The following is a 288358-nucleotide window of genomic DNA, read 5'->3' as shown; positions in this document are numbered from 1 at the left end:
CTCCAACAGAGCAAGCAGGTAGGTTTTCCAGCAAGCCTTGAGTCTGTCTCTGTATAGTGAGAAAGACCTTTAGAGAAAGAATAAAAGAAGGTTCCTGGCAGTGTGCGGAAACCCACAAAATATTCTCACCCAATTAAACATTTAATGAGGCCATCTTAGAAAAGCTGTTGTCTTCAGTTGTAGTTAGTGTTTTCCCCTCACCAAAGCCTTTATTTAGGGTCATGATGCTTGGAAACATCTTGGCCACTCACCCTTTCCTTCGCTTCTGCACTCGGATATTACACGTCTGGTTAATGGGCCCTATCTCACAGAGCTCTTCTCCTCAACCCCTGCCCCCTCCCTCTTGCTGACCATCCCATATCTCCAGTGCACTCTGCACACGTTATCTGATTTAACTTCCACAACAACACAGTGAGATAGGTTTTGTTATCCTCATGTTCCAGATAAATAGACTCGACCCCAGAGAAGTAAAGTAACTTGCCTGACGCAACATAGCAATGACGAGGCAGAGCTGGGATTCAAACCCTGGTCTATCTGACCTGACACTGTCTGGTCTTGATGTTGCCAATCTTCCTCTTGTCTTTTTTTTTTTTTTTGAAGAGGATCAGCCCTGAGCTAACATCTGTGCCAATCTTCCTCCACTTTGTATGTGGGATTCTGCCACAGGATGGCTGATGAGTGGAGTAGGTCTGCACCTAGGATCCAAATCCGTGAACCCGGGTTGCCAAAGCCGAGCACATGGAACTTTAACCACTTGGCCACGGGCCGACCCGGCCCACCATCTTGTGTCAGGTGGCTAGTTGTTTTTTGGATACATGGAAGATTCTTGTCTGTAAAAGGGACAAGCAAATAACCCTCTGTCCCTTAGCTGACAGCCAATGTAAAGGCAAGAGAGATTAGTGAGCCTGCCGTGAAAAATGCTCCACGAGGGTCAGTTGTCTTTAAAACTGGTTCACACAGGAACTGCTTCAGACTGATTAGAAGGCTAAGTTACAGACAGCAATAAACCAATTCAGTTATGGGCTGAGTTAGGCCAGATCTAGGTTAGTCTTTATTCTATCAACCTCATTAGAGAGTGATTGTGCCAATTAAAAGAAAGACCATGGGTAAAAAGGACACAGCTCAGTGCCTGACCTGTGGCTAGAGCTTAACACATATTCATTTCATCTCAGGGACCTTCATTTACAGTCCCTCACACAGAACTGCATATATTTGACCTGTTCTATATTTTAGACGCCATATTGACACCACACTGACCCCCACAAAATAATAGCTATTTGATGGCCTAGAAAGGTAGAAAGCCTAAGAGATCAGGACAAACTTGCATCCGTGATAGAGTCACCAGAGGTTCCAGAAAGTTATGTGAGTCTTGCGCTCTCATCCCTTTGGGATCATCAAGTAAGAGCTGAAAGAATAATGTCTGTAGCCTCCAGTGGAAGTGGTCGGTTGCAATTGCCCTCCGTAAGGTATTTGTTCCCACTAGAGAGCGAGTCAGGAGGCCGCCTCTGAACCGAGAAGAAACTGGTCGACCTGGGATTTATGGTTCGGTGTTCTCGCATCTTGTAGTCAGAGAGCAAATTGACTCACGTTTTCCTCCCACATCAATTGCCTTTGTTCTTTTTCTATTAGGAGGCCTGAATCTGTCAGGTAATGAGATTTCAAATGTCTGATTGTTCTTCATGAAACCTCATGAAGGACAGCATCATTCCCAAAGACGAGCTCCCTTGTGCAAGGAAATAAGCTGGAAACTCAGAAACTCGGTGAAATGGCCTCAATGGGAGAGTTTAAATAGATAGCCACCGTGCCTTATTTTAACACTGTTTCCTCCTGTTGCTTCTGTGAAAGAGCACCATCCATGACCAGGCGGCATGACATTTATTGATTCTGCCAAATCACCAATTGAACTGCATTCTTCAGAGTGAGAAGCAATATATGGTCCAGGAAGAAGAATTATAGGAGTGTTGATGAGACAAAAGTTGCTACTGGTAAGAGATGAGGGAGAATGATCAGGAATATCAGGAAGGAAAAGTAGGGACTTTGGGGCTAGAGGGAAAAACCACAACTCAATTCTCCAGAGGTCTCATGACCTTAGGCAAATTATTTGACTTCTCTGGAGCTCGGTTTTGGAATTCCATTCTGTAAAAATAAATAGGATAATACATATGGAAAAACATTTATGTGAGCTATTATATGTATATTTTAAAATCTAATAAAAATTCAGCAACTCAAACACATCAACCTATTAGACCTAAGTAACCTGCTATTTCAAAACACGGAGCTTATGCCAAGGATCGGCTACATTAGCAGAAAACAGTTGTCTTGCCTCAGAAGCTTCTGGTTAAAAAAGAGTTGGAAGGGAGCAGCTGGCATAATTTAATGTAATATTGGTAGATCAGTTCAGAAAATAACACTCAGCTATAGTTAAGAATACTGTATTATATATTTGGAAGTTTCTAAGAAAGTAGATTTTAAAAGTTCTCATCATAAGAAGAATAATATTTGTATCTAGGTGAGGTGGTGGATGTTAACTAAACTTGTGGTAATCATTTTGCAAGACATATATCAAATCATTATTTGTACATCTTAAACTAATACTACTTTATATGTCAATTATGCCTCAATAAATTGGGAAAAAAATAACACAGAGTTTCTCCTTTTGATTGGTTTGTTTCTAGTTTGATCGGGGGGCAGTTATGTGGGATATATTTTTGTATATGAGAGAAAATAAGAGGGTGGCTTTTTACAATTTATGCAATTGATTATTTGTGGTATCTTGTACGCTCTCACATTTTGATAGTAACAAAAACTTTTTGTGTTTGTTTGTTTATTTGTTTGTTTTTTCAGCCCTCTGTAATAACAGGCTATTACACTGGCATGTTAAAGGGGAACCTCATGAAGTGGGAGTGCTTACATGCTTATACTCTTAAGATGCTTGTTACCATGAGTGTACAATTCTAATAAAATATTTTTTATACATTTCTGGGGAGCACAGAGAAATGCTTCCACTAACAGGAAGTAATAGATGAAAGCAATTAATACATCAATACAGAAGTTCTGTTTAGACATTAATATTACCATAGTGTTAAAGTAAATCAATCCCTCAACTCTCTTCATTCCCAGCCAAGAACAGATTACATGAGATGGGGCATGAGACAGCTTTCCCATGAACCCTGGGAACAGTTCTAAGGGAGAATAACCCTTGTCACCTCCTATGGGGCTTTGTAGTTTTCAAAAGGTTTTCTCATATCGTCTTATTTGATCTTCACCACAATTTAGAAAGAAAGGCAATTCAATTTAAGGAGATGGAAACAGAATCACAGGAAAGTTGCCATTTGCCCACCTTTACCCAGCCAACAAGAAGCAGCCCCAGAACTAGCTTTCTGATTCTATCCTACTCCAATCCCCACACTGGAAAGTCTAGAGGAAACAAAATATCCATTGGTTGCTTATATAAGACTCAGGAACTACTCTGAAGGGTAATTATGTAGCAAACATAAATGAAGGGTTTCCTAGACATCATGTTTAGGAAAGAGGAGATATGTTATGGAACAACTTCCTACAAAAATGTGTAGAAACTCTAAAGAACTGTAGGGATCTATAAATCTACTCCCTAATCCAGTTTTCCAATACTGCTGACATGAATCTTATGATAAAGTTGTTATTCTCTTAGGTTTTCTTTTTTCCAATTCTTCAAATCACAGAGTTCTAGACAGAAGAAAATTTTTCAAACTTCAGAAGAGAGGATAGGATTAAATATAGACTCATGCATTGTATGGGTTTGCAACGACTTTAAACAAGATTTATTTAAATAATGTTTACTGTGTTTTTCTAGTGGATAGAATTTTGATGTTTTGCTTGGTGCTATCATTTTGTTGGGGGGGAAGCAGAAGTCTGTAGAAAGACATAGGATAATAAACTCTAAATCTAATAATGAAATTCAAGTCCAGTATGTTTCACCATTAAATAAGCTGGATAACAAATTTGATATAATGGCTGAAAATTAATACAAGTTGAGTTGTGAGACTCTAAACATGTGCCTCTGCTCTTCCAAGATGGCTGGAAGATCTATTCTGGGCCAAGCACTGGGTGGGGCAATGAAGAGCACATGACTCCCTAGTGGAGAAGCCAAGACACATAATACACATTTATAGATGTATAAATTAGATATCGACTTCTACAATCGGAATGGTCTTTACAGATCAGAAAACTCAAGTTCCCACCTTTCAGAAGAGAAAAATATGAGGCCTAAAATGATAAATAGTATGCTCAATGTCCCTCAGCTCCTAAGTGGCAGAGATGGGACTAGAACCTGGACATTCAGATTCTCAGCAAATACCTTATACACTAGACCATGTATCATATTTTCTTTTTACACATATCTTCATTCTCAAAGTCTTATGAGTATGTATTGCTTTCATAATCAGAAAAACAAATTTTAATGAAGGGAAGATAACCTATAGGAAGTACAGAGAAGGTGGGCACGCTGGATTGTAGAGTGTTCAGGAAGGAGATGACTTTGGATTGAGAGAGTTTGGGTGGGGAGAGATGGTGGAGCCAGCATCTGAGGTGAAGGAAAGGTAGGGTGGAGTGAGTGGCGGGAACATAGTGGAGCAGACAACAGAACCAGAGCATGTAGAATGTATTGTGGACCTTTGCAGAAGGGTGTAGACTAGAGGTCTGTGAGGAATTATTCATTCTCCTTTGTGTCTCACTACTTTGCCTGATATATGATGGACGTTTAATATTCCAGGAGGAAGGGAAGGAGGGTGGGATAGAAGGAAAGAGAGAGAGAGGGAGGAAGCAAATGGAAAAAATAATGAGGATAAGGGAAGTTGAAACCACATTGTGGAGATTTTGCACTGTCAATTCTTGGAATTTGGCCTTAATTTATTAAATTATATGAAATCACTAAAGGCTTTTGATCAGAGAAGTCACTTGATTTGGATTGTATTTTAGAAAAAGCGTTATGGCAGCAATAAAAAAAAGGTGAGTTGGAAGATGGAAAGACTGGAAATGCGGAGGCTTGAGATTTCCAGAACTTTGCATACTATTGTTTCTCTTTAATTTTGATATTTTGGTTAAATTGTCCAATGATGAATTGGCAAACTGTTTTGAACATGGGTGCTCAAAGGATACCTTGAATTGCTTTTCTTCTTAATGTTTTATAATATTTGAGTTTGCAAAATATATTAGAATTAGCTTAATTGATTATATTCAAATCTGAATCAAAACTGTGGGTTTAAAAGCTGAAGTTTATTTTAATTCAAAAATAGTTAAAAACATAAAATTCTAAATATGATTAAAAGCTCATAGCTTTTAAGATAAAACCACACTGAAATATTTCAAAAGCCTTCACTATGCTATTATCAAAATACAGAGTTTATATAATTAAGGAAAACCACAAAAAGTCTTCCTGTGCAGAATTTTCAGAAACAATATTTTCCAACCAAACTAATGAACACTAAGAACTAATAGCAGACAAATTCTCACTCCAGCCAGTGACTTGCAATTCTGCTCTCCATCTTTCAGGATATCACAGTTCTCATGGAATAAGGTCTTCAGAGACAAAATCTTCACAAAGCCAACTCTAAAAATGACCAGTGGAGTGTGGAATTACATAATTCCTAGCCTCTGCTTCAGTTAACAAGAGGGAGAATGATGTGCAATATGTAGAGATGAAACCCCTGGCTCTTGGAGGCGAGGCTGCAAAGCTCTAAAGTTGAGGAGAAGAATAAGGGATGGCCTGAATTGGGGATGGTAAATAAGGTAGAGCAAAATCTCATGAAATAATTAAGTAACAGAAAAGGAATGAGCAGACAAAAGCAAACCAGTGAGAGACAGATCTATAGAAATTACCAAATCAACCATGTGGCCTTTAGAATGAGGGGATCATTCATGTGTTGCAAAAGATTAAGTGAATCTGCAAGAGCCATAAAAACCTTACTTCACTGGAGAGAGAAATCAAAGCTGCACAAGAATTCAAGTAGCACACAAACAAATATCCGGTGACACAATCAGGAGGAGTTCAAAGATGCTCTTTGCCTGGAATCCAGTGCATTTGAGAAAAAATGGCTTAGGAGGTTTTAGGAACAAGACACAGACTAGCAACCCTATAAATATAAAAAGGTAAGTGGATGGTGAAGAACTTGCAGAGCGGAAAAACATGCCTGATCTAACACAAGTCATGGGAACATAAATTGTCCAGTGGCATTAATGATTTCATACCGCCTTATTGAAATCTTCAATAAGTCGACTTTTCAAAACTATTGGAGAAGTTCTGCATGTGTTGTTCATTCTAGAGGAATAATCTGTTATGGGACATTCTTCTCCTTCCCCCCCTTTTAAATTTAGTCAATTTTCTCCTTCTACTCTCTAATGGAACTTAATGAGAACATCTGCTCCATTCATCATTACTTCACAGAAGTGAGGGCACTGTTCACATTGGAACCCCACATCTTCACTCCATGTGTCTGAGCTGGACTCTCAGAACTTCCAGAAGGAGGCTAGTCATGTACCAGGTCTTGCCTCGCCCACTGGGAAATATAACAGAAATGGGATAAAGAAAGTAAAACATACACACACAAAGAAGTAGCGTAAAACTCCGTTTATGAAACTTAAGGACTTGGAGTCTTCTTGTTTTGAGGATTCTAGAAGTATCTCTTGGGAAAACTCACATTAAGAACTCATCCGCTAAGGCAAGTGACGAACTGTTTTGGAACACAATAAATAGAAGCAGTGAGACTCGAGTTCAGACTTAAGAAAGGGAAGATAGGTATGTTCCTAAAGTCAGGAGCAGGCAAGTAGTAACTAAGCAAAAAACAAAAACAACCAGAAACAATGATGGCTATAATTCGAAGAGGCCACCCAAGATGACACAGCTGGGGAGGAGAAATCGGATGACGTGAATAAAAAGTTCAGTGAAGATGAGGCTAAATGATCAATGAGATTGTATTTGAAAAGGATTTAAAGTTAGAAGATTAAGAAAAGCCAGGAGTCTCCACAGAAATTTCTGCTGTGGTCAAAGGCATTGCTATGTGTGGTGGAGACTGGGTTCATCCCCAAGTTTCCCTTGGCACTGTCCCCTCAGTAGAAAACATGAGGTACAAACTCATTGCTACAATGGCCATTTTCTTGGTACAGATGGGACATTTTCTTGGGCAGAAGGGTGCAGAGGACGAGGATTCCATTTTCAGGTTTTTCCCCATCCCCCTCAGTTTGGTGTCCCTTTCAGTTCAGTCATCAAGCAAGATGAACAGACGCGTCACATTCAGGATATGCACAGAGGTTAAATAGCCTGCTGCATCTGTCCCCAATTAGGAGAAATCATTAGGGTGGAGCAACACTGAAAGCATTTCACGAGGCTGGGCAGAGAATCTGCTCATCTGATATGGTTGACACTTGCTTGATAGCTGCTGTCCCGTCTGGGTCAAAGTCCCCACTCAAGGTCCTTTTCTACTGCCATTCTTATAGGAAGGACTCTACCATCCCAGAGGTAGTAATAAATCAGGAGAGAAACTGGGAGTCTTGCTAAATGGGGATAAAGGTATTTTTCCAAAGACACACCTAGGCTGATGGACAAAAAGGCCTCCCAGTGTTGCACACTGCCAGGCGTTGAGTGCTAGACTGATGACTCATGTCACAACTCAAGAGCCAGGTTGAGACCTCAGCAAACACAGCCTATATACAACCAGATGATTGCTGTTTTCTCCTTTTAAAATGCTCTTTCTGCATACCCATCCCTTATGACCCAATATCACCCATACTTCAGGGCCTAGCTCAAGTGCTGCTTCCTACAGGAAGACTTCCTAGCTTTATGCTGCTGGTGGTATTTCTCTCTCCTCTCAATTCCTGTGGTCTATACTTCTCTTGCAACCTGTGCAGCATCTTCCTTAAATCCAGTAGTGTTTAAGAGCTCTGATCTGTAGCCAAACTGCCTTGGTTCATAATCTTACACATGTGTTACAGTTTTGCTATTTGTAAAATGGGATAATAATAGAACCTACCTCACTGGGCTGTTGTGAAGACAAAGTGAAGTAACCTTCTTAAAGTGTCTAGGACATAGTAAGTGCTATGTGGGTGCTTACAATTACAACTACTGTCACTAGTACTATAAATGCATACTTCTTAATCACCTCGAACAGACAGTAGCTCCTTGGTTCAGGATCTGACTTTTTGTCCCATACAATGTATAGAACAGTGGTTAGGATACAACGGCATGAATAAATAGTGATGTAACATCCATTAGTTTTTTTAGATGTTTGTATTTTAAGGGTAGAGGTCTCAGGCAGCAGGGAGGGCAGACAGGCAAGCCCAGGCAGTGGAGGCTGAGAGAATGGGGCATTTTCTAGATCAGGCTCTGCCAAAGCAGCCGGGATTCAAGGAACCAAGTCAAATGGATTGGCCAGATTCAGACAAATGTCACCATCAAGGGGGCTGAGTTTATTAGAGTGTGACAGTGAGAAGCCCCTGTAGAAAGAGAGACTCAGTGTAAGACAGAGCCAAGCTATTTTGGACCTATCTATTTAAGGTCAACACAACAGTATGAAAATGGTTTTGTAGGGCTCAGGGAGTCAATAATATCCAGAGCAATGTGACAGAGTAGACTGAGGTTTTATGGTTAGAAAGATATGGATTAAAATCTTGTCTCCACATGTGGACAGTTATGTGACCTTGGGCCAGTATGCCAGCTTATCTGTAAAATGGGAAAAATCATACCTAACATTCAGAATTGGTGGAAGGATTAGCAATAAGTAGTCAGTCGAATGTTGGACCCATAGCAGATGCTCAACAATTGGCATTCATTCTGTTATTGTTATCATTATACTTGGCAGGCTATAGAGTGGCCTGCGAGCATAAGATTCAATTCCAAGTTGTAGGGATGGTGGGCCTGGCACAACCTGGGATGGTGCTGGACTAGCCAAGGATGGATTCAGCAACTAATGCTGGCAAGGATAGAGAAGGCAGAAACAGGAGCTTCACTCAATCCTTCCATCTTAACATTTTTTATTACAAATTGGCCATACCAATATTCTTTGATCCATTCCCCAAGAATAGCTCCACCTTTGTTACTGAAATCCTCTGACCAGAAAGCATAATCCTGTGGTGTTTCCTTTGAAGGTGAGCTGAGCTGGGGGCCAGGATAAGCATGGGACAGAAAAAGGAAAGCCAGTTAAAGAGTAGAGAGATTTGGGGGAGTGAGAGAACACTTGAGTTGAAGTGATATAATTCCACGACAACTTGCTGAAAAATGAGAAAATCACTCAATACTCTTTGCCTAACAGCTGCTTTGGTTGATTATTTAAAAACCTGAACCAACCAAGTTGTCCAGTTTTCAGAATTTTGTGGCTGAAGCCACAGACTGTGTAAAGTCATGTGCTCTAAGAAATAATGGATGGCTTGAAGCAAGGACTTCTAATGGGGCAACAAATGGCACTAAGAATTCAAGTGGGAAAGATGGAAGAAATAAAAAGAAACAGATTTTCCAAAGCCATTTATACCTAGATATTACTGGAGGACCCCAAGTTCTTTAAGATTTATGTAAAGACTATATTCATAGTCACAAACAAGGAGCGGCCCCAAAGACCACATAAGAATTATAAGTATTTTTCCAGCAACCAGATTGCACAAAGTTGGGGCTATTGAGAGCGAGTGATTTAAAAATATTATTATTTTATTTCAGGTTTTAGTAGTTGAAGGACTTCTGAGCTTTTTTCCTCTCCTTTTTCTTCTCTTCTAAAAAGACATGAGGCCACGAGAGAAATTAGCTGAGGACAAAAGGACGGCTCATTGCTGCTTCCTATTTTTTCCTTCTTCTAAGTTACCTGTAAGTCTTTGGCTGTGCATTAAAATGTATCCTCGCTTTGAGCTGGTTGCCAAGACCTGAAGCTGAAAAAGGAGGCCCAGGAGGGAGGACAAGCCTTTGGGGACAGGATGGTCAACAGAAAGCCGTCAACAAAATTAGAGCTGCTTCCTCATTCATCTGCTAGACCCCGAGGCTTTCGCATGCCCTGACTTCCTATGATTGCATATCCCAGGGACAATTTAAAAATACATAAATTTTACTTTTATCAAGGCAATTCATGTTCACATTTTAAAAATCAAATGCTGCTAAAAGGTCTACTGTGAAAAATCACATTCCCTTGGCCCACCCCACAGCCTGGCCCCAGGCAACAACTTGAAACACTTTAGCTGTTTCTTCTGGTATCTATCTCCACATCTCTAATAATATACTCATAATGCTCTTTTTCTTGATTTATCGTTTGAAGACATTATTCATTAATTTCCTGCCATTTTAGTTGATGTAAATCATCAACTCTTATACAGCCCCACCTCTCCTTCCATCTTCCCAATATAGACATTGATTTCGTTTTCTCCTTGGGCATAATGTCACCCCCAAATTTGTGGCTTACAGTAATTATTTATTATTTCTCTTGATTCTCTGCTTTTGCTGGCTTATTCTTCTGCTGGTCTTACCTGGCTTTGCTCACGACGTTGCTTTCAGCCGGCAGACTGGCTGGGAGCTGGACTCATCTGGGGCTTCCAATGAGGGCTCCTTGGTTGTCCACATGTCTCACTTGGACTTCCTGAGAGCATGGCAGTCTCAAGGCAGCATTCCAAGAGGAAGCATTCCAAAAGCTTGAAAATGGAAGCTATAAGATCTCTCAAAGTCCAGCTTTACAAGGTTCTAGCATCACCTCTACCACATTGCATTGGTCAACACAAGTGACAGGGCGACCCTACACTCTGGGGGAGGAGAAATCAACTCCAACTCTTGATGGGGAGAGTGGCAGAGTCTCACTGAAGAAAGCATGCAGGACGGGAGAGACTTGGAAATCATTTAGCACAGCTATATCTCAGTCTGTTTAATCGATATCAGTATTTAAGTTGTTGCTTAAATACTGTACGTGGCAGAGCCAAGTTCAACAGTTAGAGTTTCATTTTTGAATTTACTCTTCCTAGAGTTAGTGGTTGTTTCTTTGTTTGCTTTTGGCATGAATAGCCTTCAATGTACCCATCTTTAGTCTTCCATTGTATGTTCACTTCTCAAATGTGTCAGACTACCTGGAGAGCTTCATTTCCGGGAGTCTCGGTCCTCCATCCTCCTGCTGCAATCTGAGCTGCCTTCCCTCTAGATCTGCTTCATAGCTGTCATCTTGTGTCTTTGCGTCACCACTTTTCTGTGTTGGGTTTCTCTTTCCTGAATGCTTCTTCCCTTTTGGTTTTAACTCTTTTATTTTGCACATCTCTAACAGCTTGCTAATAAAGGTAGGGGAGGAATAAACATTTTGAGTCCTTCTTTTCAAAGCATCTTTCACCTCCAAAATAAAAAATCCCTGGGGACATCAGGCACACAAAATTGAAATTATGACTTTACAACAGCAAGTTTTCATAATGCTGAAGAAGAGTGGGGACAGTTTCATGAGGTCAATATAGCTGCACAGGGAGCTCTAGTGAGCGCAGAGTTTTAAAGGACATGTGTAAGAAGGGGATACAGTGAGGGTGACCAACTGGTCAGAAAATAATAATTAGATTTACATGATTCTTGCAATGAGTGTGAAGGACAGTCAAAAGGGCTTACTTAGTTTTGTAAGATGCAAGAAGGAAGTATTAGAACTAATGGCAGAATTTTCATATGAAAATATATAATGGTATAATTTTTAATGAAAACTGAACCTCACAACCCATATATTGTTCCTATCTTTAAAGAGAGAATATTTTCAACTCTGAAAAGGGCAGATAAAGCATAGATTTGAGGAGACACAACTGCTATAAACTGATAGATTGTTCTCTCCTTCTGGATACACTGGAGGGCTGCAGTTCCCCATCCCTTGAAGTTTGGGTTGGCCATGCAATTTGCTTTGGCCATGAAATGTCCCCAGAAGTGATATGTATCATTTTGAGTTTGAAACAATTAATCAGTTGTCTGTGCATGGCTTTACAGCATGATTTTCCAGTCACTGCAAACATTTAAACCTGTTTTAATACATAAGTGCAACATTGAGATTATTGATGCTATTTGTTACTGCAGCATAATCTAGGTTAATCTAACTAAAACAAGGAAATTGAAGCCAAATACAGGTGAAGTGATCATAAGAAAATATTAACGTATTTTTAATGTGTTTCTTGGCCTAGAAAAGTTATATCCCAGGCAATGTGTATATTTATCAAAAACACAGTCTTTGGCGTCAGAGAGGTGACTTTGAATCCTGACTTTACTACTTACCAAATGGGTGACCTTGGGCAAATATTTAGCTCTTTTAGTCTTGGCTTCCTCAGTTATAAATTTCGGATATTCGTACCTACTTTATAGATTTGGGGGCAATTAAATAAGATAATGTAGGTCAGGTGTTTATGAAATATTTATACATTGCAATTTTTCAATAATTGGCTGTTGTTGTTGTTAAGAGAACTTGCTAGGGGCTGGCCCAGTGGCACAGTGGTTAAGTTTGTGTGCTCTGCTTCAGTGGTCCAGGGTTCGCTGGTTCAGATCCCGGGCAGAGTCCTATGCACCATTCATCAAGTCATGCTGTGGTGGCATCCCACATATAAAATAGAGGAAGACCGGCACAGATGTTAGCTCAGGCCCAATCTTCCTCAGCAAAAAGAGGAGGATTGGCAGTGGATGTTAGCTCAGGGTTAATCTTCCTAAAAACAAAGAGAGAACTTCCCAAATGTATTGTTAAAATTCTACCAGAAATCTTACAAGAATTAATACAAAAAATACTGTCTTGCCTCACCAAAAGGAGTACGCTGCCAAAATATGCAACGTGCTAAATGTCTATCCCAGGTGGTTTTTTGGAATAAATGATAAAATTGAATATTTGTGAACTCTAAGAGAAGGAAAAAGAGAGATGAGAAAAATAACAAGTTCATGAATAACATGAAGTAATATGTTCACAAGATATACTTTAAGCTTTTTTTTTTAATATATAAAATAAGACTACCCGAATGGTAGATTTGGGGGGAAACAATAGATATAGTGAAACTGACCACACCAAAACATTTCACAACATCTCACTTTAATAATTGTAGATAGAAGTGTGGAAATGAGGATATCCTAACAAAACAGTCCAGTGGATTTGTAACTGAAAGGACCAATAGTACTGTCAATGAAGGTATGACACAGGGCTCTGTTTTGGCCCTCTATAGTTCATTCATTTATTCATTCAAAAGTCATTTGTTGAATATCTACTATACAGCAGATATTATGTTAGGTATTGGGGATGTAGCAAGAAACAAACTTTTCTTAATTTTTTTTAAATCGAGGATTTAGGTGAAGGCATAGAATGTTGAACCAAATCCTCTTTGACACAAAATTGGGCCAGAAAGTAAATGCATTGAAAAGAATGATCCAAATTCAAAACGACGTTAACAGATTATAGCAGCAGGTCTACTCTAGCATTTAGTTGTGCTACTCTTGAGAATTTATTTAATCTCTCTGAGCCTCAGCTTCCTTGTGGATAAAATGGAGACAATGATATCTGCTGATTGAATTGTTTTGAGCTTTAAAGACAATGTATGTAAAGAATATAGCACAATGCCTGGAATATACTAGATGCTCAAAATGTTATAGATTTTATTACTATGGGAATTATCTTTCCACAAAGAGTCATTTGTTCTTGCATGAAAGGATTCTCAGAATGTACCAGAAGGCCAAGAAAGGTAAGGTGAATGGTTCAAGGCCAAATAATGAGAAATCAACAGAATCAGAACTTAAACACATTTTCTCCAATTTCTGATTAAAAATTATTAGTCTATCTTGTAGTGACTAATATTTGACATTCAAACTCCTGTCATATAGAAAGCAGTTATTTAAACAATTTCAGGGTACAATAACATGAGAGTAAAGGGAGATCTTTTGGAGCTCAAAGGGAAATTCCTTTATATCCATATAGAAATTTCTGTTTCTGTCATTTTAGGCTAGTCATAATTATTATGAGCTAATATTGCTTTTTAAATTTGATGATATTCTTTTCATTGAAAAGTTGTCTTACCCTATCAAGAAAGTTCTTTTCTGTAACTGAAGACAGGTTAGATGAAGAAGAGAAGTTTGTACAGCATAAGCAAGCTTTCTCTTGGCAATCAAAAGGGTGAATAGCCTGGATGAAGTGAAATAAAGTAAGACTGAGCATCTGCCCTGTGGTAAGTGAGAGATATAGTATCTCACGTGATCCTCATGGCAGTCCGGTGATGAAAATGCTTAATGCCCTCATTTCCATAGTGAGCAAAGAGGTTCAGAGGGGTTAAGGGACTTTTCAAATCACACTACTTAAAACAGGAGAAACGAGAGTCCAATCTAGGTCTTTAGGAATCCATTTCCCATGTTCTTTCTCCTCTGCCACGCTGTCTCTGGCATGTTTTTCTGTCTCTGATGAGCAGCAGAGTCCTTAGCATTCCCTCAAAACTATCTGCTCACTAGGTATGTCATACTTGGCTAATTTCCACTCCCCAGAAAACAGCCCTTTCTATGGAGCCTTTTCTTTATTATGTCAATGTAACAGCAATGCAAAGTTTAGGAAACAGATTTTTAAGCTATTAAAATCTTACCATCTTAACAAAACTATTATAATCGTGTTTACACGCATTCATATTTTTAAATCATTGTAATCATACTCTACATATAATTTTGTATCATTTATTTATTCAGTCATGAAATGCATGTTTATTGTCTGCTATGTTCTGGGCACCATTCTAGGAGTGGGAACTATAGCGGAGAACAACAAAGTCCCTGATCTCACTGAGATTATATGTGCTGGAGAAGAGAGATAACAAACAATACGCATAAGTAAATATATTGTAAATTAGATGATAAGCATTAAAGAAAAAAAAACATGCACAAGGGGTGGAAGTTTGGGTGGAGGTTAGAGGTGACTTGAAATTTTAGTAGATTCCGGGAAACACTTTGCTGAAAAGTTAACAACGAAGTAAAGACCTGAAGGAAGCGAGAGAGTGAGCCCTATGGCTATCTGAGGTGTGGAAGGCAGGATTATAAGCCGACTCTATGACCCCATTTGCCCCTTAATTTGATTTTCATGGTTATGTTAAGTTACATGGCAAAAGAGATTTTGCAGACATTAACCTTATGATACGGAAGTTATAAGAGCCTAATCTAATGACATGAGCCCCTTAGAAGCAGAAAGCTTTCTCCACTTGATAGCAAAAGAGAAAGTCAGATTTAAAGTGTGAGAGAAATGCGATACAAGAGAAGTTCTCCACTGCTGAGCTGGAGAGAGCCACGCGGAGGGACCTGGAGAAGCCTCTACGAGATGAGAGTGAACCTCAGCCTACAGCCAGCAAGAAGTCGGAACCTCAGTCCTACAACCACAAAGAATTGAATTCTGCCAACTTGAATGAGCCTGGAAGCAGATTCTTCCCAGATTCCTCAGATGAGAGTCCAGCCAGACTTCACCTTGATTTCAATGCGTATGGTGCCAACTGAGCCAAGTGTGGAGAAATGAGGACACAGAAATAAAAACATTGTTTCATGTTTGTATTCCTAATGATAATGATATTTTCATTAGTTACACAATATTTTCATGTGCACTACAATTTAATTAGACCTTTCTCTCTGATTAATTCTGTTGCTTCAAGTCTTTTTGTTATTAATACTGCTGCAATAAGTACCTTCACACATATAGCATTTTTCCTTAGTTTGCTAATTTGTCTTTCCAAAGATTGTTTATTTACAGTAATATATCAGCCCCAACTTTCCTGGACCTTTGCAAGCTTTGAGTACTATCATCCTTTTTATTTTTCCTACTTTAATAAGTAAAAGAGTAGCAACAATTAAAAATCTTTTCTATGAATACTTACAAGAATGAAGATTTCCCCCACTTTGTTTCTTCATAGCATTTCCATTCATTGATTTTTGAAAGAAGTAATGTTGCTTATTGAGTTACTGACAGGTGAGGCAATCAACTGAAAGAGGTGTTGGATCCGATTTGGATTGTAACTTGCTCTTCTTTAATCCCCTAGTGTCTCCAGTTCTTCGCCTAGAAAATGAAGACAGAGTCTGGCATGATATCAAAACAATATTTATGAAGCGTTTACAGAAGTGGCTCCTTGCATTTCTTCCTATTAACTTACATCTGTATACTTTCTTTTAAAACAAAAAAAAATGTTGTATAGTGCAAAGAACTGTATTGGATTAAGTAGTCCTCAACCATCTTAGTAGCATGCTGTGTAACCGTCAGTAAGTCACTTCACCTCTTTGTGGCTTAGTTTCTGCAACTAAATAATGAGGAAATTGGAATAATTTTTTAGTCAATTCCTACATACTGTGTCTACGATCTTACATAGTGATTACCTACCAAGTCAGACATGGGATCTGGTAAATCCTATCCTCTTTGCACAGACACAATTGGCCCTAAAATTAGTTGTTTCTGATCAACTCCTTCAGATACCCCCTTTTACAGTTCCTTATTCCATCTTGTTTTCTCTCTCATCTTTTCAAATAGTGGCGTATTAACTTCCACTTTTAAGATGGAAAATTAAACCCAGGTGTCTTCTTCTCTACCTAAAATACCATTGATCAAAGAATTATAGACATTGAAGATGTATATTTATACCAGATAAATAGCCCTCTGAGGACTTTAACCAAGGCCCAAAGAGTGAAAACACAAATAAATGAGGACTGAAATGGGTGATAAAATCACAGACCCAGGAGACATTTAAAAGCTCACAAATGAAGGGCTGGCCTGGTGGTATAGTAGTTAAGATCATGTGCTCCACTTCCACGGCCTGGTGTTTGCAGATTTGGATCCCAGGCACAGACCTGCACACCACTCATCAAGCCATGCTGTGGCAGCATCCCACACACAAAATAGAGGAAGATTGGCACAGATGTTAGCTCAGGGACAATGTTTCTCAAGCAAAAAGAGGAGGATTGGTAGCAGATGTTAGCTCAGGGCCAATCTTCCTCACCAAAAAGAAAAATAAATCTCACAATTGAATAATAAATACTATTTTACGCCAATACCTTTAATAAAATAATGGATGATATTCAAGGAAAACTTCCCAAATTGTTTCTTAAAAATCTGGAAATAAGTAGACCAATAACCATAGATAAAATTGAACAAGTGTAAAAGGGCTATCACTAAAGAAGAAATCTGGCTAATTTTGTCTGTGAATTCTTTCAAACTTTCAAAGGCAAGAAAACTTACTCTGATTTTAAAAATGTGGGTGTTTTTTCTGGTGAGGATGATTGATCCTGAGCTAACATCTGCTGCCAATCTTCCCCTTTTTGCTTGAGGAAGATTGTCCCTGAGCTAACATCCATGCAAATCTTCCTTTACTTTATATGTGGGATGCTGCCACAGTATGACTTGGTGAGCAGTGTGTAGGTCCGCACCTGGGATCCAAACTGGCAAACCCCAAGCTTCCAAAGTGGAGCATGTGACCTTAACCACAACACCACTGGGCCAGCACCTAAAAGTGTTTCCTAACATAAAGGACTATGGAAAACTTTCCCATTCACTTTGAGGTTAGCAAAATCTTAATATTAAACCTCAAAAAAGATCACAGTGAAAGAAAATTATAGATAAATCTTTTTATTCCTATAGATACAAGAATTCTAAATAAAGTGTTATTAGTTTCTGTCAAGTAGGATAAAAATAGAACACTCTGTAATTACTAAGTAGGTTTATTCCAGGAATTCAAGGATAGTTTAACATGTTAATTACATTAACAATTAAATGGGATTTGATGAAATTCAACATTATTTGTGACCATAAGCCTTTTATAAAGAGAATACAAAAGGAAAGTCTCTTAACATGATAGTTTTTAAAAATCAGAATCTAGCAGTAAACATCACACCTAATGGTGAAGTAGTAGACATATTTATTCAAATGTTATAAATATGATAAAGATGAAGGTTATCCTTATTGTTTTTTAATATTAGGTTGGAGAGCTTAGTCAATCAATAGATTAAGAAAAGTAAATAAGAAGAATATGTATCGAAAAGGAAAAAATTTTATTATTTGCAAATGATATAATTATCTACCCAAGGGCAGGTACCAGGTCTCTTCTTAACATTGGTCTTTAGCATTATGGCCTGAGTGTCTAAAACTTTATGGAATGTAGTATAAGTTGAAATATTTACTGAATGAGAAATAAAAATATGGAAAAATTAAAATTGTTCAAAAATAATAAAGTGATAGAATTCAAAGAAGTAAGCAAATTTGACATAAATATAAGAAAACCTATGGCATTCACGTATAGCAACGATAGCTGGAATGAAATTATTAAGAAATATACAGGATCTCAATAAAGAAAACTATGAAAGAAGACATGAATGTTTTCCGAGACATTCGTGTTCCTAGATAAGAAGACTCAAATAAGTAAGAAGGTGAATTCTCCCAGAATTTAATCTAAAATTTTACACAGACTATAAAAATTTCAATGAAATTTTTTCAAAGTTAAAAACTGACTCAAATTTCATTTCAAAAATTACAGTTCAGAGCCATAAAAAAATATAAGATAGAGAATACCAAAGAGTGGGACATTTGACATTGAAGAGATCAAAATGCACTACAAAACTAACATAATCTTTAAAGTGTAGTACACATCCAGCAATGGGCATGGCTATTAGTAAGATAAAATATGGAATCTATAAATGGATCCACAGATATATGATAATGTGATATAGATGTAATATGAGATTGGTTAGAAAAAAATTGTCAGGTGTTGCTTTAAATAGTTTCCACTTATAAAAAATAAATTAATACACATATCACAATATAAACAAAATTATATTTAAAGTTAAAACTTAAACATTTGGAAAAACAATAAAAGAAATGGAAAAACTATTGTAGAATATTTAGAATGAGAAAACTTTTCCTAAACATGATGATATACTTGAGAAATTTGACTATATAAGGATTTAAGCTTTTTGCACAGAAAATTAAAAAATTAAGAGCAAATAAATAAAACCATAAAATAAAACATATTTAAATAAATATTATTACCATATATAGAAATACTAAAATAATAGAATAAGAATGTGCCAACAAATATGGAAATGCCAAAAAATATGCCAGTAACAAAGAATATGCCAACAAATATGGAAAATAAAACAATGGCTTACAGACTGGAAATGTTCAATATACATCCCAATCCCCAAGAAAGGAGATGCCAAAGGGTGCAGTAACTATAGGACCATTGCTCTAGTTTCCCATGCAGTTAAAGTGATGCTTAAGGTGCTACAATAAAGGCTTTTACCTTATATGAAGCAAGAAAGGCCTGATATCCAAGCTAGATTTCAAAAAGAGAGAGGTACATGAGATCTAATTGTGATTATTTTTTGGCTGCTGGAATGTTCCAAAGAATTTCAGAGGAAGGTTAGTCATGTTTCACAGACCACAGTGAAGCCTTTGACTTCATGGATCATGAAAAGCTATGGGCTGCTCTGAGAGAAAAGGACGTGCCTCAGCACTTGATTGTCCTGATATGTAAGCTGTATTGTGAAAAAGAAGCCACTGTCAGGACAGAATATGGAAAGACAGAATGGTTTCCTACAGGCAAAGGTGTCAGACAATGGTGAATTTTATCTCCCTACCAGTTTAATATGTATGCCGAACATAGCGTATGAAAAACTGAGCTAGACTCAGATGAAGGAGCGAAAGTTGGTGGAAGAAATAGTAACAATCTAAGATATGCAGATGATACCATCTTACTGGCAGACAGCAGCAATGACCCTAAAAGGACTTCTGATGAAAGAAGAAAGTGTCAAAGCAAGACTGCATTTGAACATCAAGAAGACAGAAATTACGACTATGGAAGAGCTACACAACTTTAACATAGACAGTGAAAACGTTGAAATTGTTAAAGATTTTGTCTACCTTGGTTCAGGTATCAATTTAAATGGAGACTGCAGCCAAGAAATCAAGAGAAGACTGAGACTCAGAAAGGCAGCAATGAAAGAATTAGGAAAGATCAAGTATAAGGAAGTGTCGTTACAGACTAAGGTCAAGATTGCCCATGCCTTCGTATTCCCAATCACTATGTACAAGTGTGAAAGCTGGACGGTGAAGAAGGCTGACAGAAAAAAATAATAATTCATTTCAGATATGGTGTTGGAAGAGAGCCCTATGGATACCCTGAACTGCCAGAAAGATGAACAAGTGCGTCCTACAGCAAATGAAGCCTGAACTATCACTTGAGGCAAAAATGATAAAACTGAGGCTGTTCTACTTTGGGCACATTTGCTCTACTTTGAGAAGGCAGGATTCTTTGGAAAAGATGACGATGCTGAAAAAAGTAGAAGGCTGCAAGAAAATAAGAAGACCTAATCTGAGATGGATTGACTCCACAAAGGAGGCCATAGGCATGGGTCTATAGAAGTGGAGTAGGGCTGTTGAGGACAGAACGTTGTGGACATTGCTCATTCACAGGGTCCCCAATTCATAGGAGTCAGAGCTGATTTGACAGCAGGTAACAACAAAGTTCAGCGGTATTAAGTATATCCACATTGTTATTCAACCATCACTACCATTCATCTCCAGAACTTTTTTGTCATCCCAAAATAGAACTCTGTCCCCATTAAACAATAATTCTCTATTCTCTCTTCCCAAGACCTTGGTAATTCCTATTCTACTTTCTGTCACTATGAATTTGACTATTCTAGGTACCTCATATAAGTGAAATCACACAGAAATGATAGGACACAGACAAACAAATCAATGGAAAAAAAAATTGGGCCTAGACTTCCAGTTAGGCATTACAGCTTGAACATATACATTTATCTTCGTTCCCTCCAGGAATTCCAGTACAATGACAGTGAAGGATTAAAAAAGTACGGACCTAAAGACAAAAAGAATAACAAAAAAGATGACACAAATGGGAGATGTGAATAACTTTTTTTATATCTCTGCATAGAGAACAGGAAGTTGAGTGATTCTGATGCCTTGGCAATGGCACGATTGTCCATAAGCACACCAACCCCCTACTTCCACAGATGGCTTTCAATTAGCTTTCTAGTGCCTGATTCCAAAATATAATTAGACAAGATCACAAGATATATGTGGAAAACCTCCAAAATGAAAGGCAGAAACCAAAATTAACGGAGAAGGAAAGCCATAACACAAGGAGAAGAAAACTTAAAGGTATAACGTCTTCCTAAAAATAAAGAAGACATGGCAACCAGGAGGAAAAAAGAATGGGATATAAAAAGAGAGCATGCAGAGAATAAGGAAGAATCATTAGAACATAAAAATGTGATAGCTAAAATAAAACATCCAGTAGACATTGGAAGGTCTCAGAGTCTAGAAAGTCTAGAAAACCTATAAAACAGAACAATAGGCCAATGAGAGAAAATGGGAACTAAAATGAGAAATTAGAGGATTAATTCAATGGATCCAACCAAAAGGAGTTCCAGAGAGAGTGAACAAGTGCACGTGTCTGAAAGAGAGAGACAGAGAACAGAGAGAAATTATCAAAGAAATAATACAAAAAAATTTCCTTAAAACCAATAGACACAAATTTACTTAAAGACTACTCCTCGCAATCAGCTCAAGTAATAGAAAAGAGCTTGCAAGTACATCATGAAAACTCAGAGCCTTAAGAATACAGAAAAGATTCTGAAAACTTCCAGAAGGAAAGACAAAAACACAAATGATCAAGAATCAGAACTGCATTGGGCTTTTCAACAACACCATGGACACTACAAATGATGGAGAAAAATGCCTTCAAAAATCTGAGGGAAAACGGTTTCCAACCTAGACTTATATATATAAGTAAACTATCAATCATGTGTGAGGGTAAAAAACGTACTTTTGGACATACAGGTTCTCAAAAGTAAAATGGTTCCCTGTACCCTTTCTCAGCATTATATTGGAGCTATGTCCTATAACAAAATTAGAGAAAAGGATGAAATGAGGTCCAGGAAAACGGACTGAAACACAAGGAAGTCTCAATGTGCATTCAGAACCTTGGGGAGAGGAAGTCCTAGGATGGCATTTGAGCAGTGGATCTAAATATCAACCGGTCAAGATTTGAGCAAGATGATGGAGACATATTTTTTAAAAAGAAATTATTGATCACAGTGAGTGTTTAACCTATTAAGAGTTTTATCACTTTGGCAGAGAATTTGATGCTAGAGATTTGTATACACAGAAAACTAAGCAAATCCCAAAATGAGGTAATTATTAACTCCAGGGAAAACAAAAAGTTGGATCAGAAAGAAAACCTAAACTGTGTACAATACTTACTTGGCTGTGAATAATATTTATGTAATAATGATGTAAAGAGTGAATATCAATTCAGTCCAAAATTATGACATATCTACGTTGGAAGGATGCTCAAAGAGAATTAAATGCATCTGAGGGGTAGGGTGGGATGGGGAAATGTGGAAGGAGAGATAAATCTTCCTCTTACATAGTAGGAAATTGAGAATTAATATCTGAAACTAAAAAGTCAAGAAGTAGCAAAGAAGACATAATTTAGAAACATAAAATTAAATAACTTAAATATTAGGGAAACCATTAAAAGAGTTGAGCATGGTTACCTTTGGGTATAGGACTGAGAGAGGAAGAAATATGGGGCAGAAACATGCTATTTCTTGCTAATAATCCTTTTTGTCCTAGTGGAACTTTTAAACTACACATATGTATTATTTTGCTAAAAAGTAAAATAAATAGTCAAAAGATATGAACTGGAAAATCAAAAGAAATTTCAAAGATTAATAAGCATGCGAAAAGACGAAAACTTCAATAAACAATCAAGTATTCAAACTTAAGAAATTTTTTTCATCTATTATATTGGCAGCAATTTACAAAATTTATAATATCGAGTTAGTAAAATGCAGAAAAACGAGCACTCTCACAAAATGCTAGCAAAAGTATACAAATTAGCCCACTTCTTCTGAAGAGAAAAATGGCAATTCATATCAAAATTTAAAACATGACACTTTGATCCAGCAAATTTACTTCTAAGGAAATCATGAAAAAACTTTTAAAAAATATGTATAAAAAGATATTTATTAAAGTATTGCTTATGATGACAAAATATGGGAAACAAGGTGATATTCACTCTATAGGGCATTTTTAAAACCAAGTAGAACATTTATAAAATAGAAACTATGCACAATTAAAATGATATGTAAATTCACATTTATTGTCATGGAAAGAAGTTGGCAATATACTAAATTATATGAAAAATGCAGTAATAGGCAATGCCTCAATATTAAAATTCACTATAATTCATTGTAGTTTCTGGAAGGCACTTTCATCCTCCACTATATGTTCTTTTAAAAGGTTTTTCTAACTATTTTATTTATTCTATTGGAATAACTTTAGAATTATTTTTATCATGATCACATGCTATAATGTGTGATCCCATTTATCCCCAAACTAGTTGTCCATCCATCCACCAATCCATCCATCCACCCATGCTAACATAGATATATCCATCTTTCTACCTATCAACCTAACTACTTACTAACATAAAGAGGGTGGGATTACGTCTGAGTAGTGAGATAAGAGATATTTGCTTTCTGTTTTCTAACTTCTGTGTTATCTTAATTTTTCTTTTTGCAATGAAAAAAAATATGATTTTTGGAATCCAAAACCAAAATTATTTCCATTTAACAAAATAAAACAAAACACAATGGGTATTTTAAAAAACTACTTTTTTGCAAGACCAGTGAGTCATCTTAGACCATCTTGATTCCATTGACCTCTTCACAATGAGCAGAGGGAGAGGTTGAAGAAGCAGAAGTGATCCTCAGTAGATGAGTTGTCTACTAAGGAATTGATGTCCCCAAGAATATGAGCAGGGAGAGAGCCAGAGCCCAGACAGAGTGGTTGGTCTTGAAGAGGAATAGATGGCTTCTATGAGAGAAAAGGGTGAGGATAGGTGAACATGAGTTAAGAGTGAGGGGTCGGGAGAGGGGTGGAAGAGGAAGCTGAAAGAAATGCTGCCAGGTGAACCAAATGAGCCACTTCGAAAGTTTGTTTTGTAATACTGATGGTGGACACTTTCTTTTAAAATGCTATTTCTTTAATATAAAAGACGTTCATGCTTTGTGTAGACAATTTGGGAAATATAGGAAAGTATAAAGAAGAAAACTAAAATTGCCTGTATGTATCCTTTATATCCTCTCATTTTCTCTCAATCTTATATCCTGAGCATTTCCCTATGTCTTTAATATTCATGTAAAACATAATTTAATGTCTGTAAATTATTCTATTGTATTTAATTGCTTTAACTGTCCCATTATTCTCAGATGTTTAGGTTATCCTTTTTTATTCTATTATAGATATTTTTAGAAATATTCTTAATATACTTATATAAAACTCTTTGCACAGCTGATAATTCTTGGGAATATGGTTTTATGAGGGGACTTACTGGGCCAAAGGGTATAGACCATTTTAGGCATTGTAATATGTCTAGCCTAACTGGTTTTCAAGAAATTTATACCTATTTAGCCTCCAAACAGCATCAGATGAGGATCCACCAGATGATACCTTTACTAAGACAAGATATTTTTAAAACCTTTGATAACATGATAAGTCAAAATTAATTGTTCAATTTGGCTCTCTTTGGTTGCCAGTGGGGATGAACTTGTTTTTATATTCTTATTGTCATTTGTATTTCCTGTACTCTTGTTTCACATACTGAGCAATTTTGGATTATATCATGGACACTGTGAATGTCATATTGTAGAGACTCTGGATTCTTTTATATTCCTCCAAAGAGAGTTGACTTCTTTAAGCAAGCAATTAACTTGGTCCTGAATTGCAAACTCTGGCTCTTGGATAGTAACTCAAATCTCAGTTCAGTTATTTAGCCTTAAGTAGTCTGCTCATAATCTGATTGGGGTTGGCATGGTTCAAGGGTGAACCATAGAGTTAGGTACAGAATTTAGGGCTTCCCTTCCTGGGTCTCTCCTTTCTAACAATACCCCTCACTTCCTAGCACTGGGGTTGCCCTGAACTCTGTTTACTGATTCTTCAGGGAAGGTCAATTCCAGCTTGTAGATCCACATTTTAGCCAATCTGAATTGCATGGACCAGGGTCTGTCTTCTGGCTAAAAACCACACACACCAAAGAGAGAAAATCACCAAGTGCTATTCCTTTTTTCCAGATATGGACTTTCATTCAAAATGTGCCTGTGTTTGTTTCTTCACTCAAGCCTTTAGATAGTTATTTTTTATATTTTTATTTTGGAATTTGTAGTTGTTATCTGCAGAAGAGTTAATCTTATGTGAGCTTGCTTGGCCATTATCAGAAGGAAAACCCCCAGGACTATAGATAATTAATTTGCACTTTCACGAAAGTTGGGAGTCTTTTGCCTTTTTTTTAAAGATGTGATAATTCTCAAGCACACCTCAAGGAAGCTGTTTCTCAGAATTCCAATCCTTTTCTTTGAACTTATTTGGGGAATGTTTCCTACAAAAGTTGCTCGCGGAAACTAGAGCTGTCTAGTTAGCTTCAAGCATACACAGAAAACTGCACCTGAGCGCATATTGAACAAGATAACAATGGCACTGGGGGACTATAGTACCCAGAAACCAATGAAGTCTGGGGTGGGGAAGGGACTTTATTCAACTGGCTAATGGAGACCATAAGCAGAGGCTCTGACCACGGAGAATTCGATGCTGGACCCACGCTTTCTTCTTGAATTTGAATGAGGATCAATGACTGGGAGGGCTAATCTAATATGAGCCCTGGATGGCTTTCCCTTTTGCACTACTTTGTGCTTAGCAACAATCGCTCATCTATTGATTCCCTGGCACGAGGAAATATGATACTTTGCTTCTAACAGGTATTTGTGAAGATCCCCATATTCTTTTTCATCTTGAAAGGATGTTGGAACTTATCAAATTTAATCCATCATTTTGCTTATCAGAAACCCAGAGTCGAAAATGGGGAAGACCCACCTAAGACAACATAGGAAGGGGCAAAGCTGTAATTAGGCAGTTGAGTGGACTCTTATTCTTGCTCAGCTCCACATTCAGTGTTTCAGAGACACTGTGCTAAATGGCCTTAACATTTCTCAAGGTTAGACTCTAAAGTATTCTCAGTAGAAGAAAGTCTGCTCAGCGATGTGATCACAATCTCCTGAATTCAGCTACATGACAGTGTGATCATTGCATTTAATGGTTGGCTGTTCTCCAAAATCAAGTTGGCAAGTAAGGGCATGTGGTCTGCCTTGTAACTCTGCTCTCCTTGTTTCTCCACCTCCTTCCTTCCCATTACCTTCTCTGTGGCTCTGTGCTCTCCCTCCACGTGTGTTCCATAGGATTCAGATGCAAAAGGACTAATCAAGACGTCGGTCAAATTGCAAAAAGGAACTGGCCAGGCCAAACTTAGGTCAAGTCTGAATCATAAACTTCCTTCCCTGTGAAGTGTTCGGTTTTTCATATGCAATAATTTCAATCATTCACTTGTCTAAAAATATAAGAACATGTTCTTACTCATCAGCCTTCCTCAGTTATGCTACAGGAAATGGAACGGAGCCATTCAGTCTAAAGAAAAAGCTTCTCCATGTTCAGAAATCCCTTCTTAAGACCTAGCTACTAGCTCAGGCAAATCTGGTGGGACATCAAAGTCCTCAGCATGGAAAAGTCAGAGTAGACATAGTTTCACATTTTAAGAGTTGAAAAAAAAAAAAAAACCTGCCTGTCTTCAATAGCCTGTAAGATCTCTCTTGTCTCCAGGCGGGAGAGATTCCTCAGGTGTTACCTACTTTATCATAGCATTCCTCATCTCCCCTTTTATCTGGTGCCCTTCTCCTCTTTCCAAGATCATAAATCAACAGAGACAGGTCTTCATTCTTCTTTAAAAGCAAAGGGGGAAGTCTAGACTTCTCCTATTCCAGGGCAAAGCGAACAGCCTGATAAGTTTAACTACCTGCTTCTCAGGTAAAAACCGGAAATATTTCAAAGCCCGAGTGGGTGATCTGTGACTGGGAACCTCGGCAGCACCAGTCCCAAGCCTTTCCACATTCGTCTCTCCCGCAACACCGGGAAGGAAGCCCAAGTGGGAAAATGGCAGAATGGTTCAGGAGACTTCAGACTCCAGAGAGGGGTCAGAGTCAAATCCAAGAGTGTGTGACGGCTGAAATTGTCCATGATTTGCTAATTGCTCAAGGCAGTGACCCAGCCATAAAGAGCAAAGGCCAAAGGGAAGTCTTGGTGCCCATTGCTGGCATCAGGTTTCTGGCTAGAAGAGGAGAAGACAGCAGAAAACTGAAGAACATTTGGAATTAATTAGTGGGGATAAGGAAACTTGAGGCTAAGAGGTGGGGGTGGGTCAGGGCTGGGCTATTCCTTAAAATAAGACATACTTGGTCAACTTCACCAAAGACTCTGCTTTTCCTTATCTTTCTTGTCCTCCATGTAACTTATACACAGCTGATTAAAATGCAGCCTCATCTTTCAGCTTCCTGCAATATTAAGGATCTTATCTGCAGAATAATACAGCTTTAAAAAATGAAAGGAATCAGCAGATATTACTGTTTTCCTCAAAGATTGTCTGAACCTGGGAATGTGGGAGATGTCAGGAAAAGAACTGAATTTTAGAGTCAGACAGACATGAACTCAAACCTTCACTCCACAGCTTACAAGCTGTGTGACCCTGAGAAATTTAGGTATCGTCACTGAGCTGCTGTCTTCTCATCTGCACAAGTCAGCCAATATCACTTCCTTCACATGGCTGACACGAGGATAAAATGAGATAAAATATGAAAAGTCTCCCTACCATGCTCAGCACACAGCTGTGCTTGTTAATTAGAAGTCTCATTTCTTCATGCCTTAGAAAAAAAACCATTACAGATACAATAAAAGTCATTTTTATCAATCTGTCATTCCAGAAATCAAGATATACAACAAAGCCACAGTACTTAAAACAGTGTGGTGTTGTTTCCAACAGGCATATAGATCTGGTGGTATAGACTGGGAATCCAAAATATTGTCTTACTCATAGGCAGAAATAAGTTCAAGTTGAGTTAGACACCCAAATTTGGGAAAATAAAACTAATTTTATGCCAAGATCACAGAGGACAATAACAAGACCATGGAGTTGAGAAGACTTTCTTAAAATCAGTTATGTAGCAAAATTAGTGAAAAATAGAAATTTGAACATGAACTGAGGTAAATGACAAGAGATAATCTGCGAGGAAATCATCACAGATGTAAAATATTCAAATACAAAACAGACCAAGGATAAGCATCTGAAGCTCTCAAATAATTTTTACACAGCTATTAAAAAAGTCAAAAAGTCAATGAAAATATGTTTTAAAAGGCACAAATAGGTAATCATAGAAGATGAAATCAGAATTCTGCTGTGAAAAAGGGCTCCACCACATCACTAATCAGAAAATGTAAATTAAAATGATCTAGGGCCAGCCCTGGTGGCCTAGGGTTAAGTTTGGTACCCTCTGCTGTGGTGGCCCAGGGTCAGTTCCTGGGCACAGACCTACACCACTTGTCAGTGGCCATACTGTCACGGTGGCTAACATACAAAATAGAGGAAGATCGGCCACAGAAGTTAGCTCAGGGCAAACTTTCCTCAGCACAAAACCACAAAAAAACAGAAGCCAACCCGGTGGCATAGTGGTTAAGTTCTGTGCTCCACTTCAGCGGCCTAGGGTTCACTGGTTCAGACCCCAGGCACTGACCTAGCACAGCTCATCAAGCCACACTGTGGCGGCGTCTGACATAAAATAGAGGAAGACTGGCACAGGCGTTAGCTCAGAGACAATCTTCCTCAAGCAAAAAGAGGAAGACTGGCAGCAGATGTTAGCTCAGGGCAAGTCCTCCTCACAAAAAAGCCCCCCACAAAACAATGAATTACCATTCTGCTACCAGTTTGGCAAGATTAGAAAGTTTGATAGCATCACGTATAGACAAGCAAGGGGTGAGGGGAGAGAGTAAAATTAAAAAGTGCTGCTCAGGACGTTGAAATTCGTATAATCGATCTGAAGGGCAAGATGATGCTATCTATTAAATTACTTACTCCAGGCTCCAGCAATTTCTTTCTACTTATCTGTCTCGGATAAAGACTTGCATATACACACAAAAGGTTTGATCCAGTATTGTTTATAATATGAGGAAATTTCTTTAAATGTTTACCTGTAGAGGAATGAATGAATACAATTCCATAAACACAAAAAATTACTATAAAATGTTCAAAGGAATAAAGTGTATTGACACATATTAACATGGATCACTCGCAAAAAGACTGGAAACCAATATTTTATATTTCTGCCAATATATAGATACATGTGAAAAATATAAATAATTTGAGAAACTCTTTAATCAGGCAAATTCATCATAGAGTATGCTCTTAGTGTTGGTGGGAAGACATTGATATGGGGCAGGAGTTTTCAGGAGACTATAGTTTAATCTGTAATGATCTAAATGTTTTAAGTTATGACTGGTTTATTTATTGTTTGCATAAATTTAAAAATAAATACGTACCAATGTTGAAAAAATATAAGACGTAAATATCTCAAAAATGTTGACAGTGATTTATTTTTTGAGGGGTGGGGAGAGAGTATGGGTGATTATTGTTTCTTTTTTGTACAAAGAGAAAAATGATCATCATTGTCCAATGATATTCATGAAGTCCCAGGTTATGGCACTAGTCATCAAGATAAACTGGTTCAGAAAAAATGTTCTTGCCTAGTTTTGCAAGCACAATCTCCTTCCAACTCTGTATTAACACTGCAAAGTGAGTATTATTATCTCCATTGATAGATAAGGAAATTGAGGTCCCAAGGAGCTAATGAAATTGCCCAACCTCACACAACTACCAAGTGACAGAGCTGATAGCCCATCATATGTCTTAGGATACTAAAGTTAATACTTCTCCCCATCCTAGAGTTACCTCAATGGCTGTATTAGGTGCTACTTTTTTTTTTTTTTTTTTTTGCTGAAGAAGATTTTCCCTGAGCTACCATCTGTTGCCAATCTTCCTCTTTTTTTTTGTAGGTGAGCTGCCACCACAGCATGGCCACTGACAGACGAGTGGTGTAGGTCTGCACCTGAGAACCAAACCCAGGCCACTAATGTGGAATGCACTGAACTTAACCACTAGGCCACTGGAGCTGGCCCTGTGCTACTTTTTTTAAAGTAAACTATAAAACTTCTTTCTTTTTTTTTTTTTTTTTTTTTTTACAAATTATAAAGCTGCTTCCCTCATGAATGAACTTGAAATCTGAGGAGGACATGAATTAAACAAGTTTTTAAAAGACATACGCATTTTACAGACATAAATGCGTCTAAATATAAGAGTTAAACCAACCTATTTAGGAGAAGAATATTAGTGGTCCTAAATAAGGCTAGTGTGTATAAAAGCCTTTTGCAAAAAAATGAAAAATCCTTTGTTCGAACATAATATTCTTATGCAATGTGATAAAGCAGCATGGCGTTCCACAGAACCAATTGTTAGCTACAACTGTATTAGCAGGATCTCAACTCAAACTAGCCTAAGACAATGAGAATTTATTGACTCACATAACTAGTTTCAGGCACATCTGCATCCATGGTTTCAAAAGCTGTCATTGGATCTCTCTCTCTCATTTTCTCTGTGTTGTCTTCATTTCTCAGTATGCTACAGGCAAGTGGCAGTATATATAACTTTCAAGTTCTCCATGTTTCCATGGATGTGCTTTCTTGCAACCTCAGAAAGAAGAGAGTCTCTTTCCCTCAGTGTGAGTCCCTGAGAAATAAGTTGGCCATACCATAGCAATCTCTAAAACTAGTGGGAGTGGTCAGTCCCGGGTCTTTATTACCATCTCTCCAGCCCCAGGAAAGATGAATTCAACCCCATTCAAACCAAAGTGATTAAACTGGATTACTAGAGAATGGATACAGAGAAATTAACCAAACCTAAGGAATTCTGAGCAGATAAAAAAACGTGACCACAATACAGTCACAACTTTGACAGTATGAGGTGTGTGACGACTGGAAAGCCACTGGGTTAACTGAAGGAAGAGAGGAGAGTTCCCTCAGAGGGTTCTCCTGAGGATTGAATGATAGCTGGAGAGAAAATGTACCTAACACAACTTTTGGCAGATAAAAAGTTTGTTTCCTAATTGATTAGTCAAAGGCAGGTTGGTTCTCAGCTTCTTACATCAGTTTATCCCAGAGACATTTTTTTTTAAAGATTTGCACCTGAACTAACAACTGTTGCCAATCTTCTTTTTTGTTCTGCTTTTTTACCCCAAATCCTCCCAGTACATAGCAGTATATTTTACTTGTGGGTCCTTCTAGTTGTGGCATGTGGGACGCCGCCTCAGCATGGTCCGATGAGCAGTGCCATGTCTGCGCCCAGGATCTGAACCAGCAAAACCGTGGGCTGCCCAAGCAGAGCGCACAAACTTAACCTCTAGGCCACAGGGCTGGCCCCAACCAGAGACTTTATCAATTACCAAGTCCCAGTGAACAATATAGTAATTCTATCAAACGTGGAATAAAATTACAAGCCTGTTTCCAGTTGTCCTCTGTAGGTCTACTGAAAGCCAGGAGGCTGTGTGACCCAGGAATCATAACAACTACAATTACAAACCCTGCAATAACTAACATTGATGGCATCCTGACCATGTGCCAAGTAGCCTGCTAAGTGCTTAACATGCATTTTCTCATGTAATCTTTACCATAACTAATGAAGTCGATATTATTATCATTTCCATTTTACAGATGAAGAAACAGATGTGGTGAGGCCAAGTAATTTGCCCAAGGTCAAGCGAGTGACAAGGCTTGGCCTCCCACTTGGTTGTGTCTGACTCGAGAGCCTGAGCTCTTAACCATGCATTGTTCTGTCTCACGCTGCCCTGCGCGGCCTCATAATACCCCGAGGAGAAGACTCGACATGAAATAGCATTTGGCTGCATTCCAATCAGTCAACACATTCATCACTAGATGCACAAAGAGAGCAGGTAGGTTGGATTCCCCGTGCTGAACAAAAGAACAGAGGCAAATGCGAGCACTGACCTCTAACTCGGTGTGGCGATTTAGCATCTCCATCTTGAAGGCTTTCCTAACGTCTCAGTGGCTGCATTTAATGGGACATTTTGTTGATGGGGTCAAGAGGGATCAAAGAGAATTTATCTTTTTAGTTTTTTTATCTTTCATTTTAAAAATTATTTAACCGTAATGGTTCTGGAGCTGTTTCTCACTGGCAAAATCCTGGAGCTGTGTACTGACTCAGAGAAGTGTTGTGACGCTGGTCACAGATGGCTTTAATTATTTGGGCAGCCATTGACAGATGTGATGGTCTAGGTTTCTGCTGCCTCGGACAGGTGTAAGCTATAGGATTTACCCAGAGGGAGTTGTGGAGAGCCAGCATTGGATAGAGCCCTGTGATGGCCCTTTATTTTGTCTTAATCCACCCCTAGGTACATAGTTATCATATTTCTTTGCCTCAAGGCATGGTCAAGTCAGTCAAAACCATCAAACCAAGTTTGTGTGCAGAAAAGAAAATCTCAAAGAGAGAAATACACTGGTAGCAATTGGTCCCAAACTCTGCTCAGTGTTTTCATTCAGAAACCTTTCTTCTCATTAATAATGGCTTCATAATCAAAAGGATATATGTTTTTGTCCCTTCTTTTGGACCAAAGCTAGCATGTTTTACTTCTCTGATTGTAGTCCACACAAATAATTTCAAAGAATTGAATGTCAGCCTGTGCAAACCTTCATTATTTTGTTCAAGAAATTTATTGAACAAGTTATGGACAGTAGGAGAAGAAGGCAGACATATTCCCTGATCTTAAGGAGCTAGTGAGTATTAAGAGGGGCTTTCAGACCTTCGAGCTGATAAGAATAAGAGAGGCAGCACTGACGATGTCAGGGCACTGTTTTAGGCTCCAGGAGGCAGTGGTGATCACAACAGCCCCTTTCTCCATGGAGTTTCCATTCTAAGTGGGGAGATGAACTATTAAAATCCATTTCTTTTTCTCTCCACATATATATTTTTTTCTGTCTCCATATCTGTGTATGTATACATACACACATGGATATATGGATACATATATGCACACATATATACATTTATTTACGTTATTGGGAGGTCAACAGAAAATCTGCAGAGGAAAAGATATTTAAGCTGGGCTGAATATGAGAGAGACATCACCAAGTAGAAAAGTAGGAGAAGCTCTTCTAGATCCTTCCTTCTTTCTGTTTGAAAAAGCAGAGTTATGACTTCGTACCTATTGTAGGCTGAGTTATGTCTCCCCAAATTCATATGTTGGAGTCCCAATCCCCAGTACCTCAGAATGTAACTGTCTTTGGAAATAAGATCTTTAAACAAGTAATTAGATTAAAATGAGACCATTAGGGTGGGGCCCTAAGTCAATATGACTGGTGTCCTTATAGGAAGAGGAAGAGACACCGGGGAAGTTCAGCACAGAAGAGACCACATGAGGACACAGTGAGAAGGTGGCCATCTGTAAGCCAAGGAGTGAGGCCTCAGGAGAAAGCAAGCAAGCAACCAACCAACTTTGACCCTGGATTTCCAGCCTTTAGAACTGTGAGAAAATCAATCAACAAATCTGTTGCTTAAGCCACTCAGTCTGTGGCATTTTGTCACAGCAGCCCTACCAAACTAATAATGAGCATCATGTTCAGATTGGAAGGAGAACAGTGTATACCTAGCACATAGAAAGCTTTCAAGGAACATTTACTGAATTAAACTGTCCGTGAGTTGCACAGCTGACCCATACTGAGCATTTAACAGATGTGACGATCTAATTCAATCCAGCAACACTATGCTGTGGATATCATTCTCCCTATTTAATCTGTGAGGAGATTGAGGCTTGGCAAGGTTACCTAAGGTACCTCGTGTCACGTGGCTGGTAAGCAAGCACGTGCTTGAACCCAGACAGTCTGATTTGACAGCACATGCTCTTAGCACCAGCACTCTGGGGAGTGGAAGGACTTGGTGAAGAAGGACAGGACAGGCCAGCTCATGCAGGGCCTTGGTTCTAGCTAGGCAGGCTGAATCTGAACCTAAGTCAGCACCCAGCAAACCTGTTTTGCAATTACCTATATTTACTCAGGCGGGCTCTAAAGTTAATCACAATCCATGCACACAACTCAAGACCCGTACCCCACATAGACACAGCCCTCCCAACCACGGATCTCCCCCCTTGTGTAACACACACACACAGTCACACTCACCCCAAACTCCTCAGACAACACAACTTTTAAAGAAGTCCTTTGAAGAATGCCTTAAAGGATTTAAATCAATAATCTCCTCGGATCCTAAACTGGAACTCCCCAGTTTGCTTTTTAATGATATCTCCCAACTCGGCAATCACAATAGCTTCTCGCCGTTAGCTCCTAGCTAGCCTAGTCTATTCTCCCCTCATCCCATGGAGCACGTGTTTTTTTTAAATAAAGAAACAGACATGGAATTAAGTCTTGGTGTCCCATGTGCTTCATTATCCTGGCTTCTTGAGAATGTGCTAAACATACAGTGTGAGTTTCGTAAGTAGCAGAAAAGGATCAAAGGAACCTACTTTAGCAAAGATTTTTCTTTTCTCTTTCTCCTTTTTTTTTTTTTTTAAACTGAGGTTTGGGCGATTCAACTCACACTAGGTAGTTGAGCTGATAAGATACGGCCGGAGAGATCTCCAGCAGTAGTTTTCATTTCAAGAAAAGAAAACTTTTCAAGTTATAGGAAGTTCTTAGGTGTCTTTGATTTTCTTTTTTCAGTTGAATTGCAAACCTGGAATTAGAAGACGTTTTGAAAAAACATGCTTGATGTTAGCCCTAGGTAGTCATATAAATGGAGTGAATTGAATGAAGTTACATAGCCCAAAGATTATATTTTGCTGTGCTGCTGAGATTTTTACATACCAAAATCTTTAAAACTTTAAGTGGGCTTCTTAAAATTGCCTTCTTTACTGCATATATATAAATACATAGATTTGCTCCTTAATAATAGGGCTTTCCGATTGCTCTTCTGTAAAACTTTGAAGTGCTTGTTCCTAGGAGACATTAAGACATTAAGCAAGAGTCCTCGGATCGGGAGGATTTGAATAAATCACCCCAAGAAGAGAGATAATGTGAAATGTGAAGTTCATGGGGAACAGAAGTGGTCATTTGATCCTATCTTTGCAATACAGAGGGATCTTGTTTCTTAACTTGTAGATTCCCCTAGGCTATTTGGGTTTCCAAAGACAAGACTGGAATCCATAAGATCTCAAACTGAGTCCAGAGCACATGTTCACAATGATGATTCATTAGAACCTGGTTTATATACAGGAATCCGAAACATTTTCCTAGGTAGTACTTTTCTTTTTAACATTGCTTTTCAAAATCTAGTTTACCTGAATAAAAAATCTATTCCTTTTGTCCTTTAATTTTGCAGCAATCATTGTAGTGTCACTTTCACCAAAAATGGCTCTGCACGTTTGTGGATTCCCATCTTTGATGCGTATCAGTGGACATCTTGTTTCTTTGTGTGACATCAGCGAAATGGTTTAAAATTTCAAATGAAAGCTCAGTGAAAACTATTCAAGTATCAAAAAAGCCATGGCTAATCACAACCCTGAACAGATTTTTGTTGTATTCTTATTTATTATTTTATGCACACTTAAAAAAGTTATAATCAGAATGTGCCCACAGTTTGTGCACCTTAATTTTACTGCTTAAAGTAAGTAAAGATTTTTTACATTAAAATCATAAAAATATTTTACTTTCTAAATCTTTGTTGAGGTATAACTTATACACAATAAGACTCGCTCATATATATACACTCATCATCCAAATCAAGATACAGAGCGTTTTTATTGACCTCCAAAATTACCCTGTACCCTTTTACAGACAATTCTTCCTGTTCCCAGCCTCTGACAACCACTGGTATGCTTTCTGTAATTATATATTAGTTTTTGCCTTTTCTGGAACTTCATATGAATGGAACCATATAGCATGCATGCGTCTGACTTTTGTGTCTGGCTTCTTTCACTCAGCATGTTGGTTTTAAGATTTATCCTTATCATTGTGTGTATCAGAAGTTTGCTACTTTTGATTGATAGGTAGTATTCCATTGTATAATTATTCAACCATTTCTTTATTCATTCCCCTATTGATAAACATTTGGGTTGTTTCCAGTCTGTGGTTGTCATTAATAAAGCTGCTATGAACGTTCTTGCACAAGTTTTTTTGTGGACATACATTTCCATTTTTCTTGGGTAAATAACTAGGAGTAGAATTGCTGGGTGGTAAGGTAAGTGAATGTTTAACTTTTTAAGAAGCCATCAAATGGTTTTCTAAAATGATGGTACTATTTCGCATTCCCTTCAGCAATGCATGATAGTTTAATTGCTCCATATTCTGGCCAGACTTCAGTATTGTCAATCCTGTTAATTTTAGACATTTTGGGGGATGTGTAGTGATATGCCATTGTGGTTTTACTTGAATTCCTTGATGACTACTGATGTTGAGCATATTTCCACATGCTTTGTGGATATTTATATATCTTTTTGTGTGTCTGTTCAAATATTTTGCCCTTTTTAAAACCAGGTTCTTTATCTCCCCATAATTGATTTGTAAGAGCTCTTTATATTTCTTAGACAGAAGTTCTTTGTCACATTTGTGCATCGTGAATATTTTCGCTGAATCTATGGCTTGCCTTTTCATAATCTTTGTAGTGGGTTTCAAAGAGCATAACTTTTCTATTTTGATGAAGTTCAATTTATCATCTTTTCCTTTTGTAGGTAGTGCATTTTGTGTCCTAAGAAATCTTAGCCTGCTTCAAGACTATACAGATTTTTCTTCTATGTTTTCTACTGAGAATTGTATCGTTTCATTTTTATGTACAGATTTTGGATCCATTTTGAGTTATTTTTGTATATGATATAACATAAGAATCAGGATTGAATTTCTTCCATATCAATACCCCGTTGTTCCTGTATAGCTTGTTGAAAAGACTATCCTTGCCCCACTGAGTTGCCTTGGCAGAAATGTGGATCTAGTCTACATTTTATTCTGTTCCATTGAGATAGATGTCTATTCTTACGTTAACATCATTCTGTCTTGATTGCTGTGGCTTTATAATAAGTCTTGAAATCAGCTAGCATAAGCTCTCCAACTTCTTTTTCCAAATTGCTTTGGCCATTCTGTTTTCTGCATTTCTATGTAAATTTTAAATCATCGTACTAATCTCTTTTTTTAAAAGTTTGCCATGGTTTTGATTATGATTTCACTGAATCTGTTGATCAACTTAGAGGAATTTACATGATAATAATACTGAATCTTCTGATACTGAGATGGTATATCCCTTCTTTATTTGGGTCTTATTGAATTTATCTCAGAAATGTTTTATAGGTTTCAGCATATAGACCTTGAACGTATTTTATTAATCTTATCCTTAAGTATTCCATGTATAAAATCAATTTTAATTGCTGTATAATATTCCCCCAAGCTAAAGTGCTGTTATTACTCAACCATTCTACCTATTGTTTACTGTATAAGCTCCTACAATTTTTATTCTAATTACTATAGTAATAAACATTTGTGCATAAATCATTTTTTGCATTTAAAATTAGTTTCCTTATATAATTTTTCACAAGAGCAGTCACTGCATCAAAGGGCATGAAAATTTTTCAGATTCTTAATATGTATTGAGTAGCTATTTATTCTTAAAAATAAATCACAAAACTTTTTCTAGCTATTTCACTCTTTTCTCTTCTGTAGCCAAGGCAAACAGAGTCATTATTATATAATCCCCAAGAAAGACAGAGGAAGGAGGAAAAATTTTTAAATCCCTTTGTAAAGAGAAATAGATCGCATCCATTTTTCTCTCACCTTGCTATATAGTTAAATTATAAGATCAAGCCAAATTGTTGCCCATGATGCCTTGGTATATTAAAATGAATGAATTCTTTCTAGTAAGTAACTCTTCCTGGGCCTCAATTTTCTCATCTACAAAATTAGATTCTTAGAAGCAGCAGTGGTTTTCAAACCCTGGTCTGAAAGACCTCGGGGTTTGGGAGAGGGAAGTTTTGCAATAAGAGTCGGAGCTGGTCAGCTCTGGGCCTCCCACTTCACTCCATACAGAGAAACTTTCTTTTGTCAGCTTTGCATAACATCCTTCTTTTGCAGATTTGTTTAAGAAATAGGCATCCGCTAATAAAAACAATTTGGAAACCACGGAACTGGTTGAACTCTAAGGTATTTTTCAGTGAAGATTTCATTTGAAGCTACGTCCGCTTCTTATAGGCTTGTCTGCACAAGAAGCCCTGGGGAAACTGGGACTCCATGATGCCAAATATGTCACAAAACACTCTGGAGTGTGCCCTCAGTTCAGAGGACACAGCTAGTTTTGGGCTGATCCCAGAAGAGACTGGAATCAGACTTCAGATTCAAATTCAGATTTCTGGGCAGCTACCACCATAGGCCAGATGCCCTGACTTTAATCTAACATTCATTTTCTTCTTGAATCCTCACAAGAGATCTGTGTTATTTTCATCATTTTTCAAATGCGGAAATTAGAGCTCAGTTTAGTAAGTGATGAGTTGAGACTTAAACTCAGGTCACCTGATTTCTCTGGATCACCTCTGCTATCCCAGATTTGTGAACAGAGCCTGGTCAGAATCTGGGCACCAGACATGCTTCGCTAAATAGGTCAAGGAAGAAGAACAGGTGAGAAGCTCAAAGATTTATAGGAAGAGCCCAGGACGGGAACCTGCTTTCATGCCTACTTACCCCCAAGAGAATCAGAGCCAAGCAGACCGACTGAAATTCAACTCTGCTCTTTATTAGCTTTGTAACCTTGGGACAGTCCTTTAACTTCTCTGAGACAGTTTCCTTGTTCATAAAATGAGAGCTTGAACTTCTTGGGTTTCCATGAGGATTAAGTGAAATGATGGGTAGGAAAATGTCTAGCTCAAAATCTGCATATAAAAGTGCTTCTACCCAAGTGCCACATGGACAGACTACGGACACATCTTTAGCTACAGCAGCTCTGAATCAGGCCTTCAACAGACAGAGGAGAAGGGAAGGGTGTAAGGGCCGCGAACACAAGCTTATTATCATTTCCAGGCAACCATGGAAAAGGAGTCGTATAAGGGGCATTTCTTATAGGGGAGCTACACTGGCTACCTCACAGAAAGGCTCCCTGGCAGGTTTTAAAAGCATGGTACAGGGGCCGGCCTGGCGGCACAGCAGTTAAGTGCACACGTTCCACTTTGGCAGCCCGGGGTGTGCCGGTTCGGATCCCAGCTGCAGACATGGCACCGCTTGGCAAACCAGGCTGTAGTAGGCGTCCCACATAGAAAGCAGAGGAAGATGGGCACAGATGTGAGCTCAGGGCCAGTCTTCCTCAGCAAAAAGAAGAGGATTGGCAGCAGTTAGCTCAGGGCTAATCTTCCTCAAAAAAATTTAAAAAAAAAAAAGTGAGGTACAACTATCAATGACCATAGAGAGCCTTTTAATAATTTACAATTATCCAAAATTCTTCCCAACCTCTCTCTCTCGATTGTCTCTCTTTCTTTCCTTCCTATTTCTTTCACTCCCTCTCTCTCTCTCTTTCCCAATTCTCAAAGTCATCAGTGAAGAAAATAGGAAGGATGCTTTTGTTCCAATTTTATAAACAATCCAATTGAGGTTCTGAAAAAGCTGAGAACATTATACATAGTCATCCACTTTGGGCTCGAAGCCCCCCTGACCTGAAACCTCCTTGGGGCCAGGATCTATACCTTGTTTTTCTTATATACCTTCCCAAATGGTCCTCAAAAAACAATTGTTGAGTGAGGTGCATGAGTCTGAGGCCTGTTCAATCAGAAGGCTCAGCCATTTTGCTCAGAAGCAGAATCTCAGATTAAATTTCAAGATGACAGATGCTGTGGAAGCTTCTTCCGTTGGTACATATCCATTTAGGAATAACTTATCTTAACTTTCTTAGTACATTGTCATGTCCCACTTCTAATCCATTCTTTCTTTTCTTTCTAATTTTTGATTAATGCATGCACATTTCTTTTTGAGAAATAGCATATGGAAAAAAAACACTGATTAAGGATAAATTTTCATTTTGAGAAAGAATCTTGATGTTAGCTCATCCTCCTGATTGGCTTCAAGTTACAAGTACAATTAATTGACCTTGGTTACGACATGTTTTAAAGCGAGAATGGGTGAAATTTTACTGGGGGCATATTTATCTTAAGTTGAAATGCAACTTGCTGTCTCAGAATATTATCTCATCCTGGTATTATCTCTGATGGAAGGCAGGAAGTGTTGTCTTGCCTATTAAAAATATGCTTCATTTGGACCCAAAATAAAAATATGTCAAATGCGAAGAGACCCATATTTGAACCTTGACTCCCTAGATTTACGATGCTCCATTACGAATATCACTAAAGCTGCTCTGTGTCTCCAAATAAAATAACCCTCCTTCCCCAGCTTGTAAAAATTAAGATAATGCTGCAGGGTATTGACTTCCTTAGAAGAAAGGGTTTGCTAGGTAAAGGCTGAGATGCCCCTGGATTCTCAGTACCACCGGTCATCACTCCTAAAGTCATAAAAGTAGGACAGAGAGGACATGTTTTGCTTCTGACAATCTGAGGATTGGATTTTCCAGCCACCTTTGAACCTTTTGATGCTCGAATTCCTCACTGGCAGGCATTCCAAAGCCTCGCAGGGCTCCTGAAATCTGAGAAGTCTCCTCACCAGAGACTTGCTGAGCTGAGCTGAAGGCTCACAGATGTGGCTGCAGCCTGGCTCCTGGAACTGAATGGGGAGAACCACAGTCAAATACGTAGCTGGTGTGCCCTTGCTGCTCTGCCTATCCAAGGTCCCCTTCTATCCAAGGTCCCCTTCTATTCAAGCCCCCCTTCTTTTTCTTTTTGGGGAGGGGTTTTGGCAACCAAGAGGGTTCCCTCAATTCCAGCACTTTCTGATGAAAGATACATCTTCTCAGCCCCAGCCCCACCTTGGGGGCAGCACTGACAGCCTTTCTTTGAGTGTGTCACTCACAGCTGGAGGAGCGTCCAGCCTGGAGATAAATCTCTCACAGCTTGCTCATTCTTCTCTACGAGGCTGTGAGGAGAATGATCAATGCAGTGCTACAAGGCTGGTTTGCTCACTGAACCACAGAGAGAGAGAGAAAGAGAGAGAGACAGATTACAAAGAGCCTATTTAAATACCTAAGTCCCCTCAGCTCCCTCCTCCTAAGTCTTAGACTTGCTCTTAAAATTTCAACGATGTGTCTACAAATGGTACCCTCAGGGAGCTGGCTGGCAAAGTCACAAATATAACCTCAGGAGATGACCCGGGCAGCTTCCTGAAAATCAAAGCTGTGTATGTATTTCGGTGAGGGTGCCTCTCCACCGTGATGGCTTGAGCTGCCAGTTGCTCTTTCCGATGGAAGGCAAGCCCTGGGACAAATGAGACTGAGAGATTAGCAGGACATTACTGGGGCACTGACAGGTGCAAGAAGACAAAAATTCATTTGCTAAGATGCTGAACTCCTGCTGCAGGCCTCAGACTGGCAACAATTCCCTCTCTCCAAGAACCCGAAGGTATTTCTGGGGTGGCGGGTCATTTTACACAAGTCAGAAGTCTTTGTTGGGTTTTTGTGTGGTGCCTCGCATTCACTGTGCATTCCAGGAGCTAGCCTGTCTCTACGGCAACTGGTCACTAATCTGGCCTGCCTTTTCTTTCTCTTTAATAGACTGTCTGGAAGTAAGGGGGCCGGTTATCTCGTCGCCTAGTGGCTCCATCATGCCGGAAACAACTTTCAGTAGATACTATTATTACATATCCTGTCCATAACACTTGACACATGCCTTGTAATTGGTTCCCCTGCCACCAGTTTCTTCCTCTTCTCTTCATATGCTTTCTACCCTAGCATCAGAGTGACTGTTTCAAGCTCAGACTTCACAATGTTATTCTCATGCTTTAAAATGCTCCACAGCTCCCAGTCAACCACATGATGAATCTAATTGTTTGCTGGGCCCTAGAGAGGGGCTGCTCCATCATCCTGGGTCCTGGCATGATGAGGACATGGAGTCATAGGCAGCCCATGATGGACGTGTAAAGCCGGTGAGAAACAAACTTTTATTTTCATAAACCACCAGGGTGTCATTTATTACCTCAGCCAAATTTAGCCTAAACTGAGTAAAACTGAGGTTTCTTTGAAGTCATCTTGTTTGAGGCATAAAATGATATTAGGAGAACAATTAAGCACCAATGGTGTCTTCAACAAGAAATGTTTTTAAACAGTACACTTCTAAGTTCAAGCCTGTCCTATGCTTTCGTAGAACTAGTCATTAGAGTAATTAAGCATGAAAATCTGACTCCTTTATCGTGATTCAAAACACTTTAGTTTGATAATTCTCCTATGTCTGAGCGAAAAAAATAATTTGAAAAACAGAGACATAATCCGTGATCCCAATGCATGATGTGGTTTTCAGAAAAAGGCAAGAGACCTACATGTTAAAAGTTTCCACTGGGCACCAAATGTTGTAGGAGCTTTATATATATAACAGGGGTCTCAGCATGAGCCTAGACGTGGATCTAGACATGTCCAGATACGTCTGGCAGGTATGGGGCAAGCCAGACGGATACCTTTCCACACAAGGGCATGAGGAGTTTCCTGGGAGAGAACACGGAAGAAGGGGCAGGTACAATGGAAGGAACTATCATTCTGAGACTGGTGTGGTGGCTGTTGGATTTGTCTCCAGGCACATCCCCTGCAGGATTCATCATATCTGAGCTCTATGGAAGGAGGAGGCTAAAGGAAACACCTAATGAATTGCCTTTATAAAGATCTGTGAAACATCAAGGCTCGGGAAGCCCTGCAAGCGGGCCTCTGGAATGGAATGTGACACAAAGCAGGGAGACGGGCCTTCCTCTTTACCTTGCCTGAGAATGTCTCAAAGGCTCCGAGCCCTGTTTGGGTTTAGGAGCTGTTTGCCTGTTGCTAGTGGCACTGAGCAAATGTCCTGCTGGAGACAGGGCAGGAAATATGGCGCAGGAAGAGACACCCTTGAAAATTGCCGTAAATACTTGAAAGGTAATTACATGGAGATGAGGTCATGTGCACACAAGAGGCTCAAAGCTAAAGAGCCTGCATTACTATTGCTTATGTAACCCCATTAATATCCATCCAGTCAATAAACAATTATGTTTCCAGCACCTCCACCTAGTCTATGCAAATAACTCTGAGCAATGTTAAGATCCTTGATCTTAAGGGGTTAGTTTCTAGTCCTCCACAGGCTGACAATGTTGGAGGAAATTCCATCTAATCATACATTATCTCATTTAATCATCACAGTAACTCCATGTGGGAGATTTTATCTTTCTGTTAAAAAAAGGGAAACTGAGGCCCAGCAAGGCTAAGTAACTTGCCTAAGGTAACATAGCTTGTAAGTGGTAGAGACAAGCAAGGCAAGTCAGATAAGATGACCTGAACAATTAAGGATCAATACAAGGCAGCGCTCCTGCTTATTACAAACACAACAAAAAGATGAAGAAACAAACAAAAGCAGTTCTACAGACCTTTTTCTGTGTTTTTTTGGTGGTGCTGTGTCACCCGCTCTTATGCCCTGGGGGAGACGATAGCAGCTGTCAGAAGCTGTCCACCTTCGCTGCCTCCAGCTTGCTCTCCAGTAGCTTCTGCAATTTTTCCCCATGCCGACCTGAGCCTCAGGAGTAATCGAATCAGTCACTGATATTCAGAAAGTAGGTATAGGCTTAGCTGAAGTGGATTTTGTATGTTAATTAAGTGTTTTATGGAACCTCTGAGATCTCAGCTGACACTTACTGAATCCACAGAATCTGCGAGCGGGTTCTGTATAATAAAGCAATTTCAATGTCCTGACAGATGGTCCATAGAAATTGGCTGTGTGGCTATGATTCCAACAGATTACATACAATGAAAAGTCTGGACAATAAGTGCTTTCTCTGATTGCTGTCTATGTCCTAGTCACTTTCTAGAAGGGAAGGACTCAACTGTTTTCAGTTTGTATTACAGATTTTACAGAGGGGTTCTGAGATGTTTGCAGTGGTTTTGTCCTGGCAATGAGTAAAAAGGAAAGAAAGCACCTTCCAGTTCTGCTCCCTGGTGCTTGAATGAACTATTCAATACTAAGAGCCATTTGTAAAGCGTTTAGCAAAAGGATAGAAGTGATAAATTCCCCCTCTTCTCCTGAGTTCAGAGCTCTCTTTCCCCCTGTAATTTCTCTGTAGGGATAGATCTAGGTTCTGCTGCACCTTCAGCTCTTTCACACCAGGAACGCAAATTCATGGAATGAGTTCATGTACGTAAACCCTCAACATGTACACATCACACACACACACACACACAGACTCCAGGAATTCCTCTAAGCTTCTGATGTTAACCATGTTTATTCAAACAAAGAAATATCCGATAAGCAAAATACTTTTAAAACATCTGCATAGAGATCTTTTTAATTTGAACAAAACAAATTATAAGATTGAAATCTGTGAATTTTGCTTACCTTGGACAACTGCGTTGGAGAATAAAATTTCCTGAGCCAATCCCAAAAGGGAAAATACTGTGTGATTCCCTTTATATGAGATACTTAGAATAATCAAAATCAGAGGGGCAGAAAGTAGAATGGTGGTCGCCAGGGACTGGAGGAAATGGGGAATGGGAGCTATTGTTTGATAGGATAGTGTTTCCAAGATGAAAAGAGTTATGGAGATGGATGGTGGTGATGGTTGCACAGCATTATCAATACATTTAATACAATTGAACTGTACAGTTGAAAATATTTAGGATGGTAAATTTCATGTTATGTGTATTTTACCACAATTTTAAAAATTGAAAAAAATACCCGTATGAGACAATTACAAACAAAACAAAACGTTTTTAATTTCCTTTTTTGCTACCTTGCCTTCATCAAGAGTCGTCATCTTCTGCCTACACTGGCTGATACAGGAGCAAATGATGAAAAGAATCTTGTGCAGCCCCACGACGCGATAAAGGCAAAATTGCCTATGGAAATGACCGAACCCTTAATTAGCTAATTGCAGGTGCAATTGGCTACTTGCACCATCAGATGAAGGGCAAGTGGTTAATTGAGCCCACAAGTGACCTCCTCAATCAGAACTAACAAATGGCTCATCAGATGAGGTTCCAGCCAAAACGTGTCTGCAAACAATAGCATGCACAAAAACTGCACAAATCAGAAGCAGCAGTTGGGCTGCTATCTATAAATGACACCCACAAACACGAGATAATTAGGCAAGTGATCAAAATGAGGAAAATTCTATAAAAAGCCATAATTATGGGGGAAGTGAAGAGATAGGTGATGCAGCAAGTTTGGGAATCAAAGCCATAGCTATTGGAAAGAGCATCTGCTTGGAGTCATCCTTATTCATTCTTATTTAAAACTTTCAAGAAAACTTGTCATTTTTTTCTCGTTGCAAGTTCTTATTCATAGAGGGGATCCAGAGAGCTCAGTAGAAAATCTTGTACAGCATAGGGGCTTGGAAAATGTGAATGAATGAATGAATGAATGAAGGACACCATTTTTGCATGGAAAGGGCTAAAAGCGCAGGGAGAACCACTTCAGAAAATTGATAGTCCTGAGGCATTTCTGTTGGGTTTCCCCAATACTGAACACTCTTGTTTGACTGTGTCGCTACCACATGCAAGTTAACTAGTAGGAGGATCTCCTAATGATTATGAGGATGTTGACAGAAGCAATATAACAATTTGCATTCATCAGCTTAGGCCAGGTCTATGCTGAGGTTGAAAGCCCAACACAACAATGGTTTAGTTCTTACTCACATGAAATCTGTTCTAGGTTATTTCTCCTTCTCACCAATAAAGATTCTTTCATCCTGTGATTCAGCCACCTCCACAAAGGCCTCCAGCTTTATTGCTCAAGAGGACAAGAAGACCACAGAACTGTGCCACGAAACAGCGCTTTTCATCGCCTCAGCCTGGATGTGTCACATAGCGCTTCTGCTCGTATTTCTTTGGCCAGAATTAGTCATGTGGTCCTGCCTAAGCCCAAGGGTTAGTGAGTACAGGTACCCAAAAAAAGGGAAAGGAGAAGAGCTGAAATGGGGTTGGGTGAATCTGTGCCATTTTTTCTGTCACAGACTCCCAAAACAAAGACTAATAAATAATCTATCCATTTGGAAATTTACAATACTCCTTGATATAATGCTACATTAAAGAAGTAATCAAAATTAAATGTATCGAGGGCAGGCCTGGTGGTGTAGTGTTTTAAGTTTGTGCACTCTGCTTTGGCAGCCCAGGTTTCATGGGTTTGAACCCTGGCGCAGATGTACACACCACTCATCAAGCCATGCTGTGGCGGTGTCCCATACACAAAGTAGAGGAAGATTGGCATAGATGTTAGCTCAGGGACAATCTTCCTCAAGCAAAAAGAGGAAGACTGGTTGGGGCCAGCCCAATGGCACAGTGGTTAAGTTCATGCACTCTGCTTTGGCAGCCTGGAGTTCCAGGCTCGGATCCCAGGTCCAGACCTAGCACCACTCATCATGCCATGCTGTGCTGGCATCCCACATACAAAATAGAGCAAAATTGGCACAGATGTTAGCTCAGGGCCCATCTTCCTTACCAAAAAAAAAAAAAAAGTTAAATGTATCAATTATTCAGAATCAAATAAAAAGAGAGTCTTTCATGATAAACATACAAGATCAAGTGGTATTCATAAGGAAATGCAAAGCAGTAAAACTCTTTATAAGAGGCAAGGTAGACAGAGAACAAGTGAGCCAGACCTACGCTCAAGACTCTTTTTTTCCTTTTTTTTCTGCTTTATCTCCCCAAATACCCCTCGGTACATAGTTGTATATCCTAGTTGCAGGTCCTTCTAGTGGTGGCATGTGGGACACCACCTCAACGTGGCCTGATGAGCAGTGCCATGTCTGTGCCCAGGATCCAAGCCAGCGAAACCCTGGGCCGCCACAGCAGAGCGTGCGAACTTAACCACTCGGCCATGGGGCCGGCCCCTGAAGACTCTTAAAGAAGCAGCAAAATAACACAAGAAAGATGCAATCTAGGAATTATTGAAGAATGAAAAAATGATGAAATATAATATATTTTAAAAGTAGATTATAATAAGAATTTTAAATGTGTCATAGATGTTAAGGAAGCTAGCAAATGTCATAAGAGAACATGCTTAACAATTTCAACCAATAAATTTGAAAATCCGGAAAACCGATGAAGATCTAGGAAAATAGTAATTATGAAATCTAGGAAAATTATTTTTCCTCGCTTAAAATTTTTTTCCTTATTTTCCTTCCTTAAAAATTGAATATTTGCTCCAGTCTTTGGGCTGCACTGTAGAGTATCAGGACCATGGGTCAAATTCTGACCCCACCTTTCTAACTGTGCCACTTTGGCTAAATTACTTAACCTCTCTGTGATTCAGGTTCTTAATCTACAGCTACTCAAAAGATTATTGTGAGGATCTGGCATGTAGTAAGCCATCGATGAGCACTGTTATTAGTCTTTAAGTGGAACTTCAAGCACATGATTTTTAAGAGGGTTGAGAAAAAATGCTAAAAATAGCTAATCTATACTTATATCAGTTATTCCAGAGCACAGAAAATATTGTATAACATTGTGGTAATTTAAGGAATGTGATATGGGCCCAGGAATAGACACAGATCAAGGGATCACAAATTCAGTTGCCTAAACTGAGCCAAGCAGGAATATAAAGGAAAAAAGTAGGCTTGGTGAAAGAAAGACCATGCGTGCATTCGTTCTTTGGTCCATCTTTGATATTCTCATTTTTAATAGAGACATGTGACCAAGAGGTAGCTAGCTCTCTCCTATAAGGAAAACAAATAGACCATCATGGTTAAACCATCAGCTGGCATGCTGGAGGTGATAGGGAGCAGAGGGGACTTGAGGACACGGGTCCCAATTAAATGGGGCGTTGGCCTCTGAGCCGAAGCCAGACGCTAACAGGCAGAATTGAACTCCCAGTGTAACCTCATCATCTCACTTTTTTAAAAAAGGAAAATTGTCTTTTATAAAAGTGTAGATCTATTTATTCACACAAAAAAATAGTGCTAGATCCCTACCTCACATCATACCCATCACTAAATTTCAGATGGTTTAGAGATAAACTAAACTTAAAATAATATTGTTATAATTATGAAGTACGACAGCTTTTCTAAGCAAGGTATAAATAAGGAAAAGATTGACATATAAGACTACATAAAATGAAAAATATTTGTATTACAAAAGACAGTAATATCTAAAAGGCAAGTAATAGTCTTGGAGAAATGTATGTAAAGTATAAAACCAAAGATTAATATCTAGAACAACATTGCCTAGTAGAACTTACTGTGATGAAAAACATGTTAACAATTTGGTATACATCCTTCCGGATATTTCTCTCTACAATTATATGCAAAACCACGTATATACACATAAATACTTGGTAATGATAATGCTGACATAATATTGCTTACCATGTGCCATGCGCTGTTCTAAAGGCTTTTCATACATTAACTTTATTTAATTCCCAAAACAACCTTAAAAGATAGGCATTACTGTTGTCATCATTTTACACATGAGGAAACTGATGCAAGGATCGGCTGAGTAACTTTTCCAGGGACACACAGCAAGTAAGTGTTGGAGACACTGTTCAATCTTAGGCAGTCTGCTTCCAGAGACTAAACTCTTAAACTTTATACTAAATTTCCTCACATGTAATTGTTTTTAATGTTGTTTTCTTAAACATAAGTGGGATTTTATTGCACACATAGTTGTACAAACGATATTTTTCACTGACAGTCTAGCTGGCATACGTACTCACCAGAACGTATATGTCTACTTCATTCTTTTTCCTGGCTGCATGATATTTCACAGTGTAAATGTGATGTACCATAACTAATTTAACCACGTTGATGTGGTTAGACATAGCAGGGTTCCAAAGAGTAGGACCCAGAGGACAATATTCACACAAACTACAAGGTGAATAGCACCCATTGGGGCTGTGGAGTGCCTTGCCCATGTGGTCCCACATTTAAATAGTTTTCACTTTTTTCAATAATACAAATGGTGTTGCAATGAGCTTTCTTTTCCCTCTCTGTGCCGGTATTTCTATAAGCCAGATACCAGAATTGGAATTGCAGAGAAAAGAATGTGGATGGTTTAAACGGCGGTAGATACTGCCAGAGTGACTCCAAAAAGACCCTATCATTTCTCTCCCACCAAGAGTATATGAGAGAACTCATTTTCTTCCTTGTCAATCTTTTTGCTTCTTTTCCACATCTGAAGAGTGAAAAATGACACCTAGTTTTTGGTTTCTATTAAGCTTTAGCATCTTTTCATGTGTTTACTGACCTTTCAAATTTCTTCTTCTATTGATTGCTTTATATTATTAACTTATAGAAGCAGATATAGTCTACATCTTCATGGTCCAATATGATAGACACTAGCCACATGCTATTTGAATATAAATTAATTAAAATTAAAGTTAAATATTAAGTTCTGCAATGACACTAGCCACATTTCAAATGTGTATCTTCTCTGATAGAAAGGAGACAGGGAGAAGAGATTAAAGATAAAAGAGAGTAAAGAGATAATTAAAAGCTAGAGAGAAAATGGAGAAAGCAATAGGATTACAGAAAAATAGCCATAAACATAGAAAGCTAGAGCTGAAAGTAAGCTTGGAAATGATCTGATCCCATAGTTTTCAAATTCTATTTTGTAAAGTCCTGGAATTCTGTATAGATGCTCAAATCTATATATTTTAAGGTAGAATAAATATGTTTTAAGTGTTATGAGTTAAAAAGCACAGACTCAAGTTTCAACACATTGTAGGTCATTGGAATTTTAACTTGTTTTGAGGGAGAACTTAAAATAAAATTTTTCTGACGTGTATGTGAGAACTTATGGTAAATGCGTCATTGGGTAGGAAGGCTACAGCTCTGCAGTGAACTTTTTTAAAAAGTTCAAGACTGCACATGTCAACTCTCATAAATTTGAACAAAAGCAAGCACGCTGCCTCAGCTCGTGTACACAACGCTCGTGCAAGGCCGGACTCTGGTACATCTGCTCGTCATGTGCCGCCATCTTGAATTAATTGTCAATAGTTCAATAAGAAGGGAATGCGAAATATGTAGAATCAAAATAGTATGTTATAGATAGCCTTAGTGCTAATTTTAAATCCTAGGGGCTCCTAGTTTGACTTTTTATCGACAAAGTTATTGCAAATGTTGAGTTATTCCAGTCTCACTTTTGGATTTGTAAATGTTCTCTTTTTGTCAGGAAATGTAAAAAATATCCTTAAAACTAAAAACAGGTATCTGGTGAGAGAGAGAGAGAATGAAAGAGGTAAATGAGATACAGCATATTGGCGTCTATTGATGCATCAACTAATGTCAACCCATTGAGAATAATGTAGGGCTAAAGGCAAGAGTTGACAACTCTCACACAAACTCACTAAAAATCAAGAAACTACAATGATGGATGGAAAAGCAGGAGGAACTCATGTTTATGATCATAAAGTTGTCCACGGCTGCAGTGGGTTTTATGCAACCAACTACTTCAAACAGTTTCTAGTACCCAACAGGTTAATCATGTCTAAATAAAAGACAGTAAGGAATAAAATAAGTCTTCTGATTTACTTTTTGCAATATTAATTGAATAGTTTTAATGTTATCAAATTCGACGCGAATTGCATATTAGTGACATTGCGGACATGCCCTTCCTCCCACGACAGAGAATCAGATTCTATGGAGGGAAAGTTCTAAAGCGCAGTACTTTTTAATAATCCAACTCAAATGTAAGAGGATCAGACTATTAGAAAAATGTATCTATGCTTGTTTCCCCTTTCTGATGATACATCTAGAGTGGAGCGAAATTTCTAACATCCAAAATGCAAGATGGATTAGTGAAAGCAGTTAGTTTTGTGATTCTATAATGAACTTTACTACGAACACTGTGGCTGTCGACAAATTTCTTAGTTTTCAATGCTGGGTTCATGAGGATGAAAACAAAAAAGATATTTTACCTTAAACTGGCCTAAGTACAGTAACATCTGTACAGATGATGTGAAAGTAATATCTGGGAAAAGCATGAAGTAATGGCTCTCTTTAAAGCTCTCAGCACAATGTGTTCGAGCAGTCTAATGACGCTTTAATAGTACTGTATAGTCAAACATTAGGTGTTAACTTCTTGCAAACATGCAAACGTCTTTCTGAATAGTGTTGGATCAGGCCATACAAATAATCAATTATATTAAGGTGCAGCCTTAAAACTGCAATCTTTCAAAGTTGTTGGTAAATTATGTTGGCAGTATGTTCCAGAATTGCCTATTTTATGGGAAACTTACATGATGAACTGAAGGCAAGGTGCTAGTACAAATATTTCAAAGATTTTAAGGGAGAAAAAAAAATTCTGTTTGTCAGTGAAGGAATTCCATTTATTAAGTAGATAATAAAAAATACAACAGCTTTCCGGAATTCTGAATTGCTTATAATTGCAAATAGGGTGTCAACAAGGAAACTGAAAGTTGAGATTTCTACTGAATAGAAAACAAAGTAGATTTTGCAGCCTTGACTGACAGAGATGTGCTAAGACATCTGAAGTTTTTTTTTCCTAATGAAATCTTTGAGAAATCTTATATTGTTATCAGATATATTTGAAAAGTATTTCCTGCCAAGACATTGCAACTGACTAGATAGGAAGCCAGTCTATTAACACTCCCCAAATGAAACATTTACCAACTAACAAAAGCGAGCAGCTATCATATCATGTCAGGGACTCCATCTTGAAATAAAAATATTCTGTTGCTCCTCTTTCAATCTTCTCTAGTTGTTAATGGAAAAATAAGCTTATCCATTGAAAAACTGGTATCCTTTGTAAAAAACTTGTCTATGTGAATCAGCATTTTTGTGCCATGAAACCAAAGCAAATCACTGGAACAATTGGATTCTGACTCCAATTATGATTCATAGCTCTTGATTTCAAAATTGTTCATTGGCACATAATTTTGAAATATTTCAGTTGCCTTTATAATTAATAATAAACATGCATTAAATGGATAGATGTGTTTATGTAAATATACGCAAATAAATACACATTAGAACTCAAAATATACACTAAGCATTGCTTTTTCCCTTTATATATTTGGGTTCTTCATATCATTTTGTTTGAAAAGAAACACTGCTAGAAACGAAACAAAGCTGATTGGTCCAACCCCCGTTTACAGAAAGAATTGCAGCCAGGGACACAATGAGCTGAGCGCCAAACTTGAGAGCGTGGTCTCTAGCTTCTCACAGTTCTGGGGCTACGTCTTGACTCCACTTATTTTCCGTGTGCCTCTGATTATATTTCTTAATCTTTCATCAAGTTTCAGTTTCATCATTTGTATGGTCAAACTAATAATAGTATCTATCTCAAGGGTTGTTATTATGGTTAAATTAGATGTAGCGAATTCCCACAAAAAAGAAAGAAACAAAAACAAAATGGAAAATGTCCTGCATGGGTAAGTGACCCAGTATCACCTAGAAGTCAACAGTACAGCCTGATGACAAGCCAGTTGACCTAGTTCTAGTGTTCACTCCATGAGGCTGGTCTGCAGCAAACCCACGGGGAAAGTTCATCTTGCGCTGGAGATGTACATGGCTGCTTCCTCTGCAAGGATGGAAAAGAGACAGGAGTCCAGGGTGGGTGAAGAAGGAGAAATTCTGAGATGAAATGTGGACAGTGACCAGAAATTGTTTTCTTAAGTGGGGGTTAGTTTATCTGTTGAAAATTTGGGATTTTGAGTGGCATGGGAAAAAGTGGAAAAAGCCTTTGTAGGAAAAGAGAGTCAATCAAGCATGAGAATAATAAAATGTATTGCACTGAAGTTTCAGCTAAGTTTAGAGACTTTGGAAGAATGTGAAGCTTTGGATTCCAATAGAATTGCTATGAATTCGAGCTTTGCTACATTGTAACTGTGTGGCTTTGGCAGCCTTTAATCTCTCCATACCTTTCTGATGAGGTTACTGTGGTGATTACATTAGATACATTAGATGAAGTTCCAGACTGATTGCTGAGGCCTCCAGCCCAGGAGGCAGGCTCATGGACCAGATCCTCCTAGACCGCAAGCTCCTTGAGACAAAGAATGCAGTCATACTCATGTTTGTTGAGTGTTGAGTCTGTTGAGTTTGTTGAGTCTCATTTCTTAGACTCTGTGATCTGAATGTTCGCCCCTTCGTTCTGCTATGGGTAACCCAGTTTATTAAGACCTTCTGCTTCACCTCTTGGGCTATGTTACTACTCTCCGCCTCTGCTTCCTGGGAAAAAGGTGGGAATGATAAACACTTTGTACAGGTATTATAAGACCTAGCAGAATGCATGTAGTCTTCAGCACAGCCCCAGAACATAGACGCAAATTCAAGTTTCAGCATTCATCATTTTCTGTGTTCTCTCCTGTGAGATGGGATACTCATGCAGTCTAAATGAAATTTTTAAAGTGTGACAAGACTGTTCAAATTTTAAAGTGCTAAATAAATGTTGGCTAACATCCTCAATAGAGAATAGCTAATTTATGGACTTTTAATATAAGACAAAACAGAAACATTAAGTGCTAGAACTTGAAGTTTTCTCAGAAATCTCTCAAACTGAAGGATATTTTTCCTATTAATTTTTGGGTTAAATGCGGTTCTTCCACTTGCACTCTAGAAATCATTCCCTCTACCCTTTCTAGAAAATTTGTCCTATAAGTCAATGAATTGCCACCTCTATAAGATCAAACTGCAGCTAGTAGCATGCACACTTAACAAATAAGTACTCAAAAAAAATTGGCTAGGGGGCTTCATTTTCCAAGGATGTTATAGAGGAAATGCCTATGCTGGGTGGAAGATAGGACTAAAGCAACAGGAATGTTGAATTGGAAAGAATTTATCTTCCAGTTCCTCACCACAGCAAGTGGATATTCATCTACCTTCTGCTCAAACACTTCTAGTCATTCAATTTGCAGGCACCTTCATTTTTAGAAAGGTCTTTTTTATATTGCGCTAAAATCTCCCTCTCCTTGGCCCACATTCTGTCCTCTGGAGCCATCAAACCAGCCGCCTGCATCTTCTATGTGAAGCTGTCAAATATTTAGAGAGAGAGATCAAGCGTTTCATCATTTGAGCATGTTATTTGTCACCACACAAGGGAGCTTGAGGTAAAGGTGGTCAGCGGGTTTGAGGAGCATCTCAGGCCGGATTTGGCAAACCTCTTTAACCGCAGCCTATATCTTGATTGGCCCCATCAAGTCCAAAGAAGCCACAGAATGTCACTAAACCACCCAAATCTGCTCCTTCTCTTGAAATTCTCTTGATCTTACTCATACTTATGAATCCCTCTCATTTTCTATGGAGTATTAAGTAACACTTTGGTAAAAGACTTGCTTTTTGTAGGGGAAAAAACTCTTATATATTGAATAGCTACAGGGATTATGATTCCATCTCATTTTTTTCCCTCTGAGGCTCAAGTGTCTCTTTGTCAACCTTTTGGTATTTATCTCCAATCCTTCCTCATTCCTCATTTTCTCACTGTACAATTTCTTCCTTCCATTCTAATAAACCTTTTGAGAGGTTCCCCAAACCATTTTCTACTTTCCTCAAATAGGGTGAGAAAATGGCATGGAACGCACACATAGTCAGGACAGCCTCAGGCAAGAAGAAAACCATAATGGGATGGTTGAACCCCTCAACATCCATGCCTCTTGATGACGGACGGCAGGGGTAGATGTGGCCGTCAACCACATTCCTGCTGTCTAATCCCAAGTACTTCTAACTAACTGGTACTAATAAGTGGACTATGATTTCCTGTTACTTTTAAGCCAGTGCATCTATTCTCTTATTATGTCATCTCACTCTCATTTGCCCAGGGATGACGTCTCAGTCATTTCCATAAGTCTCTGCAGACCTCTTTCCAGATGCTCAGCAAGACACTGGCTTAGTCTCCAGGTATTTCTCATTAGCCCTTGTAAACTGGTGACAATAACACACATCATGTAAATGGGTTTTTATTAAATGTTTATATACATCATAAAGACCCTTGTAACACTCCCACGATGTATGCAGAACAGATACTATTAATAATTGTCATTCTACAGATTTGGGAACCAAGGGTCTGAAAGATTATGTTTTCCTGCACAGATTGTGCATGGTGGGGCTAAGACTCCAATGCAGGTCTTCAAACCCAAAGCTTCACTTTATTTATCTCACAAGTGTATTACATGTGCTACTCATTCCCCAAATAAGCAGACAAAACAACACTGTGGAAATTATTACTCTCTAAGTACAAAGAGTTTTCTCCTAAATTCTTCACCCTTGGCTTAAAAAAAGTGACATCATAAAATATCTCTGGAACACTTTAGTCTGAAGTTCTCTCCCTTCCTCTAAAACCAAGTAAAATGTTTTGTACACTTCCACTTTGACTTTAACTCTTGTTCATTCACTCAATATTTTTTTAGTGTTTTCTCTGTACCAAAGTGCCAAGCATTGGAAATTGAAAGTTGAGTAAGATATTGTCCTTGCTTTTGAAGAGTTTACTGTACAGTACAGGACATAGGGAAATTTTTAAATGGTATAAAAATAATGATGTTTATAATAATAATGGCTAACATTATTACTGTTTACTTACTATGTGCCAGACACCATTATAAGCATTTTACATATATGGTAAAAGAATGCACAGAGTTTATTATGATTTATATTTTCTTATGAATGCCTATAACCTGCCCAACTGGTTTGCAAACTCTTTGAGAACAAGAGCCTTCCCTCTCACTGTTTTGCTTACCTTGTATATCCTCAATTAAATGAAAATGAACCAGTTTATGGTAGCAACCTGGAAATTGTAAATAAGCTATACTGGGATACAATAGAAAAATTTTACTTGTTTTAATGACAACTGTTGCCAAGGGACACACATATTATTAGAAATCATTTTGACTAGATTGAGTAGGGACCATAATAGGACAAATCTTAATAGCATTTGAACTGGATGATAGTTTTAAACACATAACAAAGGTAAAAAGCAAAGTTAGTGTATGAAACATAATGTTTCACAGATCAAAAACATATATGGAGAATTATCTTCACAAAGGAAGGAGTAAAAGATGAAAACAAGAGATTGGGGTATACCAGTCCCAGCTAGGTTGTACTGCTGTAAGGAACAAAAATCTCAGTGGCTTAAAACAATGGTTCTCAACCAGGAGCAATTTTCTCCATAGGGGGCATTTGACAATGTCTAGGCACAGTTTTGGTTGTCACAACTAGGGGAGGGGTGCTCCTGACATCTAGTGAATAGGGCTTAGGGTTATCCTATAACACACTGGAGAGCTCTCCTCTCTCCCCCCAAGAAAGAATTACTTAGCCCAAAATGTCACTAGCACCAGGATTGAGAAACTCTAGAATAAAGTCACAAAGGGTTATTGCTCACTCATACAACATGTCCACCATGGATAAGCTTAGAACTTTGCTCTGGGATCATTGTCATCCTCAGTCCAGTAGTCAGGCTAACAGAATAATAACGCGGCTGAGAGAAGAGAGAGCTTTGTGGTGTCTCACAGTTGGCAATTAAATGATCCAGCTCTGAAGTGACTTGCATCATCTCCCCTCAAACTCATTGGCCGGAACTTGTCACATGATCCCACCCAAGCAAAAGGAGCTAGGAAGGGTAATTACATCATGTGACTCAAATAGAGGAAAACTGGTATTTATGATGAATAGCACAACGAATAGTTTGAGGGATGGAGGGCGGGAAATAAGAAAAATATTAGGCAGAATTATTGCTATTCTAATGACATTGCAAAATTCTGAAGTCAAAGCAGTTTCTGCTTTCAGAAAATCTTTACACAGAAGGAAGTATATTCACAACAAGTGTGATTCAGGAGTTTTTCAGATGGAAATGGTTAGAAATAATGCCTACCTCACAATGTAATTAATATGTGAAAGCAATTGGCATAATACTTAATTTCTAAGAAATACTCTTTAATTGTCCTGCCTCTTTTATTTGCAGAGTGGCTAGAAGAGTAATAGCATAGTTGAAGAATAAAGCTATCAAAAATGGGCTATTTCTTTTGCATCAGGTGCAAGAAGAAAACACTATGTTATGTGTGTCACCTGAGACCTCTGCTCTTCCTTGTCAGGACTGCATCGATTACCTTATAGAGTGCATAACTCCACTCTCTCTCCTTTCCTGTTCTTCCTCCAAACTATTGTTAGGCTGGGCTTTCAAAACTGAAAGTCGGTCCATATTGTTTCCTTCAACGGCTTCTTGTGACACTGACTGCAAAACTCTAACTCCTTAGCATGACATCCTCACCTTTATGATTTCATCTGCTCAACTCTCCATCCTGATCTTTCTCCCTGTTGTCCAACCACTTATGTTTTCTCAAACACGACGTTGTTCTGCCCTGCTTCATGCCTTCTTGAAAGCTGACTTCCTCTACCCATTTACCTCACAAACCATACTTTCCCTCAAAAAGCTCTTAGCCATCACTCTCCTCAGGAATGCTTTCCTCGAGTCCCCTCACTATTGTATTCATTTCTATGATAGCATTTATTATGTTATGTTATTTGACTGTCTATTTACTTGACTGTCTTTTCTATTTCATGTAAACCACTTCTATTGGGGGCTGCATTTCATGTCTGTGGCCACTGAATCTAGCACAGGCCTGACATACAATGGGATCTCAACAAATGAATATTTGAATTGTTTGAAATGAATTGTTTGAATGCATCATTAAAATATGTTTCATTTTGCTATGTCTTCATAATGATCATTTTAGTAACATAATAGTAACTACCTATTATTCAGCTAAGAGGATATCTAAATTTAAAAGAAATTAAAACAAGATACCATTTTCCTTATTAAACTAGGAAAAGATATTCATATAAAGAAGAAAACGTCAAATACACAGATGTTTCCTATAGCATTATATAAAAGCAAAATTATTGCCTTCCTTTCTCAGAAGTAGCTCTTAGGAAGGGATCCAACTAAGGCATAAATGACTAAATAAAGTTAGATAAATAGGCGAGAAAGGGGTTTCACCTTTTTTTCCTAGGAATTTCCAACTCTTTCACCACAAAATTCTACTTTTGTTATTATTTGTCCTAGAATAGTCAGACCAGGACTTAAATCTCAACTTTGCCTTGATCATTCCCTCTGAAGACTCTTAAGAAACAAAGGGTTCTAAGCAAAGTACCATTGGTTTAGTCCAAATTTGTCATATTACACAATCCTATAAGGTAAATCCTACTATAATCCCATTTTACAGATGATGAAACGGAGGCATTGAAAAGCTAAATAAAACCAACTAGTACTTCAGACTTGAACCCAGGAAGTCTGATTCAGAGACCATACAATCCTTATACTATAATATCCCGTATAACAAAACGCACGTATTTTAATGGCTTGCAAAACCTTATCCCTAAAAAAATGGCTTTGATAAAATGAGTCTGAAAAGTAATTGGGAAAGTACAAGAGTTTCAATGGAGACATTTGTCTATTATTTTGTTCACTTCCCAATCTGAGCACTTGTCTTTATTTGGAGAATTCCTCATCTTAAGAAACTTGGTGGGAGGCAGAGATTGTCTTCCACAATAGTGAAAATAGTTCTTTTCTTTCTAGGGCAAATGGCAGGCACAAAACGGAACAAGGTTCAGCTGGGAAAAATGATCTGTATAATTTTCCAGAGTTTTACAAACATGACTCATCTGCCACCCAAACCATAGTTATGAAATTGAAATCTAAGAGGAAGTGGCCAGTTTGTCAACTCTACCTGAGGAAGAACTTCTCAGTGGGAACCATCCTTGTGTGCTTACTGTTGAAGCAAATCTATTCGAAGGACCTAGTCTCTTTCAGTGAAACAGATTGAGGAGGGTTTCTTATTTAACTATGACAATGCCTTCAACAGGGGCAGAAGAGAACTCTCCTGGAACACCTTTTCTTTCTCAGTCATATTGGGTGTAGGTATTTACTAGGAACTGGCTGATCCTGAGTAGGAGGGAAGAAAGGAAGAGAATAACAAAGATAATTTCAGCTATGATTGTTTCAGTGTCTTTCCCTGTTATCAAATTGGGGAAGGACATACACTCTGGTGACTGCAGCAATGAATCAGTTTCAGGGAAGACTAAGCATGACACAGCTTCCTGGAGGGACCACTTGACTCAATGACTATTGTTTTAGGACACTGTGTTTTATCTCAAACAAATGAAAATAGTTATATTACGGAAGAGAATAAAAAACTTAGCATGAATTTTTAAGATTCATTGATTTATTTATTCAACTAATGTTTACTGAGCATTGTGCTAAGTGCTACTATCCCAATGATGGGCAGAAATCAAAATGGCTTTCATCTCAGGAATTTTAGAACCTAGTAAAGAAGGCAGATGAGTTACTCACAAAAGCTGGGATAAGTGCTATGAAGGAAAGCATCACAGTTCTTCAAAAGCCTTCAACAGAGGAAAGCGAAGGATAACCTGAAGGATGAGAAGAGCTAAGCAGGTGAAAGGTAATGTATGGTGGTGGAAGGGAGATGGCAGTGGGACAGCATGAGTCAAGGCCTTGAAGCATATGGGAATTAGAACACATTCAGAAAACAGAAAGAAGGCCAGTGAGGCTCAAGCTCACAGGGTGAGGGAGAGAGGGGTGGACCAGGCTGGAGAGATCACTGGGGCCAGACAGTGCACAATCTTGTGAGCATCTTAGGTATAGAAAACAGCATAAGTGAGTAATTGCTACAGGTTGCTTTGCAGTTAACTTTCTGGTCCTTCCAGAGGAACAGACACCTTCTCCCCTGATATTGGGGGTACATGGATAGAAAATATGAAGCATTGGCTTATTATATATCTTACAAAGTCAACTGTGCTGCCCCTAATTTGCAGACAAGGAAACTAAGGCTCAGAGAGGTGAAGTGAACAGGCAGTGTAAGTTGTAATGAATAGACAGGATTTCAGCTTTGGTCTGTCAGACTCTATCTTCACAGGGAGACTTTAGAAGCCATCGTTGTCTCCTCCACATGTTGCCTGTGACCAGTCAGGGCTACTTGTATTGATACTGTGGGCAATAGTTTCCATTTTTATTGCTTTTTAAAATTGACCTCAGCATGATTTCCTTCAGGCCCAGTCTGTTTGTGGATCTCCAGTCTGGGATCAAAGCAAATTTGCATGGTTGGCTTGAAATGATCTTCTTCTGGTCATCCTATCAGTCACAGGTATATTCAGCACTCAGAGGCAGTCATCTTTCCTTTCGTTCATCTGAGATGTGAATCACATCCATGCTAGTCACATTTTCCATAATAAGTCCATTGCTCTCTCCTAAACAGGTTGTCCTCATCCTACCTCACTTCTCTGGAATTTACAGAGAACTTGAAATTTGTCAGAGTTGAAATTGACTCACTGCAACTTCTTGCTAAAAGAGATTTAGTTAAAATAAATCCTTGACATATCCAAGGTCTTAGTGAATCAGTGCATTCACAAATATTGCTTTAATATAATTTCTTCCAGAAAAAGAAATAATGAAAGATTGAAACATTTAAATTGCAGTTTGATACTTTACTTAACGAGCAACACTCGCTCAGAGTAGAATGCTACCTGAAGTGGAATCACAAATATCTTTTTCATAATGCTGTACAGAGCATAGGTGAGCAGACACTTGGCCTTGTCCAAAATGTCCAGGGAGACATTTAGTCCACACCAAAAGGTCCTTGAAATTTGGTCCTGCCAAAAACATCCATGAGCATATTTGGTCCATGCCACATGGTCCTTGATATTTGGTCCTGCAAGAACATCTATGTGTAAAAAACATCCCTGGGTTCAAATAGCTCATAGCATTTATCTATACTTTTGGTTTACAGGATTAATATATAAAAAATTATACCATGTTTTATTGACCTAATAATTGTGTTGTGGCTGTACTGCCAATAATAACCTTTCTTGCCTCGGTAGCCTAGCAAGTAATGGCACATTGGGTTAGGTGGTTGGATTGGGTTTGAATCTTCCAGAAGAGCAGGATTTATATTAACTATCCTTACTGAAGAAGAATCTTAGAGAAATGCACAGAGAATGACAAGTCGAGAATGGGATCTCCCAATGAATGGTGCGTTAATATGTCACTGGGCATTTGTTGGATGTGGCTGGATCATTCAACAAGGGCAGAGTTTGAAAGGAGGAGCTTGGTCAAACCACAATGTAAAATGGGCAGCAAATGTATGACGTAAACACTTCACAGAGCTTCTCACTTGTTCAGGAGGAGTGAGAACAGGTGTGGCTCTCCTACCACATAGCTGTCTGGTGTGATAGCTGCCATGAGGGTGATACCAGGTATCTAATTAACCCCCCACGACTATCCCATCACCCAGGGTCAGTGGGCAATGTTTCCCTTGAATCAATGTCCTTTAGAGGTATGATCACAGTAGACAACAAGAAGCAGCTGCCACTATTTGGCGAGGTTTTAGTGGGTGTGACTATCACACTTACCTGCCAATCAGGGTGGACTCCCATGTCCTCGACTGGTGCCTACCTACTGGCTGATCCAGCATGGCTGAACTAAGTGTTGGATCCATAAGACATTACTAAGTTTCCCCTACCAGTAAATTAGTGACCATTGGTCAGACCACTACAAAAGAAAAATAAATAAATAACCCTTCTTATGTTGCTTAACAATCTGACATCTTTATTTGAAAATTCTCAGCAGAATATGGCAGAAATAATATCCTCACAAAAAAGAAAGGCCAATGCTACGTTACAATGGTTCTGTTACCATTTCCATTCTTTTAACAGAAATAGGAGTAAAAGATACTGGCGCTATAAAGAGAAGAGAATCTGCAATGCCCGGTGTGCAACTCATCAGGATATGGATTACATTACAATCATTCAAGATGGGACAGAAAAACATCAGCACAATATTGGTATTGATGGGGAAGTAAGGAAAACCCTGAATAGGTTAAAACGACACACAGAGGAACCAAATGCGACACCATCATAGGTACTTCCAAGATCTCTCCATGGTATTCATGAGGAAGAGGCCCTGCTAATGCTACCAGAAAGAAACTCATTAAAGAGGCAAGGAAATAGAATTTAAAACAGACGTCGACCTCCAAACCCAGCTTCATTGCAAGGAACTGAAATTCCAGAGGAGTATAAGGAGACTAGACATGGAGAACCTTTTCTTTCTTTTTTTTTTTTTTTTTTTGTAGATTGGCTGTGAACTACCATCTGCTGCTAATCTTTGCTTTGTATTTTTTTTTCCTTCTTCTCCCTAAAGCCCCCCAGTACATAGTTGAATCTTCTAGTTGTGGGTCCTTCTGGTTGTGCTGTGTGGGACACCGCCTCAGCATGGCTTGATGAGCAGTGCTAGGTCCGTGCCAAGGTCTGAACCAGCAAAACCCTGGGCTGTTGATGTGGATGCAAAAACTTAACTACTCGGCCATGGGGTGTCCCGAGAACCATTTCTTATGCACAATTCTGGTGCTCAAGATGATGAAAGAATTATTATTTACACAATTTATGACAATATTCAATATTTAAGTGCCAGTACCACATTATTCAGTGATGGCACCTTTAAGATGACATCAACACAGTACACTCAGTTATTTACTGTGCACTGTGTAGTATTGGGTTATGCTATGCTATTGATTTATGTACTAACAATGAAAAGGCGAAAAGACACTTACAGATATATATATGAGAAAGTACTTGCATTTGCACAGATAAGAAATCTAGACATTAACCCTTCATTGCGCATTATGTATTTCAAGACTGCCAATATGAATGCAATTCAACCACTCCTACCAAATTTACAAGTGAAAGGATGCTTGTTTCATTTTTCACAACCACTGTGGTGAAAAATATCTTCTTTGGGTCTAACACAAATGTGTATGACAATGGAAAGTACCACCCGTAAGCGTGCATCTGTGTTGCTTGGACTACCATTTGCACCTTTGGAAGATGTAAATAACACTTTTGAGTAGAGAATGTAGAGAATTGTGGAGAATGCAGAAGAAAATTTAGATGACCCAATGGGTTATGTGGAGAAACTGTATGTCTGAGGAAGGCATGGCAGAGGCAGAAGAAGACCAGAAGCTCCAAGATTTCCACGAGAAACTTGGAATGTTTATACATCAGTACTGAATGGTGGTCATGGGAGAAACAGCACAGTGGAAGGCTGGTGTAGCAAATTTCAAAACCTGATGGTGGAGCATCATTCTGCAGTTTGGAGATTTATTGAAGTATTAAACCAACAGCAAGGCAATGAACAAGTTATCATCCACGTTCTGGTAGTCACATTCAAATACAGCCACCGACTTCACAATGATATCAACAAAATCAAATTCATATAATTGAAATTGTTAACAGATATAATGAATATAAAGACAGTAATCAAGTGGATATATACTTGAGAGCACTTGCCAATCAACTTAAGAGTAACCCTGCTGAGCTTCATGACAAGGAAGAAAAAGAATAAATGTGAAATCCAAAAAAAATCATGAATTACAACAAAAATAACATAAATAAAATTTTAACAAAGTTAAATGTTTGTATTATTTAACAAATCATGGACCAAATGTCTCCATGAATGTTTTGGACAAGACCAAATTCGAAGGACATTTTTGGCATAGATCAAATGTCTCCATGGACATTTTGGACAAGACCAAATATCAAGGACCTAGGACCTTTCTGGTGTGGACCAAATGTCTCAATGGTACATTGGGCAGGACCAAATATCAAAGACCTAGGACCTTTCTGGTGTGGACCATGTCTCCATGGATGTTTTGGACAGCACCAAATTTCAAGGACCATTTTGGTGCGGTCCAAATGTCTCCATGGACATTTTGGACAGGATCAAATATCAAGGATCTTTTGGCATGGACCAAATGTCTCCATGGACGTTTTGGACAGGACCAAATGTCCTGCAAGGCGGAGCGTATGGTGGACTCATTTATGTCATAGAGCCAGAGCATTGCCAAGTGTGACATTCTATTCCTTAATGAATCCAAGGGTACAGCTTTCTGGCAAGGGACTATCACTTTCTTAGGCTTCTTGTTTTCTATTCTCTTCAACACCAGCTCTCACATTTGACATTCTTCTCTTGTCTAGTTTTTTCACAAAGAAACACAATTTATCACATTATGAGAATTGCTGAGTTCTTGTCAAGGAGTGTGAAACTACAAAGCTGATTAAAACACAAAAGCTAGGTGGTTGGCTAGGTTTGTATACTGAGTGCTTTGGTCAAAACACAAGCTTTGCAAACCCATGTGATTTAAAGTGCAATTGCAGCAAAATGATAAATACCCCACATCCTGGCCTTGCAAGGTCCCCTGTGAATAGTTAAATTCAAGTATACTAAATTCACAAATGCTAATGGCCGCTCTGTTCCCCTAAGTTTTCACCTAACTTGAGCTTTACTTTTTATGTAATAATATCCAAAGCTCTAAGTCCTCTGTGGACACTATGTTCTCAGCTCAACCTGTCCTGGATCTCTCTTTGACCTTCTGCCCTTGACAATGAACTTGCCACATGACTTTAATCAATTTATCATTGACACTGACCTGAAATAGCACCCCAAAAGATCCCTGTAGCCATTTCTGATTATTCTGTTCATCTATTTCTACCAAACAAATTTTATCTGAGCAAGGATATAAACAAAACCTAAACTGTCCAAGGATCTAGTTTACAGTACTCTGGGTGAAACAAATGCCCAATAAAATATAGGTTTTTAATTTTTCCAGTGACTAAGTTGCAAATTCAATGAAATATTATATATTCATGATAATTATGAATAAGTAGTAATATAAAGAAATTATGATGTAGCATTAAGGGTCAAAACAAGATATAAAATGGTGAGTATAGTGAGATTTCAATGGTGTAAACAAAAGTACTAAAATACAGAAATTCAATATACCAACAAATTAATGGTAATTATTTCTGGAATTACAAATAATTTTAATTTCCATTTCATAGTATCCTGGATCTCCAATTTTTTAATAACCTATACAGAAGATTATTCAAAAGCTCAGTAGTACCTATGAACTACCTTAGTCCTAAAAGAATTGGAGACCAGCTCCTTAAAACACTGCTCAAATTCCTCCACAGTTTCAGAGGCTAAAAATCAGGGCCAGCAACTTGAGGAATTCAATAAAGAACAAGAAACAAATCTCAACTTCAATTCCCCTGCAAATATGACAGGATTCTAAAATGTGCCTGGAAAACTGCATCTGGGGTTTTGCCAATCCCATAACGTTTGGGACGTTTGCTGAACCCAAAACACAGCCGGGCCCACCCATCCATAATTAAAGCCCTCCCCCCAAATGAATTCATTGCTTTGTGGCACCATCTGTCTCATTCCCTTATTTACATAATAGGGAACCCTGCTCCAACTGCAGCAAATGAGAAGCGACAAAAGAATGGCGAGTGAAGATGAAATGTATATATGTATACATCAGATTATGTAGAATATGGTCAAATCCCTCCAATTTAAAATTTAAAAAAAAATTTCAAAACCCATCGCAGTTTTCACCTGGGCCTGTTTCCAGCTCTCGGAACCTCCCTTCTCCTCCTGCTGTATCTGCAACTCTTGCTAATGTGGCTTGTTTCACTCAAAGAGTTCATTTGTCACATTTTATTTTATTAAATATTTTATTTTCCTCTTGTGGACCCATTAGAACGCCAGTTAGAGAAAGTGGCATAAATCAGTTGGGTTCGGTAGTCACTAAGGATGCAGAGGAGAAATAAGCAGGTTCATATTAACTTGAAATTTAAAAAGAAAAAAAAATTGTCCCCAATATAGAGCTTCCTTGAAACCTTCTCATTTTCCTCCTGTCTGTCTCCTGGGAAGTTTCTGTCCTAATAATGGGAGCACAAGCAGTGGATCTGTTCAAAGACAGACAAAGGGCTGATTTTTTAATATGCAGCAGTCACTCTAATCCTATGTTTTGTGTCCCTTCCTACAGGAGCTGGGGCAAGGCAATGGCCACGGCAGCTGCAGGTTGTAGTGAGGGAGCACTGGTTTAAGAGTCAAGCGATGTGGATTTCTATTCAGTCTTGCCACTAACTGTTGGTGACCTTGGGCAAGACCACTTCTGAGAACTTCAGGTTCACAATCAGTGCTCTGCTGCCCCATAAATGCCTGCATGGGAGCTGAGATGATTCTCTTCCTTGCGGATCTCGAGTCCTCATTTCCATGCCTACAGACACAAGATGCAAGTGTGTGGAGGATTGGGGACTTGAGCTCCTCAGCCTTGGGGCTCACCTTTCACGAGGACTGAATGCCCTCAGGCCAGAGAGGGAAAAGAAGCCAAGGTTCGGATGCACACATGGTCTTCTGCACCAAGCCAAGCTTTTTTACGTCCAGAGATCAGGAGGGAGGCTCTTCAGCCCAGCACTGCCAGCTGTGGGAGCGGCCACACCTCAGCTTAAAATTGTTAGAGGCTAACGCCCAGAACAGTGGCTTAATCTGTGCACCACACAGAGCTCGGGAACCAAGGTGATCTGCAGGGATCCTCAGCCCCTCCCCAGGTCTCTCAATCATAATTTCCAGGGATGGAACCCAAGAATCAGTATATGTTCCCAGGTAATTCTGATTCATAGCCCAGGTTTGGGCACCACTGGTTCCATAACTCCTGCAGTGATAAAAACGAGGTTAGACATCTTTAGGAGAAACAATTCCTTAGTTCTAAACTCCAGAAAGAATTTGCAACATATGTGTCTTTATTGAGGGGTCACTGATCAGCAGAGTAGATAAAACCGGCAGCAGTTTTATTCCTTAGATGCAGAAATGTTTGTGTGGACACATTTTATAGCCACCTGCAATCAACCTGAGGCCAGAACCCTGAGCATGTAGGGTTAACCGGGTGGAAGCATTTCTCTTGGGGTTACACTTACAAGGTTCAGGCTGAGCTTCTAGTCTATGTCTGGCAACGCACTAAGGCTAATAGCAGCCCCCCAAAGAGAGGCTATGACCTCTCCCCACAATCTTATCCTGTAGCTAAAACCTCCTTCCAAAGAAAAGAAGAGTACAATGATGAGAGTATTTTTCAATAAAGACAACTCAATAGATGTTCTCAATCTTATATGATGTATAATATAAAAATAGCTTCAGAAAACATTACAATTTTTAGTGATGTATAACCCAATCCAAATAACAACCTCTGCTCTTGCTTTGCAAATGCAACTTGAAGTCAAATCGACTAGATCTCTTTCCCAGCCAGACGCCCTCTGCTAAGCCCCTTCTGTCTACAGGGGAGAATCTACCACTGCTGTTGCAAACAGTGCGTAGCAGTGAGGACACCTGGCTTGAACTTCTGGTCCTTCCATTTACTAACTGCACAACCTTGAAACATTAGGTAACTCCGATCGTCATCTGTAAAATGGGATAACAGAGACCTATCTTACAGGGCTGGAGGATCAATGAGACAAAGGTCACAAAAGGTCTAAATGAGCAGTAAAAACAAGGTGTGTATTATAAGACGTGGTGCTCAGTTCTCTTGAGTTGGCAGTTTAGCAGAGGAGATGAAAAATTAGGAAATTAAGTGAAGCTCAAGTCTCGATGGAAGCCCAAAGGTGGGAGGGATTTGTCTTGCCTAAAGAGATTGTATGGCACTTTCCTTCATAAAAACGATATAAACTGAGTCTTTAGGGCTGGGTAGATGTTTTCTAGGAGGACAAAGGGAGACTATAGCATAGGTGGGATAAAAAAAAGGAGGCTGATTTCAGGAAACAGGCATGGCAATTGACAGGATTGGTTCGTAAGGTGCACTTTGAAGGATAAGAAGTGTAGTTACAGAACCAAGAGGTGGGGAGCCTATTAATAAAGGATTTTTTTACTCTGTGCTGGAAAGGAAGACCTTTCCTTTGAGCACACTGAAGGACCAATGGAGGCCTTTACAAGGGGAGTAACATGATCAGATTTGGGTGTAGAAAGGTCACTCTGGAAATACTGATTAAGATGGGCTGGAGCAGAGTGAGATTGGAGGCAAGAAGACCACAGTTGGGGGGGGGGGGGTGTTGCAGGAATCTTGGTAGGGAAAGGCATAGGCAGTAAGAATGGAGTGAATACTGCTCATCTGAAAGATGCTAAGAAGGCAAAGATGGCAGGTCTCAGTGACTGATTGGATGGGGCAGAAAGGAGAATGAGGAATCATTGCCCTTTCAATCTCCCAGGTTACAAACGCAGGTGAATAGATAAATGATTTGCACATTGCACATTGCATAAGAGAAAAAGATAGGAAGGTGAGCAAATTTAGGAGTAGGTAGACGCATAGTGAATGTGGTTTGAGACACGTGGAGTTTAAAAGTACCTATGAAAATCCAGGTGAAAAGTCCAGTAACTATAGATACGTGCGTCTCTAATCTATGGGGAAAAAACTCAGGGGAAAAGAATCTTATTATCTGGATACTAAGAGTAGTTAGTTATTTGATGCGAAGACATTCTTAGAAGTTCACTAATAGCAAATACAGTGGTTATTTTCAGCAACTGAGCCGCTTTGAGGATGATATTTCTTTCCACATTAACCAAGCTCTGTGTTCAAATCCATACACCCAATAGTGCTCAACCATATTCTTGAGGCTCCAAACAAAACTCAAGGACATTTCAGCTATGCCATGTCTGAGGTGAGATGACTCTAGACCGTGGTGAAAGATACAGACATAGCCAAATAAGACAATGCACATGAATTTCTGTAAATTCCCTCAAGAAGCAGCAATTTCTTCTCTCATTCCTTGTTTCCTTATAAGAGGGGCAGCCCAGAGCATAGGATTAGAAGTTGAGTAGCCCATAGCTAGCCATGACTAGCACATTGTCTGAAACACACTAGTTATGCAATTATGTTTGGTGAATAAATTGCTGGATGAAGACAGACATAAATTAAACAGAACAAACATTCCACCAGAGCTGGAGGAGGTGGGGAGAGCTCTTTTTCCTAGGTAGAAGTGATTTTCAAAGGAGAGGCATTCAGATTGTTGTCAATGGTGGCGTTTTAACCAGGCCACATCCCAAAGTAACCACTAGGGGGGTTGAAAGCGGGAACTTGAAATTTTCTTTCTTTCAAGGAGGAAACTAAATGTTCAAAGAAAGGGTGAGTGGGTGCAGCTTCTCTTAAACAGCGGTGAAATCCTATATCAGGTCATAAACCTGTGGTATAGTTTAGTGACTGTGTTTAAATGGATGCTTCTCATTGCCTTATGAGATCCGGAAAAGCCATAAAAATTCATGGCCTACTTGTGGCTGAGCTCTAATAAAGGAATAATCGGTGCTTTAAGCGAGGGGTAATGGGAGGTACAGTGGGAGATTTACTGGAGCAATAAGGGCTACAGAAAGAGAGTAGGTTTTTCATGCCAATTACACTGACAGACAACAGAGTAAGACTTTACTGACATACACTTACAATCTTGTTCTGTTAAGTGACAAGATGGGGTCCTTATTTCTTCCTTCTCCTGCCCTTCCAGGAATCAAAGCCTCGGAGTTTTACTCAGGGCTCCTGTCACCAAAGTTAATAAAGTTCCAGTGAGGTTCCATAGTAGACCACTTAGTCTTGTGGAAAGAACTTGGAATTTGAATTAGAAAGAACTTCAGTTTTCCCAGCTTTGTCACTTAGTAGGTGATTTTATTATTGTCCCTAATTGTTCCTTCCCAGTTATTCATTTCTGTCCATTGCCATGGACTTGAAGTGTCTCACTATGGGAGAAGGACACACTCCAGGCCCCTTGATTTCAAGCTTGGCTATATGACTTGCTCTGGCCAATGGAATGTGAGTTGAAGTAATGTATGCCACAATCCGGAAGAGCTTCGAGAGACTTTGGGAGGTCAGCCATCGCTCTTTTCTCTGTCATGTAAGACACCCTAAATCAACACTGCTTTTCAACCTAGGTTTGGGAATAAAGAAGATACATGGAGCAGAGCCACAACTGACCTCAGATACTGTACAAGACATGTAATACGAGCAAGAATTAAAGTTTGTTTTCCCAAGATACTGTGACGTTGGGTGTGTTCGTTACCTCAGTGTAGTATAGTGAAAGGCGACTGATACACAGAGCGATCTAGGAAAAAGCACTTAACCTGACTGAGCTTTGTGTTCCCTGAAAAGGTGACAATACACCCACTTGAATGATTGTGTGGAGAGCAAATGAGATTCTAGCACTATGAATGTCACAAAGAAGTTGTTTAATTAATGGTGGTTATTATTTTAATTTGCTACTCAATTAGAGCAACAAGAGAGGCTAAGTTACCCTCTGACATGTGTGCTTCTGGTTAGCTATGTTTCGATGACTTGTTGCTGTGGAGTCCCCGGGCCAATGAGGCAATCAGTGGTAAATTGGACATTTGTGACACTCTTCTTCCAGGACCGGGGAGAAAGAGTCTCTCAGCTCTTTTCATTACAGCCTTCACAAGCTGTGAAAGAAATAGCAGCAGGTTCGCTTTCACCCCATTACACGTCCAGTCAATGGAACGCTGCCTTTTCCTTACCTGGGGTGACAGGCAGGCAGCAGAAAGCAGGCTCCTATGGCCCTTTGCACATGGCCACACCGCTGTGAAAGCCAGGGGACTCTGCTCATTGCAATCACAGTCATAGTAGCTCAGGCCCAGCCATGCATAGTTCGCAAAGCCCCCATAGTTTTCATTTTGATTTTCACAATAGTTCTATGAGGTTTCCATTCATTTACTAACTTATTCAACCAACAGAGGGCCAGCTCCATGGTCTCTGCCTTCATGGAGGTAAGTATTATTGTATTATTGCCAATTTACGGACTGGTTATTGTATTTAATCAGGAAACATTATTTTGCATCTACTGAGTGCTGGGCGCTGTACACATCAATGAAGACACCCAAATGAACGGAGCCTATTTTCAGCCCTCAAGGAGCTCACAGATGCAAAGAGGATGCAGCCTTGCAAACCACCATGTCTGAAAGGTCGTAGCAGAAGTGAGACCATAGAGATTGAACTAGTGTGTGGGGGCACAAAGGAGGGAGACACTGAGGCTGCCTGGAGAATCAGGGAACCCTGCCCACAGGAAGGGGCGTTTGGGCTGGGTTCTGGGAGATGACTGGGAGTTTGCCAGATGGACGAAAGTAGAGCAGAGAAGCTGCAGTGGAAACAATGCAGAGGCTGGAAAGAGGGTTTGTGCACCGCTAGAGTATAGGGTCAGTTGGGACAACAGGAAGAGATGAAATTCAATAGGTAGGAAGAAAGCAGGTGATAAAGAACCTTGAGGTACAAAGGAGTTTATCTTTATTGTGTAGGCAATGGTGAGGCGTCACATAAAGTGTTATAAATAGAGGACTATCATGGTCACATTTCTTTAAAGAGATCACGCTGGCAACAATATAGAGAGTCTACTGGAAGTGAGACTAGAGTAAAGGAAACCAGCTAAGAGGTTAATTCCAAAGTTCAGAGTTCTGAAATAACGTGCTCGCACTCCAAAGCCGTGTGTATGCCATTACTACTGAGGACTTGTACTCACAGGGGAACATCACTCCTTTGTCGTATCATCTCTGCCCTTCGTCTGGGCAAAGTGAACACTTAAGAAAAGATCTATCCACTTAGTTAATTATATTCTTTTATCAGAGGGACAATCACTTCCCGATTTCTCAGACACTCTGCATGGTGATCCCAAGGTCAGGATCACCAGGACAATCAGCCAGGGCTTGATTATCCATGGCAAACGAACATTTGCACCAAAAAAGCAGGGATTAAAAAAAAATAAATACGTAGACATATTTTTAAATCATCCTGGAAAAACTGGAACTTTGTTGGTCTTAGCCACACTCATGTTATAATTTACTTTTGTTTTCAATTGCATACAATTAGGAACAGTGGTGGGGGTGGAGGTGGGGCTCTGTAAGCTTTTTAGCACTTACGTCTTCTAAAGATCTTGGTCTGGTCCTGATCATGCCTTCTTTTCTCTGGTCACACTGCTACTTGCCACAGCCTTTTCCTTCCTTGGAACTCCTTTACAGAGAAAGTTTCTAGACATCAGCAAGCAGGAGAAGTGCAATGAATTGGATTCATCGTTCACAGCAACGCCGAGGACAGCACTCCTGCCCTTAGTGAGGGTGCACTAAGGGGATACAGCTGGCAGCTCTTACTGCCTAATTCAGGTCTGAGCCCAGTGTAAATTTATTTGAGCAACAGAATTGTAACCACAGTATATCAGACTCTGGTTACCCAACAGCAGTTGGGGTCCTCTATACTTTCAGTGTTATACTGTCAGATCTTGATCACTGTAGGGTAGGCTCCTTAAGCTGTAGGCAAATTACCCCAGACTGGAGCAAACCCAACACTCTTCCAAGAAGTCCTGATTGGAGGCGCATCTATTCCAGGAAAGGTCAAGTCCACAGAGAGAGGCTCAGAGAAGTGAGCAATTCCGACAACAATGTAAGCTGTCGCTGTTCCCAAAATGGTTCCCAAACACTTGGACAACCCATTAGTCTATATCCCACTAGAGAAGAGAAATTGGAAGGGTCTATTCAGGGTCTCTAAGCCAGTATAGTTCAAAATCACACTTTAAGATTTCTCTGCTAATAATTCAATCTTCCTTCTCTGGTCAGAAAGCCACAAGGTTTCCAACAGAGTTCTGTGAGATAATAAAGATCTGTATTGAGGACTTACTATGAGCCTGCACAGGCTAAGTGTTTTACATTCATTCGTTTACTCATTTACTCTTCATATCTATAAAGCATAAACTATTATTATTTCTTTTTAGCAGATGAGAAAACTGAGACGCAATGATCTTTGTTAGCTAGGCCAAAGTCGTTTAGCAAGTTTTGGAACCCAAGTTGGAACTTAGGAAGCCACACTCCGAAGCCAACCTTCTTGACCATTTTCCTGCCTAGGAGTTTAATTTGCTCTTTTATTCCAATTTACAAATATTTTTAAACTTCAATCTCACCCTCAATTTGTAGGTGAGAAAACGGAGGCGAGAGAGGTTAAGTGACTTGCCTTCGGTCACAGAGCTAGTGGTGGCAGAGCTGGAACTGGCATACAAGTCAAGGCCTCCTTGATTTCTTAACTTGAAATCCTCACTTTAACCTAAACTAGACCTAATGACGTTGGTGTTGTTGTTTCCATTCTACAAATGAGAAAATAGAGGCTTAAAGAGATTGGGGAAACCCACCCAAGTTCACTCAGCTGGTAAGTGATGAATCCGGGGCTCTGGAGGAGGTCTGTGTGACGTGACACCCATGTTCCTCGCATTGCACTGTGCTCCTCTGCCAAGAATGTAATAGTGGGCTCACCCCTTGCAGGTGTGGATTTTATTCTGTACCCACTTTTACCAGATCCTCAATAGGCTCGAGGAGTAAAATGGGTCTTGAATCAACACAGGCATCTTCTTCCATCATCCCCACATAAGATGTAGGCCACTGTGATTTAAATTAAATTTTTAAGCAGCTTCCCCAAGGCCCTGGGTCAAATGGCTTCTGGTATTCTGGGAAGATTCCTCCCCCTGCTTCCATTGCTTGACTCTCCTCGCCTGGGCACAGCAGTGACAAGCCACACAATTTATTTAAGGGTCACCCACCGGAGAAAAACATCTTCGAGACCTTGGTTTGAAATTGCTGGATGAGCCAGGTCATATTTTAGGTACAGTGAATGTGTTACATTATTTCCCAAGTGTTTGGGGTTTAATCCAGCAACAGAAGCCTCTCACCAGAAACCTTCCCCCCTAACTTTGAAATGGATGCTTACAGCAGAGAAATTTTTCTGGTTTTGATGCCCTTATACAAATTGTCAACATATTGTATCTTTTTTTCACAGCTCTTTGATGTACTTGAAGGGGTTTTCTTCCTTGAGCAAGAAGCCACAACTCCAAATGTGTTTAAAACAGAAGCCTCTAAACATTTGAAGTTCAGTTCGGAATTCCTAAGCAGAAACTTGGCAAGAAGTCCTAACTTAAATTAGGAAAAAAAGCCCTTCTTCCATCCACGAAGTATCAAATGCACACTTCCCGATAGAAAACAGACTTTTCACATCCATGTCGTTCTGGTCTGCCATTTTATTCACTGCTTTTGCCCCAGAGAACTTAGACTTTGCAATTCATTTCAAAAGCACAGTTAAGACCATTTGGATGTATTGCGCTCATCTCAAATTTAACAAGACCAAGTCTTACCCTCTAATCTTTTCTCCACCCAATGCAGTTTGCTTTCTTCTTCATTTCTACAGCACCAGTCACATAGGCTCAAAACCTAGACATTGATTCCCTGAAGGACAGGAAGCATGCCTTAATTATTTCCATATGCTTAGTACCTAGGCAGTCCTGGTGTGTAGGAGATGGTTGATAAATATTTGCTCGATGAATAGATTTAAAAATTGTCTTCTCTTTCTTCTCCTTCACCCACATATCGTATCTCTTCAAAGACTTTGACATTTGTGTTTTATAGTAAGAGTACCCAAGGCCAAAATATGACCCACTGATAAGGTGCAGCTTGTTTAAGGTTCTTATTTAAAAAAGAAACACATATAAACAGCCACAAATAGAAACTAAGAGGCCAGTGGTTCCAAATGATTATGTGTCTCAGTACAGATTAGGGTCATTCCAACAGAAGTGTACCAGGTATAACTGTCACTGAATCTGGGTACAGTTTTAATCTATACATATTAAATTCCTCTACAAGATCAAGGTAAAGTTTGATGGTTCATTCCAAAGGATTTCTTACCAAAGAATAAGTATGCATCATATTATTAACATAAATTTAAGAGTAAAATCCATAAAACCCCTCTTAATTCCTAACATGCTTTGTACATGGAAGCTGCTTACTAAAGCTTCCATCTATGCTTAAGTCTCATCTGAATCATGTGGCCAAGCTCAACATGAGCCATTAGCCCTCTTTTAAACTAAAATTTACTATCAACTGCAAATGAATAGGGTTTAACTCAACTCTATTTTTAATTATGGGGTCCTCTACAAAAAACATGTACCTTTATTTGTTTTTCTTCAGTTAGTTATCCCTCCCCTTCCTTTAATATATACCATTCATTCTATGACCACCACTGTAGTTCAGACCTTCCGCTTCCACTTGATCCGAGGTTCTTAACCTGAGGTCTACAGGATAGAACAGAGGCTGTGGACTTTCCACAAGTAGAGGTAAGGGCCTAGAAGCAAGAAAGCAGTATTGATTTCAAACTAGGGTGAGTCTAGACAAGCTTAGATGCACTGATGGGAATAAGCAGATGCTGGAGGAAAGACACGCAAAGTTTACTAGGTACCAGGCATAATTCTAGACACTGGGGAAAAAGTAGTGAACAGAGATCCTGCCCTCCTGGGGCTTCCATTCTGATGGGGACAACAAATGGCTGGCAAACAAGTAAATACATAGCATGTCAATGGCCATGAATGCTATGGAGAAGAATGAAAGAGATAAGGGATAGAGAGTTCTATAAAATTGTCATTTTATCTAGGATGGTCAGAGAAGGCCTCGCTGAACAGAGATCTGATAGAAGTGAGACAATGGGCCGTGCTGTTTTCTGGGGAAGAGCATTGTAGGCAGGGGAAACAACTGGTGCAAGAAAGGCAGGAAGAGACTTGGAACAGTTCCAGGAGCAGAAAGCAGCCGGTGTGGCTGGAGCAGAAGGTAGGGATGACCATGCAGAGCCTTGTGCTAATGGAAGGGCTTCACTTTCACTCTGAATGAGTGTCCATTTAAAAATATAATTTTTCCCTGATTCCGTTCCACCAGCATTAAATGATTGTCCATCATGTTCCAAGCACTCTGATAAGTTCTGGGAACACAAACAATAAGATTCAGCCCCTCTTCAACAAGGAAACAGATATTTAGACAAATCTAACAGAAAGTAGAAAATGGGCAACTATTATAGTAGTGGCAGCCTTCAGGGGAGGCGATATCCCTCTCAGCTTCAAGGAGGAGGCAATCAGGTATGACTCACGGAGACAGTTCATTTATGATGAGCCTCGAAGGTCGCATTGAATTTGAATATAGGGATTTCTGAGCTACAGAACTTTCTAGGAACACAAGTCAAGAGATGGAGGTGAGGGTATGCTTGACAGTTTCAGAAAATTCTGAGAATTGACTGAGATGGGAAATGCTTGAAGGTAAGTAATTCAAGATAGATTTAGACAAGAAGAGTGAAATTAGATGCTTCAAATACATAGATGCAAGACTGAGAATTAGTGAATCCTTATCAGCTCCAGGGTATAATACGCCTTCTACTTCACTTCCAGATATGTATGTTTATATCCATCTATGAAAGATTTCATGAGAGTAAAGTATATGCAATGAGTGTACAGGAATTAAATTTGGCCATTCAGTTAAAAATTTTTAAGTAGATAGAGTCTTAGAGATAATCTATTACAAACCTGTCCCTCACTCCCCCAACATTGCACTGATGAGGAAACTGAGTTCTAAAGGTTGAATAGGGGATGAAAGGTCATGCTATTAATAAGTGATGAATCAAGAACTAGACTAATGCCCCATTATCTTCCTATCACATTTCTCTAACCACCTCAACCAGGCCTTTCTAATACAGAACCAAAGTAAGGTGGGGGTGACATACGCAATGCTTCAAATCCAGATCTTTGCCTGTCTGATTGTAATACACAGATGGTATTAATGACTCAGTTGATATTCCTCCCCTCTTTGAGTGCACTCTACCTCCCTAGAATTCCTCACATTGTCAATGCTGACTTAGCTGCATGCCTGTAGGCAAGGCCTTCCAAACACTCAATTATGGCATCCTCTACCCTTACTTACTTCTCTGTAGGATAAATAAACGGAATTCCCTCCACCAACAGACATTCACCCCACCACACCACGAAAAAGTTTTATTTCCTTTTCCTTTATTTGCTGTTTATTCCATATGAGAAGATCCTGGTTTTTCTTTTTTCAATAATGGAAGTTAGCAACAAATTCAACTCCCTTTTGGATTTTTCGAATCTATTTCTAATGGAAAGCAAATTTGACAGATAGAGAGCAAGAGGGAATGAGCCAACTTAGCCACAAAAGTATATTTTAGCTCTTTGCTTTTACCTTAAAGACAGACTAGAAAGTTTGGAAAAATCCTTCTGTAGCTTGACATTTCATTTGAATTCTGAAGATAACAACTAGCTAGATAACCTCCTTCAGGAAACCTTTTGTGAACACACCTACCCCCCAAATCTGTGCTCCTTTAAAATTCTATATATACCTTTAGGACAGCACTGGCCATACTACGTTCTGATAATTGCTTTACACGTCTCTTCTTTCTCACCAGGTTCTCAGTGCCCATCACAGTGGGGAAGAAGGAAGGAAGGTATCAAAGATGAGAGGAAGGAAGGAAATGTTTTCCAAAATAACTCAAGACACATGGTCTGGTAAAGAATTTCTTTGCTGCTAATTGGTTGAGTAATCTGAAGAGAAATAACTTACACGTCGGTACAAGGATTCCAGGCACACTGTTGACTTATGAGGACACCAGGAAAGAATGTTTGAAGATGAGACTGAAAATCTAAGATGCTCATTTACTATAGCACACGCTACACCTCAAACTTGGACAAACAAAAATAAACATTTCATGGATCTATGACTATTTTTTATAAAACCTTATACAAGCACTTCTTGGTCTAGATACATTTGTGTTTTACATATTAGAAATATCATGTAATTTTATTTAGACCTTTTAGTGAAATAATACAGTAATGTAATAAAATGTGTGGCAAGTATCATGGTAGATGGCCACCACATCAGGAGGCACTAATTGCCAGTGAGTGGCAATGTTCCAGGGTCTATCCTTTACCCCCACAGTTTCTCCATTGTCTGTCAAGTGAGATGCAATTGTGCTGTGTTTGTGTTTTTCTGCATTACAGTTTCCTTTATATTAACTGCTTATGATTCCACAGCTACACAGAGCAATGGTGGTACACACTTCACTGTTCACAATTTTTCATTTATTTAAGCACGGAAAGAAAATCCTAAGATCAGATACAACCTATAGCTATCAACCTCATGGCAGTATCAAGGAAGCTGGTTTATCATCTCCAGCCCTTTCTCTGTTACTCCACCTCTCATCCTATATAGTTGTAAGTGAGTCCAATGTTAAGTGACACTAGATTAAATAGAGATAGAGTGGCTGAAATAGCCTCAATCTCCTCCATGCCATTACTCTATTGGAAAACTGCTTTTGGCATATTTGGTTTTGGTTGGGATCCTTTTTAAAGAATTCAGCCACTGGGTCTTGTCAAGGAATGTCTATTCAACCGAGTTTTTGATCTCCAACACATAGAATATTCGAATTACATTTATATGTTTGAGGAACATTAACTGGTGATGAGTCTCACCTTGGCCAAATGGCTTTAAGAATACTTGATATGAAAACACTAATATCAGAAGTTTAACTTAAGACATTAATTCTCATTAGTATTTTATTAGGACATTGAATAGTTTCTGCAAATGGGAGTACAAAAAAGGGGTGTCCCACGGCAGAGATGCATAGGATGAAGGCAGCGTGGGGTACACAGGGAGCATCAGAATGTAAATAATTCAGAAAGTCAATTCATGAGTATTTTTTGAGCACCCATTATATGCTGGAACACGCATGTATATAAAATCATATCGTAGAATGTATAACTGTAGAATATAATTATGAGTTATCTTACAGTAACTTGAAAGGAGGTGTGGAGGATCCAAAAGCATGTCTGCCCACCTCTTTGAAGAGATCGTCTTGGACTGAACTACATCCTCCAGGGAGCTTTTGGGTGAGAGCAGAAGAATCAGGAGCTTTTTCACATTGACTGAATTTACCCAAATCATTTGTCTTATTCACTTCAAAGTTTTAAGTTTCACATTAAGCTGCACCTATATTCATATATCAGGCTTTCCATTATCCAAGTTAAATTTTATCCTTTAGTTTGTTGAGATTTTTTGATATAAAACATATTCTTCATTATTCCTTCCAGCTTCATGTCATCTGCAACTTTAACAAATAAGTCTTCACTTATATTTTGGCCATATTTCAATTTTACAAATGATCACGTTTTTACCAACAGAATGAAATGAAGGTGATATGGTGTCATTTACTCTCAGGGATTATTGCTAACTCCCAGGGAATCACTATACGTTTTGCAGATGGTCAAAATTTCTCTTTTAATCAATTTAAAAATTGGAAACATCTTCTAGTTTTCTAAGGCTTTTGGAAATCAAGCTACTGTCTCGATCACCTTAGTACCTCTTTTCTCTTCACATTCTTCAAACATGGCTGACAGCATCTGAGCAATCTAATCTGCAGCGTCGCTCAGCTCGGCCGTCAAGCAGGCCTGCAATTCCATCTGGGCAGAGGGCTCCATCTCCTTTACAGAAAGGTAATACTCCTCTGGAATCACTTTATCTTGATTGGGCTTCCAGATCCTTCCCTTAATGTTTGTTCCTCTCTTTTTTGCTACTGATCTGGGAAGAAGTTGAGAGAGACATTTTATTATTTATTCAGTTGACAATTGACACCTTGCTCTTTAAAAAAACAAACAAAAGAATAAATGACACCAAACATGACGTACTTAAAAAACAAAGGTGCTTCAACTAATTGCATCTAGAGGAGCTTGTACGATGGAGGAGATGGAAGGGGGAACGGATTTCTAGAGAGAGTACTTTTATTTGCAGGAAATTCCCTCTGCAGTTGGTGAACCTGTCAATGTAACAAGAAGGGTGGAGGCCGTCCTTCTCAAGATGATCCGAGAAATAATGGGGAGCTACCAGGGAGCTGATGCAGTGTGAGGAGAACTGTCGTCCACGCCTCTACCTCCTCAGAAAGATCTGCCCTGTTCATCTGTCAGTTCAGCAAGAAGCTCTGTCTATGACGGCCAGAAGCCTGGCGGTAAGTCGATATATTCCCCTTGAGACAAGGAAAATTCTGCAGGTCAGACTTGCTAGGCAAGTAGACTACAAAAAGCGCCGAGTGCATACAAATGCTGTAGTAAATTAAGATAATGATATTGGCTGTTTATTGTAGATAAAACATAAATCTGTAATAGAAGCATCTATGAGATTCCAGCGCCCAGTGTATCAACATCAGAAAGAGCAGTTATGATTGTTGTCGAGGAAAAAAAAAAAATCCAGGGCCTGCCTAACATTTAGAGATATAAAGCTTTCATATCCTTCAGTCTTCTTTCCTTTGTGATTTCCACAGGATTTTCATTTCCAGAGATATTATACTACTTGCTTTCAAAGGAGTTCAATATTTTCATTCAGAAAAGTAATTTCACAGGAAAGTAACACAGAGTGATGTCCTGGGTATTCATTTTCAGAGCCAATCGTACAAAGTCAATTTGTGCTGCAAGGAGCTGGGGCGACATGAAAAGGTGCAGGTCTCGTGTATTTGGGTTTCTATGGTCCTCTTCTTCCTTCGCGTTCCTCCCATGCAGGATGCCTTGGAAGCCCCATAAGCATTTGAAAAGAACTGCCTGGCGGTAGAAACAAAACACGCAGCTGACTCCCTTAATAACCTCCCCCAGCGTAACCCAAAGACGTGGATCCCGAGCCCAGGACTAGATTATGGCTACATCTCTTCTGCCCTGTAGTAAGAGTCATATCGTCACAACTATCACAATTATTCTGTTTATTGTCCCTACATTGTTTGAGAAATTAGAGGAGAAAGCCGGGAGTCTAAGGTGAAAGATGAGAAGATGAGCTACTTGCTGGGGTACTCCTGTACAGATAAAAAGCTAATCCTAATAAAACCAAAACTGAAATCCTTCCAGCCCACAGAAAGTCAAGGTCAGACAACATGAGCCAATCAAGTTGAAAGCTGACCGATTTTCTGAAGTGAGTCAGAGACTGACAGAGGGACAGAGGTGGACGCAGGAAGGATGAGGGAGGAAGAGCAGAAAAAGAAGGAGAAATGTATCCAGATAGAGGTGAACAGATGGACTAACAGTGAATGAGAGGCAGAGATGGAGGGGAAAAAGTAGTTCCTTTTTCTATTCCTGTTCCTCGACATATTTCAGGATCAAAAGGAATAAAAAATATTCAAGTTTCATCAGTCATTTGGGGTGACTGAAGCACCAGGTCCAGCTGCCAAGGCGTGTTTTTCCTAGGGTTTTTCAAGTCAGCCACATGCCCTAACCTTGAGGACATTGTTTATTCCTGGTGGAAAGATAAGCCAGCCCGCGCGGGCCCCACCCCCTCCATCGGCGGAGAGTGGGCATTACCAGCGAACAAAGACGGAGAGCTGTACAGCAACAAGCATTTGGTTTTGATTAGAGGATATTCAGGACTCTGCAAGTTCTATTAAAATAAGCACAAAACCATTTTAAAGGGCTTTTTCTTTTCTTTCTCTTTCACCCCTCGGTTTATATTGTTAATCTTTCTTCCTGGACGGCTCTTCACAAATGCCTTTTGTTTTCTTGTGTGATTCTACGTGCCAGGACTCTAAGAAGGGAGGACGGAGGTCCTGTTCTGGCATGCTTTCAAGTCTCTTCCATAGGAGATGAAGGCTTGTTGCTGTGCCTTCAAGGGTATAAATTTAGAGGCCGCCAAACCGTCCGGAGGTAATTCAAATGCTGGTAAATGTTGGAATCCACCCTGGCCCCCTGCTCATGTGAATACCCTGGCACTTACCCCACTCGGAGGAAACGAAACCAATTTGGGAAAGCGAAGAGAGAATAAACATGCAATTAAAATGGTCATTTCTCCTGGTTTCTTCCTTCAGTCCTTTTTTTAACACTGCATCCCATTCTATAATCTGATGATGAAATGGGCCTGGTTAATTATAACAACATACAAAAGATCGCTGTCTTTTCCCCACGGTGACTATGCGAGCTTTGAATATTGGTTTTTTTTCGGTGGTGGGAGTGGGCAGGGGGTGGCGAGGAATGGGGAGAGAGGTGGATAAACTTCAAGAGAAGCCGTCATTTTGGGAGAGCTGCTATTTTTGTATTGTTTGCAAACCTTTTGCCAGAATGAACATTACAGAAATGGCACTTTCCTTTCAATTTCTTTATCTTCCTCCTTTATACATAGATAGACAAATAAAAATGAATCTTTCCAGAGACAGCATGCATGCCACTTCTATATATTCTTCAGATAGCTTATTTTTATTCAGCTTAAAGCATAACCTATCATTTTGATCAAGGTTCCATCCAGGCTCTTTCTCTCTCTCTCCAAGCAAGTCTTGAAGAAGCTCTGCTGCCCCTGCTTTGTTCCAGAGACTGCTAAAGGCCAAAAGATGGAGATAGCACACCCATCTGGTTTGTTTTCACATCCTAAGAGAAGGGGTTGAGAGAGCCCCCTCCAGTGGAAGGAACAAGGTGGTTGGGAATAAGCTTTGCCATCTTCTCTTTGTGATTAGCTTCTTGTGCTCATCTCAGAAAGACTCTTAACATCCATGGGAAAATAACACCACTAAATGAAGCTCACCCAGCAAACAGGAGAATTCGTTGTCAGGGCTTTGAAACACTTACACTTAAAGATTCCATTTCAGGGTCAAAAAACACATAAGCACCTCACTTCTCTCTTCATGCTTTTTTGTTGTTGTTCCCCTTTTCCCCTCTGCTTAATTCTAAACAGTGTGTGGATTTTACGTGGATCAACCTTAAAGCATCTGCTTGAAAATAACAGCCAACCTGTATGTGAAATAGGAATAGATTCCATGTCAGAACAAAATTAAGATCTTGATGCCTCATCGTTTCCATAATATTATCTCTTCAGACTCCCTGAATAAACGCTACAGGAATACCAAATAGTGGGGGAGCAAAAATGAATATTGAAATTTATAAAATGGCCGGTGTCCAAAATAGTGATATTCACAGAGAAGTGTTTTGATGTCTGAGATAACCTCCATTTTCCTTCGGAGCTGAGCGTGCTTGATTTGGTGGAACTGATTTGAACAAATGCACTATTACAATGAATTTCAAAATGCTCTCCTCTTTTTCACCCCTTCAATTTTTTCAATTACCTATCATGCCAATTTTAGAATAAGAAGGGGCTTAAAGCACCAAATTTGAAGTCAGATGATTTGGGGCTGGAATCCTTGTTCTGTCACTCTCCAAATGTCTAGCTTCCAGTATCTGAATCAATCTTTCTGAGCTTCTTTTGGCATCTTTAAAGTGGGGAAACCAAGAGACCCATTCTCACGGGGTAGTGGTGAGGATTACATAATAATATGTATTATAGATGACATAAAAGCAATGATGGTTATCATGGCTAATATTTACTGCATACTTTAAAATGTGTCAGTCACTGTTTTAAGAGTCTTTTTCTTTTTTTTGTTTTGTTTTGGTTTGTTTGAGGAAGATTAGCCCTGAGCTAACATCTGCTGCCAATCCTCCTCTTTTTGCTAAGGGAGACTGGCCCTGAGCTAACATCCATGCCCATCTTCCTCTACTTTATATGTGGGACGCTTGCCACAGCATGGCTTGCCAAGCGGTGCCGTGTCCGCATCAGGGATCCGAACCGGCGAACCTCGGGCCACCAAAGCGGAACGTGCACACTTAACCGCTGTGCCACCAGGCCGGCCCCAAGAGTCTTACAGTTAGCTTAGTAACCAGGAGATAGGGTTATTGGGAAGATTAAATGAGTTAATTCGTGTAAATGAAGTCATACATTTATGCCTAGTACTTGGCAAATGCACTATGACTGGCAACTATAATGATAATAATGTAATCCTCTGCACAATCTTCTAAAAATGGAATTGCTATTAGACGTTTTACACAGATGAGGAAACTGAGGCATAGACATGTGAAGTGACTTACCCAATATTACAGATTAGGAAATAGTGAAAAGATTCACACACAGTCTTGCTCCAAAGCCTATAATATTAACCAGTGTACTATGTGTAAAGGCTCTCTATAAAACATAAAATATGATATAGATTAATATATTATGTGTATACCTGTGTGTGTGTGTGTGTGTGTGTAGGCAAACCACACACACACAGTTGATTTCCCCTACTAAAAGATGAAATCTTCTGATTAAGTTTCCACCACCCAGTCCAACCGCACAAGTAAGGAACGAAAGTTGTGAGTGGTGCCTGGACTGATTTATATTCTGAAATCATCATATTCTCTTCTCAGTACCCTTCCTGCCCATGTTTTCCTTTCTGGCTGATGGAGGTTGTTCAGCTGGGCTTTGTGTGAGTTACAAAGCAGCAACAATTACATGAGGGAGTCCAGGAGCATGTTAACCACAAAAAAAAAACCAGTTGTCATAAACACTGTGCATCTTAATGCAGTGCTTCAGTCTTTACGTAAGATTAATTAAAGAGCAGATGTTCTGTCATACCCTGCGTTAGGTATGGTTATCTTTGAGATTCCAGCTCCTCCATTTGCTGGGTTTTAATTTGCATCATTATGCATTTGGAGCCTGGGGCATGAGTAGTCAAGTGGTAAACATTAGCTATACTGCACTGTATTTCCAAATGCACCTTCACTATTAGGCTGACTAATAGAATTCAATTCTATTTTCAGCCGAATCCTCTCAATTTTCATTTGCTTTTGACACGTTACATGGCAGGAGGACAGAGCAAGGGAAAATGAGGGCGAGAGAGGCAGCTACAGCACTGTTTGTGCAAAGGCCTCAAGTCAGCAACACAGCCCCCTGTGTTGGGTTTCAGCCATGCATGCCCAATAGCCCCAACATTGCCTTCCATTTTTTCACTCAGAGCTGTGACAGCCCTAAAGTTTCCCCTCCCGTCCTCATCTTAGAGGTTGATATTCCAGATAAGGCAAAAGATCTCTGCTGTCATTGTTGGCCATTGGAGGCACTAAAGTGAATTCTGATTTTCAAAATGCAACTCCTAAAAATTGATGTCAAAAAATTTTTCCAGCCGTGATCAAAGTCTGATATGAATTAATTTGTCATTATAACACAGCCCCACTTGCCAGGCATTTCAGGCCAGGGTTTGGGAAAGGCGGCAGATATCTGGGTTGACAATTTCATTTAAAGGACAGCATTTCTGCTTTCTTTTCATTGGTATCTTGATTTAATGAACACACAAACAGACCATCGCCATATGCTCCAAATACCAGCTTGCTGTTCTTCAAGAAGCAGCTTGGGAAAATGCCAAGGCAAGAAGCTTGGAAGAAACTTGAAAAGGCTTCGAGACATATCTTTGTAGCCCGGGATAGCAAATGCACCACTGATTAATTACGCTGGGGTTGGACGTGAATAGGAATGCCAATAAGGCGTTCGTAGCGCTGCAATAGTGGGCCTGTTGGCCTGATAATAGAATCCTTCCTGTTTTGATTCCCCGAGTTTCCTTTCTGTTGGTAACACATTCACATGCGGGTCAGAGATATAAGATGGCAATGTCATGCTGCTTCTCATTACAGAATCATTACATCAGGTGTGACCACAATCAAAGAGGAGGTGTCCCTAGGAAATGGGAACTCCAGAATTTGTGCCAGAGAATTCTTGTCTGAAGAAAAATCCATGACTGTCTCTTCCTGCAGAAAGCCCCTACCAGCTCCTCCATAGATAACTCAAAAAAAGTATAGGGAGTGGCTTTACTCTACTGGCAACACAGTTTCTAGAATTACACTAAGATGACTTTGAAAAATGATTCCCCTCCTTCAGAATCCAGAGTTGGAGTTTGCTGAGCTTTTTAGGGTAAGAAGAATATCAGGGAGGAGTAGAGGAGGAAGAAGAAGAAAAGGGACTTTTTCTCCAGAGCAGAAAGCTTAATTGAGGCTAATAATAGGGAAGAACTTGTCTTGATGGTGGAATTTCAAGTATCAGAATCCGGACAAGCTCATTTGAAAATGACAATTTCATTTCAAGTCTTGGGGCCTGTGTAATCTACTTCTAAACTCAACTTGTACGTTTCTTCCATACTGTATTTTCTGACCTGATGATCAGCCCAAGTGCATGCTGAATGGCTTTCTATCACCTACAAGACATATTCTAGAATCTTTCGTCGTTCATACATGACCCTCTGCTACTTGACCCTGCCTTACAGATCCAGTGTCAGCTCCTGTCCGTCCATCCTACACCCTACATTCCTCTTCTCACACTACTTGCAGCAGGCTAAGTGCTGCCAGCCCTTTTAACCTTTAGGCCTTTGCACATTTGTTCCTTCTACCTGAAATTCCTTTCTCCACATTGTCTTTCTAGAAAAAATTCTGGCTACATCCTTTATTTAAGTCCTAGGATCTTGTCCCAGATTTCTCACTAACACTTCTATATCTCTCCTTGAATGTCCCACCAACAGCTCAAACCAAATACATTTAGAACTTAACTCTTCTTTCCTTCCAAACATCCTCCAGTTTGTAATCCCTGATGCCTGTTAATGGCACCTGCAGACCATAAGGCCACTAACACTCAAAATAGTGATTTTACATCTGGCTATTCCTTCCATCTAACTTCCTGATAGCCAGCCACTGGATCATTTCGGAATAACTCTCCTATCCGAAGTCTTTGTACCCTACGTAAATTGTCTCCCTGGTTTTCCCTTTCTAGAGGCCCTTCCCTGCTTCAGGTATTTGATTTATCTCACATGACCTTTTGAGACAGTCACCTAACTGATCTCATTTCTTTACAATCTTTCTCTTTTTCTATTCATTTTACCTTGAGCCACAGGATTAAATTGTGATGCTTGAAGAATTCATTCATTCAGTCATTCATTTGATATGTATGAGTGTATATACCAGGTACCAGGAAATATGCCCCTTAAGAATAGAATTTCCCCGTCCATTTAAAGTGTCAATCAGTGATTGGTACTTAGTCACCTTTAAATAAATGGGTATTAAGTAAGTGACTGAATGAGTAAATGAATGAATAGGGCTTACAGCTTAGTGGAGAGAAGAGTTATAAAATCATCAGAAGCTAAATACTAATAAAATAGTCCTATGGAATACTTCAGGACAATATGTAATTGATTGCCAGATGAGAGAGTTTAGCATTCTGGACTAATGTAATCAAAGGAACCCTCAGAGAAGAGAAGGGAGAAGAAAGAAGAACTACGATTTATTGAGTAAATCTAGGTGAATTGCATGCATTTTTTTATTTCCTCTGTACAATGACCCTATGAGTAAGCCCATTTATAGATGAAACAACATAGGCTCATGGAAGTTAAATAGCTTGCCCAAGCTCATCCAGCTAGAAAGGGTTAGGACCGAGGTTTGAAGCAAGGAGTGTTTGGTCCCAATGCCTACATCCTTCCACTGGGCTAAGCTGGAAAAGAAAAGGTGGGTGTGAAAACATTTCAAAGATTAGATAGGTCTTGGTTATTGGTTTGACACGGTAGACCTCAGTAAAGGAAGGGTCAAAATTTACACTCAAATTTTGAAACAGAATGTCTTGGAGGAATGCAGAAAGTGTGAAAGGGGTACCACTTTTAATGGGAAAGCAATTTACTTAAAGACGTACTAAGTTAATTTGATGAGAAACTTTTGCCTCTAACTCTAGGTTCCTTATATTTGCTTAGGGGCCTCATGGGTTCTACAGTGCCTGCAGGATATTAGATGAGAGCAACTCTAAGAAAAACAATGAAAAATGACCCTCAGAACCATGAACTTACTTTCTAAGTTTTTCTGGTACTCCTGGTCAGCCTGTGATGTGATGAGATGTGATCCGTTTAGTTGGTAAGAACAAGTTTAGGAGGTTAGAGGTGGTCTAATAAGGTTGCTTAGAGCTGTGCCGAACTCCATCTCACACACCATCCAGTGTCCAAAGTTTGCCTCAGGTACCTCAAGTCTGCCTCTAGATTCTGCTCACCACTTTCAGTAACAAGAACCTCATCCCAATGTTAGCATAGGAGGAGAATTGCTTCTTTCTTTGGAATCAAAATCTACTTTCTTATTACATTTATCCATTAGTCCTATCTCTGCTAGTCATTTGAAATGTGATAGCTCTTCCTATATTTCATGACGGCCTTTGTATCTCTCTTCAGTCTTCTCTTTTCCAGGCTAAAATTACGGGATTTGTTCAAAGGGAGAGAGAACAACTTTTTATCCTCACAGTAAATTTATTGTATATGGTTATCTGACCAATTATCTCTGCTTTGCAAATGAGGACATTGAGTGTTAATCAAGGGCAGCCGTATACTCAAGTTCACAAGTCTCACAAGCAGAGGAGCAAGAATTTAAACTCAGGTCTGGGGGATACCCAAACTACTGTTCTTTCTATCACAAATTGTCACCCTCAGCTTTCCCTTTGGACATTTATTTACAGATAATGTCGTTTCCCTTTCTAAATTTTTAAGTGACTCAAAGAACATAAGTAAATTGCATAGTCAAAATATATATAAAAGGATGACAAAAACAGCGTATTTTTAAGGAAGGAAGATAATTATGTCTGACGTCAACTGTAAGAAAAGTATTACATTACGTTTAAGTGTTACATTTAGCTGTGAGCTTCCTGGCACTCAAGGCAAAAAGAGAAGTAAAACTATAGTTACAAAGTTCTCACCATAGGATAAAAGGAAACTAACTAGTTCATGAGAAGAGAGAAATGTTTTCCTGGCACTACACTCTAAAAAGAATTCTAAAAAGCCTTTATCACATAGTTGTAAGAAGAATTCATCACTTCGATGTTGAGTAAAACAACAGATGATTTCTTCAAAGTGGCTTTAAAGAAGATGAAACAACAGTCTTCACACAGTTCTTTCTTGTAGAGATCCTTTATTAAAAGCAAAGGGAAAAATACTAAATTGCTGCTCGGTGAAGGCAATTCTAAAAGGAGCAAAGCCAATACAATCCACAAGCATGCACTTAAGAGCAGAGCCCAGTAAAACTGAGGAACAGGCTCCTGCTACTAGTCCAAAATGAGTTAGAACCTTTGAGAAGCGAACCCTACTCTGGCCAGGGTCTACATACGAAAGAATGCTCACATAATCTCATTTTCTGTTGGGTTTAATGTTTCCATTACCTGGCTTTTTAGTTTTGAATGTCCAAATAGTTATTTCCAGCTCCTTTATCATATTTTCCAAATTTCCAATTTCAACTCTTGGCATTGCATTTCTAAGAATGGATCTCCTCCCAGAACATCCTTCTCCTTGATGAGCTCTAGGATCTTCCTTCTTCAGATTCTGCTCCACCCAGGGACACAGGCAGCTCCGGAGGTGCATGGTCAGCAAATGCCTTAAAGAATTTCTCAAAAAGCAATCAATTCAACTGTGCTCTGGGAGAGAACTATAGCAATCAATTCCAGACTGAGCTTTCTGGCAGCACCGAGGGTGCAGTTCCTCTGTGTGGCTGAACTAAGCAAATTCCATCGACTTTTGATATGAGACATTCCAGTGGCACAATTGACATTCTGTTAGGGTAATTGTGGAGTCTGACTTATACTTTCCCAGATGAAGGGATGAAGTAGGCTCTGAAAGTGCTTGCAGATACAATCAAAATTTTCTTAAAAAGAAGACTTAGATGTGCTTAAGAGCTCAGATAAATCTCTGGTTGATTTCAGGACATGGGAGAGACTTTTCCCCTCAATTGCCTTTGTTTTAGCTTTAGTTGAAAAACATTAGCAAAATTCTAAATAAAATTACCAAATTTACCTTCAGTCCACCATCAATCTATTCCTATCAAACTTATTTCCTTTTTCCATGTTCTTTTCTAGCTTTTGCCTATATATAAACACATTTTTTAAATTGCAATTATTGCATAGGCATACTTTCATATTCTGAGTTTTTTTCCACTTAGCTTTATAAACGCCTTTCCTACATGGTTACCACGTAGTTATCATAATTATCATTTTTGATGGAGCTACACTTCCATTAAGCAACAGCATTATGATTTAATTAACCATTTCACTACACAGACATTTAAATTGTTTGAATTATTTGGGTTATTTCCACATGACAAATTCAAAGGAGTCAAATTTTAAACCAAACCATATAAATATGGTTCTTTATATCTTGTCGAACGGATTTTCACCATGGTAGTTTCCATTTACACACTTATCAACAACATATGAAAATATCGTCTTCACCACAGCAGTGCCAACACTGGGGATTTGTGTTTTTTGAATGCTAATGTAAAAGGTGTGGGGTAGGACATGTGCATGTATTTAGTGAAGTGACCTAGAAATTTGTAACAGTTGTCATGATAATAGGTGTAACAGACAGTGATGTTCCCAAGCAAACAGCCCTTCCACATCCTCCTTGTGACTCAGAAATAAATATTGATTCATCAAGGACCATATTAAAAATCTCAGTTCCTTCCCAATGAGACTTGGGGAGAGGTCACCCCAGATGTTCTAGAAAGGATTTCTTTGCTCCTAAAAAAGACAGATGAAACAACGGAACATAATTCTGTGCTCTATATCAGGCTGATAACATAAACAACGATCATTGTATCAAGTAACTACAAATAAATCTCAAAATTTACTTAATAAGTTTTTTTTTATCATAGTGATGTCAGGATTATAATTTTAAGTTATTTTAGGTGTATTGTGTATACATATCTATATAGATATCTGTTTAGATATCTGTTATTAGAAACCGAGGTGTTCACTTTTAGGGAAAAAAATGAAAACAAAGTAAAATAAGATTAATATTACATTTAAACTGGAAATATCAAGAAGAACATATGATGAAATAGATTATATATGTATGTGTGTGAATACGTATATATATCTCCTAGCTCTTTCCACTAAAAGTGGACAGAAGGACTGATAAGGCACCCTCAATAAGCACACCCAACAACATATCTTGGTTTCTAAATGCCAGTCCCCACCTAGGGGTACAATCCCTTCTTACAGAAATGGCTAATCTTTGTCTGAGACAGAAAAGTAAAGGTGAATCTTAGATACCTCATTGTGCCAGAAAGCAAAGGACCACTCAAAGACTAAAAGGATAATGTCAAAAGCCCAGAGGAGCCAAATTGAGGAGCTCCAGCTGGCAAAGTTTGGGATAATTTAAGCATCAAAAAGAGCAATCACTCTAATTGATTATAAGATATCGGATTAAAAATAAATGTACAAATCCACAGTAACAGTTAAGTAAAAGGAGGGGTTTTTCCCTTACAGAAAAATACAAACTAATACATGTGAAAGGAATGATAGTGTTAGGACATTGCTATTTTATAATCCCCAATGTAATAATCAATTCAAGCATCATCAATGGATGCTAGAATCATTAGCTGAGAAAGAGCATGATGGCAAATTATCATCCCCTTCCCCCAGGTTGAGTACTGAACAAAGATATATAAGGAAACATATACCTTTGGAATGGAGAGATATGACTGTCATAGCCTTAAATGGGTGATCAAACTTAATACCGTCAATACTAGGACATCCTGCCTTTGTGCCTGATATGTTACAATATGCAGCACATGGCATCACCCATGAAGTTATCTTGCTGAAAATAGCCTACATCTACCCAAGGCAGTAGGCATGATATCTGGATATACAGTGAGTAGAGGAAAAAGTTAGAAGGCACCATAAGGAAACAATCAGATAAATCCAGAACATGGTCCTTATTACAAGCCCTGAACTCTTCAAAACATCAGTGTCATAAAAAATAAAAAGATAGAGAACTGTTCCAGATTAAAAGAGACTAGAGACTCATAAACAAATGCAATGGGCACATAATCATTGGATCCTAGATTAAAAAAACAGATATAAAGAATATTTAGAGGCCAATGGAGACTTTTAATACAAAGTAGATTTGAAATGATATTATGGAATTACTGTTAATCTCCTTAAGTCTGATGATGATACGTGGGATATTATCTTTAGGAGATGTGTGCTGAAGTATTTAGAACAAAGTGTTATGATATCTGCAACTTAATTTCAAATGTTTGGGCCAAAAAGACTATGCTTTCAATTTTCCTGTATGCTTGAAAATTTTCAAAATAAAAAGTTCACGAAGAGAGATGGATGAGAAAAAACTGTGGATAACATCCACTAGATGTTATCATTTAGTTATCATCATCAGGAGAACTATACTGATATATTGTGAAAAGCACAGCAAAATATAAAAAGAAAAGAACTGGGTCGTTGATTTCTTGAGCCACTGAATTAACCAATGTTAGCACCATCTTACCTAATGTTTTCTTATTATATCAATTATGAATTATTCTTATTTTTTAAACCAGTTGAGGTTAGGGTAGCTTGCAGACAAAAGTCTTCTAATAGAATAAGCAGCAGACAATAAAAGGTTACCATGTGGTAGCCATCATGATAAATAAAGTTATGTATAGTATCTACTTTCAGCATTTTACCTCCATATGAAGTAAGTGCTATTATAATCCCCATTGTCTTCAGATTTGGAGGCCCAAGTGCAGACAGGTAATTCTTGCTGGAGGTCACACAGCCATTAAATAATCCAGATAGAACTCAAACCTAAGCATCCAGCAGTACGTTTCCACTGAGACCCAGACACTTACATTCAATTGCCTACTTGATGTGTCCTTTTGGGTCTTGAATGGACTTCATAAATTTAAATTGGCCTAAATTTAAATTAAATTACTTTTCTCAATATATCAGTATAGTTCTCCTGATAACGGCAACTAAATGGCCTAAACAACATTCTTGTTTCCCTTTACAAAACATGCATCTCTATCCAACTGTTCAAGCCTAAATCCTAGAGAGATTCCTTGATTCCTTTATTTGCCTGCATACACAACATCCAATCTATAAGCAAATCTCTTCTCCTCCACCTCCAAAATATGATAAAAATGTTTGGTTTTTTTTTTGTCCCATCTGCTACAATCTTGATTGAAGCTTCCACAGTCTCTTACTTGTACAGTTTCACTAAGCTCCTAACTGACTTCCATACATTCAGTCTTGGCGTCTACATCCTCTCTCTGTACAACAACCAGAGTGACCTTTCTCGCCATGAATGATCTCATCATTTCGCTACCATGGTTAATGTCCCTAAGGACTTACCATTGAATTTTGAATCCAAACTTATTACAACAGTCAATAAGACCCTGCAGAATCTCTACCTTGCCTTTCTCTCCAACCTCATCTAGAACCACTGACCCCCAGGTTCAGTACCCCATAGCACACACACCTTCTTTTCTGTTTCTCAAATCTAACAAGTGTGGTCTTACACTTAGGACCTTGGCACTTGTCTTCTCTTTACCTGAAACACTTTGCCCCCAGATATTTATATTGTTGGATCCTTCGGGACATTCAAGTCTTAGCTCAAGTGTCTCCCCAGAGAGGTCTTCTCCGATCACCCAACACACTCTGTACAAGGTGCTCACAATCAATCTCAATTGCCTTTGTATAAGTTAGCAATATTTCAAACGATCTTGTTCCTTCATTTACCTTCTTGTTTCTTGTCTTTTCTCTCCTTCTCCCTAACTAGAATGTAGGTAAATGAGAGCAGGAATATTGCTTGTCTTATTCACCACTTTATCCTTTGTTCCTAGATAGTGCCTGGCACATAGTAAGATGTTCAATATATGTTTGTTAATTGAATGAATAAGTAAAATATTCAATGGCTCTTAACAATAACACTTTGCCATCTCTCCATAAAATAATATGTATCTACCATATTGATCCAGGTTGCTTTTTCCTTGAATGCATATACCCTAGTTTCCCAAAGTCTCTCTTATGATTTTGCAGTCAGAGAGCAACAAAGAGCAGTAATCTCTCCTACAATATTTTTACCATATAGCTTATGTTTTCTTTTATTTTTTCTCCTATTACTTGGAAGATGAATATTCAATTTTGCTATACCAGGGGTTATTTTTAAGTTTCATAAAAATATGCTTTACTGATATTGCTCTAATTTTCAGCATTAAGAATAAAATACACACCACGCACACATACACAGACATAGGCACTCTGTATATGATGAGGAAAGCAGCATAATATCGCGTCCTCTTACTTATCAAATCCTATTTTTTGGTAGTATATAGAATTTTTGTCCTAGGATGCTTTCATCACAGTAGCCCCCACTCCTTATCCATGGGGATACATTCCAAGACCCCAGTGGATGCCTGAAACAATGGATCATACCAAATCCTATATACACTCTGTTTTTTCCTATACATACATACCTATAAATTAGGCACAGTAAGAGACTAGCAACAATAACTAATAATAAAATAGAACTATTATATTGTTATATAATTGTTATGTATGGTATGTATGTTAATTGTTATATAATAGTTCTATTTTATTATTAGTTATTGCAATAAAAGTTACATGAATGTGGTCTTTCTATCTGAAGATATCTTATTGTACTGTACGCCCCCTTCTTCTTGTGCTGATCTGAGATGATAAAATGCCTCCATGTTGAAATGAAGTGAGGTGAATGACGTCGGCATTCTGACGTAGCGTTAGGCTACTATTGACCCTTCTGTATTGTCAGAAGGAGGATCATCTGCTGCGGGTCCGAGGTTGACCGCAGGTAAATGAAACCATGGGTAATTGAAATTACAGAAAGTGAAACCATGGATAAGGGGAGACTAAGGTATATTACCATCATTATATTATCTTTCCCACTCTGCGTATTTGCCCTTTCAGGAATCACTTAAGATATTTACATTAGAGCTTTTCTTTCCCCCATACTTCTAGTTATGATTTAGAAATAATTTTATGTTTAAATTATTTTAGTTTAGACTACCAATTCATTCATTCTATGATTTCTCTTTTAATATGTAGTTACTCTATTTGGATTCATCTCAGAGATATCATAAATATATCTCCAAGTAATTTTTCAAGAAAGATAAATGAGAAAAATATTTTCTCTGTCCTTGCCTGTCTGATAACATCTTTCCATAGTTTTCATACAAGTGTCATAACTTGGCTAGGCCACAAACTTTTCTTCAATACTTATATAGAAGTTTCTCTATTGTTATAAGAAATAAAGTGTTGAGACAGTCTGGAATTTATTCCTTTCTGGATGACCTTTTATTTTGCATAAATATTTGTGGCATTTTTTTCTTTACTTCAAATTTTAAAACCTTTCAAGAATGTGACTACATATTAGTTGCTTTTCATTAATGGCCTGATAACCATTAATTTATTTTGATCTAGAACAGACTTCAGCAAATATTTTCTGTAAAAGGCCAGATAGTAAACATTTTAGGCTCTGAGAGTTATATGTTCTGTCAAAAGTATTCAACTCTGCCATTCTAGAACCTTTCTTTAAACCACCACTGTTTTCTGGCTGGGACTGCTACAGGAATGAAAAAACTGGGGAGGAGTCTATGATGATGAGGCTTGAGGGGGAAGTATTTGTTGTTTCAACCTGGAGATGACACTAAAATCTAGCAACTGTTGACTCAGCGGGAAACCAAAGTCACTGCAGGAGGAAAGAACATCTAAATGTGTTTGAAGAATTAAAAGGCTGTAACAAGGTCCAGAGAGAATCCAGAAAAACCTGGATTTGAGGACAGAAAGCAGTGAGTAAGACAAGTGCCCAATCAAGCAGTTCTGGAGGGGCGTCTAGGACAAGTGTGCTTGGATGAGACTGACTTTTATTCAATCATCCATGAGGAGACTCACCTACGTTTCCATATTAAAGGATGGGATTGGTATCCATCAATGGTCCCTGCTCAAAGACCTTCAACGACTTCCCATAATTTATGAGATGAAGCTCAGATGACTCAACACGAAATCAAGGCCCTAACCAGTCTGAACCCAACTACATTTTTCATAACTCAACATCTGCCTTTCTCTCTCCTCCATGCACCTTGTGTTCCATTAAATAGCCCATTTCCTCAACGTGTCATACTCTTTTACAACTCCATGCCTTGTTCTTCTTAAAATGTTCATTCTTCTCCTCCCTTTCTTGAAAAATAAATCTACCTATCTTTCAATGTTCAACTTTACTGTCCCCTTGTATATGAAGCTCTTCCCCAATATGCCCAACTGTGTTTTATAAAAATTCCACTCCCAGTATCAACCTGGAACTCTGTCACCTGGCTTTCATCTGAATCCACTCACTTAGGACAATGTTTCTGACTAGTGGTTTGTCCCTAAGCAAACCATTTTATTTCTTTACTTGAAATCTTAAAATATACTATTTCCTAGTATTTCCATAAACCCAATTCTTTTTGGTATTGCATAATTGACCACCTAAATATAGAAAAAGACATGCCTAAGTAATATAACAGTATTATTTATAATATCAAAAGAAAAATGCTAGCAACCTCGTTAGAGGAAGTATAGAGAGTATTTAAATAAACTGTGGTAAATTTGCTGCACAGAATATTACGCAACCACTGAAAAAGATGATTTTTGACATACACATATAAACTTTTTTAAATACCAAAATCTTGAAAATGATTGTTTCCAGCTGAATGAATTATGGTTGAATTTTTTAATTTTCACTCGTTTGCATATTTAAAATTGTCTATAAAGTATATGTTATTTTTATAATGGAACTAAGTATTTTTAATTGCCTAGCAGAACAAGGATCACAATCTGTAATATCTAAATTTATCTTCTGAAAATTCTCCACTAACCTGCTGGAAAGACTTGATTTACCTTTAAAACCTCCATCACTTGTGTATATGTGAACATGCCTACTCATTTATATGTTAACTCTGTTGCTCTCATCTCAAGAAGGTAATCTTGGGTGGATGAGCTTGTGGTCCTTGATCCACAACTCATGGCTTGACTAAGAAATGGGAGAAGGAAGCTATTTTGGGTTTAGGTGTTCCCGTTGCCTGTGGTTTTTCACTAGGGTAACCTCAATGTTAGTCAGCAGCTGCTTCCATATGCCCTCAGCAATCTGCTGAGGAGATACAGTGAGCAAATGTACTATACTGGATATCTCTTATGCAGCACTTCAGATTCTCTGTGTCTCACCTCTATTTCCAGCAATTGCTTTATCAACCACTTTCAGTGAAGGCTTCAACCAGCTTCCCCTAAGTGGAACCTGACATCACCTTGCCCCTGTCACTTCCTGCCCTGCAGTGTTCTAAGACTCATGGGAACCAACTTGGTACAAACCAGAAGTATGGGAGAGTTAACACCTCTTTGGGGAATCCCCAACCAATGGGAATGGGAATGATGGATAAATGTTCCTCTTTCTTCTCCTAAGTAGATGGCTCTGGAGGGATTCAATAAGAATTCTCAGAGGAATTTGCAGCATCAGTCAGTCACTTATAGCAGTGGTCAAAACAATAACACATTCTACTATGGGCTTTCCCTTATTCTGTGTTTCATGCTCTCTGTCCCTTACTACTGCTCTCTGTGATCACATTCATCTATTAGATTTTGGAGGTTTTTTAGGATTGTCTGTGTACAAAATTATATCATCTGCAGATGAAGACGGTTTTATGTCTTCCTTTCAAGTCTGCATGCCTTTTATTTCTCTCCCTTGTTTTACCGAATTGACTGGGACCTCCAGTATAATGTCAAATTGAAGTGAGAGTAGACAAATTTGCCTCGTTCCTGATCTAATGTTTTACCATAAAACATACTTGCTGTGAGTTTTTCATTGTGACCCTTTTCACACCCTAAAGTGGGTGCATTTTACTGTAAGTAAATTGAACTTCAATAGAGTCGTTTAAAAAAAAGGAAAAGCTAACCTGCCCAAAGAAATAAAGGTGAAATAAAGACAGCTTCCAATAAGCAAAAACTAAGAGATTATGTTACCGGGAGACTCACACTAAAAGAAATACTAAAAGAACTTCCTCAGACTGAAAGTATATGATATCAGATGAAAATTTGGATATAGAGAAAGGAATGGACAGTATCAGAAATGCTAAATATGTGACAAAATACAAAAGATTATACTATTTTCTTTTCTTAATTTCCTTAAAAGATGACTGATTATCTAAAACAACAATTGAAACATTGTTTTGTGGGGTTTACAACATAAGTAACTAAATTAAATGACAAAAATAGCACAAATATGTAGTCATAAGTGGAGTTATTTTAAATGGTTCTTATATTTTATGTGAGTGGTATAATATTAACTTTAAGTACCCTGTGATAAGTTAAGGTTAAATAATGAAAACCCTAGAGTCACCACTAAAAACATAATACAAAGAGGTATGGCTAAAAAGCTATTAGAGGAATTAAAATGGTATGTTAGAAAAAATACAATTAACCAAAATAAGGCAGGAAAAGAAGATGAAAAACTACAAAACAGGCAGAGCAAATAGAAAACAAATCACAAACGATAAGCCTAAACATAAACATTTCAGTAATTTCATTAACTATAAATGGATAAAACATTTCATTAAAAGGCAGAGGTTGTCAGACAGGATAAAACGAAAAGCAAGACATAAGTATATATTGTTTACAAGTAAAAAGCTACCAATACAAAGATACAGACAGATGTAAAGTTAAAACATGAAAAAATATGCAAACACTGAGCATGATAAATCTTGGGGACTCAAATGCCTGTCTCAGGTTTTGCTTCTTAAGGATCCTTATCTTAATAAGGCCCAAATTATGATATAGCATCAATAAGTCATTTAAAATGTTCTGATCCAATCATTGCACCTAGCATTCATTTGATCATAAGCAACTTATTATAGTCATTCCAAGACGACACATGTAGAGTCTCTTAATAATCAAGCGGTTCCCATAAGCTTGAGGCACTTTCCAAAATCATGAGCATCTTTGGACTGGCCCTTAACATAATGATATGATCCAGTACTGTTATTAAACTGCACACCATGTCCCAGTACACTGTGTGGTTGGAGAGAATTTAAAGGGGTCCTGAGGCTTCTTCCAACTGTAATGAATTCCCAGACTGCATTCTAATCCTTTCACCACCTGATTTTGCTGTCTAACGAGAAAGTTTTGAGCAGGTGGGACTGGCACATTGCCCATTTAGACTTTATAGTCATAAACGAACTGGGGCTTTGGGATGCTATCAGAGAAAATCCCCGAGTGTCTTTGCAGACTAACTGGATCAAACCTTTCCCAGTTTTTCATGGGGAATGTCTCCACTGGCAAATAGTATGTGAAATGTAGACACATGACGTATTCAGGCTGTATTTCCCTAGAGAAATCTGGATTTATGCCGCATTGTTTCATTTTCCCGTTTAGGAATACCGCAGAGCCATACAATCAAGCCATGCAGAGGGGGGAAAGAGTTAATCCCTTATTTTTGCCCACAAATTCAGCATTTCTGTTGTTCTTCATTCTTTCCTGTAGATTCAAATTTTCATCAGTTGTCATTTGTCTTCAGTCTGGAGAAGTTCTTTTAGCATTTCTCATTGAACAAGTCAGTTGACAACAAATCCTCTCAGATTTTCTTTATCTAAAAAACATCTTTATTTCACTTTCATTTGGGAGGCCAGTTATTTTTTAATCAACTTTATAGTGGTATAATTGGGTTCAAGTATTAGTCTTTCTGGTTGATGCTCTATGACGGCAGGACCCATGACTCATTCTGAAGGGGCAGCATTATGCAGCAGTCCAGAGCCCACACTCTAAAACTAAACTCCTGAATCTGAATCTCAGCTCCACCATCAACCACCTGGGCAGGTGACCTAACCTCTCAGTGCCTCAGTTTCCTTATATACTACATGAGGAAAATTAAAACAGTAAATGCTTCAAAGAATTGTCACAAAGATGTGAATTATTACATGCAAAAATCTTAGAACAAAGTCTAGAATATAGGAATCACAATCCAAATGTTTGCTATTATTGTTATTATTATTATTATTAATCTCTATATCCCCAGCAACTAATAGAATGTTTTTACCTTAGCAAATGCTTACGAGATGTTGAATAAATGAGTTCTTCCAAGATTATTTAAAAACTCACTGAATCGAGAAGTCACAATCACTAAGGAATTCCAAAAATATTCCTTTTGTAATTTTCCTCTGACAGTGGCCTAACTGGACTACTTCGTCCTTGCTGTGGACTCTTCTCCTAATCCCATTTCAGGCTTTGGCCTCATTGTGCTTTCCACTTCTCCATTTATCTTTCAAATCCAGATAAACATTCAGTTGCCCTATTCTCCATGAATCTTTCCCAAATCCCCAAATGAGATGTGCTGTCTCCCCTCCATAGCGCTTGGAGATTTTGTCTGACCCTCTTTTCAAGTACTCACCACACTTTATGCCAGATTATAGCTTTTTCAGGTTTAGGTCATCCACTAGTCCTTTTCACCATAGTCGTAAGGATAAAAAGAGCCCAGGACCAACTATCATTAAGCCTGAGACACAGATACCCTGGCTTCTAGCCTGTGCTCATCTCACGCCTGAGGGCAGATACTTGGATTTCTGCTTTAGACTCTCTATTTGAGTCCCTGGGTTAGTAATCAGCCTAGTACTCCAGGCATCTGTCTACCACACCCAAACTGAACATGGCCCCTGGTCCCTAGTCTGGATTGCAACACAGGCAACCTGATGCTGGCTGATACCTCGTCACTAGGCACCACCCACCAGCCAAGACTCTGTGCCCAGATTTTGCTCCTTAAAATAGACATCTGATAATGAAAGTCACCTGACCAAAAACTTCCATGTCTCCCCTCTGAAAGAGGAGTGCATCCCTAACTTGGCACCAAAGTCCCTTTTGCCTTTCTACTTCATCTCACACCAACCCTTTTCCTGCATCTCAACTTCCAGTAACTCCGAACTCCTTACAGCTCCCCCTACAGTTTTTTGGAGAGATAAAGTGAACAATGGAGAGCAACCTATACCTTTGCACATGCAATACCATCTACCCATAACACCTTCACTCTCAGACCTCAGCCAATTCCTACTTATCCTTTAGAACCTTCATCAGTCATCATACTTAAATCACCAAGGACATGTCCAAAAGTTCAGCTAGTGCCTATGCCTCTACTGCAAATGCTCATTAGTCAGCAACTTTGCAAGTGAAAACTGTGCAAAGGAGAGATTTAGCAATGCAGGATTTAGCAAAGCAGGTGCATTCAGGCATGCCTGAAAGAACAAGGCGTGGATCAGCTTTTCACTCCTAGTTCTCAAGAACCGCCATTTCTTCTTGTAGATCAATGGGCTTTCTGTGGCTATGAACCATTTCAGTGTTCTAGATCTGCAAGCCCATGACCGTTGGTCAGAATATACACATATGGTACCATGTCCAGAATCTAAACAAGTGACACTTGTAGAGAGAATATGTTTCCTAGTGAACAGCTATTGCCCCAGAGATATAAAAGAACCAGAGAGAGTGATTGCCCACAAGTCATCACATACCCGGCCCTGAGCAATACTTTTCCCTATTAAGGGAAGCTTTGAGTTGCTACAATTCATCATAAACCTTTATAAAATCTCTTTCCTTCAAATTTTCTCTGTTGCCAGGCACTATGTCTGACAGTTCCTCACTTTTTCAAGTGAGGAGCTCGATAATTTCTCCATTCCTGGCCTCAGCTTCAGTTAGTATAAATGAGGCAAGGCTTTAAAAATGCATCAGGGAATGATGGCTGTCTTCTCCTCCCGAACTGCATCCCACATCAGACTTCCATCATGATAATAAATATGGCTCTCGGTGGCTCAGCACACCTGGTGTGAGACCAGTTAAAATAAAATCTCATGTTTCAACAGTATCTGACACTTCAAAGTAGAGGGTGATTATCAATTGGTTAATACATCCATTGTTAGCTCGGGCTTGATTTTTCTTAACTTAGAGTTGAGATAGAAATGACAATGACAGCCATCAAAAGGATGATGGGACTTATCTATGGTACAGTGTAGGAACTGGGAACAGAAAAAGGAAACTTCGGCTGTATCAGTGGGCTGATCTGTTTACCTTACTCAGCCTGTAAAGTTCCATGTCTTGCCAGCTGCCACTGTCATTATCCAGGTGCAACAGCACTTTTGAGTCACAGCTGCTCCTGTTCTCCCAGGTGTTGCCTTTGATCCACCAGCCAGTGCCTTAAAGGCTGGAGGGTGTTGGTACTTTTGTAACCCAGAGGTTGGGATTACTATATGGAATCAATGCCACCTAGAAACGTAGACAATTCTGAGACCCAGGTTCATTCCATTGTCAGTTCTGAGCAGGTGTCCCATCAACAGTAATATTTTCTTCTTTGTGGGCAGAGGTTCAGAGGAGAAACCTTTTCTGAACGCCTACTCTATAGATATGATAGTGGACACTTTACATGTACAATTTCTTTGACCCTCACAATAACTCTGTGAGGCCAATGATATTAGTTCCGTAGTAGAAAAGTTATATCTAAGATTCAGAAATGGTAAACAACTTGCCCAGAGTCATACAGTTGCTAAGTGAAGACTTGGGTTTGAAACTGATGCCAAATTTGTGGTCTTTGCCATGTGTTTTCCCATAAATTAATTTCTCATAATTTAATTCAGGGATGTTTAATATATTTGGATCTTAGAAACCTTAGGGAGCCATTGGGTAAAGGCTTTTGTTGGGACCTTTTAGGTATGGAAGGCTCAAGATTTCCAGGAGTTGGATTTCTGGGTGGTGGTACAATTTATGAAATCATAAATTCAGGCAGAGCAGGAGTTTGTGAACATTTGAATGCCTCAATTATTCCAGGCACCTCAACAGCATCTGAGCTGTATACAAAAAGGCACATGCGTGATTAAATCAAAGCTGATTTGAATGCCCAGGAAATAACTATAAAATCCATACAGTGTAGCCTGATGATTTAGCCATCATCTCCTTTTCCTGTCTGCAGAGAGAGTGTATTATCTACAAAAATTCTCCATTCCTCTTTCACTCATCCTTTCTCTTTTCTCATTTTTTTCTTTCTTGAATACTTCTTTTTTCTTATCTCACTTTTCTTCTAATTCATTCTTCAGCAACAGATTCTTATTAAACATTACATGCACGTGGAAGTCTTCTATTACAGAGATGAATTATGCCCAGTTATTACCACTCAGGAACTGGCACTCTGATTAGAGTAATAAGACATGCACACAAAAATATATAACATAAGGTGAAATAATTACTTGCCTTAAGAGAAGTTTGGAAAAATATATTGTGGGGGTAAAAGGCAGGGGAAGATTACTTTTAACTGGATGATGAGCCTTAAAGGATGAATGAAATAAATGGATAGGATATAGACATACAAAAATTAAGGGAAAAAGAACTTGGCAAATGTTCTGTGTGAGGCAGAATGCTGCCTCTCCGCCCCCAAAGATGTCCAGGTCCTGTGAATGCTCCCTGAACCTGTGAATATGTTGGGTTACATGGCAAAGGGGAATTAAGCTTGAGGATGGAATTAAGGTTGCTAATCAACTGACTTTAAAATAAGGAGATGATCCCAGATTATCTGGATGGGTCCAATAAGGGTCCTTAAAGATGGAGGAGGCAAGTAGGAGAGAGTCAGAGAAAGAGATGTGATGACAGAAGCAAAGTCAGAGAGATGCTACATTTCTGGCTTTGAAGATGAAAGGAGATGGCCATGAGTCGAGGAATAAGGGTAGCCTCTAGAAGCTATAAAGACAAAGAAATATATCCTTTACTAGAGTCTCCAAAAAGGAACCTAGCTCTGCCAACCTTGATTTTAGCCCAGGGAGACCTGTGTCAGACTTCTGACTTCCAGAACTCAAAGATAATACACGTGTGGCGCTTTAAGCCACTTAAGTTGGTGGTGATTTGTTGCAGCAGCAAATGGAAAACTACTACAGGATAGATCACATGGTAGAAGGGTGGAAATCTAATCTATTTTTTATAACACAAAGTCCACAAAGGAAAAAATTGGAGATGAGGTTTGGGAGGCATGCAAGAGTCTAGCCATGAAGGGCAAGCAGAAACCAAAGAAGTTTCTAAAGAAGAGAGTGACATGATCAGATTTCTGTTTAAGAATAATTATTGTGGCAGTTGTGTAAAGGAGAAATTGGAGAGAGCAAGTCAGGAAAATAATTTAGGAAGCTGTTGAAATGGTTTAGACAAGAAATGATGAGGCCTCAGGGAGAGAAGTGTAGTGGGAAGAGGTAAGGGGAGTCATTCATTCATTCAACAAGTTATTTTTGAGTGTCTGCTATGCACCAGGCACTTTCTTCATGACTTAACAAATAGAGAGGCAATAAACAAGTATATAGTGTGTTAGTGTAAGTTCTCTGAAGAAAATTGGAGAGAGGAAAGAGGGCTAGAGAGTGACAGTTGTGGATAGAGGACTATTTCAATGGGACTTTGGGAAAGTCTTCTCTGAGAAAGTGGTATCCACAGACCTGAAAGAAGAGAAGAAGAGAACCAAGTGCTTTCCTGGCAGAGAACAGAAATGGAAGTATATTCACAGTAAAGTGAAGAGGCTGGTATGCTGGAGGGAAATGAACAAAGGTGTGAGCAGTGGGAGCTGAAGTCGGAGACAAGGAGCAGGGGTATCTCGTGGACAGCCTCAGAGACCATTGTGAAAACTCAGGCAATAAAATGAAGGGATTCTCACTTTAGAATTGACTGGACTAGGAAGCTGTTTAAACGGAGAGTCAAGGGTCTGAGAATAATGGACTGTCTTCTCCTATGGCTTCAGCTGTTGAATTCATCCTGCACACATCAGATGTTCCCATCACACCCACTCTGCAGAACACAGGAAATGTGAGCTGGGATATACGCCATCCCAGGATCATCCAAATCCAGCTTGACTAAAACATGGGTGCTTTGCATGAAAAAATTTCCATCTTGCTTTCCATGCTTTCTTCATGGGTCAAAACCAGATTGGCCAGTACAACAGAAAAATTTGGGTCCCAAAACAGTGTATATTTGCCTGGACAGAGACAAACCAAGAATTATGTTCAACTTGCAATTAGCAAATTTCCCACAGCGATGGTGGCACTATGTGTGGTCTTGGATGTGTCTCTTAACCTTTCTAGGTCTCAGTTTCCTGAAGGAAGGAGGATTACTTAATTTCCAAGAGATCACCTGATCTCTTCAAGGCCTTTTGGTTGTAGGATCTGTGGTTCTACCCCTGAAATAAAGGTCTCAAATATATTAAATAAACAGTCAGGCACGCAGTCAAAGAAGGAGAAAGCAGGAGTCTTCAATCTTTGGGATTTTATGTATTTATGTCTCATGTTATAGAGCAGGAAAAGCATCTCTTTATAGTGATAAGAGCACAGACCTGTGTTTTAATTTCAATTCCCTCTCTTACTGATCATACAAATCTTGTCGTAGAATAAGAAGGGAACAAATACACAAATGCATAATAATAACCATGTGGCTTTGAATTCATTATTTCTCTGAGGTTCAGATCATCATCTGCAACTTGGGGATATTAGTGTCTACTCCATGTCTTATTGTGAGGGTTAGAGAAAATGTATGCAATAAATGCTAACTAGGTCCTTTACCGTGTAAAGATGTTAAAATGGAAGGAAATGCTATTACTGCTACTTTAAAAGGAAAATTAAAAGTAAAAACTCCACTAGAAGTTGAAAACTGCAAGAATCTTGTTGAGGAAAAGCACATTAAAGACACTAGCTTGGGGGGACGGGGAAAGATAAGTTCAGGCTCTCCACAGTTGCTCCTAAAGAGGCAAAAGGTCTCTCAAACAGTTGACCTAAGAACTGAGGGAGAGTGCTTTCTTGTTCTGTAATCCTTGACTCCTACCCAGACCTCTCATTACCTCACCAGGAGTTCCATTGACACCAATGGAGAACCATGACCTTAAGAGGAATTCAAGGATTGTTCAACGTAACACTGATTTAATCTAGAATATATACATCCCCCCAGCAATCTCTGGTGAGAGAGGAGCAAAGAGGGTGAGCAGAGTCTGTCCCTTGGCCTTTACCTGCTCTGCTCCTTATGACAGGGCTGTGGTAGGGGCCTGACCCTGAAGCCTGTATTTCCCCAGCACCTGTGTGAGCTGCACTTGGCCAATGGGAGGGACTGGCAGAAGCTGAAAAAGCAGGAGGAATAGACAAGTTAGGGTATTTCCCTCCATTTCTCTCTCTTCCCAGGGAAGAATCTCCAGAATCAGTGATGTCCCTTCCATAGCTCCAGCTCCCAGCAGTGCTTCAATCTGTTGTCATTCCAACATACAGATGAAAGAAGCTTCCTTTAGTGGAAGGTGACTTGCTTTACTGTCCCCAGTTTGGCTTTTCTTTTACCTACGTAAGCAGTTGTCTACGTTAATTTCCCATTGTTTTTAATGCATAGAGTGACTTCCTTCCTGGCTGGACCCTAACTGATCCAGCCACATTGAGAGTTGGCTGTGACCAGGGCAGGGCTGGAGGAGCTCAGCATGGTATCACAGAGCAGCAGCATCTCGGAGGCTGCACCACACTCCAGGGTCTGTCTATGATCAAGTTGGTCCAAAAATTCACTCTTGTCAGGGGTGATGAGCTGGTTTAAACTCTACAAAGTGGACTCACAGCTTGTAAACTAGCATGATCTGAAGGATAAATCATAATGTCTGTCTAAAAATTCTGATGAGAAACTGTCACTGGACCAGAACAATCTTGTCAGTAGGTCCCACACAGTTTCTCCCTAGAGGAGACCTACATGGAAGCCTAATCACAATCAGAGGGCAATCTGGACAGACTAGAATCAGAGGAGCTTATATGTCTGAATGTTGAATAGCATCAGGATCTGAAAGCCCACAGTTTCCACCACCAAATTAGGATGGCCTTGGGAATCTGCCAACATTTATTGGGAAATTTATATCAACAGGTTAGACAGCTCCTACCCTCATGGAATGTACAATAAGTCTCCAAGTCCAGTGGCCTGTCTCTGGGGAGTACTCTGACAGGCACTGTCCACATCCACCTCTGTGATTCCTTTACCTTTTCCATGGCTGACCATGACCTGCTCTAATGAACACATTGTTGCTTTGGATTTCTGTCACCTAGAAAATGTGTCAGTCATTCTTCAGTAAGAAAATGGTCATGGTCTTAGGTGAGGCAGACCCCAGAACTGGTCCTCCCAGGCCCTTGTGAGGGAGACAGGGTTCCTGGAGAAGTTACCATACAAGTGAATATAAAGAACTTCCTGTTGGAAAGTCAGGCCATGTGTCGCATGAAGCATACTTTTCCAAGTTTAATACTGAGAAATGAAATCATTCTTCCTCTGGGAACCTAAAGGAACCACCAGGAGCTCAGGGCTTGTGTGGTTTGTGGGGACCACAGGTCAGGGCAACACTCAATAAAGATAACTTCTATCCCTACACACAGATGCACACCCATACACACTCATATACACATCCTGAAATAACAGCAGGGTCATCTCAATGGTAAATAAACTATTCAGTACCATCTGTTGAGCAGCATCATACATAGCAATCACTGAAGCTGGCATCAGAAAATTGGACCTTCTGAAGGGCTGTTTATATCCCACACGTCTTTCTCTATGGGGCACTCGGAAGCTGCAGAATTTTTATTTGGATCCATAGTATATTAATCTATAACTCAAGTCTCGAAAAACAATTTTATTACTTCAAGTCCAAATTTGGGAAAGGGCAGAGAGGGCAACACTCAGTGGTATGCTGGTAAACCAATTCTCAAAAAACAAAAAAGCTTTAATTTGTAACTTTTGACAACTTCTGTTACATAAATACTCCCACCATGGCTGGTTGGCTACCAAAGTGGCATTAATCAATTCACAAAATTCCTTAAAATTTAACAAACATCTCTCTTCTGATCAGGAACAAACCAGCTCCAGCACATGACTGGAAAACTTATCTTCAAAAATGCACATCATCCCCCAAAATGAACCACAGTAGGAACTCAAGAAAACCCGCCTATGCTTAAAATTCACTTGTAGTTTTCTCTACTACCTAGAGCTATGGAGAAAAATTCTTACCATTGGATGGAACTCAAGTCTGTCTCATATGGAGAGTATGTTTGTTCATTTGCCTATTTATTTACACCTTCCTTTTTCAAGGAAGGACTTAAGATGGATTACCTAAATATATTCAATATAAAAATACATAAAAATGAGTTTAAAATAAGTAGATGAGGAAATGGGACAAAGAGAAAATTAAAGTTTTAATAGTAATAGAAAATAAAATCAGAAGTAAACCTAGCACACAAAATACGTGACATCAGGCCTTCTGGGTCATTCAGAGTGCATGCAGAAAAAGTTTAGTGGGAACAGATAGACATTCAATGATGAGCCACTCACAGAAGTTCCCATGTCCAGATGCCAGTGGATCTGGCCATCTGTGCAGAATAAGGTGGCAACCGGGTGCCACTGGGTCAGTTTGGACATTAACGTTACACCCAGGACTTCTATGGAAAGGTGGTGAATGGGTCTAGAGTCCTGCTCTCTTCCTGCAGAGGCACTTGGCAGTCTAATGATCTCCCATTGCCCTGTCGATTTGTCAGAATTGCTGTTCTGGAGCAAACCCCAGTCTCCAGGAACAGGCTCGCTAGGGGCACTCTCTGGATGGTGAATTCATCAAGCCCCCTCCAAGTCAGACTGGCAGCCTATGAGAGCTGTGATCCAGCTCTGCACAGACAGTGCCTGTCAAGCAGAATAATGGCCCAAGCTTTCCCCAGCTACCCATAGCCCAAAAGGGCCAGAAAGATAATTCTTAGGGCATGGGCAAGCAGAGAGACAAGAGAATAAGAGAATCAGTCAAAATGGACTTCAGTCCATTCAGTCCACATCTGGGCTTCAGTGGCCAAGGTCATTGAATGATTGAAGCATTGAAGGATTGAAACTTTGGTAAGCTTTTCATGTGTTTGTGATGGAGCTCCAATATTATCCCCCATGTGGTTCCCCAGGACCCCTGGGGAGACTCCCAAGTGTTTCCTCTATGCAGGCTCTTTCTCTGAGTTGGCTCAGTTATCATGGAAGTGTTCCTGCTTAATCAAATGAAAAAGAAGTATACACCTGGCATAGGGCTTGTCATTTAGCAATGATCTGAATGAAAGCCCCACACCTGACTCTGCCAAGCATCCCAGGCCCCCCAAAATTGTCAATGTGGTCTTTATGGCAAGGTCTTGCTCCTTTTGGGGTCCTGTCTGGGTTAGAGCCCACTTTCCCAAGTTTATGACCATGGGACTCCTAGGCGCTTCTCAACCCCATACTGCACACTCCTGTGCTCAGCCAGGCCTAGTACACACTGAGCTTGCCAAACTCTCTGGGCTCTGTGCCTTCTTGCTTGGCTGTACTTCAGAGCCAATCTCTGTAGCCAGGACAGTTTCCTCAATGGTCTTCATCTCAATGCCAGGCCCATGCCATGTTCATGCCTTGTCTGAGTTTAAATCTGCAGATAAGACCCTCAGAGTGATGCTTTGGGGAAACTGCATTAATCAGGCATTGGTCCATCAGCCTTTAGGGGAGCAGTTCATGGCAGGGGAACAATATGCAGATCCTGAGAATTCCATATGCTGAACATCAGTGGGAACTGGCAGAATTGGCTCAGTGATGCATGCCCAGCCCTCAGAGAAGACTTGCCCTCTCCAGTCTCCATTCAGCCACATCCAGCCACAAATTTCCTATGAGCAGGTCGTCGAAGCTACCCAGGCCTCAGCTATAAGGCAGACTCCCTTAGGAGACAGATTTGGCATCATGGGAAAAACACAGGGCTTAGAATGGGCAGAACTAGGTTCAAAAGATGATTCCATTTATTAGATGCAAGAACTTGCACAAGACAGTGTACATGAATTTTAGTTTCTTCATCTGTAAAATGGAAATAGGAAAAATATTTTTCTAAATAGATTGAGTCAAGATCTAAACAGGAAAATATACAGAAAAATTTTTCAGAAACTGAAAGCACAATACAATGTTGTATATTATACTTGTTTAACACCAACCTCTCAAAGAGGTTGTTAAGATTTTAAAAGGCAAAATGAATTCAAGGAAGTTCCAGCTTCCATTAATAGCAAAATAGCTTGGCCAGACTAACTCTTCCATACATAGCAATAATAAAATGTTTACAAAATATATTTTGAGAGGATGGGAGGAATACCACAAAGTGGCGGAAATTAGATGGGAGATTAATCCTCCTCAGATAGAAAGTTCACTGGTGGGATTTGTGAGTTAGTAGCTTTTTACCTGTGAGCATGTTTCAATCTCTGTAGATTGGGGTGGTAGAAAATTACAGTCTTGCTACCTTGAGGTATCAAACAATGAAGTTCTGAGCTGGCAAAGCTTTTGAAAAGTTGGTGTGTATGTGTGTTTTGCTGGTGGTGGGGAGATCCTAGAAAGAAGGCAGTTATAGAGGGAGTGAGTGCCAAAATATGCAAATAAATTCTGCTATAAGTAGTGGTTGACTGCTGAACAAAGAATACAGAAGCTGAAGGATGAAAAACTTGAGCATAGATTGCAGCTATTTCCCTCTCAAGGAAGACACAGTTTGGAGTTTAAGTTCAGTCAAGTTAATTAAACAAATATCAACACTCTTCAAAAGAAGAGAACAAAATCCAGAGTTTCTACAATATGTCTTTTAAATTGTCCACATATAATAAAAAGTTACTAGATATCTAAAGTAATAAGAATGTATGACTGGAGCAGCCTTGTGGCCAAGTGGTTAAGTTCATGCACTCTGCTTCAGCAGCCCAGGGTTTCTCCAGTTTGGATCCTGGGCACAGACCTAGCACGGCTTGACAAGCCATGCTGGGGAAGCATCCCAGATAGCAGAGCCAGAAAGATCTACAACTAGAATATACAACTATGTACTGAGGGACGTTGGGGAAAACAAGAAAAAAAAAGAGAAGAATAAGTGACCTATATTTCAGAGGAAAGCAGTATGTTCAAGAACTTCTAAGAAAATACATCATAGTGAATGAAGAATGGGGAATATCAGCAAGCAAATAGCAACCACACAAAAAAGCAAATTTTAGAACCAAAACCACAAAACAGAATATCAAAACTGTCAGAAGTAATAAACAATAAACTCAAGGATAGATGAATGAAAATTATCTAAACTAAAGAACAGAGAGGTAAAATTGTGAACAAAAATTAATAAAACTTTAGTGAGCTATGAGACAATATTGAGCAATCCAGTACATTTATAGCTGGAGTTCCAAAAGGAAGTCAAAGAGAGAATGGAGCAGAGAAAAACATAACAGTCAAAAATTTCCCAAATTACTTGAGAAAATTCAGTTTACAGATGCAAGAAGTGCAGTGAACCCCAAGCAGAATAAATATAATCAATACAACATGACATCATATCAACTGTTTGAATCCAAGGATAAAAAGAAAATCTTAAAAGCAGCCAGGTAGAAATCACACATTATGTACAGAAGCATAATGCTACAAATTCTGCTGACTTCTTATCAGAGATCATGAGGGTCACAAGGCAATGGAATGACATCTTTAAAAAGATGAGAGGATAAGACTGACAACCAAGAATTCTATACCTAGTACAATTATTCTAAAAATATAAGGACAAAATAAAGACATTTTCAGATGAACAAAAACTGAGAGGATTTGTAGCCAGGATATTTACTGTGCAAAATATTCTGAAAGAAGTTCTTCTGATTGAGGGGCAATAACACCAGGTAGAAATTCAGACAAATCAGCAAAAAAAAAAAAAAAAAAAAGAGAAGCACTACACATAATAATATTGCATAAATATGAGGAAGGATTTTCCTTTTCTTCAAAAATATAGAGCTGTTTGAACAAAACAATTGTAATATTTTGTTGTTGGGTTTATACTGCACATAGACTGTAAAATCTGTATATATGTATGTATAATATGTTTATAATAACACAAAGGATGATACCCTCAATAGAACCTTGGTATTGCAAACTTCCTATACTTCATGAGAAGCAGTTAAAAGTTAAGGTGCAGGAGTTAAAGACATATATGGTAATCACCATTTAAAAGCTGAAGATATGAAAAGAGGTATGTGTAAAAAGCCATTAGTTGAAGTAAAATTAAATATTAGAAATTGTTTGATTAATTCAAAACAAGGCAAGAAAAGTGGAAAAGAGGAACAAAACAGTAGTTGGAATGATTAGTAATATGATAGATCTAATCCAATAATATCAATAATTAAACTAATATAAATAGACTAAATTTTCAAATAGAGGCAGAAATTGTTAGATTGTATAAAAAATGAAGACCCAACTATATACTTTGTACAAAAGACAATTTTTTTATTTTATTGAGATCATAATAGTTTATAACATTGTGAAATTTCAGGTGTGCATTATTATTTGTCAGTCACCATATAAATGTGCCCCTTTACCCCATGCCCACCCCCCAACCCTCTTCCCCTCCATTAACTGCTAATCTGCTCTCTTTGTCCAGTGTTTGCTTATCTTCTACATGAATGAAATCATACGATGTTTGTCTTTCTCTGGCTTATTTTACTTAACACAATACCCTCAAGGTCTGTCCATGTTGTTGCAAATGGGACGATTTTGTCTTTTTTTATGGCTGAGTGGTATTCCATTGTATATATATACCACATCTTCTTTATCCAATCAGTTGATGGGCACTTGGGGTGCTTCCACGTTTTGGCTATTGTGAATAATGCTGCAATGAACATATGGCGCATAAGTCTCTTTGAATTGTTGATTTCAAGATCTTTGGATAAATACCCAGTAGTGATATTTATCTCTATTTCTAATTTTTTGAGAAATCTCCATACTGTTTTCCACAGGCTGCACCAGTTTGCATTCCTGCCAGCAGTGTATGAGGGTCTGCTTTTCTCCACATCCTCTCCATCATTTGTTATTTTTTGTCTTGGTAATTATAGGCATTTTAATGGGTGTTAGGTAGTATCTTAGTGTAGTTTTGATTTGCATTTCCTTGATGATTAATGATGTTGAGCATCTTTTCATGTGTTTATTGGCCATCTATATGTCTTATTTGGAAAAACATCTGCCCATTTTTTGATTGGGCTGTTTGTTTTTTGTTGTTCAGTTGTGTGAGTTCCATATATATTATGGAGATTAACCCCTTGTCAGATATATGATTTGCAAATATTTTCTCCCAATTGATGGGTTGTTTCTTTGTTTTGATACTGGTTTCTTTTGCCTTGTAGAAGCTCTTTAGTCTGATGAACTCCCACTTGTTTATTTTTTCTTTTGTTTCACTTGAATGAGTAGATGTATTCGAAAAGATGCTTCTAAGACCAACGTCAAAGAGTGTACTGCCTATGTTTTCTTCTACAAGTTTTATGGTTTCATGTCTTGACTTCAAATCCTTTTTGAGTTAATTTTTGTGTGTGGTGAAAGATAATGGTCTACTTTCATTCTCCTACTTTCATGTGGCTGTTCAGTTTTCCCAACACCATTTATTGAACAGACTTTCCTTTCTCCATTGTATGTTCTTGGCTCCTTTATCAAAGATTAGCTGTCCATAGATGTGTGGTTCTATTTCTGGGCTTTCAATTCTGTTCCATTGATCTGGGTGTCTATTTTTGTACTGGTACCATGCTGTTTTGATTGCTATAGCTTTGTAGTATATTTTGAGGTCAGGGATTGTGATGCCTCCAGCTTTGTTCTTTTTTCTCAGAATTGCTTTAGCTATTCAGGGTCTTTTGTTGCCCCATATGAATTTTAGGATTCTTTGTTCTATTTCCATGAAGAATGCACTGGGATTCTGATTGGGATTGCATTGAATCTGTAGATTGCTTTAGGTAGTATAGACATTTTAACTATGCTTATTCTTCCAATCCATGTGCGTGGAATACCTTTTAATTTCTTTAAATCATCATCAATTTCTTTCAAAAATATATTGTAGATTTTGTGTAGGTCTTTCACCTCCTTGGTTAAATTTATTCCTAGAGATTTTATTCTTTTGTTTGTTATTGTAAATGGAATTGTATTCTTGAGTTCTTTTTCTTAGTTCATTATTAGAATATAGAAATGCAACTGATTTTTTAAGTTGATTCTGTACCCTCCAACTTTGCTGCAGCTGCTGATTATTTCTAATAGTTTTCTGGTGGATTCTTTAGGGTTTTCTATATACAGAATCATGTCATCAAGAAACAGCAAGAGTTTCACTTCCTCCTTGCCAATTTGGATACCTTTTATTTCTTTTTCTTTGCTAATTACTCTGTCCAGTACTATATTGAACAAGAGTGGTGAGAGTGGGCACTGTTGTCTTGTTCCTGTTCTTAGAGGGGTGGCTTTAAATTTATCACTGTTAAGTATGATGTTGGCTGTGGGGTTGTCATATATGGCCTTTGTTATGTTGAGGTACTTTCCTTCTATACCCATTTTATTGAGAGTTTTTACTATAAATGGACATAGAATCTTGTCAAATGCTTTCTCTGCATCTATTGAGATGATTGTGTGGTTTTTATTCCTCATTTTGTTACTGTGTTATATAACATTGATTAATTTACAGATGTCAAACAATCCCTGCATCCATGGCATAAATCTCACTTGATCATGGTGTATGATCCTTTTGATGTATTGCTGTATTTGGTTTGCCAATATGTTTTTGAGGACTTTTGCATCTATGCTCATTAGCAATGCTGACTTGTAATTTTCCTTCTTTGTGTTGTCTTTGTCTGGTTTTGGATCAGAGTGATATTGGCCTCATAGAATGAGTTAGGAAATGCTCTGTCTTCCTCAAATTTGGGGGATAGTTTAAGAAGGATAGGTATTAAATCTTCTTTGAATGTTTAATGGAATTCCCCAGAGAAGCTATCTGGTCCTGGACTTTTATTTTGGGGGAAGTTTTTGATTACTGTTTCAATCTCTTTACTTGTGTTTGTTCTTTTCAGATTCTCTATTTCTTCTTGATTCAGTTTTGGGAGGTTGTATGCATCTGTAGGGGAGGAAGACATTTCCTTTACCTGCTGTGGGTTCTTCTGGCTGGAGAACAAATTAAATTCACATGAGACAGAATAACAGGAGGAAATTAAACAAAGCTTTATAACATGTATACATGGGAGAGGCTCAGGCAACCTGAGCAACTTGCCAAAATGGCTGAAGCCACCACCTTAAATACCATCTTCAGCTAAAGACAAAGGAGGATGTTGGGGGTGGGGGAGTCAGTTATAGGAGATTACCAGACAAGTACAGTAAACAAAGGTCAGGTTATTATGCAGATTTATGTCCTTGCCTTCTGCATTGATAAGAGTTTCTAGAGATAAGGTCATTCCTCCTTCCTGGTACAGAGAGGGAGACACCTTTACAGATGGAGATTTCCTTTACAATGTAAATGTTTCTTAACAAAGGATAAGTAAACTCTACTTTTCAGAGTTTCTTTCCCATCTGCAGGTTTTTAAAAGTAACCAGCCCAAAATATTCCTCATGCCAAAAGAGACATATCTTGGGGTGGCCAATTCCAGTCCCCCACACATCTAAGAATTTATCCATTTCTTCTAGATTGTCCAGATTGTTTGCATACAGTTTTTCATAGTATTCTCCTATAATTCTTTGTATTTCTGTGGTAGCTGTTGTAATTTCTCCTCTTTTGTTTCTAATGTTATTTATTTGGGCCTTCCCTCATTTTTTCTTAGTGAGTCTGGCTAAGGGTTTGACAATTTACCTTATCTTCTCAAAGAGCCAGCTCTTAGTTTCATTAATCCTTTCTACTGTTCTTTTTGGTTTCTATTTCATTTATTTATGCTCTAATTTTTATTGTTTCCCTCCTATTTCTGACTTTGGACTTTGTTTGTTCTTCTTTTTCTAGTTCTGTTAGGTGTAATTTAAGATTGCTTATTTGAGATTTTCTTGTTTGTTAAGGTGGGCCTGTATTGCTATGAATTTCCCTCTTAGGACTGCTTTTCCTGCATCCCATGTGAGTTGGTATGGTGTATTTTCATTTTCATTTGTCTCTAGGTATTTTTTACTTCTCTTTTAATGTCTTCACTGATCAATTGGTTGTTCAGTAGCTTGTTGTTTACTCATCTCATATTTGTCACTTTCCAAGCTTTTTTCTTGTAGTTGATTTCCAGTTTCATAGCATTATGGTTGGAAAAGATGTTTGATATCCATTCAATCTTCTTAAATTTATTGAGACTTATCTTATTTCCCAACATGTAGTCCCTCTTTGACAATGTTCCATGTGCACTTGAGAAGAATATATATTTTGCTAGTTTTGCATGGAGTGTTCTATATGCATATACTAAGTCCATCTGATCTAGTTTTTCATTTAGTTCCACTATTTCCTTGTAGACTTTCTGTCTGGATGATCTAACCACTGATGCAAATAGGATGTTGAGGTCCCCTACTATTATTGTGTTGCTGTTACTTTTTCCTTTTAGGTCTGTTAATAGTTTAGTTGCTTTTGTACTTTGGTGTTCTTGTATTAGGTTTATGTATATTTACAACTCTTATGTCCTTTGGTGGAGTGTCCCTTTTATCATTATATACTTCCCCTCTTTGTCTCTCACTGTCTTTTTTATCTTGAAGTCTATTTTGTCTGACATAAGTATGGCAACACCCGCTTTCTTGTGTTCACCATTAGCTTGGAATATCATCTTCTACCCCTTCACTCTGAGCCTGTATTTGTCTTTAGAGCTAAGATTTGTTTCCTGGAGACAGCATATCATTGGGTCTTGTTTTTTAATCCATCCAGCCACTCCATGTCTTTTGATTGACGAATTCAATCCATTTATATTTAGAGTGATTATTGATATATGAGGGCTTAATACTGCCATTTATCTCTTGTTTTCTGGTTTTTTGTATTTCCCTTTTTTCTTATCCTGTGTATTTCTGACTACCAATTCAGTTTGGTGATTCTTTATGATGGTTTTCTCTTTATTTACCATTGTGTCTCTGTTCTGATTTTTTATTTAGGGTTACCATGAGGTTTGTATAAAAGATCTCATAGATGAGCTAGTCCATTTTTCTCATAGCCTCTTATCTCCTTAATCTAAGTAGATTCCATCCCTTTCCTCTTTCCTAAGTTATTATTGTCACAACTTAATCCATTTTGTTTTATGAGTTTGTGATTAAAATGAAGTGATTACAATTATTTTTGATGCTTTCTTTCTCTTTAATGTTATAATTAAGCATTTGCTAACCTGTTCTGATAGAGAGCTGAAATTTCTGTTTTTTTCTGTCTGTTTAGCTCCTTGCTCTAGGCTTTATAAAACCTTTTTTTTTTTTTTCAGGTGTGATGGCTGTCTTGATCATTTCTTATAGGATGGGTCTTGTGGCAATGAACTCCCTCAGCTTTTGTTTACTTGGGAAAGTTTTTATTTCTCCATCATATCTGAAAGGTAGTTTCACTGGATAGAGTATTCTTGGCTGAAAGTTTTTCTTTCAGTATTTTGAATATATCATTTCACTCTCTCCTAGGCTGTAAGGTTCCTGCTGAGAAATCCACTGAAAGCCTGATAAGGGTCCCTTTGTAGGTTATTTTCTTCCACCTTGCTGCCCTTAAAGTTTTTTCTTTGTCTTTGACTTTTGTCAGTTTTACTAATGTATGCCTTGGAGAAGGTCTTTTTACACTGATGTAACTAGGAGTTAGATTAGTTTCATTTACATGTAATTCCAGCTCCTTCCCCACGTTTGAGAACTTCTCAGCTATTATTTCTTTGAACAAGTTCTCTGCTCTTTTCCCCACCTCTCAAATACCTATAATCCTTATGTTGCATTTCCTAATTGAGTTGGATATTTCTTGGATAATTTCTTCATTTCTTTTTAGTCTTAGTTCTATCTCCTCCTCCACCTAAAGTATTTCTATATTTCTGTCCTCTAAATTACTATTTCTGTCTGCCATAATATCAGCTTTGTTTTTTAAGGATTCCAGTTTTTTTTTAATCTCATTCATTGTGCTCTTCATTTCCAACATTTCTGATGGGTTTTTTAATAGTTTGAATCTCTTTTCTGAAGAATTCCCTTTGCTCCTGAATTTTATTCCTGAGTTCATTGAACTGTCTTTCTGACTTTTCTTGTAACTCATTGAGTTTCTTCATGATAACTAGTTTGAATTCTCTGTCATTTAGATTGTAAATGTCTGTGACTTCAGTATTGTTTTCTGGATACTTGTCATTTTCCTTCTGGTCTGGAATGTTAATATATTTCTTCAGGCTTTTTGATGGGGTGGACATTTGCTGTCACATAGTGGTAATATCTGGTCTCAGATTCCATCTGCCACCATGTGGGGTGGGGAGGGAGGAGCTGTGTTTTCTGCATCCGCCATGGCCCCTGGCAGTTGTGCCCATCCATTGGAAGTTGTGCCGATAGGGGTCTCTGCATCTGGCTGCCACTATTTCACACATGCAGACACAGGTGCTCTGATATGTATCCCCTGCCCTGGCTGACTGGCTGAGCTTATGTGCCAGGAGAGATGGGAGAAAGGGGTGCTTTCTTTCCCACCCATGCTGCTGCTTTGCACTCACTGGGCTTCTCAGCTTTGTGAGGGCACCCTTATGGTGGCTTAGCCACCTCAGTGTGGAGCATTCTCGTGGGCTTGGAAGCAACTCTAAGAGCAAAAGCATTCCCATGGAGGACTGTCTTTTACCCCTTCTCCTCTCAAAGTCATGCACCAGCTGCCACGCAAGGTCTCACATCCTAGATTGCTGCTGCTGGGCAGGAAGAAGAGATATGCTTACCTCCTTCCACTGCCTCCTGGGGTGTCCAACACCCCCACCTAGAGATGTATGGCTGTGTGGATCTCTCAGGTGTCCATTGTGTTGTGTCGCTGTCCTCTGTTGTTTAATGAATGTCCTTTCCATTGTATGGTAGTGGGGAGAGCCTAGGGGGACAGTTCACTCAGCCATGATTCTATCACTCAACCCTTAGACTGCTTGCTGTCTGGAGCCACAGGAGCACTCACCCTCTCTTTGGTACCTGCATGATCCTCCACAACCCACTGACCCAACACCTCTGGCCTTTAGCACCACCACTGATGTACACAAGCAAATTCTATGGGCTGGTGTCTGGGTCTTGGAAACACCCTGGATGAATCTCTCCCACCCTACAAAAGACAATTTTTAAATACCAAAACAAAAATAGAGCAAAGAAAATCCCATGACCATACTTAACTTTAAGGTGAATACAAAAGCACAACTCAACCATGTGCTAAGATAGTGGGAGACCAAATATCTGTGAGCGTAATCTCTCTCTCCTGTCCTGCAAAGATAGGTGTCATCATTGCTGGTGAAAAAAGGGAAGAGCTTAAGGTCTCTTGCACACAAGATACCCATTGTCACCCAGTTGACCACAGTGCCTAGTGAGCACTATGACCACGATTTCTGTGCCAAGTGCAGTCCCCACCAATATCCATGCCTAAACTCAAGCTGGCATTGTCAAGAACCACTGGGGTCCAAAATAGATAGACAATGCTGTTCTTCCTTTAGCCATCAAGAGGATGGGAAAGTGCCCCAGCCCAACCCTTAAGTATATAGCATTAGGGTTCATAACTCCCCTAAGTATTTGAGGGAGGGACTCATGCCAGCAAAATCAGCAAAATTATAGGTATAGTGCTGGGGTTTTAAGAAAATTCCTATATATCTCATCTCCTCCATGACTGGTATCTCACAGAAAGAAATTACACTAGTTATTTTAACAGGAAGAATCTAATATAGAGAACTGTAATCCAAGTAGAATAATTGTTAACTAGATATCTGAAAAAACAAAAAGATATATTAAGGGGTGCCGGCCCCATGGCCAAGTGGTTAAGTTTGCGCACTCTGCTGCAGGCAACCCAGTGTTTCGTTGGTTCAAATCCTGGGTGCGGACATGGCACTGCTCATCAAACCACGCTGAGGCGGCATCCCACATGCCACAACTAGAAGGACCCACAACAAAGAATGTACAACTATGTACCGGGGGGCTTTGGGGAGAAAAAGGAAAAAAATAAAATCTTTAAAAGAAAAAAGAAAAAGAAAAGATATATTAAGGTATCACAGCAATAGCAAATGCAGGAAGAGCTACTGCCCCTAAGACTGTTAGAACAAAGAGAAAAGATGGAAATTAAAATTTAGAAGTGTGGATGAGTGTCCCATGAATGGACTAAGTCCCACAGACCCTCATATCTCTGCAGGTGGAGGTGCCCTCTTCTTGGCTGTGTTGGCATCTCTGAGGCAGGTGCTATGCAGTTGGTTCTTCAAGTGTTGGAAAAATCGGATTCAGCTGCTGCTGCTGAAATATCTTGCTGCTGCCAAGGTAAAGAAGGAAGCCTGCAGTGACCCACGAGAAGCCCACTGGAAGCAGACAGGAAAGAGAAAGTCCCTTCTCCCTCCTTCTGCCTTGCAGTCTGATGCTGGCTCCTCCTGTTTACAAAACCTATTATGGAGCCAGGCGGCAAAGCGAAAATGTGGTGTTCAGGCTCCCAGCTCCAGCATCACAACTCTGAGTGCAGAAGAGTGAGTTTGGAATCAAGAGATAAAAGTTGAATCTCTGACCCAGCTGGGCTATGGCAAGTCCAGCAATGATGCTGGGGTGGGTTCCTTAGTCAGAGAACTTGGTATGGGAATTGGAGAAGGCTTTCCTAGAACATTTAGAATCAAGCTGAATCAAAGGGTGACTGAGTCCAAGTGAGTGTGCCAGGAACACAAAGTGGGAAACCAGACTACATTTTAGGACACGAGGGACTGTGGAGCTGGTGTTGGGAGAGGAAGCTTCAGGAGCCTGGTAAATGTGGGAGCATAGAAAGGCCTGAGGAGCATAGACCATAATGAAATAAGAAAGCACAGAAACTTGCAAGGCCTAGAAATCTAAACTCTCTATGGGCTGGCTATATATTACTGGCGGGAATGTTAAAGACACAGTTTGGATAGGGTGCTATAAATTGAGACAAAGAGAGCAATAGCACTTATCCATATATTTATGAATCCACCTTATTTTGTGTTTTAGAGGACAAGAGGTATATAAATAAGTTCGTGTGTGCACATGCGCATGCATGCGAATGCATGCCTACATAGACATGTATCCCAGGGGATTGTTCCAGAAGAACATTGTAACATTGATGTATGGGCGATATGATATGTATTTATTATGCCTGGTGACAAAAATTGGGCCTTAATGGAGAAGGTGATTGTTATTCATGATTTCCAAATGGTTAACTAGATCCAGAGGATTTGCATTAAACCAAGTCATTCCCCTTCCATACTTGCTGGCCATGATCGATGGAACTGTCAAGTCCCATGAGATCTCTGAGCTACATTCTCTTTCTACTAGAATTGGGGCATTTTTTTCCCCACCATTTCTGCTCTGAGTCTCCTTTCCACAAATAGTGCTGGTGACACATCTCTGGATTTGATCTTCAATTTCTGACTTCTTTTAAAGGGCATTGTCAGTCTACAACACAGTTTCTAAAGCAGACATTATTCTGGCATCCAGAAAAAAAAAAAAAAGATGAGAGAAAGCAGGTGACTCTGAATGTGAAGTGCAAGATTTCACAGAATCATGGATTTTCAAGTCAGATAGTACTTTAGGGATTACTGAGTCCAGTGTTTGCAAACTCTGTTTTAAACAGAAAAACTCTTTATTCCAGGCATTGGACCTGGTAATAATTTCTTAAATGAACAAGGTGGAACATGTGGTGGGGGACTTTTTAGATAGAAGAAATTACAGAATCAAAGATATAAGAGTGATGACATTATCCAGGGTTTTCTGGAATTCAACATTACTGAAGCCAAAGTCCGAGATGGGGAGAGGACGAACTTGTTTCCTAATTTCGACCTATGGCTAATGGTTAAAGAACAAGTGACATGTTTTAAGCAAAGAAGATACACAATCACATTTGAGTTTCAAATATATTAGATCACAGGCTATACCAAAAAGTGTGTGTTTGGGGAGGGGGGGATTTTGCAATAATCAAAATGAGAAATGATAAAGTCTGTACTAGAGTAGTGGAATTGGGGAATTGGGAGTAGGAAGAACAAATTCAAGAGACATTTAGGAGAGAGCCAGTTCTAAGCGACTGACTGAGTGGAGAGAGGACAGACAGTGACATGGAAGAGTCTGAGATGACCCCCAGGTCTCCAGCTTGTACTGCTGAGCTGACGATGATCTTCCCTGAAATGAGGAGCCCAGGAGAAGCAGGGATGCAATTGCTATGTTGGGTTTTAGACACGTTAAGTTACTCTCAAGATTGGAACCTTGAAAGTAAAACTGAAAAATGAAAAGGCCCAAGATAAAATACTGGTAAGCTTCTGGATGGGATGGTGATCTAAATAGGTTGAAGGAGTAACAAGAAATAAAGTATAGGGAACACCAAGTATGGCCACCTAAGCTTCAGATAAGTCTGTATCAAAGCCAGGAGAGATTAGTAAGAGGCAAGGTCTAGGAATAAGGGAACATCCCAGTAGCTTAGGACCAATTTCCACAGGACTGTGCTAATGGCCTGGGCCTTCCTCCCATGCATGCCCTTTACAGGGTCTTAAAGACACAGCAGTCCATCCCCAGATTCTGACAGAGGATGTAAGCAAAGCTCAGCTTTATCGATTCCATTGCCTCTGCATTCCACTTCTAAGGGAGCATATAACCGTTAAGCTGGAAAAGGATGCTTCCATCTCAGGGGAGATGGAGCTGTGTGGGTAGTGACTTTGGCGAGCAGTCCAACCTCAGAGAAGGAGTGTGAATTACCGCCCGCACACACAGAGTGGCTCTCCTCAACTGCCTGCCAAGGAAGGGATGGTTCTCAACCAAATCAGTCTGTGGCTGCCAAAAGCTCTTGTGAGGGCCCGGTTTTCCAGCAGGAAACGTAACCTGAATTGGAAAACATGAGCGTAAGCTGGAAAACAAACAGCTCAAAATATCTGTGTCCTGAAATGAACTGTAAGCCATTCTGTCTCCAGAACTGAATTCACTTAGTCAAAGGAGCAGAGGGTCAGGGGAGCCAGCAGAAGGGAGGGAGAGAGGAAGGAAAGACCAATTGATGGAAGAAAGGAAAGAAAGAAGGAAATTCAGAACAAAAGGAACATTGAGCCTCTGCCATACACCAGGATCTGTGCTGGGAGGTCCACATTCACTTTCTTGTGAGGTCTCTCAACGACGTTATGATGTGTGGAGGCACTGGAGGTCTTGAGGTTAATTAACTCACCCAGGATCACATAATTAGAATGCAGCAGAGCTGGAATTTGAACTCAGATTCAACAACTCCAAAATTCACATGCTTTTCACGAGATTCTTTTGCACCTCAAAAGAGGGAAAGGAGAAAGTGTTATTGGAAACTGCCTTGAGACGGCTTCCTGAGTCTCTGTAAGATAAAAAGATTGAGGCTTTGGAAGTAGCTAACATCACAGAATTCCTAGTCTTGAGTTGGGCTTTAGAGAGCAGCTTGAATAATTAATTGAAAGCTTATAGGATCATTCTTCTTTCATAGAAGACCTTCCCTTCTTGTCTCCCTTCTTTTCTGGATTTTCCCTGCCCTCCGAGGCCCCACTTGAGCCATTTGTATAGGCACGTTCACGTATGGTGATTATACACAAAACTCTACAGGGTCAAAGGATTTCAGCAATTTTTCAAGCCACCTGACTGGTAAGTGACAGAACTGAAATTTAAACCCAGGTCTTCCAACTCTTCATTCTAAGCAATTTCCACTGCATAACAGCTGTCTCTACAACATGTGCCTACAACAAGGAGATGCAAGATAAACAGTGATCATTAATTTGTCAATTCCAGCTACTAGGATATTTGAGTGACCACTAATCCATCAGTAACTCCACAGAAAGACTCAAGGCCAGTGTCAATGAGGAAATGGTTATTAAATTATGTTAAAAATGGTAAAGCAATGCACAAATGAAAGCAATTATTATCATTTTAAAAGTGGGTTCTTTTCGCTCCATACCCAAAACTATGGGTATTAGTTTAAATATAACCATTGAAAAATACTGCAAAAATAGGATACTCAGTTATTCATTTAAGAAATTATTGCTTTTTCTAGGGGCCAGCCCGGTGGCGCAGCAGTTGAGTTCGCATGTTCCGCTTCGGCGGCCCGGGGTTCACCGGTTCAGATCCTGGGTGCAGACATGGCACTGCTTGGCAAGCCAAGCTGTGATAGGCATCCCACATATAAAGGAGAGGAAGATGGGCACGGATGTTAGCTCAGGGCCAGTCTTCCTCAGCAAAAAGAGGAGGATTGGCAGCAGTTAGCTCAGGGCTAATCTTCCTCAAAAAAAAAAGAAAAGAAAAGAAATTATTGCTTTTTCTGAAGCCTGTTTTAAATGTTAAGTGAATTGTCCAAAGTCACAAATCTACAAGATGGTGAAGCAGAAATAAAAACTCCAGCAATTGGTCTCCAGCAACTACAATTAAAACCACTTCACAACAATCCAATGAAATAGGTGACATGATTATATATATCTCCATTTTATAAATAAGGTGATAAGAAGTTACATTCCTTGTGCAAAGGACCCACAACCAGTAAGCATCGGAGCTAAGATCTGCATTCAGGTTCTCTGACCCCAGAGTCGGTGGAATTAACTATGATGCTACAGCTGCTGCCTTCTATGGAAGATAGAGAAGATCAAAAAACATAGGACTAGCTTCTCCTGGTAATTTACAAAACAGTAGTGAATTGAAAGGTGTTAACATGATTACACACAACAGTTAGCAACTATCTGTTCCTTAAACCCATCCTTCTTATCCATCTCCACTGAAAAAGGCTTAATTCAGGGCCATCCTGTCTCCCCTAGACAGCCTCTTATGTCCCTATCTTCAATCTTTCCCTTCTACAGCCCATCCCCCATGTTGCCACTGGAGGAATCTTTTAGAAACATGGATCTGATCATGTCACTTCCCCACTTGAAAATGCTTTCTGGCCCCCTATTTTCTTTAGGAAACTGTCCACAGATTCTGGTGCCATGTTCTCAGCTTCTACTCTGTCATGTGACCACTTCTTGGGTCTCATCCTATGCTGCTCCTCCACCACCCCTCACAATTTCTGCTCCTGCCACATGGACCACTTCCAGTTCTAGGATTAGGCAATGCTGTTTCCTGCTTCTTCATCTATGCTCACAATGCTCCCTCTGGCTGGAATAGCTTCTCTCCCCTTATGTATGTCTGGGAAACTTCCCAGCCAGGATACCCGCTCTTTAAGATCCCCTCTCTTTCCCACAGCTCTCAGAGTTCCAGTCTTTCCTTGGGCTGCTTTTGACTAACCATATACCTCTGTCATGTCACATGGTGCCTATGTCTCCACAACCCAAGTGGGGGAATCTAAAGGTAGAGACCCTTTCTTAATCATCTTCGGGTTCTCAGATCCTAGCATGAGGGTTAAGTAAGTGATTGTCAAAATGAATTTAGCTGACTTCTCTGTTTCTTCCTTACTGGTCCTCAATCAAGAAAATAAACTATCTGCTCAGGTAGAGAAAATGTGTTTCCCTTTACTGCTTCCCCCCCGCCTCCCTTTCTCTCTCTCCATATGCTCTCCTCCCCTCCTGTGCACTCAGAAGAGATGAGAAAGCAAGACGCTGGACAAAAAGTAAATTTAAAAGTCCTATCCAAATGCCACTTTGTATTATTTCATCTGTGTCTGTAAGAGAGAAACAGAGAAGCAGAGAGAGAGGAGAGGGGAGAGGGTGGAGGGCATGCAGCTGGCTGTGGGCAGAAGTGTCCCCACTGGGCAGCATCTCACACTGTGTTTAATGGCAAGCCTACTTTGGGGGACGATGGGGATGGGGAGCAATAGATTGACTGCTGTGTGTACCAATTTCAAATTGCTAGCTATACCCTTAGCTAACACTAGTGTTTCATGTTGCAAATCCAGTGTTACCACATGAAATAGTCAGCAAGTACACCTCTGCCAGAGATGGAGTAATTTGTTATCGGCTGGAGTGAGAAGCTGACACAGTTAGCTCACAGAGATGCTTTTATTCAGATGTGCCGCCTTCCCCAGATTAACCGTGACTGTCCCGGGTCTCCTTGGCGACATATCTCTAATCAATGCCTCCTTGGTCAATGCTGTTGTGGGTGTGTGTGTGTGTGTGTTTTTTGAGGAAGATTAGCCCTGAGCTAACAGCTGCTGCCAATCCTCCTCTTTTTGCTGAGGAAGACTGGCTCTGAGCTAAGATTCGTGCCCATCTTCCTCTACTTTATATGTGGGATGCCTGCCACAGCATGGCCTGTCAAGTAGTGTGTAGGTCCGCACCCCGGATCCAAACTCGTGAACCCCGGGCCGCCGAAGCAGAACATGCGAAGTTAAACACTGCACCACCGACCTACCTCAAAGCTGTTGTGTTTTTGAAGAGAGTACCCTATCTGCTTTGCGAACAGTTTTTGACTCTCCTATCTTAGCTGTTATATAGTGATGTGACAGGAGGGTATTTTGGAGAGGAGGGGGATTCAGAGACAGTTGGAAAAGACAGATTCACTGTCTCCGGTCTTGTCTCCCTTCAATCCAACTTCCAGTGTGTTTTGCTAAAACTCCAATCTGTACGTGTTACCTCTGTTAAAACTCCCTCAATGATTCCTGTAGTACTCAGGAGGAAGTGCAAGCTTCTTAGAGCAGCATATGCGCCCGTGTGTAGTAACGGCAACTCTTGTCTCTGACTTTTGGATCCTTAACACCAAACTATTTCTCAGATTCTGCACGTATAGTTTTTGTCTCCATGTCTTTGTTCAAGCAGCTCATTCTGCCTGGATCACCCTTTTCTGCACCCTTGCCTCTCACCACTTTGTTTAGTAAACGTCTATTTAGCATTTAACGCATAGCTAAAGCATCAACTCTTCCATCTTCTTCTAACCCTCTGGATTAGTTCATTTCCTTCAAGCTCCCTTAGTCCTTTTACATTTCTCCCACACATATTACAGTGATCCAAGAAAGAAGTAGAGCATAGTGGTTCAGAGCAGAGGAGGTACCAAGGGGAGAGGTAGGAGCGGTCTGCCCGGGGTACAGGCAACAAAGGGTGCATTATATGTAGAGTTTGTAAAATCAGTAAAAATGCACTAAAAGTTTTATGTCCCTGAAATTCTAAATAATTTCAGTGAGAAAATACTCTACCCCACAAGAGCAACGTGTTCCCACCTCCACTCCCGGTTAGCAATGCAGGGTCTGGAGTGAAAACACTTAGCTCCACCGTTTAACATCATCCTATCACATGTGACCTTGGGCGCGTTACTTATCTTTCTGTTCCTCAGTTCTTTCCTTTGCAAAATGAGGACAAGAAAACTGTCTGCCTGGTTAGTTGGTGTGATGGTTGCATGAGACAATGTGTTTAAAGCACTTAGAACAATAACTGGAATTAAGCAATCATTCCATAAATGTAAACTACTATTTGTTGAAGAGTCTTTATTTCTCCCTTACCTTAAAGCTCCCTCACTAGCTTAAAGCTCTTTGAGAATTTACCTTGCCTACTGTTGTATACACTCTGCCTAGCATAATAAGCATTTGTTGAATGAGTAAATGGATCTTATTCATCTCTGTAGGCCAAGTGCATTGCAGAGTACACAAATTGGCAATAGGTGTTCAGTAAATGTTTGTTGTATGAATGAGTAGTTAAATGAAAAGAATAGCTCATACAAGAAGAACCTTGCAAAAGGAGCTGGAAGTGGCCCTAAAGAGACACAGAAATAGGGATAGAAGGAGTATAAAAACTCAATGGTGAGAGTGAAAGAGAAATCCAAAGTTACCTCTCCTTGAACTATTACAGAAGGTTGGGCCTCATGAAATGTAGGTCTGTCAGAACAGGAGAGTCATACCAGTCGATTGCATGACTTGTAGACCCATGGGGGAGGGAGAGGAAAATCCATCATGTCATGGGCTTCAGCAAAATGGCATCAGTGAAAGGGAGCTCAAGAGGGAGGAAGATTTTCCCAGTGTAAGCCCCACATTAAGACCAGAAACATGGCTGTGAAGAGGGAAATGGGAATCTGCCAGTTTCTTATTCCAGCCACTGTGGTAATGTTAATTTTTTTATTTGGTCAACAAAGTTCATTGCTCTAATTTTTTGTATTTAGTACTTGAAAGATATACGACTAAGATATAATCAACATATAGGTTACTCTCAGATTTTCCAGGGTGTATCACCTCTAAACTCAGGGAGATACTCGTAAAACCTTAGATTGGAGCCATCAACAGGAGAGTTGAAGATTATAAATTTAAGACTAACTCATAGCAATGTTTGGAATTTCCCTCCAAAATATCACCTCATTCATTCTTAGCCTTAATGAGGAGGAAGAATGGGTAATGTCTGGGTTCTGGAAAAACTTTTCCAGATCATATGTCATCATCAGGATTCCCAAGGACCTTGATAGACTGAGCTCAAACCAACAAAATAAGAGCCAGTGTAAAAAGCCCAAAGTTTGGTGGACATTTATGTTAGATGGAAAAATCCTGCCTGAGTAGTCATGGTTCCAACTGTGATCCTGATGTTTCCACCCAGTGGAATTTCTACCCAAATTCTGTCCTCTGGAGGCCGAGAGGAGTAATTTACTTTGTGTACATTACAGCCCACCAGCAAAGTGGTGATAGTTCTCACATGCTTCCAACCCTCTAAGGCTTATATTTCCAGAGGTAAGTATGCCCGGTGCATTCAGCTAGTCCTTGCGTAACACAGTTTTCTGTCCCCTCTTGTAATTTAAATCAGAAAATAAGTAACTTCTGAGATGGATTGGATTGACTTAAGCTCTTTTGATATCATTCAAATGTTCCATATCTAAAATGTGAAGAGTCACACAAGGTATTTTGTCTGATCACGCATTCAATGAAATACTTTCTTTCGTAGTACTTTTGTTTGAACCTCACCCGTGAATAGAGGTCACTACCTTCCAAAGCACTTGTTGGAAAGAGTGGACAGATGAGGTGTTGGTACTTTTGCTGTTACACATAGATTGGAAATAATAGTGCCTTTAAAAATCTACTGGTTTATTTTTCAGGGTGGATGGTTCAAGTCTGAAATGGTAGCTCTACAACCATTAGGGACCCTGGTTCTATCAGTCTTTCGCTCTGCTATCTTCAAAATGCAGCTTTCATATCACGGTAAAAGATGACTTTTCCAGCTTCTATTGCCACGTGAGTTTACATTCCCACCAGCAAGAAGAAGAAAGGAGAAACTGGGGAGGCACACACCATCTTTTTCTTTCTTTCTTTTTTTTTTTCTTTTAAGGGAGATTAGCCCTGAGCTAATATCCACCACCACTTCTCTTTTTGCTGAGGAAGATTGACCCTGAGCTAACACCTGTGCCCATCCTCCTCTATGTTATGTGTGGGACGCCTGCCACAGTGTGGCTTGATAAGTGGTGCATAGGTCTGTGCCCAGGATCCAAACTGGTGAACCGTGGGCCATTGAAGCAGAGTGTGCAAACTTAACAGCTATGCCTCTGGGTCAGCCCCACACCCCTTCTTTTTGAGGGTACAACTAGAAGTTGCATGAATCTTTCCTGCTCAACTCCAGTGGACCAGAACTCAGATTTCACACATGGCTAAAAGGAAGTCTTCATTCTAGACCATCATAGGCTCATCAAAAAAATCAAAGATTCTACTACAATAAAAAAAAAGAGAGAGAGAACGGATATTGGAGGACAAGTGGCAGCTTCTGCCATCCATGGCTCGAAACTCTTCCTCCTTTTTAGGTAAAAGTGCCTCTCTGTTGTTTTTGAAACTGCAAATAATTTATTCTCTGGAGATAAAATAAACAAACTTACCTTCTTCAAAAAATTAAATACCACTGTCATGGAGCTTCTCCTTTCTAAATCTTTATTTGTCAAGGAAAGCAAGTCCTCATTTCTTTGTTTCTTCTGTAATGTGGTGTCTGCATACTTCTGCATCCTCATCACACACCTCTTGTCTTTTTACCGGTGTTTCTCTCATCAGTTTAGAGCTCTTGTTCTATTACTTCTAAGATCACATTTAGCAATTGCATTCCATAAATATGTATTTATTACTGACATCTTCACAAAACTATGCTCAGCATTGACAATAACTCAAAGAAGACGTAATTTTTAACCTCAAGGAGCTTGCAGTCTGGTGCCCCTTTAGACAACTGATTCATAATGGCCCTACAGTCAACTCAACTCTCCTGGGTATTTTTCACAAGAACAACAATTAAGTCATGCCTGCACCACTCAGAACTTAAATAATTGACTTTTTCATTTAAGTGAGGGATTTGATGTTTGGCTATGTTGTACCTCACCTTGGTTTTCAGCCCATTATTCCACCGATTAGAACCTCGATTCTGTTCTTCAATATTATGCACCACTCCTGATTGTATGGGTTTTCAAAATTTTCCTTTGATAGTTATGCTTGGAGAAATCGCTGGTACAAGTAATTTGCTGGAACTCAGGTACAATTCAAAGTATGACATTCAGTGCTCAGAAGAGGGTAGAAGAAGAAACCATGATTTTTTTTTCAAAATCAGTATTTTTTTCTCTTTGCAAACTTCTCTTTTTCTTTTGTTAAAGATGCTGCAAAATGATCATGATAGCATGAATGGCTATGCAGGTAATTTGCAATGCCAGCTGAATGCATCCCAGAAGGTTCCTAAGCCCACCAGCAAGCTGGTGCCAGTGATACTTCACGTAAGTAGCTGGTAATGTTGGCACAACCCTAGGAATTACATGAACTCACCATGTTTTGTGAGTTTAATGCTCATCAACAGAGGCTTCCCCCATGCTCCATCTCCTTTTCTGAAAAGAAATGCAAATGAATGTGATTTACAGCTTGGGACATTTTCAAATTCTCAAAAAAGTACACTTCCCCTGTTCTTGGGACATGAATGAGGAACCAACCAGAAGATGAAAAATTTTTATCAAAAGCTTCATATCAGCCACGGGTGTCTTTTCAATCGGAATCACAGTCTTGCAGAATAGAAACCCAGTACAAGTCTCGTTCCACTGCCTTCATTTCTTTGTGTTATCACAATCATTCCCTGACTGTGTCATCCATATGACAGCGAGAAGGAAGTGGTTAAGCACACCCTTCCCACATACTTCAGAATAATGTAATCATACTATACAGAAGAAGGATTGCAGCCATGATTTCAACAATGGGGGAAATCCTTTATGAGTTTATATCTCCATCTGTAAATTGGTGACTCCCTTCTAAAAAAAATGAACGAGGAGGAAGAGAGATCCTTCCATCACTCCCCTTTGGGGAAAAGACAGAACCCAGGGGGAAGATTATTGTGAGGAGAGAGAGCCCCACAAGGCGAGGCAAGTGAAAAAATAGTCTATTCCCTCGCTAATGAAAGAATGGGAAAGGCACTCGGCAGAGAGCATTCAGGGAAAAGTACATCCTTTCACTGCAGCTTATAAAAGCTCTACGTTTTAGGTGACCTTTGAACAGTACCAGCCAGAGAGTGTGAAAAGTTCCTGCAAATAGAAATAAATGCCTCATAGAAGGAAGTACCATAACGTCTGAGAGCAGACCTGCTTGGGGCAACCACAGCTGAGGACACACAATATCCTTGAAAGTAGCCTGCAGTCAACCTCATGTCCCTTTGGGGATTGATTGTCATCAATCCATCCTGGACCATAGCAGTGACAATTCTCTTTGCAGGCCACAGTGAAAGATGCCAACCAACAAAAGCAACCGAGACTGGCTCCTAAGGAAGACAAGACTAACAGAACTTGCTGTGTCAGAGCGTGTTTGGGCAGGTTGCCTGCCAGTTACATTCACATAACACTGCTGCTTACTTTATTTTTTTTTAACTCCCTAAACTGTATTCACACAGTGTCTATGAGAAGAAGAATAGAAATTAAAGAATGACGTTTATGGATAGCCCAGAATTATCTCTCCTTGACTTAAAGTTTCTGGTAGCAACAAAAGCGTGCAGCAAAAAAGAAACTAGATTAGGGGTCATGAGACACTATGAGACTTGACTGATTATTAAATGATATACTTTATGCAAAACCCTAGCATGTTGCCTGGAGAAGAGTAGTTATTCACGACATTGTAGCTATTGGTATTGAAATAGCAAAAGTCATCAGTATTATTACTGTTGGTGTTATATTTATTATGATTACTGTTCTGTATGAATTCTGAGGCCATTGCATATCCAGAATTCCAAGAGTGTTTCTATTTTATAGGGGCTCATTTCCTAGGGATGGATTGGGGAAAGTGAGGGAAGAGAATCCTCCTTTCTAAACAAAAGGTATATAGAAAAAATGCATAGAAAGGTACAGACTACACCCTTACAATGAATGCGCGGGAAAGTCAGTCATCTTTTGTATCCAAGTTCAGAAAAGTAAGCTAAGATATCAGCATGCCTGGGTTGAGATCAGGTGGACTGTGGACTCCAGAATGGCCTAAGGGTTGGGGCTTGCATCAAGGAAGGAGAGAGAAGAGATGTCTGTGTTGGTAGGTGGAGGAAGTATTCCAGCTTTAAATTCATTATATGCTTGAAGCCCATAAACTAACCTAAAGGCAGCTTAATTGCAGACCACAGAAGCCACTATACACTGGGTTAAGCAGAAAGATCTATGTTGGAGAGAATTAGATAGTTCACGGTACTTACTGGGCAGGCAGGGCTACAATTGAATGCTACCCAGTCTGGAATTATACAGCCAGGAGAAATGTTCAACCACACTACTGAAATTCTGTAGCAGATACCCCATTGCTGCTGTCACTTGCTGCTCAGCAGCCATGACAAAGCGACCAGAAAGTAGAACTTCAACCACAACTGTCTCAAGGGAACCAAATGCTTCTGCAATAAGGTCTGATCTCACCCTCTGCTCTCCGAGTCTCCTACAATTACATCTGCTTAGCAGAATCTAGGTAACCTAGGAAATCTTAGCTGCATGGAAAGCTCAGAATGTAGATTTTAGCTTCCAGTCCCTATAGCACAGGAAAGCATGAGAGAAAAGTATTAGAAACTGGTATTGAGTAAATTAATCTGTAGCATCTACCACATTGACATTAGATTTGGAAACCAAGCAGCTTTTTAAGGCATCCGGTTATTAAATCTGGGAATCTGTTTTCTAGCTGAGTGGCCTGGAACCGCTCCAAGACTGTGAAATGGCCTCAGAAAACTAGTGTTACCACGAACTTGATGGACAGAAATCAGAAATCCAGAGAAAAGCATAGAAACTTGTCATTTTGCTGAATTCAGGAAGTCTTAGCGAAGGCTCCACTGGATATTTTCAATATTGGAAATTGCCCATGTCCTTGCCTTTTTATGAATGGTACTCTCAGGCTGGAAGCATGGATGTAGATCAGTATATCTTGAAATACGTCCTGCCAATACCCTTATCAAAATCACTTAGGGTGTTTGTTAAAAGGAAGATTCTTGGGTCCCACCTCAGACTCTGAAGCAGAATCTCTGCATTCATGGGAGCTATAGAGTTGCAGAACCACTAATATATATTTTGATACATGTTCCTGTGCTCAGAGAGCCTAGACTCAGAGTGTAGTGGAAACCCTCAGTTATTCCCACAGAGGGTTTACCTCCAAGAGCTCATGATTCATTCTAAAAGTTGTGAAGCAGGAAGGAAGTGGTAAACTCCTTTCTGGTCCTGTGAACTTGAGGTCCACAAAAGAGCTCGACAGAATAGACTGAGACTCAAAAGATGCATGTTTGTTAGCCACATTCGCTTATGGTCATATCCTAGGTACCGAAAATATACCAATCAAAATTGAATTCATACTAATCCAAATGTTTGTGTGCAGAACCACTTGCTCAGTTTCAGGAATAAGGTCGTGGGACTGGAAAATTGTTTACAGGTGTCTCCAAGGAGATGGCATTAAAACATTTACAGATGGTGTACCCTGTGTTTATATGCAAGCTAGCCGCTATGCTATGTTTTCCTATGGATGTTTCTAACCCTACAGAAAAATGTGAAGATCAGCTTGTAGCATACGTAAGTATTTTCACATGGCAAATTATATGGGGACTAAGGAGAACAAGAAAGATTTGTAAATGCTGCCAGTTTAAATGTACCTTTTCAAATTCTATCAGGAGAACTAAATCCTCCTGCATTCAACTAAAATTAACCAACATTTATTGAAAACCTACTATATGCCAAACTCTTTCTAGGTGCTTTCTCATATGTTATCTTATCTAATTCCCAGAGCAATCCTATGAGGTAAGTATTTTTAATTCTGTTTTATGGTTGAGAAAACTGAAGTCCAAGAGAATGGGTAATGTGCCACAGAGCAAGGAGGAAGGAAAGTCAGGACTTTCTGACAGCAAATCCAATGCTCTTTCCACTCTACAGCGCTCTTTAATTAATACTAAGAATTATTTAATACTTAATTAATACTAACAACTCACTACATCTTACAGCAAAATACATTTTTACTAAGGACGTTATCTCATTCGACCCTAGTGACAGCACTCAAGGCCTGGCAGAGAATGATGCTACTATTCCACAATGGGAAAACAGAAACCCCAGGAGATTCAGTAACTCTTCAGAGGCCACAAAGCTCATAGCGACAGAGCCAACATTTGAGCCCTATTCTTCTGATTCCAAATATGTGTTTTATTTACTACCTCGGAGCTTAGGAAAGGGCAATTAACATTACTGCATACCTAATTTATCTTAGTCAGTTAAGCATTTATATACATGAGTTCTAATCTTCACCACAACCCTAAAACTAGCAAGTAGATCCATTTTATAGATGTATAAGCCATGGCTTAAAAGAGGTTGAAGTTAATCAGTGTTGGAACTGATTCCAACTCAAATCTGTGAGACACTGATATAATTACATATTATAAACATACACACAGAGTGTCATTTAAAATGAAGAAGATTGTGATGAAGAAAGTAGCTTTTAAGAGAGCTATTTGGAAACATAGTTTCGATCACAAAAATGTTCTAAATCACTATCTTTAAGTAGCAAAGTAGAATGAGCAAATGTAGACAAAAATCTCTTGATGGGCTCCATATAGTTAAGATTGAACCTCAAGGAAGAAGAAACCGATTGGCTCATTCTAAAAGCGTTTGGTCATGCCTATGAGCATCCACTGCAGGATAACTTCAAATAACTATGTCCTTCATACCACTTATCCAGAGTCATTCTTAGAAGTGATATCCTTGAGGATCAAGTTATGAACAGACATGTAGATCAATGAGGCCCCATGGATAGAAAATTGGATAGGTAGAAGATCTTACAAACTAAATGAGAACAGCATGCCAGCCAGTACTTTTAAAGACACTGAAAAACATAATTGCTATCAAATACCTGAGATTTTACACAAGAAGGAGCAATAAAGTATTTTCTTTGTTAAACAGTAGCTCAGCATGGAAGAATAAGTCACTGAGACTTACATGACTTATTTGTACTTTCTACAGCTTACAAAACATTTTCCCATAAAGTTCATTTGATTTCAGAGTATAAAACATTTTAATCCATTATCTGGCCCATAGTAGGCTCAATAAATGCTTGTTGCAATGAACTAAATTGAACAGAGTTGAAAATTGTTAACTTTTTTGAACACATGAGAAAATGGAGGCTCAGTAAGGTTAAATGACTTGCCTGGTGTCAAATATAAGCTTTTACATGTTAAGTAGAGTTTACTCATTTGTAGGTCTTTTAGACACTATCAAACTCCATATTATTATCAAGGAATAACATTAGACCATATGATATGCATCAAAATTGGGTATTTTTCCATTAAGATGCTTCTGCATCTTAGTCAGAAAACCTGGATTTGATTAATTTTGTTTCCAGAATAGAACCCTAGAAGAATTTAAATCCAATATTTTTGAGTGATCCTTATGGTTGAATCAGTTGTTTTTATCAAACATCCGTTACCTCATGGTCCAGAATTCCATAATTAAATGAATTAAATTGTAAAAAGTGCTTTGTTAATATTAGCTGTTATCGGTAAGATTTAATTGTCTTATAAATAGAAAAGATAGTAGAGTAAAAAACTTCTTTCATAAAAGAGAGAAGGAATTGTCTGGTCACCAAAAAGAAAAAAGTGTATTATTGTACATCTTGGACACAAAAATTCAAAGGTAAACATAGTTGGTAATAGTACTGTTATATTAGACTATACTGCAAAATGGGTGGAAAGTTTGGAGTTTGATGTTTGAAAGGACAGTCAAATGTTGCAGGCACGGAGAACTTTTAGGGATTCAGTCCATTACGAAAATCAAAGATTTACCCAACCATAATCTTCTTACAATATGATCATATGGTCTTCACATATTATAGACTCAGCCTTCTTGATATCTTCAATCTTTAAAAAGCTGGTATTTTAAAAAAGGTTTGCAAAGGCACTTAGAATGAATATCTACTATATTATATTCAAATAAACAGTGCCTATTTATTGAATGCCTGCTAGGTGACAGGTGACTGTAAAAAATCCATTACAATTTCCATTTTGCAGATTAAGAAACTGAAATTTAGACTGGTAAATGCACTTGTCCAAGATGAGGAAGACAATAACTAACAAAGACATAAATTAATTTCAAGTATTCCAATGTTGTGCTCTATATTCATTTTTCTAAATTTTCTGTAAGTTTCAAAATAGACCAATGTATAGATCCAATATGGCAACACTAACAGTCTTTTGTTCTTTTTATTTATTGTCTTTTTATTAGTGTAATAGTTTTTAACATTTTTTTTCATTTAATTTCTCAATCACTCTCTATTCTGCACCTACATTTAAAGATTGTTATTAAAATCAACATAACAAAAAGACTTCTAGTCTTAAAATCTGCCCTCTTCTTTCAGATATCACTCCCAAAGCAACAAGAAATATGAACAATGGAATTCAAAGTCATTTCTTAGAAAAACAGAGAAATGTCTATAATCTCAAACCACAGTATGTGATGAAGAGATGTCAAGATATGGGATTAGCACAAGAAAAGAAGCCTGCCGGAGCAAAACTCAAACATGTCATGAGAGCACAATCACCCAAACAGATGGAGCAGCCAAAGCAAAAAGCACTAATCATATCTTTGAAAAAAAATAAAAATGAGATACCCAGGCAATGAAGAGCAGCAGGAGATAAACCAGGAAGTAGACAGACATGCCATTTGTTCAAGAAACAGCCTATTGATGAAGCATAATGGAAGAAAAGGTGAAAGGCTGAGGAAATAAAAATGTATACAGACTTAAACAACTAGCCCACACACATACACACACACAGGGAGAAGAGAGGAAAAAAGGGGAGACACACAGAGACCCTCCACTTCATTGTGGAATAGGGAGATTCCTACTGGTTTCTTTCCCATAAACTTCCTCCACATTCAGTCCAAGAATTCATTTCATTCAAAAGTAAGCAATATTCAAAAATAACCAAAGATTCTTTATGAAAAAATTAAAAATACACAAAAATTGCTTTTTCCTCTTCACACACATGTACAAAAATGCATATATCGAAGACATTAGAAAATGTCATTACCAGGCAGAGGAAAATCATGACAAAACTTATTGTAATGAAACAAAGAGCATAAAAAAAATCCAAGAACCCAAAGTAGAGATTCAAGGCCTTAGGGAATATGTGGTGAAATGGTAGAAGAAAGTCAAATATAAAAGGTCAGAGCTAAGACAAGACGGAAAGGGGGAAGTAGAAGCATTAAAGTAAGGAAGACTACATTATAAGCAGTGCATGAAAAAGAATAGTCTTATGAAAAAATAGTAAAGATTAAAGGAGGATAAAAAAAGTAATCAAAATTAAATAGAAACAAATGATTTACTAAAATAGCTTAGAGAAAAGTTTCATTAATGAAAAATAGATTAAGGAGATCTTTTATACATATGATCAGTGTTCCTAAAGAAGAGAACAAAACTCAAGGAAAAAATTCAAGATCTATTTCAAGAAAACTTCAAGAAAGAAAATAATACTTGAATCCAAAGTTTAAAATGGTCCATTCTGTCTAAGAACATAAATATATTATAGGACAACCAACTACAAGCATATCTCAATAACTTTATCATATTTCAAAACCAAAGGAACATTTGGGCATTCATGCAAAAATATCACCTATAAGAATAAAACATACCAAGCTAATCTCAGATTTCTCAATGGCAATTTTCAAGAACAGAATACAGTAACACCATGTTTAAAAAATCTTAGAGGGGGCCAGCCCCATGGCACAGCAGTTAAGTTCACATGTTCTTCTTCAGCGGCCTGGGGTTTGCTGGCTCGGATCCCAGGTGTGGATCTATGTACTGCTTGACAGGCCATGCTGTGGTACACATCCCACATATAAAGTAGAGGAGGATGGGCATGGATGTTAGCTCAGAGCCAGTCTTCCTCAGGAAAAGAGGAGGATTAGCAGCAGGTATTAGCTCAGGGCTAATCTTCCTTAAAAAAATAGAATACAAAAAAATCTTAGAAGAAGAATTTGAAGAATGCAGGGATAAAGACAAGAGAAAAACATTTTGAACTTACAAAACCAGAAGAATGTAAGTTATATAGAGAGGAAAAACCTAAGTAAATTAAGACATGAATTTTAAAATTTACAAAAAGTCTGACAGTGATCACTGAATTCAGGCAGCCACAAGCCTAAGTCTAAAAGCACTGTGAGAATTATAAATATAAAACATAAATGTTATAAACTATTATAATGCAGAAATAATTTAAAAAGTGTGTATATATAAAGGTTAAAAGTACCAGACGAACAAAAGAAAAAGTGAAGGAATAAGGGTAGGAAAAAATGAAGAATGCTACTTTCATCATCACTTAATAGATATTGTCCTTAATAAATAGAAAATTGAGTATATTACATAAAATTATAATAATGAAAGTAACAAATAAGAGAACTCAAAATAAAATGTAAACCTAAACAATTACCATAAAGAAAACACAGATCATTTGGGGGGAAAAAAAGATTTCTAAAAGGAATCAATAAAAAGGAATGCATACTAAAAGATTTTATTGCAAAATTAAGACTAAATTATCTATTAAAACCATTAATATAAATAGGATAAACTCATGTATTAAGTAGAAAAAAACTAAAACTAAACCACAAAGAAAATACAAGTATATACAATACACAAAAAAGACACTATTTGTCAATTATATATAAATATTTAATTGAATATTGAATTCATGTATATTAACATATGCATATATACAATCTTATATATAATCTTTTAACTTAATAATAATATATACACATATACATAATTCCACAACTTAATAGACAAATAACTCAAATAAAAGTGGGCAAAGGATCTGAATAGACATTTCTCCAAAGAAGATATACAAATGGCCAGTAAACGCTAAAAAGTGCTTAATGTCATTACCCGTTAAGGGAAATACAAATCAGAACCACAAAGAGATATCACTTCACACTCACTAGATGGCTATAATCAAAAAGAGAGACACTATCAAATGTTGACAAGTATGTAGAGAAATTGGGACACTCATACATTGCTTGTGAGAAATTAAAATGGTGCAACCACTTTGGAAAACAGTTTAGCAGTTCCTTAAGATGTTAAACATAGAGTTACCATATGATCAAGTAATTCCACTTTCAGGTATCTACTCAAGAGAAACGAAAATGTATGTCCACTTATGCACAAATGTTCATAGCAGCATTATTCATAATAGCCAAGAAGTGGAAAGAACCCAAATGCCCATCAACTGAAGAATAGATAAATAATATGTAGTATATCCATAAAATGAATATTATTTGGCCATAAAAAGGAATGATGTACTGATATATGGTACAACATGGATGAAACTTGAAAACATGATGCTAACTGAAAAAAAGTGAGTCTTAAAGAACGTATACTGTATGATTCCATTTACCTGAAAAGTCAAGAATGGGCAAGTTTATAGAGACGGAAAGCAGATTAATGGTTACCTAGGGCAGGGAACTAGGGGGAGGTTGGGGAGAAATGGGGAGTGATACTAATGAGTATGTGGTTTCTTCTTGAGATGATGAAATGTTCTAAAATTGTGGTGACAGTGGTACAGCTTTCTGAAAACACTAAAAACTATTTGTATACTTTAAATGGGTAGATTGTATGCTGTTAATGATATAATAATAAAGCCATTAAAAAAGATAAGCTGTTAATTTAGTTTAACCAATTAACTAATGGGAAATTAGAATGGAAAATTGACCATGTATAGACAAATTGAAAAGATTATAAAAGATTGCTTGACTATACAAATTAACTTGAAAACCTAAACAAAATGGATGATTTTTTAGGAAAATAGAAATGACAAAAAAAAGACCCGAGAAATGTTAGAAAATCAAAACAAATAAATTATCAAGTGAGACATAGACAAAGTTGTGAAAGAACAATTAACCCCCTCTCCCCCAAAGAGGAGTACGTTAAGTCTCTCAGTTGAGTTCCACCAAACCTTTAAAAAATATATATGTCAAATATTCTTTAAACTGTTCCAGAGTAAAGAAAATATAAACACTTCCAAATTCTTTTTTAGGAAGTCAGAAAAACATTAATATCTAATCTGGCAGTGATAGCCCCAACCTTACTAATGAGGCTTTATGAAAAAATCGTAAATAAAATATAAGCAAACAGAATCCAGAAGCACATAAATGCAAAATACACCACAAACAAATTGGGTTCATACAAAAATACTCCAATATTAGAAAATAGAACTCATCATATTAAAAGCTTAAAGGGAAGAATCACATGATCATCTCTGTTGATGTCAAAACTCACCTAATCAAATTCAACATCTATTCTTGATTTTTATAACTTTCACTAAAATATAAATCAATTATTTATAAGACACGATGTGTGTGTGCAACAGAGAGAAAGTGAGCAACCATCAGACTTACAGGTAAAACACTAAAAGCATTCCTATCCAAGATAGGAAATAAGGCAAGGATTACAGAATGCTCTCAGTTGGATAAATAAAAAATTAATATCATGTCATAATAGAAGAAAAGATCCTATTTACAATAGCAAAAAAAAAAAACCCACAAACATAAAAGGTAGACACATGAGAAGATGCTCAAACTCACAATAATAGAAATGCAAATTAAAACTAAAATGAGGTAACATTCAATTGGCAAAAACCAAAACATATTCTAAAATTCCATATTTTTCATGGGATGGGAAAATAGGGAAACTCTTATTTTGTTGGTAGCAGTTTAAATTATCACAGAGACAATTTGAAAAAAATATATTTAAAAGACACAATTAAAAAGACACATTGGGGCTGGCCCTGTGGCCAAGTGGTTAAGTTCACACACTCCACTTCAGCGGCCCAGGGTTTTGCTGGTGCAGATCCTGGGTGCAGACCTAGCACCATTCATCAAGCCATGCTGAGATGGCATCCCACACAGCAGGACTAGAAGGGCTTAGAACTAGAACATACAACTATGTACTGGGGAGCTTTGGGGAGAAGACCAAAAAAAGAGGAAGATTGGCAACAAATGTTAGCTCAGGGCCAATCTTTAAAAGAAAATTTAGTACTATCACATTGATCAATTTTTTTAAAAAAGCAGAAAAAAGACACTATACTGAGGAATAAATTTCTAAATTTAAAACAGCTAAACATTGCTGAGGGAAATTTAAGAAGATCTAAATAAACAAAGAGATGTATACATTAATGGATTGGAAGACCCAATATTGTTAAGATGTTAATCCTTCCTAAGTTGATCTATAAATTTAACGCAACGTTTTTCTTTTTCCATTATTCCAAAATTTATATCAAAAAGCAAAGGACCTCAACTAGCCAAGACAATCTTGAAGATAAAGAATAAGTTAGGGAAGGAGGACCAGCCCAGTGGCATAGTGGTTAATTTTGCGCCTTCCACTTCAGAGGTCTGGGGTTTATGTGTTCCGATCCCAGGTGCAGACCTACACTCCATTCATCAAGCCAAGCTGTAGCAGCAACTCACATACAAAATAGAGGAGGATTGGCACAGATGTTAGCTCAGCAACCATCTTCCTCGAGCAAAAAGAGGAAGATTGGCAACAGATGTTAGCTCAGGGCCAAACTTCCTCACCACAAATAATAAATAAATAAATTGGGGGATTACAATCAAGGCAGTATAGTATTAGCATAAAGAGAGACAAAGAGAAATGGAACAGAGTATCCAGAGATAGACCCACCCTAAATGGGCAATGAATGTCAATAATTATGCCAAAGCAATTCAATGAGAAAAGAATGGCTTTTCAACAAATGATGCTGGAACAACTTAAAAAAGATATGGGGATAAAAAGGACTTCAAAACCTACCTCACACCATACACAAAAATTACTTTGAGATGGATCATAAACCAAAATGTAAAGCCAAATTATAAGATACCTAGAAGAAAACACAGAATAATATGGTTGCAAACGTGAGGTATGGAAATATTTCTTAGAAAGAACACAACAGGCTGTAATCATAAAAGAAAAAATATTGATAGGCTAAATTTCACAAAAATAAAATCATGCGTTTTTCAAAAGACAGTGATAAGAAAATAAAAGACAAGCGACATACCAGGAGAAAATATCCACAAAACATGTATCTGACAAAGGATTTGTATCTAGTATATATTTTTTAAAAGCTTACAAATCTATAGCAAAAGATAAACAATCCCAATTTCTTAAATGGCAAAAGACTTGAACAGACACTTCACAAAAACTGAAATATATAAATGGCCAATAAGCACATAAAAAGGAGCTCAAAATCATTAGCCATAAAGGAAATGCAATGTAAAGCCACAATAAGATACCATTTTATACTCATTCAAATAAATAATATAAAAAAATGACAGCACCAAAAATTGACAAAGATGTGAAAAAACTTAACTCTCATACATTGCTGGTGGGAATGTAGAAACTGTTTGGCAGTTTCTGACAAAGCTAAACATACAGTTACCCTATGACCTAGAAGTTCTATTCTACATATTTACCCAAGAGAAATGAAAACATTTATCCACGAAAAACTTTTTACAAGAATGTTCTTAGCAGCTTTATTCATGATAGCCTCAAATTGGAAATGACTCAAATGTCCATCAAAAAGAGAATGGGTAAAAAGTTGTGATTTATTTATAAAATTGAATACTACCCAGCAATAAACAAAAATTGAACTGCTGCTATACCCAACAACATGGAATAAACCTCAAAAACATTACAGTGAGCAAAAGTATGCATACTGTGTGATTGCATTTATATGAAGTTCAAGAATAGGCAAAACTCATCTATGGTTAAAAATAAGACAGTAATTTTCTATGGGGGAAATAGGAATTGACTAGAAAAGGCACAAAGAAACTTTGAGTTGATGGAAATGCTCTATACCTTGGTTAGAGTGGTGAGTTACATGGGTATAGACATTTATCAGAACTTATCAATTGTACACAATGTATGTGCATTTCATTTTACATCAATTTTACTTCAACAAAACAAAACAATAAAGGAGAAAGTGTACATACACTTTTATGTTGCAATTTCACTTCTCAGAATTTATTCCAAGATACAGTATAGTGTTCATTGAAATACTTTGGAAATATTCTATTATCCTCCAATATCCACAATGGAATACTATGAGATCGTTAAAAAGAATGAGGCACCACAATTGATACAGAATGAGCTTCAATATGTAAAATGTTAAGTTTAAAAGTCAAGGTACAGAACAGTGCATATGATATGCTACCACTTGTATTAAAAATATACACAGAAAATATCTAAAAAGATACAAAAGACATTGGTCACCTTTGTTGTCTCCAGGGGGACTTTGAGTAAGAAAGACTTACTTTCCAATATTCATCTTTCGTAGTTTTTGAACTGTATACCACTGTGCATGTGTACTCTACTTTTTAAAGTAAATAAACTAATTGTTTAAATATATTTTTAAAAACTTGTTACAAGATAGAACGTGCTTACATAGCTTTTAGAAACAGTACTGAATTTGTGTCAAATGAGCGGTCAGTACTAAGCATCATGGATGTTCAGACAGAAATGGATGAGTTTCTACATTGATGGGAAATCAAGGAAGACTTCAGATTGGAGGGAGGATTTGTAACGGAATTTTGAAGCAAGAGTCTTATTTTGACAGGAATAAGACAGAATGAATCAGAGGCAGTGTCCAAACAGAGGGACTGACATGGCAAATACAGAGCCATGGGAAACTCGAGCTGCGTCTGGAAACAGGAGGCAGTGGAAACTACGTTTGAAAAGTAAAATCTTAGTCTGGGCTACTAAAGGCTCATTCAGCATACTTTATTGATTAGGTTATAACTCTCAACCTCATTGCTTCCAAACTTACAGTGTTGACTTCTTTTGTATCAGAGAAAGAAAATCAAAAAGAACGGACAGAAAAAATAGAATAGAAAAAGAGGCAGGAGGAGAGAAGAACAAGTGTCAAGACAAACAATCTTCGAAAAGTTAGAACGCGGTTCATCAGAAGGGAAAGTGAAGCAAATTTAAAAACTGAGAAAAATAAAGATTATGTTGATTTTTATTTTGTTGATGCAGAAACAGAAAAGAAATAAAAGGAAAAGGGCAGTTGCTTTCTTACGACCCATGGTAGGTAATCAGACACTAGGGAATGAAAGACAAAAGACATATTAAATAACTGTTTTCCATCTGCAGTTGCAAACGAAGACAGTGGATAGTCAGACAAACCAAGGATCAGGTTTCCAGGAATGAAAGTTGAGGGGCAGATAAAAATCAGAGTGGAAATTAAAAGTCTGGAAATTAAGAAGACACCAGGATCTCACAAAAGCACGAAACCTGTAGAGGGAGGAGAATCCAACATGTGGGCCAGAGCTGGCAGACCGGCTCTTGAGTTCATTCATCACAGCTCACCCGGCCTAGCAAAGGCTGCCTCCTCTCAAAATGAATTGCACGTACAGAGATGAGAACAGAGACCGGGGGCTACTCGTTAGCTCGCAGTGGTAAAATTGCAGGCTTCCACCTCTCTCCCAAGAGAAGGCCTATCTCAGGATCTGTGCCTTATCTTAAGTTAATATTTGTTCAGACTTAGGCTATAAAACAGCTCTGTCTGGTCTTTCATCTCCCTTGGAGCTCAACCTCTGTGATGTGCTAGGAAGATCTTCGAGGGCATAAAAAAATTCATTCATTCATTCATTATTTGGACGTCTATTGGTTACCAACTGTGTGCCTGGTACTCTGTTAAGTACTGATGAAATAAAGATAAATTAGAGTAATTATCACTAAGGCACCCTAGTCTAGTGAGAGAAGAGAAGCAAACACTAGAGAAAGCAGACATAGCAGAATGTTAATTGCAGAATCTAGCTGGTGGGAATATTTGCTTTTGCTGCATCTTGCTTTCGATTTTTCTGTAGTCTTGCAGACTTTTATAATAAAATGAAAAATAAGTCACAATACAATGCAACAAGTGTTTATTGGCACTTAACCCAAAGTGAGGAGACCATCATTATGCCAATGATTGTTAATGGATGCAGCACAAAAAAGAGGTCTGTGATCAAATAAGTTTGGTAAACATTGGGTTAAAAAAAAAAGTAAACATGTTTCATTACTGCTTCATTTATTGAGGCCTCTAAGATGTTCCATGCCTATGACTCTTCAAGATCGGATATAATATGTAGAATTTTCCAGGCTTATTTGATGAAAGGACTTTTTCCCTGGGTGTTTCTCAGCCATCATGTTCTAAGGCATAGACAGTGGGAATTTCTAGATTAGAGGCTATCCCCCTAACCACTGCTGTCCTGCAGAAATGTAATGGAGTGACACCGGTTGTGTCATGAGCACTGTACATGGGGATTCTTTTCTCAACTCATAGTCTACACAGCAATTTTTTTCTCATGTGTAGCGGTTTAAGGTGTAAAATCTAGTTCTATAGCACCGTGGTCATGCATAGAAATACTGGTGATGGCCTTAAATGAAGAACAGAGACACAAAAATAAATTGATAAAACTTACTTACTTCAAAGAAATGCATAGGCAAAGTCTAACAATTTTGAAAATATTTAGTTAAGGACCCTGAAATGAGAAAAGGGCATCTCAGTCCATAATGACACACAACAGAGGAAGAGCAAAGTCGGAACAATGCCAGCAGCAAAGGCATATTTTCTGCCCTGTTGGCTTAGAGTCCTTTCACGAGGGAGAGTTGGAGGTGGATCTCAGAGCCCCACAAAACAGCATTCAGAATTACACCTGAGTAGGACCGTGTAGTAAAATATGTATAGTTCTCATATAAGAAGACATTTTCAACAAGCCCTTTTGTTCTTTCTCAAAGTCCCAAATGAAAGAACCCATGCAGGTATTGTGCAAGCGATGTATGCATATGTCTGCAATGGTAGGAACCTGCCAGAAAATATCTGTTAAATTTTGCTTCACAAAGTGGGTACACTAAGTGACAGATGACTTTGGAGAACGCTCTCTTAACAAGCTCAACTTCTGTCTTGCAGCGCTACGCGTTACATTGTAATAGAAGTATTCCCGATACCACACTTCATTATTTGTTTGCATTTTCACACAACTATGAGAGTATTGCTCATAGTGCATTAAAATTATTTGTGTATGCATTGGCCTGCCTAATCAAACCGTGAGCTCGTTGAAGATGGGAGGGTACATTTTTTCATTTTTATATCCCATGTGCAAATTCCGAAGGTCCTGGTATGCCATTCTAAACAGCTTGGATCTTATCCCAGGAGCAATTGGAAGCACTAGAGGCTTTTAAATAAGGTCAGTTTTTAATAGGACTAGATTTGCATTTAGAAAGCCCTTTGGCTGGATTGCGGAAAGTAGATTAGAGGCAAGAAGCCAGGTGGCAGAGCGGCCAGAGAGAAGGCTACTGCAGGAGTGCAGGTGAGACATGGAGAGTGCTGAAACTAGGGCATGGGCAGAGGGGAGGGGGCAGTCAGGGGTTTTAGCAGGTAGAATGGGCTGGATTTGGTGACTCACGAGATGCTAGAGGTAAAGAAAAGGGTGTACCTTTGGTGATACCAGTGACTGAAAAGGGGAATATTGGAGGGAGAACTGGGCTGAGAGAGAAGAGAATTAATACATTCATCACAAATAGCCCTTTTTTGGAAAGCTAGGTGCTGTGGAAACACAGAGAAATAGAGACAGTCTCTGACTCACCACCAGGCTAGATTCCAAATGTGAGCAAGTAAATTGCTTAGAAATTGTAATGTATTTTCCCAAAAGAAACAACCCTATAGATCCTGATTGGGCCAAAGGGCTACTTACTCCCCACTAGCCACAAAGTATGGTATCATTTCTGTAGGAGGGAAGGCAACATAGAGGAAAAAGCCCTGGGCACGTGGGAAGAATCCAGGTTCACACGGACGAGGCTCGTCATCTGCTCCCTTAGTTTTTCTACCAATAAAATGAAGATTCAAAATAATGCTCTGCTTACCTAGGAGGGTTGTTGTCAAGCTCAAGGGAGACAGTCTATAGGAAAATACTTTGTATACTGTAACATGTCTTTTAAATCTAAAATTTGAAAGCACCCATTCAGTTATCTGGTACTCCTAAAGGTTAAATGATTCTGGATAGCTGGATTTGAAACACAATTGGGAGTTTATTGCTTTGAAGATGAAAACACTTTTTCTAAAATATTAAACACTTTGTAGGCATGGAAAGCTTTCCAAAATATTGCCTCTTTACAGAGCATACCAAACATGAGACTAGGACTTCGTAACTACTTGTTGAGTAAATTGCATTTAATTTTGTGACCTCATGGCTACTCTACTGTTTCTTTCTCATCTTCCAGATCTCCTAAACATGGAAGAAAGCAATGACTTATATATCAGACTTATTTATTTCTCTACCAGCACTAACATCCAAGGTGATCTCATTCAGTCCCATGGCTTTAAATTCCATCCATATACTCATGACTTTCAATTTTATGTCCCCAGTTAGCATTTCCCTTTAACTCCAATCTCATATACCCCGCTACCTATTCAACATCTTCTTTGTATGTCATATAAGCATCCCAAGTTTAACTTGTCCAGGAGGATTCTTGATTCTCACCTGTGCCCCAACTGTAAAACCTGCTCCATTCTCAGACTACGTAATTCTCAATCAATGACAGCACCAGTTGGCCATTTGCTCTTGACCAAAATCCTTGGAGTCAGGCTTGACCCCTCTCTTTTACTCACAGTATCCACTGTATCAGCCAACACTGCCTATTCTACTTTCAAGATCAATTCATACTTGGGGCCGGCCCAGTGGCGCAGTGGTTAAGTTCACATGCTCCGCTTTGGCAGCCTGGGGTTCTCCAGTTCGGATCCCAGGTGCGGACATATGTACCACTCATCAAGCCATGCTGTGGCAGATGTCCCACGCATAAAGTAGAGAAAGATGGGCACAGCTGTTAGCTCAGGGCCAGTCTTCCTCACCAAAAAGAGGCAGATTGGCAGTGGATGTTAGCTCAGAGCTAATCTTCCTCAAAAAAAAAAAAAGATCAATTTATACTCCAACCACGTCTCAACATCTCTGCCGCCACCTCCCTGGCCAAGCCACCATCATTTGTCCTATAGATTATTACAAGACCCTCCTAACTTTCTTTCCTGTAATCTATTCTCTGCTCAAACCTCATGTCATCAGTGAAGCCCCTCTGACTTCCTTCGATAGAGTCGCTCCATCACCCTCCAGCTTTATCATTCTCTATTCCACGGCTAGGCTTTGTTGTACTCTATAGCATGTTAACAACACCTGCACGTTATACATGTATTTGTATATAATATTTCAGTGGTACGTGTGCTCCACGGACTGCAGCCAGTTTGCAAACCTACCAGTCTGCAACGAGAAACAAAGTAAAATGCTTTGAAACTTGTTTAGCAACTTGACAGAGGAAGTTTTTGCTGTAGAATCTAATAATAAAAAATTAGGGCTTGTGTTTTATATGTCTTTTTTATTTTTTCAAATTTATTTTTCAAAATGTCAGTCTACAAGAGATTGGGAAAATTTTTTAAAGGAAAAAAAAAAACCCTAGTCCTTCACCAAAGATTGTCCAAAAAGCACTGGTTTACTTCACCCCCTGCGCTGTGAGCTCCAGGTGAGCAGGGTTATTTTTATCAAATATTTACTAAACATCCACTATGTTCCTAGCCTGGTAGTGGTCTCTGGGACTCAAACTAGAATAGGACACAGACAATGCTCTCTTGGAACTCAGAGTTCACCGGAAGAGAGAAATGTGTGAAAACAAATGGCAGCAGAGTGTGAAAGTCCAGCAGGGCAGACAAGGTGCATACCATTCATGACTGATAAGTTTACATATTTGCACATCTGAAAAGAAAACCAACAATGCAAGTGTGTGATAAGCAGGGAAGAAGTGGTCACAGAGAGCTTTCTTGGGGAGTCCCCGGGCTGCACTGGTATATGTCTCCCACCGAATTCATGGGAGTACCTTTGTGCCTCTTCTCTTAGCATCACTTTACCTGTCATCTATCCATTGGTTCATTTATTCAGCGTTTACCTCAATGGCATTGCCAATGTGGTCCACTGACCAGTGCCTATTTGTTGCCAGTCTCAACTGAGATAACTCCCTTTCATCCCTTCTGCCTTTCACTTATACCACGTCTATGCTCCCTGTCCAGAGATGAGTCTTCTGTTTCCCGCATTGGTCTGGCAGAGGGTGAGATTTCCTGCTCAGTGGTGAAGTAGTCAGCAGGAAGTGGGAGGACAAATCACTACTGAGATCCAAAAGCTTACACATATCTGACAGTGTCGAGCTGCAGCCAGGAAAACTTTGTTTCCTTCATGTTCTCTGGGTCACGGTAAAAAAAAAATCACAATTCCTCCAAGTACTGCCTCATGGAACAGGTTATCTCATTTCACCGAAAACAAGGTCGCTTCACTCTCTCCACTGCAAGCCTGGAAGTATTTTAAGGTAGGTAGCATGGTTTTCATAATTGTCCCCATTCCCCAAACACACAACACATATCTGGTACAGCACCACGTAACCTGGGGGCCCTTAACAATCAGGTATTTTAATTCTCATTTAAATCCTATTCCTTTCCAAAAAAATGATTTGAGATAATTAACAAGAAAGGAAGATGGGAACAAGGATTTATTGATCAAGGCATGTGGCATAGCCCTTTTGATTGCTTAATTTTCACATTGGACCAGGGAGGGAGGGAAGTTATGCCCATTTTACAAATGAGAAAACAGGCTCCGAGAGGCTCGGTGGAGAGACCTAGCCTCAACTCATGTCAGTCTGATTCCATGACTGTGGACTGAAGGAGGGCCTTGGGAAAAATAGGAAGAAAACATGATAATAACAAGGACCATTGGAGTTCCTACAATTGTATTATAATTAGCTACAAATGTTTTTGGTTTTAAAATTTCCAGTAGCTGAAGCATCAAAAAGAAGGAGAAGGATGACGATGAAGAAGATGAAGAAGGAGGTAGAGAAAGAGGAGGCAGAGGAGAGGAGAAAGAGGAAGCAAATTTCCCTAACTTCCATATCAGAAAAAGAGAAAACATCCCAATTCCTCAAAGGTCAAATTTCTTACATGGGATTTTAAGTGAAAGACAATGAGCTGAAGAAAAAAAATGTGGTTGTCAACAAATTTATTCATTTATTCAACACTATTGAGCGTCCTATATGTCTGGCATCAAGCCACACGCTGAAGCTCTTGGGATACAATGGCGAAAAAGAGTTCCTGGTCTCACAGATCTTAGGATGCTAAAACAAACACAGATGGGGCTACATCTTTTCTCAATAACAATAATGTGATTTTCAAACAACAGTTCTCAAAATCAAAATATTCTATTCTCCATTACGTCAAGGGAGTAATGATAAGAGGACTTCAGTCAAATCTTTTGGCAAATTCCTAAACTAACATAGCCCAAGGACACAGCATTCTGGAGGCACTAATTTGACCCAAAGATAAAACACAGAGCAGTGGATAGAAAGTGTGTCCCTTTACCCGGTTTTTCCGACATACTGCATCTCACAGCCTGGCTTAATTGAGGTCATAGTCCTGACTTCAGACCCATAAACGGGATTTTCTGTGTTGCTGCTGGAAGGAATATCCATTGGTTTTTGATGCCAAATTAGTGGCCGGGAGAACCGTTATCATGCTATGAAAGTTGAGCACCCGAACCAATTTCATTCAAATGGTTCATAAGTAAATCCATGTTAACTAAAATTCCTCTTTTCCCCTTTGCTGCTTTAGTCCTCTCTAATGCCCATCCCCAGAAGACACGCAAGAGGACAAAAAAAATCTTATAGTACCACACAAGAAACAGACCTGTGATGGGACTGGGACATTATGGCCATTACTTGCTTCATTTTAGGGGAATTCCTTCCTTCCATCATTCCAGGCCTCAGTTTACTAGTAACTATAACTATACTCACTCATTCACTGAATAGTAAATGAGTACTTATTGTGTGCTGGGCACTATGCTAGTGCCAGAGATGTCCTCCAGAAGCTTACAATCTAATGGAGGAACTGGCAAACATGCAATTGAAGTATGATAAGCAAATTTCTTTAATAGAAATAGAACTAAGCTATGAAGCCCAAAGAGACAACGTGAGGATGATTGTGTTATAAGGTATTGTACAATGATAACATAATCACAATAGAAAATGGAAAGTGCAACAGGCTTTACAAAATCTTATATTTTCAGCAAAACAAAGCATTTTTATTTTCTTATTCCCTTCCTACCTTTACCTATGTTCATATTTGACTTCCCCAGGATGCATATAATTTATTTTTATTTGTTATATATTTAAAATGTCTCTTCATTGCTCTGTATCTTTGTAATTATCACATAATAGTCTTCTAAATCAATTTCTTATAATTTTCATATCAATTTCTCAATTGTTGGATACCTAGATTGTTTCCAAACTCTCCCTGGTATAAATGACACTGTAGGGAACATCTTCCTTTTTCCTTTTATCACATTTTTTTCCATAGGATAAATGCACAGAAACAAAATTAAAAACTCAAAATGTCTGAACATTTTATAATTACTCATTCACATTTGCCAATATGCTTTCTAAAAGGTTTACATTCTACCATGACACTATGAATGGGTATAGGTAACTGCAATCTCAGACAATATATTTTCCAAATTATTACTACTTTAATAGGTAAAAAAAAATACAAGTTCTTTGCTAACCTAGTGTGGTTGAACATTTCTCAAAAGTTTTGTATATTTACCTTTGAGGTAAAAAATCTTCAGATTTTTTTTTTCAACTTGTATATGTTCTTTCTATAATAAAGACAGTAATCATTATGATGTTTGTTATAAATATTTTCTCATGATATACTCTTAGACTTTTTTTTTTCTTGAACAGATATTTTATCTCAGATGGTCAAATCAGACCATCTTCATCTTTGTGATTTAATCTAATATCTCAAAATTTATAATGTTGGTGTCACTCTAGAATGTGATATTCACTTCCATTTTCTGTTATACTGTCTGACTAGGTTTTTAATGGTGTTTAGTAATTCTCTTATTCTCCAATTCATATAGAATACATTTTAACTTCTTAATTTGAGTTTGTAATTACATGATACTCCCTTACTATTTCAATTTTTGCATATTTTCTCATGTTTTGATATGTGGTGCACTAGTCCACTTTGTTTATCATTTTCTGATGTTCAGGCCTTTTTCAGATGAATTTAATAATCATTTGATGCAGTTGAAAGGAATTCTGCAGAGATTTTGACCGATAATTATTTAAATCTATACATCCATTTGAGAGAAACAAGCGCTATAGAGTTTAACTTTCTCTGCAAGAAGATCTTGTGTCTCCCTTCGTTTAAGCTAAGAGTCTGTGATCTAGTGTCAAACAGCCTGCATCTAATCTCAGCTCTGCATCCACTATGTTTGCTCCAGGGGAAGTTACTTAACATTTTTATACCTCAATTTTCCCTTCTTTCTTATATAAAAAGTAGCATATGGTTTGTATTGTAAAATGCTCTCCTTTATATGATCTATTTTTTCCTTCCATTTTCTTTTTTGATGTTTCTTTTGGTATTCAAGAGGTTTTCATTTTTTGTTCTAGTAACTACCATCATATAAGCCCTTTTTATCTTTTTGCCTTACCTAGGATTCTACTATTTGGTTTTTCACCTTTAAACATCTCCTCTGACTCTCATATTACCTGTAGGTCAAGCACTGAGCTTTTTTCTTTTAACTGTCTTTTTTTCCCTCCCTTCTCCCATGTTTTTGGTATGCCACTTCTTTCTAAAAGTGTATACAATTTACATAATATTCTTCTACATCCTTGTTTTGTTTTAGATCTTGCTTTAAGACTGAAATCCACAATTAGATATATTCAATGCTCACCAATGTGCCAAACTTTCCTCAGTCATTGCTTACTTGAATGAAGTTCATCCTCTATTAGATTCCTCATGAAGTACTTAGAAGAACAGTGTTCCCTGAATTCTTTCATGTTTAAAATTGCTTTTCCTTAACCTTGATTTTTAAGTATGATTTGGCTAGATAAAAGCCGTCACCAGCATTTTATTTCCTTAAGTTCCTTGAAAAGAGTGTTCCACTATTGTCTTTCTTTGTATTTTGCTGTTGAGAATTTTGATGCCCTGAATTTTTTTAAGTGATTCTATCTTTTTGCCTGGAGGTCCATATGATATTTTATAATTTATTGTTAAAGACTCTGACTCAGAGTTGACTGTTCTGGGTCAATTACCCCAAGTATATTGTGGACTCTTTCAATATGTAGATTTAGGTCTCTTTTTCTCCAGAAAGTTTTCTTGGATTACAGTTTCAAATACTAGCTCTGTTCTATTGCTTTGTTTTAATTCATCAGAATCTCCAATTATAGATATTTTGGGTCTTCTTTGCCTATTTTCTAGATGTATTATTTTCTTTCAACATTTTAACCTTCTATTATTCTGTTACTATTCTCCTGGCTATTTTATTTTCATTTCCCAACTTCTCTTACTATATTTTCAGTTGAGTCTGTTCTCCATGAGCACTTTGTATTTTATCTTCATTTCTGAGATGATTTTGTCTTTTTTTTCAAATTCTTTTTGAGTTTATTAGACACTAATTTTCTACCTTCTTGGATGTTCTGTCCATCTCAATTTTAAGTTCTTGAATTTTTGATTTGAGAAAGTTTTTCATATCTACTTGATTGAGGATATTCAATTCAGGTTGGGGTAATGTGTTATAGTGTCCCTGTGCTTCACGATTGGTTTGGAGGAAGAATTTTCTTTTCTGTTCTGTTTTCTTCTCATCTAGTAGATTCTATTATCTACTCCTTTTTCAATGTCTTATGTTTTCCTGACCAGCAATAACTGGTTTATGTAGCAGAAGTAATGGGTTTGGAGGGATGGTTTATCAGATCTCCTAGTTCAAGAGTACCTTCTATTGCTATAATGAAATCAGTTCCCTTCATCAATGGTCCCTTAAACAAAGGTACCTTTTCTTTGCATGAAGGATGGGGATAACAGTTGGTGTGTCTTCTAATTGGATGGTTGTCTTTTGTTTCTGGGGTACACTTTCTGTGTACAGCTTGCTTTTGTCTTTCCATCTACCACCAAGCTTCCAAGAGACATCTCCCCCCTCCAAATCAGCCTCCTCTTCCCCAAAAGCAGTGCCTTTTCAAACCACCACTTTTAGTTCTATATACTTTGAATTCTCTACTTTTTGATTCTCTAATAACCAGTGTTCCAATGCATGTCTCAGACCCACTCTCAGTATTTCTCCACTAAAGGTAGGAGTCCCTCTTTTTAAGGATGATTTTATTTGATTTCACTGATGTTAAGGTCCCCCCCCCCAACTCTTGCTTCTTTTCTTATTTTTTTTTCCTTTGTTTGTTTGTAGAGGAAGATTTGCCCTGAGCTAACATCTGTGCCAAGCTTCTACTATTTTGTATGTTGGTCACCACCACAGCATGGCCACCGACAAGTGGTATAGGTCCACATGGGGAACCAAACCCTGGCTGCCAAAGTGGAGGGCACTGAGCTTAACTACTACATCATGGGACTGGCCCTCTTCCTCCTTTTTGATGAAATCTCTACCTTCCTCTTTTCTAGCACAGACTTCAGAGTGTCCCTGGGCATTAGAATGTTTATTTCCTTAGGTATTAGTTTCCCAGTGCTGTTGTAACAAATAACCGGAAACTTAGTGACTTAAAACAACAGCATTATTATATTACAGTTCTTGAGGTCAGAAGTTGGGTCTCAGCAGGCTAAAGACAAGGTGCCAATAGGACTAAGTTCCTTCTGGAGGCTCGAAGAGACAAGATATTTTCTTGCTTATTCCAGAGTCTAGAGGCCATCTGCCTTCCTTGGCTCGTGGCCACATTCCTCCATCTTTAAAGCCAACAAGCTCTTGCTGAGTCCTTCTCATACTTCAGTCTGTCTGGTTCTTGTCTTCTTCCTCCTTCTTCCACTTATGAAGACCCTTGTGATTACATTGAGTCCATCTGGATAACCCAGGATAATCTCCCCATCTCAAGATCCTTTGATGAGCAACCTTAATTTTCTCTGCAACTCTAATTCCCCTTTGCCATGAAAGCTAACAAGGTCACTGTTTCCAGGGGTTAGGATGTGGACATCTTTGGGAAGGGGGGCATTAATCTGCCTATCACACTCTACTTGCACAGAAATGTAGTTTATAGTGTTCTATGGCTCTTAGTGTGCTGTAGGATTGGATTATGAGTGGTTTTATTTGCTTTCCTTATTGATATGTATGGTTTTTGGAGGGGATATGGAGAGGTTTGGCTTTAGGCAACTACCATTATCCCACTAGAAACTGGATTTCATCCATTCATCATTTTCAAGGCCAGAATATTGTGTCAGATCTCCAGTCCTTTGTTTGTAACATACTTACTAATCAAAATGTCCCTTATTCTTTATAAAACCCTGGCTCAGGTGGCACCTCTCCTATACTTCCTAGACAGAATCTATTATTTTTATTTTGAGACTTCTTTAAGACTTCGCATTTAATCTATCATTCCATTTGGTGTGTTGTGTTACAATTATTCCTTTCTCTATCCCACTAGACCAGGAGATGTTTGAGAGTAAAAGATTATTCTTATTTACTGTTGTTTACTTATTGCCTATCATAGTCTATGGCATGTGCTCTATCAGTGTTATTATCTGTATTAATGATATCTATTCTGTAGCTATTGTTTATACTGAGCACTTGATGTATTATTATTAATGCTCACCAAAATTCAATAAAATTCAATGGCATTTACAGAGGAATTATTTTACCGAGGAAAAGACTGAGACTGAAATTGTGTCCAAAGACACAGAGTTCATAAATAGTGCTGTAAACTTTGATCTTAATCCAAGCCTATTTGACTACATATAAATCTTAGGTTATTTTTACTTCATCCCAAATATGTTCTTGGAGAGACAAAGGAAGAGTGGAGCATTCTTGGAACAGTCAAAAAAAGAAGATTCCAGAAGAAGTTTCCAGAACTCTATTGTTCCCTCTTCCTTCATGTTCCAATAAAATCACACGGTCTCCCTAGAGCCCGAGAACCTCTGCTAGAAGGACAAATATAAAGCTTCTCAACTAGAGCGTAATCTAAGTAATCTTGGCACTTAACGTATCACTGAAAATGAAAGAAAGCAATGCTTTGATCATTTTCCTAAGAAGAAAGACCAGATGAACTTTGGGAGCTGTGGAGATTCTGGGCACATGCCAAAGGCTCATGGAAGCTTGCAGGAAAAGCAGTCCTTATAATACAGATAGACAAAATGCTCCACAGTCCTCAGAACAGGCCAAGAGAGGGGATACAATTCCTTGTTTTCTAAAGAGCTGACAAAATGCCAGCCTTGGCTCAAAAAGACCAAAATTGAAATACAAAGTTGCTGAGTGAAAACTGATTTGCAGGTACAGACCACTAGGAATCCATAGATTGCATTGTTAAGATGGGAAGACAGGCAGCGCAACCAGAGAAATTAGTTCCAGGCTCATGCTGGCTAATCGGTTGTGGGCTGGACTTGGCTGCTAATTTGGCAGACCTAGGGATGTATTTTATATCTGCAGGTGACATCAAACTGGGAGAAGCCAGAGAAAAGCAAAATCGTGAACCTGAAATGAAAGCCCCTTCAGTTCTGCTTCCAAAAACCTCCTTGAGATTGGTTGTGCTTCTTAAGAGAAGTGATAGCTTGTAGCCCTAGAAAACAATCTTAAGGCGGGCCTGATACAAAGAAAGATATAGTTCCTTCATGCTGACCACTGGTCCCTAAGACCTAATGTTGACTCCTAGTATAAGAGTATGCAGACCGAAGTAAAGTAATATAAACCAGGAAGGAATCAGAATTTAGAAGTCACTGCCACCAAATACTAAGAGCACTAAAGATTGCCAAATAATGTTACTCAAGAGGAAGACTCTCATACTGCTGGTACCAGACAAAAATCAGATGTCAGAATGATCAAGGACAGATGGAGTCAGAATGCACCTTTTTACTCTATTGTTACATGAATTAGTGGCTTTGAGGAAGAAACAAAACCAAGCCAAAGTGGTATAGTTGATGTATAAGGGCGTGTAGGCTGTGAAGGGCCACACAGATCCGACCTGTATGACAGGTCCAGGCTTGAAAGGGCCATTCCCATTAGAACACAACAATGATATCTCCCATGTAAACTAACAAAGACAAAACCAAATGCAAACAAAACAGATAGAAAAGAAAAGAAAACTTCTGTTGTCCAGACAGCTGTTTCCAATCACTGCCACATTATTCTAAGAAGGTTGCCTGTTTTTGCTGTCTCTATTTCTCTATCTTCTATTATCTAATCAAAATACTCCAAACAAACTCTCTTCCTCACCACTCCACCCACTCTGTCCTACAAGGGCCACCAATGCCCTCCACCTTGATGAAGACAATGGATAAATTTTAGTCTCAAGCATACTTGACTTCTCAGTAACATTTGGCCGAGTTAATTTCCTTCTCCCTCTTGAAATACGTGTCTCGCTCGTCTTCTAGAAAAGCACACTTCTTTTGTTTCATTTTTCTTGTTTGCTTATTCATTGGTTTAGTAGATTTTTCTCCTATTTCACTGGCTGTTCCTTCTCAGGCTTCTTTGCTGACTCCTCCTCATTCTACTCTCTAAATGTTGGAATGCCCAAAGGCTCAGTCTTCAGCTCTCATTTCTTCTCTTTTTATATGCATGTCTAAGGCATACTCATCCAGTTTCAAAATTAAATATCATCTATCATGTCTTGATGCCTAAATGTGACTCTCCATCCCCAGCCTCTCTACCTCATTGACTAATAAGCTTCTCAAAATCCCACCTGGATGACTAATAGGCTTTCTCAAAAGAGAACCTTTGATTTCCAATCACTCCTGCATCATGCACCTTGCAACTTGCCCCTTATCTGTTTCTCTTCAGCCTTTCCCAACTCAGTAAATGAGAACACTGCCCAGACCAGAACGCTGAAGTTATCCAGTCCAGTCACGAAATAGTATTTACTTATCCTTAAAAATGATCTAAACACTGACCATTTCTCACCATCTCTACCTTCACACCTACTACTCTAGTTCAAGTCTCCCATCCTCACGTCAACTAATAGGAGGCAATAGTCTCCTCACGGGTCTTCGCTGCTACCTTTAGCCCAGCCTCATGTTTGCTACACTGTCCAATTATTCCCTGCATGGTGGCCAGAGTGACCATTTTCAAACCTAAGTCAGATCATGACATTCCCTTCACCAAGTCACTCCCAAATCTTCTCATTTCGCTTAGACAAACTCCAACTTTTTGGTCTTAACCATCTGCATAACTAATAATGCTCTCGCCTCCTTTAAATGTTTGCGAAAGGATGCTTATACTGACCACTGCATTTAAAACTGTACCCGCCATCCTTCTACTCCTGGTCCCACTTACTCTGACCTATTATTTTTACAGCATTTATTACCATCTAAGATGTCATATAATTTACTTATTACATTTACTATTCATGGTCTCTTGTTCTCCACTAAAATGTGAAGCTCTATAATATTTTTGTCTATCTTATTCACAGATATGTCCCGAGAGCCTAGGAGAGTATCTGGCGTATGATGAGCACTCAGTTGACACTCACTAAATGACGATGATGGCTCTGTCATGCCCCAGTGACTGTGTCCCTGCCTGGTTCCCTGGCCTCATCTTCTATCACACATTTCTTGTTCTCTGTGCTCCAACCACACTTGCCTTCTCACTGGTCCTCAAACATATCCCTTTCACTCGTCCCTCACACCCTTCATGCTTGCTTCCCTTTACCTACAACAGGCTTTGCACGCATCTTCATATGGGTTACTTCCTCACTTCCTTCAGAGAATACTTTCCAGACTCCCTTTTGAGGGTGGGCTTTCTGTTAGCTTGTATCACTATTCACCAAATACCCCTGTTTCTCTCCCTGGTGACCCACCCAGTGGGAGAACAACAGGAGTCAGGAGCAACTGTTTAATTTGCTTTGACTAATGAAATTTGGACGGAAGTGATGTGTGCCACTTCCAGGAAGAAGCTTTAAGAGCCAGCCTGTGGTTTATTACATCTCTTTTCTCTCTGCTGCCGTGAACAGACATGCTCCAGATTGAGGCTGCTCTGCTAGTCTGGATCCCAAAGTAAAAACCTGGAGGAGCGGTACAGCCAACCTATGGTGGACATGTTGCAGGAGCAAGGAATAAGCTTCTCATTATAAGCCACTGAGATTTGGAGCTTGTTTGTTACCGCAGCATAACTTAGCTCTTTACCCTCCATAGCATTTATCATCACCTGAAAGTATAATATGCTTTTATTTTATTACTTATTCAATATCTCCCTTATGAGGATAGGGTCTCTCTCTGTCTTGTTCACTATATTGCTGTCACCTAGAACAGTACCTGTAGAATTTATTAACGAAGCTTTGTGCTTTAAGACAGCTACTGCTGGTGGCTCCAGTCTGTGTGTGCAGCTACCCTGGAGCAGCTACATCTCTCTCAAGGGAAAGAGTGTATAGAGAATGCTAACCCAACAAGCTTCTTCTCTAAGAATCAGCATCCTTCCATCCCAACCCTCCTGCCCCATCCTGGTGTTGATGGACTTGTGTATCTGGATAAATTCATCCCTGACAAGGGGCAGCCAAGAGAAGGTTCCCCATGCCACTCTGACCCACAACAACAGCAGAAGGTGTAATTTTTGCACCTGGGAGGGTCCTCCCACCCAAGACTCTCATTTTTACTTAGCCAAGCTCTCTTCCCCAATTTAAGGAGAAAGTGAGACAAGGCTGTTTTTCTTTTATATGGGGGCATACAAATGTCAGTGGGGCATAGGGGCATGCTATCTTTGCTTTGGGCCTGGTTTTTATTAGTTATGCTGTTGAATATCAAACCCTCTGTTCCTCATTTGCAATATGGCTAGTAGTTCTTGAAGGAGTTGTTTGGATTCAGAAATGAAGAAAAGAAAAGAAAGAAGGGAGGAAGGAAAAGGAAAACGTCAATTGTTTTTAATCCCAAACCTTGACCAAAGAGAAAATCGCTTGTTTACTTAATGTGATTATAATAGAGACCAAACTCATGAAGCCTCAGGAGGGACGGTGAAAAATCGTCTAGTTTTCTTCTCCTCCTTTCCCACAAGCCCCTGTCCTAGTGCTCAAAATGCTTTACACTCTCCCTTCCAAGGGACAATCCATCCTCTACTGCCCACTCCCAGTGACAAAGAACTCACACTCCCACTGAGCCTTTGGACTGTTAAGACTGTCGGAATTGTTTTCCCTGAGTTTAGCTAAATCTCTGTTCCATAGCTTTTCAGACATTATCCCCAGCTCTAACCCCTGATACCGCAAACAGCCTAATCCCTCCCTGTAGGCCAATTGTTCACACATTGGAGGAGTTAACCAGAGAAAGACACCTCTAAGCAGATATTTTATTAAAAACTAGTAATGAATCATGTGAAGAAGGGACGGGTCTGGAAGGAGGCAAGCGAACCGTACATGCGTCTGCCCTGGAAGAAGAAAGAGTGTGGCAAATGCCAAGGACTGAAAGACATTAAATGTTGCAGGAACACTGGTTCTAGCTCTTTAAGAAGAAAAAAGAATGCCAGGAATGAACCGAGAGAGGTATGACTAGGAAGGTGCTCGGAAGTACTCTCAAGGAGTCGGGATTTACCCTAAGAGCATTAAGGAACATTGATCTGCTTCAAGCAGGGGAGTGACTTGATATACATTTGAGGGAGACAATCTTGACTGCAGAGTGGAGACTGAACTGAGGTAGACGGTAAGAAAGAACTAGGGAAGATGTCTAGGAGGCTCTTGGAGTCATTAAGGTTTAAGGTGATGGTGTCCTGTACAAGGAAAACAGCAATGAGATAGATGCAGGTTGGCAGAATTAAGGGACTCTTAGGAACCAGAATTGACAGAACTTGGGAAATAATACCTTTTGCATTCTCTGTGAGGCTGTATGACAAGTTTTATACAGAAATTCTCTCAGAACCTTAGTATATATTTTATTAGGTCAAAAGCCTGGCATTCACTTTGCAAGGCCAGTGGTTCTGTACCACTTCCTCACCTCTCTTGGGCTTCAGCTCTCCTGACTGCTGTTTGCTCATTCCATGCCTCTTCCTTGGCAGAGATGAAAAGCCCCAGGCGGGAAGTGAGAACTCTGCACTCTGCTCTCTTCAGGTAACAAGTCCCTATCAGTGTATTCACGTAATTGACAAAGACCCAGAATAAGACTCTCTGTGGGAGGGTGATGGTTGTCAAAAACGAACACAAAACGCTGAAGTGTAAAAGTATGTAATTTGTTTTCATTTATATTTCAAACAATGCTTCAGCGTACAGATAAAAGATTACCATATGTTGTGTAAATTTAACAGAATTTAGGCTTCCTTCATCTTAGTTTTGGGAGGCAAGAGAGGGACGTGGTTAAGACAGACCTGGATTTGAATCTCAACTATATTTTCTTGAAAGAAGTGTGACCTTGGACAAGTCTTGTAACTTCTTTGGCTATCAGCTTTCTCATATGAAAAGCAAGGTGAATAGCACTCACCTGTCATTGGACAGGTGGTTGGAATCCAGGGCTCTTCATGGTCTATAATTCACAGCTCTTTTTCCTGTCTATAAATTAAACATGACCTGACCTCTCTGAGGAAAGATTTATTGACTTTGTTTGAAAGTTCTCTGTACCACAATCTCTGTAAAAATCTCAAAGCAAGGGAACCATTGCATCTTAATGCAAAAAGCATGGCAGCATGACTACAGTTGTATTCATGTTACTATTGTACTCAAGCTTGCTGGAACCTCACCACCACTCAGACAGAAGCAGAGCAAGGGTCACCATGCCTACTTTGAAAGCGGGCCAAGAGAGGTTAGGTGACTTACCCAAGGTCACACAGCCAGAAAAAGACAGAAATAGGAATAGAATGAAAGTCTTATCACTCCTGGTAATACCTCTTAACTCCTAAGTTTGAGCTCCTCTACTTGGAATCAGCCAACGGTTTGGCCCAAGACTTCTGGGTTGGACAGAAAGAATACAGGCCAATAGTCTGCATGTTGACAGTGCTTGGCCTCTGGTTCCTCTGACAAACCAGAGCAAAATGAAGAGAAAGGGAAGGGAGCAAGGAATTTCAGAGCTCCAAAGACCTTAGTATACAACTCCTCATTTTCTACGTGAGAAAACCACCCCTCCCTGATGTCATGCTGAATTCATAGCAGACCCAAGATCAAAGGAGAAAATTAAGTTACAAATTGACTTGAAAAAAATCCATGGAATCATCATTACTAACTTTCATTACTGTCATTAATCCTGGGTATATACCATGTACTAGAACACATACGAAATTCTGGGATTCAGAGAAGAAAAGATACAATTCTAATTTTGAAGACAATTACAGTCATACACACACAGATTCATATTTATAAGAAATATTAATTGAGTAATTGACATGAATAAAGCACTATAATTTACATAGAAGCACTTACATCTTAATTAACCCTGTGAGGGTAGGCACTATTATCCCTATTTTATAGATGAAGAAACTGAGGCTCAGAGAGCTTAAGGAATTTTCCCTAGGTCTAAGTAATGTGGCTAGGATTGGAAACTAAGAAATCATATTCTGATTTCCATGCCCTGGTCTATAACCTAGTGAAAGGAGACAAAATCCTAAACAAAGAAGTTCTCTAAATTATTTCAAAGGGATGATAGGTCAATTCTGCCTAGGAAGTAAGTGACCTTCGAGCTGAGGATGGAGCCCACAGCATCTGAGAACAGTGTTCTCTTGAGTTACAGATGTAGCAGAAGCTATGAAAGAAGTTCAGGAACAGAGCCGCTGGAATTCTACCTCCACTGTCCAAGCAGTATCGTATCTCCTCTCTGAATTTTTCAAAGCACCACTTCTTGATGAATCCGCAGCAGCCCCAGCCAGGGCGATTGTAGATAGGGCACTAAAAAAAGAAAACCAGGAGTGGGAGTTGGTGAGGGAAGGGAGGGGGTTGAGGCGGCATGGAGAGACACTTTAGTCTCATTGCTATTGAATCTGTTCTGTATCTTTCAAAGCTGGAACAAGCGATCCAATCCATACAGCCTTTTCCCCCCTCCAATAAATTGCATTTAAAAAAAATCAACTGGTGCAGAATTTATTGATCTGAATTGACAGTGAACTTCACAAATTCATACAAAAGAGTTTTCTCATTACAGAGTCATTTAAAGGACTTGTTAGTTCAGAGCATTCATTGTAAAGTTCACCTGCGGTACTAAAAAAAAAAAAAAAAAAGCCAGAAAATGTATCAAATTGAGCCCAGACTGTGTTTTTTCTCTATCAATTGGATTTTTTCAGCATATTCCTTCAGCCGTGTTCTCTCCAATTTGGTAGACAAAACCAAGAGGCGCCACCTTGACAAATTTTTTTCCAAGAGTCAGCAATAGAAATTTTTCCAGGGGTTTTAACCAGTCAAAACTTGGATCCAAGTGCTAGAATGGATGAAAAGCTGATTCCAGGGGAAGCATAGTTTTGTCTGCAGGTCCCTTCTCGGGCTTTCTCCATGTGAAAGTGAAGCGGTCTGTCCTCAAGGGAGGAAGGCTTGTTGGGTTTCCCGGCCTTCACATGGAATGTCAACTCCCCTGCCTGCTCCGTGGCTTCCAAAATACGAAGCCCTGTCCTCAGCCAAATACACTAAGCCTTATCAGACAGTCCCAGTATCATAACGCCTGCAGTCTGGCCCCAGACAAAGGCCCTAAGTATTTAGGGAAGATATTCACACCATGAAACCATTCCTTTAGGCATTTTACCATAGGGTCAAGAGACCACCAGAGGCTCCATAGTCAATCAAAGATTTGTCCTGAGTTGCCCTTTAATGACATGACCACTGTTTTTATGGAGGGAGCATATCATGAATATTCATTTTACTTCTATATTTGTCAGAGGAAGAGTTAAGGGCACAGGCTCCATAGCCAGGCTGCTTGGGTGTCATTATTGGCTTACTGGTTGTGTGTCCTTGATAAGTTATTTAACCTCTTAGGCTTCAGTTTTTCCATCTGTAAAATGGGGATAATAAGAGCATCGACCACATCGGGTGAGAATTAAATGAGATGAATATATATGCATGTTTACAGCAGCTCCAGGCCATTCTTAGTTAATCTAAGAGAAAGACTTTTTAAAAAGGAGATAAAGAAAAGGGAGCAGGAAGCCTTCTCCAACCGCGTTTATTTAGTCAATAAATATTTCTTAAGCACCTGCAATGTGCCAAGCACTGTCGTGAACACAGCGTGACAAGGGTGAAGGAAGGAGTCAAAGGATCTGCTCTTACAGAGCTTACATCCCAGTGGAGACAAGGAAACAGCAGAATAAACAAGAAAAGCTTAGATATAAACACTATGAGGAAAGTGAAACTGGATAATGGATAATGTGATAGAGAATGACTGGATATATAAAGGCGGGTCACTTTAGATAGGGCATCTAAAAACATCTCCCTCTGGTCTTTATTTGAGCACTTCTTCTTTATAATGTTTCCATCACTGGGTTATGAATATCTGTTCCTACATTCATGCCCCAACTGCCCCCACTGAAGTGTGCCATATCTTAGTCTCAAGTACAAAACACGGGGCCTGGTACTTATCAGGCCCTCAATAATTCTGTACTAGATTAAATTTTTTTAAAGGAAGCACTTCCCCCCTAACTTTGGGGACACAGAAGAAGGAAAAATATTTTTTTTCCTGGGAAAGGAAGAGGAATTGAAATCAGAAAATGCTTTAGGAAGTGGGTAAGGAAAGACACGGAAACAGAAAATTACGTGCCATATTTGGGAAGCAACTGGTAGCTCAGGGGTGGCACAGCTTGGAGGTACCTGGAAGGTTAATCGGTAGAGGCTGGTTGAGGCAAGGCTGCGAGAAGCCATCATCGTCATGCCAAGATGCTTGGACTTTCTCCATTAGGCAATGCGAGAGTCATCGGATACTTTACAACGAAAGAGCCACAATAAGGTCTGCAGCTGAGAAAGAGCTAGAAGGAAGGGGAAGAGACAAGAGGAAGGAGAAGCAAGTCAAAAGCACATATTATGGTATAGTTGAGAGAAGAGAAGGGGCTGAGCTGGGCATGGAGAGAGAGACAGGATGCGGATTCAAGAGATATTAACGAAATAGAATCAATAGAACTGGGGGATCAATTGCATCTGAGCCCAGAAGGAATTGGGAAGGGTGGCTCAGCAGTTGTCAGCTCAGAGGACATTTTCTCATGATTTATCCATATGAGAGCTGGAGATGCATAAAGTATCTTAAGAAAACAGATACCTTGAGCAGGTGGCAATTCTGTCAACAAATACAGAATCATTTTCCTTTCAGCCTATATGAGAGTCTGAACCGACAGGAATCCATAATGCATTTTGGGTCAGCATCCAGCACAGATTTTACTCTCAGCTGGCCAGTTTAACATGGAGTCTTTTTATCTAAGGATGTCAGCCGTGGAACTGTGCAGGCTAGTCTTCTTCTTCACAAGGAGAATTTGTCTGCACAGCAGTGGCTTGCAACTTAATATTTTGCATAAAAATTCATGAGGTGCAGTACCATTTGAGCTATGTTATAAAGCAGCAAAAGGAAGAGAGAGGGAGGAAAAGAAAAAGTTCAGCTCTGCACTCAGATAGGGTTCATTTTGAGTGATGATTGCGAGCCATCCTTGGAAATTACAGATGCTACTTGGTTCACTATTATTTTGCAGCATCTCCAGTAATCTTCCGTGATCATTTATAACAGCATGTCTGATGACTTTCAAAATGTAACGGGAAAGGGTACTTCTGTGAAGCATGTCTACTCAAAGGAAAAATCAATCTCGGCTGCTGAGGGAGTGAACTCTGTACCACCACGATTAGACAGTTAGAGATTTCAACACATAAAAATAGGAAGGGCAGGGGTCCAGTCCTCTGACGTATATGTGTGTATAACGTGTGTTCTGGTTACTTGAACAGTTTAAGATATTTCTCCTTTCATCCAAACAGAACACAACATGTGTCAAGAATCCAAATTGGCACTCTCCAATAGAAAATGGCCATATATTCCATCATAATGACAACTAATGTTTATATAATGCCTATACAATGTGATAAGTACTTGTCACACACCTGAGTGCTAATAATCAAAAATACCTCGCACTTTCCAACCTTCTTCTCTTCTCTGACAACCATCTTTATTACCTAGAATGTTCTGCCACAACATCTGTGTTCCCACCTCTCAAGGGCAAGCTCAAAATCTCCCTCCTGTAGTATGGTCCCTGGTTATTTTAATCCTTACAGGTGAATAATATTTTATAATGTGTAAAGATCTCTGACAGGTAGGGTAGTGTGGTGGAAAGTTAGCAGCATTTGGAATCAGACTTGGGTTCAAGTACTAGTTTCACAATTTATTAGTTGTATGGCCTGGGTCCATCTTTTAGCCTCAAAACAGGGGTCAAATTATTTTCCACCGTATACAATCTTTATGCAGAGTGAAAGAGATGTTATATGTAAAGCTGTTTTGTAATTGTCATTGATTATATAAATGTTAAGTATTCGTATTCTACTGTATTCACCTCAGAGGGTTATTATGAGGACTAAGTAATTTATGTAAAACACTAAGCCAGTACCTGGCACATAAATGCTCAATTAACGAGAGTGATTATTATTATTAAAGTTCACTTATTGATTCAACAGGCATGAATTAGGCACATACTATATGCAAAACACTGTAATGGATATAGCACCCCATTCATCTTCTAAATAATTTATTATGGAAATATAAAATCATTGTCACGAGTGAGCTGTATAACATAGGGATTAGAAGCCCTGGCTCTGGAATCAGGTCACCTAGATTCTAAGCCTAATTCTAATTCTTTAGAGCTGGGTGACCTTGGGCAATTTATTTAATCTGTCTGTGCCTCAGTTTTCTTACCTATAATAGGAGGAAAATAGTAGATCCTTAAATACATGGTGGTCATAAAGATTAAGCAAATTAATCAACGGAAAGAACCCAAAACAGTCTTTGTCACATAGAAATAGTTCAATGAATGTTAGTTAGTTATTATCATACTCTTTCAGTGAGACTACCTCATAAATAGTTTGTCTTGTGAATCAAGAAAAAATGTTGTAGTAAAGAATGCACTCAATTGTTCGTTCTTTGAATGCATCCCTTTGCTCCTAATTCACCTCTCTGCCTCCATTCTCGTCCTCTCCCAAGGTGCCCTCAACACTCTAACCAGTCAACTTTCTAATGCTGTTTAAACCTGCAGTGGATTCTGAACATGCTTTATAGCTTTCTGTTCCCCGGCTTCACCTTCCTCTGTGGCTGTCCTTCTGCAACGCATCTCAGCCAATTCTGCAGCCTGTCCTATTGGCAGAGCCATGGATATGACTTGAGAGAGATTAAACCACCTCCTCCAATAACACCCAGTAGCCACACATCCTCATTTTTAATATGGTCAATGGATAGCTTATGAATTTTGTGCCAAGACGCTATGCAAATTCAGCTTCAGTACAAGTTCTCTTATTATTTCTTCCAATCAGATCACTTCTCCTAAGCCTCTCCTATGTAGAAATTCTGAAGTCATCATGCTTAACCGCCTGCCCACTCAAAACAAGTCACTTCCTTTCAGATCTCCCTATCATTTGTCCAAGCAATTTCCTTTCCCTGGGATTCCACCCCCACCATTAACAACAATGCCCATTTATCATTTCTAGACTCAACTTAATTATCATCTCCTCTAAGAAAGCTCTTAGGACTCCCCAGGCAGATTCAGTCATTCTTATAACAGTTTATTCTTGGTGGGATGTCCCCATAGTATGTGCTTCTCAAAGTGGGACTTGGCTCAGTATTTTTGGCACCTAGTACAGACTAAGCACCTAGGAAACAGTCAATAAATATTAGTCACAGTTATTTGGAGAATCATATTATCCACATAGAAAACTTGGAATAATACAATCATAAAAATCAAAAAGCACTAATGATGTCAGCAACGGTGGATTGCTGGTTAACCCTGGATGTTTTTTGGTTTCATATCTTCATAATAACAATGAAACTCTTGAAAAACCAAGATACCCATTTTGATAAAGGTCATTTATTAAATGACATTTAATAAATTTGAATGTCTCACAATTCAAAGAAAACACATTGAGGGTTATAAAATACTCACCTTTCTAATTGGTGCTAGATGTACAGAGATGTTAAAACAGCCAGATTTTCCAAACCAAAATATCGAAAAGCGTCTCAAAAAGAAAAAGAAGAAGAATGATAAAAAATATCTACCATTTACTGAGTAGCTATGATGTTTCAAGGCTCTATCTGGCACAGTACATGGATTGTCTCATTTTAATCTTGCAAGAATTCTGTATGTTAGATATTTTTACCTCCATTTTATAGATGAAGAAACTGAGTCTTGAAAAATTTAAATAACTTGCCCAAAGTCATAACTGGGGAAATGGCAATCAGAATTTGAACCCACATCTGACTGTTTTCAGAACCTATTACTGTACTATCAATTTCAGGAACAAATTTCTACCTTGATGACATATAGTTTTGAGTCTTAAGGAACTCTCAGTCTAGACATACTTGAGGAGTACGAAAACATAAGCAAGGAGCACTTGAGGACTTTCTGAATTGTCTCGTAGGCTCAAGCCCTTTTCTTTTTTTGAAATGTGGGGTTTATTTCTAAGGCTAGCCTCATTGATAGTCATTCCAGATCCAAGCCACACATGCTCTCTCCTCACCACGTCATCTTATACATTACTTCCAAATAAACCCCACCTTAGCACACCATTTCAATTGTTGATAAGGTTGGGGAGATAGACTAGGGCAGAGTGATGAAGGGCCTTGAGAATTTAGCTAAAAAATCATCTTCCTGTTCTGGAGTGTCCTATTACATTGAAAGTTTCTGAGTAGGAAAAGGATATATGCACAACAGGGTTGTAGAATATAAATCAACCAGCAATGTAAAGATAGATATAAAAGTCAGGGGACCAGCTCACAGAAAATATTGTGTTGTATGAAAAAAAACAGAGACTTGGTAGTAGAAGTGGAATGAATGGAGAAATGTAAAAGATGCTGTAAATGTCGAGATAATGGGGGAGAAAAGCAAAAAGTAGAAACAAAGATTTACTCCTAGGCTGGGGTAAGGATTGTGACTTGCATTTAGACTATTTTTCCTAAAGTAATGGGAAGATAGCTAATTGCTGTGTCCAATTCCAAACAATTGGAGTTGTGACATAGGAAGCAGAAATATATGTGGATCAATGGGCACCAGTCGAGAGAGTAAGAATGGTTGAGATTTCTAGGAAAGTCAGAGTAGAGAAAAAATTCAAGGATGAAGCTTAATGATAAAGCCTTGAGGCATGACTCCATTCAGAAAATTCAGTCATCCAGCCAATCAATGTCTGCTGAACACCAACTATATGCCAGGCATTGTTCAGAGTCCTGGAGGTACAGCAGTGAGCAAGGTCTCAGTCCTGCAGCTCGCAATAAAGTCAAGTCTGCAAGGGAGCAGTTAAGAAGTAGAGAGAAAACATGGATGCTGCAATAATCAGGAGTTCAGTAAGAAGTTCCCAAAAGGAATTGGTGGTCAACCACATAAACTTACAGTCTATCCTCCTTACCAGGAACTCAGAAAAACAAAACTATGCATGTTCGAGGTGTAACATTGCCCAAAAGATCTTCTCTAGAGCCCACATTTGGACTGTTAGAACCATTCATCAGAAAGGCTGAAATTGTTGGAAAATAAAAAAGCAGCTCTCTGAAACCTCTTTAGGATGGATTATTATAAGTTAATCAAGGCATGGTCTTTGGCCACTCAAATGAAGTCCCCAAAATGGGAGAGGACACTTGCCAGAAGAGGAGAAAATAGAGAGGCTGAGGAAATCCAAAATGTGACTTGTCTCAAGCAGTTTCTGAAGAGGAATGTGTATATTTTAAGAGGAATTTAATCCATATGTTCCAGATTCTTTTTCATTTTACATAATGTTGGCACATAAGAGCTCTTTGATATCCAGAGATCTTTCCCATTCTTTTTATGAGACTTGTTAAACCATATCACTTCCAAACTAGGAGTTGTGTTTTACCCAGGGTAAATAAGCTCACACACCAGCAACCTAGAATTTGGCTCAAAGGAGAAAAGACACAACCTTCAGTAAACATATAGAATGGGAAAATGATTTCTATCCCTGACTTATGTGGTCCACATGTAAGGAGACATGAATCAGTTAGGCACAAAACCAGACTATAAAGTAAGTGCGTAGTGTTTCAGACCAGCTGCTATACGCAGAGACAGGGGGTGGGGACAGTGGCCAGAGAAAACACACTTGATAGTAGGACCCATGAAGCAATCATAGAGTAAACGATTTTTAAGAAATGTGAGGAAGAAATTGTTTTAGCCAACACTCAGCCCAGAAGTTGTTTCATATACAGAAAGCCAGAGAGAGCTATAAAGACCTTCCCTTCACTAAAGTGCAGGGAAGAAGGCATTTTGTAATAAGAATTTTACAAAGCAAGTTTGACTGAAAGAATATCCTGCCCCTAGCATTTTCAAAGATTTGTGCCATAGCAAATAAAAACAGAAATCATTGGAGAAATGGAAATACAAGAAGAAATCTTTACTATATAGATTTAACTTAAGCGATTTCATTCATAAGGATTAAAAACTGTGAAATCAGTATTGAGAATCTGCCAAGAGGCTTCTGTTTCTCCACTGAAATTGAAAACAGAAACAAATTGATGCAGTTGCAAGATTGGCTTAGCCATCTCCAGCATGAGTGTGGCAAGAGGCATTGGTGATGTGTTCTTACTCATTATAATTTACATCATCTCCTTTAGAACAATTCTCTGTTTCTTTAGGACACTAGATATACCAAGCTGTTTCATTGGTCATTTCTGAGATTTTATGTTTTATAAGAAAGAAATGTTTATTATTTTTAACATCCCATTACCATCTATGGAGGGTGGGCTCTGACAAATGGAGGACCCATTAGTTGCCAAAACTTGTGCCTAAATACTAGAGAGCTAGGACAGAACCAAATTGGTTAGCATAAGAGATGAGAATACTGACGGTGAGAGAAGATCTGGGAAATGGAAGAAAGGAGCCAGTGAGATGGGGGAAAGGGTGGGCTGGAAGAAACCTATTTGATAATAAATACAGAAAGACTTGAGAGAATAGACATATATTTGAGACTTCACCTGAGTCACCCACTTTGCACAATTCAATATGGCCCCATGATTCCATTTCAAGCAAAATCTGACAAAGGAGTAGAATGTTGTGTCAAAATGGCCAGGGAGTCAAAAAAGAGTCAGGCCATGAAGATGCTAGGACCACCTGGCTTGTATTTGGAAAAAATAACTTCTCTCCCTACCACTTGTTCCTAACTCAGTCCACTGCTCTGATAGGTGGAAAGATGCAGGGGAATACCAAAAGTAGACACTTCAACCAGAAGGACCTATCTCTAGGGAGAATTCTGGAACTCATATCAATGACATTGAAATCCATGCCCATGATCCAACCCAGAATTTAGTGTTTATTTAGTGATATTTAGTGCTTAACACAGTTCCTAACACATCGTAATGACTCATTGAATGTTGAAAGAATGAAGGAGCTAAGAAAGTAATCAGTCTGATGTGAACTGACAAAGGGCAATGGAATTCACAAAGAATTAGATCTGCAGATGCAACAGAATAAGATAAGGACAATAAAAAGAGCATCCATTGCTTTGTCGCTCAAAGTGTGGTACCACCTGGGAGATTCTTAGAAATGGAGACCCTTAGGCTCTACCCTAGACCCCTGAATTTGAGTTTACATTTAATGAGGTTCCCAAGTGATTGGAAGTCCCATTAAAGTGGAAGCAACATGAATTTAGACCATAACTTGGACAGGCAATACCAAAGCCACACCTGACTAAGAGGCTTATCACCATCACAAACAGGAGGGATTGACAGTCACCTCCAGACTGCCTGTGGTGATGCCTGGACATTATTTACCTGTCACTCTGAAGGGTGAATTCTGTCTGCCACACAACTCTCCTTTTGTCTTCGTAAACGCCCAAGGAAAGAAGAACTTATTTGCATACTCTTATAATGCAGATAGGTAGATAGATAGATAGATAAATAGATAGATAGATAGACAAGTTCTTTCCCATTCTGTTGGACACAATACACATTTGCAGTGGTCAAATCAGCAGCCTAGGAAAGAAAAGAAAATACGTATTGCTGGATATATTACTTACATTATCTCTTTTATAGTGATAACTATAACAATAACAATTAGAAGAGCTAACAGGCATTGGTTAATAGTTCACACATTTGATCCTCTTTAGAGCCCTGTGACACAGATTCTCTTCTCATCCTCATTTACTCCTTCAACACTGTGACATGTGTATTTTTATGCCCACATTATAATTACAGATATGTGAGGAAACAGCAAATAAATCATAAGCAGTTCTTGCATTCAAAGCCAGACCTCCCTTTCTCTAATACCTGCACTCTGCCCGTGATATTGTGTGGCCAACAGTAGCCAAAGTGGATGCAAAGGTATGTATCTCTCCTTAAGTAATGGTACCTACGTAGGGCCTCTTGCTGATGAGTGGGCCATGCCCAAAGCAGCAACCCCAAATACTCTGAAACCAGACTCATCAGAGCTTGAAGATGTTTTCCATGTCAGTGTACAAGGTGATAGAAACAGAAGCCACACTGAAGTGATTCTGTCTCAAGACAAAAGAAGCAGAAAGTGGGCTGCACATACTCCTCCCAGGTGCGGGTTATGTTTCCCCATCAGCACACGGGACATCTCGCCCACTGTCTCTGGGTGCTCTGAACACATCTTACTCTCCCTCCCTGAGAGGACGCTCAGTTCTCCCTCTGTCTATGACTGAGAACTATAATTTCTAAGGATGAGTCTTCTGTTAGCATCTTACTTTGTCCCAGGCGAGTTGCTCAGCTCCTGGCAGTGCAGCAGAGGAGCAAAGCTGCTCACAGCATCCTGAGAGATGAGAGCGGGGAAGCCTTGCAAGGGGCTACATCAGATGGCAGAGACGAGCACAGCCCTGGAGCCTCATGCTAGATTCCTTAACTGCTCTATTTTCTGTTTCCCTGTCTATGAAATAGGATCTAGTTTACCTTCACTGGAAGCAGTCCTACGTACATCAATCAGAGTAGAGCCTAGTAAGTACTAAAGGAGGAAATTCTTTTTATCCAAACCTGGTTGTTTTATATTCTTTGTGTCAGAGGCACTGATTGCTCAAGATATCCACATCCTGCAGAAAGGGAGTCATGCAAACTACAGCTGGAGCTCCCAACTCAGACAATTCTGCAAGCTGGCACCAAATCCCCCTTTTGCAGAATCACTGGTGCCAGGAAAAGTTTTATTAAAGAAAAACAGCAACAACGGGTGAGTCTTCATTTCCTAGGCCTGCCACAAAAAATTACCACAATCTGGGTGGCTAAAAACAGAAATTTATTGTCTCACCAGTCTAGAGGCTAGACGTTTGAAGTCAAGGTGTCGGCAGGGCTTTGCTGCTTCTGAAACCTGTGGGGGTCTTTTCTTGCCTCTTCCTAGCTTGGGTGGTTTGAGGGCAATCTTTGGCATTCCTTGGCTCGCATCGGCATCCTTCCAAATTCGGCCTTCGTCATCACATGATCCTCTCCGTGCATGTCTGTGTCTTCACATGGCCACCTTCTATTTTTTTTTTTTTTTAAAGATTTTATTATTTCCTTTTTCTCACCAACACCCCCGGTACATAGTTGTATATTCTTCTAGTTGTGGTATGTGGGACGCTGCCTCAGCGTGGTTTGATGAGCAGTGCCATGTCCGCGCCCAGGATTCAAACCAACGAAACACTGGGCCGCCCGCAGCGGAGCGCGCGAACTTAACCACTCAGCCACGGGGCCAGCCCCCCACAGGGCCACCTTCTTATAAGGACACCAGTCATATTGGATTAGGGACCAGCGCACTCCAGTATGTCCTCATCTTAATTACATTTGCAATGACCCTATTTCCAAACAAGGTCACACTCTGAGGTCCTGGCAGTTGGGACTTTACACATCGTTTTTGCAGGACAAAATTCAATTCATGAGAGGGTGGGTACCTGATAGAATACAACAGAACAATGACACTACTCCAAACTCCTGACATCCTCAAGAGCACATTCCCCCACATCAGGCTTAGTCCTCAGACTAGCGTGAGTTCACAAAGGCTCACTAATCATTGCCCAGCCCAATGATGCAAGGAGTGAGAAAAGTTCAGATTTTGGCATGAGAACAATCTGCATTCTAACGCCAGACTTAACATTTTACAAAGCAGGGATTTGGGGCAAGTCAGTTCGCCTCCCTGAGCCTCAGTTTCGTCGTCCTTAAAGTGCAGATAGTAATTAATAGTATAGCGGACGTATAGTATAGTGCCCCACCTGCATTCCCTTGAACCTTCCACCAGCCAGCATCCGTGCTTTTTGCCTAAGGATCTCTCCGTCCATGGGAGCCCACTCTGCTCATCCATGGTGGGCCACAAGCACTGGAGAATTAACATCCCCAGGGTGTAGCCCTCAACCAGTGAGCCCTAGGAAGTGGTGTAAAAACTAGCCCAGCTCCTTCACATCTGGTTGGGACGACCCTGGGGTATTGCTCCATACTGGCTCCCGGAGCTGCCTGGGAGGCGTCAGTTCCAGCCGCCCACAGTGTGAACTTGCTGGATGACATGCCCTTAATTGGCTGCTTTCCTTCCCTTCCCTGCTCACTTCCCCACTCCTTCACCAGCGTCTCCTGGGATCACCTTCCATGCAAACTACTTGCATTTGAACCTGAGGGCCCACTTTTAAGAAAAACAAAGCTAGGACAAGGAATTTGCCTTGCAGAACTATTTTGAGTGTAAGAAATCATATAGGTAAAGAACCTAGTGTGTAGCAGGCACCCAGTAAATGGTAAGTATTAGAATAAACAAACACATTTCCATTCAAGGGGGATTATAATATTTGTAAAGGACATTAGTACAACAAGCTACTGCCTGCTACTGGAAACATACTCTTTCTTTGCTCATACACGAATGTAATTAAACCCCTTTCCAACAAGGGTGAAAGTGAAATTTTCTTCCAGCAAAGAGTAGGAAAAGGAAAGGAAAGAAAAGGGAAGAGCAGGGGAAAAAAAGAAAGGAAAAGAAAAGAAAAGAGAAGTTATTTTCTCTTTCCTTGTTCAAATTATGACACCATCACTTAGAAGTTTCTGAAGCTAATATTAACTAGCATGAAAACATCTAAGTGGTGGAGCTGTGAATCCTTGGGAAAGATACATAATATCTCTAAGCCTCAATTTCTTCATCTGATTTGTTCAAGGTCACACAAGTCTTATGGGATGGAGCCGTCAGTTGAAACCAGGCAGCCAGAATCTAAAGCCTACACATTTAACCACTCCATTATACTCCTTCCCTCATATAAAGCGCATTTAATCACCCAGCTGGGACCTACATTTAAATCATTCAAACATGAAATTTTTAAGGAATAAGATGGCTTTGCATTGAAATTAATGTACTTTCTGAGGTTTCTATAGCAACAAAAATCTAAAATCACCTCTGGTGGTGTTACTTACAAAAGAAGAGAGACTTTCCTGCTGACCCTTTATCAAAGAATTTGTTTCTCCAGGACAGGTCCAGCCACACGGGAGAGAATTGTGTCACGGTTTCTCAAAGACATGATTGCCCCACTTGACTGTGAGAGTCCTACATTAGTACAATCAACAAATATTTTTGAATGCTCATTATGTACTGGACCAAAGACATTAAAATATTGTTGTTCCTTTTCTCAGGGAACTCACAGTCCAGTGGAAAAGGCAGATGTATTACAAATGCCGGGACAGCATGTGACCTGCTAAGTGCTATCCGAGGGCCAAGCACAAAACACAGTGGCAGCAAAGGTAAAAAAAAGGAATTGACCAGAGCATCAAAGAAAACCTCCCAAAGAGGTAAAAGCTGAGTAGCTATTCTCCAGATGGAGGGCAAACCAATCATCAGCAAACACCTTATTGTTTTTCCCTCTTTCCCTAGCTTACATTCCCAAGATAAACTACCTGCACTCAAGAGCTGGCCTCAGAGTCTGCTTTCAGGGGATCCCAAACCAGGATGACATCAATCAGGTTGATTCATTCAGTTCCTTGGGTACATAATTTACAGCTCACTCCAGTTGATGGGCCCTTTGGGATCCATTAAAACAAGTTCACCTGCATTACAGGACTCAGAGTGAAAATCCCCAGCAGAGTGAGCAGCCCAGTACTGGTCTCTGATCACTTCTCTCTTTCTTCTAGAAGCCAAACCTGACTTAGTGTTGAATTCTTAGTGACCAAGTGGAAGCACCTGCAAAAACAAACCTCAGGAGCACATCTCCTACATTCCTGAGCATCCCTCTGTGAGGAGGCATGGGGTACACTTCTTCACCTTCACAGACTGAGTGACAGATCTCTGTGGTCCCTCTGCTATCATCCCAGGATGCTCCAAGGAGAACCACTAGAAATGTTTAATGGGAATGTGCTAGAAGCATTGCTCATCACAGCCTCCGTGCCCTTCACAAGGGTTTTCCAAGTGTGAATTGCTGCTCCAAAATAGTGTTAGGAAAAGTTTTGCCTCTTGTGAGTGAGTGAAATACTTTCCTATTTGGGTCATAAGATCCATGATGCTGGTTAGGTCTTCTCTGTCCCGCTCACCACCACAAAAGTGGCATCAAGTAGGAAGCTCACCCACAGTCAAAATCCTGAGTCTCACAGTAACTCAGCTTGTGTTCTTTCTGTCACCAAATATCATATTTTACTGTTTTTTATGTTTCTGTTCTCCTCCTTCTGATTCTTTATTTCTACTTTATAATGTTTTATTGCAAGTGACCTTATAATCAACTGCCTCAAATCGTTTGTGGAATTCAGTCAAAAAATGTTTAGTGTGTCTATAAATGTCAACACCATATTCAGCAAGACAAATAGGACAGTGACCAAGACAGGCACGGTCCCTAGTGCCACAGAGCTTACTTTCAGAGGGAATGAAGTGGAATATAAATAAAGAGGTTTATTACGTGGTAAATATTTTGTAGAACAAAATTTGTCCACCAAATGGACACCTTTTCATCTACTAGAAAAAAAATCAAAAGACTTATTATGTTTTCATTTTTGTCTTTATTACTGGGACACTTGGACAATGTTTAATGCTCAATTCCTTCAATTCACCTTGAGATCCTAACACAACTCCTCTTCATTTTTTCCAAATTGTTTCTGATATTTTCCTGGACCATCCTGTTTGTATGATCTAATCTTGTAGCCCGTCATAAATTATTTTCTGCAAGAGTCAGAATACACATCTTAATAAATTAGTGCTTTACCTGAAGCCCTGAAATTCAGCCCCTACATTGTCTGGTGTCTTCCTCATAAAACAAATAAATTCAGTTTAGTAACAAGTTCTGTTAACCTGCAAACCAGAGTCCAGGTCATCCACATACTAATGCTGACTTGAGGTGAGAGGCGATGTCAAGCAGAAAAGGGTGGAGGCATCTCTTTCCTTCTCTGCACCTGCAAGTAAGTCTCTCTTCAGGGAGAGCAATTAATTCCAGTCTGGAACCCATACCTTGAGTGGACTCAAGCAATCAGAGAAAGAGTGGCTGGAATGGTGAAAACCCTCAAAACAATGCCTCGGAAGGAACTGATGAAACAACTGGGGAAATTCAACTTGGAGAAACAAACACTCAAAGGAAAAAAACAGTCTTTAAATATCTGAAGAGGCAATAGATTTGTTATACATGGCCTCGGTGAACCAAGATGGAATAATCAGTGAAAGTTTCAGCTACGAACAGGGAAGAATTTTCTAAAAGATGAGCACCATGGAACCACACAAGCTCATGGATTTCTCTTCCCTATGACTCAGACTGGCTCCCATCCTGGCTTTTGTTCCTTGCTACAAGCTCCGGGAAACCACTCTGTTTAAAGCTGCCTTGAGAGGTAATGAGTTCCTCATCACCAAAAGTAATCAAGCAAAAGTTAGATGAGCGCTTGGTGGGAATGTTGCTGACAGAAGTTAAGTCTTTCCCAGGTATGTCTTAAAGCTCTGGCTCAGGAAAATATGAGTGTCAAGTGGAGGGAAGCAAGCTCCTCCCAAGATTCTCAGTCTTTGATGAGAGCAAGACGTGTTGCCTCTCTTCTCACACTCTGCAGAAACCTCCCCAGGTTTTGTGAGTATGTTCCTCTCACCCCCTATTCCAACACATTTCCCACATGAGGTGGAACAGATGCTGGGGTAACGCCGGCTAAAAATAAAAGCAAGATGAGAAAAAAAAACTATTTTACAATAAAAATCTCAGCAAAAATTTTATATCCTGAATGGATTCCGCGGCAAAAGAGCAGCTGCTGCCTCTTTGGTGGTTCTTCCTTCTCTCACTCTTATAACCTGATTAATATGCCAATCAGATTTTCGTAATCAGGAGCAAGGGACATTAACCTCATAAAGCGCGTAGAATGTATCTTATCTGAATAAAGAAGGACGCATTTCGTGAAATGGTCTCTGTGCTCTTTTTTATTTCTAATTGCATTGGGAATCCAGCCTGTCAGAGAGGACCAGAGATCCTTGCCGCCTGCGAGCCCTTCAGGGTCCTGAAGGAGCACAGTGGTCTTCTCACCCCCGCTCTAGGGGACCAGCATCACAAGGACCTCCACAGCACTAGGGGACAGTGGTTCCCACTGAAGCTGTCCCTAAAGACCACAGGCCCTAAATGGGTCTTAATGCTCTCTGGCTTTCTCTAGCCCTTCAAACCAGAGATGAATTGGAAAGGCTGGCCCCAAGTGACCACACCAATTCCTGACCATTCATGAGCTCGGCAAACACTACGGGGCCTTTGGGCATCCACACACAAGCAGTCATGAAGCACAGTTAGGTATGAGGCACTCCGAGCAATAGAAAGATCAATAAGGAGTGGCAGCTACTCTCAAGAAACTTACAATTGGGAGAAGATATGTTACAAACGCCACTAAGCAAAAAGGGCAAAATGAAGAGACGTAAGGGGCACAGAAGCACTACAGATAAAATGAGTAGGAGTTCAGAGTGGGGGAATAATACTTCCATCTTGTCGGGGAGAGGAGAGAGGCATTTGAAACGGAGGAGGTGCATTCTGGAGAAGGTGCCATGGGTCAGGTCTTGGAAAATGAGTAAGATTTGGAGAAGCGAAGAAAAGAGATGGTTAAAGAGAGAGAGAGAAAAGAGAGCAAATAAAAGAGGAATCCTGAACGAAGACAAGGGTAGGGACGCACAGGACAGGTGTGCTAATGGTTAAGTAAATCAATGTAACTAAAGCACAGAGGAGAGGAGAGGAAAGAGGGGGAAAAGAGCCTGCAACCAGAGAATGGCGCTTTCTACGATTCCATGACTGAACGTTAAACCCCATAGATATTATTCCACCCGGTTGGCTAATCGACTCCATTCATTCCTCAATATCTTTCCAACTCTGACAATAAAAACAATGAGGGTGAACCTAAGGTCTGTTCTAGACTGTAGATCCTGCAACTGCTGCCCCATTTAAACCTCTGATAGGTGGAATCTGTAGTTTCCTTTGAAATAGTTCAGCAAATAAGTAAACGAGTATATGTGTGTGTGACAAGAGTACGTATGTGTAAAGCATATCTGGCCCAATATTGACAGTTATTGAATCTAGGTGATGGATACATGTGCATTCACTGTTACCTTCTTCTTGCTCTTTGTACTTACAAGAAGATTTTAAAAACAAGGTTTTAAATAAGTTACAAAAATAAGTAATTAAAGCCTGAGTTACTGACATAAGGTTCCTCCAAGGACCTCATTTCCAGCAGGGTCCAGCCAGGTTCTCCAAAGCCTGAACTTTGTGTATAAACCAGTGCCATATCCATGCAGTGCTCCCGTTGGGAGTTGCTGGGATCCTTGGTCATGCCTCAGGGATGCCCGTGTGCAACTGCGGAGTTAATAGGCAACAAAATGTAATCCCGTGTTGGAAGCGGAAAGAGCAGAGCAGTTTGCCAGTAGTTCGTTTTCATGAGTTGTAGGTGCTTTCAATGGCAAAAATATTCATGGGGTTAAGAATCAGCTTGTTTGGTAAACTGTAATTAGCATGAACAGGGACTTCTCAGTTTCTGGGAAAGGGATAAATATAGATGTTGATATTTTCTGTGGGAAGACAGAGCCCCGAGTGTCTATTTTAGAATCTCAGAAAAAAAAATGCTTTTGTGAGGGGCATCCCAGCCAGGAAGGAAGGCCTTGGCTCCAGACCCACTCTGAAGACAATGGGAAAGCGCTGTCCACACAAGAGTCCGAGGCCCAGAAGTGTGCCCTTGACAATCCCTGAGAGAGTCTGCTGGAGAGGGAGAAAGCAGAGTGGTTAAACACCAACTCTAAGAAACACACAGCTCCAGTCTGATCCCTGCTCTGCTGCTCAATAGCTGTGCAGCCCTAGCTGAACACAACTTCATCCATCTGTGCCTCAGTTTCCTCATCTGTAAAATGGAAATGGGATCTGGCACAAATCAGCGGTATATATGTATTAGCTGTGGTTATTCTTTCATCTTTCAAAAAGTAAAAGGGAAATTCACATTAATATACTATTAACTAATGTACAGAGCTTACTTGAATTTCACCAGTTTTTCCACCATTGTTTTTTTTTTTCTGGTCCAGGATCCAATCCAGGATCATGTCTTTTTAGATTCCTCCAATCTGGGACAGTTCCAGGCTTTCTTTCATAACCTTGGCACTTTAATTTTCTTTTTCTGCTGAGGAAGATTAGCCCTGAGCTAACATCTGTTGTCAGTCTTCCTCTTTTTCTGCTTGAAGAAGATTAGCCCTGAGCTAACATCTGTTGCCAGTCTTCCTCTTTTTTTGCTTGAAGAAGATTAGCTCTGAGCTAACATCTGTGCCAATCTTCCTCTACTTTATATGTAGGTCGCAGCCACAGCATGGCTGACGAGTGGAGTAGGTCCACGCCCAGGATCTGAACCCACAAACCCTGGCTGCCAAAAGGGAGAGTGCCGAACTTAACCAGTATGCCATGGGCCAGCCCCCATAACCTTGGCACTTTTAAAGAGAACTGGCAGGTCATTTTTCAGAATGTCTCAATTTTGGTTCATTCTAGATTTTTATGTATTTGGGCAAGGATATTGCAGAAGTAATCCTGTGTCCTTCTTGTCAAGAGGTGCATGACTTCAATATGTCTTATTACTGGAGATGCTAATTTTTATTGCTAGGTTAAGGTGGTGTCTGCCAGGTTTCTCCATTTGCAAAGCTACTATTTTTCCCTGTGTAATTAGTAACTATCTTATAGGGTAATACTTTGAGACTATGCAAATATCCTGTTTCTCATCATACTTTTGCCTACTTTAAACATCAATCAATGATTCATTCCTTCCACGATAATCAATGTGGTGTTTGCCTAATTGTGATCTTCTATAGCCATCATTCCTACCACTTTTATTAATTGGAATTCTATTTTAAGAAAGAGTTGCTCTTTCTCTCCTGTTTATTTATTCAATTATTTATATAAATGACTCATGGATATGTTTTTATCCCATCGGTTAAAAGCCATTGTTTTCTTTATTTACTGTTGTTTTCTTGCTCAAATCATCCAAGTTTTGGACATTAGGAGCTGTTCAAGTTGGTTCCTGTGCCTCTTTATTTTATTATGGTTATGTCAGATGTTAACATTAGGAGAAAAAGAGTGAGGGCTATACAGGAACTCTCTATACTATTTTTTGTAACTTTTCTATAAGTCTAAACTATTTCAAAATAAAAACCTTTTTAAAAGGTAAGAAGCACTTGAAGGGAGCATGAAGATAGCTTCTGGAGCACTGGTAATGTCCTCTTTTCATCTGGGTGCTGGCCACATGGGTGTGTTCAGTTTGTGAAAATTCATCAAGCTGTACACTTACGATCTGCATATTTTTCTGTGTGTTTGTTTTGCTTGGGCAAACAGTTTTCAAAAGGAGGTAACAGAGATTGATAAGTATTTTTGAGGAGAATTTAGCTGTAAAATTTATGGTAACAGAAAATAATACGCAGGGATTCCTACAGAAGGGCCTGTTGATAAGTTTCAAACCATCCTTGATAACCACTGAGGAAATCCTCAGCCAAGAGTAGCTTAGATCGGGGTTTCCATCTAGATCTTACTCAGACCCCTTCTTTGCTGTCACCATCTTCTGTGCCATCTCCTGAGTTATTTGCATTTTCCAAGGTGATCCATGTTGGTTCCATCTAGCTGGTCACTTCCTTGGACCAGAACTGAAATATTATCAAGTCTTAGTCTCTGTGTCTGCAATTCTCTGAGGCTTCATCTCTAGGCGATACAGACAGTCTGTTCCTGCACTACAACATTTTCAGGAAATTTGCATTGGTTGCTCTAGTTATTGACCGTATTTCTTGATAATTTCAATCAATTGCTCCTTCGTCTGTGCTGCCACAGCCCTTTGTATTGCCTCTATTAAAACATGCATTATACTATTTGGGTAGATCATGAACTCCTCAAATGAAAGGAATTCGCCTTCCCCATGTCTGGGTCTCCAGCACCATATCAGGGCCTCTCCCTGTAGCACCTGACTTCATCAAGGTGGGCAAATGCGAGGGCCGGGGAGAGAGTGTCAACAAAATGAAAGTCATAATCTTATAACCTAATATTGAAAGTAACATACTGTCATTTTTGTCATATTCTATTCATTAGAAGTAAGTCACCAGAACTAGCTCTAGAAGAGGGGATTATGTAGAGGCTCGAGTACTAGGAAGCAAGGATCCTCAGCACCATGTCGGAAGATGCCCACTACAAATGAGATTGAGAGAAGGTGATGAAGTATAGGGAGCTATAGAAATCTTTCCTAGAAACTGTTGGCTGCTCCGCTTCTTCATTTGCATTGGTACCTATGCGCACCCAAATATGGCCTCTTGTTTACTTCTGATAGAAGTAGACAAGAAGTGTTTTGACAGTTTAGGATGATTGCAAGCCATATAATAAATTTCCCAGAAATAGTCACTGTGAATTCCCTTCTTGTTACATGACATTGTCTCCCAGCAGCCCATGTTTCATCTATTCATTATTAATAATCATGTCAACAAAGATCAGAACATAACAGGTGATAATTCAAATTCATAATCTATGCATTTTAGTATATTTCTCTGCTCTTCTGCTCCCTCACTCTTAACTGAGGGCCATTTTTCTCCTACTCTGCCCTCACCAATGCATAAATAAAGGCGCAAAGAAATGCCTGATCTAAATACAAGATAAAAATTTTTGCATGCGTGCATTTGTAATTCCAAAGACTATATTTGTCTGAGAAATGGAGAAAGAGGGACAAGAAGGCAGAGGAGAGATTGAAACTGGAGAGGAAGGAGTGGAGGCAGATAAATATGAGGGAGAAGGACCTGTCAACTTGAGGACCAGGTGAGACTCAGCACTGATTTCTTTTCAAGTATGGACACTCCAGTGTCCGTTGTCCCAGATATTTGTAAGCTCCCTGAATAGATGGTAGCCTCTATTCTACCTTAGACACCTTGTGCAGGAGGAGGGCTTGAGAGGAAAACCTTGGTCCATGACCACAGTGAAACCTAACCAAACCAGTTGAGGGTTAACTCCCGCGAGCTGAGGTAGAAGTGAAAGCACTACTGATTTTTATAATTATGACAACACCAATAGTAGTAACTAGCATTTTCTTACCTGTATTATCTGGATAGGATTATTTCTTGTTCATACAAAGTTGGGTCAGTGGCCCTCCTCCATCCTGTAGCGATGCCATCTGAGACACCTGGCATCCAAGGTCAGCACACTAGGAGAAAAGAGAGATAGAGGAGTTATATTGGTTCTCAATGGCCTGAACCAAAAAGACCAGTGTCGATTCTGCTCACATTTCGTTGACCGGAATTAGTCTCATGGTCATAACGTTTCTGTAATGGGGATACTGACTGTAGAGGAGGAAATGGATATTTGGTGAGCATCAACCCATCATCCAATATGATCGTTGGGGTATCGGTGAGGCTCTGGAAGTTTAAACAACATATCCAAGATCATACACTGATGAGTGGTTATATCCCTAACTATTTTTACACTGATGAGTGGTTATATCCCTAACTATTTTTCTATGTTCTGCACTTATTTATATCTCAAATTCTCTGAGCTGTATTACTTTCTTTCTGTCTTAGTAATCTCTACCCTTCAGAAAACACAAATGCTGGTCAGCACCACAGGTAATGTCACTCTTACCCAAGCTCACACACGCAGTTGTTAGAAACCATGCTTGTGAGCCCAAAGGAAGTCACATTATGGTCTAAATATGGTACCATTCATTTCCGGATAGTAAAGGGCATTCATAGCTGAAGATCCCAGTCTGTGTAAGAAATAAAAATACCCAAGGTTTCAAAGGGAAAGAAACATTTTTTTTTCATGAAAAAATGTTAAAACATTTTCCTGGCCCATCAATCACAATGACACAGGCTTTAATTATTCAAAAAGAAATTTTATTTCTGGAATCAAAGATTTGGATCTTTCTTCACAAGGTAAAAGTTTGAGACATTCACTTTGTTGAGTGTTCTGTAAGATTTTCTCTGACCTTATTAGAATTTAACACTCCGTGAGATAAATTGGTGCCCATGCCTCAAAATAGGAAGGCTCTCTCAATCTATTTTCCAGAAAGACCATCTGAAACCACAAATCAGATTATGTCACTCCTCTGCTTAAAAATCCCCTTGGCTTCCTGGCTGGACACTTTTAGTTGACTACTCAATCTCCATTCTTTCCCCTTCTTCATGGCTAACCAAACCCAGATTTTATTCAAGCATTAGACAGACTGATGTGTTCAGGAAAAATACATCCCTCCCAAATTCCAGACTATGATTCAAAATACTGTATGTCAATCACTCCCCATTCAGATGTTTACTTTTCCAACCTCCCTGCAGCCAGCTAAGGGTGAGTATGTGACACAGCTTTTGTCAGGGAGATGTAAGGGGAAGTCATCTAGAAAACTTCCAGGAAAATTGATACAAACTCAAAAAGAGAGGTTTCTGTCACTACTCCTTCTCCTTTCTTCCTACCTTGAAATTTGTTTTGGAAGAGGTGATATTTGAAGTTGCATTTACTATATTATAACCTGTAACAAAGACTTCTAGCCGATCTGCACACCTATTTCCTCTTCTTCTTAGGTTCACTGACGCTCTTCATTCCCCATCTTCCCTTGCAGTTAGAGATAACTGAGTTCTATCAATAGAATATGGGGCAAAGTACTGTACAATGCCTCTAGGGCAAGCACATCAAAAGCTCTCATGGATGGTCCTCCATATTCTTTTCTCACCCACCTTGATGGAAATCAGTATATTAGCCTTGGAAGATATGTTGAAGCTGGTGGAGAAGAAGATGAAAACCACCTGAAGAAAAGCTATCTGCTTATTAGGAAACCTGTTTTTGATTTTATGGAAGAGAGATATAAACTTTTTGTTGTATTAAGCCAGTTAGAATTAGAGGAGTTGTCTATTACAGCAGCTAATGTTATGTTAACTATACTATAAGGCAAAAAGCCTAAGAATGGAAAGTCAGCAAGATAAGGATGCAAGAGAAAGAAAAGGGAGATCTTGAGTCACTGAAGACATTGTTGAGATGCTGCATTAAAATGCAATGATCGCTAGATTTCTAGCTCTATGAGAAAATTAAATGCCTTTATTACTTAAGCCACTGCCAGCTGGATAGTCTGTTACTTGTGACCTAAAACTTTCTTAATTGATATACTACAAGTACCTAGAGAAAAAAAATATTGGCCTTCAAATTCTTTCTCAATCTCTCCCCATTCTACCCTTTCAGCCTTACCTTCAGCCACTAGCTACATCTCGTGAACCCGTATCCCATAATGAACTAAAATCTGTTCCTGATTTACCTTGGACTCTCATGCTTCTTTGATATTGCATATGTTCATCCCTCTCCCAGGATTGTTCTTCCTCCCCTCCCCCATCTAAATCTTCCTTAAAGATCTCAAGTCAAATGGCACCTCTCCCTGTATCTTCCCCTGACACCAGCAGGCAGAACTAACTGGTTCCTTCAACTATATTCCATAGAGCCTTGTAAGAACCTCTAGCATGGTACTTAATTGCTCATCTGCCTACTCATTTACTTGCTTGCCTCCCTCTCTAGACCAAAGGCTTCTTCAGGGCGGAGACTATAATTCTTTCGCTTCTGCTTACCCGCACCTACCACAGTTCCCATGGAGGATTCTTGACAAATACTTACTAAATTGAAAAGAATCATCAAATGCTGACTTGTTAATTTTTTTCAGAATTGACCGTATCTTTTAAGATTAACCTATCTCCCTCATTCGTAAATGAAAAAAAGGAAACCCTGAAACGACCAAGAATTTAGTATCAGGCTGGTATGGAACATAAGTCTTCTGATTTTCGGGCCACAAAGAATTTTTCCATTTCCCAGTTTCTAGGCTGAAGCTATTTTTTAGTTTGACCACTTTATTCAACTCCGATGACATGACCTTCCCCCAGCTCTAGCTTTACCAGTCATAGAAATAATTTTCCATAAATCCTACTTTGAGCACAAGGAAAAAGAAAGAAATGTCAGAAAGTAAAAAGAGAATACATCCTGGCATGGAAATCAATCACCCCTGGGATCACGCTGACCTAGCAAACCCTGCCTTACCAGACTTCCTGGCTTGCCATCCAGGTCCCCCACATTGGGTCTAGAAGCCATCCCTGATCTTTAATCAGAATGGTTGGGGTTTGATACCCTGTATGACCCTGACCAATCAAACTCCTTTCCTGGAGCTGGTGACCTCTACCCTCTAGTCTACCAACCACTGTCTTATCTCCTATTCCAGACTGAAAAGAACACATAGAAACACAATGATGACATATAATCCAACATATTGTGCCTGGAGACACTTGCTGCCCTCCCCACCCCAGATTGGAGACCTTGGACACTGAGCTCAGCCTGGATGCCCTTTTGCCTCTCTCACTGGCCTGACACCAACTCCCAGGATGCTAAGTTAATCCAAGATGAAGTATGAAGAACAAGTGGTGGTGGCCTTCTGCAAGGACTTTGTCCAAGACAGATATTCATTTATGCGTTCAACAAAAATTTATATCTCTCGACATCACTAATCATCAGGGAAATACAAGTCAAAACCGTAATGAGATATCATCTCACCCCATCAGGATGGTCACGATCAAAAGAACAGGAAACAAGTGTTGGCAACGATGAGGAGAATGTAAAATGGAAAACATTATGGAGGTTCCTCAAAAAGTTAAAAATAGAATTACCATATGGTCCAGCAATCCCACTTCTGGATTTGTATCCAAAAGAATTCAAAGCAGGAGCTCAAAGATATATTTTCACACCCATATTCATTGTAACCAAGAGTAGAAAGAAACCCAAAAGTCCATCAACAGATGAATATATACAGAAAATGTGGCATATCCATACAATGAAATATTATGTAGCCTTTACAAAGAAGGAAATCCTGTCACATGGATGAACCTCGAGGACATTATATTAAGCAAAATAAGCCAGTCATAAAAGGACAAATACTGTATGGTTCCACTCATATGAAAGCTCTAAAGTACTCAAAATCTTAGAAATAGAAAATAGAAAGGTGGTTACCAAGGGTTGGTTTTACTTATTGCTTCTTTTCCATCTATATTTTTCCTTCTGCAACATCATATACTTGTCTGCTGGGTCTCTTGAATCTCTCCCTTAGCCATTTTTCTTTATAGATTTCCTTATTTTTATTTTTCTGCTTAAGTATTTGTAACAGACATGACTGGTGCCCTGCTTCACATCCGCTTGACCAATCTCTGATGCCAGCTGCAGCTGCAATAAATAGTTCCATGTGTGCTCAGACTTGCCTTGTCTGTCCACTTCAACCACTGTCCACATCTTGAAATGCAGAGGAGTTAATGTTCTCAGAAGCATCCCTCAATCAATGGGGCATGGGAAACTGTAGAAAAATGCTCCAGCCCCCTGTCCTTCAGGGGCTCAATTCCAGGAAGCATTCTGGATGCTTCTCAAGAGGTCCCAGTGGAATTGAGTCTTGTTGCCCATAGCAGGGACTTCAATAACACATCCTTATGTTGAATTTTACTTCTTCCCTGTCGCTTTCTCCATCCTCTCTCACTCCTGCTGTCAGGAATCATCTCCAAATTATACTGCCTGCACTCAAGTCCTTGTCTCAGGTTCTGATTTGGGGTGACTTGGTTGAGGGAGAGGGAGAGACTAACTAAGGAAATATTTTAAGATTTTTAAAATTTACGTAGTTAACGCACAAAAGTCAATTGCTTTCTTATATACTAGCAATGAGCAAAGAGAATTTAAAATTAAAAACACAATGCCATTTGCACTAGCACCCCCAAAAATGAAATATTGAGGTAATAATCTAACAATATGTATAAACTCTACATGAGGAAAATTATAAAAGTCTGATGAGTGAAATTAATGAAGAATTACATAAAAGGAGAGATATTCTATGTTCATGGACAGAAACACTCAATTCGTCAAGATGTCAGTTCTTCTCAACTTTATAAATTCAATGAAATATTAATTAAAATCCCAACTAGTTATTTTGTGGATATTGACAAACTAATCCTAAAGTTTCTAGAGAGAGGTAAAAGAGCCAGAATAACCAATACAATATTGAAGGAGAAGAAAAAGTTGGAGGATTGATGCAACTTGATGTCAACACTTACTATAAAGCTACAGTAATCAAGATAATGTGGTACTGGTGAAAAAGGAGGCAAAGAGATCAAGGGAGCAGAATAGAGAGTCCAAAAATAGACCTATAGTCAACCGACCTTTGGCAAAGGAACAAAAGCAATACAATGGAGCAAAGACAGTCTTTTTTAACAAATGGTGCTGAAATAACTAGATAGCCACATGCAAAAAAATAAACCTAGACACAGATCTTACACCCTTCACAAAAATTAACTCAAAATGAATCATAGTCTTAAATGGTAAATGCAAAACTATAAAACTCCTGGAAGATAACGTAGGAGAAATTCCAGATTATGTTGAGTATGGTGATGACTTTTTAGATGCAACATCAAAGGCACAATCCATGAAAGAAATAATTAAGCTGGACTTTATTAAAATGGAAAACTTCTACTCTGCAAAAATGTCAAGAGAATGAGAAGAAAAGCTACAGACTAGGAGAAAATGTTTGCAATAGACACATCTGATATATGACTGTTACCAAACTATACAGAGAACTGTTAAAGTTCAACAATAAGAAAACAAAAAATCCAACTAAAAAATGAGCCAAAGACCTTAACAGACACCTCACCAAAGAAGATATACAGATGGCAAGTAAACATATGAAAGGATGGTCAACATCATGTGTTGTCAGGGAAATGTAAATTAAAACAACAATGAGACACCACTACACACCTGTTAGAATGGCCAAAATCCAGAACACTGACAACATCAAATGCTGATTAAGATATGCAGCAACAGGAACTCTCATTCATCGCTGGTGGGAATGCAAAATGCTATGGCCACTTTGGAAGATAGTTTGGCAGTTTCTAACAAAATTAACATATCCTTACCATAAATCAAGTAACCATGCTCCTTTTTTGATTTACCTAAAGGAGTTGAAACCTTATGTCCACACCAAGATCTGAACATAGATATTTATAGCAACTTTATTCATAATTGTCAAAACTTGGAAGCAACCAAGATATCCTCCAGCAGATGAATGGATAAACTATGATGCATTCAGACAATGGAATATTACACAGCACTAAAAAAAGAATAAGCATGAAAAAACATGGTGGACCCTTAAATGTATATTACTAAGTAAATGAAGCCAATCGGAAAAGGCTTCATGCTATATGACTCCAGCTACTTGACGTTCTGGAAAAGGCAAAACTACGGAAATAGTAAAAAGATCAGTGGTTTCCAGGGAGTGGGGGTGAGAGAAGGAATGAATAGGCACAGCACAAAGGATTTTGAGGGCAGTGAAAACACTCTGTATGAAACTATAATGATGGATATATGTTGTTATACATTTATCCAAACCCTTAGAATGTACAACACCAATAGTTAACCTTAAGATAAACTCTAGACTTTGGGTGATTATGATGTGTCAAAGTAGGTTCATCAATTATAACAATGTACCACTCTAGTGGGGGATATTGATAACTGAGGAGGCTACACATCTGGAGGGGCAGAGGATAGGTGGGATATCTCTGTACTTTCCTCTCAATGTTGCTATGAACCTAAAACTGCTCTAAAAAAATAGAATCTTAAAAGAAAATAGAGAGGGGCAGTATTGAGAATTGTGTGAGCAAAGAAGTCCTTGAAGGACCCAATTAATACAGTAAGTGACTCTTCAACCTCAGACAATACAAGACAGAAAAGAGGAGAAAGAAAATTGCAACCAACAGTGAAATTAATTCAGCTACCTTCCCTTGGCAGAAAAAGCAAGCTGCAAAGGAAATAGCTCATGCATTCAAGAAGTGAACAGCCCATCAGCCAAGAGACAGAGCCTGGGTCCATGCAGACAAGAGATGAGACAGGTCCCGGAGAGGGAACCCAGCCTTTGGCAAGACCCAGAGAATATAGAGAAACCTGGATTACATTGGGAGGCCAAAGACAAGAATAAGGATGTCAGCAAGGCTGTCACGATTTTCAGGAAAAAGGACAGTCTCTGTTTTCAGAGTAGGCAAATGGCGAGTTTGTATGGAATTCTAACTTCTATAACACTTCTACAGATTAACACTCCACATATTAGAGATATAATATTTTACATTTATTAAACTGTTAAGCATCATAACAGTGCTTTCTCCATATCTCAGATAATCACAGGAGAACTAGGAAGGACAAATGCGCTACCCAAAAATATTCCATGAAAGTATTTGCTTGGATGAATTCATAAAAAATGTGAATGGCCAGCCATGGTACATAATAATAAAAAAAATATAGAACTTGCCAATTTTAAATCACTCTCACTCGTCTGATTTAATCCAAGCCTTCACACAGTCCTGTGTGAAAGATAAGGCAGATATCATTAATACCTCCATTTGATAAGTGAGGAAATGAAGGCTTAGAGAAGTTAAATGACTCGCTCAAGGTTGCTTGCTAAGTGACAGAACTGGGACCAAAACCCAGGCCTGGCGCTGCCTCTGCCGAGGAAGACACGGAAGGAAGGGTAATGACTTCTAATTGAAATGTCTACCAGGAGTGCGATGAGCCTGTGCGGCTAACGGCTGCCCCGACCCGGGCTGGGCCGGCAGCAGGCCAAGAGCAGCCTGGTTCCCAAGCATTCCTTCACTTGTTCAAGAGATCATGAAAATTAAATTGGGCTATAACCAGGCCTTAATTCCCCACCCTTGATGTGAGGAGCCATATTTATCTCATTAGCCTAGGTCATAAACTCCAGCAGGAGGGAGAAAAGGAGGCAGAGGATAACAGGGAGGGAGGGAAAGGGAGACAAGTGTGTGAAGAGAAAGCAAGGAGGCAGAGGTGGGAGGGAAGTGAAGGACGAGTACACCACATTTAATTAGGAGCACCCCCCTCCCTGGCATAAGCACAATTGTATTGTAAGCTTATGTAGCTCTTTGTAGGCCAGCCCTGGTAGTCTAGTGGTTAAGATTCCACGGTCTCACTGCCCTGGCCCAGGTTCATTTCCCAGTCAGGGAACCACACCACCCATCCGGCTGTTGTCATACTGTGGTGGCTGAGTGTTGCTGTGATGCTGAAAGTTATGCTACCAGTAGTTCAAACACCAGCAGGGTCACCCATGGTGGCCAGGTCAGTGGAGCTTCTAGACTAAGACACACTAGGAAGCAGGACCTGGCCACTCACTTCTGAAAAACCTGGCCAAGAAAACCCTGTGAATGGCAGCAGAGTATTGTCTGATATAGAGCTGGAAGTCAAGAGGATGGTGCAAAAAGACCAGGCAGGGTTCCACTCTGCTGTATACAGGCTCGCTAGGAGTCGGAATTGACTCCATGGCATGAACAACAACAACACTCCTCGTAATTTTCTAAACAATCGTGTATACTCTCTCATTTGGTCCTCATAGCCTTCCTGGGGGGCAGGCCAGGCAGACAGGACTAATCCTATTTTACCAGGCAAGGAATCAGGCTCTCAGAAACCAAGAGACTTGTCCGATTGGCAGACCCAGGGCCAGTAAACCTGTGTTTGCTGACCCCTAGTCTGTAAACAGCACGTCATTGTCAAAATCCCCTTGAGTCACGCAGGGGCAGAGGATAGAGATTTTGAATACATCATACTGCCTCTCTTGTACCTTTCAAATTACGGAAATATATCGAATGAGGATTCTTATTTCTACATAGCAGTAGGAGTTTGAGTGTGAAAGTTCTATTACTAAATATTTAAAAATCCGATGGATTCCCTCTTCTTCAACTATATTGGAGTATGAAAGCATCGCCTATTGATTAAGCTAGAGGGTCAAGTGTAGGAACTTAGAATTGTTTTTGTTTAGTTCACAGAGATCTGTCCCATAATGGTGTGAATTAGAGAAACTTGATCTTCATCAAGCATTAAATGTCCTAGCTCCAAATTACATCTCTTGGATGCTTGCCTTCCATATAAAAGAAATATAACCGTTGACTATCTCCAACGACTAAGGCTCCTCAGAGAGCCTGGATAGATAACACTTTTGGAAAAGGAATGAGATGCTCTAGGATGATATGTGCTGTCAAATCAGGGAACCTGGGTTCGAATCCAGTCTCTACCACTTAGTAGACAGTAATACACAAGTAGGACAATAATTAAGAGGGTAAATTTGGGGTTCAAAGAAATCCAGGTCCAAATCCTGGTCCTGCCACCATAGGAAAGTTATATTGAACCTCTCAAAACTTTAAATCCCACCACATATCTGTAAAGTGGAGATAGTCATGCCTCTCTTGCTGGACCATGCTCAACAAATGGTAATTATTATTATTAAAAAATCTGTTCTTCAATGGAAATACATTTTATGCTATCCTTTGCCTAAATGGCAAACCTTGGGACTTAAATAGCCCAACTATAACATACTGCTTTTTCCAATAAAAATATTGATTGGACATTATCCTTTATTTAATCTCTTTATTTTTTGTATGGACACTAATTTGGCAAGTGCTTCTAAATTTGCCTATTTTAAATAATAAACATAGATTATGTTTCACTTCAAGTGGGTAGAGTTCACTACGCATGATATGAGTAAACTTCTATTGACTTGTGTTAGAAAACAATAAGACTCTGTCTATAGAAATGAGTGTCAAGGATTCGGAAGACAGATAAAATATTTGATAGATGTCTTTTAAAAGGAATTCTTAACAATTTAGTTGAAAATTCTAGTTGGAGGCAAAGCTTAAGCTTTCCATATTTGAGTAGTTCTACTACATTCTCTAAAAGCAATACCACATTTTCTGGGATTTTTTGTTCATAAGGAAGAGATTGTCCCATGTTCATAATGTTGAATCTTCAAAGAGAAATCAGTTTGTCAACACATGGTCAAGTACAATTTTAGAATCTCCTCGAAAAAGAAATAAAGTCTTTCAATACCTAGAGGGTGGATGACAACCTTCACAGCTGGCAGAATTTCCATGCATCTTCTAAGGAAATAAACGACCTCTGGACAGAGGAAACCCAATGATGCTCAGGTCCCAGAGTCCCCAATTTTGGGGGTAATTGCGAGGGATAGAAAAGGCCATTCTACCTCCTGACAGCTCAATCATTACCTGTGGCCCTCCATCAACTGAACTGGAAGTAGATGGCCAGAACCAAGCCTTTGACTGTGTGTCCTCTAGAAACTCAGCTCAAATGCTACTGCTTCTGTTCCTGGGAGAACTATTTTTGGAGCAGAATAGCATAATACTTCTAGAGTCGGAGGGCCTGGATTTGAATCCCAGATATTAGTAGCTAACATATGCTAGGCAGAATTCTAAGCAATATGCATATAATTGTACTTCATCCTCATGACAACCCCATGAAGCAGACACTTGTATTATTCCCATTTTACAGGTGAGGGACTAAGGCATAGAAAAGTTAAGGAACTTGCCCAGGATCACATGGAAAGTATTGGAGCTAGAATCCAATTCAGGCAATCTGGCTCCACTCTGCTCTTGTCCCTCTCAGTCAAGCACTTACCAGCTGTGTGACTTTGGCCAAGGTACTCAACTTCTCTATGCCTCATCTGCTAAATGGAGACCATTGAGATGACTAAAGTATAGCAAACTTGTCGGGTTCTTGAAAGGATTAACAAGATAACTTTGTCTTTTTCTCAGCACAGCGCCTGGCACAGAGTAAATGCTCAACAAAGGCCATTTATTATTTATAATACTGTCTTCTTGGTGAGGGCAGGGACCACACTTTATTCATTCATCCGTATATGCTGCTTAACCAAGTCACTTAACCTCTCTGAGATTTCATTCTCTCATCGATAAAATGGGATCATGTAACATCAACATCACAAAGTTATTTTGACCTATAAAAGACATTCAAAAAAATACTTGGATTAGTGGAATCTCTTTATGTAGTACCTAACACAGTTTAACATGGAAATAAGTGCTGCAATAAAAACTTCTTGATCATGGCAATCCATAATGTAAAAACGATAACATTGCCTCCTCCTCATCCCTCGGGATCTGTGAGGATAAATGAGACAATCTCTAGGAGAGAGATTGTTAGCAGAAAGGTGCTTTATAAATCTAAAGGGTTGCTATTAATGATCGTCATCATCATAATAAATTTGGTATTGGAAAAATCATAACTCATCATGCATGGTTCCTCAAGGGACGCCTATCAAGGCCTCCTTCAATGACACAGTGGCAGCTCGTGCTTGAGGCTTTGAATCTACGGAAATATGAGAGGGAAGAGAGCGATGTTATAGAGAGAAGTTAGAAAGGAACTTGAGCTGGCCATTTAGAGAGGATCTTCTCTTCCATGCTCTCCTGCCTCCCCACCCTCCACACCTCACACCAGGTCTCCTTGGATGGGAACACCAGAGCTTGAGATCTGATCTTCAATTTCACAAGACCAGGATCTCAAACATATTCATACATCCAGAGCCCTTCTGACTTTTGAAGATGCCCCCCTATAAGTAAGTCTCAGAGAACTAGGCAAGCTGGGTGGGGTGTTTCCTTATGGCAGCCTGTTACAAAGCTGTCTATTCAGGGAGCCACAGTTTTAGCTCAAAAGGCAACAGACTGGCCCAGATTGGAGAGAGACAGTTAAGACAACAGCAGCATCACACTGTAAGGCCAAGAGCATATGATCTGAACGGGAATCCAGCTGCGCTTAGCCTCATGGGGCAACCTCTCTGAGCCGCTGTTTCCAGTAAAACAGAACTATCTCCAAAGGGACTTGTTAGAGTTAAAGGTCATAGAGTCCATGATATGTCTTGCACAACCACTGACACTTATAAAGCCCTCAGTAGTGATAGCAGTCGTCACTGTGGCTATTGTGCTACTAACATTTTGATTTTGATTATTCAGAGAAAGAATGTGTAGCAAAGCCAGGCTAGCATGAGGGGAAGGAGCTTGTCAGGTGAAGGGTCTCCCCAATATGTTCCACAATTCAGTGAGTGTCCTGAGGGTTGGTGGGTCCATGGGGTCCTTAAAGGAATTGCATCAGGCTGGACAAATCTCCTCAACTCAGGAGACTCTCATACAGAAACCAGACACAAACTTATTCATTTATAGATTGAGATCTCCATTTCCAGGAACCAAGGCATGTCAATACACAGGAAAGCAAATTAGCCTTTGGAAGCTGACATGGTGAGCATGAGGTCATAGGAAAGCAGAAGGTCCAGCGGGATATTTACCCAGGGACGTCAAAGCTAAATAGACTCTCTCCTGCAAAAGACTCCACCTCCTAAGTCATCAGAATACTTGACAGTCATGTCAAGTACATGACATTCAGACACTTCTGTTTCACTGGATACAGAGGCTCAGAGAGGTTGCCCCACAAGTCCAAGCAAGGCAGAGGGATTCCTGTCCAGATCTGCTCTTGGACATTAGAATGAGATGTTACCAAATATAATTTCTCTTTCCAGTGTACAGAGCTGAAATCTTGCTCCCCTTTCCTCAAAATCCACATAGAACACGTCCCTCCATGAAGTAAAGGTTTTCAAGTCAACTAAACCTGTATTTGTTTCCCTCCTCCGCTGCTGACAGGCTGTGTGACCTTGAAAACATCACTTAGCTTTTCTGATCCTCAGTTTGCTGATCTATAAAATAGTGACAATAGCCTGCTTCATCGGCTGTTGTGAGGCTTAGAAAGAATGTATATAAATACTTAGCACACTGCCTGTGTGATTATTGTCACAGTGGCTAGTATTTTAATGCTATTAAACCCATTCTTTCTTCAATTTCTGTGATTCTGTTCCTAAAGAAAAGTCCTAAACACAATGTTTGAGTCCACAACTGTCCTGTGTCCCCTCCCTCATTCACTCAGTCACTCGAGTATAGGACATCTCAGGGGCTGACCATGTCTGAAGGTCGCTCAATTTATTGACTCTTTGCTGATTTTTGGATACGTAACCTGATTTAGGTGACCTCATTACCTGCTTCCGGGGACATCTCCCTGTAACTGATGTGTGCAGGGGAAAGGAGAGGAATTCTGAACACCCAGAAGGCCTGACTATTCCACCAACACTAAGCAGCTTTGGGCCTCATAAAGTGCAGCCATTTCTGTTTTTCTGCCCACAGTATTTTCTACTTCCCTGAGACCAGCCCCACTTTCAAAAGACAATTTCTTCCTCTTGCTGCTCTTAATCAAGCAGCCAGCATTAATGGGAGCGTTAAGAGGATCATCTACAGTGATGTCACATTTTACTTTGGGCCATTCTTAATTTCCTATAAAATCTTAGGATAAAATGTCCCGGATAGCACTTTTCCCAGTGTCTACGAATAGTCACTTTCTCTTTATTTCCAAACGCGCGCATGAGCTCTGTTCAATGAAGAAGCGCATTAACAGCAGCCTCGCTATTCCCTCTAGGTTGCTTGCAAGGCTTCTTGGTTTTTAATCTTCGCCGAGCTCCAAAACCAACCACGCTGAGTGATGTGAATACCAGGTTTCTCCTTTCAGTACGGAGATGACTGGATTGCAGTCTGTGAAGATTAATAAAAAGAAAAAAATCCACACTCAGAACAACTGCCAGTTTAGATAAGAGGGGAATATTTTATATCTACCTTTTTTCTTTGAATCATCTTCTTAATCTTTATCATGATCTCTATATTTTTTTTCAGAGTACTGAAAAACCACAGTATGGACAGGGCAGTGTTGCCCTGCTCTGTGATAACACTGGAGATAAGGAACGGGGACTCCGAATAGGGAGCGTATCTGCAGCAAAGAACAAGGCTGGGGGCTTGGCATTCAGATCACACAGAGAAAAGGGTTGTTGATTTAAGTGGTGTGGGAAAATGGAGAAGGTATTGCTTACAGCAGTAACCAATGTTGTTTATTTGGGATACAAGATAGAGAATATTGTTATGACAGAGAAAAGAAGTTATCTCTTGTGAATTGTCTTGAATTATGGGGGGAGCAAGAGAAACTCACCGCATATGACATTTAGAATCGCAATTTCTAAGCAGAGCGCCATGACTGATGTATCATTTATTGTCTCTGCCTCCATCCTTCCATAGCTACATTAAGGACAGACGTGAGGCTCACTTCCCTGGGTCTCTATTTTCACGTTGATCTGCAGGGCATTTATTTTCCTTTTGCAACAGAATCATATTTTTTCCCCTCTCAGAAGGTTTAGTTCATCACTAAATATTCAGGTCCAGGAAGCGATTTTCTTTTCTCTTTGCGCATGATTTGTCTCTCTCTGGAGCTGAGCCCCTTTGGTTAAAAGCAAGAATCTATACAAATAAGGGCACAGGTGAGGAGAGAGAATGGGAGGATGAGTGGAGGGCAGGCTTCTCAGTTGTGATGGAAATTTGCACTTGAGTGTTGCAGAGTTAGCTGATTTTACAGGAAGGAAGAAACAATGCTCATCTGATCCGGTATCTGATCCTGCTGGCTTGGAAGATTCAGAAGGCAGTTTCAAGGACCACGCAGTGTACTCTTACTTCCTGCTGAAAACATTATGCATGTGTGCACATTGTGGTGGTTGCTCTTCGAAAACGGAGTTTCCACACCATCCTCTCCGCATTTCACATGGAAATGAAGTGATTCCAGATACACACATTCTAATTTCATAGATTCAATGAATTTTGCGACTGGAAGGGATCAATATACCTATTTTTCGGTAGCTGGAGAAACTGAGGTCCCAGAAGGTAACTGACTTGGTCAAGGCTGCCTATTCTCACAAGTGGCTGTATGTGTATATTTATGTGTTTTCTGTAGCACTTTGGAATTCTGTTTTCTGTGTGTGTGTTGGGAATCTCACACTCAGCGCTCGGTCTTTGCCGAGACTGGGCACTGGAGAAATCTGGAAGTACCAAGCAGTCCTTCCTTACCACGGTCTTGCAAGCTCCCTGGATCATTGAGAAGGTATAGGAGACAGGCGCAGCAGCCCTCACAAAGCTCAACTGCAGCCCTTATGTAGTCTTGGGGAAGATGGCTTCTCCTCTCTTCTTGCTATCCCACATCCCACACAAAGGCAACAGCCACTCCCTCTGCCCTTCCTATAATTCTCTCAATAAGCTGACGCTTCTGAAAATGAAAGCTAGCAGTGTCTGCTGTCTTCAAGCAACTTCTGCTTTCAGCCCTGCCTCTAAAGCTCTGGACAAAGAGATCACAAGATACAAATTAATATCTCAACAAATTATTCTGCCACACTGGCCTTGTACACTTCAGCCCCGGGGGGGTTTTGTTCATGCTGTGGCTTCTGCCAGGAATATTCTTTCCCTTCTCCTCAAGCTAGCTCAATTTTGCTATCCCTGGCTTGTTCCAGAAGCCCTCCTTGACCCCTTCACAGAATTCCTAAGGCACTTCCTCCCTCTGCCACTGGCCTTATCATTTCACATCTCAGGCCTATGTGACTCCTTTCTCTAATCAGATTGCCAAGTTCTTCAGTGGCAAGTACTGTCTTTAGCTCTTCCGTACCCTCTACATTACCTAATAAAGCGCCAGTCACAGAGCTTGGAGTAAGATTTGGGTTTGAATCCCAAGAAAATTATTTTTCCTCTTTGAGACATCATAATAACCTCAGGATGCAGCTGGTAGTATTTCTTCTCAATTGCTTTGTTATAGCTTTATTGCTTTTCTTCTGATTATATAGATGACACATTCTCATTGTAAAAAACTCAAAAACTACATGGTGCTATAAAAAAGAATGTGAAGGTCACGTGAAATTCCACCTCCTTTTTTGTGAGCACCCTTAACAATTCTTGGCCATCCTTCATACAGTTTTTCATGACTACATATGTGATTTTATGTTTTATATAAATGGGCTTATGGCACACACACTGTTTTCTTAAAGTAGAGAATATTAAAGATCATATGCAAAACTGCCAAACAACATTCATTGAATAAAAATAGTAGTTTAATCTGGGCGTCAATAAATAGCTCTAAATGAATAAATAATATGAATGAATAAATGAATAAATAATAAATAAATGGTGTTTCCCACAGAAGGTGTAAAGGAGTAAAGGAAAGCATGAGATGTCCTGTCTCTAGGCAGGACTCCACTGAAAATATTCCACTTAAATTAGCCCAGGGCCCAAAGTATGTGGCACAAAGGAAAACGAACATTCTAGTTGGAAATTCCATTCCCGACACTAAGATCAGATTTCTTCAGGCTAATGCGGCTTGCGGACCTTGTATGTATTCTCAGTTTACCAGCTGGAAGCAGTGAATGGGATGGACAGAACCGTACACCTTGGGTAAAGTGTGTACTAAAGCTAAGACAAACTAGACCAGACGGATGCGTGTCTTCCCTGGAGATCTTATAGAAGACCCTCCAGCCTCTACAGCCCAGTGAAGAAACGTAGCTTTCTTATCTTAAATTGTCCTGTTTTCATCTAAGTCTGTTTCCTCTTGTTCTACCCCTAGTGGAAAGAGCACACTTACTAAGTCAGCTCTCTTTGCCATCCCCCTCCCATCCTGGCCCCACACACGCCTTTCCACAGGCCTAATAATTTTGATTTCCCTTCCTCCCTGGGCCTTTTAATCACCTTGTGGTTCTGCTCTGAGCACTCCCCTCTCTCTGCATCCTGTTAAGGGTATATGAACTCCGGGCTCCTCCTGCCTTCAAGTGAACTGAAAGAGACAGATATTTTACAACCCACATCACTCCTTCTTGAACATGAGAAATAAACACATCTCATCTATTAGTAATGACATTAAAACTTACGTTAGAAAACTGAAAGAGCCATCTCATTTTAATAGTCCTCATTTAAAGATCAAATTCAGACCTATGAGAAATTCTGTTTTCATGATAAGCAAATGTGACAATAGAATTTTTCCCACTCTATAACAACATCCCACTGTCTGGGCAGTGACGAGCTTCACATAGTTTCTCCTCCTGTCCCGCACACAGAGGCCAGAGTCTGTGTGTGAGTCAGACAATCCATCATCACCCATTCACACCACCAGAAGTATGACTAATAGATTATAAACGTTTCTTCTTCTCAGACTAATCGGTTGGAATATGATACCCGCTAATACATAACAGTCCTGCTGTCCTGTTCACAAACATGGAGGTTGTGACCACCTCCCAGCAGGTGTGTGTTTGTGACAGAGACACTAATCAGACAGATGGCCATGACTGACAGTGACCTGGGTTTCGGTCATGGAAGAGCACAGACGTCCAAACCATGAATTTCTCATGCTATCCTATTTTCTTCAAAGCGTTTATCACTATTTGAAATTAAATTATTTATTTACTCACTGATTGTCTGCTGCTCCCACAAGATGGTAAAAGATGAGCTTTGTTTTGCTCCTTACTAAGATTAACTCCCTCACCTCTTCTAGTCTCTTCCCACATCTCACTTTCTCAGTGAGAAACGCACTAGACTGTCACCTCCCCTCCATACACTGCCCCTGGCACTTCTGATCTCTCTTATCTCGTTTACCTTCCCTGTTTTTTTTTTTAATATAGTTTCTATCATCTTATAACATATTATGTAATTAACTACGATGAATATCATCTATCGTTTGTCTCCCACTGTGAGAATGAAAGGTCCGTGGGGGCAGAAATCCTTGTCTGTTTTATTCACAGATGAATCCCAAGAACCTGGAAGAATGACTGGAATGTGGTAGGTGTTCAATAAATATTTATTGAATAAAAGAAAATAAATCATTCTCTTTCTCCTTAGCTCCTGTGACAGTGCCTGGCATATAATAGCTGCTTAATAACTATTTCTTGAACCTATTGCTTTCCTGTGGAAGCCCCTGAGTTTGCGAATATTTTCTGCAGTGTCCAAGTACTTGCCCATCTAAATGCCTTTCACTCATCTTCCTATGTCCCTAGTTAAAAGCATATAATAGGAAACAAGAAAATGTTTGACAAATTAACTGACCAATTAATAAATAAATGAATCAATTGTACTCAGTGCTCCATGCACTATGACTGACATCCAATGTCCGACACTCTTTCTGACTGCCTGTACCCCTAACATCCTCAATACTAACCTAGCCCATTTATGGTTCAATTTGACAGACATTTCCTAAATACCTACTGTATTCCAGTCACTGTGCTAGATACTGAGTGGGACAGTCAATAGCAACAATACTAACAAGTATTTATTGAGCACTTAGTGCCAGATGCTAAGCACTTCACATGCATGACCCCATTTAATCCTCCTAATAACAATGTGAGTTGGGGATTTCTGTTATGCCTGTTTTACAGACAGAGACTCTTAAACCTCAAGAGGTAACTTGTCTAAAGTTGGGCAGACGGTAAGCCTGGGCAGTAAGCAGGCAAAGCCTGGACCCTCACTCGGACAGCCTTACCCCAGTGCTCACACTTTTAAGCTCAATAATGACCTAAAGATGAAGAACAATTAAAAGAATTTTTTTTCTCTCAAAGAAAGTCGGGTATCCTGAAGGAGGAAAGAAACATTCTCAAAAATTCTGAATCCCTCATTTTTTGGTCCCCAATGTTTAGCACAGAATATAGCAGCCAGTGAGTAATGAATACATTTTAGCTAAAAGAATAAATGATACTAAGCAATAAAAAGAGGTAAAACTACAAAAGAGAAACATCAATTCTAACTAGAGGAAACTGGCAACAATCCAGGACAACTGAAGTCTTTAAACTAGACCTGAAGGAATAGGAAGGATTCCAAAAGATGTAGAGGAGAGGTGTTCTTAGTGGAGAGTGTATTGGTCATCTGTTGCTGCATAACAAATTACTTCAAAACATAGTAGATTAAAACAAAAATAAACTTTTATTATCCTTAGAGTTTCTGTGGGTTTGGCATTCAGGAGCAACGTTGCTGGGTGACTTCAGCTTGGGATCTCTCAAGTGGTTGCCATTAAAGCATTAGCTCAGGCTGCAGGCATTTGAAGGGTTGACTGGCAAGATGATCCTCTTTCAAGATGACTCACTCACATGGCTGGAAAGTTGGGCCTGTTTGTTGGTGGAGGCCTCAGTTCCTCCCCACAAGAGCCTCTCCATAGGCTGCTTGGGTGTCTTCAACAATATGGTGACCAGCTTTCCTCAGAGTGAGCGATCCAAGAAAAGAAGAGAGAGAGCCAGGCAGAAGCTATCTTTGTTGTGACCTAGGCTCAGAAGCCATACAGCATCTCTTCTGCCACATTCTGTTGTTAAAGGGAAGTCACTGAGTCTGACTCACGTTCAAGGGAGGGGAATCAGGCTCCACCTTTTGAAGGGAGGAATGTGAAGAATTTGCAGACATATTTTAAAATCACCACAGAGGCAGCCCATAGGAAAGCCAAGGGCAGGTTCTGGAATGACAAGTTATCCAATGTCCCAGTTAATGGATTTCTATAACCTGGTGACCTCTCTTATTTTTGCAATTTTCACATCACTCCATCTATTTCTTAAACTTTGATCCTTTGGTCTTTGTCATTTTGCAGAGAGAATCTTTCAACATTCTTCCCAGTTCACCCATTCCTCCATTTATTTTAATATAGTTCTATTCCATGTGTTTAGCACTGGAAATACAAAAGTAAAAAAGATATGACCCTTGCTCTCAAGGAGTTTGTCTTCCATTTGATAATCATATATGTAGTCCATATAATACTCACATACAATATGCCAAGGGTCATCATAAAGTTATGTACAAAGTGCCATGGTAATATAGAAGAGACAAATTTTCCCCATGAGATGGACCTTCTAGCCCTGTTAAGGAGTTTGGACCTCATCTTCTACGCAATAAAGGTTTTTAAGCAGGTGTGTGCCAAGATTCAGATCTGTGTTTTAGAAAGACAATTTTGATGGGAGTAGAGAGGATGGAAATGGTGGAGGCTATGTGAGCAATGGCATGTAGGATGGAGAGGATAAAATGTACTTCAGAGATGTTTATTAGGTAGAATTGACTGGGCCTGGTGATTAATTACATAGGCAGAAAAGAGGTTGGGAATAACTTCTGGATTTCTGGAAGGCATATGATGGTCTCATTAACTAAGATAGGAAATACAGGAAGAGGATCCAGGTGTTTTGTGGGAAAGAGAATGAAAAAAATTCCGTTTTAAACATATTGAGTTTGCACTGCCGTTAGTTACATTGTTGAAGGATATGTCACGTACGTGATAATAAATATGCAACTGAAGTTCCAAGAGAGAAGTCCCAGCTGGAAATATAAATTTTGGAAATACTGGCATTCATGTGCTAGTTAAACTTATGGTATTAGAAGGAGACCATCTAAAGAGCTTGTAAAATAGAAAAGGCAGCCAAGAATGGGACCTTGGGGGATACCAACACATAAAGGTTGGTGGAGAAAGAGAAGGCATAAAAAATAGTGAAAAGGAGAATCTGAAAGAGGAAGAAGACATCAAGAGATTTCAGGGTCACAAAACCCAAAGGAGAAATTTTCCAGGAGAGAAGATCAACAGAGGCAAAAAAACAAAAAAAAAAATGCAGAGACATCAAATTAGAGGCAGACTGAAAATTATACTTCACGTGTGTCAATTAAGAGATTATTAATCACCTAAGCATTTGAGTAAGGTGATATGGGATGGAATCCAGCTGTAGTAAAGTTGAGGGGTAAGCGAGAGGTGAGGGAATGAACACAGGGTAAACTACAGTCACCAAAAGTCTGAAAGCAAAGATCAGCAAAGAGATCGAGTGCTATTAATATGAGGTAGGAAAGTGAGGCAGGAGCCATATAATTCCATCCCATTAGGGTTGTTTTCAGGATTCTGTCTTATTCTCAACCTAATCTCAAAAAAGAATATTCATTCTCCCTTTTGTTTTTGCAGCTGCCTTTACCAGAGCATGTCCTAAAAGGGAAGCAACTTTAAAGGGCCAAGGAGAAGATCTAGAAGAAACTATGTCACCTTCAAGAGAGAATACAAGTGACCCAAGAGGATCTGGACTGTCCACAAATAAGAGGCGTAAACTGCAACAGAAGCAGAAAGTTTATTCGACGTCTCAAGAATTGCAATTTCAGATACACAGATTCAAGTAGGAACTCAACTGAGCTCTGATCACAGGAGAGCGGCTCAGGGTTTTTATGGGGGAAAAGGAAGGAAGACATAAATTGTATGAAGAAAGATGTCATTGGTGCTAGATGAGGTAAGGCTAGGTTAGTACTTCATAGATCTGAGATTTGGTCATCAGGCAAAAGGCCTTCATTGATTGGTTAGCTATTCAGTCATCAGCAAAGTCCGGTATTATCAAGCCTCACAGACAGAATATTCTTGTCCTTACTGACTTCTTGGAATCTTGGAGGCTTGGTTCAGTTTGGAAGATAAAGAAAAGACATGCAAGGCAATTCCTCTGAAATGGCTGCTTTGGCTCTATTTTAATATGGTTCTACTCATATCATCTTTCACAGGACTTAACAGCCTGCTCATTCCATACAATGGACCAAACCCCCCTCACTTCTCAAAGAGATTAGCTGGTCAAAAATTTATAACATTTTTCAAGGTAAGTGAAGATCAACTGAAGGCAACCAAAAAAAAAGGAAAGTATGTATTTATTTGATTTGTTGAAACTTTCCTTTTACTGTAGGGACAAAGAATGAGCCTATGAATATACAAATTTCAGATTCATAATATTTCTCATCAGAGCAATATTTTCGTCACTTACCAAGACATACATAAGAAGAATCAGAATCTAAAAATAAATTTCCACATTGGTAGAAAAAAGGATAGAACTTGGAGATCCAAAAGGTAGAGGAGTGCCACTGAAGGACTGTAATTAGCTCTCTGGTGGGTAAATCCGGGCATCTTGGCAGAGCTTCACCAATCAATCTAGGTTATCAGAAAGAACACAGAAACAGAACACAAGACCCAGTTTAAAGAGGCCTTTCCAAGAGTCAATTCTTTTTTTCTCCCTTAGGGAAAATAACATGTGTATAGAAAGTATGAAAAACAGAAGGGAATATTGCCCAGAATCCCAAAACCCTAGCATAATAATTGTTATATTTTAGTGCTTCTTTTTAATAACAATAGAAATAACGATTGATTACATTCCTTTACTTCACAAACATTTACCAAACATTTATCTTGTGCCAGAGACTATGTTAGGCACTGGAAAACAGCAAACTTCCTCCTGGCCTTGCATACCTCATATTCTAAAGGGAAAGCAGATATTGAACAACTAATTATATGCTTATTTGACTACAACTGGGGTTGATGACACGAAAAAAAAAGCATAGGGTATTAAGACAGCATTGTTAGCCAAACATCCCCAAGTTCTTTTGCTTTATAAGGACCTCTGTTGTTTACGACCTGAATAAAACAACTCAAGCTCCTTTCTGCTTTTGACTGCAAATCCTGTCTCTGCATGAACGTTCTTGAGAAGTCCTGGGGCAGGTGCTTACAAGTCACAGTTGTCTCCTATTGGCCCAAATTTCCTGTAAATCCCCTTGGGCCTCCTCTTCAGCACCTCTGCCACTCCAGCTCTCTCTGATTGATTTCACCGTTACCATAAGAGGGGCCCTTCATTCTTCAAGGCTGCATTTATAATACAAGGCTAACTCTAAAATAGTCACCAATGGAGAACTATTAAAATTTTCCAATGAGTGAAGAGAAGGAAGGAAAAAGAGGAAAATTAAAACAGGAAGTAGTGAATATCAGACGTTTTTGCATCAGCTACACACCATACACCTTGTCACAGAGAATCTCCTACTGGAATCTTCCTCTTTCATTAGTCTCTTATTTCCTTCCATCTTGCAAGGGTCTTGTTTAATCAGAACCAGATCCCTCCTGCCATTTCCTCTCCTCTTCCCAATGCCAAGGCTCCTAGCAGACTACTGATCAGAGATGTACTCTGATGAGGCCAAACATGATTGTACAGCAGAAAAGCTTCCAATACTCATTTTATTATTTTGCAGAAAAGATTAGTTTCCTTAGTTTACACCTCTTCATCACATTATCTCACATCATCTTGATTGTCATAGCAAAAGTTCCATTAATATGTCTTCTAAACAAAATATCGGCTTTCTCCTCGAGAATGATTCCTCAGCACCCCTAGAATGCAGAGGTGGTTCCAGTCACTTTATTGCCCTTGTTTAATAGCAATTTTTCCTTTTAGCTATGGTAGTCCCCCCTTATCTATGGACAACATGTTCCACAACTCCAGTTCGTGCCTGAAACCGTGGACAGTCCTGAACCCTATATATACTATGTTTTTTTCTATACTTACATATTTGAGGCACAACAGAACCACTAACTCGAATTTCTTTCTCCTTCACAATTTCATCAATAGAAGATTTGTTCTTACTATAGATTTTAGCAACCTCAGCATACGATTTCTTTTGTTCCTCACTAAGTCAAGCACTTTCACCTTTTCACTTAAAGGAAGCAGTTTACATCTTCTCTTCAGCATATCTGAATCACCAGCATCACTACTCTTGTGCTTTGGGGCCATTATTCAGTAAAATAAGGGTTACCTGAACACAAGCACTATGGTATCATGATAGTCGATCTCATACACATCTGGCTACTAAGTGTCAAAGGGTGGGTGGTATACAGCATAGATATGCTGGACGAAGGGGTGATTCACCTCCCAGGTGGGATGCACTTCATCACGCTACTCAGAAAAGCACAATTTAAAACTTATGAGTTGTTTATTTCTGGAATTTTCCATTTAACATTTTCAGACCACAGTTGACCGTGGCTAACTGAAACCATGGACCACGAAACCGCAGATAAGGAGGGACTACTGTACAACAATTCATCAATGGAGAAAAATGAGCTCTTTGCAAACTAGGAAGTGCAAATTTAAAAGGTCATTCTAATTTCAGCCCTAGGCAAAGATTTAGGCATAAAAATTCCCAACTTAGAGTTATATTTCATTGTGGAAAAAAAAAGCGGCAGCAATCTAAATGTCCAACAATAGAGAAATGATTAAATAAATTATGGTAAAATCATTTGATGGAATATTTTGTAGCCATTCAAATGGTGTTCATTTAGACTTTTGGCAATAAAGGAAAATGCATGTTATAACATTAAGTTAAAAATGCAGGATTCTAAATTTCATATAGGACTATATTAATATAACATATATTAATATAGAGTATCAAATATTCAAAATGTTTGTGTTTCTAGGTCCTGAAAAAGTAGAAAAGTAACTAGTGTGACTGCTGTCTCCCAGTCCCCGCAGATCAATCACATTGACACTAAAGAAGAGACAGGAAAGCAAACAAGTGGGAGAAATAAACAAATACTGTGGGAGTCCCTGAGGAGCCTGAAGGATGTGGAGATCTTAGAAGGAAGAGGATAGAGGTATGCTGACATATCAGATTGGATGTTCCTGGTATAGCAGAGGATGAATTGGAAGACAGCTTTTACATTCTGCTCCAGCCTCTCTGCGATATTGTCTTGAAAGGATTATGGCTTCCCCGTTACCCCTGTGAGATAAAAATCATGGTATCAGCAAGACAATAATAGGGAAAACCCAAAAGCCCTGTTGGGGTGACGGGCCAGGGGAAAACAGGTAGATCAGCAGCCTTCCCCACGCCAACCTAAGGATTGGTGGATTATAACCCAAGAAAATGTCTTTCAAAATGATTGATCTTGATCAACAGTAGGGAATACATTTTTTCCCAGTATATATGTTTATGTGTGTGTATAGATATAGATCTGAAATAAAAGTTTCACTAAGCGATGCTTATATTTATCAACTGTGATGTACTCTAATATGTTTATTATATCCAATTATTATATTCATTATATTAAATTCTACTTCATTTTTAAAACAGTGGTTGTACGCCACTAAACATTCAGCTTGAAAACCACTGATCTAATGAGATTATTTCTACTCAGTGCTATTTCTACCAAACAGTGTAAGGAAGAATCTCTAACCAGGAGGTTATCTGGTAGAGAAGTGGCAAAAAAAAAGGATAGTCAACAGTTTTCCTCTCCTCCTTCCTAGATTTACCCAGAGGGATGTTAGAGAGCTTAACCACTGGCCTCTTCCCCAACATACATTAGCAGACGGAGTAGTTAATATTCCAAGGAAAACATGAGCTCATAAGCCAAAATAAGTAGACATTTGAAGTGGACAATGATTATATTTAAAAAATAAGCAACATGAGCATCATATGCCACATGAAGTGTAATTATAGGACTGTACACATAAATATTTTAAATTAAGCATAATAAATATTCTCAAAGGAATAAAGGAAGGCAAGGATTAAATGAAACAGAAATAAGAATTCACAAAAAGAACCAAATGAAATATTAACTATGATAAATATAACAAAGTAAAGAATGTAAATAAATGGAATAAATTGTAGAGTGGATATTTTTGATGAATGAATTAGTGAGCTGTAAGATATGATTGAGGTGCTCTTCCAGAAGGCAGCAAAAAAATGATAACAACATAAAAAATATGAAAGAAGAGGTAAGCAGCATAGAGATGAGAACTGGAAACACTAACTTCCAGGTAATGAGTCCCAGAAAGATACTCAAAAAATAAGAAAAAAAATATAGACAGAAATAAAGAAGAAGATAAAAATTTCTATATTTACAAAACAAGATGAAAAAGATAAAACAAGTTTAACTTATAGGTGAACAGAATGCCAAATAGAACAGATATTTTAAAAAGCCAAGGGGTTGGCCCCATGGTGTAGTGGTTAATCTCGGCACACTCCACCTCCGGGGCCTGGGTTCATGGGTTCAGATCCCAGGCACAGACCTACACCACTCATCAGCCATGCTGTGGTGGCGACCCACATGTAAAGTGGAGGGAGACTGGAACAGATGTTAGCTCAGGGATAATCTTCCTCAGCAAAAAAACTCGAAAGACCCATACTGATACATATTAAAATAAATTTCAGATCATCAAAAACAAAGAGAAAATTAGATTAATAGAGTTTTTTTTAAAGATTCCAAAAAGGAGTTGCAGATAACCTACAAAAGAAAAAAAATCATAACATTATACTTCTCAAGAGCAAACACTGAATACAAGAAGGTAGTGGTTCATTATTTTCTTATCATTTGAAGAAAAAACTTCAACCAAATTTTGTCCAGCCAAAATATCACTTAAAGGTTAGGGTGCAACTGTTAGCTTCTGGCCATGACAGGGTAACAGGAACCAGATTTATCTTTCCAACTCAAACAACTAGAAAACTGGAGAAAATACATGAAACACAAGTTTTCAGACACTGGACAATAATAAAATAGATATACCTCCAGCAGGACTAACCAGAGAGAGAGAGAGAGAAATTGTTAATATCAGGAATGATGAGGATACATCACTACAAATCCTACAGATATTAAGAGGATAATAAGCAAATACTGAGAACAAATCTATGCCAACAAATATGACATCTTAGATGAAATAGTCAAATATCTTGAAAGACACAAACAACCAAAGCTCATTGTCTCTAAAATAGTCTTTATAATGTCTTTGTTTTTGAACAATATTTTCATTGGGTTTAGAAATCTAAGTGACAATTTTTTTCTTTCCTTACTGTTACATGTTGAATTGTGTCACCCCAAAAAGATATGTTGAAGTCCTAACGCTCAGTGCTCATGAATGTTACCTTATTTGAAAATAGGATCTTTGCAAATGCAATCAAGCCATTGCAGTGGGTCCTAATCCATCATGACTGATGTCCTCATAAGAAGTGAATATGCCACCTAAAGACACAGACGCATGAGGGGAAAATGCAATGTGATGATGGAGGCAGAAACTGAAGTGCTGCAGCTTCCAGCCAAAGATTGCCAGCAAAGCACCAGAAGCCAGGCAGAGGCAAGGAAGGATCCTCCCCTGCAGGTCTCAGAGGAATCATGGCCCTGCCAACAGCTTCTCTTCAGACGTTTAGCCTACAGAACCGCAAGCCCATAGATTTCTGTTGTTTTAAACTTCCCAGCTTGTGGTATTTTCTTACATCAGCCCTAGGAAACTAATTCAAATACATTAAGTTGTTGCTACACTGTTCTCATTTGCATTCTTTACAAAGCGAAATCTGCTATCATTCTCATTTTTTGTTCTCTGTACATAATGTGTCCTTTTTCTCTACTTGCTTTGAAGCTTTTCCTTTTATCAGCGATTTTGAGCAATTTGATTATGACGTTCATTGGTGAAGTTTTCTTCATTTCCTGGGCTTCTAGTTTATTGAACTTTTTGGATCTGAACTTCTTGTCCTAGATCAAGACAAAATCTGGTCTTGCTTTTGTGATTTGTTGGGCAGGCCAGAACCAACATTTAGTCTGGAGGTACTTATTCCCCACTACTGAGGAAGGAGCCTCCTGTGTAGTCTGCCAAGTGCCCCATGAATCTTGAGGCTTTCCCATCTGGCTGCTTGGAATGGGCAGTATTCCTGGCCCTGTGTGAGCATCAGGCACTGTTAACTCTAACCCTTTTAGTGGCTCTTCACCCAGCCTCACATAGTTTCCTCACACTACACACTTATCAGTTTTCTGCTGAATAGTCAAAGGAGACACTCTGAAGATCTCCAGAGTTCTATCTCTGTGCATCTTTGTCCTTTCTCGTACCCTATCCTACAAACTCTAGCTGCCTTGGTCTCTTCAGCTCAGGGGGTCTTCCAGTCTATGTCTGGATTCTTCCTCCCTGTACCACAGCCTGAAACTCTCACACTGCAGTAAGCTCAGGAAAACAGAGCACTCAGCTTGTTTGTTTTCTATTCTCACAAATCACTGTCCTTTGTGGCCTCACGTCCAGTGTCTTGAAAACTGTTGCTTCATACACTTTCTCCATTTTTCATTTGCTTTAGGTGAAGGGTATATCCTGTCCCTGTTACTCTATTTTGGACAAAAATAGAAGCCTTGATCTGAATCTTTTTAAATCTTTGATGTCTCCACTTAATATGCTCAATCTCTCTTCTACCTTCTTGAACATTTGAAATAGAGTTATAATAACTGTTTTCATGTTCTTATCTACTAATTCTATCATCTGTGTCACTTCTGGGTTGTTTCCTATTGACTGATTTTTCTCCTCTTTATGAATAGTATTTTTCTGCTTCTTTGCATCCCTGGTAATTTTTTAATTGAATACCAGACATTTTGAATTTTATCTTGTTGAGTCCTGGATATTTTTGTATTCTTGTAAATATTCTTGAGCTTCTCTCTAGGATGCAGTTAAGTTCTTTGGAAACAGTGTGATATTTCTGAGGTTTATTTTAAGCTTTGATAAGTAAGTGCAGAGCAACCTTTAGCTGAGGGCTAATTATACTCCACTATTGAGGCAATACCCCTCTGAGTTCTCTACTTCCTGTTCCATGAATTATGAGGTTTTTCTCCACAGGGCTGCTGGAAATACAAATTGTTCCTGGTATTGGCTGAACTCTACAGATTGTTCCAATAATCTGGTCACTCTCACCTGGAGGCAATACTCCTCCCTACTTCAGAGAACAATCTGGTAATATCTGGAAGCAGTTTTGGTTTTCACAACTGGGGAAGGGTGCTACCGGTATCTAGTGATTAGAGACTAGGGAAGCTGTTAAACATCCTACAATACAAGGGCAACCCACCCCCCGACCCCGCCCAAACAAATGATCTGGACTAAAACTTCAAAAGTACCAAGGTTGAAAAATCCTACTCAAATCCTTTCAGATGATTTTCCCCAAGTTTTGAGACAGAAAATCTTTAAACAGACAAAACCAAAAGAAATCAAAGAAATCTAGAATGCATAAAATCTCTCAAAATATAATTAAAGACAAAAATTTAATAGGTAACAAGAAGAAATATTATATTCTCATAAAACAAAGAGTAGAGTAATAAGAGCTAACAATCATGAACCTATATGGACCTAATAGCATAGTCTCAAACTATATAATGCAACAACTAATAGACCTACAGAGGCAAGTAGATAAATTGGCAATTGTGATGGAAGATTTGGGAGATTTTAATAGACTTCCCTCAAAAGCTGATAGATCAAAAAGCCAAAAAGTAGGCCAATGTACAGAAGATACAAATAATATAATTTAAATGATTATATTATTAGATATATAGAGTTATTTTCACATTATAAAGAATATACCTTCTTTTCAAGCACATATTCAACATTTACATAGATTAATCACGTACTGATCTACAAGAAAAAAGTTCTAAAAACCCAAATAATTAATATCATATAGACCAATAGCAAAAAATTGGGGGGCCAGCCCCGTGGCCGAGTGATTAAGTTCACGCACTCCGCTATGGTGGCCCAGGGTTTCACCGGTTTGCATCCTGGGCACAGACATGGCACTGCTCATCAGGCCACAGTGAGGCAGCGTCCCACATGCCACAACTAGAAGGACCCACAACTAAAATATACGACTATCTACTAGGGGGATCTGGGGAGTAAAAAAAAACCCAGAAAAAAAAATTTGAAATCAATAACAAAGACATAATATACAAAGTTCCAAATCACCCCAATCACCACTGCCTCTACTGCTTTCAGGATCCATAGACTAAAGGCAGAAAAGATTTTCAAACAGTGCAATTCTTCTCAAAGAACAGTCAGGAAATTCACATGCTCCCCTCTTGAGTTGCCACTGCAGTTTGTCTCATGGTGAGCTGTACATGTCCACCTGTTTTCTGTCTGCACATAACTGTTCTCTGTCCAGAGAACTTCTGTCTATCATGATTCAATATATTTATGTTTGAATCACATGCACTTCCTTCCTCTGACCTCACATGCTCCATGGCAGACTCTTTGTCACTCTGACACCCCTTTTTGTAGAATCCTGCATCTAGACGCTTGCATGTTCCAATATGTCTGGTCTGCCCATTGTCCCACCATGTGCCTGTTTTCCTCAGTGCACCATTAGAGCCTGACATGAGAGGTAGACTTGGCTTATGGACCACCTGAGGGTCACTAGAGGGGTAAACTACTAATATGCAAACTGCCAATGACCTAAACCTTATAAATATGATGACCATATAATTTATTATCCAAACCAAGTCACTTCCAGATGAGAAGCTAAGATTGTAGAAAGACTATGAGCTGTTTCTAGGAAACTGGAAACTTAACTAGTTACTCTAGTTAGAGAGACATGGTGGCTGGAAAGCCTCTGTGGGCTGCATTTGATTGCTCCTTAAAGATTTTTTGCAAATTGAAGAGGATCTCCTGGTTAATTTGTTTTTGTAAGTTGATCATTTAAACAAGAATGGACTAAAATTACAAAGTTTCAGGTCAGACTAGATTGACTATTGAGATTATTTTGATTAAATAGAGATTAAATGATCTCTCTGGATCTGATTTTCAGAGCCTTTAGACATCCTGTTAAAAAATAGAATGATGTTGGAGCAGCCCAGTGGCACAGTGGTTAAGTTCACACGTTCTGCTTCAGCAGCCCGGGTTTCACCGGTTCAGATCCTGGTTGCAGACATGGCACCGCTTGGCAAGCCATGCTGTGGTAGGTGTACCACATATAAAGTGGAGGAAGATGGGCACGGATGTTAGCTCAGGGCCAGTCTTCCTCAGCAAAAAGAGGAGGATTGGCAGCAGATGTTAGCTCAGGGCTAATCTTCCTCAAAAAAAAAAAAAAAGGATGATGTTGTTTGTGAGGAAACTTAAGGAAAGAAGTTTCTTATTTGGATCAACGACTAGTGCCAAGATAATGCTGGAGGATGATAGAAACAAAAGATTTGTCTCTCCTCTCAAAAAGGCCTTCAAACCATAATTGAGATGAACTGGTACATTGTGGCTTCATATATGTTTCTTCTGCCCTGAGGAAAGAAGAAAGAAAGGATCATTGCATTCACCAGTACACACAAGGGTGGCAGAAATGAGAGAGCTCCCTGCCAAAACCATTCCATCGGCTCAGGGAACACCTCTATAATCAACTAGTTCATTTGAGACCTAAACTCTGATGGTAAAACCTAGGAGACATCATGGATTCTAGGAAACGCTAATGCCATTCACTAGTCTTAGCCATGCTCAGCCTTTTGCTCCCTGGATCCAACTGGCAATGGTCCAATTTCTGGGCTTCTCTGTACCCCTCAGAGTGTCAAGTTTCACACCATGTGCTGAATTTTGCAGCTCATTCCCCTATAATCCCTCTTGCATCTGAAGCTGTTGGCTCATACCAATATGCCTCCAAAGTGAACAGCCCATATCCCACTACACAGCATCTTTGGTCACCTCCACCTGAAGATCATGTTCAGGGATAGAAGTTCCTACAGTTTCAGTGGTGAAGATAATATCCTCACAAGAGCCACAGGAAATGAAAATTGTTTCTCCCACTTTTCCGAGTATTATCCTCAAATTTACCTTGGAAATTCTCAAGAATGCAGCTGGAGACTGGCGACTCTGAGCCTCCACCCGGGTGGGACTCTCCTAATTCTCTCCCTCCAAAGTGGGTGGGGTTGGAGTAGGAGCCACCACCTCATGTCTCCAAGAAGGAAGCTCCCCAGAAGGTGGGCATTTTTCTATTACATGTTAGACCGAAAAAACTAGATTCATGAATTATCAGCTCAAAGTTAGAAAACTTCTTCACTGTTCTACAGATGTAAATACCAAAACCCACAAGTTTCTTCTGTAAATATTTATTTAATAAGATCAAGAGGTCAATTATAAAAAATCTGGAATTCAGCAATTATCAGAATCAATTTTCCAGATTTCTTGTGAGTAGTCTAGGTAATGTAACCTTCTTTTTACCCTTATGTTTTTTGGTTTGGGGTTTATTTGGAATTGCTTATAGTTTATGTATCCAATATACACACCAATTGTTCTAAGTATGAAAATTTTCTCAATTATAAAATAAAAACTTCTCTTGAAAAATCCCATACACCTAAAAACCAAACAATGTGTTACCAAGTAAAACTTTGAGTTTACAGGATATTGGAAGAGAAATTAGGAAATACTTAGAACTGAAGGGCAATGAAATACAATGTTCCAATATTTATGGCGCACAGCTAAAAATGCATTAGAAGCTTGTAGATTGAGATATATTTTATCAGTAAAAACAGAATTTTTTTTAAAAAACTAAGCTTTTAACTCAAGAAGTTGGGAGAAAAAACCCAAGAGGACATGTATTCCAAGAAACACAAGGAAAGTGAATAATAAAAGATAAGTGCATAAATCAATAAAATATACAACTAAAGAAGGGCAGAAGAGATAAGCTTAACAAAACTAAATTTGGTTCTTTAAAAAATTTAGTAAGATAGTCCTTTAGCAAGATGGAGCAAAGTAAAAAGAGGAAGATATAAATAATCAAATATAGAATTAAAAAGGATAAATAACTACAGATACAATTTAAAAAATTATAAAATAACATTAGGAACAACTACCCATTAAGTAATTTGAAATCTGGACAAAATGAATGCATTTCTGAGAAAAAAAAATCATAAAATGTCAAAATAGGTACAAGAAGAAATAGAATATTTCTAGACTAATAAGCATAAAGAAGTTAAAATAACAAGGAAGTTAAAAAGACCCCCTCCACTGGAAAAAAAGCTGTAGGCTCACAAAGCTTTATTAGTGATCACTACCATATTTTCAAAGAACAGATAATTCCTGTCTTACACAAATTGTTCCAGAAAATAGAAAAAATGAGTAAACTGTCAAGATTACTTTATGACTAATGTCATGTTGACTCCCAAACAAAATTAATTTGGTGCCATAATCATAGTTAGCATTTAGATAAAGGTTACTATATGCCAGGTATTCTTCCAAGTGTTTTCCATATTTTAACTCATTTATTCCTCAACATAAGTTATAAATTAGGTATCATAAACATTAATCCCAGTTGGTAGATGGGAAAAATGAAGCCAGTAAGGTTTATTCCTCCGATCACACAACTAATAAGTGGCCAAGCTGGTTCTAGATAGTCTGGTTCCAGAGTCCGCACTCTCAAGCACTATGCCATAGTTCTGCCAAAGAAAGAAACTAGAAACAAATTAATTTCACAAAAGCAAAAATATTAGTTAACAATATCTAATAATGTATATAAAACAAAATGCATCACAATCAGGTAAAGTTTATCCCAAGGATGCAAAGATGGTTCAATATCAAAAAATATTTCAAGGAAATGAAACACATTAATGGACTAAATGAAAAATATCCTAGATAGAGCAAAAGACAAAGTTTATCACTTATTTATGACAAAAACTCTCACCAAACTAGGGAACAAAGGTAACTTCATTAACATGGAAAATATTATATCTGAAAATTCACCATATGTATTTTTCTTATTAGATAAAATTTAAGAGTATAAACAAGACAAAGATGGTTTTACAGTTTATCGTAAGACTGGGTCATGACCAATGCAATAAGAAAAGAAAGAACAGATGTGAGCACTGTAAGGAAAGAAAGAAAATAATCAATACTTGAAAATAGTGTGATTATCTACGTATAAGAAAAAAATGGAATCATCAAGCTATTAGAATAATTATGAGTTCATGAGGTTGCTAAATACAAGGTGAACATATTAAAAATAAATAGTATTTTTCTTCCCTAGGAATTGCTAAACAGAAAATGTTACCAAATATAAGATATCATTCAAAATAACAATAAAAATAATTATCTAGGAATTAACTTAAGTGTACAAAGGCCTCCAAGGAGGTACTTTTAATTTGTGCTTTGAGGGACATAAAATAAGATCTGTTATAAATGAAGAGAAAACTCATGATCTTGGATAGTAATTCTTTATATCATAGAAATATCAGTTTCTCCCAAAATTAACCTAAAAGTTAGATCTCAAACTATATTTCAGTTAGGTCTCTAAGGAATTCAATTTATTCTAAAATTTATATGGAAGAAAAAAATGCCTATGATTAAGTCAAGTTTGGAAAACTTAAGTAAAAAGTTGAGACTAGCAAGAGATATTAAGATATCAAGAGATTTTTAAGAGCTATACAAAGCCATTGTAATAAAATCAATACATAACAAGAACAAATAAACCAGTGGAGGATGTTAGACAGTTCTGAAACAGATCCATGAGTTTATGGTAACCTGATATATAATAAAGATAGCACAACAAAACAGTATAGAAAAGTTTGATTCTTCATAGAAGGTATTAGAAATAACTAGCCTAGTATATGAAGAAAAACTAAAAACTAGACCCCTACTTTATACCTATACAACAGTGATTGCAGATGGATCCAAGACATAGATGGGAGAGCTATAATGATGAGGTTGATACAAAATAATGTAGGAGAATATGTGTATACCCAGGGTGGGGGAGAACATCTAAAACAAAACTCCGAAAGCTTAATCCATGAGGCAGAAAAAAATGATAGATTTTATTACACAAAAATTATGGACATCCATTTAATGAACACTCTTGACAATGTTAACAGACACATAAGAGATGGAAGAAATTAATTTCATTGTCTGAAAACAACAAGAAACTAATATCTAGAATTTATAGGATATACAAAGAATTCCTAAAATCAATAATGAAATAACAGGAAATCCAGTCTGAAAATGGGACAATGATATAAACTGCCAATACACAGAAGAGGAATTTCAACAGGCTAGCAAGCATATGAAAATATTTTCAACTCATTTGTATTTACAGAAATGCATATTAAAACAACAGTGAGGGATATGAAAGAGGGGACATCACTACAGATCCCATGGGCATTAAAAGGATAATAACAGAATACTATGAACAACTCTAGATCCACAAGTTTGAGAATCTAGATGAAATAGACCGTTTCCTTGAAAGACACAATTTGCCAAAACTCACACAAGGTGATGCCATTATACATCTGTCCAAACTCATAGAATGTACAGCACCAAGAGTGAACCCTAAGATAAAGTATGGACTTTGGGTGATTATGATTTGCCAAGGTAGGTTCATCAATTGTAACAAAGGTACCACTGTGGTGGAGAATGTTGACAAGGGGGGAGGCTATGCATGTGTAGGGGCACGGACTAACTGGGAAATCTCTGTACCTTTCCCTTATTTTTGCTATGAACCTAAAACTGCTCTAAAAAGTAAATTCTTAATTTTTTTAAGTTAATAAAATGGCAAAAAAAAAAATGTCAAACACTAGAAAGCTGGCTAGTACCAAGTATTGGAATGCATGTAGCAATATAGGACACCTCTGACAATAGTTTTGGGAATGTTGATGAGTACAATCATTATAGTGTGCAATCTGGCAGCACTTCAATTAAGTGTACTTATCTCCTTTGGCCCAGGAGCAATTCTACCCTGGGTTTATATCTCATAAAAAGAATCACATAGGTTGATAAGAAAACATGCTCGAGGATATTTCATTGAGTTATTTATAATAATGGTGAGTTGGAAGCAATCTAGCTGCCATCACCTCATGAAGAAATAAGCAAAATGTATTGGATGCACATTATGAAATACTAACCATTATTTAGAAGCTACAAATTATATATACACAAAGCAACATAGATAGATCTAAAAATACAGTATAGAGGAAAAAGTAAGAGAAAATCTTGCAAGGATCATTGTAATGATGTTCCATGAATTGAGGAGTGCAATTAACTCAACACTTTGCACCAGAGAGCCTAAATAAACATCAAGTGTAGATTTTAAACCATATGTGGCTTTTGATATTTATATATAGTTGATATTTATTTATATATATTGAACATATATGTTTATATGTGGGTTTTTTTCGGTGGTTTTTTTTTTTTTTTTTTTGATGAGGAAGATTGGCCTTGAGCTAACATCTTTTACCAACCTTCCTCTTTTTGCTTGAGGAAGATTGTCCCTGAGCTAACATCTGTTCCTGTCTTTCTCCATTTCATATGTAGGACGCCACCACATCATGGCTTGATGAGCGGTGTGTGGGTCCACACCCAGCATTGTAACCTGGAAACTCTGGGCCACCAAAGCAGAGCACGCAAGCTTAACCACTATACCACTGGGCCAGGCCCTATATGTGCTTTTTATATATATACAATTGAATATTATGCCAATAAAAAGTAAGCTGTTCTTTCTGTATATGAAATATACAGTATGTCACTTGTGTATTATGCATATGTATATGTGTATTTGTATATGTATATACTTACAAATATATGTATATATATATTGAGAGAGAGAGAAAAGAAAGAAAAAATAAGAAACTGGTACCTGTAGCTGCTTCTGGAATGAGAAATTGGTTGCCTAAAGGATAGGGATAGGAGACAGACTTACTTATTACTCTAAGCCCTCTTGTAAGTTTTAAATTCTGTATAATTTGTATATATTTCTTAATCAAAATGAATAATCCAAATAATTACAAAAATAAAATCAAACTAAAGTATGTGCATATGCTGAGACAAAATACTGTAATCATTTTTCTACATGTCTTTCCTTCCAGACTGAGATAAGGGGTCAGTTATAGTCATCTTTATATCTCCTAAAATAGTCCCTGCCTCAAGAAATGATAAAAGAAGGAAGGGAAAGATAAAAGGAAGAAGGAAATAAAAATGTAGCAGGTAACATATGAATGGTTATTAACTAATAACTCTTCATACTTTCCTGTAATTTTCACATTTTCAAAATTTATTTATATATATTTTTTAATTTAAAAACATGACCCTGGGGGCAGTGTGGAGTATGGACCAGAATGTGGAGGAGGGCTGATAGTTAGGATGCTATTTTAACAGCCCAGATAAGAGATTCTGAGTGATCTAACTAGGGTATTGCCAAAGAGACAAAGGCTCTTGCCTGGCTCTTTTCTCTCACACTTGCTTGATGCCACCCCCTCCACGTCATGAATTATATATCCTAAGGCAGAGTGGATATAGAGAGCCTGCTTGACCAGACACTGTCAGAAGCAACAGGAGACTAAATGATAAGTTGAGCCTATCATGGCTGCTTCTTCTTCTCTTTTTCAGACCAAGATTGAGCTGTTCTGATTACCTTCCAGGAGTCAGGAAAAGCAAATTGAATATAGCTCAGGATCACCAGGTGCCCAAGACCCATGCAGTCTAACATTGGGCTCCCTCATTTGTCCCTGTAGTGGTCCCCAGCCTGTTCTTAATGGATCCCAGCCTTTAAACATCCATTTGACCTCCCTCTCCTCCAAGCCTTTTTCTTTCCATTTCTTAACCCTCAGTTCCATCTTCACTTTCTAGCTGCTCTCCAAGGCTTCACCTTTTTGAGTACCTTTTATGTGTTAAATATTGGACTCTGTTGCTGGGCTCCAGTGAATGTTGCTTAAAACACAAAAGGTTAAGCAGAGAGCAACTGTATTGATTAAACATCCATTTTCTTTCTTTTTGTTTTTGTAAGAGCCCTTGATGTTGTCTCTGATTGACAGCCCCACCTGCACACCTCTGGCCCCAGATTCCCCTTGGTAATGTCACTGAGAGCTACAGAGCACCTCACCCACTCCACACAAGCCACAGATCCTTCATGTAAAGCTTTCAAAGGAAAAAAGAAAAGAAATGTAGCTTTTCTGTCTTTTCCTTTCTTTCTCCATTCCTTAGACGTATTTTATTTCCAGAAGTCCCTGTTGAATGAAGAAAAGTAAAATGGGAAGAAGAGAAAGCTTTCAACACTGACCCTCCCCTTTATTCCAATTTCTTCAGCTAGCAAGTCTTTGAATATGCTTTCAAGAAGGTGACAACCTTGTTAGATTAGCTTTTCCTTCTTGCCTCTCACAGTGTGAATGACCTAAAGAATCCTTCCTGCAGGACTAACAAAATTACATCCATTAACGAGCTTGGCCTGAAAGGCATGGTATGATGGTGGCTTCGCCCTGTTGTCGGTTCATGATAATGACTACATCAGCTGGCTTTGACTCTTCTCCACTCTTCCTTAAAAGTGTAATATTGCAAATAACAGGGCATCACATTGCCATTAGAGAAGAGGATAACTCTCCTAGCAGAGAAGCCAAATGTCCAGTTACTAGTATGAAGCCAACAATAAATGAGGTCAAACAACTCCAAAAATTCATCTCCTTCCCCAAGAAGCTCTATTTACACCAACAAGTGAAGCCTATTCATAAGAATAGGATCATAAGGATGATCACTAGAGTTGGCAGGCCTGACAGGTGTCCAGTGGTAAAGAGCATTGTTTTAGCATCTGCAACCTCTATGTGGCTCCTTCACTGGGTTTCAGTCCCATCCTCACCTCTGTAGTCCAGTCTAGACCTTTGCAGGAAGGAAGTCTAACTTGGATCAGAGTCTGCATTAGTGTCACTAGGATTTTAACTAGATGAAAGCTGCGAGACAAAGAAATGAGGTACGAAGCTGGAATGCCTACCTCTTTCCTCCTCCATTTATCAAGACCCAAATGAGTTAGGCACTAACTCAAAGGCCCAGGAATGTGATGGAGCCAGCTTTTATCAGCTTGCAAGAGTTGACAATTAAATTTTCAGGAATTTTGCAAGCTAGTTGTTAATCACAGCTATTATTAAAAATTAAATTATGTATACTTATAATTAAAGTTATATTAAAAACAAAGGTAATAAATATTTAAAACTCATGACTTAATTATTTTACATTTTGTGTTTCTGCCAGTTGTTGTGTTGATAATTTTACTATTATCGTGCTCTTGTGTTACTTACATCTGTTAATTCTGTATGGTTGAAGTGTTATATAACAGCACACTATTGCATATTTATTTCAATTCCACGTTCAGTGATCTCACGTTGGGAGCGTGAAATCAGCCATGGTGGGAGTATTTACACCGCAGAGAGTAGCAACGCTACAAATCAGGGCTTGGTTTGCTGTTCTGTTGATTGGCTAGACCAGGGCACAATGATCTATGACAATATACAAATCTAGTCATTATCTTACTTTTGTATTGCCCACAAGTTAAAGTGGGTTTTACATTTTTAAAGGATTATAAAAGAGGGAGAAGGAAGAGGAGAAGAGAAGGAGAAGGAAGGGGAGGAAGAGGAGAAGGGGAGAAGAAGAAGATGCAAACATTCCCTTTTCTCCAAATGGACAGACAGCAAATATTTTAGGCTTTGGGGTCTATATGGTCTTTGTCACAACTACTCAACTCTGCCACTGTAGCTCAATGGGAGTCACTGGGTGTGGCTACAATTCAGTAAAATTTTACTCACAAATGTAGGTCCTGGGTCTGATTTGATTCACAGGCCAAACCCTGTTGGTTTGCCAACCCCTGATCTAAACTTAGGAAAGCATTCAGAGAGAATCAACGGCTATATGAATTGACAACAAAGGGTACTGTATATTTTATTATGGTTTATAAATTTATGCTATACATCCTTTATATCAGCAAAATTTATAGTAAAAATAACTCACACATACATTTTTATTGGCAAGCTGGGTTGTTCAATACTTACCAGTATACCACTGCTCAAAACCCACTTCCTTCACAAAGCCTGTAATCCACGCTGCTCTCTCCCTTCTCTACAAACCTTTGCTGAGCTCTCACCACGTGTCAGACACAAGGGATGAAAGAATTAGAAATATGAGATGAGGTCCATGTTCTTTAAGAGCTCCCAGTCCAGTGTGAGAGGCCAATAAGCAAGAGATAAATGGCACAGGACAGAGAAACAAGTGCAGAAAGACAAACAACTCACGTGCTGTGGAGCAGAGAGAGAGAAGGAGCCAATGTTCGCTCTTGCAGGTGATTCCATAGAGAGAAGCCAGCCTAATCTGCTCAGCAATCCCATGAAGTATGTGCTATTGTCTCCATATAATACATGGGTAAACTGAGATGTAGAGATCTAGTTAATACGCACAACGTCATAAAGCCGATAAGGGCAGAACTAAGATTCAAAGTCATCCCTGGTTTGACACCAAAGTCCACGTTCTTTGACTCCACTCCCAATGAATCTTTTGTTTATAAAAATATAATCATCATGTTCACACCTTGATTCATTGTAAAACGTCTCTTCCACACTCTTTTCTTAAGAGGTGCCCTCCCTCTCTAGCATCTCTCCATATGAGTTTATTATTGCCTCAAAAGTCAAAAAGTAAATGTTAATTAAAAGTTTTAAAAGAACATGTGTCAATGTAGCCCTGAAGGGGTAACAGTAGTGAGTTGAACTGTGACTGAATTAAAAGCACTGGCGTTAATTAACATGAACATGTGCAGGTGTTTTCTCTTTATGGCAATAGTGAGCTCTTGGAGAGCAAGAATCACCTTTTTTTTTTTTTTTTTTTTTTAGTGTCTAACGGAAGGCTGGTCATAGAGGAGAAGCTGTGTCAAGGCACTTGAGTGATGGGGAGCCTGAGGTAGGAAGTGCAGAGTCACAGACCAAGCACACTCGCATGAGTATCACCCAGGGGTCTTCCAGCAGGATAGTCTTTATCTCCAGTGGCACAGGGAAGCCCAAAAAGCTACACTACCTGAATCCCAATCTTAGCTCGAGCAAGAGCCTGTTTGATGCAAACTTGACACATTTATCAGTTCACAGAGATCTAAAGAAAATTGACATTTTCTTAAATGTATAGAGGAGATCTCACAAGCTCCCCTGAAAATTTCTTCTAGAGCAGAGATTCTTAAATTTTGATGTGAATCGGAGTCACCTGGGGAGCTTGTTAAAAGCATCTTTTCCCGGTCCACTCCCAGATGGTCTGATTTAGTAGGTCTCTAACCAGAACTGCACACCCCTGGTTAAGAATCTTCTAGAGTTTCTCAATTCCTATGGTGAACAATTTTTTCCACCATGCCTAACAAATTGATATGCTACGGATCCACACTCATTTAATCTGCAATTCTGAAATCCACAAGCTCTCAAATCTAAGCATCTTTACGTAACTCATCTAGCAGCAAAACCTGCTGTGAACTCAACTCATTTGGAGGCAAAACCTGACCGGAACTCACTAGAAAGTTTTAAAATCTTGGCTTATCCAACTTTATGTGGATATGCACACACTTTGCTGCAGAAACATTAATGTGATGATTACAAGGTACCACTCCAGATCCTCTGAGGGTGCCACAAAATATAAAATATATGCTCCATTTTACTTTCCCAGAATCATAAACATTTGGTGTTTGAAGTGTATTTGGTTTCAAGTGTTTCAGATACAGGACTGTGGACCTAAATATAACCCCTTGTGACGTTGGTTACTCCTGAAGTGTGGGGATTTAGGGGGATTAAGGAAGCAAAATTCACCAACATTTTTATCCTTTGAGCTGCCTCAGTTTTCCCAAGGTGCTTGATCTTCAGAAAGCAAGAGACAGCAATACAACAAATGACAGTGAGTACAAGCTTCCAGGCTACCCGTCTTTGAAAGTCCTGTCATCTCCAGGACTGCACTTCTATACTCTACTACCCTAATTCAGGTAAGACCAGCTTTTCATCCTTTTCGATGCTCAGTATATTTATCTCATGAAAATAGTTAAGACATTATAAGTCCATGGGTGTTTTTAAAGTGTCCATTAATCTAAGCCCCTATTATCCAGTCCTTTTTCCTAGGGCAGACCCACTCAAGAATACCAAGAAATTGGATGGATAGTAAAGTCGGGTTCCAGGGAGTGAGAGGTACTCAAGCCAACAGCATTCTCAGAAACAATAAAACAAGAAAGGCATGAGGGCAGACCAAGAGAAGATGCCTAGACAAGAGGCATGAAGTAAATGCAAACTAATAGGCATGACCTTCAAAGTCCTCCCTTAACCTTGTCCGTGCTCCCTCTCCAATTTTTTGTCTCTTCATAGCTTCACTCCATCACTCTGCTTTTTCTTACCCCTTTTGTATATGCTGTTCTTTCTCCCTGACATACTCTTCACACCTTGTTTCCCCTTCATCTTGAGTCTTCTACAAACTGTCCCTCACTCCCAGTCGAGTTATCCACCTTCCACTGTCCGATCCTGTCTCTCCCAGAGCCCATATCCATGGAATATTAATTGTCTGGTAACTCATCTTCACATCCCACCAGCCTCTGGCCACCACGAGGCAAGGAACGACCCCTATCTTCCACTGCTGTGCTCCCAGTGCCTGGTACAGGGTGTGGAAGTGATTCGATGCTCAACTGTGCTAAATGAATGAGTGAGTGAACAGATGAATGAAAAGGAGGCAAGGGACAAGGCAAGAGGGCAGGGAGTGGTCCAGAACTGTTTCTTGGAACACAGCTGACACATGGGAGCCCTCACTTGCTGAGTGGGCTTTGAATGGTGAGTGGTGGGTTCACTAAAGATAAAGAGGCAAGGTTGAACAGAGACCCAGATTCTTTCTTTCTTCCTACCCCTCTTCCCTCTTTTCCTTTGGAATCCTCAACATAATTTTCATTATATACTTGTGTGTGTTTATTTTCTGCCTCTCCCCAGACAGTAAGTTCCATGGGAGTAGAGACTATATATCTGCTGTTCTCCACTTTATACTCAGCCCCTGGAGTATGCCTGGAGCAGTGATACATAGCAAATATGTATTGAATGAATGACTGATTGAGTGAGTGAATGGATCTAGGACATTTAATCTCTCAGGTTCCAGAGAATCTGCGTTTTGAGATCTCCTAGGTTCCCCCAAGGAGCTGGTGTCCCGAGCTTTCTCATGAGTAAGCGAGAAAATATGAACTGAGGATGGGATGAAATCCTATCAAACAGAATTTTATCTATCTGTCCCAGAGGAACCCATCTACTCATGCCAGATAACTTGTCCTTCTGAGAAATTACCAAACTTTTCCAAACTTTGAAATATTCACTCCTAAAATTCTACTATATTCTAGTTGATGCTCTGAAAAAAAATCCCTCTTTCTTCTCTGCCTCTCCCACTCCTACTGCTATTCCATCTTTCATCCCACAGAGTCCCAAGAGAGATTTCTCCAGAAGAGAAAAACAGATACCAATGTTTTCATAAACTTTTCTGTAATCATGAAAAACTTTTTGGCAAAGGGGAGGAGAAAACGGGAAGTGGTCTTCTCTGAACCCAATCGAAAAGAAAATTAGACATCCTTTCACCTGGAAAATCAAAGAGCCCCAAGGAAATGTCTTTCTTCAGTAAGGATTTGTCTTGGGAAATAAGTAATTGATGGACAGAAGAGCAACATATAGCAACATGGTTACTATAGATCCTAACGGATATGAGAAGTTGAAACAATTTCCCCTTGAAACAAACAATGCACATGATTCATATTCCATTCTCTCAAGTCTCTAGATTTTAAATTCTCATTACTTTCCCCAATTAAAAATAAATATGTGAACAACCAAAAGAAGATGTTTTTAAAGGGTTCAGCTTCAAAAGAATAATGAATTCCCCAGAGGCTAAGGCATACAATTCCAGAAACAAAGTGGGGTGAAAGGAGATCTTTCAACATAATTTTAGTAAAAATGGGCTCAAATATATCATACAGCCTTTATACTTGAGAAGGATGGGACCAAGACTTTCTTGAATACGCTGATTTTTTACTACTTCATAAGACTATTGCACGTATTTTGCCAAATTTTCTTCATGTACAAAATGAGGACTCTGAGATCCACATCACTGACTTTTTATAAGAACTAAATAAGGTCATGTAGTAAATATAAACAATAAAAGCCATATTAAAATACAGGTTCTGGGCAGTCCTTACAGTTCATGCACTTGATTGAAATTGATGCCCTGGCAAAATTATAGGTGATACAGAGCGTTGGCCTCCAGATTCATTAATTTAAAAAAAAACTAGAAATATCAACTGTTAAATCTACGCATGCCAAAAGTCATGATTTCCTCCCATTCCTACCAAAAATAAGCCATTTTGCTCATGTTCATGGTTGGTTTAAACTGAAGATTAATCGGGACAAAAGGAGCCATCCCAACATGAGGAAATCTTGAGGCTAATTAATCAAAAACTTACTACGTGAATGAAGATGTTTCCAATGGCCAGACAGTCACAATCTCAAGAAGAAAAATACAGACAGTTCAGGGAAAAGAAAGATGCAGGAAGAATTAAGTAGAGAAGAAAAGGGAAAGGTAAACAAAATGAGATCTAGAAAGATTTCATGATTGTCCATGTTTTTTGTGAGCTTACAGAGAGAAAATGCTGGACCTCTGCAACACAGAATTATAATAACAACCTCATATTTTTGCTATAGTCGATTCTTTAAGGACTATAGAGACAAAAGAATTTGCACACAAAATATAATGCCAATTATTCAGAGTGATAAATTTCATAGATATATATGCACATTTTTTTCTTTTTCTTTCAGTTTTGTTTTTTTTTTTTTAGGAAGATCAGCCCTGAGCTAACATCTGCCAATCCTCCTCTTTTTGCTGAGGAAGACTGGCCCTGAGCTGACATCCATGCCCATCTTCTTCCACTTTATATGTGGGACGCCTACCACAGCATGGCGTGCCAAGTGGTGCCATGTCCGCACCCAGGATCCGAACTGGTGAACCTGGGCCGCCAAAGTGGAACATGCATACTTAACCGCTGCACCACCGGGCCGGCCCCTGTATGCATGTTTTTTAATAAATATCATATGGTCAAAATAACATGCTGGGAAAATTATAAACAATGATCAATTTTAAACAAACATTTTAAAGACAGTCGTGCATCACTTGACAAAGGGGATATATTTGGAAAAATGCTTCCTTAGGCAATTTCATCATTTTGTGAACATCATAGAGGGGACTTACACAAACCTAGATGGTATAGCATACTACACACCTAGGCTGTATGGTACCAATCTTATGAGACCACCATCATATATGTGCTCCGTTGCTGACTGAAACATTGTTCTGCAGGCACATGACTGTTCTCAAAACATTCTAAATACATGAGTAGACTTAATTCTAGTTGAGTATCCCCATCACATTCAGCTGCTTAGCCAGCCAATCAAAGGCATGTCTGGCAGTAGAGGACTTATACTGAAGTCCTAGCGACTCTCTTTATTATCTCTGCTGCTTTTGGCAAGATGCCCAACTTCTCTGGTCCTGAATTTCTACACTCATAGAACAGGGATAATGATAACACTTACCTCACAGCATTGTTGTGAATAGCAAATGAAGCAATGCAGTTCCAAAATACCAGGGGGTGACAAATATTGTACAGTCTGCAGCAAAATGGGAGAACGATGTATGGATTTTTGATAAAGCTATTTATTCAATAACATGCCTATCCTGTATTTGGATATTATACCTTCCCTACTTTTTTGGTGTTAAAATCATCTTTTTGTTATTAAACTAAATTAAAGAGCTGGCAAAGGTCCAGCTTTTTGTCTCTGTACCATTTTAGTAAATGGCTATTATTTGGGTTTTGTTCTGTTTTGTCGTTTTCCTCAGTTGGCAAAATAAACAGTTGGCAAGTCAATGTTACTTCTGCAAATTGTTACTGATCTTTGTCAAAAGTCAGAGTACCACTAAAATAATACGTGGATGGCAGAGGTCCCTGCATGGGCCTGAGCTATGGTCACTAAAAGAATCAATCGTGTTTAAAGACAAGTAGGGACCACCAGAAGGTAGCATATCTACTTGAAGAACTAAGGAAGTTCAGGGGAAAAAGCTTATTGAAAAATAAGAAATAATCCATCAGGTACATCAGTTAATGATCAGTGGATGGAGTCAGAGGATGATTCCAAGGTTGGCATTTATCTGTCCCTTGAATTTATCTTTTCCTCAGTAAAGTGTGTGATGGTTAAATTTATGGGTCAACCTACTGGGCTAAGGGATGCCCAGATAGCTGGTAAGACATTATTTCTGGGTGTGTCTGCGAGGGTGTCAAGAGATTAGCATTTGAATCTGTAAACTAAGTACAGAAGATCACCCTCCCAACATGGGTAGGCAACATTCAATCTGTTGAGAGTCCAAACAGAAGAGAAAGGGGGATGAAGGGCCAATTTCACTCTCTTTGCTTGAACTGGGACATCCACCTTCTCCTGCCCTCAGTAACAGTGCTCCCAATTCTCGGGCGTCTCCACTCAGACTGGGGCTTACACCACCAGCTCCCCTGGTTCCAGGACTTTGGGTTTGGACTGGAGCTACACCACTGACTTTCCTGGGCCTCCAGCTGGCAGATGGCAGACTGTGGCACTTGTTAGTCCATAATCTCATGAGCCAATCTCTCATAATAAATCTCTTTCTATGTATCTATATATCTATATCTGTATCTGTATCTGTGCATATCCTATCGGTTCTGTTTCTCTACAGAACCTGACTAACATAACGCTGCACGACTTTGAAGGCGTTATAGTAAAACTAGAAGCACTGCTCTCACTAAACTTTGTAAGCCACTGGGGTAGAGACAAAGCAGGACTGCTCTGGGGCTTGAGGAACGAAGTTTGACACAAAACAAGGAGACAGTTTCTCCCCACGTGGATGGTCTTACCAAAGAGGCACCAGACAGCACCGTCACTATGCTTAGGCAGCGTAATGGTGAGCAGACACACCAATGACTTTGGGAGCACAGTGAGACGGGGCCCTCAATACAAGCTCCTTTGATGGCAGTCACCAGGAGCCACGGCAACAGGAAGCCACCTTCACAATGCTTCTTTTCAGGTGGCAGACCTCACCAAAATGAACCAAACCTGAAGAGGAGGAAAATGGCTGACACCAACAGCAGCTATGAGGATGTATTTGTGAGGACTTCTGAAAGAGCCGCCAGGAAATCCCAGAAATGCAAGGGGACCAGGAGACAGTGGCAGCAAGGAGGGAGGGAATACAGAAGAGAGCGGCAAGGTCAGTACCTGAAAAGTACTATTTGTTACTGTTAGGTGCACCAGGGGAAGCCATGCTTACTCCAACATTCCCAGCTAGGTGACATTGGCCGAGTCCCTGAACATTTCAGAGCCCCAATTTCCTCACCTGGAAAATGGAGAAACAACAGATACTAATAACTAGTTACAAAATAATTTTAAGAAGTAAACAGGGTGACATATTTGGAAGTGTTTCTTAAATGCTAAAGTGCTATGTAAATAATAGTGTTAATATTTAACAGTGGACTGCTATGTAACGTTCAGTGCTGGGATCCCCTCAGGATTTAACCTGTAGTACATCCACTCTGGAGAATCATGGCCGAAAGCTTGTCTTCAAGGAGAAAGAATGAGGAAGGAATGATCTAACTTGAATATAAAGTGAGAGGGAGAAGAAAACTCACCCAGTTACACCCAGAGGACCAATAACCCATCGATGTAGGGCGGAATCGTGAAGGAAAGGAAGAAATATGCTATGTATATCGTGGTTATATAGATATCATTTATTCCCTATAAAACTCTATAAGGAGAGATTATCACGCTGGTTTTACAGATAAGGCAAATGAGACGCAGAAAGGTTAAATGGCTTATGCAAGACCACACAGGAAGTAGAAGAGAAGGCTGACGTTTTTAACCCAGATATTTCTGGATCTAAAATCAGGTAGCATTTTCTTTTCTTTCTTTTTCTTCTTTTTACTATACAAAGAATCCACAATCACAGCACTCATGACCCAAATAAGATGACAAACAAGTCACTAAGCACATTGTACCAAGCCCCACACCTTCTAAATTTTGCAAGCCCAAACCAAATCTTTCTGCATACCCAGTAGCCAGCTTTGCCTCCCCATAAATGTCCTTCCAGATATGCTCGTACTTGAACGGTTTCTAAAAATGTTCTTTGGGTGGTAAACCATTTTATTTGTTTACATATATCCTAAAAGCACTAAAGCAAGTTTACTCAGATGAAAACTAAAATCTCTTCCCTATATGTAAACACAACCCATGTAGCCTACAGGGGGAGAAACTTAAATTCAAAGCACATGAGCCAAGTGGGAAGGAAGCAGGCAGCGAGTGAGGACGGGAACCCTATGCAAGGAAAACCACAGACTTGCGGCTTTCTGCTCTAGAATGCCATCACGCCAGTGGGATGACGTGGGGCTGCGTTCCTAGCAGAAGTCAGGATACCATTATTCAGCTCCCCGTGAAATGAGGGAGGCAGGGAAGCACATGTGGTAGTAATAGGAAAGATGCAATTCCCCTTGGCTGCTTGTCAAGCTTCACTATTTGGATAATTTGGGGACTTTTTTTTTTAACTTTGAGAAGTTCTCCCGGGACTGGACTGATTATAAGATGAGGATATGTCTTGATCTCTGCCAACAGAGAAAACTTGGCTGAATTAGATGTTTTATATTTTAGGTTGTGTGCACTTTTGTTAGGGACAGATCCATTTCCTCCCAATCAACCCTCTCTTTTCAGAAAACAAACTCAGATGCTGCCTTGAAAGAGTTTAAGTCTTTCCTCCAGAGGATGAAGGACCCTCAATGTTCTTCCCAAATAAAACCCCCAGTGCTCATTGTCAAGATGCTCAGTGGAACGTTGAAGGCAATCTCATTTCTGCCCTGAATTGATGGCGTAACTTTCTTCCAATGAGTTAAAATCCTAAACAGTTCATTTATTGCTTACAGTTCATTAAATTGTTCTGAATGCTGTGGTCCCTGGGTTCACACTCAAGGACAAATAGTAACCAAAATGAAGAACCTACAACAACTTGTTTTTACCAAAGCCAAAAAGGCTTTAGAGAAGAAGCAAACCTAAAACATGACTTTAGTAAAACCAAGCCCACACAAAACAAGCTTTGGGAGCCTGGAGAAAAGAGGACGGAAGACGATAAGTGGCTCAGATGTATGAGTGACGGTGCTGTCTCAGGCAGGTTACCAGGTCACCAATTCTCTGAACCACATCTGTAAAAGAGGAAGAAAGATACCTCTATCCTAGGGTTGATGCATAAATGAAAGGACCATTGTGCAGGTTTCTGGCTCAGTTCCAGGCACAAAGTGATGCTCAATTGTTGCTGGTCTCATTCCTTCCATTTTTGTTTGTCTCACAGGGTTAATGTGAAGATTAATGAGATCATTGGGGATGGACTGGAGTGCTGTTTACACATAGGATGTTATAAGAAGGAAAAAAGAAATTACAAGAAAAAAAGACGTTAACAAACAAGAGCCCAGCCCAGCGAGCCCTCCATGGTCCAATACCCAGATCTTTGTGACAGATTCGAATTGCTGGCAGTCTCCTCAAGGAGAGAAAGAAGCCAAGCCCTATACAGCCTTATCAGAGCACGCAAGGGAAACCAACGGAAAGAATGCCAAAATCAGAGGCTGTGCCATGCACTCGCTTAACAAATAAATATTGAATACCTACTATGTGCCAGACACTGTTCTAGATGCTGTGAATAAAGCAATGAACAAATGATAAGGTCTCTGCTCAAGTTGAGCTTATATTTTAGTGGGGAAAGACAGACAAAATATTTAAATGAGTACAATAAATACCATGATAGATGACAAAGAAAAACAAGTAGAGAAAGGATTAGAAAAGTTGAGTTTTATGATTTTTAAATAGGGTATTCAGGGAAGCTGCTACAGAAGATATAAAGAGCTGAAAGGAACTGAGTCAAAAGGATATTGGTGAGAGGTCCAGAAAGAGCCTGCAAAGACTCGAAGGCAAGAGAATGGCTGTTTAGTCCAAGGAATAGCAAGGCGCCCAGTGTGGCTGGGGTAGAGGGATCAAAGAGGAAGAGGAAGTAAGTCAGACAGGGCGCCATATCATGGATGATATTGTGTCTGGCTTTCACTTGGCAAGGAGTAGGAAATCATTGGAGGGTTTTGAGCAGAGTGAGATTATCTGATTTACACTTTAATAAGATCACTCTGGTTTCTGTGTTTAGCAGGAAGACAAGGGCAGAAGCAAAAGGATGAGTTGGGAGTCCATTGCCACTTTCCACTGATAGGAAAGCTGGAGCATTGAGGAATGATTTATTTGCCTAACATTACAATACAATGCCTCTATTACTATAGAGGAATTAGTGAAGAAGACCTACCTATGGTATAATTCCCTAAATTGATTTCATCACCTGAAAATCCACCATCGCTCAAAAACTGATGGGGAGAGAGGGAGCTCTGTACAAAAGCCCATCATTTAATTGCCAGGTTACTGTTTCCTCTGAGATATCATACATTTGTTATCTGCAAGTAGGTAATCTATTTAACCTACCAGATCTTTTGAAAGAGATACACCTCTGTAAGAGTGAAAATTTACCCTCAAGTTTTTCCTGTCAAGCACTGTATAAAGTTTTCCATACATCAAAGTACTGCAACTTTTTAGTTACAACAAACCGCTTCCAACGATAGGGTGATCTGATCTGTTTTCCAGTTGGCTAAGTTCTCAAATATAAGAACAGAGAGTGGAGGAGCCAAATTCATCTGTGGTAGAAATAAAGCTTGGGCAGCCTGAATAGTCGAACTCATTCTACAGGGCAGAGTAAAAGGAATCCTAGCTTAGAGAAAGTAAGTCTCAGAGATAGAATGACTTCTTTGAGTTTCAAAGACCTCAGGAACCATCAAAATGCAGATACATTAAGGAACTAATGCAACAGAAAGAACTTGGAAGCAGAGGACAGTCACTGTTGGGAAATTATTCAGGCCAGAAGTGCCCAGAAAAGAGAAAGATTCAATAATTCTCTAGAGGTATGAGAAACCAAAGGGAGCTTCACCACTCAGGAGCCTGGGGGCTGTTTTGAGGGCAGTCCAATCTGAACCCGATGGTAGGGCTGGAGGAGCTAGGAGGGAAAAAAAGCCTCTTGTTTCCTCCAAGACTGGAGCCTCCAGGGAGAGCTCTCTTTTGTGGCTGAGGTTTTACCGTGCTGGAAGAGGACTGTGAAGGTAAATAGAGCTGACAGTTAAATTCTGATATTTTTATCAAGTGGAATTGTACACCTCAACTCCCTGTTTATACCCAGAATTCCTTTATCTGGTCACAAAACCCTTTTTAAACTACCAATGACTGACAAAGCAGGTACAATGGTTTTCCTTGTATGGAAGAAAGATACCAATAACAACTGATGCATAAGTTTCAGTGACCTGAGGGTAGGCATTGATAGCCAAATGATAAAATCTTTGATGGAGGTGAAGAGGTAAGGTGATGGTGGAAAGTCACCAACAATGGAAAGAGATAAGTAAAACATAGAAAAATAAGAAGAGTGGATACTTTAGAGATTAGAGTTTGGCCCTATGGGTGGGAAACTTAGCTCTGTTGCTCATTAGTTCTGTGACCTTAGATTAATCACTAAACTTCTCTGAATCAATTTCTTCAACTGCAGAATAGTAATAATCGCTTAAAGAAGAACAGTAATTATGGTGCATATAGCACATAGATGGTGCTCAGTAAATCTTTGGTTCCTTCTTTCACCTTAGTACACGTATATATAGAGATTTGATCATCACATAGTCAAAGATTAAAGTTACAAAAGTTCAAATGACTATGTAATTTGGTTAATCACCTTAGCTGATTTTATTAGCAATAACTTCATCTTGGGTCCCCTATTAACTCACCTTTAAATGAACCACAAAATTCCTCACAGTTCACTCATTAATTTAATAAACATTTACTGAATTTACACTACAGGCCATGGATCACAGGAAAGGCTGTGGGAGATGGAAAGAACAGCGTTGTTTCTGCCTTCTTCTTTCTATAAGCCCCCAGCCCACAGGTGCATAGACAAATAATCGCTGTGCTGTGATAATCATCGTGATGGAAGAACGTACTTCAGAAGAAAGAACAAGTAATTCTACCTAGGGAAAAATACTAGCCAACATTTATTGAGACTCACTATGCACCAAAAAATATTTTAAATACTTTATATGTGCCAACTCATTAAGCATCACAACACTATGAAATAGTTACTATAATTATTTCTATTTTACGTATCAGGAAACTGAGGCACAGGAGGTCAAGTCCCTTGTCCAAGGCCACAGCTAACAAGAGACAAAGCCAGGATTTGAATCCAAGCATTCTGGCCCCAGAGCTCACACTTCAAATACTACAGTGTACTCAGGACATTGAGAGACGCTTTATAGATAAGGTGGCATTGGAACCAAGACTTGTAGCATAAGCAGTTTGCAAGCCAGAGAGGGGGATCATGAGAGTCAGTGTAGAGGGAACAGCATGAGCCAGGCCATGGAAGCTCAGTGTTTGAAGATAATTGAGTGGTGTGTATAGCCAAATTGGAGGTTAGACCAAAAACTGACCAGGAGCCAAGGCTGATAAAGTTGCCTGTTAAACTAGCCTCCCTAATATGTATTCCCTCCTAGCTATTCTATTAAAGTTGGTTTCCTTTAAATGGACCTTCCTGTGTTTCCAAAGCCAACGATCTGCCTTCCTCTTTAGTCCTCTGTAATTCCACAGCTAGCTTTGTTGGTTTGTCAGAACAAATATCCTGTAAGAGATAATCGTGAAACTACCCACCTTGAATAAACATGCTGCTTCAAAACACCAACTCTTTGATGTTACTTGGATAACCACCCAACACCAGGAACTTAAAAATGATCCCAGATATTTGGCCATATATTTAAAAAGGCCACATTTTTGCCATATCAGAAGAGGCTACACTATACTTTATTCACTATTATTATCCCAGTGGAAAACCATTCTCAATTCTCCCTGTGCCTTATGAGAGGTGGAAGCAAGAAGCAAATAAGAGAAATGCTTGGCTTAATGAATTCTGGAAACTATTGATTCTAGGAGATGTCTAGAGAGGAAACTCCAAGGATGTCAGCATTAGCTCCTTCCCAATGTGTGTGCATCAGGCAATTTTTGCCTTTGGTAAATCTCTTCCAACAAAGGTGGTAGGAATGCAGGAAAAAAAAAAAAAAAAACACCATGATGTGAGGCAAAGTGTTCAGGACTGTTGGCTAAATCACATGCCTGGATAGCACCCAAGATGGCCCAACATCACTCTTTGCTCATGTGATATCAAGATGAGAACATCTATTCTGGGAAACAACCATGAAAAATGTAGACCTCTTACTAAAAAGACTTGCTTTCAAAGGAAGATGGAGATTGAGGGAGCAACTCAAGAGATAACTGACATTGAGAGAAGGGCTTTTGTTTCACAGTAGACAAAACTTGAATTTGTTATATAAGCTAAGGAGGATGCCAAGGGAGGAAAACTTGAAGACACGTAACAGAATGAGGATAAGAGATGGAGCAACCCCATGGAGAAGACAGGAAGAGTGGCTTGAAATTGGTGACTGGAGGTGTTACATAGGAATGGAGTAGGGGGCCACTTCCCCTGATATGGGGAAAAAGAGGAAAAGATGCATGGTAATTCAGAGGGTTAAAGAAAGAGAGCTGAGGATTGGGCTGCCTGGTGGCCTCATCTGCTCAGTAAAATGAAGTAAAAGTCCTCTGGCTTGAATCAGAAACCTGAGACTCATCCTTGTTTCTAGCCATTCCCTCACTCCCCACATCCACCCATCACCTAGTCCTGTTGATGGACCTCCAAAGCATACCTACAACAGAGCCTCATCTCTCCATTTCCAGTGCTACCACTGCAGTCCAAGCCATGATTGTCTCTAGCCTGGACCCCTGCAAGAACTTTCCAGCTCTTCTCCCTACTTCTTCTATTAACCCCCAATCTGTTCTCCACACATCTTCAAGAGAGGGAGTCCCAAAGTGAAAACTAACTCAAGCTCCCCCATGGCTCTTTAAACACAATAAAAATCCCTTACTCTGCCCAAACTGCCTTAGATCATCTGGCCCAGCTCCTCTCCAGCTGGATCATATGCCATTCTCTCCCCCTATCTGTGGTCCAGTCATGTTAACCTTCTTTCTATTTTTTAAATACACCATGCCCTTATTACTCAGGCCTTTCTCCTTGCTACTCTCAGTCACTGAAATGCTCTTTCCTGGCTCTTTCATTTATTTATATCTGTGTGGAGGGCTCTTTCTCTTTCCTGAAGCCTCAGGCTAAATGCCTTCTTCACAAAAGGCCCACAATGGTGAGCTTGTCTAAGAAAATACCATAACCACTGCCCTAAAGCAAGGACTTAGCAGTCAAGATGGTAGACTAAGGGGACTGCCTGATTTCAAATCCCAGCTCCATCACTTGTGTGACTTCAGACAAGTGATATAATTGTTCTCCACTATAAAATGGGAATAACATGAAGTAGTTATTCAGAGGCTGGTTGTGATAATTAAATGAATCAATAAGCATAAGAAACTTATAATAGTGCCTGGTCTTTAAAAATGCTCAGTACGAATTTACTATCATCATAGCACCCTATTCACTTCCCTCTAATACTTCAGTTTGTACTTTTGTGTTTCATGTTAATTGTCTGGTTCACCTACTATTTCATAAGCTCCAGGAAGGCAGAGAACTGGTCCACATCCTTAGTACCTATAAGAATGCCAGCTGCTCAGTCAGTGTTCAATGAATGGAAGAATGAATGAATGAGTTAATATCATGCCCAATTCACTGTGTAGAGTCTGAGAGAGCCCAAGCTGTTGTTGAGAAGAAAGCTGAATTCGTTAACCCTAGTGACCCAGCTAGGTAAGAATGCCTAAGAGGCCAAGAAGGATCTGAGAGACAGAGAACAGAGTGGTTCCCAAGATTGAAGCCATCATAACCATCAGCAGGAGGCTCACTTATGGTGAGAGTATATTAGGGGAAAGGATAGAAAGTTGTGGTAGTAAAGGTAGCATCTGAGTTTTGGGTGAAAGTGAGATGGAACTGCAGTTATTTCTACCCTAGTGACCATAGTTAGAGGACAGATGTGGGTGATCAGAGTTGAGAAGCTCAAGAAAAGGAGAAGACTAATGTATTAGAAGTTATTGGTGTGAAATGGAATTCCTCATGCATCAGGTCGGGGGAAGTCAGGAAGTAAAATGCCAAGCCAGGTGCTAAAGTTCACTGAGAAGACTAGAAGATTCCAAAGATCAGTTAACAGTGCCAATGAGGATGGAAAAGAAATGGACCAAGTGGTAACCTGAGTTTCTCAAAAAAGAAGATTGAAGAACATTGGGAGAAAAATCATCCAAAGCAGCAATGAAGAGTGAAAAAATTGCCAGCACTCCTTCTGGGTACCAAGAGTTAAAAGAAATGGGAACATCTTGAAATAGAGATGAGGCATGAGAAGTCCAGAGGAATATATTAGTGAAGAAGGCAGGCACAGTGTGGAGACTGTTTGGGTCTTGGACAGAGCTGACCAATGTCAAGGTTGAAGGGATGCTGTGATGATATGATAGTCAGACTCCCTGAGTTTTGTCCTCTGCTCTAAAAGGGATGAGGAACCACAGGCTGATTTATAACATAATCCACATACTATTTTTGGTAGAATGTGATGCATCTACCCTAAGGCAGAGAACCACCTTGAGCCGGCTTAGTGCCTCTCTCTCAATCTCAATCTGTCTCCCTATTTTCCTCTGGCCCAGAGGTGATAGAAATGTCCTGCTACTAACTGATTGAAGCATCTTTTAGGCCTCTCTAGCAGATATCAGGAGTGAAAGGGCAGAAATCAAGTCCACATTTAGGAAGGAGAAAGCACCAGAGGCTACTGACAGTATCATAACTCCCCAGGGGAAATCTCAAGCAGGAATTTGTCTAAGCAGATGCAGGAATTTGCCATTTTTCTCATCCTTCCTCACGTGTCCTGTTCAACAGCCTCTTCAGATCAGAGCCAAGACTGTAGCCTGCATCGGCCAGATCATGGGGAACACTTGGGAGAAACGCTGGTGCTCAGCCCTCCCTCATTTTGAGCACTAGGTCAGGTGAATTACTTCAAATACATGCAAGGCCCTTCTGTTTCTATGGTAACTGCTCTAAGAACCGTAACAATGTCAATCATAGAAAACGGTGAAATCATAACTTGAACCCATCTTGCTGACAAAGATATCTCGAGAAGTAGCCACTGCTCAGCATCAGACTTCTGCCTCTCATTTGAAGGAGAATGCTTTGTTTATGTCCAATCAGTTATGGGAATAAGGGGAAATGGTGGTTAGTCATTTTCCTTCTGCTTCGCTGGGTCTACCTCTGTCTGTGTTTTGCTGATATGCTTGTAACTCATTTTCCCTGCTTGAAATTACAGATGGAAAAATTCGTTTTTCCATCTCTCTTTCATGCATAGGTGTAAGCACTTGAAGACAAAATATTTATTCTTCTTTCCATGCACTTAAAAAAAAGAATGGTTTGTACATTTTCATTACATTGTGCCAGTTGTTTTAATTTCTGAGTGCCTGCTTTGATGAAGCAACCTCATAATATCTGGAGATGAAGTTCTAATCCTTGGGTCCTGAAATAAGATCCAAAGTCTTTTGCCTGCCCTGAGAAATGGGGCAAACATCTCAGTTGACAGATTCTTACAAGAATAGAGATGTTAAAGAGTAATTCTCAGGTCTTCCTTTGCTGTTCACACAAAATCTACACTCTGGATCCTAAACTCATCTCCCGAAGAGGCCAAGTAGTAAAATCGCATATTCATAACATCTAGAACCTACGTGATAATTCCAGCCAAAAAGGTATTTTGGTACATTAATGTTCGAAATCTATTGGCTGTTTTATTCTCTTGGTTTTATTTTTGATGTAAATTTTAGGACACTCTTGCCCTGTGTACTATTTTTGTCTTTCCTTTATACTCTAAAGATTTTCAAAGCAAGAACATTTCTGTGAGTTTATTAGAGCCTTCAGTTTGGATACCGAATTGTTACAAAACCAATATTTTTTACATTTTTCTTCTTAATAACATTCTTTGACCCAGAGAGAACTAAAAAATAAGCTATTTGATGTCTAAAATTGCAGAGATAAACTGACATTGTGTTCTGAAGGTGTCTTTTCATGAGAAAAATGGAATTTTTAAAAAATGTAATCAAGTTATAGAGAGCCTCTCACCCTCAGGTCATCAGTTCAGATTTGTCTGAGGTTGAAAGTTGCACAAAGTTGTGGTGGTTGCTGGGCTCTCCGTGCCCTCTGAGAAATGAGTTGGAGGTCCCAGAGGAGGTCACCGCTTTGTAGTTACCACCGCATAATTGATACCCACGGGATCTTCAAAGAATAACAATTCCAACAGAAGCCTGTAGATTTGGCCTAAGATTCCTAAGTTGGTCCTACACACCCTTGTGTTCACAATGAATGTCCTCAAATGTAAGTTCCATGGGAAATAGAAATCTTTTTTTTAATAACTCTGGACAGCCTTTGCTCAGTGTCTTGCTTAATTAATACAGCGAAGTGGTGACAACCCAATGAAGATGAAGTTGAACAAAAGGCAGGAGAGATATAAATGAAAAGAGGCAGTAAGGAAAGGAAAAAGGAGAAACAAAAAAAAAAAAGAAGAGAAAGGAAGGTGGGGAAAAAGGAGGAAGAAAAGAAGGAGAAGGAGATGTGAAATTCTCTCATGGGAATGAGTAGACACCTCTCCATTCCAGTAGGGTTTTGTTTCTTTCATACTCATTATTCTCCTAAGAAGGATCTTTTTTGTATAGGAATTTAACTTTTAAAAATGCTAAATTTGGCCAAAAATCCAGCCTTAATAATCACCCTTCAAAGAGAGGAAGTACCTGGGGAAATTATCTTGCATTCCAATGCCACAGGGAAAGCATCCCTTTATCCCAGATTAGAAGCTCCAGGCATGAGAAGTCATAAGAACCCAAAGTCTGACTGTGTGCATTAGCCCAGGAAAGAAGCCTCACGTGGAAGTGGGGAGAGGGAGAAGATCAGATGTGTGGTTCCTGTTACCAAATTGGACCACTGTGGACCACACTCCATCAAGGAAGCAGCAATTTAAAGAGTGGTTCTTGATTTGTCTGAAATCCTCACTCTCTGGTAACTTGATATGAATGAATTACTTTGGGGAAATTTCTTGCATTATCTACCCCAAGAGCTTAAAGATGACAAATTGATATATTTTAGGCTATGGATAATATAAATTAATTACAGAGAAATGAGAGTCAGACAAAAATGCATATAAAAAATAATAAACAATGTTCTGAAGGTGACAGGAGCATGAAGTAACATATGACTGCATGGGATTTGGCTTTTGTAATGTCAATCAGGAGGGAACCGCTCTTTCTCTGTCCTTATCATTGTGGGGGATTTCCACTTCCCTCCCTATGGGACAGGCCTGGGAGGTGGATCTAGAATAAACTCTTCTAGTTTCTCTTTTAACCACTGTCTCACAGTAGAACTAAGTTGGTTGGTAAGAGTCTGTCATCCAAAGGGCCATGGTTTTACCAGAGGGCGGGGTCAATGCATTCAAATGGCCACCATCGTCTGAGATGTTTCTCCTCTCTTGCTTCTTCTTGAACTTGCCTGTTTTTATAAAGTCTGTGTTCTATTTGCATTTTCAAACTCCAAAGAGGATAAAAGTTCCAGGGTATGGACTCTATAGAGCATAGGGGAAGCTAACCACTTCCCAGCTTCTCCACCTACTTGCAATAAGGTAAGTAAATTAAGTTGCTTCTACTGGACATATGCAACTGCTCTCCATTCTAGCTGGAAAATAGGACACCTTACCCCACTCTCCAATCTAGTTATTGTTAGAGAATCTTGCATTTGAGAAGTATGGAGGGAGATTTACTTGACATTTCCTTGACACCACTAATAAAACTGACACTTGGATTGCCTTTTTATTTCTCATTTCTTTTCCCTAGAGGAGAGAAATAGTAAGTAAATGGCACATCTATGCTTCAACAATAAAATAATAAAAGTTGCCACATCTCAGTACTATTACATATCAGTCTCTGAACTATATGCTATACACACATGCTTCTAATTCTAACAACTCTGTAAGGTAGGTGTTATTATCCCTTTGTTACCTGTGAGACCAAGAGAAGTTAAGTAACTGGCCTAAGGCCATATGGCTATGAAGAATCTGAACCAGGATTTAAAATTCAAGTTTCTGCCTCTAAAATCCTTCACTTCAATAAAAAATAAATGTCTCTCAAGTATTCCTAACCATTTCTCTCAAAAACTTACTATAGGACTTCTGATCAAACTGAAGATTCAGTAGAAGTGCATTGCCATTTCTTCCTCCCAAAACAACATCACAATGATATAAAGGTATGAAAAGACATAACAGCCAATGACAAGGGAATGGGAAAAGGGGGACAGCAACAAAATTTTGGAAACTAGAAAAGGGATGAACAGGTAACAACTGATTTATCAGACCCATGAAGGTTGAATCCTAAACTGATTACGAGGGTGTCCCAGAAACAAGCTTATGCATGTGGAGGAAGTCAAGGAGGCTCAAGAATTTATGGCTCAACGTGCTGTTGAAAGTTGGGGCGCAGATGGGACTGGAACAGGAGATTTAGTTGTAAGTGTGGGTTAGAATCTGCATCTAGGTGGTCTCTCCTCCCATCCCAGCAGAAGACTAGATGTATACTCTATGAAGAGGCTGAACCAGTGACTCTGGTCTTGGGGTCATTGAGCAGAGCTGAAAGGTGGGATTTCCTACTGAAATCTGGAGGATTAGGTGGAGGGTTTACTTACTGAATGCTAAGAACATCAGTCTCCTTACCCAACCCAGTGACAAGAATGCTGGAAGCCAAGCAAATGTTCTCCAGGAGGGAGACTGGAAGATTCATGTCTGGGGAAAGTGATCAGCCCAATAGAAAAAAGCTAAAGATACTCATGGTTGCTTTAGTCCTTGTGTCACTGAGCAACGGGCTCATTCTGCTTGCGGCAAGACTAGCCAAAAAGTCAGGAGGCAAGTCGGTGGAATAGAAAGGATTTATTCATTTTTGCCAGCAAAGAGGGAAGATGGTGGACTAGTGTCCTTGAAGCCCATTTGTCCTTACAGAACAAAGACTACAGGTCAATATAGGGGCTGGTCTCTGGGTGGAGTGGACATCTGGTCTTAGCTTCTGATCCTCCTTTGTGATTGATGTTAGACTGCACATGCATCAGAGACCAGAGTAATGCCTTATACCCTGATTTAGTTTAAAGATAATAAGAATATGTAAAGTAAGGGTGACTGTTTAAGTGAGTGGCACCAACACTTGCACAGCCCTGCCAGATCACTCTGTAGTGAAACTCACCAGTTAACAAGTTCTGTGCTTGCTCACAGAATGTTCATTTCCTTAAGTTTTCAGTGTCTTCCTCTTTGAGCAAACAGCCCTCACAGCACCAGATACTTGAGAGAAAGCTTCTGATGTGAAAGAGACTCAAACGACAAAAAGTAAAAGGGTCTCAGAGGAAAGAAAAATAATACAAGGAACAGAAAAAAAATCTCCAAAAAACTTCACAGAAATAAGAAAGAACATTGTAAGGATAAAGCAAGAGTATGCATTTATTTAAAAAAAATCAATCTGCATAAAACAAGAGCTTTTGAAATTAAAAATGTCAGCAAAAATGAAATCAATAGAAGGGTTGGAAGACAAAGCTAAGAAAATCTCTCAAAGTATAAAATAAAGAGATTGGGGGAGGGAGAGAGAAGAAAATTAGAGCCACAATTTAGGAGTTCTAGAAAGGAAAATACAGGAACCAGAGGAGAGAAAATTCAGAGTCATTCTTCTCTTTTGTTGAAGAATAGCACAGGATTGCAGCTGAATAGCTCCATTGTCCTGTCCTGTAGAATCTAAAAAGTCTGGCAGTCTTTCTCCATTTCATCCCATCTCCATCCCCTTCCTTTAAAACCAGCAGTGTTTCTGCTGGTATAATCCCATCTCTCTTCCTGGCTTCTGCTGAAGTAGCTGATTAAATTCATGGTTCACATCCATACTAATCTCTTTATCAAATGGTTGTTCAACCACACCCTTCAAAACAAGCTTTCTCATTTTTTGCAGTATGGATAGGCTGAGAATTTTCTAAATCTTCAAGTTCTGGTTTCTTTCACTTAACAATTCCTTCTTCAATTCATCTCTCTCCTCTCGCATTTTGTTATAGTAGTCAGGAGGACCCAGGAAGCATCTTCAACATTTTGCTTAGAAATCTCCTGAGCTAAATATCTAGTTTAATTGATCACAAGTTCTACCTTCCACAAAACACTAGAACACAGATTTTTGCCACTTTATAATAAGGATTGCCTTTCCTCCAATTTCTAATACCTGTTCCTCATTTCCATCTGAGACCACACCAGAAGGACTGTTAACATCTGTATTTCTACCAATATTCTGTTTGTGATTATTTATGCATTCTCTGAGAAGATGGAGGCTTTCTCTCCAACCCCCCTCTTTTCCGAGTTCTTACCAGAATCACCTCAAATAGCCATATGTCTACCAACAGTCCTTTCATGGCAATCTAGACTTTTTCTAGCACGCACCTCAAAACAATTCCAGCCTCTACCTGTCACCGAGTTCCAAAGATCCTTCTACATTTTTAGATATTTTTTATAGCAGCACCCCACTTCTTGATTATCAAAATCCGTCTTAGTCTGCTCGGGCTAACATCACAAAATACTACAGACTGGATGGCTTAAACAACAGAAATGTATTTTCTCACAGTTCTCGAGGCTAGAAGTCCCAGATTAGCAGGGTCAGTTTCTGGTGAGACCTCTCTTCCTGGCTTGCAGATGGCTCCCTACTCGCTGTGTCCTCACATGGGGCAGGAAGGGGGTGGGGATGGGGAGGAGAGAGGGGGAGGGAGAGGGAGGGAGATGGAGACAGAGGGAGACAGAGGGAGGGAGAGAAAGAGCTTCCTCTTCTCATAAGGCCACTGGTCCTATTGGATTATGGCCCCACCTTTATGAGCTCATTTAACCTTAATTACCTCCAAATACAGTCACATTGGCGATCAGGGCTACACCATTCATTTTGGTGGATGCAATTTAGTCCATAACAGAGGACAAAAGACTCCAAGAGGAATGTCACTAAAAAAGGAAATATAAAACTGATAGATTATCTGAGGAATCTGAATATAAGGGGAAGAGGTATATTCACTTGCAAAGAGTTTAGGGACGAGGTAGTGATATATGCACCAAAAACTAAACAACAAAAAATATGGATCGTTATTAACTCCAGAGAAGAGAACAAAACTATACCTCCCCCATCCCCCAAAAGACAAATGAATCATAGTGTACTACCATGACTCAGGTGCAAATAATGTTTTTTAGTCTTAATTATGTAAACCCTGAATTGGTGGGTAGATCTCAAAGGCAGGTGGTTGAGTTCATCACACTCGCCATTCCTGACTCATCAGCATTGGTTGCAGCACAGCCCCTCTCCTGTTTATGTTTTCCCCTTTTTTCCATTTCCTCCATATGCAAACTCCGTGATACGTTTGAAGTGTATCATTTCATTTATATGAGCTCTTTTAAAATATGTATTGTATTATTTGCATATGTTTTTAATTTATACATTGTATTTTGCTAAATATCCTATTCTTTTTCTTACTTTTTTCACTCAGCACTGCTTTTTAGATCTATGCATAGTGTCTAACTCATTGCTTCCAATTCACAAGAATTCCTTAACATGCAGTCACCATATGTACTTAGCTGATCCCTTACTGATCAACAGCTAGCTTGTGTCCAAATTCCAGCTACCACAAATGAAGTAGCAAGTAGTAGGAATTTCTGGAGGATGTCCATCCTGGACTATGACAGAGTTGACTAAGTTGTACCAATAGTGGCAGAGTGCTCCCTACGTTGGCTGTCCCTGGTCTACACTTCCACCAATGGTACTTTGCAGCTCTTGTATTGCCACATTCCTGCCAACACTTCACACCATCCAGCTTTCCAATTACAGCCAATCTGGAAGGAGTAAAGTAATATTTGATGTTTTCATTTTTCTAATCACCAATGGGTTTGAGCGTCTCTTCATCTGCTCACTAACTATGTAGATTTTTTCTTTGCTGAATTACCTGTTCATGCCTTTCCTCAAGTTTTTACTAGTTTCTTTTCTTTTTTTGATTTTCAGAGATCAAAGTCTAGAATTTGGTCTCTTTTAGTAAACTAAGCAAACATGAACACAAGACCATTAATAATTCCGTGAAAACCAAAAGTTGCACAGGAAAGGAAATTTAATCAAACTCACTACATGACTCAGAAATAAATGATATTTTCACAGTCGGAAAAATGTAAACACTGAATCTTAATCTAACAAAAGATTATTACCAGAAAGATGGGAGGAGTAAAAGTGAGTAGAAGGAAGAAATAAAGAGCTAAATCCTCAATTTTTTTTTTTTAGGAAGATCAGCCTTGAGCTAACATCCCCCACCAATTCTCCTCTTTTTGCTGAGAAAGATTGGCCCTGAGCTAACATCTCTGCCCATCTTCCTCTATTTTATATGTGGGACAACTTCCACAGCATGGCTTGATAAGCCGTGCATAAGTCTGCGCCTGGGATCCGAACCTGTGAACCCCCGGCTGGCGAAGGGGAGCACGCATACCTAACCACTGCGCAACCAGGCCAGACCCATCAATCCTCATCTTTTATGTTAGGAAGACAATAGATAACTCTTATTGGTTGAATTGTGTCCCGTAAAATAGATATGCTGAAGTCTTAACCCCTAGTACCTCAGAATGTGACTTTATTTGAAAATAGAGTCTGTACAGAGGTAATCAAGTAAAAATGAGATCATTAAGTTGGGCTGTACTCCAATATGACTAGTTTCCTTATAAAAAGGGGTAATTTGGACACAGAGACAACAGGCACAGAGAGAAGTCTATGTGAAGACGACGCAGGGAGACTATCATGTGAAGATGAAGGCAGAGATCTGGGTGATGTATCTACAAGCCGGGGAACATCAAAGATTGCCCACAAACCATCATAAATCACCAAAAAGAGGCATGGGACAGATTCTCCCTCACAGCCCTCGGAAGGAACCAACCCTGCTGACAACTCCATTTCCAACTCAGAGCCTCCAAACTAAAGGACAATAAATTTCTGTTGTTTAAGCCACCAAATTTGTGGCACTTGGTTATGGCAGCCCTAGGAAACTAATGCAATAGTTAAATAAATAAATAAGAAATGGTATATTTATACATGATATTTTCAACATGAAGACAAACATAAATAATTGCCGCTGGGAAGTAGGAAGAGGAGTAGAGAAGGAGGGGGTAGGAGATTGCTGTTTTCTATTATAAGTCATGTAGAACTAGTTGACTTTTTAAACTATGTGTACTTACAACTTCTATAAAAATATATCTTTAAAAAGCTATCTTGCCATGTTTTAAGCCTCTGTAGCATCTTAGGGAAGAGAAGCTCTATGTTTTTACTCTTCACGGCATTAAAGATTTTTTTTGTTGTAATAAGAAAATACTGGTCTTTAAGTGTCAAAGCACATTGTTGTGTGGCTTCATGGCCTTGTATATTATTGAGGAAATCTTGGACTAGGGCCTAAGTTCCAGTTGTTATTAATAAGCAAAAGCATTTACATTTCAAGAGTTCGGATGGTGAACGGCAGAGTATTGTGGAAAGAGTGCAAGCTTTGGAGGGAGATAGAAATGGGTCTGAGTCCAAATGCCCCACTGATTAAATTGTATGGCTTATGGTGAATCAATTTAAATCTGAGTACCTCGAGTTCTTCATCTGTACAATTGGATAATAAGACCGTACTTCATGGGAAGTTTTGATGAGAAACACTTAGTATGATGCCAGGCTCATGATAAGCACTTGATAAATGGTAGCCATATGGTTACAATATCCATATTAAGAGGACTTCCTTTCCATTCTTTGCAACTATATCTTCAGTCACTACTTTGAAATTCTCCCTTCTACTTCCCCATCCTTCAATCTTGATTCAAATCATTCGTCAATTTTCTCACTGGTTCCATGATGATGTAGAACAAAATCTCTGGCTTTTAAGTCCTAAATCTGCAACCTACTTGACTTCTGACAAGTCACTTAAATTTCCTGAGCCTGAAGTTCCTCATCTTTATACTGGTTAAATAATATCTATTGTGATGATTAAATGAAATAATGAACACAGAAGTGCCTGGTACAATGGCAGGCAGAGTGTAGATACACAGTTTTTGACGGCACAGGGCAAGCTGATAAGCAAGCCCACTTCCCAATATATAAAATTCAGTAATGGTTTATAAAAACACAACACTCCATATTCTCTAGATATCTCATAAACATTTTGGGACTATTTAAGAGCCAGCTCCACTCTTCAAGAGGATACTTGAGAGACATGAGTTGTAGATATATGGGACATCCATGAATATCCAATGCCTCTGCTTCATACAATGCCAAAGAATTAGAATTATTCTTTGAAGAAGAGCAAATTGCCCAGGTTACTTTCATCGAATTAATTTCCAATGAAATCCAGAACTTTGCAATATTTGACAGTCCTATACAAATGCAAGGTAATATGAACAAGTTGTAACATTTAAGAAATCTGTAGTAATGCTTAAAACAAGCACATATTTGTTAGTTATACAAGTATTGCCCACATTTCAAAAACTCCAACTTACAAAACTTCAATTTACAAAAATGTCTACTTCCACCAGAGAAAGATTCTCAGACTTCTCAATGAATTCCATCAACTAATGATCAGCTTTACAGAAATCTGCCTTGTGCATAAATCTTCAGGAACACAGCTACTGCTCAAATGAGGAAGACTTACAGTGGGAGCAGGATTTCCCCTGCTTTGATGCCCGTTATCAAAGTGAGTAGAGGCTGAGTTTAAATCACCATGCCCCTGCCAGAATAGGCTTGTTCTCTCTCGTCCTCATCACCGCCGTGGTTTCCTGTCAGGGAGAAGATGTAGGGCTCTCTAAACAGTTGAGTTCAGCAATCTTCTGAAATGCTGATGCAGCTCCCTTGGCTAAGTGAACACAATATTTCTGTGACGACCTTCCATAATCCAAGGAGCAGCTTTCTTAGGTCAGCAGAGGTGTTAGTGGTTCACTGTCAACTGGGAAAAATCACTTCAAGTTTTCATTTGTAGCTAGGAAGAATGTCTTCCCTTTTTTGTTTGGATAAAATCCACACCTAGCACAAAGCACTGAAAGGCATCATTGCAATCTGTCTTCTCTTATGACTCTGTATAGTCCCACGCCTATGGCTATACCCCACACATGGGCTTGATAGCCAATAATACAATGTGGTAAGCCATTCAAGCACACTTGAATTTATTTCAATGTTGTTCATCAGACTGAATTCAACCTTACATTGGCCCATCATAATGATAACAAAGATGTAGACATTCCGTTTCAGTTTATAAGGCACCTTGACAAATGTCATATCATTTGTTCTTTCTAGAGATTATATTAAGTAAGGTTGCCATCTTCATAGTACAGGTAGGGAAATAAGGTTTTGAACATGGTCCCTTTTGTCGATGATCCTTCCCAAATGCCACATCCAGATGAATCAACACTTTGGATGAGATGTGAGCACAGCAGAGCAAGGCCATGTGCCTTCTGTCAGGACACACCCAGGTCCCAGTCACTCCTGTGTCAGCCATGCAAGGCCAGTGGATGCGCTGATCTTGCCCACATAGCACAAGCACACATATCTACTTAGAAGGAAGGAAGGAACAAGCAGCAGCAGAGAGCTGTCAGAACTCCGAGAGCTCAGGGGATACACAGGCCTCCTATGTGAAAATGAGCTTGCACTTCAATTAAGAGAAGAGATGACATTTGTTGAGCACTTACCATGTGCCAGGCACTATACTTATTGCTTTCCATTTATTATCTCACTTAATTCTCAAAACAAACCAATGTGGTAGCTGCTATCATTATCCCCATTTTTCAAATGGGAAATGTGTTAGGTTCTTCAGAGAAACAGAATCAATAAGAGACTTATCGTGAAGGATTGGCTCACACAATTATGGAGGCTGAGAAGTCCCACGATCCATCATCTGCAAACTGGAGGCCCAGGAAAGCCAGCGGTGTAGCTCCAGTTCAAACCCAATGGCCTGAGAACCAGGGCAGCTAATGGAATAATAATCCACGGATCCAAGTCTAAAGACCTGAGACCCAGAAGAACCGATGTCTGAGAGCAGGAGAAAGTGCATGTCACAGCTCAAGCAAGAGAGCAAATTTGCCTTTCCTCAGCCTTTGTGTTCTATTCAGGCCCTCAATGGATTGGATGATGCCTACCAGCATTGATGAGAGCAATCTGCTTTAATCAGTCTACAGATTCAAATACTGATCTCTTTCAGAGACACCCTCACAAACACACTCAGAAATAATGTTTGTGAGATGCCTGGGCATCTCTTAGCCCAGTCAAGTTGACACACAAAATTAACCACCACAAGGAAATACAGAGATTAAATTGCTTACCCAGTTAGCTGATGCCACAGCCTGGGCTCCAAATCTCTCTGCTTTACTGCTCTCACTCCATCTCCCAATCTGTCTCACTTCCTTTCTAAAATCAAAATGTCCACAAACGGCTTTTGACAGTCCCCTAATGTCCCAGTCCAGAGTCGATATGGCCTTAGACTTGGAAATCAGGCGCTCTCAGAGGAAATTGACAGCATCCGTCCTTCACCATTTGATAGTCACAAAATATACAATCCATTTCAATGCTATTGCCTGATATTTCATTTTAATCAAGTTGGCTTTTTGTAGCACAAAATATTTCTGAGGTACAGGTAAATTTTGAGAAAATTTTGTTCTCAACTCACAGGTCTCAAAATTCACCTTATGTTTAGTTTGTGATTTGTTTAACACCTTGAAGCTAGACGGGCCCACAGTGCACTAGAGATTTAAAACTGAACCAAAACAGTTCCTGTGGTTAGGGAGCTGAGCTGCATGGTCAAGGAATGACTGGAGCATAGGGGATGCTGGATATGGTGGAGGGCATGTTGTAAAATAAGATAGCAAATGATGGGGCGGGGAAGGAGATCACAAAGAATCCTGACGTCATGACGATAATGGTGATGAGACTTGGGTAGTGTCTCATATCCTACATAGAGCTTTCGCCTACATCTTCACTTGATATTTAAATTAACCCCATAGAGTTGTTATTATTTTCCACTCTGCAGATGTTGAGAGGTTAGGCCCATCTTCTTAGAGTTGGAGCTAGAAACTTTATGATCTTTGGAGTCTAAATCCCATATTCTTTCTAATACTCTTTCTAGTAAAGAAAAATCAGACAGCCATGGGAAGGTTGGAAATCTCTGGTCAGAGGTTGGTGCTCCCAGACAGGAAGAGTGGGAGGTCGGCAGCCGCCCACGAGGAGCCACTCCTCTCAGCCTTTTCTTAGAGTTCTCTCCATCTCCATGGTGCCTCTCTCAAGGGCACTAGCAGCTGGGAATGAGGTGATGGAATTTGATGTCGATGAGGAAAAGGCCTGAAGTCAGTTTCAGGATTTCCTTCCCTTGCTCCTTCAACCTCTTAATTTGCTCATCCGAAGTTTGTTCCAGCAAGGTTTATTTATGTGCATATTTATTTCTTTACTTATATGTTGCCTCATTCCACAAAGAATTTGAAGCCATTCATCTAATATACACAAAACGGTAAAATACTCATTTTTAAATCATTATAACAAAAAAAGGAAAGAAATGGCATTAGAATATGAGAGATAAGACTAGGGAAAAACAGGATATTAACGGTTGGGTAATGGGATCTCTACCGTGGCTCTGTTTCAGCAGTATGTTTTGCTCTAAGTTCCCTGGCAGACAAAGCAGAATGGGAAACCTAATGTGTGGCGTAGGTCTTTTGATCCATGAGGAGAAAACATGTAAGCTCCCCAGCGAAAGCAAGTATTTCCTAGGACTTAACTCTACAATAAGTTTTTCCCGTGAAGTGTCCTACAGGTGACTCTGAGAAACGCAGTGAATACTATCACAGTGAGATTTGTGTGGTACCTTAAATGCAATGGAGGGTTTCATCCAGCTGCCCAACTGTCACCCAGCTACATGTGGGTTCCCACGTCTTAGCCTCCGTCAGTCAGTCCACATTTCTGCCTGCTGCTCAGAGAGCATGCAGCCCGAGCACTCTCGCCCGCGCGCTCTCTCTCTCCCTGGGAGCTCCTCCATGCCCCAGAGGGCATTTCACTTTGGATGCCTGCTTTTCTCCCACTTGTCGGCAACATATTTTTCAAATTAGCACTTGGTAGCTTTGAGGGAAACCCAGACATTGTTGGGAAGAGAGTGAGAGGCCAACTGAAAAAAAAAAGAAAAAACAAGCCTGCTTTTTTCTCAGCTTGTTATAAATTTGCAATACAAGCAAAGAAAAATAAACACCCAGATTCTGCAACTGATATAGGAGTTCCCTGGCTTGACTGGTACCAAAGCTTGGTCTTCCCCCAGATCCTCTGCTATTTACAAGCAGAGAGCGCTCTCTCGTTCTGCAGAGGAATGGCCTAGCATCCTTGTCCACCCTCCTCCTGGCCTTCATTACCATGTTTCCCTGCAGATGGACAAGAAGTGGATGGACAATAGATGAATAGAATGCTCGGCCCAGGAGACCCAGGGACTCCATCCTGCCCAGCAAACCACGTCAGTTTCTGGTTTGTGAGAAATATAGGCTTCTGAAGCTGCATTCTTAACTCAGTGAGATGCCTGCTCATGGCAGAGAGAGGGGCCCTCAAGAGTCCTGGCTGATCTTCATTAGCAAATGGAACAGGCAGTGCTCCTGCTAAGACCTTCCGCCTGGTCGCTCTCCTGCCCCTTATGAGGGCTCTTCCAGTCTTGACTAAGGAGAAAAGAGAGGAAAAGGGCAGAAAGGAAGGTTTTCTCTAAGCAGAAGCTGGGAACAGATTAAGAGAAGTGATTTCTTCGTTTTGACGAGAGAGGTTCATTTAGGGTCCAGAGGGTAGAGTGGGGAAGGGATTTTGTAGTCAAAGGACCTATTTGAATCCTGACTCAGGCAACTGCCACTGGTGTCCTTGGGAAAATCTTCTTACCTTTTTGAACTCCAGCATCCTCCTCCATAAGATGGGGATAGTCTTCGTAACTAGAAATTAACATGATATTTGTGAACATGCTTGAACTGCTGAGCACTTTGCAAGTTCTAGCTGTTGTTAGTGTAGGAAAATGTCCAATCTCATAAATCCCAGCAATCAACAACAGAAGATCTGGTTTGCAGACCCTTCCAGATCTCCTGGGTCTAACATTTACCGGCTGGGTTGTTTGAAGCCAATCTCTTATGGTATCTAAGCCTCAGTTTCCTGCAGGAAAATATTGACAAAGGAAGTCATCTCAGAGCAAAGGGCTGTTGTGAGAACAAAGTGAGACTAAACATCAGGAAGTACTTTGACAACTGCAAAATGCTAGACAAATATTAGTTGTTAATATTATTAAGCAACAGCCTAAAGGCCTGAGCTCTGGTGCCAGCTTTGCATGTGTCTTCGCTCTTGGCGCTTTCTCAGTTGAATTTATCACATTCTCCTGCAAGCTGTCTTTTCCCCTGACAATTATTTAATTCCTTTCTCAATAACCAAGTTCCCTGAGTGGAGCCCCAGAATCCATGGGGAAAATAAATCTATTCCTGTCTTTGGGGAACATATACAAGGCAAGGCAGAAAATAAATAATTAAGATAGCAGAAGGAAGATAAAGTAAAATGGAAAGACTATGGATCTTGAGGTTGGAAGATTTGTTTCTGATGCCGGGTGCTGGCTGAGTGATTCTGGGTGAATCTCTTGGCTTCCTTGAGCTTCAGCTTCTTTTCTGTGAAAGGGGCCTGATAATAATAATATGTGCCCCATGCACTTGTAGTGAGGATTAAATGAGACAATGTCTACTCATGGTGTTGTATAAATGTTGTTAATATCAAAAAGGAAATGGTAACTTGACAATAAGGTTAGCTACTATTTACTGAATACCTACTACGTGCCAGGCACTGTAGATAGCACTTTAGATGCATTATTGCATCTAGTCCTCACACTATGAGATGGGCTTGATCTCCATTTTACAGATGAAAAGACTCAGGAAATTCAGGAAAGTAAGTTTTGGAGAAAGTGCTATAACTCAGGTATGTTTGATTCCAAAGCCCATATTTTGTCCACTACCCATTTGATTTCTTTCTATCAATTGATATCCTCAATAATATAACTTCTCACAATTCTTACGACTAGCCTAAGAGTCGACTTCTAAAGGTGCTTTTTGCTCATCGTAGGCATTCAATACATGTTTTCTTACTTGGCTTCCCACAGAAGGAGAGCCTGAGACAAGGATTTGACTGTGTGGTATGTTTGAGAGTGATCCCAGGAAACACAAGTAGGGAAGGGGAGGCATGAGAGAGTCACCAAAGTGTTCATCACCAAACAAGGAGGTTGATTTCTTGGGGAAATTTGGGGATGCTGCAGAAGATACACTTCATACATCCCTCTCCTTTGAGGGAGAGAATTGGAGTATGTATACACAAACTCCTGTCTGGCATTAAAGTTTTGTCACTTCTGCCCAGCTGTGCAGCAGAGCTGCCCAAGACACACATACACACATACCACAGAACACAAAAAACAAAACAAAACTCCCAAGCAAGAGATGCAGATGCTAGAAACCACAACTTCAGTAAATGAATGAACCAAGACTCAGTGAATGAGCAAGCCTATATTGGTGGTGAAGGGTGGGGATAGAGTCTCAGGGGCAGGGGAGGTGGATAAAGGAAAGACAAAGGGTAAGGAAAGGTCAAGAAATTTACTCAAGGGGCCGGCCTGGTTGCACAGTGGTTAAGTTTGCATGTTCCGCTTCCACGGCCCAGGGTTCACAAGTTTGGATTCCAGGTGTGGACATGGCACCGCTTGGCAAAAGCCATACTGTGGTAGGCGTCCCACGTATAAAATAGAGGAAGATGGGCATGGATGTTAGCTCAGGGCCAGTCTTCCTCAGCAAAAAGAGGGGGATTGGCAGTAGTTAGCTCAGGGCTAATCTTCCTCAAAAAAGAATAAATAAATAAAATAAAATAAAGTTCAAAAAAAAAGAAATTTACTCAATACGGGCTTGAAAATTTAACAGGCTCCGATCCTTATCACATGTCATACACATTAAGAGACCTGAGGCAGACTAGATTATTGGTCCAAGTTTTTGTTGCTTACCCAATAACAAGATTTTAAATCTACACCTTTTGCCATGTAATTTTGCAGTGCCTCTTGCTTTGGGTGAGGTGCACCCCTCACCCTTTGACTCTGGGCTTGACCATGTGACTTGCTGTGGTCAATGGGATCGTAGTAGATATGACTTGGAATAGGGATGCATATTGGGGTAGACACTCCTGCACCTCATGCCAGAGTTATCCTGCTGGTGGCAAAAGAAAGATGAGCCACCTCAACCAAACCCAGCCTAGATCAGCTAACCTCAACCATCACAGACACATGAGTGAACCCTGCTCAACCACCCAGCTGAGCCCAGCCTAGAGCAACTGAGTTGACACATGATCTAAAAAAAAAATGCTTATTGTTGTATAATGCTGAGATTTTTGTGGTTATTGAATGCTCTGAAGCCAAAGATAGCTTCTTTCTTCTCTCTTCTATGCTAGCACCAAACATTCATGCAAAAAATTCAGCTCAGTAAACATTTTATAAGTGGCTAATTTGGGTCACCATCTGAAACTATTTATTTGTTTACTAGTCACTTATCATCTCTTCACTGAGCTGTGAGCTTCATGAAGTCAGGAACTTTGTCTTGTTCACTCTGATATCCCAAGTGGCCAGCACGGAGTTTGTCATTGAGCGTTTGTTAACAAACATTTGACAATAGAATGAATGAATATCAGCTATTGTACTATATAGTATATACATCCAGAATGTCATTCTAGTTACACTAGATTTATTGGAGGAGACAAAAGCATACACACAACTGTAATGGACAGCTCTTATTATATTGTGGAAGCATAGAAGAATAAATAATTCATTCTAAGTAGAGAAATAATGAAAGACTTTACTGAAATAATGGCAATGGAGTCACTGTTTGTTGGCTCAGAATGAGTAGAGACTTTCCTGATGGAGGTGAGAAAAGATGGCATTCCAAGCAGAAGGGGCAGCATGAAGGAGGGTCTGCAGCTATAAAGGAATGCCCCAAGTGGCTGAAGCATAGCATGTGTGTAAGGGGAACAAAGCGGGGGCCCAACTGTGAAGAAACATAAATGACATGCTACAAAACAGGTCCTCTCGGAAATGGGGAACTGTGGAAGATTTTTAATCCTAACAGTAACACAATCCTTCCTTTCACAAAGCTCTTTAGATGGCCATGTGGAAGGACAATTAGATTTCCTACTACTTCCAAAGAAATTTGCCTCCTGTGACTGTCCTTCCTGAAGTCTTCCTTGTCGCAGCAGATAAATGAACACCATGAGCTCTGAGATCCAAGTTACATCTGCTCCCTTAAGCCTCTTCTCTTTCTTTCCTTTGACCCCTACACCCTGAGTTTTCTATACCACCACACAAACATCTAGTATATGGGCCCCACCTCCAAGTCACGTTTGATGCCTATACAAAAAACAGGCCCATTGAAATCAATCAGAAACTTTGGCCTTCAGCAGGACTGCAAACCCTTGAGGATCTTCCCGGATAGCTAAGGTTGAGAAGCCTTAAAGGTGAATGAGGCACCCTCACCTGCAAGACACTAGGGGGAAATGTTGTCCGTATGTAGAAAGCCTAGGAGTAGGAATCTCTCCCACTGGGCATCTGTGTCCTGATCTTTGAATCCCTTACAGTGTTAGACTAAAGAGACTTAGCACACACCGAAGAATGTGAAATCCGCAAGTCATAAATGCAAGGACATGGTTAAAGTCATATGTGGTGAAAAAGATCTGTTATATACTCAACGTCAACTTCATCAATATTTACAAGCCTCCTTCATCGTGATAGTAAGCTTGGTAACATAGAACTACATATGGTCACTGACTTTCAGCTTAATAATCAAACCCCCTCTTACTTATGAAGCATGTCTGTGACCCATTGCAGCTTCAGAGGGAGAGTACTATGAGGGGAACACAGACGGCACATGCTGGGAATAGTCATTTTTAATGTACTCTATTAGTTCAGAGAATCGGGCACTTGTATAGAAAATGATCTCCCTTCAGCCTATTCATTGGCAACTGAAAAAAGACCAAGATCCACTGGTATTTGGACAAGAATATATTCACAGCAATGTGATCCCAGTTCTAGATGTGAGAAAGGGTTTATCTATATCATCTATCATCTATATCATCTATATCACCTATATTATCTATACGGTCAAAGCCAATCCATATAGTGTGCCCACACAAGTATGTGTCTAGAGAGATAGTCCCTTATTTGCAAATGAACAGAAAATAAATCCAATACAGATCATGTGAAATAAAATTGTAGCCAGAGGGAAGGATAGCATCATCCTGATTCTCAGGGGAGATGCAACATCCCTGGAAAAAAATTATATAAACCAAAAGGGAGCTTTATGTTACAATGAATTTCCAATCCAAGAAGCCATGACCTCTATAAAACAAAAATAATTATTATAATAATAAAGAAACAAAAGACAAAAAAGAGAAGTAAAAGGATAATAGGATGAGCTGCAAGACAATTTGCTGAGATTAAAGCAGGAGTGAGGCAAAATTAGAACGTAATAACAGAAATATCTTTATTAGAAATAGAATTGGCACTGTGAGTAATCAAGACAAACAAACGGGGAAAACTGAGGTCCCCAGGAACTCAAAGGAGAAGAGCAAAAATTTTAATTAATTAGGTAAATAAAAAAGAGAAGAAAACAATGATGCAATCTAAGAATAACAGATGGTTCTAGGAATCTTGAATAAGAAAAAATAATCAAAGACATAACTGAAGAAAATTCCCAGAGTGGAAAAAGTTTTTCTGACTATTTTTTGAATATTTGGTCCAGCAAAATTAAGAAAAGCCAAGGCTAAACCCAGATATTTGGAACTTTTGTTTATTGTATAGTTAAAGGAGAGAGTACTAAAAACATCCAGGAGGAAAAAGTAGTTATCTTGAAAGGGAGAAAATTCAAACTGGCCTCAGATTTTCACTCTGGAACACCAGAAAAGCAAAGTCTATAAAGATTTGGTGGGAAAAAGCATTGTAATATGAGTATTTGAACCCAGAGAAATCATTCCTCATTTGAGACTCTTACCCTGTGTTGTGTGTAACATGGGAAGAGCCTCCTAATTGATCACCTACCCACCCATCTCTCTACCTCCAGTCTATCTTTCATACTTTGCCCTGGTCCTGCTTCCTTGCTAGAAACCTTTCAGAGCCAAGTGATACTATATATATATATTTGGTGAGGAAGATTGGCCCTGAGCTAACACCTGCTGCTGCTGCCAATCTTCCTCTTTTTGCTTAAGGAAGACTGTCCTTGAGCTAACATCTGTGCCAATCTTCCTCTATTTTGTATGTGGGATGCCACCACAGCACGGCTTAATGAGCAGTGTGCAGGTCTATGCCCGGGATGCAAACCAGTAGGGCCCAGCCTGGTGGCATAGTGGTTAAGTTTGTGTGCTCTGCTTTGGTGGCCTGAGGTTCACAGGTTCAGATCCTGGGCACAGACCTACACACTGCACATGAAGCCGTGCTGTGGTGGTGTCCCACATACAAAATAGAGGAAGATTGGCAATAGATGTTAGCTCAGAGTCAATCTTCCTCAACAAAAAACAAACAAACAAACAAAAACCAATAAAACCAGCAATCCTCAGGCTGCTGAAGTGGAGAGTGCAAACTCAACCACTATGTGACCAGGCCAGCCCCCAGAGCTATGTGATTTTTAAAAGTTTGGTGAGGGGCCAGCCCAGTGGTGCAGCAGTTAAGTTCACACGTTCTGCTTCGGCATCCTGGTGTTCGCTGGTTTGGATCCCGAGTGCAGACATGGTACCACATGGCAAGCCATGCTGTTGCAGGCGTGCCACATATAAAGTAGAAGAAGATGGGCATGGATGTTAGCTCAGGGCCAGTCTTCCTCAGCAAAAAGAGGAGGATTGGCAGCAGATGCTAGCTCAGGGCTGATCTTCCTAAGAAATAAAATAACATAAAAGTGTGGTGAAATGTTAATAAAGGTAGTGAGCATAGAGGTGTTCACTATCAAATCTTTTCAATTTTACTCTATGTTTGAAATTTTTTATTTTTATAATTACGAACAGAAAGAAAATCTTTCAAATCATCTTAATTGTCTGCTGGATAGAATCCAAATTACATGGCATGTAAACCTCTTCAGTCTAACCTCAACCTACCTCTTCAGTAGCATCTCCTACCCATTATTCTTACCCTGTTCTCCTGAACTCCCAGCAGTTCCTGAAATGCACTTCTTTCACGACTCTTTACCTATTCTCTTTCTTTTCCTGGGATTGCCCTCCCCCAGCTTTTCTAACTACTTACTGCTATTCACCCTCGAAGACCTAAACAACATTACCTCTCGGTGAAAAGCAGTTCATTGCTGCTCCACTGCTCCCAGAATTCTTGGCTTACACTTCTCTTAGAGCACACATCACCTTGACTGTAGTTGTTTGTGTTCCTATCACTCCACTCCAACACGAGTGGGCATCTTGAGGACGGGGACTGTGTTCTTCATCTCTGTCTCTAGTGTAGGCCAGAATCTTATACAGAATAGATGTCCATAAAGGACCTGTGGCTTCTCCCCAGGGCATATGGGGAGGGAGGGGACCCAAAAGGAGAATTTCGATTGAGATAGCCTGAAATGTGAATTTGTCCTGCGGCAGCTGCGTTTGAGGACAGGCGAAGATGAATGCTCTGACGTCTCACATAAGTTAGGTTTTATGGTGATATGCAGCACAAAATGAAAATGCAGGTCCCCTTGTTCAAAAATTATTAATAATTTTAAGATCGTAACAGCATAGCATTAAACCAAGGTCAAGACCTTTTTGAGTGTGGGGCCCTGGGCAACTGTACAGGTGGCACACCCATTAACTATTACCCAAGCCCTGGCTACCCAAGCATATCAGGCTGACTGGGCTTCCCAAGTCTCTACCAGTCTCCTTGAGTTCCAGCAGTGGTTGTCTGCCTGTCCATGGTGATGTACAGACAGGAAATGGAAACACGCAAGTGGAAGCTTAGCAAGTTTCTTATATCTCCCTACCACGTCACTCTGAGACTTTAAATGGTTTCAAAAACTGTCTTCAACAAGCCACATCTGAATCTGATGTCTAGGTCCTGAGCACAGTTTCTTATTCTGCCAGCAGAGCTGCGGTGCTATGTTGTCCTTAAGTTATTTTGTGGCGTTTGTATTGCAACAAGGTAACAACAACTAGCCATTTGTATTGCAACAAGGTAAGGATGACTAGTCTGTGATCCGGCTCACCACGTATCACCTGCTTGACAAAGCTGAGGTAGAACCGAGTACAGTGTCTGTGAAAAGATAAGACATTTTCACACTAGTCAGTCTTCTCATCCAAGAATATAGAACACGCTATGTCTTTCCATTTATCCAAATATTCTTTAGATTACTCTGCATAATTTGTTAAATAGCTCCTTCACGCTTTGAAACTGTTACTGCTTTTATTGTTACTGTTGTAGTTGTAAGTTAGATATTTTTCTCTATCATGTGGCCTAATATTTTGTCTGTTATATAGAGAAAATACATTAATTTTTATATATTTATCTAATATATAGATATTTTACTGAACTCATTAATTCTAAGAGTTTTACAATTGATGTTCTCAGGCTTTCTAGGAATATAAACATATGCAAATAGTGACATTGTTGTGTCTTCCTTTGCAATTGTCTTTTATTTCTGTTTGATGTCCTATAGTATGGCCCAGAATTTCCAAAAGAAAGCTATAAAAAAAATCTTGTTCCTGATTTTGACCCTAATGTTTCATTATTAAGTAGCACAGTGTTTATTTTTAAATTGCTCATTTTTAGCACATTGAAAAAAATCTACTCTTAGTTTCTTAGGATTTGTATTTTTAAATCTAGAATAGCATGTTATTAGATGCCTTTTCACTATCTACTAAGATTACCATATAACTCTTTATTCTTTTACCTAGAGTTATGATGTATTATATTAATCAATTTCCTTCTGTCCTGGAATTAATAAAAGACTTACTTTCATATCCCAGAATAAACCGTATTTAGTCATGATGGATGAATCTTTTGGAGTATTATCATATTCAGTTTGCTACCATTTTATTTACAATTTTTGTGTCAATTGATTAGTGAGAATAGTCTACAGTTTCCTTTTGTATGCTATCAGTATTATGATGCTCCAAAATTTCACAAGACCTATTTATATTGTGCATTTGCTATACTAGATAACTCAATGTGATATGATAGGAATGGCCATCTCCACATTGTTCACTTCTTTGATGGGAACACTAGTCACTGCAAATTCCCCCAAAGATGGAGTATTGTTTGCATTTATTTTCTTAGAAGAATGGGAGAATTCCAGGGACTTCCATTTGTTAAGCCTCTATAAGTCAGACAGTGGATTGATAAGAAAGCTAGAATACCAAGCCCATAAACTAAGGGAAACTGGGTACACTGGACTACAGCCAGTGTCTTGTCCTGGGCACCGACACTGCCATCACTGGATTCCAGGTGCCACTCCCACCATTCCAAAACATTCATTCTGAACTGCCCCTGCTTCTTAGCTCCAGTTGTTCAGACTCCCAGGGTTTTCTGGGATGGCTGCTTGCACAAGGCCCAGTCTCTGCATCCAAGGAAAGCCATTATATGGCCATTTCAGCTTTCATTATGGGATGTGGGCCACGCTTCCTCTGAGAACTTGTACAAACATATGGAGGGAGTTCGGAAGATGTGCCACCCTCTCCTTACAACAAAAAATGCTTCCTACACAAAGAATTCCCTTATTTTCTATGCAATAGAAAATAATTTATGTGCCTGTCCTTTTAAATTCTGAAATAATTCACAACTAAAACCACCTGATTCCAGAGCATTTTACAATAATGCTCTAATAATATCACCTATTTCTTTCATGATTATTAGTATGTTTTAAGTGCTTGTCTTTGGTGTCTTCAAAGAGAATAAAACAAAGACATTGCCCTCAAGGAGCTTACGACCAATACTATTGCGAGTATATTTCCCCTTGTCCTCTAGCATTGGGCAGAATGCCTGGCACACAACTGGCTCTCAGAAAAAGCTTTCTGAGAGAACAGTTTCCAAAATGCAAAATTTTGAGAGGTTCACTTAAAATTTTATTGTGTTTGTTTGGGGATTCTCCTGATTTTTTTGTTCTTGTTAGTGCCTTTGAGAAGATTCCGACTCTTAGCGACCCCGTATACAGCAGAATGGAACCCTGCCTGGTCTTTGCGCCATCCTCTCACCTTCTGGTGCTGTAATAGACAATGCTTCATTGCTATTCATAGGGTTTTCATGGCCAATTTTTTCAGATTTGGGTGGCCAGATCCTTCTTCCTAGTCTGTCTTAGAAAGGAAGTTTCTTTAAGGTCTGTCTACCATGGGTGACCCTGCTGGTGTGGTTCCCTGACTGAGAAACCAATCTAGGCCACAGCAGTGAAAGCATCAAATCTTAACCACTAGACCGCCAGGGCTGGCTTCTCCTGGTTTAGGGAGTGCATTAAGATTCTCCTAAAGAAATCCAAGCCAGCAATTAGAAACTAAACTGGGCTTTAAAGGAGATCCACGAATAGAGAAATGAGACTGGTAAATCTATGGATTATAAAGGGATTGGGGAAGCCAAGTGTAGATCAATGTCATCTTCAAAAATAGATAATTTGAGTAAAACAGTGAGCCTAAAATAGTGAAAGTTAGCTACTATTATACACAAGAGTACAATAAAAATTGTTTTAAAAACTTCTAGGCATTGTTCATGAGAACCCCAGAAGGAATATGGAAAACTGTAATAGTCAAAAATTGAACTAAACTACCTAATTTCACAAGCATAAGGAGTGATTGCTAAAGGCAAGTCCGTGCGCCATTTGTCAGAGCAAACGTTGAGATTTGGAGCCATCAAAAACTAAACCAACCAATTCAGCCAGTCCTTGAGATGAAAATCATAAATATTCTGGTAATCATAAGAATCCCTTTAGAAGGGAGCATATGTTTACAGAAGATATCATTATGGCCCTGTTTTCTTAACCAACGATTCCTAACCCAGGTACCTGAACAAGGATGCAAGGCCAGAATTAGGCAGGAAGTGACCATTTCAGAAACCTCTGGCTAACTATGGGCATGAGACTGTTTTCTTAAAGCTTTCTTTTGCTGCTGCTTTTTAAACTTCTTCTTTTTCTTTTTTTTTTCTTTTTGCTAACTGGTCCAGAAGGAAAATTACAAGGTGGAATGAAAAAGGAATGAAAACTCCCAGCAAAATGATGACATGTCAGTCCTTTACAAGATGCTCAGAAGACTCTTTACAATGGCCCTGTTGATTTTTAAGCATCCAAAATGTGCAAATCATTGCATTATTTTTCATCATGCCAGAAAGTGTTTGCATTTTTATTTTTGTGGGTCAGGGCAGATGAATTCCTAGAAAAGAGGCTGGAACCATGCCATCTCCTAGAAGCTGCTACGGGTGGGGATCCAGAATCTGTGCAGGAAGGTGACTAGTAAACGTACAGTGATACTGTTTGCAAATACCTTTTTTGACATCCATCATTCTACCATAACCCTGTGAGGTAAGTAATTAAGATCCCAATTTAACAACTAAGAAAATTCAAAGAGTAAGTGACTGCCCAAACATCAGGTCAGTGTAACAAGATTTGGTTTCAATGTTGATGTCCCAAACTGATTTGGCTAATGCATTCACTCAAGTAGGTGTCACCTTCCCCTATCACTGCTCTCTTTTGAAGCTCCACAGGTGAGCAAACCTTCCCAGCTAAAAGATCACCTGTTAGTAAAAGAAAACCAAAATAGCTACAGCTCCCACACAAAACTCCAAACCAGCTATGGGAGTCCCCAGAACATGGGTGGGAACTGTGACTTGCTTCTAACCACAGAATACCACAAAGGAGATGGGACGTCACTTCTATGATTACTTTACGTAAGACTCCATCTTGCTAGGAGACCCACTCTGGCTCTCCTGCTGGCTTTGAAGAAATAAGATGCTATGCTGTGAACTGCCTATGGAAAAGGCCACTTGGCAGGGAACTACAGGTCACCTCTATGAGCTTTAGGAGGCCTCCAGCCAACAGCCAGTGAGAGGCCAAGGCCCCCAGCTCCTATGGGCCACAAAGAAAGAAATTCCGCCAACAATCGGAAGGAGCTTGGCAATGTGTTGTTCTCCAGTCAACCCTCCAGATGAGAACACAGCCTGGCAGACACCTCGATTTCAGCCTCTGAGACTCTGAGCAGAGAATCTAACTCAGCCCTGCCTGGACTTCTGACCTACAGAAGCTGTGACATAATAAATGTGTGTTGTCTTAAGCCTCTAAGTTTAGATAATGCAAGCAGAGCTGGACTTCAACCCAAGTTATCACACACCTTGATTTCTCCAGTTGCACAAGTAAGAAGCAAGCTAGAAGAAGCTTATATGCAGCTAGAACAATCTTGTAAAGTGTGAACCTAATTGAGGCAAGGGGCTCAGCAACCCCAATGGGATGACTGTCCCTGCACTAAGGCAGCCACCTCCATTGACCGAGTCTCCATGAGCACGAATAAACACGATGAACAGAATCTCATTCATCTGGCTCCTCCTTCTACCTGGAGACATCCTGGCATCACAGAAAGAGCTATATTGACCCACTTTTTGCCACTTGTTTGCTCATTTGGACATATTTAGACAAGTCACATCACTTCCCCCAGCCTCTATTTTTCTCCTCTTTAAAACAGGGGACAATATAACATACTTGCAGTGATATAGAGGGGTTTGGAGGTATAATACATACATGACTCATATTAATAATTAATAAATGAAAGCTATTGCTATTATATCTTCTATATGATTTTACAGACGCAAATCAGAATGACTTGTCTTAGCTCATGCAGCTATTAATCAGTGAAACTGGAAGAGGAGCCCAGGTCATCTGATTCCTATTTCAGAACTTTTCCTACTACATTTCCCCTCTAATTTTTGAAAAATGTTCAAAATACGATTTAGCTTAATTTATGTTAATTTGAAAAATAAACACATTCCATTCAGCCCTTTGAAGAGAAGGGTTGCCGTGTAATGAAATAAAATATTTGAGCTCCTCAAATCCTTTGCGGGATAGGTCAGGATAGAAATGCGTTTCCAGAGAAGATGGGAATCCTCGGTTTAAATAATTATACCTACTAAATTAACCACCCCAATTAAGCAGCTCCTCAGCATCAAGTTTCTGGATTTTGGCAGAGGCAGTTGAGTTTCCCTTGAAATTTTCCGTGCTAGTTGCAAAACCGGATTAATTGAATCACTATGACCAAGTTTCTCTTGCAACTCTGGGTAAGACTGCTAGCAAAGACATGCAATGCATCTGTAACAAAGTATGAAGGCTTTATCCACAAATCACCAAGGGACCACCAATTCTCATGGACTCGTAATAGTCAACACATTCTAATTTAACAGCAAAAACAACAACAAAAGTCTGCTGTTCTGGAATTAACTCAACCGCAGACATTCACCAAAATGAAATCCGTCTGCTGAATTCAGTACGACACTCCTCTCTCTTTTTCCAGCCAGTCCAGGACACACAAGCAGGTGAGAGGTGCTGATATCTCTATGTTGCCTAAGGAAGCCACGCGAAGCATCAGATAGGAATTTGGACTCGACTCCTTTCAGGTCCCAAACAGCCCTGGGAGCCCATGATTCAAATGTGCATTTTGTTATTCCAGGGTACAAACCATGTGAGTCTATAGAGGAAACTGGATTGATAGCAAAATGCAGAAGTGCTATTCAAGAGCTGCTATTTCGAATCGCACAGCTAGAGAAGTTTGCTAACGGCCCTTATGCACCAGTGCAACCGCAGGCACACAAACACTCCTATTTACTGCCTCAAGAAGGAAAGGCAAGAAGGGAAGAGCCACCACACCAGCGAGAAATAGAGGCGACATTCAAAGACAAGCTATAAGCATTTTCAAGGTTTAAGTAGTCTATAAATGGAAAACCAGGCCATTAAATAATAAACGTTAGGTGAAACAGCAACAAACACTAGATTAAGAAAAAATACTCATAAATATTCATTAATACCTCAATTAGCAATAAATTGCATTGTTAGAATAGATTCCTAGTAGAGAAATGGTAAGGGAAGCCATCAGATCTCCTGGGAAAGTTTGCACAGAAGTGGAGATAGAGGAAAAGAAAAGGAGGAAAGCTATGGAGCAATTATGCTGCATCTGTTTCTTCCATATCAGCGGGGGGCACTTTTCCCTAAATCAGTTGAACAGTCAGTGATGTGAAAGATGAGGACTCGTTAGGCAGCCTGCAGACAGCACCTGAAATGGTTTGTCAAACAGTCGTGCCTCTGAAAATCAACAAGGAACCAGGAGGTGATGCTTCCTTTATAGGAGGAAAAGGCAAAAGCAATCCAGAGCCAAAGACAGGCTACCGAGCTGTACACAGGCTCATTATGCTCGGCTCTGCCTAAAGATGACAAAGGCGCAGAATGCCAGAGTGGGAGACTAAAGTGAGGCAGTAAGAAGGCAGGAAGTATTTACTGACTACTTATCACAAATATTGAATATTTATTATTACAAATATTTATTGAATGCCCACTGGGTGCCCAGTGCTGCATATCATCTCTTTTTCCTTCACAGCAATTCAATAAGGTAGTATTGGTTCCACTTTCACAGATACTAAAACTAGGACTCACAGACAATAATTTGCCCAAAGACACATTGCACCAGATTCACAGGCAGATATGTTCAACTCCATACCCAAACCTCTTGAACATAGCAAGGCTGTTTTCCAGAAAGTACGAAGCATTAAGGCTAATGTCTATTAGTGAAAGAGCTTGAGAAAGAGTTTTTAAGAGATCAGTATAGAAAATAACAGCCAGCCTTGGTGGTCTAGTGGTTAAGATTCGGCGGTCTTACCACCAAGGCCCAGGTTCATTTCCTGGTTAGGGAACCACACCACCTGTCTGTCGGCTGTCATATGGTGGTGGCTGTGTGTTGCTATGATGCTGAAAGCTTTAACACTGGTGTTTCAAATACCAGCAGGGTTACCCCTGGTGGACAGGTTTCAGCGGAGCTTCCAGACTAAGACAGACTAGGAAGAAGGACCTGGCCACTCACTTCTGAAAAAAGTGGCCATGAAAACCGTATGAATAGCAGTGGAGCCTTGTCTGATACAGCGCTGGAAAGTGAGAGGATGGTGCAAAAAGACCAGGCAAGGTCCCACTCTGCTGTCCACAGAGTTGCTAGGAGTCCCAATCCACTCGACATCACTGAAAACAAAAGATCCTCCAAGTGTTTACCAAGTGTCCCTGCTCACAAGCGGACCACTACATATGTCCTTCCAGGCCAGGAGTCCTGTTTCTCAGACTGTGTGAATTGCCTGCTACATGGATTTAGGACTCTCTTCAATGCCTAGAAAAGGCTGAAAGTAAAACTGCTTTAACAGATAACTCTCAGAGCCCCATTTGGCTTTACAATTCAGCATCCAGCCAGGAAAAGGGCTTTTCTTCAATGAGTATTTAATAAGCCCCTACTGTGTGCTGAGCATTAGGTTTCATTTCACTCATCCATTTGAACTCAGTCTCAGAGAAATCCATAGCATCCCTCAGGGCATCTTACCTGACTTCCACGTGTAGAGGAAGCCCACTCTTCAACTCACGTCAACAAATACTCCCTGCGTCAAGATGCCATGGAGGATACCAAGAAGCACGAGGCATGCCCCTATTCTCCAGGAGGCTTAGATGATGTAGCATGTAAATGAGGACTCCTTGCATATTCATAAAAGAAGCCCTATTCACTCAGTTCCTGCCTTCCCTAGCATTTTCACCACCAGCACCTCCACCTGACGCAATGGGGTTCCAGAATAACAAAGAGAAGAGCAAAGCCTAGTCTGGTTCATGGACTATTCAGAATTCTGATTGGCTTTGTTACCCTCTTTGGCATGACGGAAGCAGGTCATGTCAGATGTCCTTCTGGGTTGCAAGGAATAGCTGTAACAAAGGTTTACAGAAGTTAAAACCCCCTCCCCACCACACCACACCATAACAACAACATTTTCTCCATATCTTCACTCAGCATCATAACAGTCAAGCATGGTAAGCGTAGGGTATGTTTTCAGGAGAAACAGAAGGAACACTGAGAGCCCTTAGCTCTCAATGCAGAGATGTCCATCCTCAGTGGTGTCATCTAGTGATCTTAGCTTCTTTTGAACGGCATCCTTACAAGACCCCCTAGAAAGTCCCAGACTAAATTAGTCCCAGATTAAATTAGTAAATATATGCTAATTGTTTAGAGCAGTGTCCAGCCCATTGTACCAACTATGTCAGTGTTTGTCACTATTATTATTATTATTTTCCTTCCCATCACCATCACTCATCACAGGTTGTATGAGGGGCTTCTGGCTTGGTTTCTTTCCTGAGCCCAGATCCTTGCCTAAAATCTTGGCCCATCTGACTAGGTCCTAGATATGGCAAAGCTCTTGTCAGCTCTTTTCCCAGTAAGGTTTATCTTGATCTCTTTAATCTCAGCCCTGGATGGAGTTGTGCTGTGAACCACACACAACACCCTCTGATATCAAGAATCACCCTTGATTGGATCTACTCAGCTTCTCTGCTCTCTGGTTTTGACTTGTGTAGCTATAACAAACCCAGTGTGGTGTGCCACCTGCTGCACCCAGAGGCATGTGTGTGAAGGTAACAGGTCTCAGGGCTCCGACCAAGCTGAGAAGAATATTTTTCACAAGTACAGCCAGAGAAAGAGTCTGGGTCCTATCGATGAGGAATCTGCAGAGAAGCAGTGTTAGGCCTCTGCTCTAGGGTTACACTGAAGCAATAAACAGGCAAATAACCAAGAGGTCAGAAACCAAGGATATTGGGAATGGGTCAGGAAGCAAGGTGCTAAATGGCCTGACGCAAGCAGTTCAGGTCCAAGCCCACGAATGCCATCTCCCTGAGGACTGAGATTTTGTTTCTTTTGTTCCCTCATATAACCCTGCACCTGGAAGTTCCTCCTATATTCACGGGATGAATAAATGGATGAATCATCAGGGAGTAGGATTCCTCTTTTACATGGTGCTGGCTTGCGGCATGGGAAGACTGGGAAGAGCACAGGCCTCAAAATGTAAAGGATCTGAAGAATGAGACGCTAATCCCCCAGGGACCAACCCTAAACACCCCTCCAGCCTGTACCCTGAAGCGCCAGCTTGCTGCTCTGGTCTCCAAGGTTTGGCATCCCTCATCTGCCACCTGAGCCCCTGCACTTCCCTCTGTCGTTGTCCTTATTACATTGCAGTGTAAGCTTTGACTTCTCGGTCTTCTCTACTAAATGTGACACAGAATTAGAATTCGGGAATGTTGTCAGGTGACCCTGTCCTAGGGATTCTCCCACAGAAATGAATGGTTAAAGAAAGGGAGACTAATACAAATTGGTGGTTTGAGCCCTATTTGTCCTGGAAATCAGGGCAATAATGTGGGCTGCTTCTTTCACATACAGGCAGCAGGATAAATTGAGAACCAACAAGAAAATAACCAAGAGGGTTTGACTTTCTATCTCTAGATTGACCAGGATGGCTAGAGGACTTAAAACTGAATTTAAAAATTTAAAATAATAATAATAGGGGTCAGCCCCGTGGCCAAGTGGTTGGGTTTTCCTGCTCTGCTTCGGTGGCCCAGATATTTCATTAGTTTGGATCCTGGGTGAGGACATGGCACTGCTCATGAGCCCATGCTGGAGTGGCATCCCAGATTGGCAACAGATGTTACCTCAGGGCCGGTCTTTAAAATAATAACAATAATAATAGTGGCTGGCATGAAGAGAGGAGATGCGGTATTAGGCAATGAGGAGCTGGACCTGAATCAGCAGAGTATTGTTTCTGCCATGAGAGCTGACATGACCCTCAGCTGCAATGATAGATGAGCATCTAGAACAAGAGGAAAATAGCCCTGCTCATCTCTACCCTGGTCAGGCCACACCGCGAGCGGTGACTGTGCTCAGCTCTGGATCCCACACTCTAAGAAGAGAATGGAAATCCCAGAAGTGTTCAATTGAAAGTATCCATAAGATAAGTGGACTCAAACCAATGGCACAAGAGAAACTGTCAAAGAAATCGTTTGGCCTGGAGATGTCTTGAAGTGACGTAAGAGCTGTGATCGATATCAAAAGGCCTATTAGACTAGAAACTGAGGCTCAAGGAGGTTAAGTTACTTGATCAAAATCACACAGTGACTTAGTGGTAAAACTGGGATTCAAACTCAAGTCTTATCATTCTAAGGCCCCAAACCTTTATACTTGAAATGGATTGGCCTTGATGCCTTAGAAAAATCCTTCTGGGTCTCAAGTCCCCATTAACACAAGGAAGAAACTGCATTGCTTCAGCCAGTGGTGATTTGAAGATACATTAAGTGAAAGAAAGGAGATCTGAATGCTCTTAGCAACTTGACCCCAAACCTTCTCACAGGATGAGGGAGCTGACGTCTACATAGAGTGACATACATTTAACCTCATTATGTGCAATAATGAGGATTGGGTCATAACCACATTCATCAACATCTGATCAGAATGGTGGCTGGAACCCCTGTATTCATTCAACAAATATTTGTGAGCGCCTACTCAAGCCAAGCTCCATGCCAAGGGCTGGGTACACAGTGGTTAATAAAATAGCAATCTAGTGGAAGAGATAAGCATTAATCAATAAGCCACAAATAAATTGTATGTAATTACCCACTGTGATAAGTATAATGAAAGCAAGTAACTGGACTTTATAGAGAGAATATCAGAAAGGTGGGGTTTATTAAACAGTATCAGCACTATATAATCCCCAATGTTGTTCTCCCTGCGAAAAGCTGTGTTTTAGAACAAGGTTTGCCCTACAACCAAAACTGAGGCCTCACATGTTCAGGCACGCCTCCCAAGAACACTCTGGAGTTTCAGTGAAAAAGTCCATCACAGGCAGCACACAGAGAATGATGAGCATCTCCATAAAGGAGAGATACCACCTGGGCAGGTGTTACCACCTGGGAATAAGAAATGCAAGAGGACCCCTCTTAGTTGACCTCAAGACAGGTAAAAGGGAGGAGGAGCAGGCAGGTAGAGGTATGCACATGAGCAGTAAGTACACATGACACTGCCTGCTAGTCACTAGCAGTAGAAATGACAACGTATCCACAAACACTTGTACATGGATGTTCGTAGATTCTTTGTTCATAACATCCCAGGACTGGAAACAAGCAAATGTTCATCGGCAGGTGGGTGGATAAACAAACTGTGGTAAATTTGTGAAACACAATAGTCAGCAATAGAAAGGAATGCACTACTGATAAACACAATGATATTGATGAACCTCACAGACATTATGCAAAGTGAGAGAAAAGAGACACAAAAGAACACGTCATGTGCTTCCGTTTATATGAAATACTAGCCAGACAAAACTAATCAGTAGTGATATAAATCAAAGCAGCATTTGCCTGAGGTGGGGGGTGGGGAAGGGAGGCAGGAGGAAGAGACTTAAAAGGTAGACACAGTAAGAGAACTGTGTGAGATGGAAATGTTCTATATCTTCACTGAGATGATAGTTACAAGGGTCAGTAACTTGTACACTAGCACACAGAAATTTAATTGTACGCAAATTGATTCTTTTTTTAATTTCCTCATTCTTTCAATTTTGTACAATGTTCTTTCAGAAGCTGAAACAAGTTCCTTAGAGGGAAGGAGGTTGAAAATTAGAGTGTCCATTGTTTACATTAGGGTTCATTCTTGGTGTTCTAGGTTCCGTGTGTTTGGATAAATGTATAATAACATGTATCCATTATCACGGTACCATACAGAATAGTTTCACTGACCTAAATATCATCTGTACTCCCTCCACCCTCCAACCGCTGGTAACCACTGTTCCTTTTACTGTCTCCATAGTTTTACCTTTTCCAGAATGTTTAGTTTTATAAGAAACCTCCAAACTGTCTTGTAAAGTGGCTGTACCATTTTGCATTCCCAGCAGCAATGAGTCAGAGCTCCTGCTGCTCTCCCTCTTATCCAGCATTTGGTGTTGTCAGTGGTTTGGATTTTAGCCATTCTAATAGGTGTGCAGTAGCATTTCATTTTAATTTGCAATTCCCTAATGACATATGATGTTGAGCATTTTTTCACACACTTATTTGCCATCTATATATCTTCTTTAGTGAGGTGTCTGTTTAGATTTTTTGCTCATTTTTTTATTGGGTTGTTTGTTTTCTTATTGTTGAGTTTTAAGAGTTCTTTGTATAATTTTGGATAATAGTCCTTTATCAGATATGTCTTTTGCAAATATTTTCTCCCAATCTGGGGCTCGTCTTTTCATTCTCAATTACTTTATAGAAACATTTTTCTAGTGTATTTTTTAAAAGTCACCCTGATCCTTTTAGGACAAATTAGTACATTGATAGTTTTTACATAAATTTTAAATATGAATAGAATAGTGAAGCTTGTACCACAGGCGATTTTCTCTTTCTTTAGTTGTCTGTTTTACTTTGTTTTCACTAATTTACTGACTGCCAGGCTTGAATGAATGCCTTTCTCTCTCAGGCCCTCAGTTTCCTCATCTGTGAAATGAGGGAGCTGAATCAGATGATGCCCAGTGTTCCTTAAAGCTCTCACAGGATACACGCTGATGGCACAGCTGGTGGAGAACAGAACTCCAGCTCACACCACAGCAAGAGAGGCCCACACCCCAAGCAATGTGGAAAATGGATTTAACATGCTGACATGAGGTAAGATGCCTAGTGACTCTCTCATCTTCACCAACATCTCTGTGAGGAGATACATGAAAAATGGGTACTATTTGATCCTCTTCTTGGAGAAGTATTTGCGATGGAAATCTCCCCAGTGCTGAAGTACTGACTATTAAAGTGGAAGAAACACCAATACTCTGAATTACAAATGTATGTAGGGGAGATTGGAAAAAAGGGAAGTGAAGATGCTTTATAAACCTAGACCTGGAAGTGGTTAGGAAGAAAAGCAAAAGGATAATAATAAGAAGAAGCATTTTAAACCCATGGACTCCCAGGACCTCCAGGTGCTCTCATAGCCATTAGGACCACTTCAATCGTGGTAAAGATTCCTTGGAAGCTCAAACTTTTTTCCTGTGATTCCCACTTCTTACCAGGTATTATCAGCTACACATTGTTTTTTTTTACAGACGAAGACACTAAGTTTTAGAGAGATTAAATGATCTACCCAAGACTACACAAGAAGTGACAGAGAAGAGTGAGGTTCCAACTTCAGACTCAGGGCTCCTTCCACGCCACATTCTTCCCTGCTGTGGTTGGCTCAATTTTATCCCTTTGCTGGGCAAATCTCTCCATTCCTATGCTCACTTCCACTCTTACCTCTTCAATTCCAGCTGCTGGCCAGTTTCATAGGGCTTATGGACACTTTACAGATGACTCTATGTCAGGAGAGATTATTAATATCACAGATGTTGGGATGAAGACTTGAAAACAACCCAAAGTGGTTGAAATACAGAGTAGAAGCCAATACGATGAAATGTTACAAGTTTAGTATAAAAATCTGAACAAGGTATATCCCAATATGAGCTGTGTGCTGCTTTGTATCTGGACATTTCATGCTGTTCTCCTGCCCAGAATGCCATTTCACCCTAGTCTACCTAGCCAGGATCTGCTGTTCAGCCTGCACATCCTAGCTGAATTATCTTCTCCTCTCAGAAGGCTTACCTGGGACATCCCAGGAGAATCATTAAATCTTTCTTTTGTGTCACAACTGTACCTAGAACACACTTTTACTGATGCACTGGACTCAGGGTACTATATAATTGTGTGTGTAAACGTCTGTTTCCGTGGAAGGCAAAAGTAGATTGTCACAAGAATCCTGTGCACACTGTAATTATTTGCTTACATGTCTGCAAGCTCCTGGAGAGCATGATCTGGATCTCATTCACGCCTATATCCCCAGCCAGCGCCAGACCAAAGTACAGAAACTTCTATGCCAGGCAGTATTCTGGTAACAAGACAAAGTTCCTCTCCTTGCGGTCCTTATGTTCTAGCAGAGGGAAGTAAATAATGCACATCAAAGCAAAACAAATGAATAAGAACATTTCAGATAGCTATTAAGTGCTAATAAACAGCATGTATTAGACAGGGACCAGCCAAGAGGGACCTTAGCCAGGTCAAGAAAGGTCTTTGAAAGAGGTCAAGGAAGCCTTTGAGCCAAGGCTTGAATGATGCATAGGAGCCAGCCATGGGAGGATCCAGGGAAAGAACATTCCAGTCAGAAGAGCAGAAGTGCCAAGTAACTCACTGAGACACCGAGGAGCACAGCACATTCAAGGGATGGAATCAAACCGTTTTGGTTAGACTCATACCTCAATCCTCCAGGGGGTCGGGGTGGAGGAATAGCGGAGAGCGTGATTAATATTTCTTGAATGCATTCCAGATCCCTGCAACTTTACATATGTGACTCATATAATCCTCACAACCATAGAGTGCATTATCCCCATTCTACAGGAAAGGAAACTGAGGCCCAAGGAGGAGGTGTGGCAGAAGGCAGATCTGGCTGACCCCTGCCCCTGCTCTCTCCATCACACAGCCCTGTCACCCTCTCCCACCTGCCTCCTGATGAGGTAGAAGAAATGAGAGAAGGGGATGACTCATTCTAATGCTGGGTAAAAAGCCGTAAGCACCACAGACACGTTCAGACCAAACATGCTGTGTTTCAGGACGTGAATGAGCGGAGCCCGTCTTTCTGGCTCTTACCCATCTGTTCTTTCCGCAGCATACCATACCAGAGAGGTCCTTCAAACACATTTTCTGAGCGTTATGGTAGGGATCCAGTTTGAAAGGAAAACTGGCTGTGAAAGCCGAGCTGCAGATAATTCCCTAAACGCTTTCCCCCTAATTACAGTGCACGCAGACAGCCAGAGAAACAAAGCCTTGGACCCTCTGTTGATTCACTGTCGCCTCATCTGAAGTCTAGGTATTTATTTTAATTCAGGACTTGGTTCCTTTTAAAGGAAAATCAAAGAGTCCCTGAAGAGATTCTCCTGCTAAGATTTCAATCTCCATTTCCTCCGAAATGGATGTCAAAGGCAAAAACCCCAGGATCCTTGTGACAGTCCACTTCGGGTTTCTAATTTTGACAAGAAAACCATAATCTGGTGGTCTAACCCCCGACGAAGAATGCAAGAAGGAATGAAAATCAAATTGAGGAATCGATCAAAAAAAAGAGGTCTGGGCAAAACGACATTCATGGAAATAAAATCTCCTGAGGCTCGAAGCTAATAGGAGCAGCTGGTGAAGACCACCGAAGACAAGAGAGTAAGAAAGGGATTCCAGTGAGAGAAAGCAGAGTGGCTTCTCAGGGACAATGGAGCAGAAATTAGCATTCCAATGAACCAGCACAAAGGGACTGTGGCCAAGCCAGGGAAGGAGGCCCCTCTCCTCCTGCCCCTTCTTAAGGTCCATTTGTCTCTCTCCGCAGCCTCCCCACAAAATAGGTTGGTTTCCTACACGTTATCTTCTTGTGTATTTTTTAATAGAAGTGTGTTTTGGGGCTTCATTTAGCTAAAAATAAATCGCTCCTCTGCTTGGGACTTGGGCAGAATATGGCCCCGACATCTAAACACACACTTGTTGTCAGAACTTTGCTGTCTCCTTTTCCCTTTCTTTTAATAAAAGTTTGGATTCCACTGAGCGTTCTTCCACTCTTAAGCTCCAAACATTTCAAACAGCACAAAAGATATGACAAGATGAAAGGAAGTGTCCACAAATAGACAGCTAGACAACTAGTTAGCAGCTGTCTGCTTTTCTTCAGGGGTTTTTTATTTTTTTTTCTGCAGGGGGGAAAAAGTTTATTTTTCATTCTTGAAGGAGGTTGACTACAGACTGTCTCTTTCCTGCTCTCTCTCTCTCTCTTTCTCTCTCTTTCTCTCGCACACACACATTGGCCATTTTCCAAGCCTGTTTAGTGTTAGAAGGAGAAAAACACTTACCACGCCATGTGTAACCCTGACCTTTAGAACTCATTGTCCTTCTGGGGCAACGTGTGGAGAGCTGCAGCCTTTAAGTGGAATTGCTCATTCTCCATCTTGTATAGTCCAGTGTTTGCAATTTAATGAGGTTTTGGTGTTCCATCAAGTAAGGGCATTTTGCTAACAAAAGGAACCCGAAGCCCAGGTTTTGATTTAAAAACCTGCCCTGGCTTTGCGGAGCTGGTTTAAATCTATTTCAGATCCGGATCAACTAAGGTTTAATTTTAACTTATTCCTCTTCTTCCCGGACAGACCTGGCAAGGGCATTATTCTTTCATTCTTGATTTTAATTGCAGCTGTGTCGCAAGTTGCTCTCCTCATTGCCTAAGCAGATCTTAAGCTCATGAGATGAAGGTTCTGTAGCATGAAGACAAAATTCTGTGGGACAGCTGAGAACACCTCCAGGTGCGATTTGGATCCTCTCAATGATCCAGTTGGTACTGTGGGAGGGAAGAGGGGTAACGAGAGCTTCTCCGAGTGAGGTCCTTCGAGGCCAGGAGTGCAGACTTCTGCTCACACCTTGCCCTGAAACACTGGACCATTATTCCCTCCTGTGTTTTAAACACCACCGCAATTACCTGGCCAAACTGGATTCATCCCCATGCCCTCTTTCTCATGAGCAGCAATGACCCCTTGTCCAGGAATGGGTGTCAGCCCAGAGTTTGCCTTCTCTCACCCATCACCACATCAAATCCATCTCTACTGATGTCAATTCCCTCTGCTAATCACCTCTTCCATGTATCCCTGCCCTGCCCGGCCTCTGATGGTGCCCCTTCCCTAACTGATGTTACAGCCAAGTCTCATTTCCCTCTCATTCATCCTCCATGCTGCAGCAGCAAAGTTGTTTGTTTGTTTTAATTACTATTACGATCATCTTCATCACCATCCCCCAGTGATTCTCACCTGCCTCAGCATGAAGTCCAGGCCTCGCCTAGGTTTTAGGGCCCCTCGCAATCTGACCTCTGCCCGTTTCCATGGCCTCTTCTCTCGTCACTCACCCCTAAACTCAACACCAATCACATCAACCTACTAACACGCAGGCTTCCATGACTTTCTTCAAGCTGACCCCTCTGCTGGCACATCCTTCCCCAACTCCAGCCTGATCAACATCTCTGTTCACTCCACGAAAACTTTCCCTAACCTTGGTTTTGGTTAAAGGTCCCACCTCTGTGTCCCACAGCACTGCAGGAACACCACTACCTCTGCACGTGGCTGTCAGCCACTTACTGGCAGTAAGCTTTGGTCCTTGTTTCTCACTCCTCTGCATTGTAATCAGATGAGGAACAACTTAAGCATCTCTCTCCCCACAGCCTTGCCTAGGACTGGGCATCAATAAATAAAATTGATGGGTTGATTAACTAATTAGTTAAACATTTACCTAAGAAACAAGTCAGAGGTTTCTGCAATCCTGTCAGTCATGGTAGGAAAAGAGGCCAAGAGGTCCTCTTGATGAAAGCTCACCCAGAGCAGCTTGTCTGTCTAGGGCTGACTGTGGGATGTATGACAATGTGTGAAGCCCTAAGGATGGGGACACATCCTGTCCCTGATCTGTAGGCACCTCCTGGGGAGAGACTCCTCAGTGACTGAGTTCACCCTTCCATATTATGGAGAGGCAGTCTGGGGGTAGCAGAACGAGACTTGGACTGGAGTCCAAAGGCCTGGATCTTCTGCCATTTACTCACTTTGCAACTCCATGGAAGCCATATAACCTCTCTGAGCCTTCATCTATTAAACAGGAAAAGACCACCCATCCTGCCTCTTCCACAGTCTGGGCATGAGGATAACATCATATGTAAAAACACTTCGCAAATGGAGGGTGATACAAGCTATCATGCTTATTCTACCTTTTCAAGGGTTTACTCTCTGGTCAGCTTAGAAAATATGCCTAATTTTTTTTTTTTTTAAGATTGGCACCTGAGCTAACATCTGTTGCCAATCTTCTTTTTTTTTAATTTTTATTCTTCTCCCCAAAGCCCCCCAGTACATAGTTGTATATTCTAGTTGTGAATGCCTCTGGTTGTGCTATGTGGGACACCACTTCAGCATGGCTTGATGAGTGGTGCCATGTCTGCACCCAGGATCCGAACCAGCGATACCTTGGGCCTCTGAAGCAGAGTGCGCTAACTGAACCACTCGGCCCCCGGGCCGGCCCCTGCCTGAATTTTTTAAAATTCTGTCCTGTAGAGATGTTCTCCCATTAAAATCTTGAACATATATTTCCTAGCAAGTAGGGTACAAGACAAACCTGTGTGGTACAAAGCCATATTTTGAAGTAGGAAATCAGTGTGTTTTTTCTTCATGACTGCTGTCATGGAATTTCTTCACTGTTCCCCTTCCGCACATGCCCGGATACCTAGATGTGAGTCACCTAATGCTTGGAGGTAAAGGAGACGCTGAGGAACCAGAAAACCAAGAGGACACAGTCTTCAATTTTGAGTTCAAAGCCACTGGTCCAAGTGTAAGATGGAAAGATTTAGAGCATACTTTCATAGTGGGTTGTTCCTGCCACTAGACTCTAGTCTGCAGACTCAATGGGCTGAGAGAAAAGACGAGAAAGGATCACATGGACAGAAATGGAATGAGATGGAGAGACCATAGGCATCTGCATGAGCAGGCACCATCCATCAGCTTCGTCAGCCTGGGAGCTGACTGGGAACCTGGATCCCCAGCCATTGTCTACTGATGACTACCAATCGACAGCAATAAGCATGTCACCCAGGACAAGAGATGTTCATCTCATCTCTGCCCCAAGACTTGCCCTGCCTTTCACCCAGACCACTCCATGTCAAAAATGGCCCAAAGCATTTGTAGGGCCCTACATACACACACACACGAACACACACACACACACAAGCCTATCTCTTCCCCTTACATACATGTAAAGTACCCCTTAGACTTCGTATAGAGCTTCAGAAATTAAACTGATAAATCAAAGGCAAATTTCTAGGGCAGAAAACTTAGCCTCTTAACAAATACAGTAGAATATTTACTCTGAAGAATTGACTTTGAATAATATCAAGATCTTACTGGAAGTAGTTCTTGTAATAAAAATTCTCTCTGAGTGCATCATCCTTATTTATGGAAAGTGTTTGGCACATTTTGCTGATAGAAAGGAGCATTTATGGAGCCAGATGATCCTGGGTACAAACGGTTACTGAGCCGGCTGAGTTGGTGGGGCAGAGAGGAGTGGTGGATGGTGTTACAAAGACAGGGTCTGAGCATCCGCATTTCTGCCCAACAAGGGATCTGCTTTTTATTCATACTCAGATCTTTCTGGCAAGAAGCAAACAGGATTAAACCCTCCTCACATCTCTGCAGCGAGGGCTGAACACAATGACGGCCAACCAAAGCCTGGAGCATGAAGATGAGGAAAAAGCAGAGGGTGCAGAATCCTGCAAATAAATGAACAGCCTAAATCCTAGGGGAGAGAGAACGTAGCTGGCTCACAGCCATGCATGTTGGAGAATACAAACACCACTCATTCATTTGACCATCAGTTTCTAAACACCCTTATGCTCCAGGCATATGGCACTGTGGGAACAGAAGTCAATCCCATCAACAGAGCTGCTGCCCTCGTGGCGGTTACTATCCACTGCAAGAGAAATAATTACCGAGACAATTATGATACAGTAGAACAAGTGCTATGATAGGGAAAGAAAGCTTTCCTGTAGTGCTCCTATTATGGAAACACCTGGAGAGGAACTTGACATAGTCAAGGGCCGAGAGTGGTGGTTAAGGATGGTTATGTTAGAATTTACTTTTAAGCTGAGGCTAAAGGATGAATATGGGCTTTTTAGGTAAACAGGATGTAATGTGTGAATCAGGCTGTTGGAATAATCAGAGTTCCAAGACTAGAGGACCAAGAGCAAAAGCAAACCCACAGATATATTTTTTCTGGCCCACAGAGTATTGTGAGTTTGTTGTTGTTCTTACTGTTCATTACTGGCCAACAATGAAGGTTTCCCATTAAAATTCAGATTTCTGATTTCTCTCGAAATTCCCTCATGGTGGCAACTGGCTGGAATTGAGTAGTGATCGACCATTGAAAAAGAGCCTGATTTGCCCCCGTCCCAACCCCTCCTTCTTGTGTCCCTAGCAGTGAAGCCTAGGTCAGCTGCCATTTATCATGAAGCTTGTGATGTTGTCCTTCTAACAGTAGGGTTCAAGACAAAGTAAAATGCTTCTTAAACCTATGCTTCAACCAAAGGTGGAAAAGGTAGGACAGAGCAGGAAGCTGTGTTTCACCCAGCTCTTTCCCTCATTAGTAGGGCCAGCCCAGCCCCTGTATGCATTGGTGTTGAGGCCCTGGGCTAGACCTACATGAGGGTAGGAACCATGTCTTCTTCACCTCTGCGGATTCAGCACCAGGCACAGTGCCTGACTCTTAATAGAGGAGAAATAAATGTGGTTTTTTTGAATGAATAAAAAAGGTATACAATGGCTACAATGCAAGAGAGAGCACATCTTATTCAGGAAATTAGGGAGATAAAATTGGGATGAATATAAAGGAGCAAGGAGGAGCCTGACATGGGGGAGAGAGGTAGACAGAGGCCATATTAGGAAGGTCTGGCCAGATTTTCTGGAGTTTAGCTTTATCCTAAGGGCAATGGGAACTTTTTGAAGGGTTTTAAGGAAGGGACTGGACTTGACTAGATTTGTGTTTAGAAAGATCTCTCAGCAGCATTGTAAAAAATGGATTTGGGGGAGAACGTATTACAGTCTGGTCTGGGGAGGCATCACATGGTCGAGGAGATCACCAATGAAGGCCTAAATGGATGGACGGCGGTGGTGGGATGGTGGGTAAAGAGTTTTCAGGTGACGGAATCAGCAGGATCAGATGATGATTTGAGGGTAGAGAGAAGAAAGTGAGAAAGGGTCAGACTTAGGTCCTAGGGGTGGAAATATACAGCACTAGAAACAAACAGGATTCCCATGAACCCAATGAATCGTAAGGAGTCCACCTTCCCTCGTCCCAATCTTTTGTTTTTCCTTCCCTTACCCTTCTGGAGGTTCAGATACTATTCCAGCTAGGGTTTGCCAGATGAAATACAGGACACTAGTTAAATTTGAATTTCAGATAAATAACAAATTTTTTTAAATCCAAGTATGTGCCACGAAACATTTGGTCTTCCTGTATTTTTATTTGCTAAATCTGGCAACCTTAGTTTCAGTCCACTCCTTCATCCAGGGCTGTCCACTCTTACCTACCCCACGGCCCAGAAGTGGTGATTTGAGGAGGCGTCATCCTACCACAGAGCAGGAATCTAGAAACACTGTTCTAGAGTTACCCTCTCTTGGCAAATAAATGGAGTTGTTTTTCTGTAATATATTCCTGTGGCTCATTAAGTTTTGGTGTAAGGAAACCATCACCATACTCCACCAGAGTAGTTTCTGAAGGAATCAAGGGATTAGTTATAAGGCAGAGACAATGAACCAAAATCATAGACACAAAAGGGGGCAAGAGAAGAGGAGGGAAAGAGAAAATATGAGGAGAGGAGAGAAGAGAAAAGGCAGACAGAACCAAAGAAAACCACCTCCATGATGGGTCCAGGGGAAGTCTTCGAGGGCCTCAGGAATCTTTCTTACACACACACGTGGGTGATGGAATTATAGACACAATTTTATTCCTTAATCTTGCACTTTTCCCTATTTCCAAAAGCACTGCATTGACTATATGCCGCTTTTATAATCAGATTTTTAAAAATCAGGGAATGTCATTTTAAAAAGGAAAAGTAAGCAGGCTACTCGAAATTTTTGCTATGAAAATTGTAGGATTTATCTTCAGACCTTCGAGAGCTGTTAGCACCATTTGAGTTTATGGGGCAGAAGCATTTGTGGCAAAATTGGTGGAGGAGACAACGCTGTCTGATGACGGCAGAAGCGGTCATAAACCGAAGCACTTGCTTTTAGGAGTGGTACTTACCACTGGAGAAGCTACTTGTTCTAAAATGTCTAAAACCTTGGAAGAACCCTATCAACATGCTACACCTTTTTAGCAGAACCTTCGCAATCGGATACCACCATGCACCCAAAGTGTCGACGCGGAAAAGGAAAAGATAAAATGATATGTTTTCTTCGTTACAATGCCAATTTGCATCTTTTTTTTTCCTTACCCACACATGAATTCCAATGGGTGCAAACTATTCTCTCCAGGGAGGAGGGGGAATGAGGTAATCATGACAAATTATCCTTTTTCCAAGTTATCATCATCTTGCTCTGTCTCTGTCAAATTGTTCCTCAAACACAGCAGTCTGCAAGCCCCGCTCACCCGCCTCCCCTCGCGTGCTATTTATACCTTTCGGATCAAACCAGCCCTTTTGCATATCTCAGCCATTTTGGGGCTGCGGTGATGAACTACATGGCTTTCAGTCTCTTCCACCAGCATTGCTCGTGGGCACGTCCCTGAACATCTTTAAGGCCAGTGTGTTCCACAATCACTTCCATCTGAATCTGCCAATAATTATGATAGAGGGGGCTAGACTAAGTTTCGCCCGGGAAGGAATCACTCATTTTTCATGCCTACGTGTTGCTTCCACATTATCTGTAAGTGGTAACACAACCTTGATCTGCAACTTTACAAAGAAGTGAATGTGAGCTTCTTTTCTTCATTTCCCCAGGAAACTAATCACTATTTCTCCTAAGACTGTGCTTTTTCTTCTTAAGGGATTTTCTTTCTTTCACAGCTGTGTGTGAGGTCTCGGTCTCTTTTACCGGAGCAGGTACTCGTGGAAAAGAAACACAATCTGAAAGGTGGTGAAACACTAAGGGGCAGGAGTAAAAGAAGGAAAGAAGAGTGTAACAAAGAAGGGAGAGAAGAGATGGAGGGAGAGTACGAAGTTAAGGAGATGATGATTTTTTTCTTGGAACAATCAGCTTAGCAGAACATTGCAGCTGTTTCTTTCCAACTGTTTTTCTGGATGGAAAGTTAGTTAGAGTGACTGCAGAATTTTTAAGCTTCCCCATGGTGGCTTCCAGGCTTCTCTTACCAGTCTCACTTCTCCCCCGTGATCCCCCCTTTCTTTAGTCAGCATCCTAGGAGTTTATATCTAAAGTATTTATAACTACTAGATGTGGTTATATTCAAAACAAATCATTGATGCTACAAAATCAGGAGGCTTAAAAATGAAAATGAGACTTTTGTAAAACTTAAAGCGAGTATGCATGAGGAGTAGAAGGAGAGGAGGACATTTTTTTAAGAACTCTAAGTCCACTTTTTCCAACCCACTAGGAATCCATGCATTTGGAAAATTCAAGGGAACTTATGGTGACTGGAAACTTGTTGGACTCTAGACAATAAATTATGCTCTGGTTCACCCGTCTTCCCACTTGGGTTTAGGAAAATGTATAGGAAGGAGCTGCATGCGGGCCAGCACTTCCCTTAACTCGCAAACAAGGAATGTGGTGAGTAGCCAGTTTGGACCTCCATGACCTCAAAGGAAAAATTAGCCTTTTCACTTAATTCCTACCCGATGTGGGAGAGCAGAAAGAGGAGAGGATGTGGAATCAGGGGACTCAGATCGAGTCTTGCCTATTTGTGGACACGGATTGAGTCTCAGTTTTCTCACCCTTAAAATCAGAATAACTAATCATCGATGAGCATTTAATGACATATGGCTACAAAAAACAGGTAAACTGAAAAGCTCTCTGTGTGCTGGTTATCACCACTAATGTCCTGGCTCAAGGGGAGGATCAGGCCCGACATCCTCCTCCTCGTTTGACTCTAGCATTTGCTTCCAAAAAATTAGCCTCAGAGATTTCTGTTTACCGTCTGAGTGTGCTCAGCCTCTTTAAAAGGGCAACGTGAAAGTTGATCCTTTCCTCCCCAACTGAAATCTGTCTCTAAACCAATAATGCTCACATCTAAAATAAAATTCACAGTATTTTCTGCAAGTTTCTTACAATGGAAACATGTTAGTTTAAAAAGCAGAAAGGAAAGCAGGACAGAAACAAAATTAATTTTCTTAAATAATAATAATGGCAAACCTACATAGAGCCTTCTCCAGGTTAGGAAGAAGCCTGATGAAGTACATACTGTTAGTATCCCATTGTACAGATGAGGAAACCGAGGCAGAAAACATGTGAGTGATAGGCTTATGCCCAAGGTCCTATAGGTAGTAAATGACAGCATGGCTGGATTCTGATTAATTTGAGTATGCAATCTAGAATCAATGGTGATACAAGGTTGGCAATGAGGGTGACAGACACGTTTCAGTGGTTCCACTTTGCCTTCAGGATAAAGTTCACACTCTTAAGCAATACCCACAAGACACCTCCATGGCCTCAGATGATGCCTCCAGCTTTATATCCTGCCACGTCCTCACACCCACCTCTCTGTAGTTCCTTTAGGTGTCATGTCTTGCTCTTCACTCTTTCTTAATCCACACGTATACTTCCCACCTCTACTCCCTTTGTCTATGCATCTATATCTTACTCATCTAGGAAATCTCAATTCAAGTGTTGCCTCCAACCCCTAAACCCAGTCAGATCCACAAGCTTCCTGCCACTCACAGCATGCCTCATGCATACCCACTGGTAAGAAATAACACACAGTACCGAGTTCCTTGATTGTTTCCAGAACTAGATGCTGACTTTCTGGAAGAGTGACGGCATCTTCTCCTCTTCATGCGTGGTATGGAATAGAGTGTCTACAAGGGAGTCGTTGCCAATAAGTGTTCTTGACTGAATGAACAACCAGAAACAGACAAGTACAGGAAAAATAATTGCAATAATGACACTAAGACCCCATACTGGTGTGTATCTTTAGAATTTTTAAAAGGTTTTCATAGATTTTCTTGTTTCACCCTCAGAAGATTTTATAAAAATCAACTACTTCATCATGAAAACACATATTTGCAAATAATTTTCCTACTCCAAACCATTTCTATAAAATTTGTGTCAATTTGTATAAACTCCCTGCTTAAAATCTCCATGTTTGCCCCATCTCCTTTTTCTTCCACTTATCTAAAATAAGCTTCATTTGGATCACATTTGTACACATTTGTGGGTTTCTCTGCTGTCCTAGAGAATCCATATCCTCCAATTATGGGCCTTTGGTCTTCTTCTTCCCGTTTCTTTCTAATAAAATTCCATAAACTCTCTCTTTGTGGCCACAGGTAGCCACTCTTTTAATTTTTTTGGCCTCATAATTAGCCCTCTGGCTCTGAAGACTTTTGCTATGGGGCATGTAGAAGCCAGGAACTTTCTGCCTTTTTCCAGCAACCTGTTATGTCTACTATTCCAGTAACCATCTATTTTGTTCCTATTCTGTTCTTTTCTGTACCTTCTTACAGTTTAGTCTCCTCAGTTTCTATTTGTTTAATTTTTCAAACTGCTCTCTGAGGATCGATGGGAACTCCTGAGCAGCCAGCAAGGGGCCATGGAGGAGGCAGCAGGTGGGGATCCCCCTCCCTCAACCTCCTGCCAACACAACCGCCTCTGGCACTTATTGGGCTTCAGCTAAACCACCATGTGAAGGAAGGATTCTGAGTCTGAGGCTCCTATTAGTATGAATATCACTGCTCCACCCACTGGAAACTGTGTTAGAGACTTTCTTTGCCATTTCTTTGGATGATACAACACTTGCCTACTTTTCTTTCTGACCTCTCAATCTTCTTTTCCTCAGCATTCTCAACATACATGCAGCCCCTAAACTTTGGAGTTAGCCTTGACTCTACCCTCTTTCTTATCCTAAATCACCAAGAAGTCTTGGTTCTACCTCAGAAAATGTCCTCAAATCAGGCTCCTCTTCACTATTCCCACTGCCTTGTTTTAGTTTGGAGCTCATCATCTCTTGAGAGAAGGCTCTTACACCTTACGCTCCTCTCTTCCTCTCTCTCAGCCAGTTCTCATACTGTGGCAAGAATAATCTTCCTAACACCTAAGTACCCCAGAAGTCCTTTATCCCCTTCACCACCAGCTCCTCAGTTCCATGCATGCTATCTCTCTTTTCATCCCACATCAACCCAAATATAGGACTGAAACCTCTTCAGGGTCCTTCCAAAAACAAACAATGAGCAAGGTCAACTTTACTGAAAATCTGTGGAGGAGATGGAGGAAGAGACTGACAACTTCCTCACCACAGGAAACCACTGACAAATTCAGATTAGACACTTGTTTCCTCCAGTGACTCTTCTGGGCCAGGCCACTGCTAGGGCGTTCTCTCTGAACTTTACCCTGAGAAGTCCAGACCTAATGTCCCTAGTTCTCTCTTCCCTATTACCCTAGAAGCACCCCTAAATTTCTCATTCCTCCTACAGGCATAGATCTGAAGCATGAGTCCCAAATGCGAGAAGAAACAGGAAAGGACATCAGTTTGGGATCAGGCAGATCTGATTGGACTCCCAATTCTGCCACTTGCTCTGTGACCTTAGATAAGTTATTTTGTCTCTCACAGCCTCATTTTTTTTTTTTAATCTGTGAAATAGGATGGTAATATCCCTCTCAACAAGGTTTATATAAGGATTAAGGATAATATGTGTAAACCACAGAACACATAATAGGAACCTAATAAATGGAACTAAAGATAATTTGATGCTTGCTGCTCCTGCTACCACATCTCTACCATGTTTGCTATGAGGAAACAGATTCCTTATGCATGAATCTTGTTCTATGAACATTGAGGTCACTGTGCTGTAGGTTGTTACTGTGATCTTCTTGAGACCTACAAATAAGGTCTTCTCTCTCTGGATCCAACACAGTAGGTAGAAATGACCGTAGCTATCCTCCTGTGAGGCGTGTGATAGAACAGTGTCCCTTCTGTAAAGGAGAGAGACAACTAGGAAGGCAGGAAGTCCTGAGTAACTTAAATAAAGACCTAGATTCACAACATCCTAGTTTTATTTTCTCATCGCCATCTCCAAGCAAGTCTCGTTGTACAGCTCAGCTGGACAAGTGGGTGAGTCTTTCACCTATATGGTGGCCCCAAATGTTAAAAGCAGAAGGGGTTCTTTGGAGGAGAGCATCGTGGTGGTAGCAGTAATATTTGAGAAGCTCCAGCAGGAAGGTGAATCTTGGGGGGAAAGGCTGAGATTTCTTGATTCATTTGCCCGGCCCTCTCAAGAAATTCTACTGATAGTGGAGGTTTCTGGGTTTTATTTTTATTAGGAGTGTTGACATTTCCAAATGTGAGTGCTGCTCAGGTCCTGTGGCTTCTCAGGGAATTTCTTGCTGTTATCCTCGTTGTAGGCAACCCTGATTTACAGAACCATAAAGTCATCTGGAATCACCAAATCAAGAGATGAAGTAAGAATCAAGTGCTTAAACAGAGCATTGACAAAACTCTAAATAAACACACAAATTTATAGAAACCCCAACACAACAAAATACCATTTCATCCTAATTATCCTCAGACATCATCCAAGGAGGTGACATCCCTCTTCAGATTGGTGCCAGGACAGGTTCGAGCTCTTTAATGTCAGCTAAGCTCTCGGTGTGCTTCACCTAGAATTGTTCTTCCTTGTCTATGGTCAGTTCCCTCTCTACCCCCTTCAGTGACTGTTCCAAATCCCACCACTCACCTCAAGCCCCCTGTCCTTCCTGTATCCCTCTCCCTCAGATGATCTCACAGAAAATTATTTCACAGACAAAACAGGTAACCCTTATCTGGTTTCCCTTATCCTCTGTCCTCCACCCCAGCAACCATCCTACACCAACATCATCCTGACCTTCTCCCTCCAACGTCCAAGGAAGAGATGTTCCTCCTTCTGCTGCAAATACATTCTTCCTTATTTTTCTCTGTCTGATCTTTTCCCATCAATGGTCCTTCAACTTTTGATGATTCAAATCTTCCTTCTCCATTGGATCCTTCCCCTACTACTGAGAAATGTGAGCAAGTGTCTCCTAATATTAATGTTTTCTTCCATTCATACATCCTTTTATCCCCATCTGGGAGCTACTGCCCTCTTCTTCCCTCCTTTTCAAAGCCAAGTACCTGGAAAGAGTTGTCTGCTTTCAATGTACTTAGACTCTATCATTCACTTCTCAACTCAACCTCTTAAATGCTCTCACCAAAAATACCTGAGGAACTCCATGTTGCACAACCCGATGAACACTTTTTAATCTTCACTGATGTGACCCCTCAACTCTTGCCCTCAGCACCACTACCAGCTCAATTATCTAGAAAATGCCTATTCATCTTTAAGATACAGTTTAAGAGTCAGATCCTCAATGACTCTTTCCAGGCCTCTCTAGCCAAGGGTGACTCCTCTCTCTTGGCATGCGTGCTGGACATCATGCGTAATTCTATTCTACCTCATCGTACATGGTATTGCATTTAGCTCTTTACGTCTCTCTGTCCTCTCCTGATCTGTAAGTTCCTTGAAAACACAGCATTGTATTTTCATTACCTGGCATATAGGCCTCCAATAAACCTTATTTCAATTAACTGAATTCATTCTCATCTGTTACCAAGAAACAAGTTGAAGCAGAGTTTATTTGCTTCTTTAGGAAAATCTTGTAGACTAATTTGAACTAGAACCAAGTCTCTCTTTTTCTAGTAGATATTAAACAAGAAGAAACTCAAACATGAAAATATTCTCTAAATTGAAACTGAACCTCACACGTTTTGATTCAAGTTCGTGGTAGTAACACTTTTGGGTATGTCACACGGACCATGGTTACACACTAGGGTTGATGGTAGGACAAGAGGATTCTGCTTGGGCAAGTAAGCTGGTACACCTGAAAGAGTCCTAGGCCAGGAAGAAAGACAGTGGGTTCTATTCTGTCCTCCGCCATTAACTCACTTGACCAAGTCCCTTCCTCAAGTCACCCCATCTGGACAATGATAGGGTTGAATTACATGATCTCTAAGGGCACTTACTGAATTGAATGGCTAAAGTTCTATTTTTTCGGAGGCTTCAAAGACTTAATATGTGGAGTAAAGATGAAGGTCACAGATTTCAAGAGGCTGAGGAACTGTGAAACCAACCTGTAGGAATGGGTATCAGAAAGGATATTGAAGTCTCCAAGAAAGTCAACCACGGATAGGATTCAAGAAAAGCCTATGATTCAGGTTGAAATGATTAATGAAGATGGGAGAGCAACCTGGAGGGCAGCAGACTTCCAAGCTGAATCTGGCAAAGGGTAGTGTAAATGGAGCCACAGATCACAAAGGCCAAGAGCCTGGCAAAAATCTGTGAAGGGTGACAGTAGAGCAAGAAAGG

This window comes from Equus przewalskii, chromosome 26 (genome assembly GCF_037783145.1).
Source record: "Equus przewalskii isolate Varuska chromosome 26, EquPr2, whole genome shotgun sequence".
Lineage (NCBI taxonomy): Eukaryota > Metazoa > Chordata > Mammalia > Perissodactyla > Equidae > Equus > Equus przewalskii.
Note: the sequence above shows the minus strand (reverse complement) of the source record.